General features: G+C 43.6%; 1 protein-coding gene and 1 non-coding gene across 8 annotated transcripts; one reads left to right on the top strand and one right to left on the bottom strand.

Moving 5' to 3' along the window:
* Positions 1-14152: 14152 nt before the first annotated feature.
* On the bottom strand, positions 14153-197058 carry cdc42se2 (CDC42 small effector 2). 7 transcript variants are annotated; one of them, XM_055632851.1, is made up of 7 exons: positions 196801-197058; positions 113590-113710; positions 94601-94716; positions 57649-57928; positions 25698-25802; positions 18375-18496; positions 14153-16085 (listed from the first exon to the last, which is right to left on the bottom strand). In XM_055632851.1, the coding sequence occupies exons 4-6, from the start codon at positions 57700-57702 to the stop codon at positions 18395-18397; spliced, it is 261 nt and encodes an 86-aa protein (XP_055488826.1). In that variant the 5' UTR covers positions 57703-57928; positions 94601-94716; positions 113590-113710; positions 196801-197058; the 3' UTR covers positions 14153-16085; positions 18375-18394. The 7 variants fall into 7 exon arrangements, with proteins under 7 accessions (XP_055488826.1, XP_055488827.1, XP_055488829.1 ...); XM_055632852.1 differs by having other exon boundaries at positions 196856-197058; XM_055632854.1 differs by lacking the exon at positions 94601-94716.
* LOC129695977 (U6 spliceosomal RNA) lies at positions 141420-141527 on the top strand. Its single transcript, XR_008723263.1, has one exon. It is a non-coding gene; the product is annotated as a U6 spliceosomal RNA (small nuclear RNA).
* Positions 197059-256815: the final 59757 nt, after the last annotated feature.

Here is a 256815-nt window from a genome sequence, read left to right as displayed (position 1 = left end):
CATATTATGGTCACTACCTCCTAATGGCTCATTAACCTCAGGTTCCTTTATCAAATCAGGTTCATTACATAACACTAATTCCAGAATTGCCTTCTCCCTGGTCGGCTCCAATACAAGCTGCTCTAAAAATCCATCACAAAGGCACTCTACAAAGTCCCTTTTTTGGGGTCCAGTACCAACCTGGTTTTCCCAGTCTACCTGCATGTTGAAATCTCCCATAATAACCACAGCATTACCTTTGCTACATACCAATTTTAACTCCTGATTCAACTTGCACCCCATGTCCAGGCCACTGTTTGGGGGCCTGTAGATAAGTCCCATTAGAGTCTCTTTACCCTTACAATTCCTTATTTCTATCCATTCTGACTCCACATCTCCTGTTTCAATGTCACCCCTTGCAAGGGACTGAATTTCATTCCTCACCAACAGAGCTACCCCACCCCCTCTGCCCACCTGTCTGCCTTTTCGATAGCGGGTATACCCTTGAATATTCAGTTCCCAGCCCTGGCCCTCTTGCAACCATGTCTTTGTAATTCCCACAACATCATACTTGCCAATTTCTAACTGAGCCTCAAGCTCGTCCACTTTATTTCTTATACTTCGTGCATTCATAAACAACACTTTGACCTCGGTATTCACGTTCTCCCTCGCACCGCTCACAATTGGTCCTGACCTTACTCTCTTATCCGTTCTCGAACTTTCCTTTCCATTAATTTGAGTGTTTTTTGTAACTTTTCCTGTACTCACTTTCCCTTCAACTCCATCTTTATCGTCAGCCTGCCAGAATGTCGGTCCCGCTCCAGTTAAGGAGTAACCCGTCCCTTTTGTACCAGTCACCCCTACCCCAGAAGAGATGAAATGAAATGATTCAATTTATTGTCATTGTCAGTGTACAGTACAGAGACAATGAAATGCATTTTTAGCATCTCCCTTGAAAGGGAGACACAGGGCGTCGCGGTGTGCCCGCGCCTGCCGCCGTACATTCCATTACAGGCAAAGGTGGGTGAAGTGTCTTGCCCAAGGACACAACGACAGTATGCACTCCAAGCGGGATTTGAACCGGCTACCTTCCGGTCGCCAGCCGAACTCTTAGCCCATTGTGCTATCTGTCGCCTGATCCCAGTGGTCTATAAATCTAAATCCTTGCTCCCTGCACCAGCCCCTAAGCCACACATTCAGATCCCCTATCTCCCTGTTCCTGTCCTCACTAGCACGAGGTACTGGAAGCAATCCAGAGATAACCTCCCTAGAAGTCCTGCTTTCCATTCTTCTTCCGAACTATCTGAACTCACGTTGCAGAAACTCTTTCCTCTTCTTCCTGATCTCGTTTGTACCCACGTGCACAACTACTGCCGGCTGTTCACCTTCCCTCTCGAGGATGTTCTGAATTCGGCACAAAACATCTTGAACCCTGGCACCAGGGAGGCCACAGACCATCCTCGCGTCTCGTCTTCCACCACAGAATCGCCTGTCTGCTCCTCGGATTTCTAGGATTGGAGCTTGAGACACTTCTTCAGACCCTCAACCTGAAACATCACCCATTCCTTCTCTCCAGAGATACTGTGTGTTCCACTGAGTTACTCCAGCAACTTGTGTCTATTTTTGGTTTAAACCAGCATCTGCAGTTCCATCCTACACAGCTTGGAAACTATGCCAGTCGAACAGCCAATGTTCGGAGCATGCTGCTTTAAAGAAGTCTTAGTTTCATTTTTAGTTTAGAGAAACAGCAGGCCCTTCAATCCACCAGGCCCGCTCCGACCAGCGATCACCCGTATTATGTGTACACACATAGTGTGCATTCTATTCTACGCACTAGAGACAATTTACAGAAGAAAATTAACCTACAACCTTGTATGTCTTTCCGATGTGGGAGGAAACTGAAGCACCCGGAGGAAACCTACCCGGTCATAGCAAATGGTAGCAAGGAGCCTTCCTCCCACACTCCAAAGATATACAGGTTTGAGGTTAATTGGCTTCGGTAAAGATTGTAAATTCTCCCAAGTGTGTAGGATAGTGCTTGTCAGGTACGTGCCGTCAGGGTGGGCGGGTGGTCCACATAACTCGTAGTTTGTGTAAAACAGTGCCCCTGCGCGTTGAAAATTCTGCGCTGCTTGCCGTGAGGAGCAGAGGCATTGTGACATCGCTTCAGCACGTTAGATTTTAAAAAGATGTCAGATTGGTGAACAATTTTAGTAAAAAACCCGGGAAATAATTAATCAAATTTTCAGATGATGGGGATTTTTGAAATCATGAGATAAATCTCTACCCGAATATGTAAAAATTTCACCATTAGCCCGTCGGGTTTTGGAGAAGATGTAATTCACAAGTGAACAAACAAAAGATCAGATCAGAGTTTTTTAAGTATATAGATTACTTACACTCCCTTCCCCCTTCCCTCCACCATAATCGTTTTACCAGTTCCACAGTTCTCCACATAGTTTCCCTCTTGAGATCACCCCTTCCCTAGCCAACAGTGGGCCCACCAGGGTACCTCCCTGCCTGAGGTCATTTGTGGCCAGCCCTGGTCGGTCCTGTTATGTTCTCACCTCCACCCCTTACTTTCAATCTGAAGTGTCCCGAACGACCCAAAACGTCACCCATCCTTTTTCTGTCTGACCCGTTGAGTTACTACAGCACTGTGTGTCTATCCTAGGCACAAACCTGCATCTGCAGTTCCTTGTTTCCATGTTCTGTGATTTCCGAGGTTTGACATTAACATTGCATTCGGTTTATATTTAATTCTTGTCCTAGTGTGTGTTCCTCCGTGAACTGTCGCGGATATCAAATTGAAATAGTTTCGCGAATCATGTGCCAATGGAATTTGAAGATCCTCTATGTAGGCATTTTGCCCTAAACCATGCTGTCAGGATCATTTCCCTTCACAGCACACACAGTCTCAGCATGATGCTGCAGTTGTCAGTGCCACTGTTAATTACGTAATTCAGGCAACATCCGAGATGAGATCATACTTAATGTGCATGGTTTATTTTACACTACCTCCTCAAAAACAGGAACAGGGTCATTTGTGTATCCAAACTGACAATGCGTATTAGCTTTATTCAACACCTTAATTCTTCCCTTCAGGACCTTCACATACAAATACCTTGCATACTGCAGGAAATACATTAATACATAGCAGATTGTGAAAATATACAAACAGTTCATAACCAAGCCCAGGAGACTGCCTGCACTATGAAATTATTAACCTTTCCTTAGAGGTCCTTTTACTGACATAATGACAGGTTTCAGAGATATTTAATTTCAATATGTTTCAACACATTAGAAACCTGAGTTATTTATTGGTAACGTGTGATATTAAAAAATGAAGTCAAATTAGATCCCTGTAGAGTATTTAACAGAACAAATTAATCCATTATTTTATTTTTATAGCATGATGCTCGTCTGCTTTCAAAAAGTCACATCAAAGACTTTAAGAATAACTTCAAAAATACACAATGAAATAAAAAATTCTAAATACTGCCAGATTTTTAATAAAACAGCATGCGGTCCCAGTTGTATAAAGAACATTGTAATTCTACGCCTGATTTTAAATCATTTGAGAAGCGTCGTAAATCTCAACAGGTTTCACCATCTTAAACATAGTTTTGAAAATGCAAATGCCATATTTATCAATGGATGGATGATGGTTATATACATTTTCATCTAAGCTGTTTTGTCTGTGTTGCTATTGATTCCAGTATTTGTGGAACAAATTCTTCCAAGGAGGAAAAAGGGACTGGAAAAAAAAAACTGCACATCACTCCTTCAGTTCTGTCCCATTCAATAATATTGCATTCAGGGAGCATGAGTGTACACACACACAAAGAGACAAAGTGCTGGAGTAACTCCAGAGGAAGGCACAGTGGCACACAGTGTAAGTTGCCACCTTACACTGTCAGAGACCCAGGTTCGATCCTGTCGAAGGGTGCTGTCTGTACAGTGTTTGTATGTTTTCCCTGTGACCGCGTGGGTTTTCTCCGGCTGTTCCCATTTTCTCCCACATTCCAATGACGTGCAGGTTTGTAGATGATGTAAATTGTCCCAAGTGTGCAGGATAGAACTAGAGTACAGGTGATCAATGATCGGCACGGACTCGGTGGGCTGAACGGCCTGTTTCCACGCAGTACCTCTAAACTAAACTAAATCTGCAGTTCCTTGTGTTTACATCGGTGTATATACTCCCCTCACAGTGATGTATACTGGAAACATTATTCCAAGCAATGGGTGTGTTGACTGAGCATAGCAATGGGGGACAAATAAATGCTTGGGTTATTCGTTCTCCACCAACATTTTTGTTTCAAAAATCTGCTGCTTGCAACACCTTGCAGTGGAGATTTTTGGGGTGGGGTGCAGCCACAGACCCAGTAAAATCTGTACTGTTTCAGGGGATGAGGGTGGGGACAGGGATTGTGAGATTCACACTCTGCAAGGACAATTGTCTCATCAAGTCTGCTAAATCACAAAGCATGCTGTTGTATACAAGCAGCAGCATGCAGGAGAAACACTGTTAAAACAAGTTTGTATTAAAATTGTAAATTATAAAGATGATTTTCAAAGAGCGTGAAATTGTTAGCAATTCTGATCAGTCCCGCTGAAAGCATTTAATGCATTATTGAGAAGTTTACATATTAAAAGCTCTTCATGATAATGATCCCATGACTGCTACATCATGCTTTCCATATTAGCTCTGATGACTTCACCAACTTTGCAGAGCTATCTAAAAGCTGGAGCAGCGGTAGAGTTGCTGCCTTTCAGCGCCAGGGGTCCGGGTTTGACCTGACTACAGGTACTGTCTTTATGGTGTTTGTACGCTCTCCCTGTGACCGCGTGGCTTTTCACTGTAACCTCTGATTTTCTCCCACATTCAAAATACATGCAGGTTAGTAGGTTAAATGGTTTCTGTAAAATTGTACCTAGTGTGTAGGGTAGAACTAATATATGGGCGATCGTTAGTCAACACGGACACAGTGGGCTGAGTGGCCTGTTTCCACGCTATATTCTAAACCCTCTGCAATGTGAGCAGAGTTTTTGCAGCTTTCCCTTTCTGCATTTCCTCATGAATAGTGCGTGTCCCACTTCTACCCTCCCTCATCCTCCTGCAGTGAGGGTAACAATCAGAAACCAAACAGTTCACCCTTCTGTACAGGTATCCTTTAAATTAAACCAAACATGCCCTCTGTGGTTTAACACATTTTTCTCATTCAGATTTATGAATGGGCTAAAGTGAGATTTTTCGAAAGTATTTTCCTCCTAAAGAGGGTTGATGTCCCGGGGCTCTCTCGTTTGGGGTGTGGATCAGGTACTTAGCCTGAGAATCATTTGCAAAACGCAAGAAGCCAATGCCTTAAGCAATTGCTTTTTGTGCCAGCATTCTACTCTTAGCTTAGGTTTTAGTTTATAGACGCAGCGTGGAAACAGGCCCTTTGGCCCTCCAAGTCCGTGCCGACCAACAATTACCCTATACACTAGTTCTATCCTACGCTCCAGGGACAATTTACAGAAGCCAATTAACTTACACATTTGCATGTCTTTGGAATGTAAGAGGAAATCAGAGCACCCGGAGAAAACCGACGCGCTCACAGGGAGAATGTTGTACAATAAACTTTGTACAGTCAGGATCGAACCCACGTCTCTGACGCTCTGGCAACTGTGGCAGGGCTGGAATGCCATCACCTCCTACAAGGCGAAATCAGGAGGCAGCTCAATTGTCAGCTCAATTGTCCCCGACGAGCTCAATGCGTTTTACGCACATTTTGATAGGGCCTTCATGAGCCCCCATTCGCTGTGATGGTATTTCAGTCACAGTCACAGAGGCCAACGTCAGAAGATCCTTTGGGGGGGGGGGGGGGGGGGGGGGGGGGGGGGGGGGGGGGGGGGGGTGAACCCTCGGAAAGCACCTGGACCTGATGGTTTACCTGATCATGTTCTAAAAACCAGTGCGGACCAACTGACTGGAGTTTTTACAGAATTTTCAACCTGAGTTTCCCACCTGCTTTAAAAGGGCATCAATAATACCGGTGCCCAAGAAGAGCAAGGTGACGTGCCTCAATGACTATCCACCAGTGGCACTAACGTCTGTGGTGATGAAGTGCTTTGAGAGGTTGATAATAGCGCATATCAACTCCTACCTCGACAAGAACCTCGACCCACTGCAGTTTGCTTACCGCCACAAGAGATCAATTGGGGATGCAATCTCGCTGGCTCTCCACTCCGCTCTGGACCTCTTGGACAACAAAAACTCATATGTCAGGCTGTTATTCATTGACTACAGCTCGGCGTTTAATACCTTCATCCCCTCCAAGCTGGATACCAAACTCGCAGAACTGGGTCTCTGCGCATACCTCTGCAATTGGATCCTCGACTTCCTCATTCACAGACCACAGTCTGTCCGTATTGGTGGAAATGTGTCAATCTTGATAGCAATCAGCACGGGAGCACCTCAAGGCTGCGTGCTCAGCCCCCTGCTGTATTCACTCTATACTCATGACTGCGTAGCCAGTCATAGTGCAAACTCCATCATCAAGTTCACTGACGACCCCACTGTTGTGGGCCGAATCACTGACGGGGACGAGTCAGAGTATAGAAGTGAGATCGACCGATTTACCAATTGGTGCCAGCACAATAACCTGGCTCTCAACACCAGCAAAACCAAGGAACTGATTGTGGACTTTGGAAGGGGTAGGCTAGGGACCCACAATCTCCTTTATATCAAAGGTGGTGGAAAGGGTCAAGAACTTCAAATTCCTGGGTGTGCATATTTCCAAAGATCTTTCCTGGACCCAGCACACTGATGCAATTATAAAGAAAGCACATCAGCGCCTCTACTTCCTGAGAAAATTACGGAGAGTCGGTTTGTCAAAGAGGGCTCTCTCAAACTTCCACAGGTGCACAATAGAGAGCATGCTGACCGGTTGCATCGTGGCCTGGTTCGGTAACTGGAGCGTCCAGGAGTGGAAAATAATGCAGAAAGTTGTGACCACTGCCCAGTCCATCATGGGCACTGACCTCCCCACCATTGAAGGGATCTACTACAGTCGCTGCCTCAAAAAGGCTGCCAACATCACCATCCTGGTCACACACTCATCTCTCTGCTGCTATCAGGTAGAAGGTACAGGAGCCTGAAATCTGGTGCATCAAGGTTCAGGAACAGCTTCTTCCCCACAGCTATCAGGCTATTAAACTCGCCATCAAACAAACTCTGAACTTTAACAGCCTATTGCACTTTATCTGTTTATTTATGTGTGTGTATATATATGGTCAATGCTAAATAGACACACTGAACTGTTCTGTATTTATGCTTACAATACTCTGTTGTGCTGCAGCAAGCGAGAATTTCATTGTCCTATCTAGGACACATGACAATAAACTCTCTTGACTTGACTTGACTTGACAGGCAGCAACTCTACCGCTGCGCCACTGTGTCAGCCCTACTCTTAGCAGGAAGTAGACTGAAGAAGGGTCTTGCCCAAACCATCACCCATTCATTCTATTCAGAGATGCTACTTGTCCCGCTGAGTTACGCCATCATTTTGTGTCTATCTTCGGTGTAAATCAGCATCTGCAGTTCCGTGCTACACTCTTAGCTGGAGGTAAGATGCACAGCTATATCAAACCTATTGTTCTTGGATATTAGAATTGAGAGTAGTCCTCAGTAAATTAGGAAGTGTTGTTCACACTTGGTGTAGGTGTGGTTGTAATGAGGTTTTGTTATAAAGCAGTTATAAAAGAACAGCAATAAATTGTGAAAAGAGGAGAACTGCACAATAAGTCAGATACGCTCAGATCTTGTAGGAAGAAACTGCAGATGCTGGTTTACACTGAAGATAGACACAAAATTCTGGAGTAACTCAGTGGGACAGGCAGCATTCTGGAGAGAAGATGCCGCCTGTTCCGCTGAGTTACTCCAGCATTTTGTGTCTATCTTAAGCTAGGATCTTAATCTACTCATTGCATTCTTTGCTGTTTTTAACCGTGCATGTAGACCAATCAGAAATTCTCATAGGAGGGAAATGAAAAATGTGTGAGGAGGAATCTATCAATCGTTAAGTAACGATAAAAAGAGTAGTGAGGTAATTGGGCATTTAATGCAAGCCTTAGTAAATATTTGTGAAAGACTATCAATGTTTTGTAAAACAGATGTTGCTGCAAATGTTATTCAACTGTAGGATATTCAAATCATTTTAGTATAATGCATATAAAAGTAAAATAGACTTTGAAATCATTTTGTGTAGTGTAGCGTTTTACAATCAGATCTTTCTGTACCACATGTAAAAATTCCATTGCACAGCCCGGGCCAAAATAGCCATCAGTGAACATCTTATTGTCATTGTACCACAGATGCCAGGCGGAGAGGATTTGCGAACGACAGTCTTGCTCGAAGTCTCAGGAACAGTGTCAGCTACAACCCAAAAATACCAGTGACATTTCTCAGCACAGATGGCAGAAGATGAAATCTGAAAATATCACAAATCCATGAGGTTTTTCTCAGTGACGCATTCAACAAATTTAAACATTGCAAAAACTGTGCAACAATTTTCAGAGGCCGTGAGTGCAACGTTACCGCATGGAGAATGTGAAACACCTGTGTAGAAATCTCATGTTGCTGTAATATTTCTGAGAGAGAGGGGGGCAAAGGGGGGGGGAGAGGGGGGGGGGGGGGGGGGGGGGGGGGGGGGGGGGGGGGGGGAGGAGGAGGGGGGGGGGGGGGGGAGAGAGGGGGGGGGGGGGGGGGGGGGGGAGGAGGGGAAAAGGGGGGGGGGGGGGGGAGAAGAGAAGCTGTGGGGGCAGGGCCGTCTTAACAGCATTATAGGCCCCCGGGCAAAGCAGTGCACTGGTGGCCCTACACTTCCAGTTTCTTTATGCCGAATCAAATATGCCGTCATGCAATGTTCTTCTCCGTTTTCATGTTCTACAATTACATTCTACAATACATAGATTAGCATGACGGCATGCTATGGGGGGCCCCGGGCAACCGCCCAGCGTGCCCATGCGTTGTCAGCCCTGGGTGGGGGAGAGAAGGGGTGGGAGGCGGAGAGAAAGGGGGGGGGGATGAGAATAGGGGAGGGGGAAGATCTTGGTTATTAGTTGTTCACACACTTTTTTGCTGGAAAACAAGTTAGTGAATTTACAAAAGGGGAGGATGAAATGGTCAAAGTTTATCCCGGCATTTTACACAGCTTCTGTGCAAAAATCCAGTACAATAAGTATGATGCTTGGGATAAGGTTTACTTAGTTCACAGCTTTACATTGGCAAAGGAGCATGATTGTGAACTACTTGGGGACTAAATGGACAATACTGCATGAACAACAAAGGTTAAAAATACTTAGTTTCACAGCTTTACATTGGATAAATCAAATGGAGCATGACTATTGTTGTGAATAATAATATAATAATAATAATAATAAACTAACTTTTGCGGGAGTGCTGTACATGGGAAGTGGGCAAACTATACCATTGCTATAAAAACAGTAAAAATTAAAAGATACTGCTATAAAAGCACTAAAACAAGGAACAGAGACAACTAACACACTGTGAAATCGACAGAAATTTATGCGTGCTATTTGGATATTTATTTAGTTGTTTATCATTTAAAACCTTGTATGTATCGTTCCTCGAATGGTGCACTGACTGGCGACATTTTTAAATTCGTTGTACATTCAGTACATATTGAAACTATTCTAATCAGATGTGTGTCGAAAGCCAGTGAATAAAAGTGACTAGGGAGGATTTAAAAGATGTTAAGGGGGATTTGAAAATGAATGTCTTACAATCAATTTTGTAATGTTGTTAACATTTTATTGTAGATTCATTTTATAAACACAATTTAACTGAATTTCCAGGGTTAAATATTCTTCGCTCCTTCTTCTGGAGGCAATGTTGGATGGTTCAGTCACAACAAACAAAAGAAAAATGGCACCACCTGGCTTTCAGGATGTAAAAACAAATTTCCATCCATTTAAATTAATAGACATTAAATTGGCCCAGCTCCATAAAGGATATGAGTTCCTCCTTATATACCTTGGCTGTATTCTCTGGGGAAAGGCTATTCAGCTGCCTCATGCACAAAACATGAAATCCAAAGTTTTAAGATTAGAATCTATGCAAAGAGAAAATGTGCTCTTCTGATAGAACCGAAGAGTACGGCAAGTTGCATAGTTACACAAAAGAGTTGCCGTCACACTGGACAAAATGGCTTTGGCCACATTGCAACAATCCACAATTACGATTAAATGCAAGACATTTTTTGGATAGAAATGTTTACATTTATGGTTTTCCAATCCACTGGGACCTTTCCAGAATGTAGGGAATTGCAATTTAACATGGATGCAGCATACCTTCATGTGAAAATAAACAGGGTCACTTTATATGAAACATAGAACTTGCTGTGAGAAATAAAGGATGACAAAATTAAAGGGTGTTCTGCGGCCTCTCTCACTGGTAATCATGAGAAAGCCTTGGTTCCTTTCAGCTGTTTTTTTTCTTCTTTTTTCAATCTCTTACCTTGCCGGAGATGCGATTGTTTTCCGGGTCGTATCTCCGGTCGCTCTGCGGCCTAACATCGTGGAGCTGGAGGCCGTGCTCGGGACTGACTTTGAGCCTCACCGTGGGGCATGGACTTGCCATCGGAGCTGATTCCTTGCCTGGGATCGACTTCCAACCACGGCCAGCAGACTTTAACGTTGTGGAGCTCGCAGTCTCGGGTTGAGACTAAGTCAGGAGGCTCCAACGACGCAGAAAGTTCGATTAGTTCCTGCATCGGGGGGGCTGAGATTCCTCCCCCCCCTCCCCGATGCAGGAATTTGATCTTCTCGACGAGGAGGCCCGCCGCCGGCAACGGGAGTAAGGTTGTCCTGTCAACGGAAGGTTAGAGGCCCCTGACCGCTGGAGGACAAAGAAGGGAAGAGATTGAACTTTTTGCCGCCTTCCATCACAGTGAGGAATGTGGAGCAGTCACTGTGGTGGATGTTCATAGCAAAAGGATTTGAGTATAGGAGCAGGGAGGTTCTACTGCAGTTGTACAGGGTCTTGGTGAGACCACACCTGGAGTATTGCGTACAGTTTTGGTCTCCTAATCTGAAGAAAGACATTCTTGCCATAGAGGGAGTACAGAGACGGTTCACCAGACTGATTCCTGGGATGTCAGGACTTTCATATGAAGAAAGACTGGATAGACTCGGTTTGTACTCGCTAGAATTTAGAAGATTGAGGGGGGACCTTATAGAAACTTACAAAATTCTTAAGGGGTTGGACAGGCTAGATGCAGGAAGATTGTTCCCAATGTTGGGGAAGTCCAGAACAAGGGGTCACAGTTTAAGGACAAGGGGGAAATCTTTTAGGACCGACATGAGGAAATTTTTTTTCACACAGAGAGTGGTGAATCTCTGGAATTCCCTGTCGCAGAAGGTAGTTGAGGCCAGTTCATTGGCTATATTTAAGAGGGAGTTAGATGTGGCCCTTGTGGCTAAAGGGATCAGGGGGTATGGAGAGAAGGCAGGAACAGGATCCTGAGTTGGATGATCAGCCATGATCATATTGAATGGCGGTGTAGGCTCGAAAGGCCGAATGGCCTACTCCTGCACCTATTTTCTATGTTTCTATGTTCATGTTAAAATGTATTTTGTGTGTTTTGTTGCTTTTTATTAGTATGACTATGACAAATCAAATTCCTCGTATGTTGTAAAACATACTTGGCTAATAGAGTACGAGTATGACCTCCCAACTTCTATACTCAACACCCTGACTGATGAAGGCCAAAGTGCCAAAAGCCTTTTTGATCACCTTACCCACCTGCGACTCGACCACTGAGATCCGATAATCAATTCGAGTACGTCTGCATAACTCGTATATTCTAATGTTGTGTTAATGTATATATGTTATGTATTTTTAGGTTAGAGCATAAAAAATGCAGAGAATCCTGGAAATGTTTAGAAGAGACTGTATCGGAGGAAAGAGAAAAGGATTTGAGGTGGGAGATCAAGGACCCTGCATTGGACGAGGAAAAGTGAGGACGTGTGTTTTAAAAGGAGCATGGAGAGAACATAGGGAACGCTGTAATGATAATGTTTACTTTCAAAGTTGGCAATTAGAGAAAGAAGGCAATAAAGAAACAAACTAAAATAGGAATGTTTAAGAAAGAACTGCAGATATTGGAAAAATCGAAGGTAGAAAAAAATGCTGGAGAAATTCAGCGGGTGAGGCAGTGTCTATGGAGAGCAGGAATCGACAACTCGAAACTGCGCCTATTCCTTCTCTCCATAGATGCTGCCTCATCCGCTGAGTTTCTCCAGCATTTTTGTCTAACTAAAATAGGAAGGTAATACCACAGCTGTGGAGAAAAAGGGTGTGGTTATCTTAAACAACACTCCAGAGGAAAGATAGGGTGCTATTCATCTAGGTACTCCCATTTTGTACCAGAAAATGTGTTTTTGATCCCTCGCAAGTGTTTGACAGCACTGGGCCTCTACTCGCTGGAGTTTAGAAGGTTGAGGGGAGACCTCGTTGAAACTTATAGAATAATGAAAGGCATAGAGTGGATGTGGAAAGGATGTTTCCAATAATGGGAGAGTCTAGGACCAGTCATAGCCTCAGAATTAAAGGGCGTTCTTTTAGAAAGGAGGTGAGGAGGAAGTTAATTAGTCGGAGGGTAGTTAATGTGTGGAACTCATTGCCACAGAGGGCCGTGGAGGCCAAGTCAGTGGATATTTTTAAGGCAGAGATAGACAAATTATTGATTAGAACGGGTGTCACGGGTTATGGGGAGAAGGCAGGAAAATGGGATTAGGAGGCAGAGATCAGCCATGGTTGAATGGCGGAGTAGACTAGATGGGCCGAATGACCTAATTCTACTTTTGAAAAAGCCTTTGAAATAGCTTTTGAAATTGTGAAAAGGCTGTAAATATTCAGCATGTCAGGTAGCATCTGTGGAAAGAGTAACAGAATTAAAAGCTTCAGATAAGAAACCAATCCTGTTTCTCTCTCCACTTGGCACTAGCTTATCTGCAGTTTGTTTCCCGCATTTTTTGTTTTCATATCAATTTGCAACATCCTTCGCTCTTTTGATTTGCACCCAATCTGACTTGTTTATCTTCAACACTGACCCAATTGTGTCAAAAGTATATTTTTCCATCTTGGACAGTTGCAGCCACACGATGTATTATTGAATTTAATAGTTTCAGATGACGATCATTTATTTTCTCGCTTCCCTCAGTTTTTGCTGCACCCCTCTGTTTCAGTTGTTTTTTATTTCTCTGTCTTCCAGCTCTGAAAGGAAATATTACCGTGACAATTTTGGTCTGTACCCTAGAACAAACCTTCCTTCTGATCCACCCGCCTCCCTCTTTACAATTGAAAGCATGCGTGCTTTCCCCATTTTGGTTCAGACTGAGGGTCTTTGTCGACTCTGCTTCTCTCCCCATGAATGAGTTATCCAGTTTTGCTCCAATGCACCTGCAGTCTGTCCGACTGTTAAATTCACTGCAGCCGACTTCAGTTTTATAATTTAAAATATTATTCGATCTTCCGGTGTAGTTTATTTTTCTTTAAATGGTACAACTACCACTGGCAAAATCACCCAAATTTGCTAAAGTTTAAACATGTTGATGATTGGTCACGTTCCTCATGAGAATAAACCCGTTGCATCCCCCCTGCATTTGTTTCTTATTCCACAACCAACTTCACAAAGGTCTGTAATTAGAGGGTTTTTCCCCCAACAGTATAAATGTTGGAATACTGGGAAAGCCTTGATCGAATGCAAGAGCAGGATTGATGGGCCAAATGGACTAATTCAGCTCATAGTTCTTATGGTCGTAACACGACCAGTTTAAGTTATGGCAAGTTCACGTTTATCTCTTTTTCATGCATCACCTGACCTCTCCTGGGCCATCAAACATTTTTGAAGTTGATCAACTTTCGTTTGTGTTGTCAGTTGGAGATGAAGGATTCTTTTCTGTCTGAGATTGCAGCTTAATCTGTTCAGTTGAACACATTGCAACAATGGAGTCGCAGCACTTGCCGCTGGATCAGTTTGCATTATTGCAACAGACTGTGTGTTCCGTGCTATAGGGAATTGTAAAGGAATTGTGTTGATGTCAATAAGTTAGACAATAAGATGTCAATAAATTCAGTTAGAGAACGACGTACAAAAAAAAAATCTGCAAGAGCAAATTACAACTTTTATTTTCATCTTAAGTCACTTTTGAAACTATAAGCCATTGTGGACTAAACCAATTTCACTCAGGAACAAACATGTACAAAATTGTATGCATTATAAAAATAGGCTAAAACAACCTTTGAATTCTTATTCGGCAAAATTATTGCCTGCATGTGAATGATAAATTATATTTCAATTAATGGCCTGCTATGGCAGCACTAAGTGATGACAATTTCCACACCCCTTTATATAACATTTACCACAGAGAGTTTAGACGACCAGTACGGGGATGCATTCAGATCATTCATAACAACATAACCCAAAGGCTAGCAAGCCACAATATCCAGCTAATTCGTTCAATTAATTATAATCCTACTCACTCATAATTCAAAAAATACTTTATATCTCGATGTCAGACATTCTGTCACAATTTGTACTGCACTGCTCCACGTAATAGCATTTCCCTATCCTCACGTATTCATAGCATAGATTGCTGCAATTCAGTACCTAGCAAATTATTCTGGTTCCAATGACTGCACTAAAATACTAGCTCTAAAACTACTTAAAATATCACTTAAGTCACATTTCACAGAGTACGTTCTTGAGTTAAGCCAAATGTTTTTGCCGACTGAAAAGATGATCTTGACTCCTTGTTTTTTAAACCATTACACCATGCACAATTTACATTTATTAGGAAACAGTGCAATATTTGTACATCACATGTGAGAGGAATGGGAGGGAAACAAAAAATATGCCCTTATAAACCTGAGCAAAGTATTTGCTTTCTTACACTGGAGAGTGAAAGCCACCCTGTTGAACAGAATATTCTCTGGTGTTTGTTCAGACAGCTCCTAACATTGCGGCAACCTACTGAATTACACCGACTCCTACTCCCCCGCTCCCTCCAACTCTCCCAGCCACTCCTCCCACGTCCAACTGAGGAAAGTATTTCTTCTAAAAGTTTGATATTCACCCGAAGAGCTGCAGAGAAAAGTCTACAATACTGTACAGCACTTTATAAGGAGTGCACTCCCAGCATTGGCAAGTTTGTGAATTTGGGATCCAGGTTTGTTTGAAACAGTTGTTGCCGTACTACAAAAGGTTGACACATGGAGCACCACCAATTCATTGCATCACAGGTGCAATTGTACTGGTTACTTGCTCACGGTCAAACGTATTTTTCTGTAATCTATTCATATAAAATACAGGAGTATGCTGAATTGCACATTTACCACAGGCCATTATACAAAAAAATTGCCACTTAATGTATTCGGTTATTTCCAAAAGGAGTTTGACAAACAGAACAAATGTAAAAAGTATGCAGGCAGATAGGCTCAGGGGTAAGGAGGCAGGCATCTGGCAAAACTAACATGCTGGCTAGAAACTTGTCAGCTTCAGTATCATCATTCCGCTGCAACACTTTGCCGTTGGCCGAGCTACATCACATGCAGTCATTTACCATGCTGACTTACTTAGAGAGGGTGATAATGGAATTGTGCTTTCAGGTACCAGACCTTTAGACATCCTTAGTTGCAAACTATCACTGAAAACAAATGCAAATCAAAGCATTCAAAATGAATTTTAAAAGCTGCACAGTTAAAGAAGGATAGGCAAATTGAAATATACACAGCAATGGTTTGCTCTGGCACTTGTAGACCTTGAAGAAATGCTAAAAATCTATTTGTTTTTTTTAATTGAGAAGCTATGTCCATGACTTCAGCAAAGGCCAAATCCTTTCAAGTCACTGAGAGACCGGCAGGAGCAGTCCCATTAATGATATCTTCAGAGCAGAACAGGAGATTCCAGCCAAAGAATTGCCACAAGGAACAGGAGATGGGTTGTTGTAATGCCTTTCTCATCATGATGATCTCAGAGAAGCAATCATCATAGTGAAAATGGGGAACGAGAGGAAGAAATACATGAACTTGGAGAAATCTGTAAGAAATAAATTGCATATACTGTTAGAATACAAGTCATCTGATTACGTTTTAACACTTTAGGCAGGCTACATGATTCATTATAAGGTCAGGCCAACAACAACTTTCTCATGTGGAAACATCCCAAATACTGCACAAAGGTGCAATCAGGCAAGAATGTACCTGGCGAGAGGAAATTGAGACTAAAAGGTTGGAGATGCCAGTTTTGTGTCCGTTCTTAAAGGCAGCCAACAGAAGAGTGGAGAGGGAGAGATTTCTGGAGAAAGGAGTGGATGTAGATTCAGGGGAGAGAACAGGAATACCGATGAGCCAAGTAATCAATAGATTTAAACATGAGGCATGGAACTTTAATTTTGAGACAACAAAGTAAATTCACCAGCAATTTTGATTGGAGTACTGTAACGCTCCTTTAATTTTACATGTTTGGGACGTTGGTGGCGGTGGGCCGGCAGATGTTGCAGATGTGCTTGTCCGTATGGAGTTTGTGGGTTTTCCCCGGTTTCCTCACATACTCCAAAGACACACAGGTATGTAGGTTAATAAACTTTGGTAAAAATGGAAAATTGTCCCTAGTGTTATTGGATAATGCTAGTGCACGGGGATCGCTGGTCGACGGACTCGGTGGGCCGAAGGACCTGTTTCCGCACTGTATCTCTAACTAAATTACCGTCACCTCCAAAGTGATCCTACAACCAGTCACATCTTGGTGTTCTGCTCATGATTCCTGCATCTGCAGTTGCCCGTGCCTCAGTATTTCAATTTTTTTTTTTTTTTTAAATGACTACAAATGGAATTTTTTTGATGAGATGATTTTCCTAGGTTTGCACCCATGAGATCCAGAGTTCACACCCAAGGCCAAGAACATCTCTTCAATGTCTCAGGGTGTCCATTGTATTCTTTACTGCACAGGTTTTGTACGAGTTATACTATTAAAAAGCTCATCTTCCTGTGCTCAAGATGATTTTTCTTTCACATCAGCTACAACATTCTTTTAAGTTGAGTTATTCCTTATGTTCAAAACAAGGAACTGCAGATGCTGGTTTACAAAACAAAATAGATAGTCCTGGAGTAACGCAGCGGATAAGGGCAGCATCTCTGGAGAACATGAACAGGTGACGTTTTTGGTCGGGACCTTTCTTCAGACTGTAGGGAATTGCCTTTCACTTTCTCCAAGTTAAAGGTATGGCCATGAGCACTCGCATGGGCCCCAGCTATGCCTGCCTTTCTGTAGGTCAATGTTTCAGGTGTAAACTGGTACCATCCCTCAACTCTTTCACCGCTACATCGACTAAATTTCCGTCAGCTCCAAAGTGATTCTACCACCAGTCACATCTTCTCATCCCACCTCTTTCCAACTACTCTCTTTGCAACTCCTTGGTTCACGCATCCCATCCCACCCAACCCACCACATCCCCACGTACTTTCCCCCGCAACGGCAAGAGATGCAACACTTGTCCCAATGCCTCCTCCCTGACTTCCACCCAGCGACCCCAGCAGTTCTTCCAGGTGAGACAGAGGTTCACATGCACCTCCTCAACCTCGTCTGGAGTTCCCGACGTGGCCTCCTGTACATTGGCGATACCGAGCAAAGACTCAGTGGCCGTTTCACTGAACACTTACACTTGGTCCAAGGTCTACTGGATCTCTCGGTTACTAAACATTTGAACTTCTCCTCCCATTGCCTTACAGACGTTTCTGTCCTGGGCCTTCTCCAATGCCAGAGTGAGACCACACATGAACTGGAGGAACAGTTTTGTTTTGGACTTTTGGAGGAACAACACCTCGTATTCCGCTTAGTTAGCTTACAACTCAACAGCACGAACACCGAATTCTCCAATTTTAAGTAATGACAACCCCCCCTCCCATCCTACCTCCCACCCCCCACCTATTCCCATCTGGACTCTTACCTATTTCTCCTTTCTCCGTCCAGTTCCACCTACATTCTCACCTTCTTCTAGCTTCATAATTCACAACTCTTCAATCCTGTTGTCTCACACCTCCTGTCTTTTCATCTCTGGCCTTTGTCCAACCATCTGTCCTTCAAAGCTAACCCCTCACCTGCATCATCCTATCACCTGTCAGGCTTTGTCCTGCCCCTCATCTCTTGCAGCTTTCTCTTCTCCCACCACAATCAGTCTGAAGAAGGGTCCTGAGCCGAAACATCACCTATCCATGTTCTCCAGTGATGCTGCCTGATCTGCTGAGTTACTCCAGCACTCTGTGTCTATTTTTGCCACTCTTTATGGTAATTTTGTTGTTTGTTCTGAGATTTACCATTGGTACTTACCACAGGCTTTATTTTAAATGTTATCCAGCTTTTGTGTCCACAAGCTGCATCTGAACGTTCACTGGCATGGGAGGACCTGCATACCCGCCCTTGGATTGCATTTGGTTCTGAATTGAGCTCACCTGTGGAAGATGGAAACAGTAGAGTCAGATGCAATTTAAATACTTTAGACAGGTGTGGGCAAGTTGGGCAGAAGGGCCTGTTTCCACACTGTATCACTCTATGACGCTACGACAGCACTTGACCATCATAGCCTCCCTTGTAAGCCGTACAACGATAACACCATTGGACTCATTGAAACATTAATTTGTCCCAAACTTGGCAAGAATGCAATGTGTGTTTGAGATACTTACCATGACTTTTGTTCTCATCTCATGATTAAGAGGCGATGAAAACATTGCCACCATTGATTTTCTCTTTTGATTCTTTTTAAGCCACTTGCACACGTCGAATTGGCCAAATAATGATGGTAGATTTCCAGGTTAAGAGAGTCAAGAGTATTTACTTGTCATATGTAACAGGTAAAATGAATGGCACAAAGCCAAGCATTTCATTAACCTCTGAAGGCCCAAAACACAGAACAAGCTATTTTGAAGAGATTGAGTGTCTTAAAGCTGATGCACCCTGCATTGCCCTGAAGGATATCTCCGTTTCTGACGTTACCTTCACAATATTTGGTGACTGCTTTATCCTTTCGAGATCAAAGAACATTTTGACATTCACATAAGAAAAAGAATGTGGAAGCATTGTCATCTTGTGTGATACTTGCTAATATTAAAATAAGCCACTGATTTTCTCCTTTGATTCTTATCGAGTCAATTGCATAATACTTCAAATCGGCCAAATAATTATGGTAGATTTCCAGGTTAAGAGAGTCAAGAGTGTTGAATTGTCACGGTAACAGCAACAGAAAAAAACATTCTTACTTGCTGCATCTTTACAGGCTCATTAATGCAGTAACACTTTAACTAATCTACAGCTTTTCGTGTCTATCTTCCTAAACAAATATACAATAATCAATAAAACAATGAATAATCAGTAATATTACATAACCAGGTGCAAGACTGAGGTGCCACCAAAACTGTGCTACCATAACAGTCCATAGTAGATCATAGATAGACACAAAATGCTGGAGTAACTCAGTGGGTCAGGCAGCATCTGTGGAGAAGCTGTTTTGGAGAGTAAGGGGAGAGGGAAACTAGCCCTCAGTATAGATGGGGCATCTTAGTTGGTATGGCAAGTTGAGCTGAAAGGTCTGTTTCCATGCTGTATGACTCCATGATACAGAGATGCACTAGACATCCACACACTGTTTATACCCCAGCGGTATGAACAATGACTTCTCCAATTTCAGGTAGTCCTTGCTTTCTCCCCCCTTCCTCTCCCCTTCCCAGCTCTCCCACAGCCTACTGTCTCAGACTCTTCCTTTCTTCCCCCCCCCCACACCCACCAGTCTGAAGAAGGGTCTCGACCCGAAACGCTACCTATTCCCTCTCTCCATAGATGCTTCCCTCACCCACTGAGTTTCTCCAGCATCTGCAGTTCTTTCTTAAACAAAAACATCCACACATGCACCAATAGCCCAGTATTGCAAAGACCATATAACCATATAACAATTACAGCACGGAAACAGGCCATCTCGACCCTTCTAGTCCGTGCCGAACACATATTCTCCCCTAGTCCCATATACCTGCGCTCAGACCGTAACCCTCCATTCCCTTCCCATCCATATAACTATCCAATTTATTTTTAAATCATAAAAACGAACCATGACTGAAGAATTCCTGCAACTCAAACTGTCAGTGGTGAGGGGATATTTCAACAAAATCCAATGTCTTAACTCGTCCATATTGAACAAGATGTCCCATCCAACCTAGTGGTATGTGGCCGCATTTGACCCATATCCCTCTGAACCTTTCCTATCCATGTACCTGTCCAAATGTCTTTTAAATGCTATTCTGGTACCTGCCTCAACTACCTTGTCTGGCAGCTCGTTCCATATACACACCACCACAACATGGAGCACTTAAGTTAAAACAGAATTACACTTCATATTTGTACTCCAGAAGGAAGCTTGCCAGTTCATATTCCAAATTTATTGGCTACTTTTTCAGGTTTCTGGAATATTAATAGCAAATATAAAATCAATGCTGATTTTGGCAAATCCAGTTCAGAAAATCTATGTGCCACAACTTTACATGTTTCATCCAGAAGAAGTGACGTTATAACTTCAAAGAGGCGTGGGCAACTTTCTCACAAGTTATTTTTTCCCACAGCCGACCAGAACATAAACCAACTGATGTCACTGTTTTGCATGTGTCTCTTGTAAAGAACTGAAAGCATCACGCAACACATTCTTGAGCCAAAAACAGCGATACATGTTTTTTGAGTGTACAGGGAATGAGATTCGATAACTCTGTGGCTGTTTATTCTTGACTTCATGGTCAACATTAGGCTCATATTTCCAAGGATGATTAATACATTTTTACTTCTGATGTAGAATCAAGTTTCTGGCTTTTCAGTGTCCAGTCAGAATCATACAGCAGGGAAATGGACCCTTCAGTCCAACTAATCCATACCGAACAAGATGCTAATTCTAAGCTAATTCCATTTGCTTGCATTTGGGCCATAATCCTCTGAACCTTTCCCATCCATGTACCTGTCCAAAAGTCTTCTAAATATTATCATTGTACATACTTCAATTAGTTTCACTGTGTGAAAATGTTGCCCCTTAAGTGACCTCCCACCTCAAACCTATGCCATATAGCTCTTGATTCTTCTACCCTGGGAAAAATATTCTGTGAATTCACCCTATCTATCCCTCTCATGATTTTATACACCTCCATAAAATCACCCCTCAGCCTCCTTTGCTCAAAGGAATAAAGTGCTAGCCTGCCGAACTTCTCCCTGTAGCTCAGGGCCTCAAGTCCTGGCAACATCCTAATAAATCTTCTCTCCATTCTTTCCAGTTCAAAGTCATCTTTCTTAAAGCAAGGTGGCCAAAGTCGAACACAATACTCCAAGTGCGGTCTCAACAGCGAACTGATGTTAAGAGTCATCAGTTAACATCCCCATTTCTGACCTTGTGATGGATGGAAGGTCAGTGATAACACAGCAGAGGATGGTTAAGGCTAGAACAATGGGTGGTACAGTGGTGCAACTGGTAGAGTTGCTGCCTCACAGCACCAGGGTCCTGGGTTGCTATCTGTGTGGAGATTTTCCTGCGACCACATGAGTTTCCTCCTGGTGTTCTGGTTTTCTTCCATGGTCCAAAGACACACATTTGCAGGTTAATTAGCCTTCATTCTCTTTCCTTAATTTTTAAAGAGAGTTCCCTGTAGCATTAACTATACTCTTATCCATATTTATTATCCTACAATCAAGCTAACTTCCAGCTATCCAAAATCTTGCTGCCATCAGCTAACTGACATCCAGTTCCACTCAGTCTCTTTACTGATCTTCATTGGCTTCTAGTTAAGCATCTCTCCTGTAAAGAGCCTTTGGTGTGTTACTAAGTTAAGGAAGCTTTATAAATAGAAGTCACGCTGTACAGCACAGAAAACTAAGAGAATATTCCATAGGGATAGTTAAAATCAGAAGTTTTCAGATAGGGTAAAAACCATAAATCTGAACAATCACTAATAAGAGAAAACCTAAATACGGTAACTGGCAAAAGAACCAGAGACATTGTGGGGGAATGTTTTCAAAAGATTGTGAGAGTGTCTATTCTTTTCACTAGCTAGGATTTTGACTGCACTATCTGACAGGGCAGTGGATGTTGGATGTAGAAGACTTTAAAAGGAATGGGATAGATACTGGAAAGAATTGCAATGGAATGCAATGGAATGCAGCTATGGTGGTATTGGATTAAAGGGGCTGTCCCACTGTGGCGACCTAATCAGTGGGATAAGAAGAGTGCCTTCGACCTTCAAGCTCGAGGGCACTCGCCTGGAAACCTCGAGTGGATCGACCACACACACACACACAACCGCGAGCTGGATCGACCGACCGCACACACACACACACACACACACACACACACACACACACACACACACACACACAACCACAAACACACACACACACCCACACACACACACACACACACCCACACACACACAAACTTCAAAGGCGGGGGCGATTGGGAAAGCTACCCTCGAGCGCTGTCTGAAATTCACACCCGCAATGAAGATTTTACTCGTGGAAAATTTTTCAAACGGCTGCCACTGTGCACGGTAAGTCCTTTAGAGAGCGCAGTGACCTCCTAGGGGGTCGGCTGGGGGGGGGGGGGGGGGGGGGGGGGGGGACCCCTGGAGGAGGAGAGGTGGAGAGAAGGAGTGGAGACACTTTTAAGAAGTATAATAAAGTTTAGCGGGCATCTTATCTACCGGTCGGTTTTCCCTGGTCCATGAGCCAATCAAAATGCCCAATCAGCGAAGGAGATTGCCTACAGCTACCCTCGACTGCCTGTAACTAAATAGTGACCCCACTCCACTACACTATGTCAAAAAGAACCATACTGACCAAATTTGACTCGTGGAAAATTTTTCAACATGCTGAAAATGTTTTCACGCCCTAGCTGAGACTGCGAGTATGCAGGAACTTCCCTCGAGCATGAAGGAGAGTTCCAGTGACCTCATAGGATCTCGTGTCGACCATGCTGCAAGTTTTGAGTCGAGGGCAAACTCGTCTAAAGTCGCAGATTAGGTCGCCGCCGTGGGACAGCCCCTTTACTGCACTGGTTTGTGAAAGATGCAGACCACCAGTGGTTCTGGCTGTATTGGCCTCTAGATGCCAAATGGCCTCCTTCCATACTGTACTTTTCCATCAATCAGTCATTCTATATTGTCATCTGAAGAGAGTTGGCTTTAAATGCTGTTTGGAGCACAGCTGGTAGAATTGTTCAGAGCCCTCACTAGCTACTGGAATCAGATGAACACTGCTACATACAACACTGACTTACATCCTTTTACAATTACTAATGGGGACGTCGGCCAATAACATTCAAAGCTCTGGCTGTGATTCCGTCTCTTGGGTCACATTCCAGGCTTTTCATCTCTAGCTGTCAATTGTTGCTGAATGAAGCTTTGCTCACGAACACTCGTGATCAGAAAAAAATACGATAGTTGTCAAAACAACTGTTTAGTTGAATAAAACTACAAATGAAGGTTGACCCCATGTTTTCTTTTCCTTTTAGTCAAACAAGCTTTTGTTTATTGGAGAGAGGGGAGAAGAGGAATGCTTTTGTTCAGTTTAAGTTTTTCTTAGGAGTGTGTTGTAAACTTTTTCTCAATTGTGTAACACTGGAAATGGGACTGCTGCCATTCTCATTTGATTCAGGACAAAGACAATCCATACCAGCTCTTGAGAAATCGATGCTCCATATATTTAACATACCACCTCGTACACAGATTTATTTATCATTCAATATTCGGGATGTGTTATTGGGAATGAGAATGCTTATGAAACCAGTGTTATATGGGGCTATTATAACACTTTATATTGCATGAATGAATAGTATATTTGTGTTAGGCCTTTTGTCCCGTGGGTCACAGCGGTAAAATGCCTGCAGACCTATCCGAGCTGGGGATCGGCATCCTGACAGATACCCAAAAATGGCCACGTGAAAAGTGAAATGGCCAAATGGCTAAACAAATAATTTTCAGCAATATTCACAAAGGAAACAGATGTTGTGGTCGGAGAATTGGGTGATGGGTAGGAGAAAATGTAAACAAGGAGCTGCAGATACTGGTTTACAAAAAAAAACACACAAAGAGGACATGACTTCAGAATTAAGGGACAGAAGTTTAGGGGTAACATGAGGGGGTACTTCTTTACTCAGAGAGTGGTAGCGGTGTGGAATGAGCTTCCAGTGGAAGTGGTGGCGGCAGGTTCGTTGGTATCATTTAAAAATAAATTGGATAGGCATATGGATGAGAAGAGAATGGAGGGTTATGGTATGAGTGCAGGCAGGCGGGACTAAGGGAAAAAAGTTGTTCGGCATGGACTTGTAGGGCCGAGATGGCCTGTTTCCGTGCTGTAATTGTTATATGGTTATAAAGTGCTGGAGTAACTCAGCAGGCCAGGCAGCATCTCTGGAGATCATGGATAGGCGGCATTTTGGACCAGAATTCTACTTCAGACTCAGAAAAAAAAGGTAGTAGGCAGTCTTGTGCCAGTCTCTCTGCATTTAAAAGAGAGTAAATCTATTGCAGGCTGCAAGGGAAGAGATTGCTGGCCTCTGACTGAGATTTTTAAATAATCCCTGAACACAAGTGAGGTGCCAGGAGGACAGAAAATGTGGCCCCCCTTTTCAAGAAAGGCAACAGAGCTAGTTGTCCCAGGTTAGATCCCTGCCTGCAGCAATTTACGAAATATCGTACGTCATAATTATGAAAATGTTAGACATAAGCATTGTTATCAGGGTCCCAAACAAATTGCGTAAAATTGGCAAAAAAATTCTTATAGCTGTGTTAATATCCCTGCTAGGAAATTGACCAAGGGACATGCAGCAAAATATATGATCCAACTGAATGAATGAACGGCCTGCAGGGGTTGAATGACCCACTGTTGCTCCTGTGATGTTGGATGAGAATGCAGACTTGGCCATTTTGGGGTATCTGTCAGGATGCCAATCCCCAGCTTGGAAAGTTCTGCAGGCATTTTACCGCTGTGACCCACGGGACCAAAAGCCTAACACAAATATACTATTTCAGGCTTGGAAGAAACATTGGAAGGGGAGGAAATGACAGGGACACACGTGAAGTCCCACGAGATATACAAAGGATTGTTTTATCTTAGACTTTAGAGATATAGCACAGAAACAGGCCCTTAGGCCCACTGAGTCCGCACCAACCAGTGATCACCCCGTGAACTAGCACTATCCTACACACTAGGAACCATTTACAATTTTACCAAAGCCAATTAACCTACAAACCTGTACGTTTTTGGAGTGTGGAGGAAACAAGTGCACCTGGAGAACCCCAAGTGGTCACAAGGAGAACGATAAAGGTCCGTACAGACAGCACCCATAGTCAGGATTGAACCTGGGTCTCTGGTGCTGTAAGGCAGCAACCTTACCACAATGCCACTGTGCTGCCACTAGAGAAAAGCAGCCTAGTTTGCTCTACATATATATCCATATGCCTATATGGATAGGCATATGGATGAGAAGGGAATGGAGGGTTATGGTACAAGTGCAGGCAGGTGGGACTAAGGGGAACAAAATTTGTTTGGCATGGACTTGTAGGGCCGAGATGGCCTGTTTCCGTGCTGTAATTGTTATATGGTTATATGGTTACATAGAGAAATGTTTGTACTCACTGAGTTCATTCCACTATTGAAGACATCGCCTGATCCTACATGGGCCGTGTGGACAAAGTTTGTCGGCTCTCCTATCATGCTTCGATCGATCCGCCGTCGCCTTTTCTGAAATAGAAGGAAAAACCGTCAGAACGTCCTCTCAGTCACACAGGTTGGTAAACAGAAAAGCACAAGGACAAAAGACACTGTTCCTGTACATGCTTTCGTTGGGCAGGAATGTTGACACCATCACTACAGTTTCTTCCCAGCTGTTATCAGGCAACTGAACCATCCTACCAACAACTAGAGCGCAGTCCTGAGCTACTATCTACCTCATTGGAGACCCTCGGACTATCTTTAATCAGACGTTATCTTGCACTCAACGTTATTCCCTTCATCATGTATCTGTGCACTGTGGGTGGCTCGATGGTAATCATATATTGCCTTTCTGCTGACTGGTTAGCATGCAACAAAAGCTTTTCACTGTACCTCAGTGGGACAATAAACTAAACTCAAACTATAAATATTGGGCAGTCTTTGTGTTTTCCGCTCCACTGAAGAAACTAAAATGCGGCCAAACCGAAATGTCCTCCTGCATTTCCGCCTGTTCTTTGAAGGCTTCTGTTTTAATCAGAACAGTATGCTTTCCTTGGCTTTGTCCAGCAGGGATCCAGCACACATGCTGCAAATGTATGAATGATTTTCATCAGGACTGGATCATTGGGACCATTTCATCAACATTGTCTTGTAGCCAAGAGCCCCGATTTTAACTTGGAATACAACCATGATAAGATTCTGATTGTCTACTCTATCAAAGGTTCTCATAATTTTATATACCTTCACTTTTTTGCCATCTCCTTTAATTGTCCCCCTCTCACCTTAAACCTATGCTCAGTATTTCTAGTTCTAGTATCTAGTTCCCAGGTTTAAATGTATGTCATAAAATGGTGAGTGAAATGCTCGGCTGTGCATATGATAGCCACGACTTTAGGCACCTGTCCCGGTTGAGGAGGGCAAGTCCTCAGACAAAAGCCAGGCACAAAATGCTGGAGACTGTTCGTATTAGTGGAAATGTGTCAGCCTCGATGACAATCAGCACGGGAGCACCTCAAGGCTGCGTGCTCAACCCCCTGCTGTACTCACTCTATACTCATGACTGCGTAGCTGGTCATAGTGCGAACTCCATCATCAAGTTCGTTGATGACACCACTGTTGTGGGACGTATCATTGATGGGGATGAGTCAGGGTATAGAAGAGAGATCGAGTGACTGTCCATATGGTGTCAGCACAATAACCTGGCCCTCAACATCAGCAAAACCAAGGAACTGATCGTGGACATTGGAAGGGGTAGGAGGGGGGCCCACAGACCCATTTATATCAACGGGTCGATGGTTGAAAGGGTCAAGAGCGTCAAATTCCTGGGCATGCACATCTCTGAAGATCTTTCCTGGTCCGAGAACAATTATTAAGAAAGCACATCAGCGCCTCTACTTCCTGAGAAGATTACGGAGAGTCAGTTTGTCAAGGAGGACTCTCTCGAACTTCTACAGGTGCACAGTAGAGAGCATGCTGACCGGTTGCATCGTGGCTTGGTTCGGCAACTTGAGCGCCCTGGTGCGGAAAAGACTACGAAGAGTATGGTAAGAAATGGTATATGGACACACTGATCTGCTCTGTAGTCATGCCTACTATGTTCTGGTGTGCTGAAGCAAAGCAAGAATTTCATTGTCCTATCACACACACATGACAATAAACTCTCTTGAATCTTGAATCTTGAGTAACTCAGCGGTTATTTTAATTTATTTTTTGGTAAACCAGCTTCTTTAAATCTACATGAATTCCATTTTAGCGGGTCAGGCAGAGTCTGGAAAAAAAAAGGATGGTTGACATTTTGGGTCGGGATCCTTCTTCAGTGGCTGAAGAAGAGTTCTGACCCAAAACGTCACCCATCTTTTTTCTCCAGAGATCCTGCACGATCCTCTAAGTTACACCGGCACTTTGTGTCCACCCTAGGTGACTAAACTACGTTAAACTACACTATATACATGACTACACCATGTTAATATTGACCCAAAGGCTGGCCAATATATTTGGTTATTTTAATTCATTTTTGGTAAACCAGCATCCACAGTTCCTTGTGCCTATGCTAATTCCATTTGTATTAATTCCACAATCTCATCAATTGCCCCCAGATTCTACTGCTCACCTGCACACAAAGGGCAAATTATAGTAGCCAATAAACTTAATATGTGAAGGTGGGATTTAAAATTCAAAAATAGCATGGCATTACTTTATTTACTCAGTATACTCAACAATTTATTCACAGGTCAGCTTTGGACAGCAATGTCAGCCACGACCCAGACAGCCCGGCCTAACCCATGTATCATTCGGATTGAGGCAATTCTTGTAATAAAATGGCAAAAGTGACACTGGCGTCGATAATCGGCTGATTCCAACATCTTCATAAGTTCCTAGGTGATAGAAGCAGAATTAGGCCATTCGGCCCATCGAGTCTACTCCATCATTTAATCATGACTGATCTATCTCTCCCTCGTAACCGCATTCTCCTGCCTTCTCCCCATAACCCCTGATATCCATACTAATCAAGAATCTATCAATCTCTGCTATCAAAATATTAATTAACTTGGCCTCCGCAGCCTTCTGTGGCATTGAATTCCACAGATACATCACCCTCTGACTAAAGAAATTCTTCCTCATCTTCTTCCTAAAGGTACATCATTTAATTCTGCGGCTATGACTTCTGGTCCTAGGGTCTCCCACTATTGGAAACATCTTCTCCTCATCTACTCCATCAAGGCTTTTCGCTATTCAGTAATATTTATGAGGGGTCCCATCATCCTTCTAAACTCCAGCGAGTACAGGCCTGTCAAACACTCTGATGTCAAACAAACATCACCAGGGAACAGCAGGCCCACGGGTAAGCCAATATATTTTGTTATTTTAATTAACTTTACAGGATCATTTGTGCGCCAAGTGCAGTAGGAATCTGAGCAGCCCGGGGAGAAGTCTGAGAAAGCAGCTGAGCAGAAACATCTTAATGACATGCCCCGTCAGCAAATATAGGAGTTCTGGGTCAACACTTTCATCAATGTCTTGCAGAGCTATTTCAACTGAGATTTTATCAGCTAGATTGTGAAACATTCAGTAATCTGACCATAAACTTTGCACACCAACAAGGCCACTCATTTTACCAACCACTACATGGGATATTTAAAGAGAGATTATGCATTATCCTACTGACATAGATGTCAGTGCACTGCAATAGATACTGGGTGACCACACTGTCTCAAAAGAAGAAGCATGTCACCAACGTGACACGGCAGATACAAAACAGGTGTTTAAAGGTAATGCCTGGGTTTTCCAGGTCAAAGGCATGTGAAGAGATATAACATACATGTCATATATAAATCCATTTGAGGACAGTAACTCATATTCCGCTTGAGTAGTTTACAAACCAATGGTATGAACATTAAATTCTCCAATTTTAGATAACCACAAACAAAAGGTTTGTATCCCCCACCACCTACCCGCTCTCCCCTCCCACTGTTCTATCCCCCACCTGGACTTGCGCATATTTCTCCCCTCCCTCTCCCCCTCCACGCACGTTCCTTCCTCTGGCTTCACAATTTGCAACTCTTCAATCCTTCTGTCTCATACCTTCTACCTTAATCTCTGGCCTTTGTCCAAAAATCTGCCGATCAAAACCAACCTGTGTTCACCTATTACCTGCCTCACATTGCCCTGCCCCTGCTCTCTTCCAGCTTTTCCCCCCCCCCCCCCCCCCCCCCGACCCAAACACGGCAATCGGTTTGAAGAAGAGAGCCGATCCACATTGTCACCTATCCATGTTTTCCAGAGATGCTGAAGATAGACACAAAATTGGTCACATGATACTGCATTTGGAAAGTGTGAGAGCATTAAAACCACAGTTACTGTCTACAGAAAAAGAGACAAAGTGCTGGAGTAACTCAGCTGGTCAGGCAGCATCCCTGGAGAAATATGTAGGAGGCAACTACAGATGCTGAGTTAAACCAACGTTAAACCAGGGCTCTCACTTAACTTTTTTTCTCTGCTTCCAGCCGGGCAACCTAGGCAGCTTATTAGGTTGTTGCCAAATGACAGTTTAGGTGGTCATTTAAGACGACTTGCATGATGTGTGCGATAATGTGCTCAGACGATGCGCGTAGTTACCAGTCGGAATTATGGTCAATGAAGCATTCACATATTATTTCTGCTTCAAATAAAGTTACAAACTAAACATATTCAACAATCAAGACATGATATATACCACAATGGCATGCAGCAACATTATAATACAGTATCTCAACTCTTTTTACAAGTTGCAATGAATGCAATTTATACTATTTCTTTCCACTTCCAAACAAAAATGTGGTTAGATTATTCAGCGTATGATCATGTGCAGGCTTGGCGATCGCTTCGCACAGCACCTCCACTCAGTTCGCAATAACCAACCTGATCTCCCCGTAGCTCAGCACTTGAACTGCCCTTCCCATTCCGAATCCGACCTTTCTGTCCTGGGTCTCCTCCAAGGCCAGAATGAGGCTCACCGCAAATTGGAGGAACAGCACATCATATTTCGCTTGGGTAGTTTACAACCAGCGGTATGAACATTGCCTTCTCCAATTTCAGGTAGTCCTTGCTTTCTCCCTCCTTCCCCTCCCATTCCCAGCTCTCCCACAACCTACTGTCTCCGCCTCTTTCTTTTTTTTCCAGCCCACCCCCCCTCCCGACATCAGTCTGAAGAAGGGTCTCGGCCCAAAATGTCGCCCATTCCTTCGCTCCATAGATGCTGTCTCACCCGCTGATTTTCTCTAGCTTTTTTGTCTACCGAAGGGATCCCACCAGTAGCCACATCTTCTCATCGCCTCCCCTGTCGGCTTTCCGCAGAGACCGCTCCCTCCGTAACTCCTGGTCAATTCGTCCATTCCCACCCAAACCACCCCCTCTCCTGGCACTTTCCCTTGCAACCGCAGGAAATGCTACACTTGTCGCTTTACCTCCCCCCTTGACTCCATTCAAGGACCAAGCAGTCTTTCCAGGTGCGGCAGAGGTTCACCTGCACCGCCTCCAACCTCATCTATTGCATCCGCTGCTCTAGATGTCAGCTGCTCCACATCGGTGAGAAAAAGCGTAAGCTTGGCAATCGCTTTGCCCAACACCTCCGCTCGGTTCGCAATAACCAACCTGATCTCTCGGTGGCTCAGCACTTCAACTCCCCCTCCCACCAAGTACAGGTGCTCGGTGGTCGGCACGGACCTGGTGGGTCGAAGGGCCTGTTTCCACGCTGTATCTTTAAATTAAACTTAAAACACTAAAACCAGGGAAAATCTAAAGAAGGGTCTCTATCCGAAACGTCACCCAATGTCTTCTATTCTGGCTGCTCCGCACACCGCACAATTAAAGCATGGAATAGTCGTCACCCTACCATAGTTACCAAACCAGATGCAACTAAATTTAAGGTAGCTCTTTTTTCCCCAAGGATCCTTTTTTGCTTAAGTCCAAGTCAAGTGTCAAGAGAGTTTTATTGTCATGTGTCCCAGATAGGCCAATGACATTTTTGCTTGTGAATATATAAACATAATACAGAACAGGAGATAAAAGTTCAGTGTGTCTATATACCATAGACCGTATACATACACAATAAATAAACAGATAAAGTGCAATAGGCTGTAATTTTTCAGAGTTTGGAGTTTGGTGGTAGTAGGTCCACCAGTTTAAATTCTGTTTGGAATATTTTTAGAGGACCAGTAAACCAAGAAACTAGAGTTATTCCAGGGAGTTACTCCAGCTCCAAGGGAGTGGTTCTGCCTTAGTTTTCAGCGGCCGCAGCGAGGCGGTGAAAGGACAGCAATGGCAGCCAGATCTCCCACAATGCAAAGGGAGGGAGAAAGTGCCCGGCGCCGACCAGTTGCCGTGGCAGTGCGCATGTGCAAGGCAGCCGATGATCCACTGGCCGTGGTTGTGCGCATGTGCAGGGGGAGAATGTGGATGCCGTCGCAGTGCGCATGTACAAGGCAGCCGGCCGTGCCGGCGGATGAGGAGCGGCGGAGAGCGGAGAACCGGCAGGCCCGGACACGGAGGGCGGGCGGAGACGGAGAGTGACAGAGAGAGAGATAGAGATGGGGGCCCGCTCAGAATTGAACGATAGGTGTCCCGGGGCAAAATGGCACAGCTTTTAGGTTGCCCGGCAGGACTTTAGGTCGCCATTGGGACCCGGGCAACCATTGATTTCAAACCCTGTAGACACAAAATGCTGAAGTCCAAACCCTTCTTCAGACTGCTGAGTCTCAACCTGAAACTTCACCCATTCCTTCTCTCCAGAGATGCTGCCTGACCAGCTGGGTTACTCCAGCACTGTCTCTTTCTCTGTGGACTGTGGTTTTAATGCTGTCATCCTTTCCAAATACAGTGTCATGTGTCTAATTGGTCTGAAGACTTTAGCAGGGCTGCCAACATTGAGTGAGAGTTGGAAGTTGAGAAATTGCGAGAGACCAAGCCCGAGGGTGTTCCCCTTCCCATTGGTACGGAGCTTTTGCGTTTTTCAGCTTGAAATTGTGCAATCTGGTGCACATTGTAGCAAGTCTTTTAACTTACACTTGAATGCAATATTTATGCTTTCAGTTGGATTAGCTATGAATAAGGTTACGCTAAATTACATTCCTAATTACATTCCACAGTAGAGCCAGGCTCTGATCAACAGGTGCAGCACATGAATGATCTTAGTGTATAGCGTATGTATGGAAATCAGATTATAATCAAGCACTTGGCCCATGTTGACCAACCTGGGTCTCACTGCACACCAGGTACTACTCCTGACCCTGACTCCAGTTGCATACCTTCTCCCATTCCTGACCCCGAGTCCAGCCTTACACCTGGCCCCCTATTCTACCCTGATCATAGCTGCTTACCTGCTTATGTTCCCAGTGCTGAACACTCCCATTGTCCCAGCTTTGACTGCACACCTAGTACTATTCCAGACCTTGACTCTGGATGCACACTTGGCCTTACTCCTAGCTCCTCTGCAATGACAATATATCTGTCCCACACATAAAGCCCCTTATCTGATCCCCTGGACTTAACATACTACTTTCAAGTCCACAGATGCTTATCTAATGCGGTAATCATTTATGGAGCACGCCACAGACCAAATTTTGTATATCAAAATTTGCTACATCCATTGGCTTTCTTGGTATCTAACATTCTAGTTATTTTGTCAAAGAAGTCATCAATTGGTTGAACACAATTTCTCATCCTCAGCTATATAAGTATTCTGTTACCATTTCCTTCATTTTCCTAACAACTCATTTTCACCCCCAATATTTTCAGTATTGTGCTGTCTTCCTCACTTTTCCGAAATGCAAAGTCCAATAACTATATATTTAAGCAATAATATTCTATTTAATGTGATCTTGAGAGTACATAATATTTTCTGTGGCATTCGTAATACAATGATAAAAAGGTTTTTGTTTTGATTGCACCTACCAACATGCATTCATTATTACATTACAGTTAATGTGTACCGAGGGCAAATTTTTGTTCCAATGCTCCCCATTCCCAATTACTTTTACATTGTTGTTTGAAATCCAAGTGAAGTTTAGATGGCATCAGCAAAATAAAACCTCTGGAATGGATGATATTCATTATGTGGTTGGTTGGAGTCAGTATCAGCACAAGTTACTTTATTAAACTTTGAATCTTCAGATGACCTGGTTCAAGCTAAAACTAAAGTCAAATAATAACCTCCTCTATCGGCATCTATGGAGCGAAGGAATAGGTGACATTTCGGGTTATTTCTTATCTTGTTGTAGAGGTGCACAGACATTACGTTTACTTTGCTTACGGGGAAGTTTTGATTCCACTGGGATGACCAAATACATACGGGACAGGGCAGACTCCTGCCCCATTTGCAACAGCCTCGCTCCACACCAACGGGGACAGCCTTTACTGCAACAACCTTCACCAGCAATGCCGTGGACGTCGCTGGAGGCAGACATTTTCGAATGGCACGGTAAACGCTATCTTGTCCTGGTTGACTCCAACTCTAACTGGTTCGAACTCGACTTACTGACCTCTATCACATCAGAAATGGTCATTCAAAAGCTAAAGAACCTGTTCTACTGGCCTGGCTGAAGAACCACGATCTTACCTTGTGGACTATGATGGCACCTTATACAGTTGGTGCCGCCAACACTTGCTTGCTGTGAAGGAGCCACGGCCACCACCAGCTGGTCCTTGCGCTCCACCACTACAGTTCCAGCCGTCTGCTGCTGCGTCCACCAGTTCCAGCATGTCCCGTTACCCTCCACGACCGGCGGCCATGACTAACCACAATAATACCTCTCCTGCATGTTCGCCTTGTCGGTCACCACGGGTTCCCCTGCTGCTTTCTCTCTTCCGGGTTCACCACCTCCCTTTAATCTTTCTGGCGAAGGGAGAGAGCGCTTGGTCCGTACGCGTTCGGGCCGTATTAATAGACCGCCTGATAGATATGGCGAGTATGTTTAAATCCTTACGACATGTAAGCTTACCATATTCACTCTTTAGATTCAGATTCAGATTCAATTTTAATTGTCATTGTCAGTGTACAGTACAGAGACAACGAAATGCATTTAGCATCTCCCTGGAAGAGCGACATAGCAAATGATTTGAATAAATAATAATAAGTGTCCGGGGGGGGTGGTGATTGGCAGTCACCGAGGTACATTGTTGAGTAGAGTGACAGCGGGGAAGGATGTAGATTGGTTTATGCATGAGAACCAATCATGGTAGAATAGCATCACCAACCCCACCCTACTGTACGATATATACTAACACCCACTTCCTACACTGCTCAGTGTTCGAAGCGGTCACAATGTTCTAACTACTAACAACCTGCTGTACTGCTATAATATGAATACTGATTAAATATGATCTTGAACTTCAGATTGTATTCTTTGGCTATTTACAATGATTACAGTCGAGCCTTCCACAGTGTACAGATACAGTGTTTAAGAAAGAACTGCAGATGCTGGAAAAATCGAAGGTAGACAAAAATGCTGGAGAAACTCAACAGGTGAGGCAGCATCTATGGAGCAAAGGAATAGATGACGTTTCGGGTCGAGACCTTTCCTCAGACTGGTGTGGAGGTGGGGGGGGCGAGAAGAAGAAAGGAAGAGGTGGAGACAGAAGGCTGTGGGAGAGCTGGGAAGGGAAGCGGAAGGAGGGAGAAAGCAAGGACTATCTGAAATTGGAGAAGTCAATGTTCATACCGCTGGGGTAAAAACTGCCCAAGAAAAATATGAGGTGCTACTCCTCCAATTTGCGGTGGGACTCACTCTGGCCATGGAGGAGGCCCAGGACAGAAAGGTCGGATTCGAAATGGGAGGGAAAGTTGGTTAGTGTGAACTGAGCGGAGGTGTTGGGCGAAACAATCGCAAAGCCTACGCTTGGTCTCACCGATGTAGAGCAGCTGACACCTAGGGCAGCGGATGTAATAGATGAGGTTGGAGGAGGTGCAGGTGAACCTCTGCCTCACCTGGAAAGACTGCTTGGGTCTTTGGATGGAGTCAAGGGGTGAGATAAAGCAAGTGTAGCATTTCCTGCAGTACCAGGGGAGGGGGTGGTTTGGTTGCCTCCTGCACCCATGCAGAACTCACTGACTTCATCCTTTTCACCACTAACTTCCATCCGGCACTCAAATTCACCTGGACCATTTCCAACATCTTCCTTCCGTTTCTAGACTTCATTATCTCCATCTCAGGTAACAAATTGCTGACAACTACTACAAACCCACTGACTCCCATGGCTATCTGGACTACACTTCTTCCCACCCTGCTTCCTGTAAGGACTCTATCCCCCTACTCCCAATTCCTCCATCTACGCCGCATCTGCACCCAGGATGAGGTGTTCCAAACAAGGGCATCGGAGATGTCCTCATTCTTTAGGGAACGGGGGTTCCCTCTTCGACTATAGATGAGGCTCTCACCAGCGTCTCCTCTATATCCCAAAACTCTGCTCTCACTCCCCATCCCCCCACTCGTAACAAGGGCAGAATCCCCCTTGTCCTCACCTTCCACACCACCAGCCATCACATACAACAGATAATCCTCCAACATTTTCGCCACCTCCAACAGGATCCCACCACTGGCCACATCTTCCCATCTCCTCCCCTTTCGGCTTTCCGCAGAGAACGCTCCCGCCATAAGTCCCTGGTCAATTTGTCCCTTCCCACCCCCTCCCCTGGTACTTTCCCTTGCAACCGCAGGTAATGCTACACTTGTCGCTTTATCTCCCCCCCTTGACTCCATCTAAGGACCCAAGCAGTCTTTCCTGGCGAGGCAGAGCTTCACCTGCAGCTCCTCCAATCTCATCTATTACATCCGCTGCTCTAGGTGTCCGCTGCTCTACATTGGTGAGACCAAGCGTAGGCTTGGCGATTGCTTCATCCAACACCTCCGCTCAGTTCGCAATAACCAACCTGATCTCCCGGTGGCTCAGCACTTCAACTCCCCCTCTCATTCCGAATCCGGCCTTTCTGTCCTGGGCCTCCTCCATGGCCAGAGTGAGTCCCACCGCAAATTGGAGGAGCAGCACCTCATATTTCGCTTGGGCAGTTTACACCCCAGTGGTATGAACATTGACCTCCAATTTCAGGTAGTCCCTGCTTTCTCCCTCTTTCCCCTCCCCTTGCCAGCTCTCCCACAGCCCACTGTCTCCACCTCTTCCTTTCTTCTTCCCCCCCCCCCCCCCCCCCCACCCCCACGACCTCCACATCAGTCTGAAAAAGGGTCTCGACCCAAAACGTCACCTATTCCTTCGCTCCATAGATGCTGAATTTCTCCAGCATTTTTGTGTACAGATACAGGGTGTGTTAAGGGCCTGTCTCACTTGGCGATTATTTCGGCGAACTTTTCAAAATCCAGTGGCGACAAAAAATTGTTGCGACAGTTGAGGAGACACCGCGCATCAATACGTTGTCACGCCGCAACTTTATCGGTGACCAGATACGCCAGCCACTGATGCCGACAGTCACCGGAAAAATCGGCAAGTGGGACAGGCCCTTTAGTGAAAGCAAATATTGTATTATATGAAAAGCAGTGAGATGTTGCAAAAGGATGGTCACAGATTTCCGCCCACGGATGAACTGGAGAAGCAAATTGGCATCAATTATTTATCAATAAATAATTAATTATTACCTTTGCCAATGGTCACACAGTTACATGGAAGTAGTCATAATCGCTGCACCAACAAAATGTTGTTTTAAACTAATTTCTTTCAGGGAAAAATACAATTGGAGTTCCTGTTCCAAGTTTAATCTCAGTGAATGCCAAATTCGCTAGTCGAGTTGCACAACTGGTCCCAACGGCACTGGTTTATGTGTGGAACGTCAGCCAAATCCTCTGCTCAGTATGGAGCCAAAACCTTTGGCAGAGCTGGAGAGGGAGAAAGATTCACCCTTTCCTGCTCCCCTACCCCCATCAGCAAATATATCGCACATTTTACTCATTTTGCAAAAAAAAAAGAAATACAGTCGCTGTTGATCTCCATGCCTAATGTGTGCATGTTGGTCTTTTGCTTCATATGATCCATATTATTTAGCCATTTAGTCATCCACTATTCCCACACTTGTTGCCAAGCCCACAAGCGTGCTGTTGTGAAACTCAAAATACTGTTTTCTGTTAAAATTCTGATTTCTAATAATCCTGCGAGATGTGTATATGGGTGCAGTCTGTATGGAGTTTGTACATTCTCCCCGTGACCTGCGAGGATTTTCTCTGAGAACTTCGGTTTCCTCCTACACTCCATAGACGTACAGGTTTGTAGGTTAATTGGCTTGGTATAAATGTATATATTGACCCGAGTGTGTAGGATAGAGTTAATGAGCGGGGTACGCTAGTCGGTGCGGACACAGTGGGCCGAAGGGCCTGTTTCCACGCTGTATCTTTTATCTAAACTGAGCCAGCTATTTTCAAAACGAAGCAGCATTAATGGTGGGTCAAGTGGGAATTCCCCCGGCATTGAATGCATCCACCAGCACGCTTTATGTATGAGAGAGGAGCAGAGAACAAGAGTGGGAGGGAGGGAGGAAGAGAGGGAAGAGAGTGGGAGAGAAAGAGGAGTGTGGCCGAGGTAGTGGCAGAGAGTAAGAGGAGGGAGAAGGATAGAGGGAGGGGAGAGTGGAGGGAGGGTGGAGGATGTAAGAGAGAGAAAAAGAGAGGGAGAGAAAGGGAGAGGGAGGATGAAGGGAGTTTTCCCTTGACCTTCAGTTTCTGCAAAGTGGTAACAGCAGTTGTCTGAATCTAAATGACCAAGAGCTTATGGTCAACAATCCTCTCTTATGGTCAACAATCCTCTCTTCTTGAGGAGTTGGTCCCCTTTCATCGACTTTTTGGAATCATGTGATGCAGCGGTACCGTAAAGATTACTGATTTCAGGTCAGGTCGTGGATATATTTACATCTGCGAATAAAGATTTGAAACATTTCTTTTTTAAGGATAAGGGGGAAATCTTTTAGGACCGAGATGAGGAAAACATTTTTCGCACAGAGAGTGGTGAATCTCTGGAATTCTCTGCCACAGAAGGTAGTTGAGGCCAGTTCATTGGCTATATTTAAGAGGGAGTTAGATGTGGCCCTAGTGGCTAAAGGGATCAGGGGGTATGGAGAGAAGGCAGGTACAGGATACTGAGTTGGATGATCAGCCATGATCATATTGAATGGCGGTGCAGGCTCGATGGGCCGAATGGCCTACTCCTGCACCTAGTTTCTATGTTTCTATGTTAAGGGTCTTTTTCTCCTATTTCTACTTTCTATTTTTTCTTTTCTTATATACACACTTCACGTTTTTCTATTTTCTACTATCTATTTTTACTCTTTTTCTTCTCTTTTTTTTTGTTTTTTTTTTTACTTCCTTTTAATAAAACTAGAGATTGTACATAGAATGTATTACGTTATGACATAGTTGGCACCTAAAATCAGGTACCACTGTATTGCTTTGTACTGTATTAACTTCTAATAAAATAAAAACTAAAAAAAAACAATCCTCTCTAACTTTACTGGAATATAAATGACGTGCTCAGACCACACTGTAACATCAATCCATTGGTCTGTATCCTCTGCTGAGCATTGAGCTTGTGTGCGGCCAAAACTGCTCCAAGCTGCAATTGGTCTAGGTGTGGGCATCTGGTAAGAATTGAGCCCAATCACTTTGGCAGGGACTAGCAGACTGAATATTGCCCCTAAAGCTGTTTTAACAGTTAGTTAAGGTCTTCCCCATGTTTACTGATCGTCAAAGCCTTCAGAGAATTATTTTAAAAAAATATTGAAAATAGTTAAAACACCCCAATTTAAACAATTAAAAACATTTTTTAAACAAAAATACCTGTATTTCATTTACGCACCTTCCTGCAAATGTGTTTATTCCCATTCATTGACCGAGCAGCTAGTCTAACTGACCTCAAGGCTTTTTAAGGCTTAACCTGAAGGCTATAGGTAGTAGTGCAAGGGGCCAGAGGTTTGTGGCCAGTGGTGTTCCACAGATATCAGTACTGGGACTTCTGTCGTTCGTGTTTTGTATACAAATGATTTGGAGGACAATGCAGATGGATTGGTGAGTAAGTTTGTAGATAACGCAAAAATTAGTAGTGTTGCAGACAGTGAAGAAGGCTATCAAAGAATGCAGCATGATGCAAATCAGTTACAGATATGTGTGGAGAAATGGCAGATGGGAATTTAATCCAGACAAGTGTGAGGTGTTGCAAGTGGGAGTCAAATGTCAGAGCAAAGCATGCAGTTACTGGAATGATCCTTACCAGCGTAAATGTACAGAGGGATCTTGGGGTCCAAGTCCTTGATTTCCTGAAACTAGCAACACAATAGATAACATGGATAAGATGGCCTATAGTATGCTTGCCTTCAGGGGCATTGAGTGCAAGAGTCAGGAAGTCATTGTGTAGCTTTATAGCACTTTAGTCAGTTCTGGTCCCTCCATTATTGGAAGGGTTTGGAAGTTTTGCCTGGATTAGAAGTGTTGGAGGTTGGACAAACTTCTAAACCTGGTCTGAGGCCGAGACAAAGGCTTTCAGACAGGTACATGAGTGTGCAGGGATTGGAGGGATATGAATCACAAATAGATAGCAGGGGTGTGTTTGATTAGGCATCATGCTCGGCATTGACACCGTGGGCTGACGGGCCTGATCCTGTGCTGTACTGTTCTATGTTTTGTGATCTAGTCTTGCTCTAGATCTAATCTGCAGAAGCACGAGAGCAGCATTCCCAGACTCACTGCTGGGGATTCAGTGGAAGTTTGAGCTACACACTCAACTGTTCACCAGTGGAAGAGAGTTACCCCAAGTCCTGAGCAGAAGTTCAGGACACCCATCTTTTGCTCAGGAATTTCCACATGGTGATGCAGGTAAAATTCAGCCACCTGGAGTGAAACTGCAGGCTTTTAAGTGGACGATTTGGGCTGGTAATTCAGACTGATACACATCTATTTTTGTTTCTTTGTGGTGCCGTGATGAAGATGCTGGGCTGCTGTTTCTGATAGTTGTTCAGAGGAAGCTACGGAGCAAATAAGCCTGAAGAATTAAAAAGGTCTTCGGGACACCAAGCAAGGTGAACGCTTTCCCTGACACGCCATGATTGGCAAAAGGGACCAGTTCACCAATAAATGTACCCAGCATTAACTTATTTAAGTTAAGTTTATTGGCACATGTACCAGGTACAGTAAAGAGCGATTGATTTTCCTTTCTTCTCTTTTTTTTGTTGCGTGCTATCCAGTCAGCGGAAAGACTATACATGATTACAATCAAGCCGTCCACAGTGTACAGAAACAAGATAAAAGCAGTACCGTTTTGTAAGAGATAAAGTCCCATAAAGTCCGATTATACATAGTCCGAGGTTCTCCACTGATGGTAGGTCAGGATCGCTCACTTGTTGGTAACATAAGTCTATTGGTTTTATAAAGTTTATATTTTTATCATACTTGAAAAGATGGTACACATCTTCAGCTTTTTAAAAAAAAACATTTCCTCTTTTCACTCCACCCAAAAAGATGGTAGTCCCCAGATAAATTATTGAGCAGGGAGAAGCAGAAGTACATGCTCAGGAAGCCAGTCCCTGCTCCTTTTTGGTGCTAAAAAGACTTTGCATACTACGCAATATTGTTTGTGAAAGTTTGCACAAACAGCAAGACCTTCGAGCTTGGTGGGTTTCTTTGTGTAACAACATGATGAAACCGATAGTGGTTTTAACAAGGCGTTCACTCTTGATGTACTGCAGGTTCTTGCTGTTGTTACAACGTAACTTCTTCTGTGGTCCTACTTGCAACAAAAACTGACAGAGGTGGAGTTATTGGCAGAAGGGAGCAACTCGCACTGAACTGCTGATTTACAGTGCCCTCCATAATGTTTGGGACAAAGACCCATCATTTATTTATTTGCCTCTGTACTCCACAATTTGAGATTTGTAATAGAAAAAATCACGTGGTTAAAGTGCACATTGTCAGACTTTAATAAAGGCCATTTTTATACATTTTGATTTCACCATGTAGAAATTACAGCTATGTTTACAAATACTCCCCCCATATCTGGAGATAAGACACAAAATGCTGGAGTAACTCAGCGGGACAGGCAATATTTCTGGTTAGAAGGAATGGGTGACGTTTCAGGTCGAGGCCCTTCTTCCTTCTTTCCAGAGATGCTGCCCGTCCCGCTGAGTTACTCCAGCATTTTGTGTCTATCTTCGGTTTAAACCAGCATCTGCAGTTCCTTCCTACACAGTGTGTCTGGAGACGGGATATCAGACGTCTTACTTCACACACAGGGAGACCATTTGAGTTCATGCTAGCCGCCTCTATTTATTTCCCTGTGGCCTTGGATCCTTATTCTCTCTCACCTACCCGTCAGCTCTCCTTTGATTCTTTGGTCAATTACCGACACAAATTTGTAATTTATAGCAGCTAACTAACTACAGGCAACTCGTTGGGGTGAGTGAGAAAAGCACCTGCAGGAAAACCACACAGTCAAAGAACTTATAAACTCCACATAGACAGGACCAGTTGTTAAGATCGAAGCTAGGTCTCTGGAGCTGTAAGACAGCATGAAGGTGCCTTTTCATAATGGCCAATTCAGTGAGTAGTCAGATAATTCTGCCTCAGATGAGGTCTAGAAACAGATTTGACTGAGAGAGACTGGGTATTCAGGCCAAAGGTGGTTGTCAGCTCCTCCAACGTGTGGTTGGGAGGAACAGTCAACTTCCTGCCTGCTACACGTTCGATAAGCTGCTTAGTATCTAGGTTGGGTCTAATACCTGACTTCACATATGCTGAGAGCAAACTGCATCCTCTGTAGAAGACTCAGGAACGTTTTCTTCCTGCTGTTATCAGACTCCAGAACAGTCATCTCATTAGCTACTGTATAGTCCTGATCTCCCAATCTACCTCACTACAATCTTTGCACTTTTTTATTTATCTGTCCTTTCAATGTAACACTAAACCACTGTAACGCTATATTCTGCACACAATTTTTTCTTTGCACTGCGTGTTGTAGTTGTGGTTGGCTTGATTGTCCTCATGTATAATATGATTTGACTGAATAGCACGCCGTTTTTCCATTGTATCTCAGTACATGTGACTATAAAAAACCAATACCAATAGCAATACTGTGCTCAAAAGGACACACAATGCTGGCGTAACTCAGTGGATCAAAATAGCATGTCTGAAGAACATGGATAGGTGACCCTTCTTCAGACAATACAGTGTTGCTGCCCGCTGCCTCAGGGAAAGATTAATCTTGGAGTAGTGACCTTAGAAGACTCGTGTGTAAATGCAAAGGACATCAACATGGGAACAACATGCATCTAGCAGGTAGCACGCATGCTCTCTGCTCTCCACACTGGGGCCTCAGTAATTGCCAGTGTGCAGACCAATTTCTGGATTGAACTATGTCTTTGTACCATCATGTCTTTTCTATGCACAGTGGCACAGTGGTAGAGTTGCTGCTTTACAATGCCAGTGACCCGGGTTCGATCCTGAGTACGGACGCTGTCTGCACAGATTTTGTGCATCCTCCCTGTGACCGGTTTTCTCCGGACGCCTCGGTTTCCTCCCACATCTCGAAGACGTACAGGTTTGTAGGTTAATTGGCTTCTGCAGATTGTAAATTGTCCTTGGCGCATAGTATAGTACTAGTGGTCGCCGGTCGGCCCGGACTTGGGGGACCGAGGGACCTGTTTCCACACTGGATCTCTATATCTAAATCACGGTCCTCCCACACAAAATGGGCCTGTGGAGAGTGCTCCAACTCATACAGTGATTGGATTGTGCCAGTCCATTCAGAGCATTACTTCGAAGTGCATTAGGCTGTCAGCAGAGATAGGCTGAAGCACATTCCGACTAACCAAAGCCATCGCATCTGGTCCAATGTCATCAGAGAACATGAAGCAAATTTAAAGTGACAGCAAATTTAAAGAAGATACAATATCTGCCAAGTTACATGAGTAAAATGTTCCCAAACTGCACACAAAACCAGATGGAAAATAATTACTTTAAAATAAAAAAACTCAACGTCCACATAAAGCTCAGTTACAGCAGGCATAAATCTTGTTTTTAAATTAAATTTTAAATTACAGTAGCAATACCGAATTGCACTAAAGGTCTTAAATGCACTTACTTTGTGTGACTATGCACAAGGTATTCAGCGCTTGGCTCAAAAAATGCAAATGGTCTTGAGCACACATCACCAGACTCAGGAACAACTTCTTCCCACCCATTATCCGAATGGTCCTTCCATAAGCTGAAGTATTGTTTGATCCACCTTTACCCCATTGAGGGCATTGGACTTTGCCGAAGGAACTGAGGGGCTACAAACACGCAACTATGCTGAGAACTATATTCTGCACTCTGTACCTTCCCCTTTGTGCTATCTACTCTACTTGAGTTTGAGATTGTATCTGATGTATGGTATATCTGATCTGTTTGAACAGCATGCAAAGCAAAGCTTTTCACTGTATCACAGTACATGTGACAATAATAAACCTAAACCTACTTTACCGTTCCAGTTTCAGGCACATTCTTTGTGTTTGGTGTTTTTGGGTTTACTGGATAGACAGAGGAACTTAGAATTATTCTGATATGACCACATTCAAAATCATTGCAAACATATTGGAATGATAACAAGAGCCCTGATTTTTTTCTTCTCATTTAATATCAACAGAGGAATTATGCAAATGAAAAATATTAACAGCAAATTTATGAAGGAAAACTGCCAACATATATGACTAAATATTCAGCCGCTCTAACTTTGGAAGCTGGTATACCTGATAAATTAAACCATCTTCCATGTGGTTGGGTGATTCCGTTGGGAAAGACTTTGAGGATCATTTTTTTTTTGCTATAAGACTTTTTCCCTGATAGTCAGGATTGTCTTCTGTTTAGTCAGCGCATTGGGATTAAGGATGACTTGCTTCCACTCCTGTTCTCGGAGTTCTGAGGTGACCGATAAAGGCAACAAGAAATGGGCAATGGAATAGGTGTTTGATAGATTGTAAACTCCCAATGGATGGACTTGAAGTTCTCAAAACCGCCCCTACAACAGAGAAGGAAGTCGTTCAGCCCATTGAGTCCGTTCAGCCCATTGCCTGAATGTACCTTCTCTACTCTGGGCATCTTGGGCCGGTATTCAAAGGTAGTGGGGAAATTGACATTTTGTAAGAATTGCTCAATGGACTTACTGACCATAACCCCTATCTCTTCACAGGGCCTCCAATGCAGTAACTCACCCCCAAGGCCTTCTGACTGCTGGGCCTCTACCCTCCTACCCCCTCGGGATCCCCAGCAGTATCCTCAACCTTAGACACTTAGAGACAAAGAGCACAGAACACAATGCTGTGTGTGTGCTATGGGTGGGAAGATGCACTTTGTGCACTGACATTTTTGTGGTTTCTCCTGGTAAAGCTGCGTTTACTCTTCTGCCCTCCTCCTCACTAGATAATTCAGATATTAATACACCAAGTTTCATCTTACATCATTGACCAGAAAAGCATGGAGACCACAATAATGCACCACACGGGTACTAGATACATTCACCACAAACATTTGCTGCTTGATGGTAACCACCTTGCAAATGGTCCCATGAGCTGAGCACCGTGGCAAATTTTATTTCACTTCCATAAACCCCCAGAAAAACGTATATTTTTGCAACTATAGAACACATACAGAGCACCCCTACTCAGATCCACAGACTCTGATATTGGTGCTGGTGCTTTCCTTTTCTACCATAAGCATCCCTTATGCATTATGGCTGACTGTACTTCTTTGCTAAGGTCTCATCCTCTTTGAACCAGTTTACCTATTCGATCCAACCAAATACCAAGCTATTTTGTTTTTAAAGCAAATGATTCAAAATGTTTGTGTATGCATTAAATGAGCACATGTTGGACTAAATCACTCAAGGGTATGTGTACTCGGGTTTGGGGTCCATAGATACAAAGTACCTGTACACACAGTTGAAGGCGGCACGGTGGCCTAGCGGTAGAGTTGCTGCCTTACAGTGCCAGATATCCTGACTATGGGTGGTGTCTGTGTGCAGTTAGTACGTTCTCCCCATGACCTGCATGGGCTTTCTCCGGGAACTCCTGTTTGATTCCACACTCCAAAGATGCACAGGTTTGCAGGCTAATTAACTTGGTATAATTCTAAGATTGTCCCTAGTGTGTGTAGGATGGTGTCAGTGAGCATGGATCGCTGGTTGGCACGAACTCGATGGACCGAAGGGCCCGCTTCCATGTTCTATCTCTAAACTAAACAAAAACGACTCTCCTTAACGTCGGGCACCACTGAAATCTTCATACGTGTGGCTTTAGCCTTAAAACTAAGTTCCTCTGTGATCTTCCCTTCTCTCACTGCACCCCCACAGGAAATGGGGTCAGTAGATTTACGCACAATCACACAAGGGGTGAGTCTGAACATGAATCATAAAGTAGAAACATAGAAAGTAGTTGCAGGAGTAGGCCATTTCAAGAGAGAGTTAGATTTAGTTCTTTGGGCTAAAGGAATCAAGGGATATGGGGAAAAAGCAGGAACGGGGCACTGATTTTAGATGATCAGCCATGATCATATTGATTGGTGGTGCTGGCTCGAAGGACCGAATGGCCTATTCCTGCACCTATTTTTTCTATGCTTCTCTGAGCTAGTACCGCCATTCAATATGATCATAGCTGATCATCCAGAATCAGTACTCTGTTCCTGCTTTTCGCCCATAATCCGTTAGCCCTAAGAGCTATATCTAATTCTCTCTCGAATACATCCAGCGAATTGGCCTCCACTGCCTTCTGTGGCAGAGAATTCCACAGATTCATAACTCTCTGGGTGAAAAGGTTTTTCCTCATCTCAGTCCTAAATGGCCTATCCCCTATTCTTAAACTGTGACCCCTGGTTCTGGACTCCCCCAACATGGGGAAAGAATTTCCTGCATCTAGCCTGTCAAATCCCATAAGAATTTTATATGTTTCTATAAGATATCCTCTCATCCTTCTAAATGCCATGAATATAACCCCAACAGGTGTAAAATGGACTACCAGCTTACTATTAGTTGTTTTACAAACACGGCAATAGATAACAATTATTCCCAGTTTAATTCACTGTAGAGATACACCATGGAAACAGGCCCATCAGCCTAACGCATCCGTGCCGACTAGTGATCATCCCGTACACTGATACCATCCTACACACTAGGGACAATTTACAATTTCGAGAAGCCAAATAACCTGCAAACCCGCATATCTTTGGGATGTGGGAGGAAACCGGAGCACTCAGAGGAAACACATGCAATCACAGGGAGAACGCACATACTCCACACAGACAGCACCCGAGGTCAGGATCGAACCTGGGTCTCAGATTTACCTCTGCGCCACTGTGCTGCCATTGTTGTTTAAATCCAAATTCTATAACATTTATCGAGGTGTGGCATTTACACAAGATTGAAACCAACCACTTCATAATTTAACATTGAAGCACACAAAACAACAATAAGTAGTTTTTGTTCCCTTAAATAAAGTTTTAGGCCTTCAATGCCTTCAATAGCCTGCTGTCACCGGGCAAAGTGAACACATTTCACGTGTGAGCCTAAACAGCAGGTACACCAAGGCAGTTTTCATTAAAGGCGTGAATCTGAAATGGCTTGGGTTGATCTCCAAAGGTCATCAGCAGGTTGCAACACAATTCATGATGCCTGCCTTTTTAGTACAGATCCTTGATTCTGGATGTTTGCGAAAACCAAGCCCTACGCCAAACTTTCCACGACCCACGGTCAACCCACTACTACAGCGGCTGCCTCCTCCCGGAGAGGACTTAAAGATGCATGCTTAATACCACTTTTATGTCTTAATAAATTCTATAGTCCCCTACCTTTTCCTAATGCCACAGTAGATGCTGCCAACTCCCACCTATTCGGGTCACCCCTTGAGTGTATATATATGCCAGTTCTTAAAACAGTTCCAATATCCCTTAATTTTTCCTGTAACCTATTCTCGCCACATTTCCATCAAGTCCTTTCACATCCACGTCACATATACATGAATGCAAGTTTTTTTTATATAACTGTAGTGCCTGGGCAGCAACACATCCAAATGCTATCTGCAAGCTCCTTTTCAAACTGCACACACCACCATGGCTTCAAAATATTGCACTGTTCCTTCATGATTGCCCGGTCTAAATCCTGGGACTAACAACATGAAAGGAGTAATGATAGTCCTGAAGTGGGTCCCTGAAGTGGGTCAAGAAGGTGGCTCACCACAACCCTCTCAACTTCAATTAGAGATGGGTCGTGTATGCAACGGCTATGTCCTGTATATGCATCAAGTGAAATCTTTACTCATGTCCACTAAAGTTGTGCGCGGCATGGGGGTGCAGCGGTAGTGTTGCTGCTTTACAGCGCTTACAATGCAAGAGACCCGGGATCGATCTGTACGGGTGCTGTCTGGACAGAGTTTAATCGTTCTCAAGTCAAGTCAAGTCAAGTTTATTTGTCACATACACATACGAGATGTGCAGTGAAATGAAAAGTGGCAATGCTCGTGGACTTTTGTGCAAAAAGACAAACAACCAAACAAACTATAAACACAATCATAACACACATATTCTTTTACATAATAAATAATGGAAGGAAAAACGTTCAGTAGAGTTAGTCCCTGGTGAGATAGGCGTTTACAGTCCGAATGGCCTCTGGGAAGAAACTCCTTCTCAACCTCTCCGTTCTCACAGCATGGCAACGGAGGCGTTTGCCTGACCGTAGCAGCTGGAACAGTCCGTTGCAGGGGTGGAAGGGGTCTCTCATGATATTGTTGGCTCTGGAGTTGCACCTCCTGATGTATAGTTCCTGCAGGGGGAGCAAGTGACCTGTGTGGGCTTTCTCCAAGAACTTTGGTTTCCTCCCACGCACCAAAGACGTACAGGTTTGCTTAATTGGCTTGTTATAAATGTAAAAAATGTCCCCAATGTAGGATAATGGAATTACTGGTCGGCGTGGATTCGGTGGGCCGAAAAGCCTGTTTCCATGCTATATCTCTAAACGAAACAAAACTAAACTGTAGAGTTGACCATTTTTGGACGGGTGACACATGTATTATAGAGAAAATTAGACGCAGGCATTTGTAAAGGTGAGTCATTGCTTCCTGGATGGGGTGGTAGGTTTGCCTCATATCCTTGTTCCCTCCTCCCATCCAACACACATAAAGGTTACTGAGGGAGCTGTTTGATTATTAGACCATTGTTTTATGGTAATAATACAATTTTAAATATTTTATTAAATTTCTCAAGCTGACTTGGCTCCCTTGCTGTAAAAGATCTCGCGTTCTTCTCAAATTTCAGTAAAAACAGAATTTCACATAACTTCCTCAATTTTTGGTTGGTTATTCTGAGCTGTCTCTCTGTGGACCTTCCTCTCATGCATTTCTAATCATTCAGGGAACTGGTTGCGTGCTTCATGTTATGTCCTTCATGACTCTTGACAAGTTACTGTCCCAGTCCCGTTTCCTCCTCGTTATGTATTGCGTTGGGGGTCTTGTGGCTGCAGCACATGTTCAGATCCTGTAAATGGAAACGTTCTGTGTGCATCCGGAGGGATTCGCTGTCCTAGATTACCAACCATTCATCCTACTTGTCAAGATGTTTATGGAGCAGAAGTTGCGTTGCTACTTTGATGAAACTGCTCAGAAATGCAACACGGCCCTCTATACAAACTCTGTCAGTACCTCACAGGCAAAGAACAATGAAAACAATTAGAAAGCAAAGGGAATGATTGAACATAGATCTGCACACATTCCTGTTTGCACCATTTTAACAAATCCCAAATTAGTCTCAAAGGGGCAGCTTTCCATAATGCTAATTCTAATCAACACAGTTAGCAACAATCTCACAAGCTAAATGAATGGTGTATACTGACTTAGCACAGAGAGCTCTCAGTAAACCTCCGTTTTATCTCCCGTCTCCAACATTCCCCTTCCTCCTAGAATGCTGCCATTCTACCCTCTCTGGATATTTTTATACCCATTGTATCCTTCTCAGTAAACCTCTGTGGGATAGCTCCTTTCTTACCATGTAAGTACTGTGTGGCACGGTGTCACAGTGGTGAAGCTGCTGCCTTACAGCGCCATAGACCCGGGTTCGATCCTGATTACGAGTGCTGTCTGTATGGAATTTGTACATTCTCCCCCTGACCTGTGTGCGATTTCTCCGGGATCTCCATCCGGTTCCCTCCCACACTCCAAAGATTTATAGATTTGTAGGTTAATTGGATAGGTAATATTGTAGAAATTGTCTGTAGAGTGAATGGATAGTGTTAGTGTGCGGGGATCACTGGCCAGTATGAACTTGGTGGGCAGAAGGACCAGTTTCTACACTGTATCTCTAAACTAAACTAAAGTAAATGGACACATTAGCTCAATTCCCAGTCAGGACAAATGCAGGCTGCAGGAGTGTTATCTTCCACAACTCCCAAAAGTACTTCAACAGTTTCCACAGACTTGGAATATAATCTTACTATTTATAAAGGTGGGAGAAGTACATCAAGGAACTAAAGATTAATAAATCTGTCACAGAAATAGGGGACATTTTGTATGTCATATTTCCTCATGATACAAAAGAAGACAATTTGAGTCATTGAGTAGGGTGGCGGTGCATTAGTTAAATTAAAGGGCCTGTCCCACTTGCATGCGATTGCCTGCGTTTGGCGCGACCAAATGTGATCACTTGAGGCATACGGGCACCGTATGGCCACGCGGGGCCGGTCCCACTTCGAAGCGCGGAGTTGTGCGGGGCTGGTCCCGACATCGCATAGGGCTCCGAAAATCTGACAGTGTCCGAAATCATCGTGCGCCAACGGCCTGTCGGCACGCAGACGCATTGTGGTCGTATGCAGCGTCTTGACGGCATACGCAGCATCTTGACGGCGTACGCCTAGCGTTGCGCGATGACGTCACCGCTCAGCGTGGCGTTGCGTGAAGACGTCACCGCACGATGCCGTGCGACGCCCAAATTCAGTCGGCCCGCCTCCTGCCCAGCTGATTGGCGAGTATGGCGCAAATGACGTCACGCGCGTTCTTAGCGCGAACTTCGCGTGAACTCTGCTTCCGTTTGGTCGCACCAAACGCATGCAAGTGGGACAGGCCCTTAAGGGATTAACAATCAGAGGTGTGAGTTCAGATCCCATCATGGTAGCTGTGCAATTTATATTCAGCTAATCATTTTGGTTTTTTTTAATGCAATTGTCGACAGAAACCTTACCACAAACCCAGCAGATTGACATTAACTAATGAACCAGACAGCATCTGTGGAAGCAGTGGACAGGTGACTTTACGGGTCGGGACCCTGCTTCCATTTGAAGTAGTATCCAAACCTCATATTTCGCTTGGGTAGTTTACACCCCAGCGGTACCAACATTGACCTCTAATTTCAGGTAGTCCTTGCTTTCTCCCTCCTTCCTCTCCCCCTTCCCAGCTCTCCCACATAGCCTACTGTCTCTGCCGCTTCCTTCCTTTCTTCCCCCCCCCCCCCCCCCCCCCCCCCCCCCCCCCCACCTCCCGACATCAGTCTGAAGAAGGGTCCCGACCCGAAACATCTCCTACTCCTTTTCTACATAAACGCTATCTTTACGTTCCTATAACCAGCTCTTGGAAGTGTTACGCACTAAAACAATGGAAGGCGAGTCTGTGACAATTTGTTCACACTCTCTGGGTTACATTCCAGCTATAAATTACAAATAGCAGATTACTTTCCACGGAATGAATTGGAATTTTTTCCTTCATAAAATTGAAGCGATCAGGTCACAATGGTTAACCCAATTCTTGTTGCAGGTGTGACTCGGGAGTGGCATGTTGTGGCATGTTATGGTGCCTTGGTCAAAGTTATCAATGAGTGGCTGCAGAACATTCACAAACCGAGAGCCATAATAATACCAATATAGGTAGAAAATGGGATGAGGTCCTGCAAATTTTAATCAAATAAAAGGCAGATTGAGAAGCAGAATTTCCCACTGTAGTAATCTTACAGGTGGTGCCTCATACCAATGAATTTGGAAATGGGAAGAGCATGTACGAATTATAGGCACCTTCATCCAGTCATTTTCCCTGCATAGAATTGCGAAATTGGCTAACGAGACCTTGAAGGAGTACAAAGATAGCTTATATTCAGGAAATGGGTCTTGCATAGTTACCAATGAGACAAGATGTCATAACTGAGGCACTCATTGAATGGGTGTATCAGCAGCTGAGTGCTAAAGAAAACATTCCATGTTAGTTGCAGCACTCTCCACGGACTTTGGGAGCCTGAGAGCAGTTCCAGCCATATGAAGTATGTAGGAAGAAACTGCAGATGCCGGTTTACACAGATGATAGACACAAAATGCTGGAGTAACTCAGCGCTACAATAATCAGTCTGATGGGTCTCAACCCGAAATGTCACCCATTCCTTCTATCCAGATCTGCTGCCTGTCTCGCTAAGTTACTCCATAATTTTGTGGCTATCCAGCTGTATCAATATAAATTTCTGCATTCATTGCATTCCCTCTTTCTGTCGCTCCCCACTCTATTGCCTTACTAGTGCCACTGTTCTTATCCCTTCATTTTCACCTCCTCCTCCTCAGCCAACAATAGACCATTGTGGGCTCTTTGGCCACAGGAGCCATCTCTACTTTGTTCTGTACCTTTTCATCCCTCTACATTCCCTCTACCCTGACTCTCAGTCTGAAGGGTCCCGACCCAAAACATCACCTATTCCTTTTCTCCAGAGATGCTCAGTTAGTCCAGCATTTTGTGTCTATCTTCGGTGTAAACCAGCATCTGTAGTTCCTTCCTCCACACTTTCTAAGCTGCCTAGTCAAGTCTCCCAATCAGCAGTGTTCCATGAAACATTGGAAAAATCATTGCAATGTCTTTGAGTTGTCCCAAGATAGTTGCACAAAGTTGGAAATGGCATAGTGTAAATAGCAGCATCGTGAGATGTATTCCCGACAGCAGAAAAATGTCAGATGCGTTGTCGTGAGAAATGGATAGAAATACCGAGTCCTGTTTTCCAATGGCCTCTACCTCGTTCAGAAATTATCACAAAAGCAATCTCTTGGTTCAAATGCTTTCTGTGTGATTAATGCATTCAAAAATATTTGCTAACCAATCCATTTATGGGCAAAAGAAACAAATAGTTACCACAGGCAGAAAAAAACTTACCTCAAATTTAAAAGTCAATACTTAATTGACATCATCACAAAGAAATTCACTCTTGGATGTCATGTCCACATTAAATGGGCTTTGGTTTTGAGTCAGAACCATTGTCAGACACTTTGATGATTACAGGCTCATAATCCAATCACCCACTTCCCAATTATCCAAAACTAGTCACATGAACATTAATGATAAAACATTTTACTGGTATATCACAATGTTCAAATTTTTCCACAACAGACATATTATTTGAAAATACCCATGTAATTTTGATGCATTGCCTCTTTAATAAAGTACAACCAAACATTGTTAAACAGTTTCCCACACTATGATCAGTCACCAGCTATGAATTTCCTTGTAGTTCACCATATGCTTCAATGATTCATTCACGGCAATTGGTTGTTTTAAGCATTAGGATTTTAAACTATTCTATGTTTAAACAAGAATTCCAAATTTTAATCGGAAATCTTCAGAGTAAAATGGGAAGGGGAAATAGGCTTAAAGTTTCGCTACCAGCTTTCAATGGATACAAAATAACGTTGTGGGTCTAAAGGGGCTGTCCCACTTGGGCCACCTAATCTGCGAGTTTAGAAGAGTGTCTTCGACCTTCAAACTCGCAGCATGGTCGACACATGGTCCTAAGAGGTCCTATGAGGTCGCTGGAACTCTCCTTTGTGCTCGAGGGAAGTTCCCGAATACTCGTGGCCTCAGCTAGGTCGCGGAAAAATTTTCCGCGAGTAAAATTTGGTCGGCATGGTTCTTTTTAACTCGTAGTGCAGTGGAGTGGGGTCGCTATTTAAATACAGGCAGCCGTAGACAATCTCTGTCGCTGACCATGCATTTTGATTGGCTCATTGGAGTTTTCAGGACCAAGGAAAACCTACCAGAAGGTAAAATGGCTGCTAACCCCCCACCCCCCCCACCCCCTCCGCGCTCTCTAAAGGACTTACCGTACACTGTGGCAGCTGTTTACCTTCCTCTTCATCGTGCAGACAGCACTCCCCCGCTTTCCCTGGCCCCCGCCTTTGCGGTGTGTGTGTGTGTGTGTGTGTGTGCGTGTGTGTGTGTGTGTGTGTGTGTGTGTGTGTGTGTGTGTGTGTGTGTCTGTGTGTGTGTGTGTGTGTGTGTGTGTGTGTGTGTGTGCGCGCGCGGTCGGTCGATCCAACTCGCGGCTTTCCAGGCGAGTGTCCTCGAGCTTGAAAGTCGAAGACACTCTTCTTAATTCGCGGATTAGGTCGCCCAAGTGGGACAGCCCCTTTAGAGTCATACCGCATGGAAATAGGCCCTTCGGCCCAACTTGCCAACACCAACCAACATACTCCATTTACATTAGTCCCAGCTGTCTGCATTTGGCCCATATCCTTCTAAACCTATCCGATCTATGTACCTGCCCAAATGTCTTTTTAACATTATGATAGTACCTGCCCCGTTTACCTCATCTGGCAGCTCATTCCAAATACCCACCACCCTTTGTGTAAAAAGGTTGCCCCTCAGATTTCTATTAAAGTCGCATTGAAAACATCAGGTGGACAACTACATCCCAAATCACAAAGTCCCCTGTCTTGTCTATGTAAGGATGCAAATGATCCTGGAAATAGTTGATGCAACTTTTCACTCTGTGCTACATACATAGCTGACCTACTTCTTTGGCCTCAAAAGATATCACACTTTTTATCCAAACCGAAGAAAGTCATTCGTCCTGTGTCATTCTTAATTTATTTTCCATAGGATATGCAAGTTGCCAGCAGACCAAACTTCACTGTCTATCCCCAAAAGCCTTTAGGATGTACCTCAGCTGACTTCTTCAACCTTTGTGGTCCTAGTAGTACTGCTACTGCAGCCGCACACTGGCTAGGGAGACATAGAAACAGAAAATAGGAGCAGGAGTAGGCCACTCGGCCCTTCGCGCCAGCACTGCCATCCAATATGATCATGGCTGATCATCCAAAATCAATACCCCATTCCTGCTTTCTCACCATATCACTCGATTCCATTAGCCCTCAGAGCTAGATCTAAGATCTATATCTGAGACGGTACTCACAGTGGCCAGTGTGGGCCAGTGTTGAGAGGAAATATCACTGAAAGTGACGGATGGGATGTTCAGTCCAGTGAACTGCTATGTCAGTGGATACATTTAAAGCAGAGATAGATACATTTTTGGTTAGTATATGTGTCAGAGGTTATGAGGAGAAGGCAGGAGAATGGGGTTAGGGAGGGAGAGATAGATCAGCCATGATTGAATGGAGCAGTAGACTTGATGGGCCGAATGGCCTAATTCGACTACTATCACTTATGACCTTTGCCCAAGGATTGCCCAGATGAATATGGTCTGGTCCGGCTGAATCAGTCCCCTGACTGAATCATAATGGAGATTCTGAACCATGTGAGGAGAAAGATCAAGCAATCAGGAGTAAAGTTGAGGATATCCAAAGCCACTTCTTTTTGACTGTATATTCCCATTGCCTCTATTTCTAGTTTATTTTTTCTATTGACAAGAAACGAATGGTAACAGGGAATTCCGGGATTTTAGTTTAGTTTAGTTTAGAGATACAGCGTGGAAACAGGCCCTGTGGCCCACGCATCGACCAACGATCACCTATTCACTAGCTCTACCCTACACACGGGACAATTTACTGAAGCCAATTCACCTACAAACCTGTACGTCTTTGGAATGTGGGAGGTAACCCGAGGTCATAGCCTCAGAATTAAATGGCGCTCTTTTAGAAAGGAGGTAAGGAGGAACTTCTTTCGTCAGAGGGTAGTTAATCTGTGGAACTCATTGCCACAGAGGGCTGTGGAGGCCTTGTGGATATTGAGGTCAGTGGATATATTTAAGATAGACAGATTCTTGATTAGAACATGTGTCATGGGTTATGGGGAGAAGGCAGGAAAATGGGATTTGGAGGCAGAGGTCGGCATGATTGAATGGCAGTGGACTTGATCGGCTGAATGGCCTAATTCTACTCCTACAACTTGTGAACTTGTGAAACCAGAGCAACCGGAGAAAACCCACATGGTCGCAGGGAGAACGTACAAACTCCGTACAGACAGCACCTGTAGTCTCGATCCAACCCACGCCTCTGGTGCTGTACAGCAGCAACTCTACCGCTGCGCCACCGTGCGGCCAGAATGATGGCTAATTAGCCAGTGTGATTCCTATAACTTTGTTAGGGCATTGTGAGGCTGTTCGTTGGGACCAATATCAAAATCTGGCACATCCTCTACTGTAAATGAGAAAGACTTCGGTTTGGTTTTCTGTCCAGGCCAATGCCCAAGATGACAATATTGCTCTGGGCCCTGCACTCCCTGCACAGATTTCCTTCCAATAAAGACATCGACAAACCAAATAGGGTTTTGATGCCAAACCAGTAATTTTATGCCCAACGTGATTGATATTAGCTTCTATTTTATGTTATTTAATTAACTGAGTTTACATTTTCCAGCTGCCTGGTTGGGATTTGAACTCCTGTCCCCGGAGCATTTGTGTCTCGGTATCAGGATGCAGTGAAATCACCACTGAGCAAATTTACAATACAAGTATGATATTAAATATCCTGCTTATGTACAGTATTTAGTTGCACAACCAACTATGATTTGGTTTCCTCAATTAGCAGATTGTATAAACCTTGTTTTTCTATTTTGATCATTAATGAATTCTGCCAGTACTGGATTGGATCACTCAACATATAATCTGTTGAAAATTCTGCTCCTCCCTGATCTGTATTTATCTTCTAACAGTGCAATGCGTCCTTTATGTCCAGATAGGGCTTTTCATCTTCATTAAGATATGATATCTTCAGTAAGTTAGTACTCCCTCCCTTATAATTGCAAATCCCTAAAATTGAACCAAAATCCAAAGTAGATGATAGCTACTGATGCTGTTAGGCTTGTGTCATTGAAGAATGGCATTTGCATGATTGAGCTAAAAAGAAAATTTCAGCAACAAACCATGGTTAAAACCAAGTAAGATTGTTTGCCCGAGTAAGTCTATCACTCATGTCCTTGTAGCCAGCTACTAGGAAGCTCAAATCATACCTCTCACTTCTCAGAGTAACCACACCCCTACCTCCTTCCATCACAGGTCAATAATTGGCAATAAAACACGAACAGATGACACAGGAGCAGACATGAAAGCTTGAAGTCTCACAATAGTGTAAAAATTAAAGCTACATCTCATTTCCGGTTTCAACATAAGACAGCAACATTTTGTTTCAAGCAAGAAGTTTCTGTGAAGTTCACGATCAACCCACTGAGAACCATACATTCAGGAAGTGCCTCTCTAAGTCTGTACACAGCTCACAGTACATCGTCATAAACAATGAGGATAACTCCCTCTGGGTTTTGGAACTTGCTTACAGTTACATTTTGGTGAACCATTTGTGCTTCTCGTGGTCTAACGTTTTTTACACTAAATTAATAACCCAAGGGGTTGTTTTTTACATAATAACTGTGCTAATACATCTTACAAAGGGTTCCATCAAGGCACTGCGACATATTAAGACAGTTGATTAAATGTGATCCAGATTGGTGCCTAATTAAGGAATGCACCTTTTAATCTTTTTCTTTTGGAAAGTTTTTCAGGGATGGAGATGGACTTACAAAACATCTCGCAGACAAATGATGCTAGAGAATGCACTGAATTAATTTGTACAAGAACAAATGCCTCGTACACTGGAGTCATCAGATGACCGAAAACCTTGTGAAGGTTACATGGTCACAAAACAAAAGCAACACATTTACCATATGCTCTATCAAATCACCATTAATACCTTGTAAGGGGAATGTTCAGGTAGTGTGGAAGATGGTTCCACAGCACATGACCTATAGAATGATAAGGTCATAAGTTGTAGGAACAGAAAGGCCATTCGGTCCATCGACTCCACACCGCCATTAAATCATAGCTGATCTATCTCTCCCCTCTCAACCCCATTGTCCTGCCTTCACCATAACCCTTGACACCCGTACTAATCAAGAATCTATCAATCTCCACTGTAACAAATATCCACTGACGACCTCCACAGCCTTCAGTGGCAATGAACCCACAGTTATTTAATCAGAAACCATGCTTTGAATGTCAATCTGATGCTGAGCCATTTTACTCCTCTCCTCACCTACTTCCAAAATCTGTCAAACTCAAAAATATGTTTTGACCCATTCTTTCTTTTCTGGCCTCTTGTCGTTTGATCATCAAGATCCAAGTTAGGAAAAAAAAACTTGTTATCGTAATTAGATCACACTTACCGGTTGAGGCTGTTCTGCGATGCAGCAATTGAAACACAACCAGAATTCACTCATGATTTACAGTCCACCGTTTAAATGGTCCTTCAGAGGCACAGAATCCAATGTGGGGAAATCCACTTGTCCTTCACTTGTCCTGTACAATGTTGAGAAAGCAAAGTTCTTCCTGATATATCCCAATGGTCGCAACAGTGATGGTTGTAGGCCAGCTGGTCCGTGTTGGAATCTTCACTCTGGACTTTTGTAATATTCACACCTTCCCTCCCGGGCTACGAATAACCACCTATGGGAAATTAAAGATTAAACGTTGGCAAATATAGGAATGCATGGTTCTGGACAAATTATTGACTTGTGTCACCATTCAATGAGAGCACAATTGCCTCTCACGCCGTATAAGTCCTTACACAGTGCAAAAATAGATGGAAATGTATCCCACACATCAGCCAGCTTGCTCAAGTTACTTATTTTTTCAAAAAAACATTAAGCACGATCACTTAACCCCACACCACAAATGACTGGTTCACTTGCATCCTGTTGCTGGTTTCAAAACATCAAAGCAGAAGAAAGAAAAAAAAGGCAAGTTGATGCGAGTAAGAAGTGCTAAACACTGCTGTAGTGCAACAGAAACCTTCTTCCATTTGGTTGCTCCAGGAGATATCCCAGCCACGAAGTGTCCTTGTGATGATCGGCTCCAGTCTCCGTCCAGCTTGCGAATCACAGAGATCCTCAGGCAGACAGACCGCTGTGTGGTTTATTCAGCAAGTGTGCTGTAGGGAGGAGAGCTGCAACTGCACTGCTGCTTGCAATGGGGCAGGCAGGTGGGCGGAGAAACCACAGGCATTGTGCAACCCTGCACGCCATACAGAATACAGGGAAATCAGCTCAACTACCCCGAAAAGAAGCAGAATTAATTCGAGATAAATCCTGCAATGGTTTTGAGACAGCAATTTTCTGCTCTAATTCCCTATTTAATGACTGCTGCAGTGGTCACATTTGAAGTAACCATTCTCATTTAGCCACATGCTTGAATAGTAAAGACAACTCATCCAGAATGAGCCCTCCCCATGTAAAAAGTCACCTTAAGGAAAAGTGGTGCAATAGAAATGATAGATGAAAATAGTTACAATATTTCAAATCTTGTTTTTTAATTTTATGAAGCTGTTTGCAGAAACACCTTACATTACGCCACTCATTCATTTCTGTATATTCTCAGTTAGAGATTAAGTGTGCTGGTTTTTGTGGACCACACCTGAGGCCACTGCTTTCAAACAGCAGAAAGGCTCTAATCAGTTTCAAGCCAATAATCCCCAGAATCACAGCTAATCACAACAAAAGATCGAGGATGCAATCTATTGTCTTTCCAGTTTCTTATCAAGACCAGGAGTATGCAGCACCAGAAAGTAAAGATAATACATTTGGTTCAAATTAACTGTTTCTGTTTAATCCAAAGTGCTGGAGTAACTCAGGCAGTGTCTGTGGAGGTAATGTAAAGGTGATGTTTCAGGTCGGGACCCATCATCAGCCAATCTAAACATGAAAGGTCCTGACCTGCGACGTCACCTGTCCATTCCCTCCCTTGAGATGTTGCTTGGTCCGCTGAGTTACTCCGGCACTTTGGGTTTTGCTTAGGATTCCAGCGTCTGCAGTTCCTCGTGTCTCCAGGTTTCTGTTTGATTCTTATTCTGTAAGTCAAGTTCCAGAAATACCAAAATGGGCCACTCTATTCTTGGACAGATGTTTTAGACAGATTTAGGGCATTTACAGACTTTTCCACACTTTCATCTTGCAGCGTCGTGGCTGTGGGAATGAGTGATCGCCAAGTGGAACTCTTCATCTGCAGGCAGCTGAGACGGGGCTGAGGCGGCTTTCCAGAGGGTGCCCAAGCCCTTACGGTGGATCCCCTTCAGAAAGCAAGGCTGTGATCAGTAATGTGTGATGGAAATGGAGCCTTAGCCCTCCGTCGGCCAATCTGTACCGGGAAACTGTGATACAGCGTGGAAACAGGTCCTTCGGTCCTGAGAAAGTCTGAAGAAGGATCCCGACCCGAAAGGTCACCCGTGGTTTTCCTCCAGAGATGCTGCCTGATCTTCTGAGTTACTCCAGCACTTTGTGTCTATCTTCGGTATAAACCAGCATCTGCAGTTCCTTTTGAAATAGGTATATGGACGGGAAGGGAATGGAAGGTTATGGTCTGAGTGCAGGTATATGGGACTAGGGGAGAATATGTGTTCGGCACGGACTAGAAGGGTCGAGATGGCCTGTTTCCGTGCTGTAATTGTTATATGGTTTATATGGTTTATATGACATAGTCAACACAATCCAATCCCTCACACTTCCTTCCATCCAGTTGATCTTCATGGTGAGTTGCATGAAGAAAGCTGGAAATACCATCAATGATACCTGCCACCGTGTCCATTCCCTTTCCTATCTGCCTTTTGGGAGGATACAGGAGCTTGAAAGCCTGAATGTTCAGGCTTAACACCAGCTTCTTCCCCATGGCTATTTGTCTCATGAATCCAACACCTCTCACACACACTTCCTTTATGGTGGTGCTCCCATGTACTCATAACACTGCCTCATTCTGTTATTGTACTTTAGTATGTTTTGTGCTACTTCAGTTTGCACTGCAATCCTTGTACCATTCTGCTGTTCTTGCATTTGTCATACTTAGTTTAGAGTTTAGAGAGATACAACATGGAAACAGGCCCTTCGACCCACCGAGTCCACGCTGACCATTGATTACCCGTTCACACTAGTTCCATGTTATTCCATTTTCTCATCCATTCCATACACACTAGATGCAATTTACAATTAACCTACAAGCACGCATGTCTTTGGGATGTGGGAGGAAGCCCATGTCTTTGGGATGTGGTAGTCAATGCCTACTATGTTCTGTGTGCTGAAGCAAAGCAAGAATTTCATTGTCCTATCAGGGACACATGACAATAAACTCACTTGAACTCACTTGAACTTAAAGCCTGAGCACCTGGAGGAAACCCATGAGGTCACATGGAGAACGTGCGAACTCCACACAAAGAGTACCCGAGGTCAGAATCGAACTTGGGTGGTCTCTAGCACTATGAGATAGCAGTGTTACCAATTGTACCACCCTCATTTATTTATTGTGTTTATTCTATGAACTTCATGCGAATTAGGAACTTTAATTGCACCCTGGTGTATAGACAGTAAACTAATCCGAATCAGAATGAGAGGCAGGCCAGATCTCATTCGTGTATAGAATGCCAAAGATCACTGCTGCCCAGTAGATCTTGAACTTTATGGAGGATATGATGTCTTTAAACACTCCTTTCCACAGATGGTCAAAAGCTATACAGGCCTGTTGAAAGTGATGGTAAATTTTATCATCTCCACCTTCCTTTGCTGAGAGATTGTTCCCAAGATGTGGGAAAGCCTTTACATTTTCCATGGTCTTGTTGTGGAGATTTATTGTCTGAGGACAGTCTAGTACATCAAGGAATGTTTGTAGAAGACCTTTGTTTTTGAGGACGATGAGTGTGCAGACAAGTGACTATAAACAAAACTAACTAAACTAAAGTGTGTCGGCACAGTGGCAGAGTTGCTGCCCTACAGAGCCAGAGACTCGGGTTCGATCCTGACTATGGATGTTGTCTATACGGAATTTGTACATTCTCCCTGTGGCCACGTATGTTTTCTCCGGGTGCTTTAGTTTCCTCCCACATTGCAAAGACTTGTGGGTTTGTAGGTCAATTGATTTTGTTAAACTGTCCCCAGGATAAAACTAGTGTACAAGGATCGCTGGTCAGCGTGGACTTGGTGGGCCGAAGGTCCTGTTTCCACGCTGTATCTCTAAACCAAAGTAAACTAAATAATTTATACAGAGAGTAGTGGGTGCCTGGAACACTTTGCCAGGGGTGGTGGTGGAGATAGAAACAATAGTAGTTTTTAAAGAGGGCTTTTATATAGGCACATGGAAGTGCAGGGAATAGAGGGATATGGATCATGTACTGGCAGATCAGGTCAGTTAGCATCATGTTTGGCATAAACATTGTGGGCCTGTGCTGTACTGTTCTGTACTGTTCTGCATTAATACCGTCATCTAATTCAGTGACCAAATCGACGGTGCCTTGGAGTTTAGGCATGTGCAGTGTTAGGCATGTGCAGTGTTATTTTCATAATGGAGCTTGATGGTTGTAGATGGGATGGCCTCCAACAACTACCAACAACTAGTGGTTATGAGCTACTATATAGCTCATTGAAGATCCTCGGACTATCTTTAATTGGACTTCACCTCGTACTAAACCTTATTCCCTTTATCATGTATCTGTACACTGTGGACAGCTCGATTGTAATCATGTGTAGTCTTTCAATAAAAAGCTTTTCACAGTACTTCGGTGCACGTGACAATAAACTGAACTAAATTAAACTAAACAGTTGTGAAATTGCGGTGATGTAGATTGAAGAGGTCTTAATTTGTTCTGTAGTTTCTCTATTGTAATTGGACATATGTTGGAGGTGATGTGCAGAAAGGAAGTTTGATAGAAGCATTATGGTGAAGAGATAGCCTTGCTTGCCACCAGTTTGCACGAGATAGGATGTGCTGGAGACACACAATGTCAACAATCTCTTTAAATTTGGAGTCAAAGGCTCTTCTGAACACTGCAGGATTCAAAGACCCTGCACAGACAAGCTCTTTGCACGCATCACCTCACAAATAACCCGGGAAAGAGCTACCTGGGAGACAAATCTACACGTGATAACTACAGTGAGGTATGTTTGTTGCCTGCCAAAGGAAAAGTCTTCACCAAGATCTTCCTGAAGCACCTCATCCCAATGGCTGAAGAGCTGCTTCCTGAACTAGTGTAGATTCCATCCATCCAGAGGCACTGGGGACCGAGTCCTCACAATGCAACCAATCAAAAATGAATTTAGGGACGTGTCAATTACTGTACATATCCTTCCTTAACCTTTCAGAAGGTGTCAAAATATCAAGGCTGGAACTGGCCCAGTCCAACTAACGGTGCAGACATCCACAAGCTGGGTGTAAGGTTCCTAAGCTGAGGATATCTCGAACTGTGGGCATACCAGGCTCAACCAAACCTCTCGGACAGCTGATGCTAAGCTACAAAGAAGATAAACTGATGTTTTTTTCCACTGTAGGATTAATGGAGATTTTTTAAAGGAGGAACGAGAAGTAGAGGAAAAAATGGTTGGAAAAGGATGCAATCACTTAAAGCATTTGCAGCTAAAGGTCAGAACTGGATGAACACATGAAGTTCTAAGGATTATACAGTAAGAGACGATTGCAGGGTACACACAGGGAACAGCATGTAGAGTTGCTGCCTCACAATGCCAGAAACCCAGGTTTGGTCCTGACCTTGGGCGCTGTCTATATGCGCATTCTCCCTATGAGCACGTGGGTGTTCTCCTGATTCTCCTGGTTCCCTTCCACATTGCAAAGACGTGCAAGTTTGTAGGTTAATTGGCCTCTTATGAAAATTGTTCCAAATGTTGAGGGAGTGGATGAGTAAGTGGGATACATTGAACTAGTGTGAATGGGTGATCAATGGCTGCCATTGACTCGATGGGCTGAGGGGCCTGCTTCCATGCTCTATCTATAACCAAAATAAAACTATGATTAGACGTTGCCTAATTGAGAACCAATGTACTTCAACCAGCACGAGGATGATATGTGAACTGTTTGACATAAATTAATACATAGACAGTTTTGGATGAGTTAGTTTATGGACAATAGGAGGAGGGAAGAGGGACAGAAATCTATTGTAATCATTATCTGTGAAGATAATAAAAGGCACGGATGCTTTGATGCAGGGCTGATGTTATGGAGAATATATTATTGATGATGTTTCCATTTGATCTGAAACTCATCCTGAAATAAAATGTAGCACCAAGGTTACAGCAGCCCTCTTCCAGAACTAGTGGAGGGTGAATGCTATTAATTGCAGGAATCAAAACGATAAATTTCATACTTCTTGACGTTTCTTTAGAGGAAATTTCTACTCAACTAACACTGGCTGTCAGACAAGCACTGGTGGGAGTGGTAGATCAGCTGAGAGAGGTGCTGGTGAGGTGCAGCCGAGCTAATGTCAGTGCACATATGATAAATTACACTGGTTAGACATGATGTCTTCAAGGGACAGCGTGTAAGAGGGAAGTGCGATGGAACCGACACACTCGGGGCAATTTACACAGGCCAATTAACCTACAAATCCGCACATCTTTAGGAGGTGGGAGGTTACTGGAGAAACCCATGTGGTCACAGGGAGAACATGCAAACTCTATACAGGCAGCATCCAAGGTCAGGATCAATCCCAGGTCATTGGCCGTATGATACAGCAGTTCTACCTGCTGCGCCACTGTGCCGCCCACTAGCTGTGCCACTCTGCTGCCTTATCTTTCAACAACTAATGTTCAAACTTAATCCATATTAATACATTCCTATCTTTATCCAAGAAAGATAATGGCGGTTGGAACCGACTGAACTTTAATTACAATTCAGGCAAATTAGTGGATAAATATACAGGTGCTGACAGTCAGAAATGGGAGAATTTAAAACAGACAATAAAGAAATGACAGAGTAATTAAACACTCTTTGTTTTTGTATTCGCAAAAGAGGACACAAATAACTTCCCAGAATTGCTACAGATCCTGGAGTCTAATGAAAAGGAGTAACTAAAGGAGTTCAGTATTAGCAAAAGAAAATAAATTAAAGGGACTGAAAACTGATAATTTTACTTCGGAGTCACGTGAGTGACTACGTGAAGAACCCACCCAGCGCGCAGGCGCGGCATTACGTCAGCAGTGCAACAGCGGCAGCAGCTGGAGCCAGGCTCTCCAGCTGCAGCATAAAGACAAGACCTCAGGTAAGTGCCTTTTTTGTATTACAGAGTCGCTCCAGGGAGAATTATGGCCTCTCGAAAGCGACCAGCCAGGAGGACTGCCTGCCCAACTCCACCCGAGGAGGGGTCCATAGCTGGGCGGCAGCCTCTCGCAGCGGAGGAGCCTTTTCAACGCTCCCGCTCACCCGACACCGAGCCGCCCCCAGTGCTGCAGATATCGACGCCCCGCACAGGGAGGAAAGCTACTCATAAGACCGACCGGCCGGTGTCCTCCGATTCATCGGAGGAACGGGAACACTCTCCACCACCGAAAAGGGGAGACGCTCGGATAAGCTGCATGAGGCAGCTCCTTGAGCGAATGATCAACGAGGAGATGCAGGCTAGGCATCTCCCAGGAGGACGGGCTTTGGCCTCCTCCTCTCCACACCCTTCTGTACCCTCTATGTTCGAGGGCAGTAAGGGAGGCCAGGACTGGGCTGGCCTATCCCAAGGGCAGGCGGAGGATACCATCAGAATGCCGGGCGTGCTAGAAGAAGAGCTACTGGGTGTAGTGGGCCGATACGCAGCGCCCCCAACGACTGGGATGGTATTGCCACCCAGAATGGCGGCCAGCATAAACAGGCTGTCCAACAACCCGCTGCAGGACAAGGCCGTCCAGCAGGCCCTTGACACGTACACAGCGCCAGAGAATTGCGAGGCGCTGAGGGTCAAAACGGTCAATGGGCAGATATGGAACCAGCTGGGGCAGCAGATCAGGGCTCACAAAGTTAAGATGCAGCGAGTCCTGAAGCTCCACTCAGCAGCCATCACCGCCTTTGCTCGGTCCGTTGGGAATGAAGACCTAACCATACCCCAGCAGGATGCTCTCGCACTGATGTGCAGCACCACCTATGAGCTAAATAGCCTACGGCGGGACAACATCAGGCCTGCCCTCAACCCAACATATGCAGGCCTCTGCAAAGCTCCAGTGCCCGAACGAGAGGCGCTGCTATTTGGTGCAGATCTGGCCAAAAAACTGAAGGAGTTGGAAGAGGCGGCCAAACCAGTAGGCCTCATGAGGGCAGGGCCAGGACCGAGCAGGGTGAAGACACCCAGTTGGCAGCACGCCTCAGCAGCCACCAGCAGGTACCGAGCTGGTGAAAGCCTGGTGACCGCCTCCCACTACCCCCAGAGCTCTTTTTTAGAGCGGGGCCCAGGGCGGAGCCGTGGGAAGATGCGCCGCCCCACCGCAGCACCAACACGGACAACCTTGGGCCAAACCTACCGAAAACGGCCCCACAAATAAACATGGAGGTAGGTGGGTCTGGTTCCTGTCAACATACACAGACAAAGGGTGTTGTATTAACAGGAGGACGTTTGAGGTTCTTCAAGCATGTTTGGTGCTCCCTTACTAACAATAAGTTTATACTCAACAGTATTAGTGGATACAAAATTGAATTCAAACCAGGCATAGAACCGCCAGTTCAGCACATGCCCCAAAGGGTATTCCTTCCCTCAGCAGTTGAGAAGGTAGAAGGACAAGCTGAACTTGATCGGCTCGTGGCTAAAGGCATCATAGAAATGACCACACACGAGCTGCAAGAATTTGTATCAAATATTTTTCTCAAATCCAAAAAAGATGGTGGATGTCGCATTATTATTGATCTGACGTCACTTAATCAGTCTGTTGAGTATCAACATTTCAAAATGGAGACATTTGTCACTGCCAGACAACAGATCTCCAAGGGATACTACATGGCAAGCATAGATATCAAAGATGCTTACTATTTTGTACCCATTCATAAAGATTATTATAAATATCTGAAATTTATCTGGATGGGCCAGCTATGGCAGTACCGAGCCTTGCCCAATGGTTTAACGACAGCTCCCAGATTATTTACAAAAATTCTCAAAGTGGCCATGAAAAAATTGAGAGAACTAAAACATTTAGTCGTGGCCTATCTGGACGATGTTCTCATATTAGGGAGAACAAGGGAACAAGCTGTCGCAGGAGTTTTAGCCACTAAACAACTCCTTGAAACTTTGGGATTCATCCTTCACCCAGATAAATCAATATTGGAGCCTACTACTAACATGGATTACCTAGGCTTCACTATTGACACTATTCATATGACTGTCACTCTGCCCAGAGACAAAAAAGTTTCACTCATCGAAGCTTGTAACCATTTAATTGCTACACCGCAACCTAGGATACGGCATGTAGCCAGAGTTATTGGCTCTATAGTAGCAGCATTCCCGGCTGCCCAACATGGGCCCTTGCATTATCAAAATTTACAAAGAGCAAGGACTCATGCATTACGTCTTAATAGGGGGCATTATGACCGCAAAATGGAATTACCCACTGAAGCCAAATCAGAACTTCAGTGGTGGGTTGATAATATTTGGCACAGTCACAGTCCTATCGCCGTAACCAATCCTAACATAACCATTACAACGGATGCCAGTGCTTTAGGCTGGGGAGCTACTAACTCCATAGACAGCACGGGTGGCAGATGGACTAACTCAGGGGGCATTAACTTCTTGGAAATGCTCGCCGCCTTTTATGGGCTAAAAGCATATGCATCTGATATGCGGCACGTGCATGTTAGGATTATGATCGACAACACTACGGCGGTATCTTATATCCAGCACATGGGTGGCATAAAATCAGTATCATGCGACAAATTAACTGCTATAATCTGGCAATGGTGTGTCAAGAGACATATTTGGCTATCAGCTGCCTATTTACCAGGCAAGCTAAATTTAGTGGCGGACACCAGGTCACGTAAATTCAATGACAACATCGAATGGATGTTGGACCCAAAATTATTTGCTAAAATTGTCAAGCAATATGGTACGCCAGATATAGATTTGTTTGCGTCTAGATTAAATCACCAACTACCCATGTATGTGGCTTGGGAACCAGACCCAGAGGCAGCAGCGGTAGATGCCTTCACGCTGGATTGGGGAAATTTCTTTTTCTATGCTTTCCCTCCCTTCTGCCTCATCAGTCGGGTACTCCAGAAAATTCAGGCAGACTCAGCCTCTGGCATTCTGGTCGTGCCCGACTGGCCTACCCAACCATGGTTCCCAATGTTCCACGACATGGTGGTAGAGACACCTATGGTCCTTCATAACCACCCCCAATTATTGACTCACCCGGTAACTGGCATTAGCCATCCATGCCACCAAAAATTGAACCTCCTGGTTTCCAGATTTTGAACAGACCTTACCGGGGATTGGGGTTATCAGAGAGAACAATCACCACCATGTCGGCATCCCTGCGAGTTTCCACCAAAAAACAGTACCTGACCTACATCAGGAAATGGGAACAGTACTGTCTGGAAGCAGGGACATCCTACAAGACGGCTTCGATCTCGGATGTGCTGGAGTTCCTGGCCCACCTGCACCATGACCTCAAGATGAGCTACAGTGCCATCAATACAGCTCGGAGCGCCCTGTCCGCATACCTCATGCCCATAGGACAGCATAGTGTGGGATCCCACCCTCTGGTCATCAAACTCCTTAAGGGGATCTTTAACACCAAACCCCCTACACCTAGATACACCCATATGTGGGATGTGAGTGTAGTTCTGACACACCTTCGAGGTTGGCCTCCGGTGGGATCCCTGAGCCTGGAACAGTCCACTTATAAGACCCTCATGCTCATGGCGCTTGTCTCAGCTCAGAGGGTTCAGTCGCTGCATCAGCTAAATCTGAACCACATGGTGACCACCCCAGATACCATTACTTTCACCATGCCGGGGTTGGTAAAACAAAGCAGACCAGGTACATCCAACTCCCCGTTGATCTTCCGGGCATACCCTCCAGAACCTAGGCTGTGTGTGGTGACCCACCTTCATCATTATTTAGACACTACCCAAACTCTTAGAGGGAGAGAAAAAGCCTTATGGGTTAGCCACAAAAAGCCTTTTGGACGGGTTACCAGCCAGACTTTATCCAGATGGTTGAAACAGGTCCTTAACATGGCAGGGATTAACACAGATGTTTTTAAATCCCATTCAACCAGGGCAGCGTCCACCTCAGCGGCGGATAGGATGCAGGTTCCCCTAGACCACATCCTCAGAGCAGCGGGATGGTCAAGGGAATCGACATTCCAAAAATTCTACAGGAAACCGCTGATGGAACAGGACGTCTTTGCGGAAAGCATTTTAGAAACCGCAAAGTTATGATTTAAAAGCCCAGGGGAGCTATTTTTGTTGTAGTTAATAAACATTTCTTTTATAACTAAACAAACTTGTTGGTCTTTAGATACCACTTCCTCCCTCGATGATCTTTCGGCAGTGAGTGATATAACTGTTACACGGTTTGAAATCACAGACCTTTGAAGTCTTCACGTAGTCACTCACGTGACTCCGAAGTAAAATAGTAAGATTAAACGAGTACTTACCAGTACGAAGTTTGATCTGTATTTTATGAGGAGTTACGATGAGGGATTACGTGCCCTCCGCTCCCCCCCTCATTATATAGATCAAATTCGGACTGATGTCTCGTTGGTCTTTACTATCTTTACTTCAACTAGTGTCTATCTGTGATTCCACACCGCTGCTTGGAAGTATGCCGCGCCTGCGCGCTGGGTCACGTAATCCCTCATCGTAACTCCTCATAAAATACAGATCAAACTTCGTACTGGTAAGTACTCGTTTAATCTTACTATTCCCTCTGGCCTATTAACATGCATATAAATGAGGTTGAAATAAAAACAGTGGTTATTATCTTTCAGAACTCCATAGATTTATGGGACACTTCATGCCGACCGGAGAGTGACAAATGTATCCCCACAATTTAAAAATGAGGAAAGAGGGAAAATTGGAGATATTAGCCCAATATCAGTGGAAAATGTTGGAAATGCTTTTATAAATGATATGAAAATAGGACCCTGAGAAAATAACAATGGGATTAGGCAAAGTTAAGGAAGTATTATTATTACTATTATTATTATTTGTTTATTTGTTCAGAACAAGTAAAGACATAAATAGGAATAAATAACAACAACAAAATCGAAGTAGTCAAACAATTGGACATTCCAGGCAATATTTGCAAAGCAATGAAAAGCATAAAGCAAAATTTAAATGTCCAACATTTTTTCTTTACAAGCTCGAAAAGGGGTGAGAAGAAGAATAACTTATTTAATCTCACCCCTTCTCCCTAAACCCTTCTTCCATATTTAATAATTAATTAATTAATAATAATAATACCCTAGACAATTTTTAGAGATGCATACAGACATATATATACATACAACCGATATACACATACAAGTAATATGTATGGTAACCAAAAAACATAAATAAATAATAAATAAAATAATAAATAAACATTAACCCATGTTTGTCAACCATCCCCTTCATCCCTGTACCTTGTGAAAAAAAGTTTTTTGTATGTCATTTTGAACTGGTTCATATTTGGACATTGCTTTAACTCCACATTCAAACTGTTCCACAATCCTACTCCACAGACCAAAATACAAAAAGTTTTTCTGGTCGTGCGGACTCTTTGTACCTTAAAATTAAATATTCTTCTTAAATTATAACCCCCCACTCGCTCATTGAATAATGTTTGTATATTTCCAGGTAAATTTTTATTTTTGGCCCTAAACATTATCTGTGCTGTTTTAAATGCAACCAAATCTTTTAATTTTAATAATTTTGACTGTAAGAATAATGGATTAGTGTGACCCAGATACCTGACATTGTGAATAATACGTATTGCTCTTTTTTGCAAAATAGTTAATGAATGTAGCGAACTTTTATAGTTATTGCCCCAGACTTTAAATGGGGTAAGATTAGTGAACAGTAGAGGAAAACAGGAAAGCAGACTATTATCTAAATGGTGCCCAACTAGGAAAAGGGGAGATGCAGCGAGACCTGGGTGCACCATGGTACACCAGTCATTGAAAGTAGGCATGCAGGTGCAGCAGGCAGTGAAGAAAGCGAATGGTATGTTAGCTTTCATAGCAAAAGGATTTGAGTATAGGAGCAGGGAGGTTCTACTGCAGTTGTACAGGGTCTTGGTGAGACCACACCTGGAGTATTGCGTACAGTTTTGGTCTCCAAATCTGAGGAAGGACATTATTGCCATAGAGGGAGTGCAGAGAAGGTTCACCAGACTGATTCCTGGGATGTCAGGACTGTCTTATGAAGAAAGACTGGATAGACTTGGTTTATACTCTCTAGAATTTAGGAGATTGAGAGGGGATCTTATAGAAACTTACAAAATTCTTAAGGGGTTGGACAGGCTAGATGCAGGAAGATTGCTCCCGATGTTGGGGAAGTCCAGGACAAGGGGTCACAGCTTAAGGATAAGGGGGAAATCCTTTAGAACCGAGATGAGAAGAACTTTTTTTCACACAGAGAGTGGTGAATCTCTGGAACTCTCTGCCGCAGAGGGTAGTCGAGGCCAGTTCATTGGCTATATTTAAGAGGGAGTTAGATGTGGCCCTTGTGGCTAGGGGGATCAGAGGGTATGGAGAGAAGGCAGGTACGGGATACTGAGTTGGATGATCAGCCATGATCATATTGAATGGCGGTGCAGGCTCGAAGGGCCGAATGGACTACTCCTGCACCTAATTTCTATGTTTCTATGTTTCTAGAGAATGCGGAGTGATTTGTGATCCAGAACCTGCTTAACTTTGTGTAATACAGAAATGCTTTTTGACAGTTTTGATTGTACATGTTTAATGCGTGATTTCCAGCTGATTCTATCATCCATTATAACCCCAAGAAATTTATTTTCATGAACTCGTTCAATTTCAACCCCATTTATCTTTATATTTGCTTGTAATTGATCTGCAATTACCAAATAACATTATTTTGGTTTTGCTCAAGTTTAAAGATATTTTGTTCCTGTCAAACCATATATTTTCAGTTTGCCCATTTCTTTTGTTATTTTGTCCAGTAGTTGTTTTAAATTCTCCCCAGAACAAAAAATATTTGTGTCGTCTGCAAACAAGACCAGCCTCAAGGCATTGGACACATTACAAATGTCGTTTATATACATGATGAATAGTTTTGGACCCAACACTGACCCCTGGGGGACACCACAAGCAATGTCCAAACATGTAGAACTGTAGCTACCCAGCTTCACAAACTGTTGCCTGTTACTTAAATAGCTTTTTATCCAATCCAGTACTAGACCTCTGATGCCATACCTTTCTAATTTTTTTAATAAAATATCATGATTGATCGTATCAAATGCTTTCTTTATATCAATAAATATCCCAGCTGCATATAGTTTATTGTCAATAGCGTTTGTGATATCTTCAATTGATTCTATTATTGCAAGTGATGTTGATCTGTTTGATCTGAATCCATATTGACTTTCAGTGATTAATTTATGCTTTTCTACAAATATGTCTAGTCTATTGTTGAACATTTTTTCTAGTATTTTGGAGAAATGAGGGAGTGAAAAAACAGGTCTATAGTTTGTGAAATGATGCTTGTTCCCAGTTTTGTACATTGGTATGACTTTTGCTATTTTCATTTTGTTTGGAAAAGTACCGGTTTGGAAAGATAAATTACAGATGAATGTTAGAGGTTTGGAAATCCCCTCAATGACCATCTTAACTAACGACATGTCAATGTCGTTGAAATCAGTAGACATTTTGTTTTTATATGTTTTAACAATGTCCAACAGTTCTTTTTCATCTACTGCCATAAGAAACATAGAGCCCGGATTTCTCTCCAATAAATTCTCAGGAGTTTCTCCAGATGTCCCTGGATCAGGGATTTGTTTAGCCAGGTCTGGTCCAACATTTACAAAAAAAATATTAAAGCTATTAGCTACATCCTTCATATTATAATTTTCATTGTCCTTATCAATAAAGTAATCCGGGTAGTTTGTTTTCCCCGGGCCATTTCTGATAATACTATTAAGTATGCTCCATATTCTTTTTATGTTGTTTTTGTTATCATCTAATTTTTTCTTATAATAATCTTTCTTGCTTGTTCTTATAATATAAGTTAACTTATTTTTGTAATTTTTATATTTATTTTCTGTATCTTTAGTTCTCTGTCTTATGAAATCTCTGTATAGTGCATTTTTTTTGCAGGCATTTTGTAATCCCTTTGTAATCCATGGACATTTAGTATTTATTGATTTTCTGTTATATTCTTTGATTGGACAGTTATTATCATATAGTGACTTAAACATAGTAATAAATGATTCATAAGCACTGTCAATGTCTCTTTTTTGGTATATTATGTCCCAGTTTTGTTTTTAGTGCATTGATAGCTTCCTCCGATCTCACTCGTCTATATTCTGTTAGTTTGTATGGTTTGTTGTTCCTGTGGATTTAATCATAAACTATGAAAACTGGCAAGTGGTCACTTATATCGTTGATTAATAATCCACTTACTGTTTTGTTTTCAATGTCATTGTTGAATATATTGTCAATGAGTGTAGCACAATGGGAAGTGATTTCTACTGGGTCTGATGATTTTGGGAAATAGACTCATACTGTACATTGTGTAGACAAAGTCTTCTGTAAGGTTGTGTTGGTTAGGATTTAGAAGGTCGATATTGAAATCTCCACATAAAAAACCTGATTTACCACTTGTTATTGAAAACATACTCTCCATCCAGCCCCTAAAGATTTCAATACTTGACCCCGGTGCCCTATATATGCAGCTAATGATGACATTTTTATTTCTACCGTTGTATATTTCTATAGTTATGCATTCCTGCAGATTGTCAACCACAGTTGTCATATTATCTAATACCCTATAGTTCAGAGTTGTATCCACATATAGTGCTACCCCTCCTCCACCCTTATTTTTTCTGTTAATGTAATTAAGGTCGTATCCATCCAGCTCGAAGTCAATTCCTTTTTCCTGGTTGATCCATGTTTCAGATATTGCAATAACGTTGAATGGTTGTGTAAATTTGTGTATATATATGTTATTGAAATTCGCATAGAGGCTCCTGCTGTTGAAGTGGATAATCGATAATTTGCCTTTTGATTTAATGTTCTGATTATACTGTTCATCAGTGTAGTAGCAGCAGATGTTATTGTCATTAGAATTGGAGTAAAAATTATTGTCCGGGTCTATATCATGTTCCAAATCCTGTAGATTGTGATCGGTGTATTCAAATGGTTGTAGCTCCAGTTGTTTCTGCTCGCTTATTATTTTAGTTACTTGGCTGATGTTTCCAGATGTGAATGAGTGAGTTCATTCAGTGTGTCATGGTTGTGTGTGTAGATGAATTTTACCTCACAATCCAGTTTGCTGATCATTGGTATTTGTCCAGGTCTGCAGTGTATGAAATTAAAATCATGGTTGAAAAACCTACTGACGCTTTTTTGAGTAAATAATTGGTAGAATACATTAGGGAGGACAAGTGAATCTGATGTACTTGGATTTTCAGAAAGTCTCAAATGAGAAGTTAGTCTGTAAAATTAAAGCAATTGGTATTGGCAGTATGAATTGAAAAATGTTTGGCAGAGTGGAAACATACGGCAGGAATAAATAGGAATTTTCTGGGTACAGGCAATGATTAGTGAGGTATCACAGAATCATTGCTTGGACCTTAGTTATTCACAATATAAATCAATGATTTGGATGAGCGAACCAAGTATAATATAACAATAAAAACCTGGATGGATGTTAATTTGCAAGGAGGATGCAAGGAGGCTACAACATTATTTTGACAGGTTTAGTGAGTACAAATAGATGGCAGATGCAATCTAATGTGGATATGTGTGACATCATCCACTACAGTAAAGCAGAAGGCAGAGTTTTATTAAAACAGTAATAGATTTGGAAATGTTGATGTACAACGGTTTTTGTTTGTCCTTGTATAATATTCACAAAAACAAATGTCCATGTAACCATATAAACCAGCTACGGAAACAGGCCATCTCGGAATCCGGCCGAACAGTATTTTCCCTTGTCCCACCTGCCTGGCTCGAATGGCCTATTCCCTTCTGATCCATATCTATCCAATTTATTTTTATGGTACCTCTTACCACTTCACTGGAACCATTGAGACCGCTACCACTCTCTGAGTATGCGAGAGTTCCCACTCATGTTACCCCCCTAAACTTCTGTCCAATTAGTCATGTCCTCTTGTTTGTCCCTATTCTCCTTACATCACTCTGTCTATATATCATCATTTTGCTCATGGAGACCTTCTGGCTCCAGAGGGGGGGACCTAACTTCCATGATAATCTCGCACAAAACTTTTTCCAAGTCGTCTTCTTATGGGTTCACATAACCAACAACGTTTCCAAATGTCACTCGGCAAGATTTTCCCATTTCCCTCATCAACACAATCATACAAAAAAGGCCATGTAACCCTTCTCAAATGGCCCAGGCAAGGCTTCTATCCTATTTAATTTACATAGCCAGCTACACGGGCTCCTTCTGCTTTTTGATGAACGTATCCCACAAAAACAAATTCTTTGCTGACCTCCTCATCCTCATACTGCCTTTACTCCATGGGATTGATGTCAGAACCCACTTGAATGCTGGTGGCAGCCAGCGCTTTCTCAACCTCGTGACTCTATCTCTTTGATGCTAGATTGTTTATCTGAGATTGAGCCATGATTATGAAAAGTCAGTTCCAGCTTTCCTTCCGAACATTGCAAACTCGAGTTTTCTTGTGCCCTCTAAACATTTCCCTGGGCGATTCCATACTTCACCCTGAGGAGTTGCTCTGAGATTCTATCAAGCTGTTGAAAACCAGGGAAATGAGTAGGAAATATCTGTCTGTCTGTCTGTCTATCTCTAAAATTCTGATCTTGTGCTCTTCCGGTTTGCGTGGTTTTTCTATTTGTGCAAAAACGGTATACAATAGCACTACTATTTTTCGCCACCTTACTCACTGTACACTAGCAGGGATGACAGTGGAACAAAAATGGCAGGTATTTCTAGGAATTATACAGAAGGTGCAGGATCAGTTCATTTCTAGGAGGAAGAAAGATTCCAAGGGGCGACCATGGCTGACGTCAGGGACAGTATAAAAATTAAAGCGAAGAAGTACAAAGGAAACAAAGAGTAGGGATTAACGGGTCCCTTAATCGCAGGCAGTGACTAGTGGGGTACCACAAGGCTTGGTGCTGGGGCCGCAGCTATTTACAATATCCATCAATGATTTGGATGAAGGGATTCAAAGTAACTTTAGCAATTTTGCAGATGACACAAAGCTGGGTGGCAGTGTGAACTGTGAGGAGGATGCTATGAGAATGCAGGGTGCCTTGGACAGGTTGGGGGAGTGGGCAGATGCATGGCAGATGAAGTTTAATGCGGATAAATGTGAGGTTATCCACTTTGGTAGCAAAAACAGGAAGGCAGATTACTATCTAAATGGCGTCAAGTTGGGGAAAAGGGGAAGTACAACGGGATCTGGGGTCCTTGTTCATCAGTCTATGAAAGTAAGCATGCAGGAAAAAAAAATGAAATGAAATGAAAAAATGATTCAATTTATTGTCATTGTCAGTGTACAGTACAGAGACAACGAAATGCATTTTTAGCATCTCCCTTGAAAGGGAGACACAGGGCGTCGCGGTGTGCCCGCGCCTGCCGCCGTAACATTCCATTACAGGCAAAGGTGGGTGAAGTGTCTTGCCCAAGGACACAACGACAGTATGCACTCCAAGCGGGATTTGAACCGGCTACCTTCCGGTCGCCAGCCGAACTCTTAGCCCATTGTGCTATCTGTCGGAACAGCAGGCAGTGAAGAAAACAAATGGCACGTTGGCTTTTATAACACGAGGAATCAAATATAGGAGAAAAGAGGTTCTTCTGCAGTTGTACAGCGCCCTAGTGAGACCACATCTGGAGTATTGTGTGCAGTTTTGGTCTCCTAATTTGAGGAAGGACATTCTTGCTGTTGAGGGGGTGCAGCGTAGGTTTACAAGGTTAAATCCCGGGATGGCGGGACTGTCATATGCTGACAGAATGGAGCAGCTGGGCTTGTACACTCTGGAGTTTAGAAGGATGAGAGTAGATCTCATTGAAACATCTAAGATTGTTAAGGGTTTGGCACGCTAGAGGCAGGAAACATGTTCCCGAAGTTGGGGCAGTCCAGAACCAGAGGCCACAGTTTAAGAATAAGGAGTAAGCCATTTAGAACGGAGACGAGGAAACACTTTTTCTCACAGAGAGTGGTGAGTCTGTGGAATTCTCTGCCTCAGAGGGCGGTGGAGGCAGGTTCTCTGGATGCTTACAAGAGAGAGCTAGATAGGGTTCTAAAAGATAGCGGAGTCAGGAGATATGGGGAGAAGGCAGGAACGGGGTGCTGATTGGGGATGATCAGCCACGATCACATTGAGTGGCGGTGCTGGCTCGAAGGGCCGAATGGCCTACTCCTGCACCTATTGTCTATTGTTCCTGTGCTGCAAGTGCACCAAGTTTTGTTCCAAACTATGGTATATTTATAAAGTTATTAAGGTTTAAAAATCTTAAAAACCGAGCATGCGCAGATTGGTCTCTTCTCCTGTCAGTCAGCGCCATGGCCAGGATGGCGATGCCCCTTCCTGCACTGTGGCCTGTCCTGCTTCACTCACAAACTCCTCTCTCCCCTCCTCACAGTAACTTGTCTACCGTCTCCCCCAACAACAGCGGCGGTCGCGGGGAGGGTTCAGTGGAGACCCTGGTCCCGTGTCTCTCTCCCTCACTCACCGCCCTCCCCCACCTGCCCTCTGCAGCAATGGCAGTCCCGTCTACCCGCCCCCCCCCACCCCAGGTGAATGGCTGCGACCATCGTCTCCTCCGTTGCCGAGGCCGTAACTCACCCTCGCGGCCCTCTCGGAGATCTTCTCCACCAGCTCGTCGAAACTCATGGTGCCCACTGTGACGAACACCATCAACCCCAGCGGCCCTGCCCGGCAGCAGCGAGCAGGCAGCCAATTAGGAAGGTGGGCAGGGCAGGGTCACGCCGAGCGGCAGCAGCAGGCGGGCAGGCAAAGCGGGGATGGGCCAAGTGGAAGCAGAGGGCAGTTGGACAGGCTGGGGTTGGGCCAAGCGGCGGCTGAGCCGTAGTGGGCGGAGGGACGGAGGGAGAGTCGGGTTGCAGGGTGGCCGAGCAGTTTGCGCGGAGTTTGTGTCACACTCACACACACACACACACACACACACACACGATGCAAACTGGTCCAATCGTCAAGTCAACGGGATCTAACCTACAGCTAACAATGAATGACCTGTGGAGGAAGGAACTGCAGATGTTGCTTTTTATGGATGGAGGGAGGGAGAGACTGGGGGTAGGGGTAAGGAGAGGGAGGGAGAGGTGAGGGAGGGATTGGGGAAAGGAAGGAGGAGATGGGAAAGATCCTGGGGAGGTGAGGAGGGAAAGTGGGGGGATTGTGGGAGAGGAAGGGGTAGGGAGGGAGAGGGGGGAAAGTGGGGGTGGTGAGGAGGGAGTGGGGGAATAAAGGGAGCGGAGGGGAGGGAGGAATGGGAGAGGTAAGGAGTGGGGAATAGAAGGAGAGGGGGGTAGTGGGGGAGGTCAGGAGGGATAGTGGGAGGTGAGGAGTGGGGATAGAGGGATAGGAGGGTAGAGGAGTTATGGAGGGAGGGAGGGAGTGACTGAGGTTAGTTGAAAGGAGAGGAAGAGGAGGGAGGGATTGGGGAGGGGAGGAGGAGAGGGGAAAGAAGAGGGAGCGTGAAGAGGAGGGGGAGGGAGTGCTGGGGATGTGGGGAAATGAGCCATGCCTGCGCAATTGGGGGCTATGCATGAGTGGAAGACAGGGGTGGAATATTGCGTTGGGGAAATGAGTTGCACTGGGGGAACGGGTGAGTGGTGGAATATTGCGTTGGGGGAGCAGAACCAACGGGTCTGCATTTAGTCTAGTTCTTAACTGAAATAACCGTCTATTCATCAACAATATCACTTATTTCTGCCTCTACATTTCCTATCCTCACTCTATCTATATCGTAGCTTTACTTAACGATGCAAGGAAAGGAGAGATATGGATCACGTGCAGGCAAATTAGATTTGATTGTCAAGGAGAAATGTTTGAAGGACCTGTTCCTGTGCTATTCTCGCCCCAGCGCAGAGGGAGAAGAGGAGGGAAGAGACTGCGACCTAAGGCTTTTTCCTCCATCACAGTGAAGAGATGCTGGATGGACTCACTGTGGTGGATGTTAATATGTGTTTATTGTTGTTTTATTGTATGGTATTATATGTATGACTGCTGCAATTTCGTTCAGATTTCTGAATGACAATAAAAAGGCTATCTATCTATCTATGTTCTATTTAACCCTCTCCCTCCCATCACATAGATTTCTTTCAGTAGGGTCCAAAGTACTTTCCAAATCAGGCACTCTGATGGCTCTAAGACTCCTGGCCAACCTACAGATATTGCAGAAACAAAGAACTCCAGATGCTGGTTAATATACAAAAGGACAGGGCGTGCTGGAGCAACTCAACAGGTCAGGCAGCAATTCCGGAGGACATGGATGGATGACGCTTCAGATGGAGACCCTACGTCAGACTGCATATGGCAGGTCAAGAAAGGAGAAGCGGATTTTATTGCATGATCAGGGTGGTTTGGGGATATAGGAACTACAACCAAGACCTGAATTTGACATTTCTGAGTGCCAACTTTGAAACGTCGGACTTGTGCCAAAGTTATTGTGGGAGTAAGGAAAATGGCGAGAGTTATTGGGCTTTTGTTTATCCAACAGATGAACTTTAGCACTTTCTGGTGGGTGAGAGGATAATCTCTGTGTAATTCATTGCAATTCATTTTCTGTCTGTGTGCAGAATTTCTGGTAGTTTCAACAGCCCGACTGCACAATATGTGGAACCTTACCCAAGCAAGATACAAAATCAGAATCTGATTTGCGGTGCTCCTGTGTGGAATCTGCCCGTACTACCTGTGACCACGAGGGTTTCCTCGTTTTTTTTCCACATGACTTAAAGGTTGATTGGCCACTGTGAACTGCCTTATTTGTAGATTGATAGATCACAAAAACTGGGGGAGTTGATGGCCATTGTGCCAGAGAATGAAATGAGGGTTAGTGTGAATGGGTGTTTGCTAGTCAGCATCAACTAAGTGGGCCAAATGGCCTGTTTCCACGTGGTGCGACTCCATTAATCCTTCTACCCGAGAGGCTGCACTTTCCAACAGAACCGTCGGCAGCAGAGTAGACGCTCACGGCCATTACAGCAGTGACATTATAATGCAGCTGCAATGAGCTAATACTGAGTGCCTTCTTTGTCTGCCTTTTGCCCACGTTGCACAGTTCCAACTGTTGGAGGATAAAAGGGCCTACTGTTGAAATGAGAGCAAGTTGCCCTCAAATCTCAATGCATTTCAGAGTTTACGTTAGGAGGAGCTCACGGGAATTAAATCCACACACAGCCCACGCCCCGGATATTGTGAGTAACCAAACACTGAACTGCAGTCATGCACAATGGACAGGCAGTGTGTAACTCACCATTAGATCAACAGCAGCACGCATATTCACCCATAGTTAATGATAGTTTTGTCTCCTTGCCGAAGGATTATTTCCAAAGAATGTCCTTGCCCAAAGGGGTGAAAATGAACAGGCTGCATTCCTTACTGCAGGAGAACGCTAGTCAGCATTTATTGAGAAATATCTAACAAAGGTTACAATATACAAAAGATCAGCTCCAACTCGATGGGAGTCTCTGCTGTTAATAATATTCAACTGATTACACCATCTAATTTATTACCTGTTGTATTGCTCTCCTATATTTAGAAATCTGGAAGAGGGGGAGGGTACACAAAGCAATCACCTCATGCTTTACAATAGTAAGAGGAGCTCCCCATTGAATTCTGATCTAGGTCCAGCTGAGGCCAAGGAACAATTGCCCTGTTCACAGTCTTTCAAACGAGGAGTTCCAAGCATATATTAAATGGTCTGCACAATAATCCAGCGTAGACGTAGGTAAGACGACACAAGTACATTATGATGTAAATGAATGTTGCACAGATTTACAATGCGGATATCCTGTTGTAAGTTCAAGGCAGCCAACACAGTCAGCTCTGCACTTTAAAACAAGGTGCATTTTAAGAGCAATTTCAATTTCGTACATGTCGCAATAAACAAAAACATAGAAATTAGGAATCTAGCCATTCGGCCCTACAACTGCACCCAGTTTATGATGAGGCTGATCACAGTATCCCGTACCTGCCTTCTCTCTCCAACCCCCTGATCCCCTTAGACCTCCAAGCATACCTCATAAAAACATTTAAGGAAGCTAGAAATGTGCTGAGGACAGTTGACAGACCTTGCAAGTTATTAAGCAAATGTACTGTTGTATTGCATGATGGGGGGAATGCACTGCCACGAAGATAGCAAGATACAATAGTGGCATTTAAGAGGCTTTTAGATTAGCACATGGATATGCAGGGAATGGATTAATGTAGGTGCATTGACCATAATTTGCAGGAAGATGAGATAAGGATACTTTGGCGAAACAAGTAACTGCAGTGTTGGTTTGTGCCAAAGATAGACACAAAGTGCTGGAGTAACTCAGCGGGTCAGGCAGTATCTCTGGAGAAAAAGGATGGGTGACGTTTCGCTTCTTCAGACTGAAGACGTGGTCCCAAGTCGAAACGTCACTCATCCTTTTTAACCAGAGATGCTGCCTGACCTGCTGAGTTACTCCAGCATTTTATGTCGATCATTGGTATATTTTGGCATTATGTTCAGCACGGGCATTGTGGGCCGAAGGGTTCATTCCTGCACTGTCTTTTTAATGTTTTTTTTAATACATGCAACCAAACCCTTTTTTTCAGAGATAGCTTCGTACACAAATAATTCAAAGCTCTTAAAATTGTCTAAGCCTTCTATTTCACAACAGCGGGCCACACAAGTTACAGAGGTCCAGTGTTGCTGGGTAGTTTTCGATTCAGCCTACTCAGTCACTGAGCTTCCTCTATCTAGTCTGAATGAGAAGCAAGACATATTGGTCTGCTCAAGGTAAGGTGGCAATGGAATGCAAAAATTACAACTGTCTGCTTAATTTCAGTTATTGGTGCTTTTCACGGTCATGGAACCTCTGTGGATTTAAAAATATATAAAATAAATTAATGCACAGTGTGATGAACAGAGTCTAGACGAGGGTTAACACCTGCACAAATGGCTTTTTCAGTCACCTCGGGCAAAGGCAAAAACTATAATTAACACAGAATGGCATCACTCAAATCCACACAGAACCCACTGTTTCTTCCAACGTGGATTTTTTAAATTTTGTTTGTTATTTGAGTAAGTGAACCTCAAAAATGTCGTAATGGCGAGCTATGAGAATTTAACACTCTTGGCAAGTCCTGTCAGTGTTTAACTCGGAAGCTTGAAGTTGCTTCAAAGAGAACGGATGACAAGCACTAACATTGAAATTGAAATGGACGCCAAGGTGGCTTGGTGTTCAGCTGCCACATGGAACATTGGACTTTGTCGCTCACAGTCTTAAATCATAATCATAATCAATTAGCCAAGTATGTTTTGCAGCATACGAGGAATTTGATTTGCCATACAGTCATACCAATAAAAAGCAACAAAACACACAAAATATATTTTAACATGAACATCCACAATGACTCCTCCACGTTCATCACTGTGATGGGAGGCAAAAAAATGTGATCGCTGATCAGAAAGAATCTCATTCAGGGTGGGATAAGTGCATGTGATATCATTGGTCTCGTGGCTTCATGAAGGAAAGATAAATGACAGAAAATGTGCAATAAAGCACACTGGGGTGTTATTTTTTTAAATTAATGCAGGTTGCTAGAATAATACAGACTGTTGGACAAATATGCTTCACAGGTGTAATGAGGAGGTGTGTGGCCTCTAGACTTATTTACTTGCTGGAAGGAGCAAGCTAGGTTAACATGGAATTGTTTCAATACATTTGGGAGTTGGGGAAAGAGACAAGAGTGGAGAGGGGGCAGAAAGGATGAGAGTGAAACAGAGTAGGAAAAACAAGGGAGAGAGAGAGAGAGAGATCATTACAAGTTGCAATAATTAAGACTGTTCATAAAAGTGCCGTTTTTCCGGGAGAACAGCGCATCATTACAGCTGCAGAACTTTGGTGAGACCATGTGCTAATCAATATTTTTGTTTGATTATTTTATGAAGAATAGATGATAGAATCATAGAATCGTGCAGCGCTGAAACAAGCCATTGTTCAAGTATGCATCGAGACTAATCCCATTTCCCAGTATTTGTTTGTAGCCTTCACGTCTTGGCTATTCAAGTGCCCGTTTACATACTTGTTAAATGTTATGGGATCATCCTGGTGAATTTCTCTGCAGACTCTCCAATGCAATCATGTTCTTCCAACTATGTGGTAATCAGAATTGCACACTGTACTTCAGCTGCAACCTACATTTTGTTTTTAAATTGTACCGCAACCTCTCTCATGGGATCTGGTCAAAGGTTTTACTGAAGTTCATGCCAACTACATTAACTGCACTGCCCACATCTGCCATAGAAAGGATTCTCTGGAGAGTGCAATATCAGATGTCAAAGAGGCTTGACAGGCTAGGTGCTATGTTTCTTTTTACAGCATTGTTTCAGGATTACAGGGCCAGCCGCTGAAGACTGTGATAAGGAAATAACTCCTTCTTCCAGCGGAATGTGAATCTTTATTAACGATCCCTATAGATGGTGGGGTAAATGGAACTTTTGACTACAGGGGAATCACATGTTAGGGAATCAGACAGGAAAATGAGCCCAACTCTAAGATCATATTGAAAGTCAGAACAGGTTTGAGGGACCAAATTTCCTGCCACCATCTTATGTTGTCGAATGTTGTCTGCAGATTTCAATATATCTTACGAGAACAGGTTGATAGCTAAAAAGTACACGCACAAAACAATTCTTTACTGTCTCGTTGACTGCATTAATTTAATATTCTTTTCCCCCTTTTGTAGTTAAAAACCTGTTTGAAGGATGGTATTCTTATTTAATGGCTGTGGCCACAAACTCATGTATTACTTGTGTGAAATAATTTGTTCAGAAGTAGGTGAATAACTGTTTGAGTTGGTATAGACATAAAAACATAGAAAATAGGTGCAGGAGGAAGCCATTCGGCCCTACGAGCCAGCACCGCTATTCATTGTGATCATGGCTGATCGTCCCCAATCAATAACCCGTGCCTGCCTTCTCCCCATATCCCTTGATTCCACTAGCCCCTAGAGCTCTATCTCTTAAATCCATTCAGTGATTTGGCCTCCACTGCCCTCTGTGGCAGGGAATTCCACAAATTCACAACTCTCTGGGTGAAAACGTTTTTTCTCACCTCAGTCTTAAATGACCTCCCCTTTATTCTAAGACTGTAGCCCCTGGTTATGGACTCGCCCAACATTGGGAAAATGTTTCCTGCAACTAGCTTGTCCAGTCCTTTTAAAATTTTATATGTTTCTATGAGACCTCCCCTCATCCTTCTAAACTCCAGTGAATACAAGCCTAGTCTTTTTTAACATCCATCACAGTGAGGAGATGCTGGGTGGACTCACTGTGGTGGATGTTAATATGTGTTTATTGTTGTTTTTATTGTATTATATGTATGACTGCTACAATTTCGTTCAGACTTCGGTCTGAATGACAATAAAGGCTATCTAATCTAATCTAATCTAATCTTTTCAATCTTTCCTCACATGACAGTCCTGCCATCCCAGGGATCAATCTCGTGAACTGTAAGTGCTGATAAGGCTACACAGCATCATTATGGAACAGGAGAGCAGTGATTTCCCCTTCTCCTTCATTGGTGTCAAGATTCAAGTCCCTGTTTCTGTGTGCTCTTCTTTACGAATGCACTGTGTAGTCAGGGATGAGTTATGATGTGACATGGTTAGAAACTCTGATAACGCCTACTGCCTGGGTTCACACGAACAGGGGGAACGTGGGCAATGTGTTGTTGGCGCCCAAGGAACCATATGCCAGCATAAATTAACACTCTCAGGAAAGGAAGCTCTTTCTTGTCCGCATAATAAATCACTGCATTTCAGCAGCAACGGCGTGAAGCTCCTTGACATATTTTGGCAAACAAACTTTCCCAGTTCTTCACGATTGCTGATACCTCAACTGGGGCTTCTCTATTAGGCCGGATGGAACTGCAGATGCTGGTTTAAACCGAAGATAGACGTGAAATGCTGGAGTAACTCAGCAGGACAGGCAGCATCTCTAGAGAGAAGGAATGTGTGACGTTTCAGGTCGAGAAGAGTCTGAAGAAGGGTCTAGGCCCGAAACGTCATCCATTCCATCTCTCCAGAGATGCTGCCTGACCCGCTGAGTTACTCCAGCATTTTGTGTCTATCTGGGGCTCCTCTGTTTCCTGCACTTCAGCTTTGAGCAAAGCATTGCCACAGAAATGGTGCATTTACCAACTATACTGCAAAACCACATGAAAGTAGAGGGCTGAATGTTGCTTCAATTCATTATGTCAAATGAGATGCTCCAAGAGCAAAGTGTCAAGAATCAACAATATTTAAATGTCATTTGCAATGATAATGAAACAATCACAGTCGTACTTGCAGCAGAAGAACAGGCCTGTAAACACAATATATGCATAAACATGCCTTCTGCCCCAAACCATTTCAACATTTAGGTCTTATGATACGATAGAACTTTATTTAACCCAGGGGGGATACCTGTACAGAGGAGCTGCTATCATTATATTTTACATGTGTCATAACTATCAACATTGAATCATATCAAACTGGTAACAGGGGAACAAGTTGTTTGATTCAAGAAATCCATGTTTATCTTCTACCATTCCATATCTGAGGTCTGATTTATCCCCAAACTCCTTTTAAATTTATGTATATCTGCTCTTACTGAAATAACAGTTCAATACCAAAATAGCTTCATTCTCTAACCCTGTATTCCAGAGCCTCATAAACATCTGTGCACAGTAAACGTTGCTGTCCTAAATGTCTTCTATTTAATCTTTTATCTCAATCCCCTTGACCCACTGGAAGCAAAATATTCATGTCAACACTACCCAATCCCCTTCTGAAGTTTAATCAAAATTATTCCTTAATCTCCTGTGCAGATGGGAAGACAGTCTTAAACCTTTCTTCATATTTGTAATTCCACACACCAGGGAGCAGGAGTGCCTTAACATCTTTCCCAGCATGTGGAGGAACAAGAGGCATACGAGACTGCAGATGCTGGAATCCTGAGGAAAAAAACAAACAAACTGCTGGAGGAACTCAATGGGTTAGGCAGCATCTGTGGAGGGAAATGGACTGACAATGTTTTGTTAGGATCCTTGACCATTATGGTCACAGTCATACAGCACAGAAACAGGCCTTTAGGAACACATGGTCCATGCCAACCTATTGTCACTATTGGATACAGTGCCCTCCATAATGTTTGGGACAAATACCCTTCATTTATTTATTTGCCTCTGTACTCCCCAATTTGAGATTTGTAATAGAAAAAAAATCACATGTGGTTAAAGTGCACATTGTCAGATTTTATTGAAGGGTATTTTTTTACATTTTGGTTTCACCACCATTTCCCCCCCCCCCCCCCCCATTTCAGGGCACCATCATGTTTGGGACACATGGCTCCACTGGTGTTTGTAATTGCTCAGGTGTGTTTAATTGCCTCCTTAATGCAGGTATAAGCGAGCTCTCAGCACCTAGTCTTTACTCCAGTCTTTCCATCACCTTTGGACACTTTTATTGCTGTTTATCAACATGAGGCCCAAAGCTGTGCCAATGAAAGTCAAAAAAGCCATTATGAGACTGAGAAACAAGAATAAAACTGTTGGCGACATCAGCCAAACCTTAGGTTTACCAAAATCAACTGTTTGGAACATCATTAAGAAGAAAGAGAGCACTGGTGAGCTTACAAATCGCAAAGGGACTGGCAGGCCAAGGAAGGTCTCCACAGCTGATGACAGAAGAATTCTCTCTATAATAAGGAAAAATCCCTAGACACCTGTCCGACAGATCAGAAGCACTCTTCAGAAGTCAGGTGTGGATTTGTCAATGACTATTGCCCACAGAAGACTTCATGAACAGAAGTACAGAGGCTATACTGCAGGATGCAAACCACTGGTTAGCTGTAAAAATAGGATGGCCAGGTTACAGTTTGCCAAGAAGTACTTAAAAGAACAACCACAGTTCTGGAAAAAAAGGTCTTGTGGACAGATGAGACAAAAATTAACTTATACCAGAGTGATGGCAAGAGGAAAATATGGAGGAGAGAAGGAACTGCCGAAGATCGAAAGCATACCACCTCATCTGTGAAACACGGTGGTGGGGGTGTTATGGCCTGGGCATGTATGGCTGTTGAAGGTACTGGCTCACTTATCTTCATTGATGATACAACTGCTGATGGTAGTAGCATAATGAATTCTGAGGTGTATAGACACATCCTATCTGCTCAAGCTCAAACAAATGACTCAAAACTCATTGGCCGGCGGTTCATTCTGCAGCAAGACAATAGAAACATAGAAATTAGGTGCAGGAGTAGGCCATTCGGCCCTTCGAGCCTGCACCGCCATTCAATATGATCATGGCTGATCATCCAACTCAGTATCCCGTACCTGCCTTCTCTCCATACCCCCTGATCCCCTTAGCCACAAGGGCCACATCTAACTCCCTCTTAAATATAGCCAATGAACTGGCCTCAACTACCCTCTGTGGCAGAGAGTTCCAGAGATTCACCCACTCTCTGTGTGAAAAAGTTCTTCTCATCTCGGTTTTAAAGGATTTCCCCCTTATCCTTAAGCTGTGACCCCTTGTCCTGGACGTCCCTAACATCGGGAACAATCTTCCTGCATCTAGCCTGTCCAACCCCTTAAGAATTTTGTAAGTTTCTATAAGATCCCCTCTCAATCTCCTAAATTCTAGAGAGTATAAACCAAGTCTATCCAGTCTTTCTTCATAAGACAGTCCTGACATCCCAGGAATCAGTCTGGTGAACCTTCTCTGCACTCCCTCTATGGCAATAATGTCCAATGATCCTAAACATACTGCTAAAGCAACAAAGTAGTTTTTCAAAGCTAAAAACTGGTCAATTCTTGAGTGGCCAACTCAATCACCCGATCTGAACCCAATTGAGCATGCCTTTTATATGCTGAATAGAAAACTGAAGGGGACTAGCCCCCAAAACCAGCAAGTTAAAGATGGCTGCAATCCAGGCCTGGCAGAGCATCACCAGAGATGACACCCAGCAACTGGTGATGTTCATGAATCACAGACTTCAAGCAGTCATTGCATGCAAAGCAGGGACGTGCGGTCGGGGAGGCAGAGCCTCACCTGTCATATTCCCAATGAAAATAGCTGTTAAGAAAAGTAAAGAAAAATAATAATAAAATAAAATAAATATAAAGTTCTCTCCACTGATCTGTGTTATCAATGTAATTTCTATATCTCATCTCATCTCCCCGCTGCAAATACAGGGATACTGCTGTGTTCGAAACATTATGGTGCCCTGAAATGTGAGTGACTATGTATAAACACAGCTGTAATTTCTACAAGGTGAAACCAAAATGTATAAAAATACCCATTAATAAAATCTGACAATGTGCACTTTAATCACATGTGATTTATTTTCTATTACAAATCTCAAATTGTGGAGTACAGACACAAATAAATGATGGGTCTTTGTCCCAAATATTATGGAGGGTACTGTAGTTTCCATTGGCAATATAAGTGTTTAGATGCTTCTTGGATGCTTCTAAAATGTTATGGGAACACTTGATTCCACCATCAACTCCAACAGCATATTCCAGCCACTCTCAGAACTCCTCTAAATCTACCTCCTCTGAATGTACAGCCATGTCTTATTTGTCTTGTTCAGATTTTATACAGATACATCACTTATTCTGACATTTATAATCTATTCATCATTAAATTCAGAATCTCATTTTCCTCCATTTATCCACTCTGATGCCTTACACGTCTGACTTTCTTACTCCCAATGAAAGAACCTGAATCTTTCATGATCTCTGGCTATGAGTACGGAGGGTTTTGGAAATGGAGCAGACGAAGTTAATTGGAATGCTGCCTGGATTCAAAGGTATCAACTCTAAGGGTAGGTTGGACAAACATCTGGTTCTCCAGAACATCAGGTGAGACCTGATAGAAGTATATACAATTATTAGAGGCATAGATAAGATAGACAGTCAGAAACTTTTTCCAGTGTGGAAAGGTCAACGACTGGAGGGCCTAACTTTAAGGTGGGAGGGGCAAAGTTTAAAGGAGATGTGTGGGCAAGCTTTTTCTTCAGAGTGTAGTGTGGGCCTGGAACGTACTGCTAGGGATGGTGATGGAGGATTCAGATTCAGATTCAATTTTAATTTTCATTGTCAGTGTACAGTACAGAGACAACGAAATGAATTTAGGATCTCCCTGGAAGAGCGACATAGCAAACGATGTGATTAAGATTCAGGGGGGGGGGGGGGGGTAATTGTCACCGAGGTATGTTGTTGAGTAGAGTGACAGCCGCCGAAAAAGCTGTTTAGCGACCTCCCTGGTTGAACGGAGCGACCTGTAGCGCTCCCGATGGTAGGAGGGTAACATAATAATTGGGGTGAGAGCAGTCCTTGGCGGCTGGCACCCTCCGGGGCGCTTGCTTTGGCAGTCATGGAGGGGAGTACCGTGATGCGCTGATTTTAGCAGTGCCTTCCGTCGGAGGAGTAGATAGTGGCATTTAAGCGGCCTGATGGTTCGGAAACGGATCATGTGCAGGCAGAGGAGATTGGTTCAACTTGCACAGACATTGTGGGCTGAGGGCCTGGTCCTGTGCTGTACTGTTCTATGTTCTATAAGTTCCCTTTCTCTACTGAACCTCTTGTTTACAGTATGATTATTATATTTTCCATTATTTGCACAGAAGGCTTGTGAAAGACTTTTCCTTCTATTATAACAGCTCAGAAAACTATTTCAATATCCATCTTGCACATACATAATTCAGACAGCAAGGTTTAGACATGCTTTACTGAGTAGAGAGAGCATAGAGATGAATCTCTATTAATGTCTGTCCACATCTTACCATCTCCGGCCAGCTAGTCTTCTATCACAATGTACTACACAAGGATGTTAGATCTGGCAATATCCCCGATGTTCATTAAAGCGAATGCAAACCGAATGTTTTAATTGAAATTATCAAGTCCATCATGCCCCTGTTATTTGAAATGATAATCGCATGACAAGGGACGAGTTCCTGTCACAATCTACAACTTGCAAGTCAGTCATATTACACAGAATATTTTGTTCTGCTAAATGATGGTTTAAAATTGAAGTAAATTGATTGTGAGGGAAGGAACTAAGCTTAACCTCGCAGCCTAAGATATATTTCAATTTCACAATGGCCCACTGTGGAGTAAAAGCACAATTAAGTCAGTTGCTTTATGGTACTCATTTGGGAAGAGAGTGTCAGCCATGTGTCTGTGAGAAAGTTCCTAGATTACAGTAAGTTATTATTGGAGCACTCAAGTCAGAAACCTAAATGGAGATACTGAAGTACTGACCTTTGTGCACAATCGTGGCTAAAGACAATGCGTCACCCTGGCCTGCACTGAGAGGCAAAGTTTACCAACCAGCACCTTATGTATAAGCTCAGACGATGAGCACAAGCAAGCGACTGCAGCTTTGTGGCCAATTACCACCGACGTACATGGTCTGCTCTCGACGGAGAGTCTGACAAACTGAACTGCTGCCAATATGCCAACCTTTTTTTTGGTGGTATTGAGCCGTTTCAGAGCTCTTATCTACCAGATGGAAGCAGCTGCCCAAGAATAAGCGGCAATCTTCTTGGTCCAAAAGACTCAGTTCCTCGTCCACTAATGGAAAAGCTGTCAGATCAATTCTTCACATGCAGGGCTTTTGCAAATAAAATAACCAACTTTGTAGCAATTTCCCTTCCTCTCCTATACAGTAAACCCTCACAATAACAAACCTCTATATATATATATATATATATAACTGATTTTGGTTATAGCGGACCGAGGCTCCCGTTGCACTGCCCCCCAAATGGATGAAAAGCAGAACCAATGCCATTAACACCAAAGCGTTGATTGTTTTTCCATAATTGTCTATTCATTTGGATGTTAAAAAATACTAAGATGGCACTGTGAAGAGGAGGTGCAGGAACATTGAACTTATAAGATGCTCTTAGGCCCACAATGTCTGTGTCAAACATGATGTCAAGATCAACTAATCTCCCCTGCTTGCATGTGATCCATATTCAACAATTCCCTGCGTGTCCATCTACCTCTCTGAAAGTCCCTTAAACACCACAATCGTGTCTGCTTCCAACACCACACCTGGCAACCAGACATCATTCTCTGTGTACAAAAATTCCCTCGCCCATCTCCATTAAACTTTGTCGCTTTCACTTTAAAGCTTTGCGTTCCAGTCTTTGACATTTTCACCCTTTGACATGTCTACCCTCTCCCATTTGTCCACCCTCTGTGTACGCCTCTCACATTTTATATACTTTTATCAAATCTCTCCTCAACCTCTGACGCTGCAGAGAAAATAGTCGAAATGTATCCACCTTTCCCTATAGATAATGCCGTCTACAGGTAATATTCTGCTAAATCTCTATTTCATCCTCTCCAAAGCCTCCACATCCTTTCTGTAATACCACCATCAGAACGATACACTATACTCCAAATACGGCCTAACCAAGTTTTAGAAAGCAGCAACATGACTTCCTGACTCTTCTAATCAATGCCCTGATGGATGAAGGCAATCATACCATACACATTCTTACTGAATGACACCTGCTGACATCTCAAATTACCTTTCCTGGGCCCAGAACATAGATGTGATCATGAAGAAGGTGCCAGTGTCTCTACCTTCTTAGAAGTTTAAAAATATTCAGCATTTCACCGAACACTAATATATAGACATACTGTAGAAAGTATTCTGACTGGCTGCATCATGGACTGATGTTGCAATTCCAATGCAAAGAAATGCAAGTGGCTGCATAAAGTGATGTCCACAACACAGTCCATTACGGGCACAGCTCTCCCTGACATGGAGAGAATCTACATGAGGCGAGGCCTCAAGAAGGTGGCATCTATCATCAAGGATCCCCACCAACAAGTTAAGGCTCTCTTCTCACTGCTACCGCCAGACACGAGGTACAGACGTCTTAAATCACTCACAACCAGGATCAGAAATATACAGATCCTCCTTCCTGAAACTATCAGTTTCTTGAACCTACCTCTGCAACCTTAATCTTAGCTTGGCAATGGAATACCAGACTCGAGCACTACCAATGACATGTTTAGACACTAGTCTTTAGAGATACAGCGCAGAAATAGGCCCTTCAGCCCACCGAGTCCGCACCGACCAGCATTCAGCCCATACACGAGTTCTATCCTACACATTTGGGACAATTTACGATTTTGCTGAAGTCAATTAACCTACAAACCTGTACATCTTTGGAGTGTGGAAGGAAACTGGAGCATCTGGTAAAAATCTATGAGGTCACAGGGTGAACATACAAGCTCCTTACAAGCAGCACTCATGGTCAGGATTGAACCCGGATGTCTTGTGCTGTAAGGCAGCAACTTTACTGATGCGCCACTGTGCTGCCCCTATTTTCTGATCATGTATTTTTGCATTAATGCCTTGTTTTTTTTTGCAGTCTTTTATTTTGACTGTCTTGTAGAATTTATATGTAATTTATGAAGTACAGAGGGTGGTGAATCTGTGGAATTCATTGCCACAGCAGGCTGTGGAGGCAAAGTCAGTGGATATATTCAAGGCAGAGGTCGATAGATTCTTGATTAGTACAGGTGTCAGAGGTTATGGCGAGAAGGCAGGACAATGGGGTTAGGAGGGAGAGATAGATCAGCCATGATTAAATCTTGATGATCTTATGAATAATTTATGTTTTTGTGTGGCATTTTAGTCGCTATGGTGATGCAGCTGCAAGCAAGATTTGCATTGTACCTGTATCTCACCATATTTGCACATATGACAATACACTCAACTTGACTTGAGTTAAAAGTAGCTTCGCACGGAAGCAAGTGGCTGCTTGAAAAATAAGTCAGTACAAGGGAATTTTTTTAACCGATCATAACAAACAGTTTGTTACAGGAACAAACGATCACATCCTATTTTGTGGTCATTGTCAGAATCAGGCAATACAAGGACACATATGTATCACAGCTTTTTTTCAATGCAGAGTAAGCCCCTTTAACTCAGTATCAAGAACAAACCATAAACCTTCCCCAACTCCATCCAGTCTGAAGGTTCCCGACCCAAAACTTCACCTGCCCTTTCCCTCCACAGATGCTGCCTGACCCGCCTGGTTCCTCCAGCACTTTGCGGTTTCATAACAGAGTGACACTTTCACAGGAGCCATCTTATGCTCAGTTATAATCAGCTTTGAAACATGGCAGCTACTCTCCCCTATGAGGTCGCATATCCATTTCAAACTATTCTGCATGTGAAGCACATCGGATACTTTTGAGAGATTTGGTAGGGATGGATGTGCAATACCAATCTAATTGACGGGAAGAGGTGAAAGGTTGCAGAGGTAAAGGGGTAGGGATTCCAGAGAATTGGTGGCACTTCACGATCAACGCTCCCGAGAGGTAAAAATGGTTTTGAAGGGGGAGGAACTGTGGGAAAACGTGAGTTAGAAGAGGAATGAAAAAAGAGAAAATGAGAATGAGAAGAGAAAAGAGAAAAAACCCATGGAAATAAAAGTGATATCCGGAATAGGTATTGGGAACGTGGCCAAGCAACACGCTAACTTAGGGAAGCTCTGACTCATGGGAATGTTGGCCAAGCTGATCTTAGACAGGAAGAAAATTCAAATTCACATTAAAACTAGCTGGTGCAGTCATTCATTCATTCCGAGTTAGCTCACAAGTTAGTGATATTATGGAAGAATAGGTATTACTGACCACCTGGAGGCATATTGATCAGTGATTGAATATTCTGAAGAAGAGTCCTGACCCGAAACGTCACCTATCCATGTTCTCCAGAGATGCTGCTTGACCCGCTCAGTTACATCAGCACCTTGAGTCCTTTTTTGAATATTTGATGTACGTGTCAGTCCAGGGAAAGAGAAACTATCGGCATCCTATCAACAAATGGAAGCCTCGGTGTCCTGCATCTATCTTACTTGGAGGATTGTATTCAGATCTACAACCAAGTTAATTCTCCATTCAAGTGACTCGCAGTGACCGTCCCACATTGCCATCCATTTTGCCAAAGAAATTTCAGGAAGGCCATATCGGTGGTGTAACACTGATCCCCATCAGCAAGCCCGCTGACTGGTTAACTCGCAACAAAAAAGCTTTTCATTGTTCCTTGGTGCACGTGACAATAAACTAAAATAAACAGAGCAGCAATCACTCCCTCATGATGGTCAACAATGAAAAGCCTAGACTGCGACCAGTGAGGCCAACTAGGACCACAGCCAGTGAAGGTCCACTTTGAGAGCACCAACTGAGGGAGTGAAGGTGACACTGACACAACTGGATGCAGGAGACCAATATTTGTGAATAGTAGAGAACCCTGTGCTCCAGGGGCCCAGGGAAGATGCTTGTGACCATCACCAAATATGATGGATAGTGAAACAAGGAACCGCAGAGGCTGGTTTACAATAAAAGGCATTCGGGTTGGTTGGTTAAACTACCCTTTAGACTTTAAAGATACAGAGCAGTGGCAGGACTTCAGCCCACTGAGTCCACGCTGACCAGTGATCACCCTGTACACTAGTACTATCCTATACACAAGGGACAATTTACAAGAGTCAATTAACCTACTAACTGGCACGTCTTTGGAGTGTGGGTGGAAACTGGAGCACCCAGAGGAAACCCACACGATCACAAGGAGAACATACAAACTCCGTACAGACAGCACCCATAGTCAGGATCGAACCCGGGTTCATAGTGCTGTAAGGCAGCAACTCTATCACTGTGCCACTGTATTGCCACTTCGTAATTGAGTGAGTGGTAGAATTTGGCAGAAGTTAATCAGTAAATGGGGAGAATAAAGTGGGATTAGTGTAAATGAGTGGTCGACGGTTGGTGCGGAATCATTGGGCTGGGCCTGTTTCTGTGCTGCATCTATGAATCTATAACCTGCCCTGACCACACCGCCGGCTCAAATTAACCTCAATGACTCTGTGATTCAAGAAGAGAGACCCTGTAAACAAACTTGCAACAGCACTGGTGATAGTCACAAGGTAATTGCTCGTCCTGACCTTTATGAGTCTTTACAATGCACTCTTTCAAAACTTCTTGTCGGCTGAATCTTCACAGGCTGTGATGCTTGAAGCACTTCCTGTACGTTCTCCGACAGGAACCCAGGAAGGTTTGTCTGTAAAACAGCAAAAAACTAAATAAATCGTATGCTTTTTCTTATCTTGTTCACCGACACCTCCATTATGAGCAGAAAACAAAGTTTGGGGAAGAAAGATCTGTGGCTTCAAGCTGCCAGGGACTGAGAGAGGAGGTTTTGCTGAGTTGATGTTTCCCCCAGTGTTGGTGAATGCACTGTGTGAGCTCATGGCCGTGACAAGCCACATGCAACGTTTGGGTTTCCTGCCCTGTGGCAGCTGACACTGCAGATTTAAAGGTCAAACGCCATAACTACCGGTGTTAGAGCTGAGACATTAAAGGAAAAACGCGCAACTATTTCAGACTTTGACACGGCGGTAGAGTTGTGCTGCCTTACAGCGCCAGAGACCCGGGTTCGATCCTGACTACGGGTGCTGTCTGTATGAAGTTTGTACGTTTTCCCTGTGACCACGTAGGTTTTCTCCGTGTGCTCCAGTTTTCTCCCATAATCCAAATACATAATATAATTTATATATCTATCATGAATTGATATGTGCATGTTATAGCAGCCATCCAAGGCATCACATAAAACCTGTTTTCAGCTCAATATTTAACCAGTTAATAAGTGCAGAGTTTATCTTAGTAGAGTTGCTGCCTTATAGCACCAGAGACCCGGGTTTGATCGTTACCACAGGTGCTGTCTTTACAGAGTTTGTATATTCCCCCTGTGACCGCGTGGGTTTTCTCTGGGTGCTCCGGTTTCCTCCCACACTCCAAAGACGTACAGATTTGTAAATTAAATACAGAAGTGTTCTCCTTTGGTGAACGTATTAATTCACACAATAAAACAGCAAACAATTTTATAAAAGGACACAAAGTGCTGGAGTAACTCAGCAGGTCAGGCAGCATCTCTAGAAACATGGATAGGTGACGTTTCGGGTCATGGCCTCTCTATGTTCTCCAGAGCGGCTGCCTGACCTGCTGAGTTACTCCAGTACTTTATGTCCTTTTATGTATTAAGCAGTATTTGCAGTTTGATTGTTTCAACAATATTATAAAGTGCCTTAACCCATATATCCACTTCCTCCTTGGCTATATTTTTTAAATCTCATGACTGAAAACTCATGGCCCGTGCTTTGGTCTATTCGTTTCATTAGAAGTGACAACAAGTTATGCGAGTTCTGCTTTAACTAAAAATAACTTTCTCCGCAGTTTATATGTTTTGTCAAGGAAGCCAGAGCAGCAGTGTATCTGCTTCCACTGGTGCGTGTCTGTCCCTGTGCCTGCACCTCAATAGCGACTTAAGATTTGAATAGAGACACACACAGCGAGTGCTTTCATTCTGGGCCCTGGCACTCAGATATCTACAGACCAAACCTTGGCAGAGACTCGCATCAAGTTGAAATAGGGTCCATGAATAGACACTGGCACGTCCCTATCCGGCCTTCCCCGAGTACCAATCAGCCGTCTCACAAACAAGGCCAACCGGATAAATACTTCTTGTAATAAAGGCTTGGTTGGTCCTGCACCAATTCCCATCTTTGCCAGAAACAAATTAGTCTAAACAGTGAATGCTGGAAGTCAGCGGCTCTGCCACAAATGGAGGCATGGAGGCCGCGGGTTGCCGGCTATCCGCACCCAACGACAATGGTTCTCTGTTGGGCAGCTTACCCCATTCAAAATGAAGGCAATGTTTGTGAAAAAATAAATAACATGGACTGATTTCGTCTGTGAACTGTGGCTGAGAGCTCCCAGCTCCGCAAACAGTAGCACTACCATCACGGAGATGGAGAAAACACTGGCAGAGGGGCATTCTCCCCATCACGAGGTTGCTCTTCCGCTTAGTGTCATTTAATAGTGTCCCTCACAGAGAGTGGTGAGTCTGTGGAATTCTCTGCCTCAGAGGGCGGTGGAGGCAGGTTCACTGGATGCTTTCAAGAGAGAGCTAGATATGGCTCTTAAAAATAGTGGAGTCAGGGGATAGGGGGAGAAGGCAGGAACGGAATACTGATTGGAGATGATCAGCCATGAGCATCCCCTCGAAGGGCCAAATGGCCTACTCCTGCACCTATTGTCTATTGTTTATTGTTTATTAATGTCGGGCATTCAATATCCGTAGGGAAGAACTGCAGATGCTGGTTCAAGATGACAGTAGCAAGATGAGATGGAGGAGGCATGGATCTTTGATGTTATTAGATGCCTTTTTAATGCAGCACCGCCTGTATATCCCATCAAAGGTAGGGAAAGTCAGTACATGTGATGGGCTAGGCAATGTTTAATACTTTTTGCAGCCCCCTTTGTTCCTGGGCATTCGAATTGCTGAACCAGGCTACAATGCTGCGAAAATAGACACAAATTGCTGGAGTAACTCAGTGGGACAGGCAGCGTCACTGGAGATAAGGAAGGGGTGGTGTTTCGGGTCGAGGCTCTTCTGGCCCATTCTTTGGAAAGTGAACCAAAATGTCACACACGTGACCAGGCGCCATCACAAATTAATACATTAAAAAATTCTTGCAAGAGATTAATCTTATTCATTGCTATTTTCCTAGCTACAGAACTATAATGCATGTCTGCTAAAGATATGAACATTCTAGCTTTTTAAAATTCAGTTTGTATAATGCTTCTGTGTGATGTCACACACGTGACCAGTCTATTTTACCTCTGACCATAAACAAACATTGTCAGCATAACATATAAACATTTAATTTGATAAACCCCCAAAAAATATGAACCATATATGCAAAACAAAACAATATACCTGTAATGCTTTCAGAATTAGAAGAGATGTATTCTACAATTTATTCATCTTTTTGGTCACACACGTGACTAAGAATGGACCTTCTTTAGACTGAGAATTATGGGAGAGGGAAACTAGAGATAATGGAAGGGTGCAAAGAAAATGTAAGGTGTGAAAAGGACAGATCAAATCTGGTTCTCTGCTGCTGGTCTCGGAATCCTCCACCGAAAGCTGGTGCCGTCCATATCAAAGTACTGAGCAAAGTACAAAGTGCTGGAGTAACTCAGCGGGTCAAGCTGAGTTACTCTGGAGGGCATGGATATGGAGCTTCATGTACTCCAGAGATGCTGCCTGACCCACTAGGTTACTCCAGCACTTTGTGCTTTGCTCAAGATTCCAGCACCTGCAGTTCCTTGTTTCTCCATCACAAACTACTTGTGTTCAAGTTGATGTTCTCCCCCATTTTAACAATGACACACAATAAAACAGCATGGATGCATTTGGCTGCAGAATAATGACAACCTGAAGCAACCTCTTTCCCTAATGCTGAAGATGTTAAAGATGCAATTCTGTGACAAAATTATGAAAGGAAAAAGAAAATTAAACGTCTCAGCCTTTGTTCTGCACACGCCAGATAACACCTCTTTTTGCATGCGGCTTCATTTGGCTCTAAATGGGACAATCGCCTGCCTTGTTCAGCTGCACTAATTCCTCCCTTCTGCGCCACATTGCCTGGGTTGCAGCTGCGGAGTTGATCCTTGTCAAAATGCAAGTGTCAGGACAAAAGCCCTCATTATCACCCCTTGGCGCATACAAACAGCGCGGACAGTGCACGCCCATGACAAAATGTTCAAATAAGATCGGCAACTCCATCACTGTACATTAGCATATCAATTGCCCAAAGCAGGGTTGTATGAACATTACCCGGGCGCAGCTATTAGTAGGGCACAGATGCATCACCAGTCACTGTCCCAAGCACATTCAAATTTTAACTATAGTAGTGATAGAATAGGGCTCTGCTTGTTACCAATAATATGCTTTTGGCTAATTTGAGAGCCACCTTCATCTAAACCAATATTATTGTCAGGCTCAGCCAACTCAAATCCCTAAAATACGCCCGATTAGCAACACATTTTGTATCCTGTCAGTGTTGTGCGTAGATGAGATAACTTATTCACCAGTACAGGCCATAATCAATAGTCACAAATGCGCAAAATCAGACATTTCTGTAAATGCATGGATGGCATCCAGTAAAGTGTTTTGGCACATTTCTTCATCCTCACTAAAATACTAAATCATTCATATCTTTTGGGTGCTGACTCATCCAAACATAAGAAATAAAAGCAGGAAATACTCAGTCTGCCCATCTGTTGTATATTTCCAACTTGTGTTGAATTAACATCTTAGCTGCTTCAGTGCACCACTGGGATACATTCTTGAGTAAATCCACACAGATAGAATAGTGGAGAGGATACATATATAATCAGCAATTTGCAAGCAACATTGAGAAGGAAGCCGACACAGGCTAGGATTGTTGAAGGACAGTTGACTCTCCATATGATCTGGGTTCATCATCACAAATGGTCCTTTAATTAAATCTTAATTTGATTAACTTGTTAAATTGCTGACGTATGCATCAATTTGAAACACAATGGTCAATGTAAATCTCATTGGCAGACCAAGAATTCAGAACAGGTGAGTGGAGAAGTCTAGGTGAAGTTGAGTGGAATATGGGAGATTGGAATGGGATTCGTGGAGAATCAATGCAAGATGGGTGCTCAATGCACTGATTGGGCTGAAGACTAGGCTTCCTTGCTTCCAAGCATCTTGGGGTTTCTTCAGTGGCAATTATCTATTACAAATACAATTGCTGATTTTGGTCTTGTTGGCGTACTAATAAAGAAGTTGTGCAAATAAACCATTTAAGAAGCTTCAGAATTTAGACTTTAAACTTTAGAGCTAGAGCGCAAAAACAAGCCCTTCGGCTCACTGAGTCCACACAAACCAGTGATCCCCATACACTAACACTATCCTACAAACTAGGGACAATTTACAATTTACAGAGGCCAATTAACCTACAAACCTGTACATCTTTTGATTGTGGGAGGAAACGGGAGCACCAGGAGAAAACCCACGCGGTCACAGGGAGAACGTAGCTCTGGTGCTATAAGGCAGCAGCAGTATGAAGAAAATCTCTGCACTTATTAACTCTGGTTAAATATTGAGCTGAAGCAGTAAAACGAGCAGCACATATCAATTCAAGTTAGACATATAAATTATATTTTTAACAGAAGTGAAATATTGAACTCCTACCCACCATATGCACCTGCAGAATCATGCAAAACCTGTGTGACAGCCAAGAATAAAAAAAAAAATCCTTGTGCCTCACTCAAAAACATTAAATTAAAAAACATGTCCACAATATGGATTCATTACTTATACAACACAGATAATTTTAATTGTAACCATGGAAACTTTGGAAGATAACAAATGTCTCACCTCATATATCTATATCTATATATCTATAAAACTCTGTGCCTGACGACTGGCTGCCTTTCTGCCTTTTGATTCATGTCCAATTCTCGGAGATGTCCAATCGGAATGGCCGATGCTCGCAAATGTCCAATCGGAATGGATCCTTTTACTTTCTTCCTTTGATTCACTGCCACGCCGAATCCAGATGCTCAATCTCCCACATATAACCATATAACAATTACAGCACGGAAACAGGCCATCTCGGCCCTACAAGTCCGTGCCGAACAATTTTTTTTCCCCTTAGTCCCATCTGCCTGCACTCATACCATAACCCTCCATTCCCTTCTCATCCATATGCCTATCCAATTTATTTTTAAATGATACCAATAAACCTGCCTCCACCACTTCCACTGGGAGCTCATTCCACACCGCTACCACTCTCTGCGTAAAGAAGTTCCCCCTCATATTACCCCTAAACTTATGTCCCTTAATTCTGAAGTCATGTCCTCTTGTTTGAATCTTCCCTATTCTCAAAGGGAAAAGCTTGTCCACATCAACTCTGTCTATCCCTCTCATCATTTTAAAGACCTCTATCAGGTCCCCCCTTAACCTTCTGCGCTCCAGAGAATAAAGTCCTAACTTATTCAACCTATCTCTGTAACTTAGTTGTTGAAACCCAGGCAACATTCTAGTAAATCTCCTCTGTACTCTCACTATTTTGTTGACATCCTTCCTATAATTGGGCGACCAAAATTGTACACCATACTCCAGATTTGGTCTCACCAATGCCTTGTACAATTTTAACATTACATCCCAGCTTCTATACTCAATGCTCTGATTTATAAAGGCTAGCATACCAAAAGCTTTCTTTACCACCCTATCTATATGAGATTCCACCTTCAAGGAACTATGCACGGTTATACCCAGATCCCTCTGTTCAACTGTATTCTTCAATTCCCTACCATTTACCATGTACGTCCTATTTTGATTTGTCCTGCCAAGGTGTAGCACCTCACATTTATCAGCATTAAACTCCATCTGCCATCTTTCAGCCCATTTTTCCAAATGGCCTAAATCACTCTGTAGACTTTGGAAATCCTCTTCATTATCCACAACACCTCCTATCTTGGTATCATCTGCATACTTACTAATCCAATTTACCGCACCTTCATCCAGATCATTGATGTACATGACAAACAACAAAGGACCCAACACAGATCCCTGAGGCACCCCACTAGTCACCTGCCTCCAACCCGATAAACAGCCATCCACCATTACCCTCTGGCTTCTCCCATTCAGCCACTGTTGAATCCATCTTGCTATTCCTGCATTTATACCCAACAGTTGAACCTTCTTAACCAACCTTCCATGAGGAACCTTGTCAAAGGCCTTACTAAAGTCCATATAGACAACATCCACTGCTTTACCCTCGTCAATTTCCCTAGTAATCTATTCCATTTCGATGATTTCGCTTTTCTTTCTAAGTATCCGCTCCTCATTACATTTCGTCGCCTTTAAGTACACGTTTTTAATCAAATCCTTCTCCCGCCCCCCACTCACTCATTTTGTCGCCTCCTGCTGGCCAGCGACCATAACGGCTGCTGGCGCCTGCATTTCAACCTCAAGAGTCGCCATTTAATTCGGCCTTTCAAGAACGGCTTCAGTTCGAGGACCACGTCTCCCGTGGGGGCTGCGGGTAGGGAACGGCTGGGGGGTTATTCTTTTAAAACCTGAGTGTGAGGTTGCTATTTAATGCCGCCCCGCCACCCCCTTTCAAGAACGCGCTTGGCAGTTCGACGACTTCAAGGACGCACGTCTCCCGCCGGGGACGACCTGCGGGCTAGAGGTAGGGAATGGCTGCGTTGGGGGTTATTCTTTTTAAAACTGTGTGTGTGGGGGTGCTTGGTGTGTGTGATGCCGCCCCCCCCCCCCCACCCCCCCCCAATTGCCCGTTGGGGTCGAGGCCCACGTCTCCCGTGGGGGCTCCGGGTAGGGGACGGCTGCGTTGGGGGAGCAGAACGGGTCTGCCATTGGTCTAGTATATGATATAATTATGCATATATATGCATAATTATATAGGAGTAACTCAGCGGGTCAGGCAGCATCTCAGGAGAAAAGGAAAAGGTGACGTTTCAGGTCGAGGCCCTTCTTCAGACTTCAGACCGTCTGAAGAAAGGTCTCGATCTGAAACGCCAACTAATCCTTTTCTCCAGTCGTGCTGACCCGCTGAGTTACCCCGGCTTTTTGTATCTGTCTTTGGTGTAAACAGTATCTGCAGTTCCTTCCTACACATTATTAATGCAAAATTAATTCCATTATGTTCAGAAGTTTTATCAGTGAAGCTCAGGGCTCTGCAGGAAGGTGTCGTGATAGCACAGAAACCTCTGTCAACAAATATTTCTGATAATGAAACATCACGATAACAAATTGGACATGGAAGCAGGGAAGAAACACAGCATTGTTCTCAATTCACTTCTGGTAAATTAAGGAATAATTGATGATCCCCTGGAGAACTAATCCGCAGGAAAGGATAACTATTATATTTTTGTGGTTTTGGCCCTTTTATTTGCTTTGTTGTCGAGAGCTTTGGAAGATTATGACTCATGTCAATTTATCGTTCCTAAAGGAATCGTCTCTTGAAAGTTTTCCATCATTTGAATTGAACAAACAATAAAATCACACTGTTTTGCTTTTCGGATGCCGACACTGTTCCAGAGTTGAACACCACTGTTTATGTACACAATGTAGACAGTCTGAACGTGTCATTAAGGAGACCCCAAGGGCAGTTTCCATTGACAAGGTCAAGGAAAAGTACACCTGACAGATTGGAAATGACTACACAGAATTTCCCTTCAGACCAGAGCAACACATTGTGATCCAGAAGTGGCTAATAACTCTTACTTCCCCAACAATCATGATAAAAATCACCATAACACCTCCACTGCCTAGTTACAAAAGAGTTTTGAATTAAAAACAAACACAATGTTTTTACTTCTTCCTTGAACCAATGAATAGGATTGTGGCTCACTCTCGGGATGAGCAGATTTGTTGACCAATTTTATTCTTAAAACAAAAATGCAGCCATTTATGATTACAATAAATTTCATCCTCTTTCCCCACTTTTATCTACAGTATACAGGTGACTTTTCTTTCAAGCATTTCACAAGCTGGATAAGTTAATTTAAAATAATTTCTCCATTGTTTGCAAGTGCAGTTCATTAAAACATTTGGGAAAAAAATGCATTTACTTCCTTAGTTTTATTATTTTTGATTTTGCTTTTAGTTGGATTAGACTGCAGCGTATATATAGATTTCCCTTGAATTGAATGAGAAAACACATCAACAAACATCATAAACAAATGAGCTTGAATAAAATAACTGGAACAATTTGCAGTTATATTTTGCTTGAGAAAAAATATCACGTACCTTCATGAACACATAATCATACAAAATAAAAGACAAGCTGAAAGGAGATGACATGGGGGATGTTTACTGGATGAGGGAGGGGGGGGGAAGGGAATAGATTTTAGGAAGTTTTGGGTTATCCAAGGAGTAATTTTCATACCAATCTCTGCACTACTGGTGAGGTGCAAAAAGGGAACCATGCACGAGATACCTACGGAGATGTGGAGGTACAAGTTACGAGGGACGTGCATGCAAGCATGACAAGACAGTGAAAAGTGGGGAAACCCTGTCTGAATCCAGAAGGTGTTGAAGACAGTCTATTTGAGGGCTATTTGAGGGCTAAAGAAGGGGAAAGCTTGGTGCCGTGAGAAAGGACCAGCAAAAGGCATAAACAGCAGCAGAAGTGACTGAATATATGGAGTGAATTTCGGATCCCATGTCTGTGATATCTGTGATGCCTTCTAGAGGGCAGCTGAAAAGTCGAGCCCGGGCCTCGCGGGCCGGAGCCTCGTGGGTCAGAAGTTGTGCATCGTGCATCGACAAAGCCCACGGCCAATGGCCCACGGGTCTGCAGAGCCCCGCAGCTGGGGCCTGGGTCAGCGCCACGGAAGCATCCGGAGTAGATCTGCAGTGATAGTGGAGAGGTCGGCGTGGCTGTCGATGATGGCGCTGACCAACGCACGAGGATGGACCACGTGGAAGTGAAGACGTCATTGCTGAGGGAAGGAACAAAGGGGGACCCGGCGTGAGGAAGGGAAGAGAACAAAGGGGGCCTGGTGCGGGAGTACTTTGTGAGCGCTTTTTATGGGCGACTATTTTCATACCTTGGGTATGCAAGTAAAGAATTTCACTGACTTGTCACATGTGATAATAAAGCATCAATGTGATCATGTCATTGTGATGGTGAGGGTGGAGGAGGTAGAGAGAAAGATCTTAGGAGGTAATTTTAAGAAGATATACTGCAGCAGCATAAAACAGCAGTGGAGTAATGTCAGAGGATGGCTTCTTTATCCAGGGCGATCTTGGGCTGGTTGCAGGCTTTGCCAGAGGATAGCATCATCTGATGGCATCCTCACGTCCTCCAGAAGGCCGGGTACACACAACAGAGCAACTGAGCAAAGCTACAATGAGCTCAGGTTTACCTGTACTTCAATGACATTAAAAGTCATAGGGAAAGAGTGATTGAAAATGCTCTTTTGATTTCTGGGTACACAGTCATGTGGGTTGTATGCATCTGACCTTCTGGACTACTTGAGGGTACTATTAGATCACATAAAAAGGGTGGGTGACGTTTTGGGTCGGAAGGGTTCCGACACAAAAACACATGTGGGTAAATCTGTGAAAATCTCTGATTGGTATTGCAGAAGTTGCGTGACAAGCTTTTTAAGATAAGGAAATAACAAGCTAATGTTAATCATACCCTCAAAAACCATTAGAAGTTGATCTTCAGTTTTCTTTTTCATTCATAGCACATAAAGTATTTAACTACTTTTTGTTCCACAGCACCTGCAGAGATATGACAAGTACACCCCTCCAGCGATTCCAAACATTTTTACTCCATGAATGATGTGATACCAATTTCATCTGTAGGTTTATTGTCTCCAAGAACAAGGCGGATTCAGCACCAGCTGTCTTATCGCCTTTAGTTCAGGCTGAGAGTTCTCTACAATGATTATCGACACACGCTGTCCTGACTCCCCCTCTCTATTTCCCCACTCCCCCTCCCTCTGCACCATACTGCTCATCCTGCATTGTCACTACACAGTGTAGGTGAACACACAAGTAGTGTGGGCAGCAACATCTGCAAAGCAGAAATTGTTGTACAAAATTTAGAAATTATGATGAATTTGTGCAAAACATTTTCTGGGTCACGGACACGGTGTTGTGTGCGATGTTGCACAATACATTCAATTCAACAAAAGTTCATATAAACATTGCAAGAGGTGAAAGCCTATAATTTGAAGAGATACACGAGATACCGAACACTTCCAGGAGAACAAAGAGGCTTGTGAAAATTCTGTATCGTTTTTCAAGATTACAAAGAGCATTTGATGAAGTGAGTGGCATCAATTAGCAAAATAATTGGAACAGACACAGAGTAGAAAAGCAGACGTCATTGTAGGGGTATTGTTGTGGCATCGGGCCCAACTTCCTTACTTATTACGGTGTGGAAGCACGTCACGGGGCCCATCAGACCTTTGCTGGTTGCCAGCAGTGCAATCCCATCAGCTCCAATCCCCGTCCTAATCTCCTGTAACCTGCAACGTATTCTCTCATACGCAACTCTCGACTCCACTTTGTGATTCTTTTTGCCACTGTGGGATAACATGGTGGCCAATTAGCCTCCCACATTTCTTTGCTGCGGGATTGGACAGCTGAAATACAAGTAGTCACAAACTTCACATAGATGGCACCCGAGACCAAGATCAAACCCGAATCCCAGGAGCCTGATGCACATGGATGACTGGCCTAGATTGACAATTGGTGGAGCCTATTCTGGCTGTATAACTTCATGAATCTATCAATTTGATCTCACTCCGCGTGATACCAGGTACTGACTGAGACGGCTGGGTTACAACAACGGCAACAAGGCCAGAGAACGCGCAAGCTACGGAACTGTAAGCTTACACTCCACAATTAGCAGCGCCTCTACACAAGCTGCTCCCCAACATTAACAACATTGGCAATGTGGAAAATTGCCTGGCTAAGTCCTGTCCACAAAAATCAGGACAAATCCAATCAAGCTCAATCACCACAATGTGATAGCTCAATCACCACAATGTGATCGATGCTGGCATCTCCAACCAATACATACTCATCTATTTGCTTATGTTCCATTTAGGTTCCACCAGAATCACTGAAGTCCAGACTTCCTCAGAGTCTTGGCCGATTCTTTCCCCTTGCCTGCATTGGTACAATGCCAACAATTCTCAAGAAGCTCATCGTCAACCAGTGTATGAATCGGTGTGGATTGGATGGATTGAGGCAGGGAAATTAGTGAGTGTTGGTTGGCGTAGGTAAAATTATGAGGGGAGAGTGCGGGGGATGTCAGTGGGGTTGAATGGGGGGGATCTGTGCAGGATGGATGGGGGGGAGCAGTGCAGGATGGATGGGAAATGGGTCAGTACAGGATGAATTGGGGGACCAGTGTAGAATTGATGGGGAGTGGTAGGAGAATCAATGCGAGGTGGCTAGGGAGATCAGTGCAGGATGAATAGATGGGGGGAGGGGTAGTGGGGAGCACAGGGGATGTCAGTGAGGACTGAATAGAGGCAGGAATGGGGATCGGTGCGGGATGGAGAGGAGGGGTCTCAGGATAAGGGGAGTGGAGGGTGGCGTACGAGAGAGAGAGAGAGAGAGAAAGAGAGAGAGAGAGAGAGAGAGAAGGGGCAGAGGAGGTGGGAAGGAAGGCCAACGCTCCTCGGACACCATCTGTCAGGCACATAAATCGCAACCAAAATATGGAGGGGACCGCAGACAGAATATCTTGGCGGCCGCACACGCATGCGCACACTCACACACACGCGCGAAGCTTCTGTGAACGGTAATTTCAGCTCAATCCAGCGCTAAATGCAGCTCAACTGCCTGTCTCGCCTACAGCCCTGTCTCAATCCACACATGGCTGCTGGTTAACCTGGCGGGACAGGCAGAATGAGCTGGGTTTTGCGCTGGCTGTGGGCCTGGGGGCACCGCGCCCATCTGACTCCCGACGCCTCTGGCCACCCCCAGGGGGTGAGGGGGCTCTCGGGCGGGGACGGGGATGGTCCAGTGGCGGTTCAGCAGCGATTGCAGCGCCGGAGACCGGGATCGATCCTGGCTGTGGTGCAGGTCTGTCGAGAGTGTTTTGGCTCGTCTCCCTCCTCCAATCACCCCCCACTCTACTTCCGCCTCTGACCGACACCTCCCTGCTCCAAGGGTCTGTTTTGAAAGCGCCGTTTGCGGAGTGGCAGCAGTTGCCGCTAACACGCTGGGCGGGACGGGGTGCGGGAGGAGGAGATGGAGGTTGCCCGGCGGCACTTTGAGTGGTCATTGGCACCCGGGCAACCGTTAATTTCGAGCCCTGTAATGGATCGGTGACGATTCAGGTCAAGACTTAAGAAGAGACAGAAACAAGGAACTGCAGATGCTGGTTCATACAAAAGGACACAAAGGGTTGGAGTAACTCAGCGGGCGGGTCAGGCAACATCTCTGGAGAACATGGATCGGTGATATTTTGGGTCAGGACCCTTTTTCAGATTCTATTTCTGAAGAAGTGTCTTGACCCAAAATATCCATTTGCTCCATTGATGTTGCCCGACCTGTTGAGTAACTCCAGCACTTTGTGTCTACCCACTGTGTGAAGACCTTCACTAGAGGGACTGAAGCGATTTTGAGAATGCTGCTTTTCATCTCAAGGGCAATATATCTCAAGGATGTTCAATATATTCTGGTCTTGCCAGCATTGTCCTGATACCAAAAATTAATTTTAACGAAAAGATTGTACAACAAAGGGACAGTATAGTAGATTGCGAGAGAGCTCTTTCTGTGCAGTAAATATTTTAAGCTGTTTACTTATTTCTTTGTTTTACTTTACCTTATCATACATTCCTGCTACTTCCTAATCCCTGCCCATTTAGACTTTGCATTGGGGGCCAATAAATTACGTTTCTCAAGGTCTTACCCAATTACTGCCCTCTCAGTGGGAGATTTTTTTTAAATGGCTTTTAATTTAACTTACACACACTTTTCTCACTCCTACGCATAGCGGTTTCATGGGATTTTCCCAATCCGCACCTGAAGGTATGCTGGTAAAGTGACTGGGAAAAACTGGATAATGTGAAAAGCCTATTTCTATTTGAATCCACCACAAACATATCATGGACGACGGCCAGCATAAATTGTGCCAACAAACTGCGGACTTCCTGTTAAGATATGGTTACACAAATCTATTTGAGATACGGTGCCCTGAATGTTCATTAAACACCTGATTGCAAATGTCAGCAACCTGTTTAATCTGAAAGAGAGAAGGCAGCACGTTGCCAACAGTCTGCTCCCACTCCTCAACCGCCACACACATTTCCAGCAGAGATTAAATTCCAACCAACATTTTTCCTCAATGGACACAATCGCACTTCTTAAAAATTTCCCACTGTTTGCTCGCAGCCGTGTCACACAAGAGACCTTTGTAACATCGAGATCTCCAGCACTAAAATGTTAAATGCACTGGTTTATGAAGCACTCTCCCACCCCTGCAGAGCAGCGAAATCACCAAGCAAAGCTAAAAATAAGAAATCTCTGAAGCATTTCCCCCATGTCAGAAGCAGCAAAGTCTGGGAGAATAAGGCAGCATCTAAATATAGGATCCGGTCAAATCTCACAGACAAGCAATCATGCATAGAAGTATCCACCACTCCAAAAATATTAAATGATGCACAAAATCCAAGCTTTGCAAAGAAAAAACAAACGTCAATATTATTTCATCTAAAAGTTCTGATATGTTGCATTTTGTACATTTGATACAGAACGTTTTTTTTTTGTGGAGTTGATCATTTCTGGGTTGTGGTGCACCACGCTAGAAATCCAACCAAGCATTTTAGTTGTGGCTCAGCTTTGCACACTGAGATGATTTCTTTAACAGACATTCATGGAACAACATTATTCCCTGAGGAGAAATCATTGGATCGTGGGCTGGGAAATTTGTTCTCAGGAGTGCCTGTCATTGGATTTTCCTGGAATGAGTGTGTTTTTATAGTGCTGTTCCCTTTTTCCCTTTGCTACTTAAATGGGGCTTCCTGTAGGTCTCAATGCATGGGACCTGACCAAGTAAGACATGTAGACACAAAATGCTGGAGTAACAAGGCGGGTCAGACAACCTCTGGAGAAAAGGAATCGGTGACTTTTTGAGTCGAGACCTTTCTTCAGACACATCTTTAATATTTATTAAACTTACTTGCTCTCCTTGGATAAGAGTCCCTAAACTTTTCCTACATCTTGACCCCTGTGCTGACCCCAACCCCATCACAGTAATATCTCAGATTCCCAGCATTGATTTCACAACACTGACCATATTTTTCATTTATCTAATGACATGACTTCAGAATTAAGGGACAGAAGTTTAGGGGTAATATGAGGGGGAACTTCTTTACTCAGAGAGTGGTAGCGGTGTGGAATGAGCTTCCAGTGGAAGTGGTGGAGGCAGGTTCATTGGTATCATTTAAAAATAAATTGGATAGGCATATGGATAAGGAAATGGAGGGTTATGGTATGAGTGCAGGCAGGTGGGACTAAGGGGAAAAAACATTTGTTCGGCACGGACTTGTAGGGCCGAGATGGCCTGTTTCCGTGCTGTAATTGTTATATGGTTATATGGTTATATCTACAAATCCATGCAAAATGGCCTGAATTATCAGCTTCCCTTCCCCATCAACCATCCCAATCCCAGATCCGACCCTGGCCGCTTCATCAGCTTGTCCTCATTTGTAGGTGTAGGAAGGAACTGCAGATGCTGGTTGAAACCGAAGATAGACACAAAAAGCTAGAGTAACACAGCAGCGGGACAGGCAGCATCTCTGGAGAGAAGGAATGGGTGACCTTTCGGGTCGAGACCCTTCTTCAGACGGTTGGTCAGCTCCTTCATTAAGTGACCATTTCAAGGTTCAAGGCATGAAATGTTTTATTCAAGGATCTGCTGCTGTGGATTTTAGTAGTACAGAAGGCAGACCAGGTCAATATTGGAATCAAATGAATTAATTATAATTAATATGAATATTTAATATATCCATTCAGGGAATTCCTGATGTGATTCAGAATGAATTACGCCCAGCAGAGAACATGGAAAAGTACAGCAGGGGAACAGGCCCTTCAGTCCACAACGTCTGTGCTGAACATGATGCCAAGATAAACTGATCTCATCTGCCTGCACATGATCGATATCCCTCCACTCCCTACAAACCCAAATGACTATCCAAAAGTTCCATAAACGCCACTGGGCCTGCCTCTCCCTCCACCACCGGCAGTGCATACCAGGCACCCATTGTGGAGGCCTAACCTCCAGTAGCTTCACCGACCTACACCTTTCATAAACAAGGGCGCAAATGGTGTCAGGTATGGGTCAGTCAGGGCCGGCCTTAGGAGGTGCGGAGCCCAATTGGGAACAATTTTGATGAGCCCCAGTTTCCCAGCCAAGGTGTGTAGATTCGTAGAAATATAATCAAAGTCTATTATAGACTTTATATCTCTATGGTAGAATGGAAAGTAATCAAAATGTTCGCTTAAAAAGTGCCTGGACCAAGCCGGTGTGTGTGTGTGTGTGTGTGTGAAGGAGAGAAGGGAGGGAGGTGGGGGGAGGGGGAAGAGAAAGGAGGAAGGAGAGAAGGGAGTGAGGGAAGTAGAGAAAGAATGGAGGGAGGGAGGGAGGGAGGGAAGGAGAGAAAGAAGGGAGGGAGGGAAGGAGAGAAGGGAAAAGAGAGAGAGGAAGGTGGGAGGGAAGGAGAGAAGCGAGGGAGGGAAGAAGGGAAGGGAGAGAGGGAAGGGAAGGAGAGAAGGGAAGGAGGAGAGAGAGGGCCGGCGGCGGGATGCTCGGAGTCCGGGCGGACGGGTGTGAGCTGAGGCCGAGGTTTGTAAATGTTGCTCCAACCCCCGGCCCGGCCGCCCCTGTATTGGTCACCGCATCTCCCCGGAGAGAGAGAGGAGGTGGAGTGCGTGAAGCACGCTGTGAGTGTGAAGCACGGTGACTGGAGGGGCGGGAGCACTGCCCTGGGACTGTGAGGGAACTCCCCCTCTCCCCCTTCTCCATTCCCCCTCACACCCCCCTCCCTGTCTACCCCTTTCTTCCCCCTCCACCCCTCTACTATCTCTCCACCCCTCTCTCGCCCTCCACCCGGGGTAGATCTACCCGAGCCAAGAGTAGATTACTACAAAGATCCTAGAGCGGAGCTTTGGATTGCTCCAGAGTGGGGCCCCCCTTGGGCGCGGGGCCCAATTGAGAGAAATCGGTCCAATCGGCTTAAGGCCGGCCCTGGGTCAGTAGCCAGGGATCGGGGGGGGGTGGGGGGGGAATAGGATTAGCATTCAGGGGTTGTGATCAGTTTTTAGTGGGTAGCATTAATATTCAGGGTGGACCGGCAGGGGGCTGTCCATCTACATAGGCAAGAAACAGTCAAGTTGCACAAATGGTGGACAGGATGGGGTTCGTCAGGATCTCGGACTTGATGGGGGGTTGAGGGAGAGCTCTGCGAGTAGGCGTTTCTTATTAGGGGCCGATCTGAATAGTGAATGCGCAGGGAACCGACGAGTAAATCCCCTCTAATTTTTTGTGAAAAGCAACTTCGATATGATTGGCCACCCGATGGTGTGGCCAGGAGCACGCCAATGAGTTTTTTTAGTTTTACTTTTAGAGATACAGCACGGAAACAGGCTCTTCTGCCCACTGAGTCTGCACCGACCAACGATCCCCGCACATTAACACACACACTGGCGGCAATTTACATTTGTACCAAGCCAATGAACTTACAAACCTGTACACCTTTGGAGTGTTGAAGGAAACCAAAGATTTCGGAGAAAACCCACTCCGGTCACGAGGAGAACGTACAAACTCCATACAGACAGCGCCCATAGGCAGCAACTTTACTGCTGCGTCACCATGCCGATGCTGGTGGAAGTGATACCCTTGAGTGCATGGTCTTTGTCTCTCTGGACTCCACTGAGCGTGCATCAGAAGCAAGGAGGGCCAGCAGTGAAAATCATGGGCTCAACCCACTCACATGATGCTCATTTTTAATTAACATTTGACGCATCATTGAAATTGGATTGTGTAAGACCAGTTTTCCCACTCTCCTGATAAACAATAGTGAAATAAGAAATCGCCATAACAAATTACTGATGTAAATGTTCTTTTCCAAAGGAAGGCCAGAAGTGCTTAAGAACAAAAACCTCACTCTAGTACATAATACAGTACATTATTTAAAGAATATATCATATATTCAAATTAATTATAATTCATTCATTTGACAGTATTTTAAATGGATAGGCCTAAAAGTTATTATTTATTTCTTTGTCTACTGACATGCGCTGTTTATAATCAGATCTAAAAGCTTGTAAAAATAAATGGATTATTCCATTAACAACAATTTGGAAAAGGCATGGAATTATTGCACGAATTACAATATCGAATTAAACACATTTTTACTGTCCGTGAAGTGAAAAAATCTGTTTAATTCGATATTGTAATTCGTTCGATTTTATCAGTTCACGGACAGTAAAAATGTGCTTAGTTTGATTCATCAGTTTATTAATAATAATAATAATAATAATAATACATTTTATTTATGGGCGCCTTTCAAGAGTCTCAAGGACACCTTACAAATGATACACCACCAATGATTGCTGCAAAAGAAAAGTTAATTGGGCAGTCATGACCCTTTTGACCTAAGAAATCTTTGATAATCTAGATGTTTATTGCCTTCACCATGCCAACAGAATGCACTGTAGATTTGTATTGCTTTGAACACACAGTGGTCTGAAAGCAGGCAGTTTTGATAGGATTAGAAGACAGATCTGTCCTGGATTGGCCCTAAATTTGGTTTTGTTTCCCAAGGGTTTTGACTTTAGAAAAAAGACTGCAAAGTTGATCCTGAAGGGCAAGCAGCCCCAAGGGATAAGAAACTTTCTGCTTCTCAAGAGTTACCATCATCTAAATTACCAGACACATGGCTCAGCTACATATGTATTTTTACTGATGGAGTTTCTATTTCTTGGCACAACTTTGTTTCGCAGACCACACAACTAATTATAACTATACTACTGAATGCGGATCCAGGTAGGAGAAGCAGAGAGAAGAAAGAAAACTCACTCTCTTTATTAAAATTACATTCTGGTCACAGCAGTGATTCACAATTTACTTTATGCTCTTTGTTTCTACTCCACAGCCAGAGGTTTGCACAAGCCTTGGTCACTTTTGACACAAAGGGTCATATTTCTCCTCACTAGTTCCGTGATTGCGTGTGAAAAGGCCAGGTTTCGACGGTTTCTCCTCCTAATGTAATTTACTGTGTTTAGAGATCAGCTTTAGGGCATTAGCACTGTAACCTTTAATAATTGATACCAGTCTCCAAGCATCAGATCTAATGTCCATGGCCGGGAGAGGGCTGAACTGTGCTCAGAAAGGCAGTGAACATAACCCATGAGAAATTCAACGTATTACCATCTCTCCATCCAATGTTCGCATCAAACAGGCTATTAGTGCAAGACACAAAATGCTGGAGTAAGTGAGTCACGCAGCATATCTGGAGAAAAGGAATTAACTCCCAAAGTACTTACTTGGTAAATTTGCACACCTATTTTCTGATCTATGGAAATATGGTTTTAACGTGCATATAACTCCCTCAAATATCTCGAACCAATATTCCTTCCTGTGTTGTAATTTCACATCAATTAGCCCCTGTGGAGAAATGACAAAAATTGTACCAGTTGCTCTAATTAACTTATTCTTCACTGAGGAGCCACTGTTAATTGCACACATTAGCCTCAATCCATTCTATTCCTAACTTTTGCACCAGTTTTTTAAATCAACTTATTCGATGGAGATTTTGGGCTTCTGTCCTAAATATATCTCTTCATATGGTTCTGTACCACGTTTTCATTGGTAAAGCTCCCATAAAGTACCTAGAGATGTTTTACTAATTAAATCCACAGTGCAAAATGAAGAGAGTAACTGTTCAGTCTTCAGAGTTGGAGAACACTTAAAGTACTGTGCTCTGAGGAAGAGGTTGTTGCACACATTAATTCTGCTGAGCAGTTCTTAATCAGCAGCTTGAAGGATCTGACCCACAGTGATAATACAATAAATGTTCAATTTATTATGCATCACCAAATATACAACACATTTAGAAATATCATATAGTGGTACTTCCATTATAACATGTCTTTGGAACATAGCTGTTTTAGTTATGGGAAATTTATTTGCAGTTCAAAAGAAGGTTTACAGCATCTAAATCTAAATTTGTGCAGAGTATCGAAGAATAAAGACAGTATATGCAAAATTAACTTTGGCATTTTTTGAGAAAGCATTGGAGACACAAGGAACTGTAGATGATAGAATCTTGTGTGGAAAACAATGTGCTGGTGATACTCAGCGCGTTAGGCAGCATCTCTGGCGGACATGGACATGCGGCATTTCGGATCAGCTCACAACATGAAATGTCGCCTATCCATATTGTTCAGAGATGGTCATAGGGTGATACAGTGTGGAAACAGGCCCTTCAGCCCAACTTGCTAACACCGGCCAACACGTCCCAGCTACACTAGTCTCACCTGCCCGCGTTTGCTCCAAACCTGCCCTATCTATGTACCAAACCTGTCCTATCCATGTAATATTATCTGGATATTATCAAGATGCTGCCTGACCAGCTGAGCTGGTCCAACACTAAATAAGAGCCTCCTCATTGGCTCTTGCTAGGAGTTTTAAAGCTACACCGTCCTGAAAAGAATCTCTTTTTAATGTCCTCCATACCAGGTGGGCTGGTCAATGTTCATTTCTCAAAACCTAGTGGGTCAGACAGCATCTGTGAAGAACATGGATAGGTGACATTTCGGGACCCTTCTGAAGTCTGAAGAAGAGCCCCGACCTGGAATGTCCTTTATCCATGTTCTTCAGAGATGCTGCCAGACCCACAGAGGTACTTCAGCATTTTGTGTTTCTATTTTGAATTATTTTTATTTTGACGAATTCCCCTGGGATCAAGGATTGTTTGCTTCCACTCTGGGTCGGTGAGTTCTGAGGTGACTGATGAGATCAAAGTGGGAGCTGCAACCTCTTCCACTGATGGGGTAGATGGTGCTGGCAGAGCAACTGAGAGGGCATCTGTTATTCATACACAGATTGTGCGAGATCCTGGAACATGGACACGATGTTCTCAACCATTTTCTGAACGTCAATCAGGTCCCCCAGAGAAAACCCACATACTCGTATTGTGAACATGCAAACTCCACACAGACTGCCCCCGAGATTGTGAACATGCAAACTCCATACAGACTGCCCCCGAGATTGGAAAGGATCTCCGTCACTGTGACGCAGCAGTTCTTCCTATGCCACCGTGCTGGTTGTTGCACACTCTTCATGAGAATAAATAGGTGAAATTCCCGTGAGTTACAATTATACAGATTTCTAGAATAACTGGGAGAGGATCAAGAAAGTTTTTCACAGTAAGGATGGACTTTAATAATCTGATCAGCCATGATCATATTGAATGGCGGTGCAGGCTCGAAGGGCCGAATGGCCTACTCCTGCACCTATTTTCTATGTTTCTATGAAAGGACAATACTATATCTATGAAATAATTAGTCATGAATCAAATGATATATTACTTTCATCTGAAATATTAATACTTCACCACTATTAATTTTACACATATGGATTTCTCTTCGAATAACTTGGGGATATGAACCAAAAAAGCCACAGTCAGAATCTTTTTTTTTCCTATAATTTAAATGGACAATGTCCGCTGTAACTTTGTGCGACTCTTTCCAAGGCAAGAGTCTTAAGTGACATATTTTAAACCACTTCACTATAAATCTGCTTTAAAAAGGATGCAATCTTCATTACTCTAAATTGATATTTATATCAATCAAACTTAAAAGTCTTTACAGACTCCTGTATCCACATCTCCTGTATCCAAAATTATTAAAGCTGATCCAAACTATGCAACTTAAACCTTCTTGATCCTCTTCCAATTATTCCAGCAATCACAGGAATTGTATCTTACCCATTTATTCTCATGAAGAGTTCGCTACAACCAACTTTGCAGTTTACGCTACGGGTAAATAACATGAGCACATAAGCCTGCCCTATATACCTCTGAGATCATTTTTATTTCAATGTTACTCTCTCTCCTTTCTCTTTGGTATACAGAGAGCAATTCATTCTGGGATAAAGTGCCACAGGCACAAGTCTGGTACTGCACCAAATGGGTAATGCATAATTCTGGAGAGGGGGCCGATGTAAATGAGCCATATCCCATTGCCAGATAACTTCATCTATGCACTTTCCAGTTGGGATTACTGAATAATAAAGAGGGGTGCAAGCTGAGCCAGATCCAATTCTCTCTCCAACTCCAGTGATGAAAGGAAATTTCTTCACCCAGAGGTTGGTGAATTTTTGGAATGCACCACTCAAGATATTTTGGAAAATCCAATCATTGAGTACATTCAACTCAGAGCTCCAAATATTTTCTGATATTTAGGGAATCAAGAGATATGGCGTTAGTATAGGAAAGTGGAACTGAATTAAAGGATCATCTATGCTCTGAATGAATGGTTAACCAATCAAAATGGGCCCGATAGCACACATAACAAGGTTTTTCACTATCAATATACAATAGACAATTGACAACAGGTGCAGGAGTAGGCCATTTGGCCCTTCAAGCCAGCACCGCCATTCAATGTGATTATGGCTGATCATTCACAATCAGTACCCAATTCCTGCCTTCTCCCCATATCCCCGGACTCCGCTATCTTTAAGAGCCCTATCTAACTCTCTCTTGAAATTATCCAGAGAACCGGCCTCCACCACCCTCTGAAGCAGCGAATTCCACAGACTCACAATTTTCAGCATGAAAAAGTGTTTCCTCATCTCCGTTCCAAACGATTTACCCCATATTCTTAAATAATAAACCTTAATAATCATATATGTTTCAATAAGATACCCTCCCATCCTTCTAAATTTCAGAGTATACAAGCCCAGCCGCTCCATTCTCTCAGCATATGACAGTCCCGCCATCCCAGGAATTAATCTTGTGAACCTACGCTGCACTCCCTCAATAGCAAGAATATCCTTCCTCAAATTTGGAGACCAAAACTGCACACAATGCTCCAGGTGTGGTCTCACCAGGGCTCTGTACAACTGCCTAAAGACCTCTTTGCTCCTATATTCGATTCCTCTTGTTATGAAGGCCAATATGCCAATCGCTTTCTTTACTACCTGCTGTACCTGCATGCTTATTTTCATTGACTGAACAAGCACCCCTAGATCCTGTTGTACTTCCCCTTTTCCCATCTTGACACCATTTAGATAATAATCTTCCTTCCTGTTTTTGCTACCAAAGTGGATAACCTCACAGTTATCCACATTAAACTGCCTCTGCCATGCAGCTGCTCACTCACCCAACCTGTTCAAGTCACCCTGCATTCTCGGTGCACTTGACAATAATAAATCAATGTTAATACCAATATCCTTGGAAGTGTCAATGCCCTTTAATATGAGTCTAAATAAGGGTCCCGGTCCAAAACATCACATCCTTTTTCTCCAGAGATGCTGCCTGACCCGCTGAGTTACTTCAGCACTTTGTGTCTATCTCTAGAGTATTTCAGTTTTGAGGGTGCAATTAATTGTCCAGGAATATCTGTAAATCAGGAGTTGGGAGGGAGGAACACAGGAAAATTTAAATCACGAGGAAGATGGTACTGAGCAAATTGTTGGTGCTGTGCACCGACAAGTCTCTGTGTCCTGATCTTTTTCTTCAGAGAAGACCCCAGGGATTAAGACCTTGCAGTGCCAGACACCCAGGTTCAATCCTGACCTTGGGTGTTGTCTGTGTGGAGTTTGCACATTCTCCCTATGATCGTATGGGTTTCCTCTGTGTGCTCCGGTTTCCTCCCACATCCTAAAGATGTGCAGGTTTGCAGGTTAATTAGCCTCTGTAAATTATCCCTAGTGTGTAATGAGTGGATGAGAAAGTGGGGTAACATGGAGCTATGTTAATAGCTGATCAATGATCAATGGGGACAGGGTGGGCCGAAGAGCTTGTTTCTATGCTGTATCTTAATTAAACTAAAAAAAGGGGTTGATGAGATAGATTAATTTTTTTTTAATCCTGAGATTCAGGGAAAGTTCCATGATATGGGTGAATAGTAAAAATAGCCCATTTTAAAATATAAAAATGAACATCTGCTTTAGAAAAGGTTAGAAGCTTTTATAAAAAGTGACCATTTTGCAAAAGGCTAATTTACTGTATTGCAAGTAAATAGAGAAGTTAACAAGTTGTCATTTATTTCTAAGAGAATTGAATACAAATGTAGGGAGTTTATGCTTTGGTTATACAGGGTACAGGATGTTCTCCGGTTATGAATGACCTGACGTATGCAAATTAGACTTCATACAAATTCTCCCACACATTTTTTTAAAGCGATTTTAAAGATAGTGTAAATGATAATAAAATATTTTATGGTATCCAGCAAGGACTGTATACCGTATATATTCCATTTGTATAAATATGGATGGTGCTTCTGGTTTTGATTATTTTATCGTCATATACACCAGGGTGCAACGATATTCTTTGTTCACATGAAGATCGCAGAGTAAATAATAATATAACCAGTAATGACAAACACAACAAAAAATGCAATGATTAGTGAAAAACAACAAGATTGTGGTGCAATCTAAGTACTGCAAAGGAAAATTTAAAGTGGGTAACCGAATAAGCGAAAGAGGTGAAGTTAAGATTAAGCAGGCGTGGCAGCATCTCTGAGAAGGGGCCATGAGAGAGGTGGTTCAGGAGTCTGATAGCTGTGAGGAAGAAGCTGCTCTCAAGTTTGAACATCCGAGTTAGAGAGATTATTTACAAGTATATGTACAGAGATATAATATGGGTCACTACATAAAATGGCCAATTTTGACAAGTACGATATTGGCTAACTGACAGTGATAGTCATAAAGTCAGTCATAAAGCACAGAAACTGGTCTTTGTCTATGCTCAACAACGGCATATTGGCCGTGTCCCATTTGCCTGCGTTTGATCCATAGCCCTTCCTTTCTAGGTCATAAGATCATAGATGAAAGGCACAGAATTAGGCCATTCGGCCCATCAATTCTACCCCGCCATTCAATCATGGCTGATCAATCTCTCCCTCCTAACCCCATTCTCCTGCCTTCTCCCCATAACTTCTGACACCCGTACTAATCAAGAATCTATCTATCTCTGCCTTAAATATATCCACTGACCTGGCCTCCACAGCCTTCTGTGCCAAAGATTTACCACTCTCCCACTACAGAGGATCTGTCCAAATGTCTAAAAAGAGTTGTAATTGCCTCCACGTGTATAGCCTCCTCTGACAGCTCAATCCACATACAGACTAGCCTCCGAAGGTCACACTTTAAGAAGGTCACCCCTCAGCCTCTTATACTCCAACAAATATCTAACCTCTCCCTGTAACTCAAGCCTGCAAGGCCAAGTAACATCCTGGTGAATATCTTCTGCACTCTTTCCAACTTATTAACATCCTTCCTATAGCTGGGCGACCTGAAGCGCACACTATCCTCCGAGTGTGGTCTCACCACAACCTATACAGTTGCATCATGATGTCCCAACTTTGGCACTCAACTCCTTCACAATGAAGCCAAGCACACAATACGTCTTCTTCACCACACTGTCCGCCTGATTCACCACTTTTAGGGAAGCATGTGCTGTACACCCAGATCTCTCTGCTCAGCAACATTCTTCAGGGATCTACCATTCACTGTGCAAGTCCTGCCCTGGTTTGACATACCAAAGTGCCACACCTCACACTTGTCAGAGTTAAATTCCAATAGCCATTCCTTGGCTCTCCTTGCCAACTGATCTAGAACCAGTTGTAAACTTATATATCCTTTCTCATTGTCCTGTGTAAAACCGGTGTTGGTGTCATCTGCAAATTTACTGACCATATTAACTATATTGTGACCCGTGACACTCCACTAGTCAGAAGCCTCCAATCAGAAAGCAACCACTCACAACTATCCTTTGATTCTTTATACAAAGCCAGCTTTGAATCCAAATTGCTAGCTCACCTTGGATGACATGCAATCTAAACTTCCAGGCTAGTTCACCGTGCTGGACCGTCAAAGGTGTTCCCCTCATAGGTTAAAGGTCTACATGATGTACATGCCAGGCCAAAGGAGAGACGGAAAGCAAGTTTGGTAATGATAAGTAGAATCCACATGGATTGCTCAAAGCAGAATTGTACCTCCCTGTAAATAGAGCTTTTACAACTTACTTCCTTCTGCAAATGAGGAAGTGAAGTGGAGTGGAACCATCTTGTTTACTCTGCCTCAGCTTATTGGAGTTTGCTTCAATTGTTCTGGTGAGGAAAGCCATCAGTAGGACAAAGAAAATGATGTAAGAGCTTAAACGCCTTTGCAAATAAATTCCCCAATAGAGAGAAAGGAGTGGAAAAGGTCAGTAATTTAGCAAAAACCTCAAATATATACAGAATTATATCGAGAAAGCTATATTCATACATTTAACCTAGAATATATAAAAAAGTGTAGGCCATTAGGCTGTTCAAAATTAAGTACAAAAGTGAGGAAGGCTTTCACAGTATACGCAGAATCTAGATAATCTACAGAAATGGGAATAAAAGGGGAAATGGCAGATTGAGGGGGGGGGGGGGGGGTGAGGAGGAGTCGGGGGGGAAAGGTAAAAAAAATATAAAAGAATAGAGGATAAAAAAAAAAAAAACTAAGTAAAGAAATATAAATAGCCATTCCTTCGCTTAGTATAAATTTAACCTCCAAATATATACAAAGTGAGGAAGGCGTCCTTCTAGGTTTAAAGGTCTACATGATTACATCCGGCCCCAAGGAGAGACGGAAGCAAGGTTTGGTAATGTAAGAAATCCACATGGATTGCTCAAGCAGAATTGTCTCCCTGTAATAGCGCTTTAGGGGGGTTTCTAGAGTGAAGGGAGTGAAACCATCAGTAGGGGGGGAAAGTGAAATGATCGAGGCCATTTAATTAGCAGCAGATATAGATAATCGAGAAAGCTATATTCATACATTTAACCTAGAATATATAAAAAAGTGTAGGCCATTAGGCTGTTCAAGCCTGCTCCACCATTAAGTACAACAGTGAGGAAGGCGTTCACAGTATACAGCAGAATATAGATAATCTACAGAAATGGGTGGGGAAATGGCAGATGGAGTTTAATCTGAGCATGTGTGATGAGTTGCAGGAGGTCGAATGTAACGGAAAAATGTACAATTAATGGCAAGACACTTAACAGCATTCATGCACAGAGGAATCTTGGGGTCAATCGGCAATCGGTGCAGGAGTAGTGCAATGTACACTCAGATCTCTCTGCTCAGCAACATTCTTCAGGTCCAGTGCAGTGCCTCTGAAGTCCCTCGGACTAACCTTGACTGGCTGTCCTTTGCTGGCTTTACCTTGCACTAAACGTTATTCCCTTATATCAATACACTATAAATGTTGATTGCAATCAGGTGAAACCTACCGTGAGGACAGTGAAGGTTTGGCCTGAGGGGGCTGTCTCTGTTTTACAGGAGCAGTTTCAGCAAACAGACTGGAGTCTGTTTGTTACCCAGTCCACCTCCCAAGTGGACATCAACTCATACACCTCAACAGTCTTGGACTATATAAAATTCTGCACTGATAACGTCACTACCCACAAAGAGATACAGACCTTCCCTAACCAGAAGCCGTGGATGAGCAGGGAGGTCAGACTCCTGCTGAAGGCTCGCGATGCCGCTTTCAGATCTGGTTTCAGATCTGGCAATGCTGAGGGATACAGCTCATCCAGGGCCAATCTGAAAAATAACTCAATCATAAACGGCGGATTGAGGAGCATTTCCAAAACAACTCCGACCCCAGGCGCATGTGGCAAGGAATCAAATCCCTTGCTGATTACCAGAAAGTTAACACCCCCCCCCCAGACAACGCCTCCCTTCCGGACGAGCTAAACCATTTCTATGCTCGCTTTGACCGGGACAACAAAACTCCAGCCACCAAAGTTGCTCCACCCCCGAATGAACAACCCCTCAGTCTCTCCACCTCTGCTGTACAAGATGCACTGAGCAAGGTGAATGAGCACAAAGCTGCTGGCCCTGATCGCATCCCCGGGCGGGTGCTCAGGGCATGTGCTGGACAACTATCCCCAGTCCTCACTGACATTTTCAATCTGTCACTGGCCCAGGGTGTTGCCCCCACTTGCCTCAAGACATCAACCATCGTGCCAGTGCCCAAACAATCAGCCACAGGGAGTCTCGACGATTTCCGCCCAGTGGCACTCACCCCTGCCATTGCTAAGTGCTTTGAGCGGCTGATCTTGGCTCACCTCAAAGCCTGCCTCCCCCCCACACTGGACCCCCATCAGTTTGCCTACCGGACCAACAGGTCTACAGAGGACGCCATATGGGCGGCCCTACACTCTGCCCTGACCCACCTGGACAGCAATAACACCTACATCAGGTTGCTGTTCATTGATTTCAGCTCCGCCTTTAACACTGTCATCCCCGCCAGCTTGATCATCAAACTCAGCGGACTTGGCATCTCCACCTCCCTCTGCAATTGGACACTGGATTTCCTCACCAACAGACCGCAGTCTGTTAGGATGACAGTGTTATAGGCGGAGCTGAAATCAATGTGTGTTATTAGAGCACATGTATTGACCTGGAACTTATGAGGACATCTCCCTTCCTCGTTTAGGTGTACCTTTTACATCCACCTTTATGTGTGTGTAAATAATGGGCCTGTCCCACTTAGGCAATTTTTTGGGTGACTACAGGCGACTGGTGTAAAATTTTCAACATGTTGAATAAATGTTGCCAACACGATGGCGACAATTTTTGCTGTTGTAGTTTGTCGTAGGTGCTGTCGTAGGTCACCGCCAGGTGTCAGAGGTGAATTCCATTAGAACTGGTGCCTGACAATCGCCAAAGTGGGACAGGTCCTCAGTTTCACGTTTCATCCTGAAGGAAGAGACCTCACACCAGGCAACGCTTCCCCCAGGACTGTCAGCAGAGATAATGTACATTTAAACCCACACAGCTGCATTTAAGGTTGACACCTTCACTGAACCAACAGATTGAATTCCAGTCCCCCAGTACGCCAATCTTGCATTGTTTAATCCTCCTTCAGTGGAAAGGCTGGAGATTGCTCTCGTTTTGAGTGAACCCAGAAATTATATCCCACAGCCCTCACTGCTAATTTTGCGGTTCATATGCCAACTATGTCTAAACGCCTAAATCATTCTGGTGCATATGTAACCAGTGGTTTGGAATTCACACACAATCTCCAAAGCCTGTGCCTGTATTTTCAGGCACATTTGTACACAATGAGCCTAATGTCTGTGTAGCTCTATACAGACCTGGGTAGAGCTGGGTGTGAGTGCCATCACCCATCCAAACCAGTAAAGGCCGTGAAACAAAATAGGAAAAATAAACATCAGGTCCCCCTTTATCATTTTAATAGCTCCAATAACCAATGCTTTAATAGGGGTGGTCTATAATATATTGGGTTGAGAAGGTTTGAAAATTCCTGTCTGATCATTATATTTAAAAAGCTGTCACAAGGTTAATTCCCAGGATGGCGGGACTGTCATATGCTGAGAGAATGGAGCGGCTGGGCTTGTATACTCCGGAACTTAGAAGGATGAGAGAGGATCGTATTGAAACATATAAGATTATTAAGGGTTTGGACACGCTAGAGGCAGGAACCATGTTCCCAATATTGGGGGAGTCCAGAATAAGAATAAGGGGTAAGTCGTTTAGAATGGCGATGAGGAAACACTTTTTCACACAGAGAGTTGTGAGTCTGTGGAATTTTCTGCCTCCGAGGGCGGTGGAGGCCAGTTCTCTGGAAACTTTCAAGAGAGAGCTAGATAGGGCTCTTGAAGATAGCAGAGTCAGGAGATATGGAGAGAAGGCAGGAGCAGGGTACTGATTGTGCATGATCAACCATGATCACATTGAATGGCGGTGCTGGCTTGAAGGGCCGTTTGGCCTACTCGTGCACCTATTGTCTATTGTTTATTTCTTCTTTTACTCTCACTACATTTTCAACCGAATTTTGGAATGCAATTAATCATAAGGCCAGCCACAGCAACAGTCCCATCTGACCAGTGCATGTCTAATATTTGATTGGAGTGGCTTATATATTTATTCAACAAAGTAAATGGTCATGGAGAAGCCAGTCCTAACCTTTAACCAACAGCTATAATGAAAAGTAGTTAAGCAAACTTGGATAAATGGTAACACAATATGGAAAATGTCCATTTCACCTAAACCAGTTCCTGTCAGCAATTATGCCGGCATGTGAACGAACTGTGCTGTCGCAATAAATCCTCTGACTCCTCTGCTTCATCAATCCATAAAATCCCATCCCGATTGTCAACCACGATATGGATTCCAGTCACAGGACATTCCCGGCTGGGAGCATTTTCTTGCTCTCCTGTTATAAATCTAAATCAGTTTTGAATCGATCAGCCCAGACCTCATTGTCCATTCCACCCACACAATGCTGGTGATTTGAGAGTGGTCTGCTCTACCTCCCCTCAACTCTCAGAATTTTAAATTCTCAACGGATTGCAGTCTGCAATTTCTTAAAACATCAAATGTCCTGATTTTGGGCCTTTCTTTATATTTCCAAACCACAATGCTCCCTTGACAATTCTGAGTCTTCCTTCTATTGTGGGAAAGCCAGTATTCTGGCTTGTGTCTTAATTATGTTATAGATAAGGCACCAGTTCAAATATTTGCTGCCCCTTATAGCGGTGTCTGGAATATCATTGGGTCGGTATTAGCTGACCTGCTCCCGGGACTCACTGCTGGCATTCTCATCCAACACATCCAGGTGTAGAGGGTTGAATAAGTTAACTGCTCATGCCCAAGTGATTTCTGGCAAAGTGGAACAGGATTCCCACGGTAACTGTGCCCCTAGCTGTGAAACCCAAGGCTCAGCCTTGAACACATAATTAAAATATATTTAAATATTAACAAATAATTGAGCATATTCGCCCATTCAGATATCTGTATCAGTCCTATAACCACATCTCACTGAGTTAGAGACTTTTGGAATAATTTTACACACAAAGCAAGACACACACAATTCCACACGCGCAGGCTCACATAGACACACACACGCACACGAAAGTAACAAATTCATTTTCCTTTAGCTTACACAACCTATTCTGTTTATTCGCAGTAAAATGACTCATCTGACATCCTAATTATTAAAACAATTAATGAACTATTTGGACAGTTTTCTGATCACCTACAGTTATTTTTCACAGCACCTCCATGACTTTCATATCAGTTTAGTTTAGTTTCATTTATTGTGAGGTGTACCGAGGTACAGTGAAAAACTTTAGTTATGTGCTAGCCAGTCAGCGGAAATACATGGTTATAATCGAGCCATCCACTGTGTACAGATACATGATTAAGGAAATAATGCAAGATTAAGTCTAGTAAAGTATGATTAAAGATAGTCCAGATCTAAATAGATGAGATAGTAGATCTAAATAGATAGTAGCTCAGGACTGCTTTCCAGTTGTTGATAGCTTGTTAATACTGGGAAGAATCTGCCCCTGAATCTGGAGAATTGTACTTTTACACTTCTATACCTCTTGCCTGATGGGAACGGGGGGGAAGAGGTAGTGACAGGGGTGAGACTTATCCTTGATTATGTTGGCCGCCTTGCCGAGGCAGCGTGAAGTGTAAATGGAGTCAATGGAAGGGAGGTTGATTGTGTGATGGTCTGGGCTACGCCCACAATTCTCTGCAATTTCTTGCGCTCTTGCATGGAGCTGTTCCCAAACCGTGCTGTGATGCAGCCCGATAAAATGCTTTCTGTGGCAACATATTTCTAAATTGCTTTGCTGTATTTTCAATCTCTTTTGGGAAAAGAAAAAAAAAAATCTCTCTTGTGCCTCCTGAGGCTTTCTTATCTCCCGGATTGTCCAAGTCTCCCAGAACGAAATATAAATCTCCAGGAGATGAGGCAGAACAATCCAGGAGACAAATGAGGCACTCTGAATGCCAAACCCAAGTTGAACAGCTGCTCTTTAAAATTCAAAATAAATGTGCGTTTGACTGCTGAGCAGATGAACCGTGCCTGCATTGCCAAAGGCTGTGACTCCATGATGTAAAGTCAATGCTGTGATTGTGGATATGCTGCACATACACTCACACAAACACACTACATGCACGCACATAGCATACTTCTTCAGTCTGAACAAGGGTCTCGACCCGAAACGTCACCCATTCTTTCTCTGAAGAGATGCTGCCTGTCCTGCTGAGTTACTCCAGCATTTTGTGTCTATCCGATTTAAACCAGCATCTGCAGTTCTTTCTTACATACTTCTTCATAGGTCGTTTAGGATGAATTACTTCCATTCTGGTTTTGTAGATCCCATGGTGACGGATGAATTATGGCACATTACAAGACAAGGCTGACAGGGCAGGCATGTGGGGATGTGATCCTTCCTGTTTACACAGGGCTTCTGTGTGCTCCCGATCCCAATACCATCTGAATGACCCTTCTCCACTTTGGGTGTCTGGTGACAATGCAGTTTATCCAACAGTATCAAATGCATGCAATTATGGCCTCAACTACAGAGGTGTTGATCTAGGAGTCGGTACTGACATTGGTTCGCTTATCCTTCTGGTAAATGCGGAGGATGTAGTGCAGCCAGAGTTGGCAGTATCCATCTTGTGCCTTTAGGTGCCTGTTGTTGCTAACCCGGGTATCATGGGCATATAGTAGAAGGGGGAAACATGTCATCTACTGGACCATGGGGTTAGTGCCAGGTTTCAAACAGCTTTCCTTGAATCAACAAACTTTTATTATAGTGGAATGTTATGCAGTGGAACAGAGGATGGTGCATTCCGTTGGTGGAGGACAGTCTTGTTGATATTGAGATCCAAATCCCTCATTTTCCTCAGTGATCTTCTGCATACTGCAGGTCAACTGCCTTGGTCCTGGCCTGCTGTTTTGAGCAGTTAGTTCCGACAATTAGCTCAACTCCTGGGGGAAGTCTGTTGGACATGAGGTGAAGCATGCGGCGAGTAAGGCTGAAAGGAGAGTTGGAACAATGATGCAGCCTGATTTAACCTGGATTTTCACCTAGAATGGCTCTGTTGTAGACCATTGTTTAGATCATGGCTTGCATGCTGCCATGAAACAAAAAGGGATGGAGACACATTTCTGTGGTAGCCCAAATTCTGACATTCAGGCACAGACTCATAAACACATACACGCACACAAATACCTACAGGCATGTGCACAAACATGCACATGCACACGCACAAGCATAGTGCAAGGTAAAGCCAGCAATGTCTGATCAAGGATAATCCGGGTCACCAAAGAGGTAAATAGTAGTTCAGCACTGCTCTCTGCTGCACATGCTTACACAGGCACGCACGCACACAAATTTAGTTCCTAAAGGGTCTGTCCCACTTATGCGATTTTTTGGGTGACAGCAGGCGACGACAACCGGGGACTGGACCCCCTTACGACAATGTCTACAACAAACCACAGCAACCTACCACCTAGTCTACGTCAAGCTATGGCAAGCTACCGACAACCGGAGACCCATTAGGACGTCCACCTACGGCTACACCTACGACAACCGAAGTCAACCTACGTCCACCCGCGACAAGCTACGACCCTGTTGGCGACAACTGAAGACTATTCAGTCGCCGGTTGACGTAGGTAGTCGCCAATGGAATTCATCGAAGTCAGCATCCGCGACAACCTACGTCACCTGGCGACAACCTACGTCAGGAGAAGTCAAGCTACGCTCATTGGCGTCAACCCACTGTCGCCGAACATTTTTGAACATGTTAAAAATCCAGTGGCGACCAGAAAGACGCTACGACTCTTTGGGCGACTGAGAAGATTAGATTAGATTAGACTTTATTAATCCCCTTATTCAGGGGAAATTCAGATGTCCTTGCAGCACACTAATAAAAATACAACATAGTATACATGAAGAAATTCAACACCAACACCAGACTACCCACAACCATACAGGCAACACCCTGGCGACAACCTAGTTGCATGTAGTCGCCTAAAAATAGCCTAATTGGGACAGGCCCTTAACTCTTAAATAGAAATAGAAAGGGTAAAAATAGAATATTGTGTTAGGTAGACAGCTTCAAACCAGTGGCTGAAAAGTGGACAGATTTTTAGTTACCAAAAAAATTGGAAATGTTCACATGATTAAACTCTTGTTTTTCACATCTTCTATCCCAATCTAGGGGTCAAGGAAAGAGCGTTCACGTCGCGGCCCTGTTTCCACCAATCTTTCCACCACAACACACAAGTACAAGAAGCACAACTCATGCCGAGAAGTATGTTCAGCTCTGGCTGAACAATTTCTAATCTTGTGATCAATAAGAAGATCCCAATGTAAGTACCCACTGTGAAAGGGTTTTCAGTTTAATGACTTGACTTTGGAGATACACGTGGAGTGCAAATGTCGTGAAGGCTGAACTTTAGTTGCCACTTAACAAACATATGTCAAATACCATGTTTTATTAATATGTCAAAGGTGTTCCCAGATCTGCTGAGATACCATGATGACAAAAAGGTATAGAAGTGTGAAAACAAACACCACCAGATTCAAGGACAGTTTCTTCCCAGCAGTTATCAGGCAACTGAATTATCTTACCACAACCAGAGAGCAGTGTTGAACAACAATCTACCTCTTTGGTGACCCTCGGACTATCCTTGATCGGACTTTGCTGGTTTTACCTTGCAATAAATGTTATTCCTTTATCATGTATCTATACAGTATAAATGACTCGTTTGTAATCATGTATTGTCTTTCTGCTGACCGGTTAACACGTAACAAAAGCTTTTCACTGTACCTCAGTACATGTGACAATAAACTAAACTGAACTGAACAAATGTAAAGATGAATATATGGCAGAGTACATTATGTTCACAAAGAACTTTCTGTGAAATATGAAGAGAGGGGAGCTGTGAATGGACATGCAGGATGTGGAAAACAGAAGAAATCTGTGAAAATCAGAAACACGTCAGATTGTTTCCCGTTTCACAATAATGGGCGCACCTCACAAGGAGACGGCAGCAGAAATTGGAGAAACGTACTGTGGTGCTGTTCATCAGTCAGGTTACATTAGTCTGGACTGTGGTCACAAAACGCAGCCAAATTTTTAAAATAGATTCAAAACTTGCAAGAACCATCTGGACAGACCTATCACTGCCAATATTATGGCACCGGAATTGCAAGAACTTTTCACTGATGATCTTGACTATCAGAACTTTTCAGCAGGATTAGATGCTTCCGATAAGGGGACATTAACATTTTCCCAGTGATTTTGTTTTTTTTTCAATGCACAAGAAGTTAAACATAGCTTTCGTGATTTTTTTCAATGATAAAAGTAAGATGAGAGAACATTGCTCTCAGCATTTCAAGTGTAATTGAAGAATCTAATGTAGACTGTTCATCATCTTATGCAGCTGATTTTGCATGTATCAAATTTGGGAACTGAAAGAATTGAAATTAATGAATGATGGAATGGTTGAAGTCGGATATGAATATCATGTATTTTATGACACAATTTCTTTGAGTTTTGACATTCAAAATCCTGAAAGAACTTGAGGGCCTGTCCCACGAGCATGCGACTTGCATGTGGCAAGCGTGACCTAAAGGGCTGGTCCCACCAGCATGCGCCTGCATGCGGCAAGCGCGACCAAACCAGAAGCGGGAGCCGCGAGGAAGTCGAGTGAGTGACACAACGTCGAGGCGGCTGCGCATGCCCGTCGAGATGGTGCGTACGGACGTCGAGGCGGCTGCGGGCCGGCAGGCCGTTGCCGCGTGGAATTTTTAAACACGGTCAGTTTTTCGGAGCCCCGCGCGATGTCGGGACCAGCTTCGCACAACTCCATACGGCTCCGGCGATCGAAGTGAGACCGGCCCCGCGAGGCCGTACGGCTCAAGCGACCACGTTAGGTCGCGCTTGCCGCATGCAGGCGCATGCTGGTGGGACCGGCCCTTTAGGTCGCGCTCACCGCATGGAGTCACATGCTCGTGGGACAGGCCCTTTAGTGAATGGTCTGTGAAATGGACAAATTCTCTCTGTTCATTCTTTACATTTATAACAATTTAGTGCAATGAACAATAGGTGACTGACTCCTCTGCCTGCAACAAAGTGAGTCTTGCAACATTCTCCTGCATTACATGCAGATTTCATATCAAAGAAGCTAGAAGTTACTCCAGCACTTTGTGTCTTTTTGTGTAAACCAGCATCTGCAGTTCCTTGTTTATACCGTTTCAAGACATTTACTTTCCAAATGAAGGTTGATTCTCACTGGACAATCAAGTAAAATGTTCTGATCGTGAGAAGTTGGCTGCTAGCTCTTTGCATCAAGAAGGATTTTGGCAACCCAAATGAGAAATACTTTTTACGGCATGTGCGGGAAGAGATTGCAAAACAAGGAAACTAAAGATGGGTGGATTTTTAGTGACAAGAAAAAGGAAGTAGCTAAAATGGCTAAACATGGCTAATCTTTGGACTTTTATACCTTCTATTATGATCTCAGGTGGTCACTGTATAAGGGTTTCTGATTAATGTCTCAGCTGTGGAACAAAGAAACAGAGTGAGTGGAAGTGCGGATGTAAAAAAATGCAGATGATGGAATCTTGAGCAAAACATAAAGCGGTGGAGGAACTCAGCGGGTCAGGCAGCAACTGTGGAGGGAATGGACAAACAACTTTTTGTTCGGGACCTTGCTTCAGATTGAGGGATTGAGTGACTGCAAGTGTCGTGACAGCAGATCTTAACTACCATATGTGAATTGCTGAGTTTTATTAGTGCATTAAAAAGTTCCTGAAGTTGTTGAAACCAGCAAAAAGCCAACAGAAGTGCAGATTAAAGCCCCTGTCCCACTTGGAGCCTTCGATCTTTCCAGCATCAGCAGTTCTTTTTTTTAAAACTTTTTTTTGTTCCGTCTATTGAACTCGTGGACATTTTTTTATCAAGTTGAGGCCACGAGAATGCGGAGACCACTCACGAGCATGAGGAAGAGTTACGAAGATCTCCCACGACCTCCTACGACCAGTGGCGGACTGGGTCTAAAAATATTGGTTGCCAGGAGACAAAGGGGGCCCACTTCATCAGGGGCCCACTTGCCATCGGGCAAGCTGACACCCTGGCCAGTCCGCCACTGCCTACGGCCTCGTGGCGACCATGCTGCGAGTATGAGTCAAGGGCAAACTCAGCAGAGGTTGGCAATTAGGTCGGACAAGTGGGACAGACCCTTAAGGAAGGGACTGTAGCCAGTGGCATTCCACTACAGACAGCCAGCCTCTAAAGTATGCAAAGTCAAAGCTAATCAACGCATTATTACTAATAAGATTTTCCAGATTATATTTTTATTAATAAACTTAACTGAAATATAAATGTGTAGGAATATATATGTGTAGAAATATATATGCTTGAGCACACAGAGGAATTAAACCAGTATTTACAAGTAAAGTAATATAAATTCAATCTATTTAAAAAAAAATAGGATTCGCATTAAGGCTAGATAATTAGAAATATTGTTCATTTAGTCATCGATTCAGAAGGCAGAACAGCACAGAAAAAAGACCCTTTGGCCCAACTTGTTCATGCCGACCAAAATGTCGTACAAAGGCTCGTCCCATTTGCCCGCATTTGGGTCATTTCCCACTAAACCTTTCCTATCCACGTAACTGTACAGATGTCTTTTAAATGTTGTTAATGTAGCAGCCGCAGCTACCTTGCCTTTTTTTGTCCCATTTACCCCAGGCAACTTTTTTAAAGTAAATTTACCCCCACCCTGCTTTGTTCAGTAATTTGAGTTTATACTTCTACCATAATAAAGCAACTGACAAAGGGGAAATGTTAAAATACTGTTTTTAACATTATTATTTTAAGTTCCAGAATCAAATTTACCCCCTGGGGGGTAAATTTACCCAGGTTGGGAACCCTTGATCTACACACTGTATATGGACCGATTGTAATCATGTATTGTCTTTCTGCTAACTGGTTAGCATGCAACAAAAAACATTTCACTGAACATCGGTCAGTACACGTGACAATAAACTAAACTGAAACTAGTATTACATCAAATTCAGCCTTCAAGTCAACAGGAACTCAAGTGTGATTGCTTTAATCTATGTCCATAGAAGGGATGATTTCACCCAGTTAACCTGCTAACAGTAATCCCGGACCAAAGACGCATTTATTGCAGGAGCATGAAATGTTGACTGTACTCAGAAGCTGGCTGTTTTCCAACACCTCCCAAAGCACAATAAACCAATTGCTCACAGTGCTGGCTGAATATGCAGGAAATGCTTTGTAAACAAGATCTATATCATACCAATTCCAGGTTTCATTTGATAGCAACTGCCCTCATTGCTTCAGTCACAAAAGGAAACACAGTTGCATAGCAAAATAAATTAAGATATTTATTTAAAAGGATGAAACGACAAACATTCCTAGTGGCTCATACAAAATATATAAACTTAGCATGCACCAGAAAGCTGAGATTTTACATCTGGGCATGAACCAACCAAGTGGGGAAACATCACAGTATAAAGTCCTTCTACTGCTGGACGTTGAGGGTCTGGGTATGGTGGGGACAACTGAAGGGGTATCACCCCAGGGAACCACATGAGTGGCAATGGTGTTATGTACAAAACAAAAGCTAACTGTGCAGAAAACTAACAACACTGAATGTATAGTCCAACAGTAAGAGTGTATTCAGAGCTTTGCAATGTTTTCTTTTGTGTGTATACTTTTTTATGAATAAAGTTTACTTTAGGAAATAGAAAATATCCTTCCCACCAGGCAAAACCTGCCAGGCACATTCCTGGGACCTGCATAAAGCAGCTTCATTATTGACTTATTTGTTTTTTTAATGGCAGCAGATGGTGATACCACCATTCCTAGTCAGGATGGAGATAATTAAATCATTCTATAAGAAATCACAAGTGGAGACCTTACTGTACGAAGTGATTGAAAATACTTTTACACACTGAATTTGTCTTGCACAATTATTCCACGCTCACTGTAACTTGCAAGGGGAATAGTCATGGTTTTATGTGGAGAAAGATGACTAATTTTGTCCATGAGTTTTGCTGCTGCCAACACTTATTCAATAGACTCTGTAAAAGAGAAGTGTTTCCAGTAAAGTACATAGTTTACTGTGTGACCTGCCTGCACTAGCTCACTGTCTGCCCCAGTGGTCTAAGTGAAGAAGGGTCTCGACCCGTAGCGTCACCCATTCCATCTCTCCAGCGATGCTGCCTGACACGCTGAGTTAGGCCAGTTTTTTGTGTCTATCTTGGGTGGGAGTGAACACCCTGGAGTGAAAATGACCAGCAAAAACCCTCTCCTTGGGCATTCTCTGCCCTGAACTTCCTCCAACAACAAGGAGACAATTAGTCTGAAGTCTGAAGAAGTGTTTCGGCCCGAAACGTTGCCCATTTCCTTCGCTCCATAGATGCTGCTGCACCCGCTGAGTTTCTCCAGCATTTTTGTGTACCTTCGATTTTCCAGCATCTGCAGTTCCTTCTTAAACAAGGAGACAATTATTCATAGAGGTGGGTCAGAGCAGTGGAAGTAATTTTCTTGAAACTTTCATTTTTAAATCGGAACAGTCAAAATATGAATCTAATTTGCAAACAATGAATCTGCTTATTGGAAAGATAACACAGCATCTGCCAAAATATCCAAAAGAATAAAGAACTAAAATATCAAAATAGAAACAAAGAACTTCAGATGCTGGTTAGTACACAAAAGGACCCATAGTGCAGGAGTAACTCAGCAGGTCATGCAGCATCCTTGAAGAACATGGATAGGTGATGTTTTGGATCGAAGCCCTTCCTCATCATCTCACAAGAATGTGCTAATGTAAAACTACAATTGTTTTTCATTTGTAAAAGCTATTGTTTCACTTAGTTATTTGAAATTTAATTCTATTGTTCATTTACCTTCTTGGTACCATTCATGGAGTGGATTCAGTACGTAAAGATTACAAAAAGTTAATAACCAAACTGAATAACACCAGTTAATCAATCCACAAGTTAATTCTTGATGCACGGACTTCATACCAAGAAAAGCCGAGGTCCTACAAATGTTCAGCTAGTTAAGGCAATGATTAACTGAACAACCGAACCACAGAACAACAATGTTAGCAAGACCAAGGTGCTGATTGTTGACTTCAGGAGGGGTAAGTTGTGGATCCATGTAACCTGTATTCATTAATGGGACGGTGGTGGAGAGTCAACAACTTCAAGTTTTTGGGCTTGCGCAGCTCTGAAACTGTGCCCTGGGCCCAGCAATCAAAAAGAAAGCTTGACTTCCTTAAACTTGAGGAGGGTTTGTCTATTGCCAAATACTCCATCAAACTTCTACAGGTGTACAGTAGAGAGCATACTGACAAGGCTGCATCACAGTCTAGTTTGTTAACTCAAACATCCAGAAGCAAAGAAAGAAGGTATTAGAGACTGAAAACAGCTACCCCGAGGCTCTTGAACACCACACAACACTAACTCACCAAATATGATCAGCTATGGCTTTGTTTTGGTTGCACTGTGGACTTCGGTTTTACACTGGCTATTAAGTTGATGCATTATTAGGTATTGTATAGTTATTGTGTGTTATTATGTTAGTGGACCTGCTAGGCTGCAGCAAGTGAGAATTTCATTGTTCTATTGCTGGTACAAAAAACAAGTAAACATCCTTGACTCTTCAAGCATGGACAATCCTATGATCAATTCTCAGTAAATGCTGAGGAGAACCAGCTTGTTAATACCTGCAGCTTCACTCATTAGTCAGGATCCACGCTCTCATCTGGTGTCCAAAGCCCTTGGATACAAAATGCATGACCATGGATATTCAGGGGAACAGGAGTAGGAAGAGATGTTTCTGCTACTTCCAATGACGTGACATTCAAGTTTATTTAGCTGAAATTCAGGAAGAATTTTCAGAAGAATCTCTGGTTTCAATAGGATTGGACTGTCGTCAGACATAAAAGGGGACTGACCATCGGAATCGAGCTTTAACCATTTTATAGTGCTTGGATGTATTTCGGCGGGAGGGACATGGTGACAGGAGGAAGGAGCTGGATATGGGCTGAGTGCAAGTTAATCAGGGACAGATCTCAACAATAATTGTGGAAACTCACTGCTTCCTAATGAGGCTGCAAGGATCACAGGAGCTTTCTGACTTGTCTAACGGTGTTTTATTTGTCACATATGCAACTGCACAGTAAATTTTTTTTTGCATATATCACACATGCAGGCGCCGCCATTTTTGGTGCCATTATTCAAAGTCTGGACAGCTCATGCGCTCGATGCACTGGAGCAGGGTACTGGATCTACTGTGATCCGATATCCATTTTCTCGTCCAGCCATATTTGTGTCACACAGGCACCTCATGCATCTGACCTTGAAGACACTGGAGGCGTTACCCTGGGTCACCCACCTACCGACCCTTGCTCTTCACTTCTGAGGTCTCCACCTCCCTACCAGTTCCGCCATCATGACTCTGACTATCATTCAAACCTTCCATCATCACTCCTCATTCGCCCAGCAGATCTTGGACATGGGGAGAGGGGAGGAGATATTGAGTGCTGCTCCCCTGAAACAGTTGGTACCAATAGAACCTGCATTTGTGCTTTCCAGTGAGTAGGGAGGAGAAAAGAAAGAATAAAGGTAGATAAGTAAAACAGGGGAGTCAATGTAACTTGTTACAATGATGGAAGTTCCCAGAAAGTGAAATTGCAAAATGCAACACCAAACCGTTGACTTCCGACAGGTCTCTTGAAGAAAGCTTTTGCTGTAACAAACTGGAGATTGAACAGTTGATTTGGATGCAGTACAAACACGAGACAGACAGGATGCAATCTGCAAAGAAAACCAAACTGGTGACATCTGTGCAACAGCTGTATAGGCCTTGGGAACAAATCAACCTGTGAGTAGCTCGAGGACATTGAAAAGGGAAGGTAACCACCAGGGTGAGCTCAGTGTCTGGCAGATCCTGCCAAAGGATTGCAGCTTCTTAAGTTTGTTCCAGACTGAAGACACTTTTGTTAAAAAAAAGTCAAACCTTTTCTTTTGAACTCCAGACAGATCTGCAAGTGGGAGTCAGAAATGACTCCCTGCAAAAACTAACCAAGGCTAACCCCTAATCAGAGTAAATGCAAAACAGATGCAATTCTATAAAGATATTGGGTTTTTTTTAAATTATGCAATTAAACTAGAACTCTGTAAAGTAAATGCAAAGGGTCTTTTGCAGCCAGCAGGAAGGTCAGCCTTCTACGACCACACTCAGAGACACAATAAGGTGATCTGTGAGGTCACAAGTTACAGCAAGAGCAAGATTGTCATCAACTGCAGTCGAGAGTTTGATTCTGATAGCCACAGAATCATGATCCTTCCTCAAAAGATCGGGTCCCTCCCTCAAACCGAAGCTGCAGCAGGAACAGAGTTAAAAAGGTAAGCTGCATATCGCAATGGCAAGCTTCCACAGAGTGATACCCTCTCAGGTGAACCCGGATTTCAGTATGAAGAGCCTGCACCACACGGGCACTGTCTCAATTTGAATATGAACAAAATGAGCTGGTGAAGGGGATTCTCACTACACACAATTGGCACTCAGCGCAATGATAAATCTCAGGAAGCAGCTGGTTACAATACAGTTCACGGAGGAAAGTTAATTAAAGTGTTCCAAAAAGTAAATAGATCACTTAACGGGAGTTTTCAATTCACTTTAAAGCATGCAGGATTTTTGAGGAATCGCCTCGTACAAAGCGACTGGGTAAAACAGGCATTAAGCTGCTTGGTTCCTGTGCATCTTATGGTGAGCATTCGATTGCATTATGCTGAAATAAACACTATCTACACACTAATATCATGACACAGGAGTAGATTTAGGTCATTCAGCCCATCTAGTATGCTCTGCCATTCGATCATGACTGATCTATTTTTCCCTCTCAACCTCATTCTCCTGCCCTCTCCCCATAACCTTTGTTGCCCTTGCTAATCAAGAACCTATCCATCTCCGCTTCAAAAATACTCAATACCCAATGACACATCCTTCCGTGGCAATGAATTCCACAGATTCATCACCTCTGGCCGTAGAAATTCCTCCTCATCTCCATTCTGAAGGTATGTTCTTTTATTCTGAGGCTGCCCCTCTGGTCCTAGACTCTCCCACTCCTGGAAACATCCTCTCCACAATTACTCCATCTTGGCCTTTCATTATTCGGTAAGTTTCAATGAGATCTCCCCTCATCATTCTAAACTCCAGAGGGTCAGTACAGACCCAGAGCCATCAAACACTCCTCATACACTAACCTAATTACCTCTAGGATCATTCCCGTAAACCTCCTCTGGACCCTCTCCAACGCCAGCACATTCTTCTTCAAATATGCGTCCCAAATCTCCTCACAATATTCCAAGTGTGGTCTGAGAAATGCGAGTTTCATTCAGCAATGCCCGAGATCTCGGGCACAATGGAAGTAGGCGTGTGGGGCGAACCTTTCACTCTTTTGTAAGGACAATAAGATTCCGAAAAATACCTCATGCCAAGGGAACCAAAAGTTGATTAACATTTAATTAAATGGGGTCATGCAGTTTTAAGTGTTTGGGAACTTAACACAAACAGTGACGTGGTGGAGCATGTTTTACATCATTGTGTCAAACGTCAGCATAAACTTCAGGCTGTTGTTGCGTTGGCTGCTTGTGGTACAAACAGCCTGTGAATTTCACATTTATCCACCTTAGATGACCAGGTCAGTTACTTAAGCCAAGATCTTAATAAGCACTTCAAAAAATTAATGGAATTCCTTAAGTTGTGATGAAAATTCTCTTCTGTTTACTGAAACCATCTGACTAAGCATATAATGGGTTAATTCAGTGTTCTTGCTTACAATAGGTGCCGATATGCTCAGAAGCCTAAGGGCACATTCCTGGCCAGACCCAAGAGCAAATGTTTGGAATGTCCCTGTGTCTGCTCCCCCATTGTAAGAACCAGGGATTGTCTCTTACAATCACCGTTGCCATGGTCTTGCAGATACATTTCAACAATGTATAGTGCTAGACACCGAAGGACAAGGAGGAGGGAGGAGGGGAAAAACTTGTTGCCAACAATCCCTGCGAGTCAATCTGCAGTCATGAACTGCTCTCCCCTCAAGACAGGTTAAATCCAAATAAAGCAACTGTAATCCATGGGAACTCAATGGCAAGATTGCACTAAATCTGGTCGTCTAGTATTACAAATTATTAAAATTTTGATTATTAAAATTAAGTATTATTGATTTGTTATATATTTATTAGTTATGTTATTACATGAATGGGTCTGTAAAGCTACAGCAAGCATTTAATTGTTCTGTTCCTGGTGCATATGATAATTCAACTATATTGGCCCTTGAATATGTGAAGTCTTTGAGAGAATAGGTGCAACAAAAGAAAAAACAACAAATGAATGTGGAAAAAAAGAGTTTTGACTCTAATCTGCTTATTGCAAATGTGATATCAATGATAAGGTAAATGTTGACATCTCTTTTGTTAAGGAAGGGCACTGAGCCAAAGCCAATTAACCTACAAACATGCAAGTTTTTGGAGAGTGGGAGGAAACCAGAGCACCTGGAAAAATCCCACGCGGTCACAGAGAGAATGTACCTGCTCCATACAGACAGCACCCATAGTCAGGATCGAACCCGGTCTCTGGTGCTGAAAGGCAGCAACTCTACTGCTGCACCAATGTGTTGCCGGATTGAATAATGGGATGGGATGGGATACTTATCCTGTGAGAAGTGGTTAAGCCCATTAGGCAAGTACTTTCTAGATTTTAGAGAATGAGAAATAATCACATTGAAACATTCAAAATTCTTCAGGGACACACAGGGATGATGCTTCTTCCAGTTAGGTATGACTGGAAGCAGGATTGTCAATCTTCAAATAAGAGGTCAGCCATTCAGGACCAAAATGCAAAGTGTCTTCATCATAGAGTCTCATTGGGACCTGCAGGTACTTTGCATATTGAAGGGAACATGGGATTCTTTGTATATGAACCAAAGCGTTGAAACTTCAACTAATGGGCATGGGGAAGACCACTACCAATCCCATCCTGTAGATAGCTTGGCTCCAATTTTAACTTGTCGCACCTGGAAGCAGCTAGAGCTGAGGGTGGGGTGTGAGGTTAGGCGTCAGCTAAAGGAAATGTAGACGGTGCATCCTTTGAAGATTGAAAGATACAAAAATGAAAGCCAAGCCCTTCAACCCACCGAGTCCACGACGACCCATTTGCATTCGTTGTACGTTGCCCCACTTTTACATCCACTCCCTTCAAACTAGGGGCAATTTACAGAGGGTCAATGAACCTTCTAACCTGCATGTCTTTCGGATGTGGGAGGAAGTCAGAACATGCAAAAAAAAAAACCCACGCGGTCTCAGGGAGAATGTGCAAACTCCACACAGGCAGCCCTCAAGGTCAGGATCGAATCCAGGTCTCTGGCACCGTGCGGCAGCAGTTCTGTCATCTGCCGCACTGCGTCGCTGGTTTTAGATATGTGTATAGTTTGAATGATCCGGTTGTCAATGCCACTCTACTCTCCACCTAATTAGGAGCCGCTGTAGGCCACTAACAGCAGGGAGCCTCTTGCTGATTTAGTGTCAAAGTGTTTTCCCAAGATACTCTATGGGTCGGGAACAGTCGTCTGAGCATGAGACGGAAACCTTGAGCCTCCCTTGTACTGTGAGGAGATCCCCTTTCCCCAACTACCTGGCCACAATCATGGCTCCATTCACAGTTCCGCAGCCTCCCACTGATTGAGATCTTGGCCTCTCAGCATTCTCCCACCCCTTCCCCCAGCCCCACAGCTCCAAGCTCCCGTCCCCTCTAACACACTAACTCCCATAGTCGGTCCCCGTGGATGCCGGCTGTAGCATCCTGATACTGGTGAAGGGTCCACCATTATGACATTGAAGGAGCCTCCATGATCCCAGACTTGGTTTAGTACTGCTGAATGTCCATAGACATCCTAACTCTTCCCCGTTGATCATGACACCCTGAAGACTCTGAACATTGACTGTAATGGCAGCTGCAGGATATTTGAGTGCAGTGAAAAACCCTGATGCAGATCCCAATGCACGGATGGTGAGACCAATGTGGGGAGAAGAGTTAGCTCAACATAGAACGGGGATTGGGGTACAGTTCAGCACTGAGACTGCCAATGCCCTTCCTGCTTAGCTACCGGTGGGAGTGGCTCACGCCCTTTTGACTACCCTGATGGTTCTGCAAACCATGGCAGAGCAGCTCAGCTATCCAAATAGCATCAGGTTTGCTTCTCAATCTGTGCTGAGTTAGCTGTGCAGCTAAATGAAGTGTTCTCTCTGGCAGCAGGCCTGATCGGAATTCTTGTCGTTTTGTCTGTGAAAAGTATAAATGATTAAAATCTTTTCATTCACAAGAAATGATGGCTTGTTTCATCTGCATAATTGTCAGCAGACTTTGTTCAGTCAATTATGCCCCAGCTTCCAATGGGGAGGGGAGGATGGGTTGGCAAGCCATGCGATTTAACTCCAAACATCTTGTGGAATTTGTTCAAATGTGGGGTTTATTTGCACCAAATGTTCTGTCAAAGGGAAAAGATCTCTGTATTAACACAGACAGGATCTCTGCACTGACCCTCCCGTGATGTCAGGGAGGTCATCGTAATGGCAGCTTGGACTTTATTAATGGGCATCTCTAATTCAACGCTCCTGCTACCATTTCCAAGATGGTGATCGACACTTCATGTCGCTGGAGGCCTCATTATGTGTTTTCAATTGGGAACAGAATTAAATTTAACTAGTGCCACACAGGTTGACCGGTGCTCAGGAACGCCAGCAATCAGGGAGAGGCAGGTGTTTCCACCTCAGGAAGAGAAGTGCTTTGCAAGGCTCTTTGTGCGTGTCAACGGGAACAATGGTGCCCACTGCAAGGCCCACCCTCAACCCTGGAAGGTAACCCCACCGGCTCCCTTGTCGTTCTCCTGTCCCTGGTTTGCACAGCCGGCAACCAGCCAGCTGCCGCTTGTGGGCCAAAAGTAAATCATTTATAATGAGGTCCTGCTGGTGAAGTTGGCAGGACCCGCACATATTGCACTAGGCTTTCCTCACATCTCATCGCTCCCTCGGATCCCAACAAGCCTCAGGGCCTCGGGAGCTGCCTAATGAGAATGCTGCTGACGTAATTGTTTAGTGCAATGGCTGAACTATTTATTACTTGCCTCTCAAGGGCACAGCTAAGCATTTCTTTCATTATATTCCTGCTGATAGCAGGGTTTTTTTTACTATTTCATAAATCTACTTCACACTTTTGTGGTTGATGTTAAACTCCAGTTTGGTTACTCCACTGGCTTCAAATTATTGGAACGATACAGAGAAGATTAGCATGGCCCCTGAGCAAAGATGACATGCACATTTGTGATGTGCTCCATATTTGGGGTGGCACAGTGGTGGAGTTGCTGCCTACACCACCGGAGACCCAGGTTTGATCCTGACTACGGGTGCTAATGTTAATCCTGGTTACATTGGAGAGGCTAGGACTTTAAAATGGGGTAAAGCTTCAGGGCTGCTGGGAGATTTGGTCAATTTGGAATTGCTCTCTGCAGAACTGGGACAAGCTGCAGAGTGGTACACTGCCAGTGTGTAGAGAGCCTAGATACAAGTTGCAAGAAAAGAATAAGAACATCTGCAGGCCCTATCAATTAGGTGCAAAATGTATAGAATGGATTGGATGGCTGCAAACCAGACATACACCTTGTAAATAATTGTAAATAATGTTGCAGAGTTCTACTTTGTCAAGTGTTTATTGGATGAGGTATTGAGCCTTATCTGGGTTTCTTGCAGATCAGGGTAAATGTTTCTAAGTTGGCTTCCTTGAGAAGTCCTGTTTGAATACTATGTATTGAGCTGCTGTATTATTGGGTTAGGGAAATGTCTGTTACATATGGGGCTAATCGATATCTGTAATTGTATTATTAAGAGACCACCCCCCTGTGGTTTGGCCCCTCTACGTCCCGGGACATATAAAAGTCCACTACCACAAGGTCCAGCGTCGATCTTCTGGGAGAGCGCTTGGGGTCTTTCATTTCACTGCACATCTCATATGTGTATGTGACAAATAAACTTGACTTGACTTGAACTTCTGGAGCGTCTCTGTTTGAGAGAGGCCTAGAGTGCTTGATCAGGCAGATACGAGGATCGAAACCCTGGTGGGATAGATACAGTAGCTGAACTGTAATTGCTCTTTGTCAAAATAAAGATTAGTTGTTCAAGTGCTTGATTCAGTGATTTTTGACTGAAACTAGACTGGGAGGTAAGCTTAGAATGAGCAATTTACACTATCTGCACACAGTTTCTACGTTCTCCCCGTGCCCACATTGATTTTCCCCGGGAACTCCAGTTTCCTCCCACATTCCAAAAACGTACAGTTTTTGGCTTTGTAGTAAATTGGCTTTGGTAAAAATTGTAAATTGCCCTAGTGTGTTGGATAGTGTTGGTGTATGGGGTGATCACTGGTCGACACGGACTTCGTGGGCAGAACGGCCTAGTTCCGCGCTACATCTCTAAACTAAACTAAAACCAAACAAGGAGTGAATTAGATCAGCGAGTGCAATGAACTATAAGATTGTTCTCAGTTTAGCACCCAGAGCACACAAGAGCTTTCTGCGAGAATTTAGCAGTGAATGTGGATATCAGGAGCTTGCCTTCAAAGTAACTTGAAAGGTGTAAGCCAAAAATGCAAAGAAAATGGAAAATAGGTTAGGAACCCAATAATATAATAACTCCAAACTTAATTAGTTTATTGGAAGAGGCACCACAAAAACTTCAAAGACAGAAATTAGTAATGGTTCTCAATGTAAAACTCTTTCTCAAAGCAATGGTTAGCTACATGGAGTCTACTTGTACCAAGCTGTCTATTTTGTGGTTAAAAGACAGTAGTTACACAAGATACTTGAGGGAAGCACAGCAGCACCATGTTGCAATTAACTCACATGCCCCAAGCTGAGACTAAATTGTTAGTTGTGATTTTTGTGTGGTTCTGACCTTCTGACAAATAAATCAGTCTCAGAACCATTTAATGATTTTCCTGGATGCAGTTGGGCTGATTCCCAGTGCATGCCGTAAGTCCCTATTACAGAGACATTGAATCACTGGAATGATGCACGAGTCGTGATCAATGTATGACCAAAGGTGAAGGTTGTTAAAGATCTACGATCTACTGGGCTGCAGCTGGAAGTAATACCTGGAATACAAAGTTCGAGAGGTCGAGGGTTAGCCACCCTGCTGCTGAGCTCAGCTACTGCACGTACAGTTTCCTGCATTCAATGGCATTTCTGTGCATATTACTGGTGAGCAACATTTCCAATGGTAATGGTGGCCTTAAACTAATGCTGGAAAGTGCACAGAGAAATACTGTTAGTGTGTAAGTTGATAATGACCACTTCGGCAGGCCATTAGCACCAGGTTGCAGCAGTGTGCGATATGAAATAAAGTCATAGAGACAAACAGCATGGAAACAGGCCCTGCTGCCCACTAAATCTGCACCATCCATAAAGCATCCATTTACTGGGGCAACTTACACCTTTGGGTGGCGGGAGGAAGCTGAAGCGCTGGCGAGACCCTCGGATTATCTTTAATCGGACTTTACAAGACTTTCTCTTTCGCTGACGTTATTCCCTTTATCATGTATCTGTACACTGTGGTCTATTGTAAACATGTGTAGTCTTTCCACTGACTGGTTATCATGCAACAAAACGCTTTTCACTGTACCTCGGTAGACAATAAACTAAACTAAACACAGGGAAGAAACTCACACGTAGAACATGCAAACTCCACACAGGCAGTACTGGTGGTCAGGATTGAACATGCCACTGGAGCTGTGGGAGTGCAACTGTAGCTGGACCACTGTGCTGCCCCAATTCTCAGCAAGATAGCCATTGTCTTCAGAAGAGAGCATGCAGGAGTGGGGAGAGAGGGGGGCAGAGAGGATTGGGGGGAGAGAGGGGGTGGAATTGAAATTGATATCAAGAGGACTGGAATACAAAAACAGAGATGTAATGCTGAGGCTCTATTAGGCGCTGGTCAGTAGTTCGGACAGTATAATTTGGGGTACTGTGAGTAAGTTTGGGCCCCATATCTGAGGATGGATGTGCTGGCTCTGGAGAGGGTCCAGAGTTTTACAAGAATGATTGCAGGAATGAGTGGGTTAGCATGTGATGAGCGTTTGACAGCATTGGGCCTGTACTTGCTGGAGTTTAGGAGGTGAAGTGGGGACCTCATTGAAACTTACAGAATAATGAAAGGCATGGAGTGGATGTGGAAAGATAGACACAAAAAGTAACTCAGCAGGACAGGCAGTATCTCTGGAGAGAAGGAATGGGTGATGTTTCGGGTCCAGACCCTTCCTCAGATTCAGATGTGGAAAGGATGTTGGGGGAGTCTAAGACCAGTCATAGCCTCAGAATTAAAGGGCACTCTTTTAGAAAGGAGGTGAGGAGGAACTTCTTTAGTCAGAGGGTAGTTAATCTGTGGAACTCATTGCCACAGAGGGCTATGGCCAAGTCAGTGGATATTTTTAAGGAAGAGATTCACAAATTCTTGATTAGAACTGGTCAAGGGTTATGGGGAGAAGGCAGGAAAATGGGATTAGATCAGTCTTGATTGAATGGTGGAGTAGACTCGATGGGTCAAATGAACTAATTCTACTCCTAAAATTTATAACTTGTGAAACAAATAATTAAGATATTGCAGCATGACATCGACACTGATAAAATAGTAATACTGCCTGGCATAATTGAAATTGTGTTTAGAGTCTTTGGCATTACTTTAAAAACAGTTCTGAGCCTGAAACTGTATCCAAGGAAATCTGTGTCAAAGCAGATGCTTGCGTCACTTACAGCACAAACACTTGGTAAGAATGTTTGCTGTTGCCGCATGAATTGATCTGACTCACAAATGCAAGCTGCCAAACAATAGATGGATCTATTGTTTCCTTCTGATTTGTTATGTGCATGGTGGCTGGAACTGCTCAGCTAAGTTATGGAAGAGCGATGATGCAATGTGACTAAAATTGGTAATAACTGCATTTCTTTTTGCACGTTCACCTGCGTTCCATCAGAGCCAACAATTATGGAAAGCAATACTAAACCAAATTAACAAATAAGTACTTTAAAAAAAAAGGGCGATTGCAATATTGATGTCAAATCAGCAGAAGAAAACTTATTGGAAACATTTCATTTTGTTGTTTCAACTCGCTATATAAATGCTACCATTTTATAAGCACTCAATTCTGCCACTTTCAGATAGAATTTAAGAACATGAGATGCAATGAGTAAATTAATTAGTTTCTTAAACCTAGAAAACAAAGACGCAAAGTGCTGGACTAACTCGGCGAGTTAGGCAGCATCCCTGGAGAACATGGATAGGTAACATTTTGGGTTGAGACCAGGGGGGGATTGTGGGGGGGGGGGGGGTGGGGGGGGGGGGGGGGGGGGGGGGGGGGGGGGGGGGGGGGGGGGGGGGGGGGGGGGGGGAGAAAGAAGGCTAGCAGAGGAGGGGCAGGACAAAGCGTGGCAGGTAATAGGTGAACACAGGCGAGGGAGAGGGGTTGATAAGCAGATGGTTGGACAAAGGCCAGAGATGACAAAAAAAGGTGTGAGGCAAATGGATGGAAGAGTTACGAAGTGTGAAACAAAGGGGAAGAATGTAAGGGGAGGGGGAGGGTAGAAATACATGCCAGTCCAGATCAAACCTGTTATTCTATAAGAACAGAGTGTCATTCGTTCTAGGAGCAGAATTAGGCCATTCGGTCCATCAAGTCAACTCCGCCATTCAATCATAGCTGATCTATCTTTCCCTTTCATCTCCACTCTCCTGCCTTCGCCCCATAACCCCTGGCATCCTCAACAATCTGTCAATCTCTGCCTTAAAAATATCCATTGATTTGTCCTCCACAGCCTTCTGTGGCAAAGAATTCCACAGATTCACCACCCCCTGACTAAAGAAATTCCTTCTTATCTCCTTCTAAAAGTGCCCCCATTTATTCTGACGCCATGGCCTCTGGTCCTAAACTCTCCCACTAGTGGAATCAGCCTCTCCACATCCACTCTATCCCAGCATATGTCTATTCGGTAAGTTTCAATTAGTTCTCCCGCTCATTCTTTACTCCAGCGAGTACAGGCCCAGTGTCTTCAAACACTCCTGCATGACTCTGACTGTTTCTATGGCGTTATGACTATGAATAACAACAAGAATTGAATTAAATAGCCTCTTGACTGTTCTTAATGCAAAATCATAGCCTACATATGTTCCTGGGCAAAGCTTGGCCAATTCTAGAGCACGGTTCAGTGCTATGCAGGTCGCAGTGACACGCAAAATAGCATGACAAAGCAATGGAAGCCCATCAAAGAGTACCTTTTTGTAGCCCACCATCAAGATAAAAAATGTGCTGTAAAAAAGATGAAATACAGCACTATTCAAAATCCATTTCTTCTGATGAATTTGGAAAGATTGGGGAATCCCCATAGAGATTCGACTGTTATGATCATCGTGATTTTAGCCTCCTTATTTGCTCTATTACCATGAGCTTAGGAAGATCATGACTCGGGTCACATCATCATTCTTCACGAATTCTTCTCCTGCAGATTTTCCATCATGTATAAAGAAATATATACATTCTGAGCCTAACATTGCTTTACATAATTGCACCCCTTGGCTATTTGTTATGCCTTGGGTGAATCATAGCAGTTGCTGAAGCTTCATCTCTGTTGCTGTTTTCATGTACAGAAGGATCAAATATCAGTATAATTTCAGTTATTGTACATCATCTGATCCATATGAAGGCACTAATACATGTTCGCAAGTTTCATTCCCATGTGCCAGGCATTGAGTTTTCTTCAGGTACAATCACAGGCAGCGGTTCAACCATGAGAATCATCTTAGCTAGATGAGCCTTCACTCAAGACATTATAGATTTCCATCTCATATTTCATTTGGGCAGCTTACAACCTAGCGGTATGAATATTGATTTATCTAATTTCAAATAACCCTTGCATTCCCTCTCGCTCCGTCCTTCCCCACCAGTCATCCTGCTAGTTTCACTGTCGTTCTGCTTAGTTTCACTGTTCATATCCCCCTCGTTATCATCTTTCCCACAACCAACAATGGACCATTGTGGGCTCCACCTTTCCTTGATCATCGGTGCTGGCTTTGATTTATTCTTTTCACACCTTTCATTCAATTCATTCTTTGCACCTTTTCATACTGTTAATTTCCTCTCCCTTGACTCTAAGTCTGAAGAAGGGTCTCGACCCAAAATGTCACCTGTTCCATTTCTCCAGAGATGTTGCCTGACCCAGCATTTTAGTTTAGTTTAGAGACAGCGCGGAAACAGGCCCTTTCGGCTCATCGGGTCCGTGTCGACCAGCGTTCCCCGCACACTAACACTAACCCACTAGGGACATTTTTTTTTTACATCTACCAAGTCAATTAACCTACAAACCTGTATGTCTTTGGATTGTGGGAGGAAACCTAAGATCTCGGAGAAAACCCACGCAGGTCACGGGGAGAACGGACAAACTCCCCACTGACAGCACCGGTAGTCAGGATCGAACCCAGGTCACCAGCGCTGCATTTGCTGTAAGGCAACAACTCTACCGCTGCGCCACCGTGCCGGCCTCTATCTTCAGTGTAAACCAGCAACTGCATTTCCTTCCAACACATTGATTTCCAAATGTTCAGGCTGGGTCACTATATAGACATCGGAGGTATGAGTGCAGACTGTTTCCTGAATGAGGGCACTCTTCACAACTCCAGCTTGGAACAGCTCAATAACCACATGCTTACCTGAATGGTTTCATTTTGCAATTGCGAGTGGCACAAGCAATTGTTCTGTTGGAGCTAACTACTAATGTGCATTTACAAGTATATGAACGTGTGTGATGCATCACAATTCTTTTTAAAATTAATAAAAACATTCAGACTTTCACAAACTCACGATCTCCCAAATTACTGTGTGGCTAACAAAGCACTGCTTGTGTGAAGTGTTCTCACTGCAGTAATGCGGGAAACCAGGCAGGGTGACAACAGAGACAACTCCCACACTAAGCAGTGCCAGGGTGCTCAGGTAATCCGTTACGCCAATGTTAGTTGAGGGCCAGGACATTGGGGACAACCTTGTTCTGTTTCAGAGTGGTGCTGAAGATTAGTTTAGTTTATTATTGTCACGTTGTACCGAGGTATTAGTGAAAAGCTTTTTTGTTTTGCCTTGGTGAAGAGGCCGTGGGGGGCGGGGGGGGGGGGGGGGGGGGGGGACTAAAATTAGGGAACGGGAAGAGGAGGTGGGAAAAAGAGGGATAAGAGGAGGGGAATTAGAAGTAGGGGAAGATGGAGCGGAAGAGGAAGTGAAGAAAATGAGGGGAATTGGACCACACAAGGACGCCCCGACACCAAAGTCATTTTCCCACATCTAGCCAACTGCCAATATTTTACCATTTTGGAACAAATACTAGACACGATAAGGATTGACAATATTTATTACTATCTTTATCCTTATAACTATAACATTCTTATCTTGGATGTGCGTGTGTGTGCGCGTGCGTGCGTGTGTTTATTTGTTTGTTTGTGTGAGATCGCATCTACTCGAAGATACGACGCGCTAACGGGAAAATGTTTTACATATTCCGGTAGAGATTTACCAGCCCTCCCCTCTGATCTCGCGCCCACCCCTCAAACTCTATCCCCTTCCCTCTCTGCGCCCCTCACGCTCCTTCTCTGCCTCCCGTGGGGGCAACGGGTAGGGGACGGGTGCGTTTTGCAGCCCGGAGCGAGGGATTATTGCGTTCAGGAACCGGCCCCCCACTGTGATGACGCACCCCCCTCCCAACCCCTCAAACTCTACCCCCCTCCCTATCTACCACCTCACCCCCCCACTCCCTCTCTGCCCCCCTCACGCTCCCTCTCGCCCCCCTTCCCCCCTGTGCCCCTCTAGTATCACTTTAAATTTATTAAATTAAATGATATAAAGCTCATCATTGTGTGTTAGTCAATAAGGCAAGGAGAGCAGTGAGCACTTGAGGAAACAAAATTATTTAATTCTGACTGTTAAAATTGTATATGATTATTAGCAATTTGTATACGATTGTTCAACATGATGGTAAATTTACCTCAACATTTTTAATTTGAATGGAGCCTTCTTTGTTTATTTGGTACAGTGTACAGTATTCACATTAAATATATTGACATTTATTATTCCAATTACTAGAATTTTAATGTTATTTCTTCCCATTGGCAATATGACAACAATGTACCCAACATGGGCTCATTCCCTATTGCTTTGCAGAATGAGCAATCAAATGGAATATACAGGTCTCTGCTCACTGCAGTCCCATATAAAGCTCCATCATTGTGTTTGCTAACAAGACAAAGAGAACAGTAGTGCGGGCTGGCGGCGCAGCGGGAGAATTTGCTGCCTTACAACAATTGCAACGCCAGAGACCCGGATTCGATCCTGACTACGGGTGCTGTCTGTATGGAATTTGTATGCTCTCCCCGTGATCAGTTCGAAGAAGGGTCACGGCCCGAAACGTCGCCCATTCCTTCTCCCCAGTAATGCTGCCTCACCCGCTGAGTTACTCCAGCATTTTATGTCTACCTCCCCGTGACCTGCGTGGGTTTTCTCAGAGATCTTCGCTTTCCTCCCACACACCAAAGACGTGCAGCTTTGCAGGTTAATTGGCTTAAATGGTATAAATGTAAAAATTGACCCTAGTGTGCGTAGGATAGTATTAATGTGCGGGGAAAGCTGGTCTATGCGGACACTGTGGGCCAATGGGCCTGGTTCTACACTGTATCTCTAAACTAAACTGTGAGCACCCGAGGAAAACGAAATCACACCAATCAACAACAGGCTTGCATGCACTTCGGGTACATTTTCTCGATCTGTATACAAGGAAGATTTGTAGATATTTATTGAGTTCATTAAGTATATTAGGATTCCAGTCACATACCTTTAGCTAGCATTAAAAATCGCCTCCATTCGGAAGGCACAGAGGACCATTTAGGACAAATTAGATAATGCCTCTGATACTGGCCACAAGCCTGATTATTTCCACAGTGCAAATTGAGATCAATATCACGTTGCCAGCAATATCACTCTGATGATTCAACATTTTCAAAGTCTTGATGACGTGAAGCCAAAAGAGATGAGGGTCACAACAACTGGATTTTATTAGGAAGGAACGTCCCAACTTAAATTTGAAGAAATTTGAGGTATATCCTGTCACTTACATCAAAAGATATATAAACTTTTCCAAGAGCTAGTTGAAATGGAAAAGCTGAGCATAAAACTAACAGCTTCGGAGAACAACAACTTGCATTGGTAAAAACTAACACAAGGTTGTTTGTGGACACATGGAACTGCAGATACTGGTTTACAATAAAAGACAGAAAGTGCTGGAGGAACTCAGTGGGACAGACAGCATCTCTGGAGAACATGGATTGTCGAAGTTTCAGGTTGGGACACTTCTTCAAAACGATTGTTTGATAGCAGTATAATCAGATTCAATTTAATTGTCATTGTCAGTGTACAGTTAGCTAGTTATTCTAGCTATTCCATTGACTGTACACTAACTGTACACTGTCATTGTCAGTGTACAGTTAGCTAGTAATGCTAGCTATTCGAAACATCTGCCTGTCTCCATCTCTTTCCATATGCATTACAACTTTTCAGACAAGTGACAGTTCAGTTTAGGCTGCAATGGGCTTGAATAAGATATCTTCAATGCCCCGTTAGTGCTGGGTGCAAGCACACACGCACAATGCAAGCATTACAGGCGAAGTGTTGTATTATCAGAGGTGCCACAGAACAGATGACCTTTTACACTTTAGTCCTGCTTATTTATTCAGATAGCCAACAAAGAAAAAAGAACAACTCATGACACCATACTAGGAACAACAAGGTTGTTTTCCTTATCAACACCTTTTTCAAACAACACCACAAACAGATGACGAGCCATTTAATGTAGGCTGTTTATGGAATCTCGCCACACTGAATGAAAATGGCTACCACCCATCTCCACTTAATAATGTATCTTCAAAACTAATTAGTTTGGGATGCAAGTATCCTTCAACAGAAAATATGTCAAATGTATCTCTAAACTAAACCAAATTAAAACCTCTGCAAGAAATTGAACCTGGAAATATTTATTCTTACACAATCTAATCAAGGACGCGAGAATATTTTCCTCCAGGCTTAGTAAGGCTTCAGTGAAGGTATCGTACAGTGAAGCAACTAGTCATATGGTTCAAGGTTGCCGACAATTCAGGAAAAGTTTTTTTTTTTTTTTTACATTGAGGGTGGTGGGTGCCTGCAACGTGCTGCCGGGGAAGGTAGTGGAAGCAGCTACGGTGGTGGAGGCAGCATTTAGCGGCTTTTGGATGAGCACATGGATGTGAAAGATAGGAGGGGTATGGATCATGTACAGGCAGATGAGATTAGGTTAGCTAGGCATTACATTTTGCACAGACATCGTGGGCCGAAGGGCCTGGTCCTGCACTATACTGTTGTATGTTCTATGTAATTCAATCATTAGTCCGGGCTGCATTAGACTGTAGACTTTTAATTTAGTTTGGTTTAGAGATACAGAGCGAAAACAGCCCGCATCAACCAGTGATCCCCTACACTAGTATTATCCTATACACTAGGGACTATTTACAATCTTTACCCAAGCCAATTAAACCTATAAACTTAAATGTTTTTAGAATGTAGGAGGAAACTGGAGCATCCTGGGAAAACCCATGCGGTCACATGGAGAATGTACAAACTCTGTACAGTCAGCACCCGTAGTCAGGATCGAACCGGGGTCTCGGGCGCTGTAACTCTATTGTTACGCCACTGGGCTGCCCTGGTTGATCTCGGTTAGATTGCTGCTTTGAGAGTTACTCATGGCCAGAAGACATGAGGAGAGGAACAGGAAAAGAAAGCAAGGGAAAGCTCCTACTTTTTATTGCTCGCCTACCAGCGGGATAGACAAAAATGCTGGAGGAGCGGAGGTTGGAGAGAAGGAAAACCTGTCGGGGTCAAGACCCTTCTTCAGACCTGAACCTCGGCTTCGGCAGCGGCACAGCTTGTGGAGCGCTGGGGAAGGGGAAGGAGTGGAGACCCGGGTCACCTATGCCTTGCCATTTTTGTCTACCTTCGATTTTTTCCAGCATCTGCAGTTCTTTCGCATGGATAAGAATTTGCCTTGTAAAGTGAGTTTCATTGTAAAGATTGTAAACAGCGTCCCGGAACAACATCGCGGACTTTTTTGCTGTGAGGGGGGGGGGGGACTGCCTTTGGAGCGGCCAGCTCCGGGCGGCCTACCGGCGCCTGCCGCAGCATTACGTGGACCGCCCATGCCTTGCCTGGGTTTGGAGCTCCGGTGAGCTGAGACCGGGTAAAACATCGCGGAGCTGGGATCTCTAAGATCGGGACATCGCCAGTGGTGGAGCTTCAACCGTCGCTGCCTTGTCGGCTTCGGAAGCCGCGGCCTCCAGTACGGAGGCGGCTGTTCCAGGGTTCCCAAGCCGCTGTGAGGACTCTCCCAACGCCAGAGCACCACCACCTGGCAAGAACGGCCAGGAATATCGGGCCTCCGTAGAGGCAACTGTGGAGGCCTCAATAGGCCCGACTATGGGTGAACTGGGGTTGGGGACAGGACTTTGTGCCTTCCCTCATAATGGGAACCATTGTGGGGGGATGTTCTATGTGTTTAAGACTCTCAGATTCAGATTCAGATTCAATTTTAATTGTCATTGTCAGTGTACAGTACAGAGACAACGAAATGCATTCTCATTGGTGTTATGTCTGTATTCTTTTTTTTGTGCTGCAAAATGGCAAAAAGCATTTCACTTCATTACACCTCGGTGTATGTGAATGTGACCAATAAAATACCTTTGATACCTTTGATGGTGGGCATCAATCAACCTTAGCCCCTCTAGTAGTCTCTACAGCTCTTTAATCAATCAATACAATACAATACGGTTTATTTGTCACATTGCACATAAGTGCAAGTGAATGTGTCAGCAGCGATACAATTATAAAGAACACACACAAAAACACAATAAAAATTTAACATAAACATCCACCACAGCATTCATCACTGTGGTGGAAGGCACACAATTTGGCCAGTCCTCCTCCATTTTCACCCGTGGTCGGGACCTCAACCCTCCGCAGCCGTCGCTGCGGGCTTCCAGATGGTAAAAGGACAAGGTAAATAGTCCAGGTAAGTCCAGAGTCGGCTCTTCCCCACCGGAGACCGTGGCTTTAAGTTGGTGTAGGCCGCAGGCCGGCGGTCGAAGATTTAAAGTTTAAAGTTCCCGCCACGCCGCAGCCAGAAGCACCGCAGACTGCAGGGCTGGCGGTCGAAGCTCCCCTCCAGGGCTGATGGTAAGTCGCCACCGCGCCCGTGGTAGAAGTTGGCCGCGGGCCGGCAGTGAGGCTTCTTCTTCCCCCGGATCCCCCACGAGGGATCCCGGGCTGTGGACGCCGCGCCAGCTGAAACTCTGCAGACCGCGGCTTCAGGCTGCCGGCAGCCCCGGGCCAGCGTAACGGAGCACTCCCCTCCAGCGAGCCCCAGCGAGGGCTCGCCCGCTCCGCGCCGGGAGTCCACGCTGCGCCCGCCGCTGAAGCCCCGGGCGCGTCTCCAGGAAAGGCCACGCCGATCCTTGCTGTTAGGCCACGCGGAGGCGACCTGGAAAAAGTTGCCTCTCCATGGAGGAGGCGGCCGAAACGGTTTCCCCCTCAACCCCCCCCCACACAAAACATACAAAGAAACATTAAAAACATACTTTAAAACATAAATCAAATCGATTCATGTTAATTTAACCCTTTCCTTAATGCTCATGTTTAATATTAACTTTCTCAGCATGAACTGGTTTCTCAAAAACATACACCAAAGATCAGTGGAACTCTGTTTCCCAAGTTTGAGCACTTGTCCAGTCAAACTGCCTTGTACGTTCTCCCCGTGATCAGTCTGAAGAAGGGTTTTGACCCGAAACGTCGCCCCTTCGGATGGTTCCTATGTCTTATCCCAGTCATGATTTTCTAGTTTAAAGAAGATGTGTGGAGAATGTTGTTTTACACAGATAGTGGTGGATGGCTGGTATGATGTTGGAGGCAGAAAAGGTAGCGGCATTTAAGAGGCTTTTAGATAGGCACATGGAAATGCAGGGAATGGTGAATCGTGGACCATGTGCAGTCATTGAAGATGAATTTAATTCGGCATCATGTTCGGCACAGACATTATGGGCTGAAGGGTCTGTTCCTGTGCTGGTCTGGATTGGATTCTATGTACTATTAAATAAACAGATGACACAACCTGAGAAAACAATGCAAGCATAAAACAACCCTACTCTAGATGCCAAGGCTTTGTACTTGCAAATTAGAACACAAGGATCTTTGAGCTGATTTAAAGGTCATGTTTGTTTCTCCGGAAAACTCAAATGCCCTAGAAATGACAGCAGTAACCTACAACAGTGGCCAGCCATGCTAGTTGTCAAGGAAATACAAGTCTGTACTGTAATTTCCTTCACAAAATAAGGCTGCAGCTGGCTACAGATCTTCCCCGTTTTTAAACAAGTGATTGATGTTTTGAGTAGTATTGGATTTTGAATTTTGAATACGATTATTATAGGTTAATGACCTATTTTAGTAAGAAAATCAATAAGGAAAGATTGTGGCGCTGGAATATGAAAATAGCAATAAATCAAAATCTGGATGATTTAAAAATTATATCTCCAGTCATGATATCACTATACATCTAAGGGACTCAGCGATGTAATAATGAGGTAGCAATGGTGAAAGTATATAGGCCTTTTCCAGCCCATCCGATTTCAACTGCACTGATATCTGGTGCTGAGTCTAACTCTGCAACCCATCTATGGCATGAAAATGATTACAGCCACGTCGCCAGCGTTGAATCTCCACCCAGCTCGGCCTTTGGAAGCCGCGGTCTCCGGTAGGAAGAGGCCGATTCGGAGGCTCCAGGCCGCTGAGAGTGTTCGAGGGCCTGAAACATGTGTTATGCTTATCTTACTTGTGTGCTGCATGGTAACTCATATTTCACTGCACCAATTCGTGTATGTGACAATAAATGTCCTTTGTCCTTTGATTCTGTGTAGTCAGATTGGATGGTGTGCTCAGAATTATTCCCCTGTTTCATTTGATCTCAATTCCAAGTGGTAACATATTGTGTCAGTTCTGTAGCAGATTTGAGAATTGGGTGGGCGTCATGATGTGCTTTGTTTGGGGGCAGGTAGTCGAGGATGAAATACTACACAAAAATAGTCCTACCCTGCTCAACCTCTCCCTTTAAGAAACACTGAGCTATTGGGAGAGATTGAGCAGATTGGGAATGTATTCCTTGCAGTGCAGGAGGATGAGGGGTAATCATATGGAGGTGTACAAGATCATAAGAGGAATAGATAGTGAAATGCACAGAATTTTTTACATAGAGCTGGGGAAATGAAAAGCAGAGGACAGAGATTTAAGATGAGGGAGAAAAGATTTAATAGAAACCAGAGGGGCAACTTTAAGTTAAGGCAGGTACTAACAACGTTTAAGAAATATTTAGGCAGGAACATGGATAGGCCAAGTTTAGAGGGTTATGGGTCAAATGCAAGCATGTGGGACATGTAGATGGGGCATGCTGGTCAGCGTAGTCAAGTTGGGTTGAAGGTCCTGTTTTCATGCTGTATAACTATGACTATGAGTGAGAGAGGGAAAAAGACCAGATCACTCCTCCATTAGTTAGATGGTGAGGACTGTCTGCTGGAAGATGATGGGGCTATTGGATGGGTCAAAGGTGCTAAGTTGTAAGCTGGGTTGGGGATGTGGGCAAATGGTGGGGGGAGTGAGTGGACTGTCAGAGAAAAGGAAGATGCTCTGAGAAGGAGATGTGGAGATCTACAGGTTGCTGAATGGCAGATAGCTGGGGTGCGGGGAGGAGGATTTCTTTCATTTGAGGCAAATCAGCAGACACCAATATTCTGCTCAGTGATTGGTGAGGAAGGGGGGGTGCAGGGATCGATGAATAGCAAGGATGGGAATGACAGTGTCAAGGAGAAGAGTTCAAGATTGGGAATGTGCCATAATGCGATAATTCTGTTCTTTCTGCTGTTCCTGGAGAGCACACAGTGGCCATTAATGAAGGGAAATGGAGATTTCATAAACCTCCCTCAGATCTGGTGCAGTTTGCGATTTGGCGATGAGATGGTGGGCAACTGCTGCAAGTTGTCAAGGTCTGTTGGACCATTGTGGTAGGCGCAAGAAACATTGCGCTGGACATTGGCCAAACACTCTCAAGGAAGTCTTCACAAACATCAACAAAGCAACAGGACTAAGTAAATTCAGTTGTTTCATAACAGTACTCAAGAGCCACAGCATGCAAAAACATGCAGACTTCACCAAATATTGGGCCATTTACACTATGATGTTTTGACAGCTGATGTTATGTGACATTTAACCTATCACCGTACTACTTACTGGAACAACGTGAACACAGGTAAATGATGAGATTTTCTTAAGTTATTTTCCCACTGACCCATTATTTTTCAGTACATGTTCAATTGGAAAACTGCGATATTCTCAGCAATTTTTATATATATAATAGAATAGCAAAGACAACACTACTAAAGTGGCTTTGACAGAGAACAAGAAACAATCTTCCTCCAGTACACTTGGCACAATTCACAAAAGGAATGCGTAGGAAGGAACTAAAGATGCTGGTTTACACCGAAGATAGACACAAAATGCTGGAGTAACTCAGCGGGACAGGAAGCATCTCAGGATAGACGGAATGGGTGATGATTTGGGTCAAAATCATTCTTCAGACCCCAAATTAATGCACCATTGATCGGAAGAGACAAAACTACAACAAGAAGGATGCTCTGAGCTTGCACTCAAATCTTTCAATAATTCAGGAAGTAACCTGTACATCCCAACCTCAACATTCACATTTTTTTTGCCATAATGAACCGTTCAAACAAAAGTGTAAGAATAATGCCTCTTGTCTGCAACTTATGTTAACTATTCAAAATTCTTCTGGTTTTTCATTATCACCATATTGGATTTTAAGTCAGAACTACAGCTGAGCATTTTCATTCTTTAGACTTTAGAGAAACGGTGCGGAAACAGGCCCTTTGGCTCACGCTGACCAACGATCACCCTGTACACTAACATTATCCTACACATTAGGGACAATTGACAAATTTTTACCGCGGCCAACTAACCTTCAAACCTGTATGCCTTTGGAGTGTGGGAGGAAACCAGTGAAAACCCACACGGTCACATGGTGAATGAACAAACTCCGTACAGATGGTACCTGTAGTCGGGATCGAACCCGGGTCTCTGGTGTTGTAAGGCTGCAACTATGCATGCCGCCACTGTGCCGCCCAAAGATTCTAGCAACATTTTATAAATGGGCTTAATATCTCAGCCTAGCGATCTGAAAAAAGTCCAGATATGATGCCCAAGGTGTGCAATAGCTCCTGATCTCTGCACTTCAAATAGTCTGCTGCTCTTGAAAATATAGGATCCCAACTGATATACAAATTGTGAGTATCTTCCACAGCTAAACCATAAACATCAATGATCTAAACTATTTGGTTCAATAATAATTGGCAACAAGTTGAATACAGGTATTTGGAGCTAGATTCTCCAACTAGAAAATATAACAATGATCGCCAAGCCTACTTCCTGATAGTCATTACAAACAGGAAACAGACTCAGTAATTCCACTGTGTTGGTGTGTAATGAATACTATAAGTGCCTTTGCTTCTACATCAGAAACAATGAAACGCAAGTCCTTTCTGACGAAAACTACAAATCAATATCCATTTTCAAACAAGCTCAATATAAACTGCAGGTTTGCAAAATTATACACTTCACATTGCAGGGGATGATATGAAAGCATTTGTCAAGAAAGTTACTGGCATCGTGCTGCTAAGCATGTTAAGCAAATGAAAGTCACCCTGTTGCTGGAGTAATATGATAATGTACTACTGCAGATATTCAACCTGGATTTTCACAGTATCTGTAACCCTAGGGCCAAGGCATGATTTCCATGCCCGAGTCTTATGGGATTAAATATTTTCTCGTGTGACGTGCCTTTTCATCAGTGCCCAAGTGCTGAACTAATTTGGGCAGCCAGTACGGTGCACCGGAATTGCTAGACATACGTGGCTTGACACTGCATAAAAACAAACCCATAAGCCATGTTGTGTCTCCGAGATTACAAAAAGGTTCCCAACCCAAAATAGTGTATGTCCATTTCCCTCCACAGATGCTGCCAGTTGCATTGAGTTCCTCCAGTATTTTGTACTTTGCTCAAGATTCTAGCATCTGCAGACTCTTGTGTTTCCATTATTTCTTTCTATTCATCTGTAATGAAGTTATAGCCTACTGCGTCCCTTTACCAAAGCTATTTGTGGATTGAGGAGAAAAGACTAATTTAGGAGATGATTATGATGTGTGAACCAACCTGTGTTGATAATAATACCAGTCACGTTATAATGTTTCAGTGTTGTATCCTCGCATTCATTTTACTGCAATTTGAACTGTAGCTCATCTTTACTGGAATGATTTTAATGCATGTCTTAAAAAGTTGCAAAGGATAACAGGCCGCACATAGTGAAACAGAATAGTGAAAGACTTGGATAGAGTGGACGTGGAGGATGTTTCCATTTTAGTGGGAGAGTCTAGAACCAGAGGTCATAGTTCAGAATTAAAGGACATTTTTTTTAGGAAGGAAACATAGAAATTAGGTGCAGGAGTAGGCCATTCGGCCCTTCGAGCCTGCACCGCCATTCAATATGATCATGGCTGATCATCCAACTCAGTATCCCGTACCTGCCTTCTCTCCATACCCCCTGATCCCCTTAGCCACAAGGGCCACATCTAACTCCCTCTTAAATATAGCCAATGAACTGGCCTCAACTACCCTCTGTGGCAGAGAGTTCCAGAGATTCACCACTCTCTGTGTGAAAAAAAGTTCTTCTCATCTCGGTTTTAAAGGATTTCCCCCTTATCCTTAAGCTGTGACCCCTTGTCCTGGACTTCCCCAATGAGGAGGAATTACTTCAGCACTTTGTGTCTTTTTTTAAGGGATAGCTGGATATAGGAGAGGGTGGTTTTTTGAGATGGTTGGACAAAGGATGAAAAGACAAAAAGAGTGAGATATGGAGAAGATGCCAAGCATGAAATATAGGTGGAAGGGGACAGGGAGGAGGGATAAATGGGGACGCATCCAGGTGGTACAGGGAAGGGAGGTGGGAAAGGATATGGGATGGGTGGGAGTGTTTATCTAAAATTGGAGAATTCAATGTTACCTAGAATAAGTGAGTTCGGTATCCCGAAAAACACAAGGAATCCTGGGATTTGTCAAAGGTCACAAGCGATAAAGACTCTCGGCAGCCGTGCCTCGACAGGGACCTGCGCCATCTGATAGATAGATATAGATATGCCATTTATTGTCACTATACATGTACAGTGAAACTGAAAGCTGCTCGTACTCAGTGCATACATACAATTTTACTCGAAACAGAAAAAACAAAAACAGAAGGCCTCGGGGGGAATAGGTGCACAAACTACGGCGCTACATCTGCAGCCTACAGATGGATCCCCGTGTTGGGTCTCCAGTGCTGTGGATTTGATGCAGCCTGGATCGATCCCGGGTCTCCAGCGCCGCAATCGCTGCCGAACTGCCACTGGACCATCCCCGGCCCCTCCCGAGTGCCCCCCCCCCCACCCCCGTTCGGGGGCGGCCAGAGACTCTCCCAACATTTAAGTAGTATCTGGATGAGCACTTCAAGCATCAAGGCATAGAAGGTGATGGACCACATGATGGTAAATGGGATTAGTATAGAAAGATACTTGATGGATGAACGAGAGGCCTGTGTCTGTGTCGTATGACAGTATGTTTCTATGAGGATTACTAAACAGTTAGCCTCACATCTGTTTTTGCAGGAAGTTAATAATTCAGAATAGTACAAATATTTTTCAGATGATCATGGATAGCCAGGCCTGGATTAGTAAATGAGAAATCATGACTGATGAAGGATGAACTAAAGATGATTGGATTTCCAGAAGAATTGACTATGATAATAGATAACCATCTCTCCAGGAACTAAAGGAAAGCCGGAACTCATGGAGTTATTATGCTCTGGAAATTGTCTGAGCTGCAGGAGACAGAGATGAGGGACCTGGCCGTGTTCTCTAAACAGTCAGAATGCAACAGCGATGCCTCACAAGATCTGTATACAGTGAGTTTCTACATTTATCAACAGTTTAAAATGATGGGATTAAGAACAGATAACCAAGTTTATTGAGGACACATTGATCATTATTAATGGACATGAAGCATTAATGTCCAAGCAGTCTGTAATGGACCCAAGCAAATGGGCAAAACAATGGATTTTTTTGCAAGCAAATGCAGTCATCCACTTTAATCTAAAATGAAAAAAAAAAACAAACTTTTATTTTCAAGATTCATCGTGGAAACGGTCATTTCGGCCCAAGTCCACGCCGACACACGCCGGACAATTTACATAAACCAATTAAGCTACAAACCAGTTCACCTTTGGAATGTGGGAGGTAACCGGAGCAATCAGAAAAAACTCACATGGTCACAGGGAAAATATACAAACTGCGTATGAACAACATTCATAGTCAGGATCGAGTCTGGGTCTCTGGCGCTGTAAGACAGCAACTTTACTGCTAAGCCACTGTGCCACCCCCCCTAAATAACGACAGGCTAGTGGCATAGTGACACAGCAGTGGAGCTGTAGCCTTATGGCGCCAGAGACCCGGGTTCGATCCTGACTACCAGTGATGTCTGTACGGAGTTTGTACATTCTCCCTGTGACAACTTGGGTTTTCTCCGGGTGCTCCAAATTCCTTCCAAACTCCAAAGACATGCAGGTTTGTAGGTTAATTGGCTTTGGTAAAATTGTCCCTAGTGTGTGAGATAGTGCTGATGTACGTGGATCGCTGGTCAGCGAGGACTCAGTGGATCGAAGGATCTGTTTCCACGCTGTATCTCTAAAGTAAAGTCTAAAGAGCGAAAGCAGTGGCGGCCCAGGAAATGTTAATATTCATCCAAATACATGGATTATTAAAACATCTTCAATATAGAAGATAATCAAAAAGGCAAAAACGTGGAACTGCAGATGCCGGTTTACAAAAAAAAAATGACAAGGTGTTGGAGAAGAAGGGTCCCAACCAGAAATGTCACCTATCCATGTTCTTCAGACATGCTGGCTGACCAGCTGAATTACTCCAGCACTTTGTGTTAATCAAAAAGACTATTGGAATGCCGATTGTTTATATCAACAACACAGGAGAACAAGGAGAGACTCTGGTTAGCTGCACCTGATGTAATCCGAGCAGTTCTGCACACAACACCTGAGGATTGTGGCCCTTACAAGGAATGCCATGTGATTTTATCTCTCGCAACCTCGGGTTTCAGTCAATGAAGCGGGATTCAGACCCAAACAGATCCTAGGGGCGTCACGGTGGCGCAGCGGTAGAGATGCTGCCTTACAGCACCAGAGATCCAGGTTTGATCCTGACCTAGGGTGCTGTCTGTTAGGAGTTTGTACATTCTCCCTGTGACCGCGTGGGTTTTCTCTGGGTGCTCCGTTTTCCTCCCACACTCCAAAGACGTGCAGGTTTATAGGTTAATTGGCTTCTGTAATTGTCCCCAGAGTGCAAGATAGCAATTAGTGTATGGGTGATTGTGGTCGGCAGGGACTCGATGGGCTGAAGGGCCTGTTTCCACACTGTATCTCTAAACTAAACTAAAAAAAGCTTTTCACAGTACAGTCAATTGAGCTAAGACTGGCCCGTTTACTTAATTTTTAAACCCAAAAAATTTGATTAACCAGTGATAATGCACAATCCCAACTGCATCTCCTGACATTTAGAGTATGCGCTGATTGGATCTGTTTCCATGACATAGATGAGACAGATAGATCACCAGTGACTAACCTAAGTCTGCTAGCTGAGAAGCCTAGACCTAAATGATAGAGTAAGCCACATCAGGAAACACTTCCATTCACGGGTAGTGGTGAAAGTTTAGAATTATTTTCCATACAAGTTGCCAGACTTCAGTTAACTTGAATTTGAGAACGACAGTTCTATATTAACAAAGGTTTTCAACGGGTAACTGGCAAAGATGCAAAAGTGATGTCAGTCACACATCAGCCCTCATGGGAAAAGTAGGAATCAAGGGACTGCCTGGCTTGCTGCCGCCATTCAACAAAATCTTATCAAAATATTCAGGAAAAACACTACCAACATTACAGTACACAACACTAGACAGTCTGTTATACAGTCAAGGAGGTGCTAGATATCCTAAGATGTTTGAAAGTACATATGAAATCACTCCAGCCTGATCGGATATATCCAAATACACTGTGAAAAGCTAGAGAAGAAATTGCAGAGCTGACTATGATATAATTGTTAGACACGGTGGATGTCCTGGATGACTGGAGGGTGACTAATGCTGTGCCTCTATTTAAGGACTGCAAAGAAAAACATGGGATCTATAGACCAGTAAGCCCAACATCTGTGGCAGGGAAGTTAGTAGAGGGACTCTGAGGGATGCATTTGAAAATACAGGGGATGATTAAGGATAGTCAGCATGGGAGATCACCAATCTGATAGAGATTTTGAAAATGTAACCAAGAACGTTGATGAGGGCAGGACAGTAGACGAGCAAAAGCCTTTGCTAAGGTTCCACAAAGTAGGCTGCTCTGGAAGATTAGATCGCATGGCATTCAGGGAGTGTTAGCTAACTGCACATAGAATTAGCTTCTTGGAAGGAAGCAGAGGTTGGTAGAGGAGGTTCGTTCTTCAGACTGGGGGTCTGGGTAACTAATGGTGTGCCTCAGGGCCGATGCTTTTGTCATCCATTTCAACGATTTGAATGAGAATATACAAGGCATGATCAGTAAGATTGCAGATGATGCCAAAATAGATGGTATTGTAGACTGTGTAGAGTTATGAAGAAGTAGAGTGAGATCTTGAACAGCTGGGCAAGTGGGTCAAGGAATGATAAATGGTGTTTAATTCAGCCAAGTGTGAGGTGTTGCATTTTGGGGGAAGTTGAATCAGGACAGGCCCTTCATAATAGGAGAGCCCGGAGAGTGTTATAGAGTACAAGTACATAGATCCCTGAAAGTGTCCTTGCAGGTAGATTAGGTGGTGATGAAGAGCTTTAGCACGCTGGCTTTCATCAGTCAGAGAATTGAGTATAGAAGTTGGGATGTTATGTTACAGTTGATTTGGCACCAGTAAATTATGTTGATTTGGCACCAGTAAATTATGGCACTCGTAAGGCATAGGTTTAAGGTGAGAGGGGGAAGATATAATGGGAACCTGAGGGGCAACTTTTTCCATACAGAATGTGACAAAACCTCTGCCTCGTTCGTATGGAACGAGCTGCTAGAGGAAGTTGCTGAGGCAGGTACGCTAACACCATTTAAAAAGGCATTTGGACAGGTACATGGATAGGAAAGATTGAGAGATATGGCCTTAATGCAGGCAGGTGAGGCTAGTTTAGACAGGACATCTTGGTCGGCATGGATCAGTTGGGCCGAAGGGCCTGTTGTGTGACAATGATTCTCAATATAAAATCACTTTTCAAAATCCACTGCCAAAAAACTCCAACAAATACCTTTTATAAAATATAAGATCAGACCTTTTCTGTATCATATCTGCCAAACTGCTCCCTTGATCAGTTTGTTCCAAAAGTGCTGCTTAAGAACTGACAAAGATGCGATTATTGATTCCATGTTAATTAAACTGCACACATACGTTTCAACATCTTTGTGAAAGGTTTTGCATAGGTTTTGCAATGACTTGCCATGGCAGGGTCCATCTTGCTGCAGGCCAGCCCCACCTTAATGTAGCACAAACAGGCTACCTCATCTACACACGGTAATTCAGTGGCTCGCAATACAGTCAGGCAAACATACTCCGTGTTCCTGAGATTGTCCCGTCAAATTTTAGTTTAAATATGATGTGCATGTTTGCCAATTTGTAGGAACCTTTCAAAACATTTGCTCAATTACATCCCGGACTACAGGTCCCGCCCCCTCCCGACATCAGTCTGAAGAAGGGTCTCAACTCGAAACATCACCCATGCCTTCTCTCCAGAGATGCTGCCTGACCCGCTGAGTTACTCCAGCATTTTGTGTCTGCTCAATTACAAATCCGTTTTATAAGTTGCTCAGGTGGACACAAAATGCTGGAGTAACTCAGCGGGTCAGGCAGCATCTCTGGAGAGAAGGCATGGGTGATGTTTCAGACTTCATAAATGTTCTATCTACACAGAGTTTTGATGAATTTAGAAAATAGCTTTTTAATATTACAATTGTCACATCATATTCACGGGTGTGGGTTTTTAGTATAAACAAATTCTTACCAGGTCCCAATGGGTTTTGTTGTATAGCATATACTTTTCTCTAAGTATGGATAGCACATTATGTGTTTTGGGCAGGCAAACACAGATGACCAATAACTTTTTCAGGTAACCACCCCTCTCATTTACTCCGCTCCCCATCTTTCCCCATGCACACTTTTCTTTCCAGTCCCCAGCCCCGTAGCCGGGATCGAACCAGGGTCTCCAGCGTTGCATTCGCTGTAAGGCAGCAACTCTACCGCTGCGCCACCGTGACTGCCGTTTTCAATCCATGCATTAAGTGGATGGCTGATCTGTGTGGGTAATTGTGTAAGTACGGCACTAAAATATCCCTTCATTGAAATCGTTGAAAATGGGTCCTTTGTGTCCTTATGACACAATAAAAAAATATTGGATAATCTGGAACACTGAGGAATTCTATTGATATGCAACTTGCAAATAAGGGAAGGCGACACCAATTCTTCAATATAAAATTGAAGATCTCCCGTTTTCTCCCAAAAGAATGACTATGATGGGATAAATGGTGTTTTCATGAGTAAGGTGGGTGGTGGCAGAGCTGTTGCCTGGCCCACTGAGTACTCCAGCATTTCATGTCGACTTTCAGTGTAAACCAGCATCTGCAGTTCCTTCCTATTTACAGGGCTAATTGGCCTATACATGTTCAAAATATTCCTCTCTTCCTAGGACTCAATATGTTCACAAAAGGAATTGCCAAATGTGTAGGGTCACTGCCAAAACATTTGCAACACTGATACCAATACTTTCTATGTGTAGGAAAGAACTGCAGATGCTGGTTTACTTCGAAGACAGACACAAAATGCAGGAGTAATTCAGCGGGAGAGGAAGCATCTCTGGATAGAAGGAATGGATGACATTTCGGGTCGAGACTCTTCTTCAGATTGAGAGTCAGGGGATACTTTCTAACTGTTATATTTACTGGTGCCAAATCAATTGGCATCAGAAGCTCTACTGCATCAGTTAATATTTGTATTTACTTTAGGGTTATAACTGTATCCAACACAGCCACCCTGTAATCTCAATCTCATATTAACCTGGGGAAGGTTATCGTGAGCTGCTTGTTTGAACCAGTGGTGTGGTTGGTTAGATTATTCCCACAGTGTGGTTAGTTAGATAAAGTATTCTGTCCCAGTAATGCAGAGTGATTTGCAACCTATTTTGGTGTCAGGTATCTCAGATGATTTGAAGAGGAATTTACATATTGTGCTAATCTGTTTTTTGTTCCAATTTCCTCATGTTTTGAGGCAGAAGTCATGTATTTGAGAGAATCTGTCAAAGAGGCCTTGCCAGGGTGCTCCAGCTCATTTCTGTGGTGGTTCCACATTTCAGCAATGGTGCAGTAGTAGTAGAAGTTCAAGCTATTGGGCGGGATGCCAATCCCATTTCATTCCTTGTACTGAAGGGAAGGAAGTTTGTAGGAGTTCTGAAGTGGAGAGCATTCCATCAAACTTGTGTCTTGTGATCCATGGAAAGTCTTTGGGAAGTAATTCATGGCAGGACAGCAAACGTCCGCATACACAGACGCTCCCCCACTTATGTAAGGATTATGTTTCGCAGATCCTTGCCCGTCAGATGTCATGCGTTGGAAACGGAGGTGCTACTGTGCATGAATAAATTTACTATCTGACGTGGAGATCATGTGGGAGCTCCGACATGGAGACCACGTGGGAGCTCCGACAGAGACCACGTGGGAGCTTCGCGCAGAGACCACGTGGGAGCTCCGACAGAGACCACGTGGGAGCTCCGCGCAGAGGCCACGTGGGAGCTCCGCGCAGAGGCCATGTGGGAGCTCCGCGCAGAGGCCATGTGGGAGCTCCGCGCAGAGACCAAATCAGGTTTCTGGTTAATGGTAAACCCAGAGTTATTGATGGTGTTGGAATAAGTGACAGTAATACCATAGCAGTTGAGTTTAGTTTATTGTCATGTAATCATGTCTTTCCGTTGACTGGTTAGCACGCAGCAAAAGCTTTTCACTGTACCCGTGGCAATAAACTAAAATCAACTATAAATGTCAAGGAGAGGTATTTGCTCTATCTTTAGCACCAAATGGCCATTCTCTAGCAAATGTTATATCTGGAAGTGCCTGAGATTTACTTTATGCAGTTATCAAACGGTGAATGGAATAGAACACTGTGCAATCATCAACTCTTCTTAGAACTCCTAATGGAGTTACATTTAGACAGATTGTTGAAAGCAAGACAGATTCCTTACCATAAAGGGCCTGTCCCACGAGCATGTGGCAAGCGTGACCAAACCGGAAGCGGGGGCCGCGCGGAGGTCGAGTGAGTGACATGAAGTTCGAGCGAAGTCTGCGGGAAGTTCGCTCGTGACGTACGGCGTCAAGGCGGCTGCAGGCCGCTGCCGCGCTGAATTTTTGAACACGGACAGTTTTTCGGAGCCCCGCGCGATGTCGGGACCAGCTCCGCACACCTCCATACGGCTCCAGCGATCGAAGTGGGACCGGCCCCGCGAGGCATTACGGCTCAAGCGACCACGTTAGGTCGCGCTCGCCGCATGGAGTCCCATGCTCATGGGACAGGCCCTTTAGGTCGCGCTTGCCGCATGGAGTCGCATGCTCGTGGGACAGGCCTTTAAAAGACCAACTAGTGGGAAGCACAGGGTAATGATCGATAGTTGGCTCCGAGTCTGCTCTGGCGATGCACAGGGCTCACTGATAGTCCCTGCAAGTTTTGTAACACTGATTAAAGATTCTGTCATATGTAGAAGTTATGATGAAAACAATTGTGCATGATAAAAAAGTCATGCCAATAAAAATGATGTAAAAGCGTTGACGACAACAAATTATTGCATATTATCTTTTCAATCAAGCTTTTAACTGACTACTTCTTCTGATGACATTGTAAAAATTGCCTTTATTGTATTTATCTCCGCACACACTTCAGCCGCTTGTGTAGTATATGGACTGTATTTGACCTCAAAGTATTTTTGATTTTTGTCTTTTTACACTCTCAATTATTTATTTTATATAAATCTGTGCTTTTTATGTTTTTAACTGTCTATGTTCTTACTGTTTTAAATTGTAGTTTTGTTTAGACCTGTGTTTTTGTGAAAAGCATTTTGGGTTGCATTCAATTGTATGAAAAGTGCTATACAAATAAAGTTATTATTATCATTATATTTTTCATCAGAACCACGTAACATTCTTTTGAATTCCCATGAGTATTTGTTGAATCTGCACAATTGTTTCTCCTAAAACAACCTCTTCCACCCAGCAATCAGCCCAATGAAACCTTTATCTGAACGACAATGAATGCAAGTAAATACCTCCTTAAGTAAAGAAAACCAAAACTGTTTGCAGTACTCCAGGTGTGGCCTCATCGATGCCTTAGCCAGTTGAAGCAACACTTCCCCAGTCTTCTACCAAACAAATAACTTCACATTACGCCATATTATGCTCCATCTACAAAACCTTTGCTCTCAGCTTTACGTATCTAAATCACTTTGCAGACTGTACAGCCTCCCTATGACTAGCTTACCCACCCTGTTTATACTTAATCTATCAACGATTTGGCCACAATATATCTGGTCCTTTCTTCAAGGAACATAGATTATAAATAGTTGAGGCACCAACACTGCTCCCCATAGCATCCCATGAGTTGCAGCCTGCCAACCTGAGAATGACCCGTTTATTCTGACTTTGTTAGTCAGCCAATCCTCTCTCATTGTTAATGTATTAACCTCAGTGTCATGAACTCTTCTTATTTTGTGTAATAAGATAATAGTTAAAAGGATAAAGGACGAGCAACTAGAGAATTCTGCTGTAAATTCTGCTTCAACAAAGCAAGTGCAATAGACTGCCTTTGTGCAACACACTGTTTAACCTTTTCAAATTTGCTGCCATTTTTGAAAGACTAGAGAATTTCTGCTTCATTTACCATTTAGAGAGCATTTCTTATGAGTTCAATTCCGAGCAGGGGGTACATGTATCAAAATGTGTAGAAAGGAACTGCAAAAGCTGGTTTATACCAAAGTTAGACACAAAGTGCTGGAGTAACTTAGCAGGTCAAGCAGCATCCGGATGGGTGATGTTTTGGGTCTGGACCCTTCTTCAGACTGAAAGTAGTGGGGAGGGAACTGGTGGTAAGATAAGGTCAGAATAAAACAGATGACCAAGAAGAGTGGAGCCCATAATGGCCCAATGTTGGCTCGGGAAGAGGTGATAACAAAGGGATACAGGGAACTAGTTGGCCGACTAGGGTGGAACAGTGGAGGGGGGGGGGGGGTAAGAAGACAGAGGGAATGCAGGCTTTACTTGAAATTAGAGAAATCAACATTCATACTGCTGGGTTGTATACTGCCTTTGCGAAATACGAGGTGCTGTTCCTCACATTGATGCATGTAGATAGACGCACTAAGCGGGTCAAGCAACATCTCTGTCGTATAAGGATGGGTGACGTTGTTTCAGGTCTGACCCGCTGAGTTACTCTCGCACTTTGTGTCTATCTACATGCATCAATGTGGAGTGGGTCAGAAGTTGCATTCTCAACTGAGACAAATGTTTGAAGCACATTTGTTGAGGAAGCTCAGACAAATTCAGAGCATGACCTCACCTTCATGTGAACAGCTCCAACAGCATTTAAACTCAAAGTAACAATACGAGATGGCCAAGACTTTGGAAAGATTAAAAGCAGATGACATCATGAAAAATGTTCCCTCTGGTTCTTGGAGAACAGAACTCATTCCTCAACCCCACTCCTCCCTCAGTATTCTTGCTCCTTTCCCCTCCTTCATACATTCAAGTCCCATTCCAGGTTTCCCATTTGCCTTTAATGTTATCTCTTAACTATTAGCATAATGTCAGGTGAATAAGGCAGAACATGCTGTTGTTTAAGAGGGAACTGCAGATGCTGGAGAATCGAAGGTTACACAAAAAAAAGCTGGAGAAACTCAGCGGGTGCAGCAGCATCTATGGAGCGAAGGAAATAGGCAACGTTTCGGGCCAAAACCCTTCTTCAGACTGATCGGGGGCGGGGGTGGGTGGGGACAAGGGAAAAGGAGGAGGAGCCCAAAGGCTGGGGGATGGGAGGAGACAGCAGTGGGGCTGAGGAAGGGGAGGAGACAGCAAGGACTAACAAAATTGGGAGAATTCGATGTTCATGCCCCCGGGATGCAAACTCCCCAAACGGAATATGAGGTGCTGTTCCTCCAATTTCCAGTGCTGCTCGCTGTGGCCATGGAGGAGACCCAGGACAGAGAGGTCGGAGACGGAGTGGGAGGGGGAGTTGAAGTGCTGAGCCACCGGGAGGTCAGCTTGGTTATTGCGGACCGAGCGGAGGTGTTCGGCGAAACGATCGCCCAACCTCCGCTTGGTCTCACCGATATAGATCTGCTGACATCTAGAGCAGCGGACGCAATAGATGAGGTTGGAAGAGATGCAGGTAAACCTCTGTCGCACCTGGAACGATTGCTTGGGTCCTTGAACGGAGTCGAGGGGAGAGGTAAAGGGACAAGTGTTGCATCTCTTGCGGTTGCAAGGGAAAGTGCCCAGGGAGGGGGTGGACCGAGAGGGAAGGGAAGAATTGACAAGGGAGTTATGGAGGGAGCGGTCTTTGCGGAAGGCAGATATGGGGGGAGATGGGAAGATGTGGCGAGTGGTGGGGTCACGTTGGAGGTGGCGAAACTGACGGAGGATTACTTTTTGTATGTGACGGCTGGTGGGGTGAAAGGTGAGGACTAGGGGGACTCGGCCCTTGTTGCGAGTGCGGGGATGGGGAGAGAGAGCAGTGTTGCGGGGTATGGAAGAGACCCTGGTGCGAGCCTCATTTATGGTGGAGGAGGGGAACCTGCTATTGCTATGGTGGAGGAGGGGAACCTGCTATTTATGGTGGAGGAGGGGAAGGCAGAACATGCTATTTGGCATTAATGTTGGTGGCCTGGACTAATCTGCAAAGTTCCACTTGTGGAATCAAAATCTCATTTACTATATTTCCCTCTGGAATCTGATTCTTACTGTATTGTACATTTTCAAAGTCTGATGATATCTGGTAGACCTGACTGATACAGGAATTCATATCCGTGCAGTCTCCTGTTCATTGGTAGCCTGGCTAAGGCTCTGTTGGTACGACATTTCTGTGCCATGTAGGCAGCACACGATAATATAATTGCACATCATATTCAATCAATGCAAAGACCAGGCAAACATTTTTGTGAATAGGACACAGAAAGCTGCATCCCAGAAGTTGAAGCAAAAGCACAGCCTGAATAGTACCGTGGTACAGCTGCTGCCTCACAGCTTCAGCGACCTGGGTTCAAATCTGACCTCCGGCACAGTCTGTGTGGAGTTCGCACGTTCTCTCTGTGACCGTTTGAGTTTCCTTCGGGTGCTCTGGTTTCCTCCCACATACGTGCCGAGAGGTTAATTGGCTGCTATAAGTTAACCCTAGTTTCTACATGAACATAGAAATTAGGGGGGGAGGGGAGTGGTGTGGTGGGGTGGGGAAGAGTTGATGAGAATGTGATGGGGAGAAGGAAATGCGATTAGTGTAGAGGGGGGTTTGATGATCATCGCAGACTTGGTGGTCCAAAGCGCCTGTTTACATGCTCTATGACCTCATGACATTAATTTGTATATGTTATGTTAAAATAAAGAACACTGATGTTCAAAAATGGGAAATGAGAGAAATGGGGGTTGTACCTAATGTTCTCAAAATAAACATTTGCTGAGAGTTGTCAAGAGCGTGGGATGAGCGGAATTTCAATAATAATCAGTCATAAGCAGAACTGTGACCAGCACGTGGTACTTTCACACCGTAACTCTGCCACACCCCTCTTCTTGTCTATTTAAAGACACCCTTTCTCTTTCAATACAGCTTTCTCTCTGTATTGGACCTTCCTGTGGGAGTTTTCTATCAGCTGGAGGTTGGAAAGTGCTAGCAGATGCAACTCTTAAAGGTGGTGACTAGAATTGAAAATGGCAGGTGAGCTGCTGGTAGGCGAGAAAAGAGAAATGAAAGGAGTAAATCAGTGCTATTCTAATGTACAAGTTTGGATGGGTCGAAAACCAAGTGCAGCCACAGGAGGCATCTTTCTCTTGTGTTTGTTGGGGTGTATGCTGGTTTTAAAACGCAAATGATATGAAGGCTAATGAGACCAAGACAGCACATAGTCTGCACTAGCAGGGTCCTGTAAACAGCACAGTCAAGGTAGTCAGGGGTGCAGAAGCATAATTTCTCCAAAAATAGTTTCTCCGGAGATGCTGCCCGACCCGCTGAGTTACTCCAGAACTTTGTGTCTATTTAAGCAACCTTCATGTGATATTCATTCAATCACATAAACTGCATGGCCTTTGGGTTGTTCACCTTCTCAGTGATGTCTTGTTGAGCTTCCAATATGTCAGCACTAACACACTGGTTGCCATAACAAGTGACGTTTAACAGGAGAGAGAGCACACCCAGATCAATTGGATTGGATCAGAAGATGAGCTGTAAGTTATTTCCCTGCAATAAAGGGGAAAACAATCAAGCAAACAAACATGCACCATCAAACTCAACCAACCCAGGAGATATTAAAGAGTTATTCCAGGGTACGTTTGCGAGGTGAAGCACACTGTGATAAATTGTAAAGGGCCTGTCCCACCAGCATGCGATAGCATGCATCTAGCGCGACCAAACGTGGCCACTTGAGGCGAACAGCCTCGTGGGGCCGGTCCCACTTCGATTGGTGGAGGCGTATGGAGTTGTGCGGGGCTGGTCCCGACATCGCGGTGGACTCTAAAAATCTTGCACTGTTCGAAAATCCCGCGCAACAAAGGCCTGTCGGCCCGCAGCCGCATCGAGGCCGTATGCAGCGTCTTGACGGCGTACGCCTAGCGCGTGCCGTTGCGTGATGACGTCACCGCCCAACGCCGTGCGACGTCCAAATTCAGTCGGCCCACCTCCTGCCCAGCTGATTGGTGAGTTTGATGTCAGGCCCAGTCCCGCACAACTCCATACGCCTCCGCGGTTCGAATTGGGACCAGCCCCGCGAGGCCGTACGCCTCAAGCGACCACGTTTGGACGCGCTAGACGCATGCAATCGCATGCTGGTGGGACAGGCCCTTTACACATTCAGGAGAACATGACTGCAGGGCATCCAGCTTTACAATTGATGGATAACCATCAATGAAATACTTCTTTAGTGTGAACAGGAGAAGCTGCGACAATCATGCTGACTGCTCAGATAGATCACATTCTTTCCTCATGAATTGTGTGTCATCTTTAAAAAAAATGTCTTCAGAACAGCAACATTTTTTTTGCGGTCATTAACAGACAAATGCAACAACTAACAGACAATTGTAGTGGAAACCACTAGCCACAAACCTCTGGAGGGTCATGAGCATTTAATGGAACTGGAGTGCAGCAGGGAATATAGATTCATAAAGTCATATCACGTGGAAACAGGCCCTTCGGCCCCACTTGCCCATGCCGACCAAGATGCCCCATCTACACTAGTCTGGCCAGCCTACCTTTAACCCATATCACTCTAAACCTTTCCGATCCATATACCTGTCCAAATGTATTTTAAATGTTATTAGACCAATTGTGTCAACAACCTCCTCTGGCAGCTTGTTCCATATACCCACTACCCACTGTATGATAAAGTTGTCTCTTATTCTCCTACTAAATCTTCCCCCTCACACCTTAAACCTATGTCCTCTGGTTCTTGATCCACCTACTCTGAGTAAATGACTCTACCCGATCTATTCCCCGCGTTATCTTATACACCTCCATAAACCATCCCTCATCCTCAAAATGCAAGAACATCGCAGTTATTTTCTGATGCACCCAGGCCATAGCTCCCAAACTGGAAAAATGTTAAAGAGAAATTTAAACAAGGGCTGCATGGTTGTGCAGCAGTAAAGATGCTGCCTAACGTCGCCAGAACCCCAGTTTGATCCTGACCACGGGTGCCATCTGTATAGAGTTTGTAGTCCTCCCCATGACCACGTGGGTTTTTTCCGGATGCTCCAAAGACGTACAGATTTGTAGGTTAATTGGCTTCGGTAAAATCTGTACATTGTAAATTGTCCCCAGTGTGTAGGATAGTGTAGTGTGCGGTATCGCTGGTCAGCGTGGGCCTAAAGCCTGTTTCAGCGCTGTCTCTCTAAACTAAACTAAACCTGTCGGACAATTTCTTCACGTAAAGTGTGCATAAAGGAGCGAGCTGTCGGCGGAAGCTGTCGAGGCGCAAATACAGTGACGAGATATCAGACATTTAGGCAGAAATATGGATGGGAAATGTTTGAAGGGATATGGGCCAAAACTAGAGAGATGGAACTAGCTCAGCTATAAAACCTGGTTGGTATGGACGAGTTAAGCTGAAGGGCCTGTTTCCGTGCTGTATGACCCTATGGGTAGAGTGGTAATGAGTCAGAGAAGCAGCAGACAGTACATCTGATGTAACACCAGCAATTGCGGACCCACAAAAAGGAGGTAGTGTAATCCCTGGGTGGTTTTCATCAGCAACACATTTATTTAGTTTTCTATTAAAGGAGAACTTGCTAAGTTGTTCTGGGATAGATTCCAATGCATGTGGAACTATCCAAGGGCAATCAGTATCTGACGTAGAAACCATTAGTCACATACAAACCAAAACGGATCCCGACTTCTCCTCTCTCCTGATCTACACAGATCCTTTCAAGCTACCCCTTCTTTCCAACCCTTCCTCCTCCTCATTCATCCATTTTTTACTTCTCTTCCCCACCTCGCCCCACCAGAAAGTAGTTGAGGCAAGTTCATTGGCTATATTTAAGAGGGAGTTAGATGTGGCCCTTGTGGATAAGGGGATCAGGGGGTATGGAGAGAAGGCAGGTACAGGATACCGAGTTGGATGATCAGCCATGATCATAGTGAATGGCGGTGCAGGCTCGAAGGGCCGAATGGCCTACTTCTGCACCTATTTTCTATGTTTCTATGTTTCTACCCCACCTGCCCATCTGCACACTCCCCACTGGGCCCCTTACTCCCTCTACCCCACCGTTCTCATCAGTCCAACACCCCTCGCTTAGTTGGTTTCATTCTTCCTCTCTCAAATGTCATAATTTGCAGCCTTACTTTGTTTCCACATCCACTTCTACCTCTGTCACTATCTTCACCCTTCTCTCCAAATGACTAAACTCCAATCAGCCCCTCTTTGTCTGGATACACCCATCGCTTGTCAGCTCTTGCCCCATCCCTTCCAGTCACCTCTTTATACTGGCCATCTCACCTCTACTCTCTCAGTCCAGGTGAAGGGTCTCAATCATAAACACTGGCTGTCACACAAAGCAAAGGTTCTGTGGGGAGAGGATCACAGACTACGGTCCTTCCGCTGCTGAACACTGAAGGAAAGGGATATCACCCCAAGGGGGCACATGAGTGGCAATAACACTGCTACATGTAAGGAGAAAGAGAGGTGCTAACACTACTGGATATAACACAATGTAGATGCTAAGAATACTATAGATACTAAGAAGGGTAGCACAGTGGCACAATGGTAGAGTCATTGCCTAACAGTGCCAGAGACCCAGGTTCAATCCTGACCACAGGCGCTGTTTCTCCCTATCACCGTCTTTTCTCCGTATGTTCCGGTCTCCTCCCACATTCCAAAGATGTGCAGGGTAGTAGGTTAATTGGCTTCTGTAAATTGCCCTTAGTACTAGGATAGAACTAGTGTACAGGTGATCATTGGAGTTAGTCGAGGCAGGCTCTTAAACTGCATTTAAAGGACACTAGGATAAGTATATGAATACAATAGGTTTGGAGGGGTAAGGGCCAAGTGCAGACAAATGGGACTAGCTCAGATGGAGCATCTTGATTGGCATGGACGAGTTGGGCTAAAGGGCTTATTTCCGAGATGTATAACTGTGACTTTGTAATTGAAATGGTGATTAGCAACAGGCTGCTACAAACATCTAGCCACATTTTAAAGTTTGGAGGTTTCACATGTGAAGATTATTAATGTGCCGAGTTTGTTCAATGGCCAATCACTAGAATAGAGTAATAGCCTTTATTGAAGAAGAAATTTGCTTATGGATTTATGCTTCATTCACTTCTGGAATTTTATTTAAAAATAATTCCAATTGTTTCTTTCTGCTCCTCAGCTTGGTTACTGGGGGGTTATTGTCCACGATGATTTTTCAGTTGGGAATCCTGTGGTTGGGGCATTCTTGCGTGGGCTGTCAGCATGGGCCTTTATGCAGACAGCCTCGTCAATCAGCAATTCAATAGTATGGAAATGGGGCTGAGTTCATGTGCCTCAGGAACAATACAGACAGCCTTAATGTAAACCCTGAGCTCCCTACAGGGGCTACTTACAAATAGTCACAATAGCGCCTGATTTGAGCCATATCATGATTCGCTGGCGTTTCCTCCGAGCCGACCGAGGCTTAGTATCTGGGAAAGATTTGAAAGGTCCTGCAAAAATAATTCTTACTGCGTTATGCTAAAATTACTGTTCGAGGTTCAGGAACAGATTTTTCTCTGCAGCCATCAGGATATTAAACACTACACCTCCAAATAAGCTTTGAGCTACATAGGCTTGGGGGTATTGGTTTTGTCATTTTGCACTATTATTGTTTCTTTGTTTTTATGTGTGTGTGTATGTATGTATACATATACACACACACACACGGTATATATATTTAATATACTGTTTGCACAGTACTATACATATTTTGTTGTGCTGCTTCAAGTAAGAATAATTCATTGATGTTGGCAGATTATTAGCTGAATTTAAATTGCACAATCCACGTGGTAGAGCATTGAACATTCATCTCTGGTAAATCTCATTAATGGGGAATGCACTTGTCACTGTAACTAACATGTCCAGAAACTATGTATAAGACTAACAGATAATGAACAAAAGCTCAGCTTGTCCCAACATCTGCAACACATGCAGAAAATAACCGGCTGGATTATCAATAGTAACATCATAAATGGAAAGGAGGTTGCAAAGGGAACCAGGACAAAATAACAAAGATGGACACAAAATACTGCAGTAACTCAGCGGAACAGGCAGCATTTCTGGAGAGAAGGAATGGGTGACGTTTTGGATTGGAACGAAGGATCTCTTGCAAAATTATTCCACACTCACTGTAACTTGCAAGGGGAATAGTCATGGTTTTATGCGGAGAAAGATGACTAATTTTGTCCATGAGGTTTGCTGCTGCCAACACTTATTCAACAGACTCTGTAAAAGAGATGTGTTTCCAGTAAAGTACATAGTTTACTGTGTGACCTGCCTGCACTAGCTCACTGTCTGCCCCAGTGGTCTAAGTGAAGAAGGGTCTCGACCCGTAGCATCATCCATTCCTTCTCTACAGAGATGCTGCCTGACACGCTGAGTTAGACCAGCATTTTGGGGATTGAGGTTGAAAGTACAGGGTGGTAGATTGGGGGGGGGGGTGGCTGTTGCAGGGTAATGAGAATGAAAGAGATAAACAAAGAGAAAGGGAGGAAGTGAGAATGAACAGGAAAGGAAAAAGGTCAGTTCTCATCACATAATCCCACCTGAAGCTGATGCAGAAAAGAGTATAGTCCATATACAGTGTCCTCCATAATGTTTGGGACGAAGACCCATAATTTATTTATTTGCCTCTGAATCCACAATTTGAGATTTGTAATAGAAAAAAAAATCACATGTGGTTAAAATGCACATTGTTAGATGCTATTAAAGGCCATTTTTATAAATTTCGGTTTCACCATGTGGAAATTGCAGTTGTGTTTTCATTTCAGGGCACCATAATGTTTGGGACACATGACTCCACAGGTGTTGTAATTGCTCAGGTGTGTTTAATTGCCTCCTTAATGCAGGGATAAGAGAGCTCTCAGCACCTAGTCTTTCCTCCAGTCTTTCCATCATCTTTGCAAACTTTTATTGCTGTTTATCAACATGAGGACCAAAGTTGTGCCAATGAAAGTCAAATAAGCCATTATGATACTGAGAAACAAGAATAAAACTGTTAGAGACATCAGCCAAACCTTAGGTTTACCAAAAGCAACTGTTTGGAACATCATTAAGAAGAAAGAGAGCACTGATGAGCTTAATAATCGCAAAGGGACTGGCAGGCCAAGCAAGACAACAGCTGATGACAGAAGAAAATCTCTCTATTATAAAGAAAAATCCCCAAACACCTGTCAGACAAATCAGAAACACTCTTCAGGAGTCAGGTGTGGATTTGTCAATGACCACTGTCCGCAGAAGACTTCATTCTAGAAATACAGAGGCTACACTGCAAGATGCAAGCCACTGGTTAGCCACAAAAATAGTATGGCCAGGTTACAGTTTGCCAAGAAGTACTTAAAAGAGCAACCACAGTTCTGGAAAAACGTCTTGTGGACAGATGAGACGAAGATTAACTTGTATCAGAGTGATGGCGAGAGCAAAGTATGGAGGAGAGAAGGAACTGCCCAAGATCCAAAGCACACCACCTCATCTGTGAAACACGGTGGTGGGAGTGTTATGGCCTGGGCATGTATGACTGCTGAAGGTACTGGCTCACTTATCTTCATTGATGATACACTGCTGATGGTAGTAGCATAATGAATTCTGAAGTGTATAGATACATCCTATCTGCTCAAGTTCAAACAAATGCCTCAAAACATTGGGAAATTGGCCGGCAATTCATTCTACAGCAAGACAATGCAGGTGCAGCAAGCAGTAAAGAAAGCGAATGGTATGTTAGTTTTACAAGGAGTTTTACAAAGCTAAAGAATGGTAAATTCTTGAGTGGCCAAGTCAATCACCCAATCTGAACCCAATTGAGCATGCCTTTTATATGCTGAAGAGAAAACTGAAGGTGACTAGCCTACAAAACAAGCATAAGCTAAAGTTGGCTGCAATACAGGCCTGGCAGAGCATCACTAGAGAAGACACCCAGCAACTGGTGATATCCATGAATCACAGACTTCAAGCAGTCATTGTATGCAAAGGAAATGCATTGTATGCAAAGGAAATACTAAACATGTCCACTTTCATTTACATGACATTGCTGTGTCCCAAACGTCATGGCGCCCTGAAATGGGGGGATTATGTATAAACACTGCTGTAATTTCTACATGGTGAAACCAAAATGTATAAAAATGGCCTTTATTAAAATCTGACAATGTGCACTTTAACCACATGTGATTTTTTTTCTATTACAAATCTCAAATTGTGGAGTACAGAGGCACATAAATAAATGATGGGTGTTTGCCCCATACATTATGGAGGGCACTGTGCAGTAGATGCACCATGCGTAGAGTGTGGAAGGTCCTGAATGGTTCAAGGTCGTGTACGGTAAAGGCCTTCACTGCTGCATTCGCAAACGTAAAGGCTTGGAATTATGAAAATTAACGGATTCTGGAAAATTTAAGCAGAATCGGTTGGCACTGGTGGACAACATTTCATGTGTCGACCCCCTGTCGAGGTTGGATAATACTGCAGACGGATAGTGGTTTAAAAATAAAAGTAATAGAAATGAGAAAGATAAAGTGACTACTTCAGTGGAAAACAGAGAAGCTAAATGGCAGAAACAATATTAACGTTAAATAAGGGTACAGATTCCATATCAAGTTTACTAGCCTGTTATAAGAAAACTGATTAAATATTTATTTTAATTTGGTGCAATTTGAACTGTAAATAAAAGTAATTAAAAGCCATAAAAGTGCATTTAGTGAAGTAAGCCCTTGGATGAAGAGAATCAATACATAACGTTTCCTATTAATGTCAGAGACTTACGAGTGTGGCAAGAAGAAAGGGTCTTGTACCTCATTAAGTTATTTAGGCTGAAACATTGAAACGTCATGTGACAAGGTGGAAGCAGTTACGAATGCATTCTTAACAAGGTGGGTAATTCCACAGGACAGTGTAAATGAAAATTGCTGCTCGGCTACAAAATTGAAATTGAGTAATTCTGATGTCTGTGCTTTCACCAAACACGGGACTCACGAGAATGCTTGTTGTTCATCGTTCGCTATCAAAATGCTCTCTGAAATCAGACAAAGGGCTCACCACCAGAAATGTGGGTATGGCTCATAGAAAGCATGTGAATAGTGTTGGTTCAGGCTGCGTCGGAAATGACCCAAAAGCACACATTGGCCTAATTTTGTAGTTATAAATAAGTCTCTGCAACATTTATTAAAAGCTTTGGGTTTTGTTAAAACTTTGCTTTACAATGGACGCGATGAAGTACTTGTACGAAATATATGAAAAAGTAAAATATAATGGAAAATCCATCTTTCCCACACACATAAAGCATCATGGCACACATAAACCGGTTAGCTGGTAATAATCAAATAGTAAGGATGTAGATTAGTGACAAATATTTCATTTTCAATCATTTTTTTGATTTCATTAGTTAAAAGTATGTGTTGAAAATAAGGTTCCTCCATCAAACTTCAGTTTAAATGTTATGTATATCGTGCTGGTTTTGGGGCCTTATTGGCTTTAACGGAGAGCAGGAACCAGAAGATCATAGTTTTCGTAAAAAAAAGACGTTAAGAGTTTCTCCTCCACAGACTCTGCTAGACTTGAGAAGCGTTTCTTACCATTTCTGCTTTTTTCTCATGCACAAAGACGCCATGCTATCAAAAATCAACAATTAGCCTCTACTTGTATGTATATTTGCATGCTTGTTAGGACGATTCCCTAAGTGGAGTACCTATGCAGCAGCTTCAAGAGACAGGGTGGGATGAAACTAGCAGCAATCAAAACTGCTTTTTCATTTAATTCTCTCTTCGATGACTCCTCATTAAAACCACACGAGGTAATTTTCATTTCTCTTGAGGGTAGAATGCTAACAATTACAGATTAACAACTCTTTACAGATTGCCCAATTCCACGTTCATTCAAAGCCAGTCAGGCAGGGTTTCCTACAAGATGGGAAAGGGTTCAACTGGACCTGGATACTAAATTCACTGCATCAGTTTCCCATCTACACCAGAAGACACAAGGAACTGCAGATGCTGTTATCTTGAGCAAATCACAAAGCTGGAGGTACTCTATGTGTCAGGCAGCACCTGTGGTGGGTATAGACCAGGGGCCGCGGAGCGTTTTTGAAAGTGCGAAGGCTGAGCTATCACTGATCACTGGCCTTGGGGGTACCCAGTGAGGGGGTAGAGCAACCGAGTGTGGGGAGGGTGTGGGAAGGGGGTGCACCCCCTCTCACGGTAGGGACTTTTTGAAATTTTATGTATTAAAATCATGTTTTAGTGCATTGTAGAAGTATGATTTCAGTGTTTTTTGTTTGAAGTATTTTTAAGATAATGTAGGTGCCTGCATGAGATAGGATGGGTGATTATTATTTTTGTTATTGCTCGACCTCCAAAAACTGGGGGATAATAATACAGGCCAACCCGACCTCAAAAAATGGGATGGGGGATATATTACCCCATCCCCCCCCCCCTGGATCGACGGCAGTAGCTTCCACAGTACAGAAAATTTGACCAAAAAAAAACTTATCATTTCAAGCGCTTTTTTTAGTTTGTAGTTGGAAAAGGGGGCAAGAAATAATCATAACATTTCCTGATTTTGCAAAATCATACAAATTATGTTTTGCTCAGGGAAAAGAAAAATCAGAGTATTTTGAAAGTATGCGCTCTCCTTTTGATATAGATTTCATTTTGATTTGAATTTAGAATCATCAAACCATGACATTAGTAAAGGGGGTATATGTTTATGGAAACTTTACTTTTTTTAAACTAAGACTTTCGAGAAATCTAAAATGCATTAGAAATATATATTTCAATGCACTCTTGCGAAATGAGTCTCTTGCCCAGAGTAGGTGAATCGAGGACCAGAGGACAGGACCCAGGTGAAGGGGAAAAGATTTCATTGGAATCAGAAGGGTAACATTTTCCACATAAAAGGTGGTGGGTGTATGGAACAAGCTGCCAGAGGAGGTAGTTGAGGCAGGGACTATCCCAACATTTAAGAAACAGTTAAAAGACTGATACATGGATAGGACAGGTTTGGAGGAATGGACCAAAAGCAGGTAGTGTAGCTGGGACATGTTGGCGGGTGTGGGCAAGTTGGGCCGAAGGGCCTGTTTTCACACTGTATCACTCTATCACTACATTACACCTCCACCATGCATGAATGCTTCAATATCAAGTGGTCGAGTTTTATTGCCATATACTCAAGCATAGAAACATAGAAAATAGGTGCAGGAATAGGCCATTCGGCCCTTCGAGCCAGCACTGCCATTCAATATGATTATGGCTGTTCATCTAAAATCAGTACCCCTTTCCTGTTTTGTCCCCATATCGCTTGATTTTGCTAGGCTCAAGAGCTAAATGTAACTCTCTCTTGAAAACATCCAGTGAATTGGCCTCCACTGACTTCTGTGACAGAGAACTCCACAGATTCACAACTCTCTGGGTGAAGAAGGTTTGTCCTCATCCCAGTCCTAAATGGCCTACCCCTTATTCTTAAACTGTGACCCCTGGTTCTGGACTCCCCCAACATCGGGAAAATTTTTCCGACAGTTACAGTAAGTGAAAATCTAGCAGGCAAGCAGGATGCTTTCTCCAACCACCCTCATTTGAAGGCCACTATCTTCCACCGCTTTTACTGGTCCATGCCGGTCACCAGGGTGAATTGGGCGCAGGGACTCTCACGGCAGCAGCGCAACGCTTCTGACGTCTCCAATGGCTGGGATGGGGAGGGGAGCAGGGGGGGGTGGAGGGGGGAGAGAGAGAGCGAGAGCGAGAGAGCGAGCATCTCGGACAACATCGCCCTGCTGCCTTGGCCGTCCCCGTCTACCGTCAAGTGCCGCCGCCAAAGGGGGAGGCGGTTGGGTTCTCCTCGCCACCGCCTCCCATTCTCCGCCAGCCGACAGGAAGATACGGGGCCGAGCGGTGCAGCTCAAAGATCCTATAGCTATAGGATCTTTGGTGCAGCTGCTTCAGACGGCGGAAAGAGGCCTCCCCCTCCCTCGGCGTGCGAGATGGTTTGTTTTGAAAGCGGTTATCGCCGTTAGCAGAGGCCGCTATCAGGGAGGGGGAGGAAGGATGTAGCGGAGCCGCTGCTGCTGCCACTGTGCGGGGCCCATCATTCGCTCCGACCATCTATCACTACGCACCTAATATCTTTGCCCCGCAATACAGCCGTCGCTGACACGAAACGTCACGTTCCTTTTCTCCAGACCCGCTGAGTTACTCCAATTTTTTGTGTCTATCTTCGGTATAAACCAGTAATTGCAGTGCCAAACCGGGCAAAATGACTAGGCGTTTAGGTTGCCCGGCAGTACTTTGGTTGGTCATTGGCACCCGGGCAACCGTTAATTTCGAGCCCTGTCCGGTAAAGACGCGATGGCGCAGGAAAGGGCGGACCGGCCCGGGGAGTGACAGGAGAAGAGACTAATCCGCACGGCGCTGAATGGCAGAAGAGGAGATAGATCTGCGCACGAGTGGTTTTTAAGATTTTTAAACCTCGCTAACTTCTATAACATTCAACTGATCGGAACGAAACTTGGTGCACTCACAGCACAGGAGAACGGTGAGTGAGCTGCCGGAAAATCGTAGCGCTATCACGTACCGTCTTTGTGCAAATAGAAAGACCGCGCCAACCGGAAGATAACAAGATCAGGATTTTAGTTACGTATAGATTTCAAGTAGTTATTTGATACTACTTTTTATCTTTTCATCATCAGTCCCTGCCAGGCACCGTTTCAACAGGGAATTTTCCAGCCTTGATTAGTAATCACATTATTAAGAAACTGGTCATTAGAAAAGTGGGTCTACAACATGGGCATACAATTGGAACATATCGCAAGCAAGTATGATGCAAAAAAAATAGCAACTAATGACTTTTGTTTTACTGTTGACAAGGCTTTTCTTGATTCTTAATGTGAATTGAAAATCAGCAGAGCAACCAGCAGAGAGAGCATTTTAATTGACAAATCCAGGATATACTTTATTCCACACACGTCTACTCATCGCTGGGTTTCACAAACCTCTTATCAAAGCAAGGATCCCTGTAAATCAAACTTTCGTTAAAATCTCAAATCTAATGTCCTCATTCCAAAAGCATACCTTCACATGACTTACTGTTGAGTAACTTCTTTTAGAATCACATTGGTGAAGATCTTTCAGAATAACACTCACGAATCATTAGATTTTGTGACGGGTTTCAGTCGCTCATCTTTCAGGTATGCAACAAGCCTGGGCTATTCTGGTTGTAGCATGTTCCACACATATTATTACAACAAACTCAGACCAAGTTCAAAAGATGAGCACGTTTAGAATCATGTGATAACTCTTCTCTAGTTATAACCAGAAATCGTGTACTGTAATAAAAAGGAGCCACCATCAAATCTACTACCAAGTGCTCTCGAACTTCCTGATCAACAAAAAAAAACCACAGCTTAACAGCTGTTTTTCTATATGCTCTCTATTTAAACACTGTAGAAATATGAGCTCAAAAACATTACTTTGGTAACTGATATACATTTCATGTAAAACATTAGACTCCTGTGTACTCCTGCTTAAAGCACTCTGGAAAATGTTTGCTTGAGCCATTTCCTGCGCTGCCAAATAACACGACAGGTTTAATTTTGGCCAAGAGTCACACAAACGGCCATTTCTGGCTTTAATCAAGCTTTAGCTCTTTGTGGTACATTCAGGCTCACAAAGTGGGTGGCTCATCCATCTTCAAACAAAAAAAATCTAACCAAGTTGCCCTTGCTTTCCTTCCCTCTCCATCCCCTCCCCCTTCCCAGTTCTCCCACCAGTCTTAAGGCCCTGTCCCACTTTCCCCGAGTTATCACAAACTCTCCCGAGTTTTCCCCTCGATTCGAACTCGGAGAATTACAGTGATAGCCGTTCGTAGGTATTCGGGGCTTTTTTTTAACGTGGACATTTTTCAACATGTTGAGCCGTGGCGCCCGGACCGGCCCCCGAGTGCCAGGAGAAGAGTTCCTAAGGCTGAATGGCAGAAGAGGAGATTGCGCACGATGTGGTTTTTAAGATTTTTAAACCTCGCCTTCTATACATTCAACTGATCGGAACGAAACTTGGTGCACTCACAGCACAGGAGAACGGTGAGTGAGCTGCCGGAAAATCGTAGCGCTATCACGTACCGTCTTTGTGCAAATAGAAAGACCGCGCGCCACCGGAAGATAACAAGATCAGGATTTTAGTTACGTATAGATTTCAAGTAGTTATTTGATACTACTTTTTATCTTTTCATCATCAGTCCCTGCCAGGCACCGTTTCAACAGGGAATTTTCCAGCCTTGATTAGTAATCACATTATTAAGAAACTGGTCATTAGAAAAGTGGATCTACAACATGGGCATACAATTGGAACATATCGCGCAGCAAGTATGATGCAAAAAAAATAGCTGACTTTTGTTTTACTGTTGACAGGCTTTTCTTGATTCTTAATGTGAATTGAAAATCAGCAGAGCAACCAGCAGAGAGAGCATTTTAATTGACAAATCCAGGATATACTTTATTCCACACACGTCTACTCATCGCTGGGTTTCACAAACCTCTTATCAAAGCAAGGATCCCTGTAAATCAAACTTTCGTTTAAAATCTCAAATCTAATGTCCTCATTCCAAAAGCATACCTCACATGACTTACTGTTGAGTAACTTCTTTTAGAATCACATTGGTGAAGATCTTTCAGAATAACACTCACGAATCATTAGATTTTGTGACGGGTTTCAGTTCGAATCATGGGGAAAACTCGGGAGAGTTCATGAGTAACTCGGAAAATTTGGACAGAGCCTTTACTGTCTCCAACTACATTCTATATCTGTGCTGCCCACTGCCCTGACATCAGACTAAAGAAGGGTCTCGACCCAAAACATCACCCATTCCTTCTCTTCAGAGATGCTGCCTGTCCCACTGAGTTACTCAAGCATTTTAAGTCTATTTAAAAAAAAATATTCTAGATATTTCAGATTCTAGTTTGATACTCATAATAGCTACTTTTTATGTTGGTTGATAAATAAATAAAACAGATGGTAAACAGAGACAAGAGCATGGAAGGCTCATGGCCAAAGACTGATTCTGAACCTTCTACGATAACATTTGACCCATTAAAAAAAACATTGAACATTTAGGAATAACTGATGATCATCATTCCTGATCCTGCTCTGGCTGAGCTAGAGAAGGGATAAACGTCACTATTGTCAGGGGTTTGTTCATACAGTAGCTGTCATCTTTGTTCCAAGTTTACACGGAGACAAACTTTGCAATCAAAGAACACTAATTTATTATCAAATCCACCTACAACAGAATAAGAAGAGTAGCATATATTGATAACTTTGATAACAATCTTGGATTGTGCTTTCCAATTCAGACAACAGATCTACCAAATCTCACTTATTTGCATATACAGGTGCACAACCTTTTATCCGAAAGCCTTGGGACCAGACACTTTTCGTAATTCAGAATTTGTCGGTCTTCGGAATGGAAATTTTTTAGCGTAGATTTTAATGGCTGGCTCAGTGGTAGAGTGTTCGGCTCATATCCGCAAGGTCGCGAGTTTGCGCCTTGATCCCGGCAGTTACTCGGTCGCGAGTTTGAGTCTTCAATGTCGTTTTTTCTTGCAGAATAAATGTTTGTATGAAATGCAGTGTAGGAGAGGTGTACTGACTGTGTGGGCAGAACTTTGGAAGTGATTGCCCACCAGTCTAAAAAGCCGCTGTGTCTCCCTGTCCCTGGGATAGCAGGGGGCGATCAAACAGCACAATACCCCCCTCCCCCTCCAACTCCAGAGGAATCCGCTCCCCGATGGGCCGCTATGGTGACAAGTGGCAGTTTGCCCACAGCCCGAGCTGCGCCACCCCAAGAACACCTTGCACACCATCCGCTTCTGCCCCTACGTGTTCCTCTGGAGTTGGAGCGGGGCTGGGCTGGAGTTGCTGCTGGCTGTGGGTTTCTGGGATCTCCGTGCTTGCAGTGGGCCTGGGGGTCGCTGTCCCGTTGGTCCTGACGTCTCCGGCCACCCCCCTGGACTGGAGCTGAGACTGGGAACTGTACCGCCCTTGCCCCCTCCCTCTGCAACTGCAAACAACCCCACTCTCCTGCAAGGGCGGTACAGTTCCCGGAGGATAGCAGGTGGCCGGAGACGTCAGGACCAACAGGAACCCGCTCCCCGATGGGCCCCTACGACGCCCCGAGCTGCGCCCCGTCATCCGCAACCCAGGTTCCTCTGTAGTTGGAGCGGGGCTGGGCTGGGCTGCTGTTGGCTGTGGGTCTCTGGGTTCTCCGTGCTTGCGGTGGGCCTGGTGGTCGACGTCCAATTGATCCTGACGTCTCCGGTGACTGCACTGGCCTGCTGCCATCGCCAACGTGAAAACAGTACAAAGCCCCCGCGCCGGTGCAATGAGCGGGGAGCTGGAGAGGGGAGGGATGGGGTCACACACATGGCCGGGAAGCAGAGGGGTGTAGGTGGGGTGAAACTGAAGGGAGCGACAATCTGCTGCTGCCTGCACGCTGAGTTAAAAGGTTCCCACGCAAGACTCACGATACACTGTGTATCAGGTCTACCGTGGGAACTTTTTAACTCAGCGGGCAGGTAGCAGCAGATTGTCAATTATTAACCCTCCCGCGCAATATACCCTCACCTTCTCTTTTATGGATGGGGATTTAGTTCCCCTTTCTTCGAGGACCGACCGGAGGTTCTGCTGTCACCTCTGCGGGCCGCCCTCGGTGAACGTCCTGTCTCCCTGTCCTTAGAATAGTAGGGTGCGATCAAACAGCACAATACCCCCCTCCCCCTCCAACTCCAGAGGAATCCGCTCCCCGATGGGCCGCTATGGCGACAAGTGGCAGTTCGCCCACAGCCCGAGCTGCGCGACCCCAAGAACAAGACGTACCCCTTGCACACCATCAGCTTCTGCCCATACGGGGAGCGTGTTCCTCTGGAGTTGGAACGGGGCTGGGCTGGAGTTGCTGATCTGGGATCTCCGTGCTTGCAGTGGGCCTGGGGGTCGGTGTTCCGTTGGTCCTGACGTCTCCGGTGACTGGCACTGTGCTGCTAGCATCGCGACGTGAAGACAGTACAAAGGCCCCGTGCCGGTGCAATGAGCGGGGAGCTGGAAAGGGGTCACACACACATGGCCGGGAAGCAGAGGGGTGTAGGTGGGGTGAAACTGAAGGGAGCGACAATCTGCTGCTGCCTGCACGCTGAGTTAAAAAGTTCCCACGCAAGACTCACGATACACTGTGTATCGTGAGTCTACCGTGGGAACTTTTTAACTCAGCTGGCAGGTAGCAGCATATTGTCAATTATTAACCCTCCCGCGCAATATACCCTCACCTTCTCTTTTATGAATGGGGATTTAGTTCCCCTTTCTTAGAGGACCGACCGGAGGTTCCGCTGTCACCTCTGTGGGCCGCCCTCGGTGAACGTTTTCAAGGACCTTTCTTCAAGGACCGAAAAAATGTCGCTATTCGGAGGTTTTCGTTATTTGGATCTTCGGATAAAAGGTTGTGCACCTGCATCTAGCTTTATAATTACAGAAGTGTAGATATGAATATGTTTAGTTGTAAGGCTGACTCAAACCACAGGCTACAGATATGTGATACCTGATGCTGCTGAATGCCATAATATAATCAAATGGCTACGTTCAAACCTGAAAGTAGGCAAATTGGATGATGCGTCCCAGTGCGACTGGTATCCAAAGGGTTGCATATCAACAAGACGTTGTAGGTTTTGGGGAAAATGGAGGCAGCTTGGCACAAATATCAAAGCAGCACCAGCACTCGTTGGTGAGGCTGTTCAGTTTAGGTCACCCCTGCTAGAGAAGAATGTCATTAAGGGGGAAAGAGTACAGAGAAGATTTGCAAGGATGTTGCCATGGGCCTGCGTTGGGCAGCCTAGGACTTTAAACCTTGGGGCGTAGGAGTCTGAGGGGCGATTTTGTAGAGGTGTATAAAATCATGAGGGGAATAGATAGCTGAATGTACAGAGTCTTTTACCCAGAGTAGGGGAATCAAGAACCAGAGGATATAGGCTTAAGGTGAGAAGGGAATCCCCCTGATGCAGGAGCTGATCGCACCGATGTGGAGGGCCAAAACGCCTCCGGCTATGTGAGTCAAGATCATCCCGTCAACAGAGGGTTCAAAGATTATGGGGTCCAGACAGGAAAGTGATGCCAAGGCCAACTATCAAATAGCCACAATCTAGCTGAATGACATAGAGGCCTCAAGGGTCTGTGTGGCTAACTGCAGTTCCTGTCTGTCATGTTCTTACATGGCAAGGCTACTCTATATGAGGTCTAATTCATTGAGGTCCAACTCGTATAGAGACCTGCTTCATTATTGTGAGATTCGATAAAAAAAACCCAGGACTAGATATTTAATAAAACTTAGGCCAAATAATGAACAAATAATCTTATTGGGTTTAGGAAAACCTTTCCAATCTTCCTGTTAACATTCAGCCCTACTTACCATTGTTCAGAAAAGACGTTTTTTAGCGTACTGGTCTTTATTCACTGTTAAATCCATTTTTTGGCACAAAGGACCCCACATTTTCAACTGTTTAGAAAACTTAGAATAAAAGGACGTCCCTTTAATAAGGAGATGAGAGGAATTTCTTTATTCCGAGGGTGGTGGATCAATGCAATTCATTGCCACAGACAGTGGTGGAGGCTAAGTCATTGAGCACTTTTAAAACAGCGATTGCCAGGTTCTTGATTAGTAAGGGTGTCAAAGGTTACAGGGAGAAGCAAGGAGAATGGGGATGAGAGGGAAGGATAGATCAGCAATGATTGGATGGCAGAGTAGACTTGATGGGCTGAATGGCCCAATTCTGCTTCTATGATTTAGAAAGGAATAAAGGAGATGGAAATCAAGAGTTTGAATTGCTTGGAAAGTGCTTGACTTCAAGTAGTTACTTTGTTTTTTTTTGTTGTTGCAATAGCTGGGATATGGTGACAGATCCAAGCTGGTAATCGATGTACCATACGTAGTTATTTGATAACTTAATTTTACAATATTATTTTCCTCAGACTGGTTACTGATTAACAAAATGGCTAAAAGTAGCACAACATCATTTCTCTACCATCTCCATAGATTCTGAAAGTGAAAGCAGAACAAACTATTTCTTCTTTTTCAGACTACAATGTTCTTCATGCAACCTTTTGGAAAACGCAGACCTCGCTCATATTTATGCACAAAAAATGTTTTACAGGAGCAAATTAATGTTGTGCTAATTGTAAGTTTAGGCTGAGATGAGGAACAACTTTTTCACCCAGAGTTATGAATCTGTGGAATTCTCTGCCACAAAGGCAATGGAGGCCAATTCACTGGATGTTTTCAAGAGAGAATTAGATTCAGCTCTGAGGGCTAATGGGATCAAGGGATATAGGGAAAAAGCAGGAACAGGGCACTGATTTTGGATGATCAGCCATGATCATATTGAATGGTGGTGCAGGCTCGAAGGGCCGAATGGCCTACACCTGCACCTACTTTCTATGTTTCCAGCCATGCTATTCATAAACCATCATTTGTTTTATAAACCAAGTCATCTTGCTCACTCAGATTTAATGGCAATTTATTTCTCAGCTGACATTTTAGGTGATTGTTTATAAACTAATTCACAACAAAATAAATGGGTTCTTGTAGCAGCCAACATCAGACTGATGATCTGAATGGGCATTTATAATGGTTAAGAGGCAACAATGGCCTGTTGGTCAAACCCAAGCTGCATTACTTACACTCAGTCATTATCTGAAAGTAGCAATGGGTCACACTTGCTTTGTGCTTGATAAACCGTACCATTAGAATTGTCTGCACAAATATAAAGATCATCTAATCACATTTTCACGCATTCCCAGGTGCTTCACGAGAATAATCGGACACAACTAGGCATTAGGACAAGTTAAAATCTTGGTTGGAGATGGCTTTATTCAGAAACACCTCCAAGTGATGGGACAGGGAAGTGGAAAGGGACATAAAGGAGTTGTAGTACTCTGGAGGATGACGGAATTCAGCGGCAGATTATGGCAGGGGTGAATAAACACAAATCTGGAGGAATGTGGTCTTCCCGCAGTATTGCAGAAGATTACAGAGTTTACAGAGAAATATCGTGTCCAGTTTGGTCACACTGCTATTGGAAAGATGCAAACATGCTGCCAGGACTTGAGCACCTGAGCTATAGGGAGAGGTATTGCAGGCCAAGACTTTATTCCGTGGAGCACAGGAGGACGAGAGGTGATCTTATAGCAGTATATAAAATCATAAGGGGAATAGCTAGGATAGATGCACAGAGTCTTTTACCCAGAGCAGGGGAATCAAGAACTAGAGGACATAGGTTTAAGGGGAGAGGGGAAATATTTAATAGGAATCCGAGGGAAAACCTTTTCACACAGAGGGTGGTGGGTCCATGGAAAGAGAGGGTAATTGTGACAGGTAGTATAACAACATTTAAAAGAGAGGCACAAAGTGCTGGAGTAACTAGAGATGTCAGGCAGCATCTCTGGGGAAAATGAATAGGAGAAAATGAAAAATGAAACATTTCTCCAGAGATGCTGCGTGACCCACTGAGTTGCTCCTTGTGTTTGGCCTCGATATACTCCAGCATTTGCCATTGTGAAATTGTCCCTAGTGTGTAGCGAATTGAGGAGGAAGTTGGAAAATGTAGAATTAATGTGAATGGGTCGGCAAGGACTCAGTGGACCGAAGGGCCTGTTTTCATGCTGTATTTCGAAGTTTAGTTCAAAACACTGTGAACTAATTGTGACTCGGTGAAACACGGCAAGCAGCACCTGGAGGAAATGATATTTGGCCAGCAGTTTTGGATGAGATCAAACTACTAAAGTGAGCAATATGAGGAGTCCGTTTGTACAGGGATAGCCAAACGGATCATTGTTCCAGCAGCACAAGCACGGAAGTAAGCACATAACCAGGCAACTTCACTGAGGTGGATTAGCTTTGTGTAAGAAGGAACTGCAGATGCTGGTTTAAACCAGACAGGCACAAAAAGCTGGAGTAACTCAGCGGGACAGGCATCATCTCTGGAGAGAAGGAATGGGCGATGTTTCGGGTCGAGACCCTTCAGACTGAAGGGGTAACTTTTTTTCACACGAAGGGTAGTGGGTATATGGAACAAGCTGCCAGAGGAGGTAGTTGAGGCAGGTATTATCACATTTAAGAACGATTTAGACAGGTGCATGGATAGGGTAGGTTTAGAGGGATATGGACCAAAAGCAGGCAGGTGCGGCATGTTGGGCCAAAGGGCCTATGACGCTAATTGCTCAAATTCCACATTCATTTTAAAAGCAATAACATTTTATGGGGTAGCTACTCATATGTAAATTGTGGGCACCACCCATTAGATTAACTTCTGAGGCCATCAATAATAAACTCCTGCAATTTTGTCTTATTATCTTAACAATGATGCTATCTGTATACCAGCAGGTGGTCCTAGGTAGGTTTACTCACTATCTAAATCTGGCTGTACACAAGGTGCCAAATGGAATATACACAAAACGTCCACCAAGACTCCACCAGCCCAGATTCAACCACAACTTAAGACCTTTTTTATTTCATAGTCCACAAAACAAACATGAAATACAGCCCTAGCTCCATGAAAACCGACAGATGTTCTGTGAAGCGAGAAACTATCCAACTTTTAACACCATGAAGCGAAATATGTCCTACGAATGGCAAGGCAACGCTCTGGGGAGTGTTGTAGAGCAGAGGGATCTAGAAGTGCAGGTACATATTTCATTGTGGCGGCCGTGTCTTTGGATATTTTTAAGGCAGATTATTGATTAGTGAGGGTGTCAAGGGTTCTGGGGAAAAGGAAGGAGAATGGGGTTGTGATGGAAAGAGAGACCAGCTGTGTTTGAATGGCAGAGTAGACTTGATGGGCACATGGCCTAATTCTGCTTCTATGACTTATGCACTTGTATTTCCTCACAGTGTGTCACAGGTAGATAGGGTGGTCAAGAAGGCTCAAGCACATTGGCCTTCATCAGTCAGAGTATTGAGTATAGAAGCTGGGAGGTTATGTTAGAGTTGTACAAGACATTGGTGAAGACACCTTTGGAATATTATGTTCAGTTTTGGTCACGTTGTTATACAAACGATGTTGCTAAGCTGGAAAGAGTGCAGAGGAAAATCACGAGGATGTTGCTAGGACTCGAGGGCCTGAGCTATAAGGAGAGGTTGAGCAGACTTGGACTTTATTCCTTGGAGCACAAGAAGATAATGGGTGATCCTATTGAGACGTATACAATCATGAGGAGACTAGATAGGGTAACTATGCACAGAGTCTTTTACCCAGAGATGGGGAATCAAGAACAACACGATATCGGTTTAAGATGGAAGGGAGCAGATTTAATAGGAGCGTGTGGGTCAACCTTTCCACACAGAGGATTGTAGGTATATGGAATGAGATTGCAGAGGAGCTTGTTGAGGCAGGTACTATCACAAAATGTAAAAGACATGTGGACAGACACACAAATAGAAAAGGTTTGGAAGGATATGGGCCAAATGCCGGGAGGTGGAACTAGTGGAAACAGGGCACGGGGAAGTTGGGCCAAAGGGCCTGTTTCCATGCTGTATGACTATGACTATGTGAGCACTTTTGGACTCCATATCTGAGGAAGGATGTGCTGGCTCTGGAGAGGGTCCAGAGGAGGTTTACAAGAATGATCCCAGGAATGAGTAGGTTAACATATGATGAGTATTTGTCAGCGCTGGGCCTGTACTCGCTGGAGTTTACAAGAATGAGGGGGGACCTTATTGAAACATACAGAATAGTGAAAGGCTTGGATAGAGTGGATGTGGAGAGGATGTTTCCACTGGTTGAAGAGTCTAGGACTAGATGTCATAGCCTCAGAATTAAAGGTTGTTCTTTTAGGAAGGAGATGAGGAATTTCTTTAGTCAATGGGTGGCAAATCTGTGGAATTCTTTGCCACAGAAGGCTGTGAAGGCCAAGTCACTGGATAATTTTAAGGCAGAGATAGATAGATTCATGATTAGTACAGGTGTCAGAAGGTATGGGGAGAAGGCAGGAGAATGGGGTTAGGAGGGAGAGATAGATCAGCCATGATTATTTAGTAATAATCTTTCAAAACTCTTTAGATTCTGGAGTAGTTCCTGAAGATTGGCGGGTAGCAAACGTAACCCCACTTTTTAAGAAGGGAGGGAGAGAGAAAATGGGGAATTACAGACCAGTTAGTCTAACATCGGTAGTGGGGAAACTGCTAGAGTCAGTTATTAAAGATGGGATAGCAGCACATTTGGAAAGTGGTGAAATCATTGGACAAAGTCAACATGGATTTACGAAAGGTAAATCATGTCTGACGAATCTTATAGAATTTTTCGAGGATGTAACTAGTAGCGTGGATAGGGGAGAACCAGTGGATGTGGTGTATCTGGACTTCCAGAAGGCTTTCGACAAAGTCCCACATAAGAGATTAGTATACAAACTTAAAGCACAAGGCATTGGGGGTTCAGTATTGATGTGGATAGAGAACTGGCTGGCAAACAGGATGCAAAGAGTAGGAGTAAACGGGTCCTTTTCACAATTGCAGGCAGTGACTAGTGGGGTACCCCAAGGCTCAGTACTGGGCCCCCAGCTATTTACAATATATATTAATGATCTGGATGAGGGAATTGAAGGCAATATCTCCAAGTTTGCGGATGACACTAAGCTGGGGGGCAGTGTTAGCTGTGAGGAGGATGCTAGGAGACTGCAGGGTGACTTGGATAGGCTGGGTGAGTGGGCAAATGTTTGGCAGATGCAGTATAATGTGGATAAATGTGAGGTTATCCATTTTGGTGGCAAAAACAGGAAAGCAGACTATTATCTAAATGGTGGCCGATTGGGAAAGGGGGAGATGCAGCGAGACCTGGGTGTCATGGTACACCAGTCATTGAAGGTAGGCATGCAGGTGCAGCAGGCAGTAAAGAAAGCGAATGGTATGTTAGCTTTCATTGCAAAAGGATTTGAGTATAGGAGCAGAGAGGTTCTACTGCAGTTGTACAGGGTCTTGGTGAGACCACACCTGGAGTATTGCGTACAGTTTTGGTCTCCAAATCTGAGGAAGGACATTATTGCCATAGAGGGAGTGCAGAGACGGTTCACCAGACTGATTCCTGGGATGTCAGGACTGTCTTATGAAGAAAGACTGGATAGACTTGGTTTATACTCTCTAGAATTTAGAAGATTGAGAGGGGATCTTATAGAAACTTACAACATTCTTAAGGGGTTGGACAGGCTAGATGCAGGAAGATTGTTCCCGATGTTAGGGAAGTCCAGGACAAGGGGTCACAGCTTAAGGATAAAGGGGAAATCCTTTAAAACCGAGATGAGAAGAACTTTTTTCACACAGAGAGTGGTGAATCTCTGGAACTCTCTGCCACAGAGGGTAGTTGAGGCCAGTTCATTGGCTATATTTAAGAGGGAGTTAGATGTGGCCCTTGTGGCTAAGGGGATCAGGGGGTATGGAGAGAAGGCAGGTACGGGATACCGAGTTGGATGATCAGCCATGATCATATTGAATGGCGGTGCAGGCTCGAAGGGCCGAATGGCCTACTCCTGCACCTAATTTCTATGTTTCTATGAATGAATGGCAGAGTAGACTTGATGGGTCAAATGGCCTAATTCTACTCATATTCCTTATGACCATGACTACATCTTCATATCTCATTGACTGTGACATGTTGCCAACCCCTCTGTATTTCCAAGTAGTGTTTTTGTTAATTATGGGAAAATATGTTGGCAACAGTGAAGGGAATTATTCCCTCTCCCTACTTACCATATCTATGGCATGCTCCGTACTAACTTATACTTTGGCCTTCTTAGCACTCTGTCATTGTCCACTCTCTGTCTGTGAATTTATTTGTGCAGTGTACACACTTTTAATACACAAATTTGTTTTAATTACATTCTCCGGTTATGCTCCCTTTCTGTTTGGTCGCCTTCAGCAATAACTTCACTTGTGTTTACACAACTTTTGTATTTAAAAAAAAAATTGAAACATAAAATCTTACATAAAACTTTTGAAAGGTCACATCCCGAGTTAGCGTTGACAAAACTGGAGGCAAATAAATCAGGCTAAAAGCCATTTAACCGCATTACATTCAATAGTCAGGAGACAGAGTGACTAACTTTGAAAATTACTTGTCAGGAGCCAAGCAGCAGCAGCTGGGAGCATGCATCCAGAGCCACTTTTAACAATGAGACTGCAGAGAAAGAAATGATCCCCACTGTAAACAGGGAATTAATGCCTGCATAAACTGGCACTTTATAGGGATGTCAACAAATAGGGGAGGAAATTGAGGGGGGGGGGGGGGGGGGGGGGGGGGGAGGCTCGATGGTGCGAATGAGATAGACATGCAATTTGGGGGGGGGGGGGGGGGGGGGGGGGGGGGGGGGGGGGGAGGTATAAAGCAGGTGTAGCGACAATAGGAAGCAGTGGCCAGAAAAAATGGGAGCTTATCTCTATCACCAGCAGAACACCTTCAGCTGCTGGGAATTGGTCACCTGTCAATTATTCTACAGTGGAGTTACTGGAGAGAAATTAGTTCAGAACTCCCTAAACGTTCGCAGATATCAGCGATTGGGATATATGGTATGTTCACCAAGTGTAAGAATCACACCAAATCCGAAATGATTTTTTTTTTTAAATTAACAGCGCGAAGAAAACATCTGTATTAAAATAGTATATAAGAGCGCGCGACATGAAATCGATCATTTTGAATATCTGCAATTGATTTTTTTCGGAGTTGGTGGTCTTTGACATGCGAGTACATCTCCACCCCTCAGCCCTTGTCTACCTGCTTGCTGCGGCTTGAGAGGGAAGCAGCGAAAATGGTATTGGCTCAGAGTCTGAACGCTGCAAATCTGTGGTACATCGCACAGAGACAGGCACTTATCGCAGCACCCACCCCGACCAAATCTCCAGAAAGCTGCCGGCTAAACATCCTCCTCTTTCATCTGCAGCAAGACTCTTCCTTTCTCACACACTATTCACCAGTTTCTAACACAACACCAGCCCACCGAGGTTGCAAAGCAGGAGTAGCAGCTTTAGTTTAGGAAACAGTATTTCAGAATGGATGCAAATATCTCAAGAGCCTAAATTCACAGATACAACCCGGTAAAATATGAAAGATGCAAATCAGAATAGAGACACAAGCACTGTCAAAGCCCACACCGGCGGAAGGCAAATAGAGGTTGATTATTGCTAATGGCCATTTAAAACGGCACCAGTCCTGCACCCCGAGCGATGCCACTACTGCCAATGTCAAGCCCTCTCTCCATGGGCAGTGAATGAATGCAGACTTCACACCACTCACCCGGCTTCAGCAACAGAGGGGACAAAAGCTTGAATATAAAGCGAAGCCCACGCACCTTCGGCTGCTCCGTGCGCTGCCAGCCCGGTCACTCCGCGCTGCTTCCCCGGCGCCGCTTCCCTCTCCCTCTCCCACTCAGCTCAGCATTCAATCATTGCAGGGGGGGAAACGAGAAGATGGCGACTCTAGGCTGAGTGTGGGGGAAGATTGGAAAAAAAAAACCTCCGCGGCTTTGAAAGAAAACCGAAACAGCGAATAATGAGAAAGAAAGGAGGAGACTGCGAGTCCCTCCTCCCTGCAACACACAGAGGGGCAGCAGCGCCTTTGCTGGTCTCGCTTGGGACAGCACCGCCACCGCTGGGCACTTTCATAGCTCGCTTCACTCATTGCTCCAGGCACCAAAGCCACCCACAGGGAATAAAGCAGGAATGGGGTACTGATGTTGGATGATCAGCCATGAGGGGTTGAATGGCGGTGCTGGCTCGAAGGGCTCAATCCCGAAATGGGGAAGTCCAGGACAAGGGGCCACAGCAGCCCTTAAGGATAAATCAAATCCATTAAATACCGATCATAGAAAGAACTTTTTTAGGTGCAGAGAGTGGCCAATCGGCTCTTCGAACTCTCTGCACCAGCCAGGGTACATGATCATGGCCAGTCCACTCAGTATCCTGTACCTGCCTTCTCTAGATACCCCCTGATTCCCTTAGTGGCTAAGGGCACATCTAACTCCCTCTTAAATATAGCCAATGAACTGGCCTCGACTAGCCTCTGCGGCAGAGAGTTCCAGAGATTCACCACTCTCTATGTGAAATAAGTTCTTCTCATCTCGGTTTTAAAGGATTTCCCCCCTTATCCTTAAGCTGTGACCCATTGTCCTGGACTTCCCTAACATCGGGAACAATCTTCCTGCATCTAGCCTGTCCAACCCCTTAAGAATTTTGTAAGTTTCTATAAGATCCCCTCTCAATCTCCTAAATTCTAGAGAGTATAAACCAAGTCCATTCAATATGATCATGGTGTATCATCCAAAATCAATACGCGTTCCTGCCTACTCCTGTACCTATTTTCCATGTTTAATCTGCTAGGTACATGGATAAGAAAGGTTTGGAGGGATATGGACCATACGCAGGCAAGTGGGACGTGCAAAAGCAGCAAGTTGGTCAGCATAGGCAAGTTGGGCCAAAGGGCCTGTTTCCACGATGTATGACTCTATGACCTGCTGGGTTATTCCAGCACGTTGTGTTTTGCCCAGAAGTAATTAGCGGGTCAGGCAGCATCCTTGGAGGAAATGGATAGGCAATGGTTCGGGTCGGGATCCTTCTTCAAATTTACCTCCACAGATGCTGCTTGACCCGTCCAGTCCCTTCAGCACTTAGTGCCTTGCACAAGATTCCTGTATTTACCGTTCCTTGTGTCTTCCTGAATTTTGGCCTCTTCAGAAACCCTAACTTTAATTTCCCCGTTATTGGCGAGTGTGGTTTAAGCCACCTCAGTTGGAAGTCTTGGGAATCATTCTCTAAATCCCCCTGGTTCTCTTTCTCTCCTCCTTTAAGCAGGGCCGGATTTAGATGAAGAGAGGCCCTAAGCTATTTCACTTGTGAGGCTCCCCCCCTCCCCCACCCCCACGACTAGAGGACCATGACTACCCGACAGTGACAGTGTGACACATTTAGATCCTACTGTATGTTGTCATTAAACAGTTGGTTTTAAAATACTTTTTTTTTTAAATGGATTCACCGTGGAACGAGCGATGCTTTACCTGGATCACTGTTCGAAGCTCTGGAGTGTTGGGCCTGCTGCTTCAACATCATGGAGCTGTAGTTTGCGGGACCCCCAGCCTCGGGCCATGCTGATTTCAATATCCCTGGGATCCCTTTGCCGAGAGCCGCCAGCGTGAATCTCTGCCCAGCTCAGCCCGTGGACTTTGGGAGCTGCGGTCTCCGGTAGGAAGTGGCCGTTTCGGAAGTCCAAGCAGCTGAGAATGTTCTCCCGTTCCGACGACGGATGGTGACCTCCAAAGTTAATTGTACCAATGGCCATGAGGGGGGGTCCAAGAGGAGGGGTCTGTTGGAAACGGGAAAAGGGATAATCAATGGGGGCGAGGACTCCTTCTGAAGGAAGAACGGTGTGAGGCGGAGGCGACGGAAGAAGAGCTCCAAATCGCGGCGGGCGCGGAACTCATTGAGGTGGGGACGGAGGGGGACAAAGGTGAGACCTCTGCTGAGGACAGGCCGTTTGGTATCAGAGAGGGGGAGGTCAGGGGGGGATGGTGAACACACGGCAGGGATGGGGGTTGGGGCCGGAGGAAGGCAGGTGAGTGGATTGAAGACGAGGCGATGTCTGGTCAGGGGGTAGGGGGGCATGAAGACTGTAGTGTGGGTGGGGAAGAGCAGGGGTCACATAATTTGTGGGCGATGGGGAAGACCCAGTGGAACAGCCACTGAGGTTACCAGGGTTAGGGGGGACTAGCACTAGGACCCAGCACAGTCAAACCCGGGGGAGTGGGAGTCTGCAGCGTGGAGACTTCAGGCCCGGTGCTGAGTCCAGGCTGCAGGTAAGGCGACGGCTGCAGGCTGCTGGAGGGAGACGGGGTGACCAGGGTCAGCGGGCAAATAGTAGGAGGTCCCGGTGGGCAGAAGGTCAGTGGGGCGGCGAGGTTCGACGCGTCCGGTGAGGCAGTGAGGTGAGTAGGCCCCCCTAGATCTCGAGGCCCTAAGCTTAAGCTTGTCTAGCTTATACGTAAATCCAGCCCTGCCTTTAAGGCTCTTTAAAATATACCCCGTGATCACATGTGCTGTATCCTAGTATCTCTACATACACGAATTTAAAGTGCTGGAAGTTCTCAACATACCAGGCAACATCAATGGAGAAAGAAACAAGGCTAACATTGCATCTGTCATGAGAATGTACATCTTTATGAAGTTCATTGTCAAATTTTGTCTGATGCTCGTATATCCTTGAAGGTTATTAATACAATAATAGTGCTACACAATGGATGATGTTTTGCTGCAACTAAGTCCAAAGTTTCATGGACACTCATTGAAAAGAGTTTGGCAAAATTGAAACAACAATGCTTCAGACTTGCAAAAAGAACAATTCGTTTTAAAATATAGATAATGAGTTTATTGGAAGTCAGTGTTTGGACTACAATCACCATAATTCCATGTGTGTGTGTGTGCGTGTGTGTGTGCGTGCGTGTGTGTGTGTGTGTGTGTGTGTGTGTGTGTGTGTGTGTGTGTGTGTGTGTGTGTGTGTGTGTGTGTGTGTGTGTGTGTGTGTGTGTGTGTGTGGTATCAAGAAGAATTAACATCTTCTCAAAATCAAACTCCAGGTACTGTTTAAAATGCAGAATTGTTCTTTCAAATGTGGAACTGAATGTCAACAATCAAAAACCACATATTGCTTAATTAACATTTGAAATGGATTTTGTTTAGCTCTATTGTCGAGGGTGGTCTACCAAGTCACGGCTTTTTAGCTGGAATTAAGTATTTCACTTCCAAGCCTTTTCAACAGATTGTGTAAATGTTGTACATGTACACCAAAGAGTTGTTACAATTTCTTTAAATAAAAAAGCAGAAAATCTTTGAATCACTCAGCAGGTCAGGTGAAGTTAACGTTTCCGGTCAAAGATCCAATCACAACGATCTGAGGCATTAGCTCTTTCAACAGATGTTGCCAAAACTGCTTAATGTTTCCAACGTTTTAAATTGTTTTCCAATTTCAAACTTCCGACATCACTCATTTACCTTTTGTCTTGTTTTCTCTTATGATCTCTGTTTTGTCACCACAGAAACAGAATATTGTTAAGCTTTTTCTGCTTTCAATATGTAACTACATCTGTTAGATTTAAACAGCAACATGAAAATATTATCCATTAGAAGCTAATATTTATGGATGGAGAGGACACAAACGAATTCAAATAAGAGACTGAATCACCGTTGTATAAAATGCCCTTCCACATTAATGTATCATCTTTTCATCGTTAAAACCTGAATCGTAATCCAGTTGTTGGAATTAGTTTTGTTTTGCTGCCTGCTGGTGACATCTTACGTCAGATGGGATTAGGCATTATGTAAATCTCTGGTTAAAGGGACTTCCAGGAATGATAAAGTCAGATAATTTATCCAGCACGAAGAGGTTGCACAGGCAGCACAGTGATGTAGCCATAGAGTTGCTTCCTTAAATTTGTATATGGAGAGACGCAGGTTCGATCCTGACCACGGGTGCTGTCTGTACGGAGTTTGTAAGTTCTCCCTGTGACCATGTGGGTTTTCGTCAGGTGCTCAGGAGTGCTTCGGGTCCTCCAGTTTCATCCCACACTTCCAAGCCGTGCACGTTTGTAAGTTAATTGGCTTCTATAAATTGTAAATTGTCCCTAGAGTGGAGAATAGTGCTATTTGTCGCTGGTCAGTGCGGACTCGGTGGACCGAAGAGCCTGTTTCCATGCTGTATCTCTAAAGTTTAAAGTCTAAAAGTAAAGTCTAACGTGGAGAGCTGATGAGAGAAGAAAGAGCCAGTTTCGCTAGAATTTAGAAGATTGAGGGGGGATCTTATAGAAACTTACAACATTCTTAAGGGGTTGGACAGGCTAGATGTAGGAAGATTGTTCCCGATGTTGAGGAAGTCCAGAACAAGGGATCACAGTTTAAGGATAAGGGGAAAGTCTTTTAGGACCGCGATGAGAAAAACATTTTTCACACAGAGAGTGGTGAATCTCTGAATTCTCTGTCACAGAAGGTAGTTGAGGCCAGTCATTGGCTATGTTTAAGAGGGAGTTAGATGTGGCCCTTGTGGCTAAGGGGATCAGGGGGCATGAAGAGAAGGCAGGTACGGGATACTGAGTTGGATGATCATCCATGATCATATTGAATGGCGGTGCAGGCTCGAAGGGCTGAATGGCCTACTCCTGCACCTAATTTCTATGTTTCTATGTTTCATCTCTTTGAGGCAAATTGGGGTTTTTATACTGATGATAAGTATCGAGCTTTTATTTGGAACAAAGAGTTTACCTGAGTAAAACGACTTTCAATTCTGTAAGTTGTTTTGAAAATGCATTGCCCTTTTTGAATTCTTTTAAGCAAATTTAAACCATGTTTCATGATTTCACACATGTGCACTGTGATCTCCTCCCTTTCAGCTGTGGATCAGATGCATGGACAAGGTTCAAGCTGTTTGTTTCCTTCAATCCTCTTTGACAATAACATAGAGGCAGCCACATGACTCAATTTATTCCAACATCACCACTAAAAGCTATTAAATTGAAAACCTTGCCATTTCTGCTGCAAAATCGACCCATTTCAAAGCATGATTCTTCACAGCTCTCAGGCTGGGAAATCTGCCTGTTAGGTTACCTCTTTGAAATCAATGGGAACAAATAGAAATCTACAATGTGAGAGGTAAACCTTTTTATTTGATTTAAGTCAGTATGCTCACATTTATTTCTAATAAGGTTTTATCCTTTCAACTTTGTAATAGCCCCTGAATCTTTTTGAATGTTACGGAAGGCCAATGATGTTTACAAACATTCAATAACTTTGATGGCCTGTGAACCTGGAGGTGGGAAACCATTCTGCGAACTTGAGCGGCCTTGCTTTGGGAGAAGTCTTGCTTTACGATGTAGTACACTGCGCCGTGAAGATCTGATGGGTGCACAATAGTCTGCAGATGCTGGAACCGAGAGCAAAACACTAAATGCTGGAGGAAATCAGCGAAGGGAATGGACGTGATGTTTCAGGTCGGGACCCTTGTTCATCTTGAATGTAGGAGTCTGGAAAAGAGAGGTGGTGGCAGGGCAAAGCCTGGCAAGTGACATGTGGATGCAGGTGAGGGAGGAAGGGGTGGATTGATAGCATCTGGATGGAGAGTGACTAATGCTGGAGGGTCCTATAAGGAAATGAGAAGGGAGGAGTGTGAAACCACAGGAAGGGAGGCAAGTGGAGGGGTAAATTATGGGGAGAGAAGAGGAGGAAAAAGGAAAAGGGAAGTTGGGGATGTGAGGTGAGTGTGTAAAAGAGGGGAAAGGAACAGAGTCACCAGGGGAGGAGAGTGAGTGGGAGCCAGACTCCCAGCAGAAGACAGTGTTGCCAACCATGCAATATTGCTTATTGGAGGAATCTAGAAGAAGGGACCACAATTTTCAATAGAACCATTTGGAATATGAATAAGGGAGTATATATCACTCAAAAAGAGTAGTGATATCAGACTTCCCACTCTCCCTACCCCCCCTTCTCCCTCCATGAAAGATAAAGCGATGAGCATCTCCACTCTAAAGTATGTCCTTTTATTTTTAGGATGTGCCTCCCATAGCACTCTCCCACTGCTGGAAGCATCCTCTCCATATCCACTCTATCTTGGCCAATCGACTCCATATCTACTCCGTCAATTGTCCCCATTGCTTTAGGTTCTCCTTACATCTGATTTTCCCACCCTCCACATCAACCTTTCTCCTGAACCATTCAAGTTTCCACCTGGAGTTGCAGACAATTGTTCAGATTGATTGTGGCTGTGGTCTGAAGTGCTGTTTACACCTTTAATCAGTTCTAAACTACTTACAACTGGTGCATATTTGTGAAGTTAAACAAAATAATCAACAATAGCTATTTCATTCCTTCTGTTTTGTTTTTCTGTTTCTTGTTTTTTGTGTAAAATTGTATGTATGCACTGAGTACGAGCAGCTTTCAGTTTCACTGTACATGTATAGTGACAATAAATGGCATATCTCATATCTCTATCTCAAATTGGTGGGAGACAGAGCAGGAAAAATGATGGGAACTTGGGAAGACATCTGAAGGATTGGGTGATTAAGCACTATTATATGGAATGAGGAGCGTTTTCTTGATCCACACTTCTTACATCGTTCACATCATTTAAAACTTACATTTCCCAGGGTGAGGAAAGCAGCAATTCCACAACTGCTTTCAAAAGCGTGTGATCAGTAACTTCGTATTCCAATGGATGTTCATGAATTTGGGAACAGAAAGAACAATTTGTCCCGGTACAAAGGAATTGATAATGTGTATCAGTTGGTGAGATTTTTGACAGGCCACGCCTGGTTAAAGAAACCAAATGGCTAAAGCAATTTGGTCACTACACAGAACAAAGTGGAGCATTCTACCATCAGTTGGAACAGATACTTTTAAGCAGTTTTAACCAAAGATACTAGGCTCCTCTATAATCTTTGGTTTTAACAAAGAATAAGATTAGACAAATTCAGGTCCTTCGTATACATTTACCTACATTTTTTTCTGTGTTATTATCTGACAAAAAGCTATCAGGTTTAGTCTTAAAAAATGTAATATTCCCAGGGTTCACAGCTGTGATGTAGGCACCCCTGTGGCTTGATAGTCCAAGGTACAGTAGCATGATGAACATACTCACTTATATGTGAGAATCTTGGCGGCTGCACAAACAAGTACCTGTTTTCATTCTTCTCAGAATGTATGCGCATATACATATGTATTGTATATGTACCATGCATGCTCATGTACATCACGTAGTAAAGTAATATTTGTTTACATACAATACGCAATTTGCAAGGAAAAAATGTGTTAAACTAGTACAACATTTTGACATTGACACGTTTAACTTTGAATGCCTAGGAAAGAACTGCAGGTGCTGGTTTAAATCAAAGATAGACACAAAATGCTGGAGTAACTCAGCAGGACAGGCAGCATGTCTGGAGAGAAACTCAGCGGGACAGGCAGCATCTCTGTAGAGAATACCCTGACATCAGTCTGAAGAAGGGTCTTGACCCGAAACGTCACCCATTCCTTCTCCCTAGAGATGTTGCATGTCCCGCAGAGTTACTCCAGTATTTTGTGTCTATCTTCTTTTTTTAAAATATATTTTTATTAGAAGCGTAAACACATAATAGCAACACGGTTTGTTTATCAATTACATTCATACAAAGCTTCTGTTCTTTTTATAGAATTTTTTGAAAGATAGGACTAAAAAGAAAGATCTATAAACTAATAGAGAGGGAGGGATAAAATTAAAAAAAGAAAAAGAAAAAGAAACAAACAAAGAAAATCACCAATAACAATTTTGGAGATAGGTCCGTAGGTTATAAGGCATAGTTATTCATCCAATCCTGAGCTCAGATTTCAGTCCAGTTTCTGTGTTGAACCAATTTACCTCTTTAAAAAATCAATAAATGGAGACCATATTCTAGCAAATAGTTCTGATTTGTCAATTAAGACAAGTCTAATTTTTTCCAAATGTATGGTCTCAGACATTTCTGTAATCCACATTTTAATTGTGGGGGTTGTTGGGTTTTTCCAAAATCTTAATATTAATTTTTTCCCAGTTATTATACTGTAATCAAGAAAATTTCTTTGATTTGGTGTAAGTTTTATACTTCTTGATATTCTGATATTCCCAATATTATTAGTTTTGGATCGGGATCCAATTGAATATTAACAACTTCAGAAATAATTTTTAAAATATCCATCCAAAAATGTTTAATTTTTATGCAATTTACCAAGGTATGAGTTAAGTTGGCTTCTTGGTATTGACATTTATCACAGATAGGTGAGATATTTGGAAAAATTCTGTTTAATTTTGTTTTGGAGTAATATAATCTATGTAATACTTTAAATTGTATCAGACTGAAGAAGAGTCTCGACACGAAATGTCACACATTGCTTCTCTCCAGAGATGCTGTCGGTCCCACTGAGTTACACCAGCTTTGTGTCTATCTTCAAATGACGTCACGCACTCCAGATGGCTGTGCGTACGCATGTAATCGCGCCCGACCTTCGCTCGACCGTCTCGGCTCAACGTGACCACGCGGTCGCATAATATACGTGCCAAGGAAACGTAAGTGGGACAGGCCCTTAATGTATTTGTTGTAATCTTTCATCCCATATATCCTTCGTTATTGGTTGAGCCAATTCATTTTCCCATGCTTGTCTATGTGATTCTGTCGACGGGACCTCAGTATCTAACAAGATATTATAAATGTAGGATATTAATTTGTCTGTGTTAGGATGTTTATTCAAACATTCATCAAGGATTTCTGGGTCCTTGGATCTATATACTTGTGTGTGTGATTTTATATAATCTCTAAGTTGCAAATACCTAAAAAAATTATTTTGATGTAGTCCATAATTCTGTTGTAGCTCCTGGAATGAAAGAAGGATACACTTTTGATAAAGGTGTCCCACTTTTGTAATTCAATGGATTTTCCATTGTGCAAAACCTTTATCTAACACGGAAGGTTTAAATGAGGAGTTATTTAAGATTGAGAGAAGAAGTGATAAATTATCCAATTTTAAAGTATTTTTTAATTATTTCCAAGCGCATACCATTATGTATTATCGGGTTTCCACTATAAGTATTTCTAGTCAATTTTGTCAGGTTTTTAATATTAACTGCCCAAAATAAAAATAGAAAATTTGGTAAGACCACTCCACCATTCATCTTGGATTTACACAAGTGCTTTTTATTTATTCTATGGTTCTTATAGTCCCAGATAAAGCTTGTGACAATAGTCAAGTTTAAAAAAAACATTTTTGGAAGATAGATCGGGATTGATTGAAATAAGTACAGTAGTTATGGCATTAATTCTACCAAACATTGAAATGGGGAGTGTTTTCCAATATTGAATATTCTTATGTCGTTTATTAAGTAGGGAAGGAAAGTTCAATTTAAATGAACACGCATATTTCTTGGTCACATAAATTCCAAGATATTTAAACTTTTTGTGGACTATTTTAAAAGGAGATTGTTGCAATATATATATATAGGTTTGGTTTCGTTATTGGCTTAATTTCACTTTTATTCCAATTAATTCTAATCCCGAGAATGAGCCAAATTGCGTTATAAGATTTAATAAATTCGGAATACTAGTTTCTGAGTTTGTGATGTATAATAATACATCATCTGCATATAAAGAAATTTGATTAACTGTATCTTTAGTATTGTATCCATAAATTTCTGGATGGGCTCTGATATTTTCTGCATGTGGTTCAATAGCTAGAGCAAATAGTAATGGAGATAGTGGGCATCCTTGTCTACAACCTCTAGATAGGTTGAATTTGGGTGATAACATTTGGTTTGTCAATATTCTAGCTGACAGATTAGTATATAGGAGTTTAACCCATGTACAAAACTTCTCACCCAACTGAAATGTTTCCAGCACAGAAAAAAGATAGGGCCATTCTACCTGATCAAATGTTTATCTTCTAACTTTGAACGCTATTTGACCTTTGTGGCTTCCCTGATATTGCTTGTGTTGATCTTGAGGACTCAAGAGGCATTGTTGATGTAGCTCTCATCTGTGGACGGATTGTAGGTGTCATGTCCTAACTCTGTTCAGTTATATTCCGTGGTGATTTCACCTCAACAATAAGAGGTACTTCAGGAGTTTATTTAAGCCCATATCAAGTTAACCCACATATGTGAAGCTTTTTTGAATGTCTCAACTACTGTTAAGAGATCATTCTTGGAATAGTATATCACATTATTTTCAAATATTCAAATTACTTATCTCTAACAGGCCTGGAGGTCTCAACACATGAACCTTGCTGTATAATTGATCCTCTTCCCTTTAAATCACGTGTCACGATGTTTGTTTTGCTTCAAGTGCTTTTCTTCCACTTTCCTTCCTGGTATTGGTGTATTAGTATTGGTGTTGGTTCATTATTAATAGCAAGATACAGTTAAATACTTTGTTTTGCGTACTATCCTGGCAAATTAAACTATACATGAGTACATCCGATAATACAAAAGAGGATAAGTAAACAGAAAACAAACAGGTAGAGCGTTACAGCTACAGATAAAGTTTAGACAAAAAAAATAATTGCAAGGTCTACAATGAGGTAGATTGGGAGATCAAGAATTCATCCCTACCACATGAAAAGTCTGTTCAAGAGTGTAATAGCAGTGGGGAAGAAGCTGATTTTTTATCCGGTGGTATGTGCTTTCAAGCTTTCATATCTTCTGCCCGTCAAGTGAGAGAAGAGAAAATGACTGAGGTGTGAGAGGTCCTTGATTATGTTGGTTGTTTTCCAGAAGCCGTGTAAAGTATAGATAGAAGATAGACACAAAATGTTTGGACATCTGAAACTTCCGTTCCACCACCTACTGTGTGTGACTCGAACCGAAACGCCACCAATTGTATTGTATTGTATTCACATTTATTGTCATTGTCTCAATTTGAGACAACAAAATGAATTTCCCTTACAGGCAGTATCATAAAAAAAAAATCACAAAAAAAATAAATAAATAATAAATAAATAATAAAACATATTAAAAATAAAATTGAAATTGAATTTAAAAAAAAGCACAAACACAGAAAGTCCACGACACAACATAACATAATGGCACCAAGGTGAGGATGGCACCATAGTCCAGCCAGCCTCCCCTCCGTGTTCATCCATGGTCGGGGCCTTCCAAGCATCCGCAGTCGCCGCCCCGGGTGGCCCGATGTTCAGGCCCTCACGCCCGGCTGGTGGAACGCCAACGCCGAACCTCGACGGTGAGCATCCTCCTCCTCAGCTGCCCGGACCTCCTGATCAGCCGCCTCCCGCTGCCGGAGTCTGCAGCTCCTGAGTCCACAGGTCGAGCTGGGCAGAGTCACATGACCCCGCGCTGTCCATCAGCGCCGCCCGCGTTGGGAGCTCCGCAAACCGCAGCTCCAGGATGTCGGTGCAGCAGGTCCAGCACTCCGGGCTCCAGACGGTGACCCCCAGTAAGGCATCGCCAGCCCCGCGATGTTTCAGCGCTGTCCCGCCGCTGCTGGAGCTCCGGTCGATCCCGGCAGGAAAGGCCGCGCCAATCCAGGTAGGTAGGCCGCTGTGGGGGGAGGGGGGGGGGCGAGGACGTGACTTGAATAATAGCCGCGTCCTCACCAGGAAGCGGCTGAAGGACGGTATCCCCCGCACCGTGCCCTCTTCCCCCACATAAAAACACCAAAAAAACACAAAAAAACACACTTTTACATAACTAAATAAACAAAAAAACAAAAAGATACCAGGCTGTAGGTGGAGGCTGCTGGCACCAGCGCCACCAGAAGTACAATACTGACCAATTCCTTCTCTCCAGTGATGCTGCCTGTCCCACTGTGTTACTCCAGCTCTTTGTGTCTATCTTTGGTTTAAACCGGCATCTGCAGTTCCTTCCTACACATAAAGTATAGATGGAATCAGTCGGAGCTGGGGAGGTGATGGAGGCTGGTTTGCATGATAGATTGTGCTGCTCTCTGCAATCATTTGCAGCTTTGGGAAGAGCAGTTGCCATACCAAGCTGTGATGCACCCAGATAGAGATTGACTGTGGTACATCTACAAAAATTCTTAAGCGTCTTTGGAGACATTCCAACTATTCTTAGCCTTCTGAGGAAGTAGAGGCATTGGTGTGCTTTCATGGCTGCAGCCAGAAAACATAGCACAGGTGACTTCTAAATCTGAAGTTTGTGTCTGCATCTTATCAAGGAATGTGGTGTTGATCTGGCATTCAGGAGAAAATCAGAGCTAAAATTTCAAACACTTCATCTATCTTGCTTAATGTCTCTGACACTGTCTATACTGATCTCTCGGCTTCTCTCTTTGTGACTGAACACTAAGAGAGAGTGAAATGATACACTTCTCACCTTAGAGCTCTACCCTCTAGTCTTTGGCATTTCCACCCTGGGGAAAATATTCTGATTATCTAAATTGGTTCTAAATGTCCATATCTTTCCTCCATTAGTTTACATTGATGTGTTAGTTTGCCCTTGTGAACCATCCCCACACTTGGAATGGTGCTCTCAAGTGGTTAGTCCGAAGATTGGGTTGTCCATGCAGTTGCTGGCTAACATTTCCTGATCCTTGTCTATGACAGGCCAGTGGATACGGTTGTCAAGTGCTCACAATAAACACATTCTTCTAACCTGCTTACAATTATATGAGTCAACCATTGCAGAATAGAGTCAGTCCTTTTGTATAATCAACAATCATGATTAGTTGCTTTTCTTCTTCACCATTGTGAGGAATCAGACATCACATCTGGCATGGGATAGATACATAAAACCTATTTTCGGTTTTAACCAGCATCTGCTGTTCCTTCCTACACATCTGGCCTGGGGTTTTGTAGTGTTTCAGCGGAGAATGGCTTCAGGATCAGTATGCTTTGCAATTTGTATATTTCTTGACATTCAGATCTCTGGGCATAATTGAGCCTTATTAGTTGTTATTAATATATTGGTTAATAACTTCCACTTTACGGTCAAAATCACTACATTTTCCGTTGTTGCCATCATGCTGTTTAAACTTTGCTCTTCATGATGCCCATCATCTACAGTGTTGTTCAAACCTCTCCTTTGTGATCTTCAGTTGTCCATGTTACTCTTACACTGAGACCATTATTCACAGCCTTCCTAAGTCTAGCCTCACACTAGGGATAATATGCTGGTTTTTTTTTCATTTCCCTGTTGTAAACTGATATACATGTGTTTTGTGAGCGCCCCCATTACATTGACAATGTGTCTTTTCCCACCAGTTTCTAGTCACTTCATTCCTTTATAGGAATATGACAAATAGAAAAATGCAGAGGTTATAAAATTATTACTCAACTGTTTTATTACACTATGAATCAATCCCACAAAGGCACCTTCTCCCGTGACAGCGATATCATTACTGAGCCACAATTTATTATCGATTTCCATTTGCTTGTCAACCATGGAGTAAAAGCTTTTAGCAATCCAGCTGTTAACTCTTAACGGAATCCAACACATAATCTTCTCAAATATGATTGCCATGCTGACTGTGAACACTGCACCTGGCTGCTTGCTGATCATGAAACGTTCATAGTACTGTCCTCTCCTCTGTGAGGGAGTCTGCCAAGGTCATGGATGACTTGCTTTTATTCCATTTGTGTGGGGGCTGAGGTGACTGGAATCCTATGTGAGATGCATCAGCTCTACAATAGGATGGGGTGCAGGTGGCTGGGTGGTAGTTTGGGAAGAGGTTGTTTAATTCCCCTATTTCTGTTCAGCTTCTGCATCCTCACATCCCAGACATTTAAGGCATTCAGGGCCTTCCTGGGGGCTCCTCCTCCTCTTTGAGTGGTCATGGGATCAGGGATGCCACTGCATCTGTGGGCATGTTGTTGTTAAGAAGACTGTGAGAAAATCAGAATTGTCAGAGATTATGGGGAGAAGGCAAGAGAATGGGTTTTGGAGGGAGAGATAGATCAGCCATGATTGAATGGCAGAGTAGACTTGATGGGCCGAATGGCCTAATTCTGCTCCTATCACATGACCTTATGACATGCAAATCCATGGAATATTTTCTCAGTTTGTAAACTTAGTGTTGAGTATTTGTTTCTGGAGTCAGGAATGCAGACAATGTGATTCTAAGCATGGAGCTGGTTGACCATGGACAAAGCCACAAAACTAGGAACGTTTATCTGGGAGAGGAATGGTTTCTGCAGTAAACCTCCAGCTGAGTTTGGGAGCCTTCCAACGTGGAGTGGAGTTAATCTGCTGCATGAACAGGAAGCAATTTGTTTTTTGCACCCCCACTTTATAACCAAGATAAAATTCAATCACAGTCATCGATATATCGACCATGGATAATGTTTATAAACATGCACACTTGAAGTCTTAGCAACGTTGTCCTTGATTCATTCATAGTTGTAGAGTCATAGAGCATGGAAATAGGCCACTTGGCCAACTTGTCCATGCCGACCCAGATGCCCATCTACGCGTCCCATTTCCCCATGTTTGATAAATGACCCTCTGAACATTTCATATCCATGTATCTCTCCAAATATCCCTTAAATGTTGTTATAGTACCTGCCTCAACCACTTCCTCTGAAATCTTGTTCCATATACGTACCACCTTCTGTGTGAAAAAATCTGCTGTTCTGTCCCTTCTCACCGTAAACCTATGCCCTCTAACTCTTTATTCCCCAACCTTGGAAAAAGACTGCATGCATTCACTCTACGCTTCTTATGATTTTAGACACTTCCATAAAATCACTCTCAGCCTATAAGATCCAAGATATATAGTCCCAGCCTGCCCAACCTCACCCAAAATTCCCCAAAGTCTCTCAACTCCTAGCAATATTCTTGTAAATCATTTCCACACTATTTCCAACCTAGTGACATCTTTCCTATAACAGGGTTATTATAAGTGAACACAATGCTCCAAAATTGGTTTCACCAACTGTAATGAGTCGAGTCGTTCTCATGTCAAGGTACAACACATGTTTATTAAAGTACTCTTACAGCATTTGTCTGCAAGGTGTTACAGTAACTAGCAGCTAGCCAGACTAAATTACGTAAGCAAACTCCTGATAATATAAACCACATAGTAGGCGGAGCTTCTACTAACAAGCACTACAATTGGTTAGTAAGAAGTAACCAATCTACATCTTTCCCTGTAGAAACAAAATAGAGCATAGATACATGGATACATGGTGGCTAAAAAATATAGTAGCCGCGATGCTAATAACACATATGGGGAAGTATAGATGGTTACACAAAATCACCGTATCTAAGGGGAGGCCTGCTGGACTTGTCATGGACTTCCCACTTTTTAAGAAGGGAGGGAGAGAGAAAATGGGGAATTACAGACCAGTTAGTCTAACATCGGTAGTGGGGAAACTGCTAGAGTCAGTTATTAAAGATGGGATAGCAGCACATTTGGAAAGTGGTGAAATCATTGGACAAAGTCAGCATGGATTTACGAAAGGGTAAATCATGTCTGACGAATCTTATAGAATTTTTCGAGGATGTACCTAGTAGCGTGGATAGGGGAGAACCAGTGGATGTGGTGTATCTGGACTTCCAGAAGGCTTGCGACAAGGTCCCACATAAGAAACGTATACAAACTTAAAGCACAAGGCTGGGGGTTCAGTATTGATGTGGATAGAGAACTGGCTGGCAAACAGGAAGCAAAGAGTAGGAGTAAACGGGTCCTTTTCACAATGGGGCAGTGACTAGTGGGGTACCCCAAGGCTCAGTACTGGGACCCCAGCTATTTACAATATATATTAATGATCTGGATGAGGGAATTGAAGGCAATATCTCCAAGTTTGCGGATGACACTAAGCTGGGGGGCAGTGTTAGCTGTGAGGAGGATGCTAGGAGACTGCAGGGTGACTTCCAGGCTGGGTGAGTGGGCAAATGTTTATGCAGTATAATGTGGATAAATGTGAGGTTATCCATTTTGGTGGCAAAAACAGGAAAGCAGACTATTATCTAAATGGTGGCCGATTGGGAAAGGGGGAGATGCAGCGAGACCTGGGTGTCATGGTACACCAGTCATTGAATGGTATGTTAGCTTTCATTGCAAAAGGATTTGAGTATAGGAGCAGAGAGGTTCTACTGCAGTTGTACAGGGTCTTGGTGAGACCACACCTGGAGTATTGCGTACAGTTTTTTGGTCTCCAAATCTGAGGAAGGACATTATTGCCATAGAGGGAGTGCAGAGACGGTTCACCAGACTGATTCCTGGGATGTCAGGACTGTCTTATGAAGAAAGACTGGATAGACTTGGTTTATACTCTCTAGAATTTAGAAGATTGAGAGGGGATCTTATAGAAACTTACAAAATTCTTAAGGGGTTGGACAGGCTAGATGCAGGAAGATTGTTCCCGATGTTAGGGAAGTCCAGGACAAGGGGTCACAGCTTAAGGATAAAGGGGAAATCCTTTAAAACCGAGATGAGAAGAACTTTTTTTCACGCAGAGAGTGGTGAATCTCTGGAACTCTCTGCCACAGAGGGTAGTTGAGGCCAGTTCATTGGCTATATTTAAGAGGGAGTTAGATGTGGCCCTTGTGGCTAAGGGGATCAATGGAGAGAAGGCAGGTACGGGATACTGAGTTGGATGATCAGCCATGATCATATTGAATGGCGGTGCAGGCTCGAAGGGCCGAATGGCCTACTCCTGCACCTAATTTCTATGTTTCTATGTTTCTATGTCAAAAAATTGTTGTTGTGCATCCCACTTCTGACTCCATGTAATGAGTCAAGTTCATGTCAAGGTACAACACATGTTTATTAAAGTACTTTTACAACATTTGTCTGCAAGGTGTTACAGTAACTAGCATCTACTAAATTACGTAAACAAACTCCTGATAATATAAATCGCATAGTAGGCGGAGCTTCTACTAACAAGCACTACAATTGGCTAGTAAGAAGTAACCAATCTACACCAACTTCTTGTACAACTGTAATATAATGTATCAACTTTTATACTCAATGCCCTTGTTGATGCAGGCCTGCATGGTAAAAGCCTTCACCATTCTCGTCCAACAGTGACACCACTTCCAGGGAAATACGTACTTGTACTCCTTGGTCTTTCTGTTCTACAACATCCCACCCCCTTGGGCCCCACTGTGAAAGTCCCACCCTAGTTTGACTTGCCAAGATGTAAACTGAGACATCCATGGAAGCATACAATGACTAGGCTTCACTGTAATCGTTTGGAACTGATAATAATTACCTCCACCACATAACACATTCCTGACTACCAAGATCCGGTTCAAAGCTTCAGAAAGAGTGAACAACTTTTCATATTTTGGGAACCACCTTTTAGCAAAGCCAGATATCAAAGGTGACATTTATCATTGCAGGTAATGAACAAGCACAGCGATCACTGGAGCAAAGAGAACTAGACCAGCATTTCAGATGTGGCACAAGGCTCATGGTCCAGTGAACAGCAATGTGTGTGTTTGTGTATGTGTGTGCACATGTGTGTGAGTGTCTGTCTGCTTGCGCTTGTGTGTGTGCGTGTGTGTGTGTGTGTGTCCACACATGCGAGACATTGTGTCAGCAACATTTAAGGTGAAAATCAATTTGCAGGGAGAAATTATGAAAACGTGGCAAAACATTAAGATAACGGAATTAGTTGTATTTAAATTTGAAAAAAACCGAACATTATCACATGAGTGGTAATAAAATAAAATGCAATGCTGATTAATTCCAGAAAGTTTATTGTCCAGTCAAAGGGAAATAAATCCCTTAATTCTTTCATTAGGTACACAATGAACAAATAAAGAGGGCCGATGGACATGGAAGTGGTTGAATAATCTACAAGCAAAAACTGTGAAGTTGAAATGTGTGTATACATTACATATTAATTAATATTACCACTCAGAGTCAATTTGCCCACATTATCAAACAGCTGTACCAAGTAAACAACTGGGAGATTGATTTTCACTCAAATGGATTGTTCCAGGTGATTGCTGTGTGTACTTGGGGCTCTAAATAGTCTGCTGCATTCAGAATAATGAAATGGTCGCTGTGAATCACAGGGCATGCCCAGTAATGTATTAAAGAAATTGTGACGTGTGTGAGTAGATCTTACAAAAATTTACAATGTTTGACAGAATATTATTGACATCGCTCTCCCTACTTCTTCTGTTGACTTCTAGCAGTAATGACTTACAAAGTCACAGTGTCTCCATGTCACAAGACTCGTTGGTAAAAGCAAACACATGATGCAATGTATCTTTAAACGCACAGGCACAAATGTTTTATTCATTATAGCCTCACAAACTGTAATGATTATAATTAAGTTTGTGAATAATGGGATGACGCTCACTTGAGTTTGTATGAATAACGTATCAGATGGAAGGCCCAAAACGGTTGCAACTTAATCACTTAGATTGAAAATTAATTCATAGGTTATATCTGTACAAATAAGAATCATTATTTATGTGGAATAGGGTAAGGGAACTGGTGGTCACTTATTAGTTAAATTCCGGAATACAGACACTTTGCTAGTTATGCAATAGGTGATTTACGTAAACTCACACTTAAGTAAACAATTCTGTACTCAGTCCCTAGTGTAATCAATGTGTAGGGAGGAACTGCAGATGCTGGTTTAAACTGAAGATAGTCTGATGAAGGGTCTCGATCTGAAACATCACCCATTTCTTCTCTCCAGAGATGCTGCCTGTCCTGCTGAGTCAATACAGCTTTTTTTGTCTATCTTCTAGTGTAATCAAGGCAGTTTGTAATTTCCAACATTGTAAGATCACTTAAAATTACATCGGAAACAATGCAGCAATGGTGATGGTGCTTACCCAGAAAGCAGCGCACCACAGAAAGTGCTCTGGATGCAGTTGGGCGCCTCTGGGACAGTTAATACTCTCAGTAAATTATTTCCGGCAGGTGATGGGGATGGTGATTCTAACTATCGTAAAATGTGACATGTTAGAGATCACGGAACATACAGTAACTGTTCCTTACGGAAGGGTGACAAAAATGCTGGAGAAACTCAGCGGGTGAGGCAGCAATTATGGAGTGAAGAAATAGGTGACTTTTCGGGTCGAGACCCTTCTTCAGACTGAACATTATGAAACATAACCATAACCCTTACGGAAGACAGGGAGTGCATGTAATTGTTTCAGTCTCCCACAATTCATGCTTTTAAGAAGAGAAAGTAGTAGGCCGTTGGCCCTTGGAACCCGTTCCTCCATGTTGTAAGATCAAAGCAGATCCTTCATCTCAGGTGCTCCATCAGATTTCCACATCTTTAACCTACTATCTGTTCCAAAATCTATTGCTCAGTTCTGATTCAAAGATTCAGCATTCACAACCCTCTGGAGTATATAATTTTTAAGTTTCACAATCCTTTACATAAATAAATTATTTTTAATCATAATCCTAAACAATAATTATCTTATTCTGAGACCATTATCCAAGATCTAGACTCTCCACCAATGTAATAAAGCAGTCATGGTGAAGTCCACAATTTTACAAAATGCAGGACTTTATCATGATTGCCTGATTATTTTCATTAGTTGATAATGATGCTGTGAATTTCTTGTCTTATAATGGCGTATTAACATAATCTGTATAAAGCGGGCAGGCCATTGTTATAATTCCTCATCCTAAAGAATCTACACGATAAACTCTCAGTTTTCTCTCAAATGGTTTTAATTTGAGGTGCGTGTGGGATCCAGGCACATATTGAATCCAAAGTTAGACCTGTTTTGAGAACACCACTTTCTAAAAAGGGAGGGAGAGAGAAAACGGGGAATTACAGACCAGTTAGTCTAACATCGGTAGTGGGGAAACTGCTAGAGTCAGTTATTAAAGATGGGATAGCAGCACATTTGGAAAGTGGTGAAATCATTGGACAAAGTCAGCATGGATTTATGAAAGGTAAATCATGTCTGACTAATCTTATAGAATTTTTCGAGGATGTAACTAGTAAAGTGGATAAGGGAGATCCAGTGGATGTGGTATATCTGGACTTTCAGAAGGCTTTCGACAAGGTCCCACATAAGAGATTAGTACACAAACTTAAAGCACACGGTATTGGGGGTTCAGTATTGATGTGGATAGAGAACTGGCTGGCAGGCAGGAAGCAAAGAGTAGGAGTAAACGGGTCTTTTTCAGAATGGCAGGCAGTGACTAGTGGGGTACCGCAAGGCTCAGTGCTGGGACCCCAGCTATTTACAATATATATTAATGATTTGGATGAGGGAATTGAATGCAACAACTCCAAGTTTGCGGATGACACGAAGCTGGGGGGGCAGTGTTAGCTGTGAGGAGGATGCTAGGAAGCTGCAAGGTGACTTGGATAGGTTGGGTGAGTGGGCAAATGCATGGCAGATGCAGTATCATGTGGATAAATGTGAGGTTATCTACTTTGGTGGCAAAAACAGGAAAGTAGACTATTATCTGAATGGTGGCCGATTAGGAAAAGGGGAGATGCAACGAGACCTGGGTGTCATGGAAAGTAGGCATGCAGGTGCAGCAGGCAGTGAAGAAAGTGAATGGTATGTTAGCATTCATAGCAAAAGGATTTGAGTATAGGAGCAGGGAGGTTCTACTGCAGTTGTACAGGGTCTTGGTGAGACCACACCTGGAGTATTGCGTACAGTTTTGGTCACCTAATCTGAGGAAAGACTTTCTTGCCATAGAGGGAGCACAGAGAAGGTTCACCAGACTGATTTCTGGGATGTCAGGACTTTCATATGAAGAAAGACTGGATAGACTCGGCTTGTACTCACTAGCATTTAGAAGATTGAGGGGGATCTTATCGAAACTTACAAAATTCTTAAGGGGTTGGACAGGCTAGATGCAGGAAGATTGTTCCCGATGTTGGGGAAGTCCAGAACAAAGGATCACAGTTTAAGGATAAGGGGGAAATCTTTTAGGACCGAGATGAGAAAAACATTTTTCACACAGAGAGTGGTGAATCTCTGGAATTCTCTGCCACAGAAGGTAGTTGAGGTCAGTTCATTGGCCATATTTAAGAGGGAGTTAGATGTGGCCCTTGTGGCTAAAGGGATCAGGGGGTATGGAGAGAAGGCAGGTACAGGATACTGAGTTGGATGATCAGCCATGATCACATTGAATGGCGGTGCAGGCTCGAAGGGCCAAATGGCCTACTCCTGCACCTATTTTCTATGTTTCTAAGTGTTTGTCTTTCTCCCCATGTTTCCGCTCAAATTCACAAGTATCATAGCTGGACAATTGTGTGTGGTTCTTATTGTTGATCTTTAGGAAGGATGTAATTGTACTGGGATGGTTAAAATAAATTCACCAGGATGTTGTCTGGGATGGAATGCTTCAGCTAAAAGGTGAGATTAAGTAGGGTGAATTTGTTTTCTTTGGATCACAGGCATTTGAGGAGGGACCTGACAGAAGTATATAAAACTATGAGAGGCATATAGAAAGGGTGGATAGTAAGAAACTATTTGTTATGGCAGAGGTGGCTGAGCTATGCTTAAAATGAGGAACAAGAGATTTAGAGAGGATCTGAGGAAGAGTTATTTCACTACTTTGGATCGCACTGCCGTAAAAGGTGGTTGAGGTAGGTACCCTCATAAATTTAAGCAGCATCTGAATGAACACTTGAATCACAAGGCATGGACCAAGCGCTGGTAAATGAGTTAAGTATAGAATAACAGCTGACATAGATATGTTGAGTTGAAAGTCCCTTTTCTGCACTGTAAAACTTTATGACGCGACAAAGCTTGCGTGTGTGTGGCATAGTTCTCTCTGCATGGCATCTTTTTCCAAAAAAACTAAGTAAGGGACAGATCTGCTGAAGTCACCTTGGTCCTCGATCGCACGGTTGCCCAAACAAATGTAAGAGACAGAAAATAGGCACAAAATGCTGGAGTAACTCAGCAGGTCAGGCTGCAAATCTGGGGGAAAGGAATAGGTGACGTTTTGTTTTGAAATCATTTTTCATACTGAGAGTGTGAGGAGAGGGAAACTTGAGGTATGAAAAAGTACAGGCGCCATGTCCTTCTCTAGTGTATTTTTACTGTAGCTGCTTTTTCTGTTACAGAAGAAATACATAGATGCTTGGAAATCTGATAGAGTGCTTTTACCAATGACTATGTAAATAACAATTCTGTAATTTAAAAAAAATGTTAATGAAAATTTGACTGGCATACAAGCAATGAATTAAATAAACTTTAATTGAATAATAGGACTTTTATAGATTTTTGGCTAGTAGGGAAGGTGTGATTTCAAGGGGGAAACAATGTGATGAACTGTGGAACTGGTGATGATTTATTTAATCTGCTTAAACGGGCAAAACCTGTTTCAGGGGTATTTGGAAAAACACCCTTTGGGACTTCCCAACTTCAAAAAGCTGTTCTTCATTTTTTGTCGGTTTAACAAACTTGTTTGCACTGAGTTAGGTTGTGCTTGATTCTTGTGTAGTCAAATGAAGCTAGAAAGACCACCCAGGCAAGGTAAAATGTTTGTTTTCTCTTTACTGGGGAAATCAAGGTGGTTCACAGGGTGATCAGATGGGTCGCCCTGCAGTCCTGAGTTTTCCACCATTAAACTGCTTTCCTTGGAACAAATCCTCCACAACCATCTCTGTGAATTTACTGTAACTGCTGTTATCTCGAAACCTCCTGCTGGTGACGCCATTTAGTGAGCTTGCTGTCCAACCATCAGTTTCTGTCTTTACATCAGCCCCTTCCATGTCCTCGCTGACTCATCACTGGGCTCTGTCCAAATGGTGCGAGTTGCTGACCAAAGATTGTATAGAAAGAAGAATGGTCCCGACCCACAATGTTACCTATCCACGTCCTCCAGAGATGCTGCCTGATCCATTGAGTTACTCCAACACCCTGTAGATCCATGTGTAGAAATGTTGTCAAAGATAAACCGTATGTTGCTCCATCTACTTATAGACACTAAGTGCTGTGGAGGGATGGAAAACATGCATTCACACAGACAGCACCAGAGGTCAGGATTGAACCAGGATTGCAACAGTTCTGTTGCAGCAGCAGTACTGCTGCACCACTATGCCATGTGCTACCCATGTTCAACTTGGTGAAATCCATGCCCAATGTTAAGATCTGCCAAGAATCAAGAGAGGGAGGGAGAGGGATTGAGACTGGGATTAGAGTATCACCTCCCAAACAGTAATCTCTTGTTCACTGAACATCTATGTGTCTTCTCCATCGCCATCCTGTAAATACACCTTTTTACCAGCTTCTTAGTATCCGTTGAACCTGTTCCAATGGCCAGGCCTTCCACTCTGGTGCCTCTGATATGATATATCCTCCTTCGTACTAAAACATGGCTTTCTCTCTACAATATTGGATGAGCTTCTCAACCATATTTCCTCTATTTCCTGCATGTCTGTTCTCACCCGCGCTCCCTCCTGCTCCTGGAACAGAACAAAGTTAACTGATTAAAATGTAGCAACGAAGAACTGCAGATGCTGGTTTACACCAAAGGATAGACATAAAGTGCTGGACTAACTCAGTGGGTCGGTTCCTGATCTGAAACGTCATCCATCCTTTTTCTCCAGAGATGTTGCCTGACCTGTTGAATTACTCCAGCAGTTTGCACCTATCTAAAGTTAAGTGTTTCCCTGCTACTCATCTTCCACCCCTCCAACCTTTGCATTCAATGTATTATCTTTCATAATTTCCATCAGGTCTAACATGATTCTGCCACCAATCACATATTTCCTTCTTCCCTTTCTACATTTTGCAGGGACCACTACCTTTGTGATTCCCATGTCTGCTCTCCCATCCCTACACACCACTCCCTGTCCCATGGCACCTTCCCATGCAACTGGAGGAAATGCCACATTTAGTCAATAGTCTATTTAATTGTCATTTGGACCCCTGGAGGTCCAAATGAAATGCCGTTTCTGCAGCCATACATTACACACAAATAGACCCCAGATACAACATAATTACATTTTACATAAACATCCATCACATAGCTGTGATGGAAGGCCAAAAAAACTTATCTCTCCACTGCACTCTCCCTCCCCCCCCTCCATGTCGGAGTCAAAGTCAAAGCCCCCGGTTGGCGATGGCGATTGTCCCGCGGCCATTAAAGCCACGCCGGGTGGTGCGAGATCGCACACCGGGTCTTGGTGTTGAAGACCCCGGCGTGCGCTCGCAGAGTCCCGCGGCCATTCCAAGCCGCGCGGGGCAGTGGTGTTAGGCCCCGCTCCAGGAGCTCTTCGACCCCGCAACTCGGGCGGGAGAAGTCGCCGTTGCAGGAGCCCCGAAAAGCGGTCTCCCTCCAGGGATCCGCGGGCTCCCGGTGCCGCCGCCCGCAGACCCGCAGTAGCAGCCCCCGCATCAGCAGCAGCAGCGGCAGCAGCAGCAGCAGCAGCAGCGGCAGCGGCAGCGCTCCTCCACCGCTCCACCCGCTCCGGTCTCGGCCAGCTCCGCGACGGCGACGGTGAGTCGTAGCACCAGAGTCCCCGGCTTCTTCCTGTTGGAGGCCGCTCCTCGTTGCGGCCCCAACGACAACTGAGACCCGACGAGAAAAGGTCGGGTCTCCAGTGCAGGGAGAGATTCAAAAGTTTCCCCCCCCCTCCCACCCCACCTCGCCCCCCCACACACACACACCCCAACATAAAATAACAAAAACTACATAAAAACACAGACAAAAAATAATAAAAACGCGGACAGGCTGCAGAGGCCGCTGCTGACCAGAGTCGCGCCGCCCACCGGGTTTATCCATTAACCTCTTCCCTTCCCGCCTTCCAGGGATCCATACGGTTATTCCAAATGAAATAGTGATTCTCTTGTTCTTCTTCCAATCCAGCATACTGCATCAGGTGTGGACAATGCGACCTCCTCCCCATTGGAAACATCCAAACCTAGATAGTGCAATAACACCTGCACTCACCATCCCATTCCCACTTTGATCTTTCTGTCTGTGGCCACTTGCATTGCCACAGCGTGACCATAGGGAAGCTCAAGAAAACTTCTCACCTCTGGGCACATTGCAACCGATAGGACACCATATTCAATCCTCCATCTTCAGATAACTTGCTTTTTCTTTCTGTTTGTACAAACAGCATCTCTGGAGAGAAGGAATGGGTGACATTTTGGGTCGAGACCCTTCGACTCGAAACATCACCTATTCCTTCTCTGCAGAGATGCTGCCTGTCCCACTGAGTTATTCCAGCATTTTGTGTCTATCTTTGGTTTAAACTAGCATCTGCATTTCCTTCCTACTCAACCATAATTTTTATGTTTCCTCACTTCTGGCTGGCTTCTCTCACAATAAGCTATTATTTTCATTCTAATGAGACATTAGGATCAGAATACGTTAATATTGGCTAACTTCCTGTAACGCTGTAATGTTAGAAGCTTTGTTCTGTATCTGCTGCATCATTCATTGCACTGAGGGCATTCGTAATGGGACCAAAGGTCAGAGGTCCTTCTCCTGTAGCACCCTCCAACCCCAACCCTCTATCAGAAGGACAGGTTATGACACTAGCATTCCCTAAAAGTTTCCATGAGGCTTTGTTTATGTTGGAGAATTGTGCCAATGTCAGTATTCCTGTTGTTTTTGAAGCAAATCTAATGTTTGGGTAGGTAAGAGAAGGAATATATAAGTGATTAGAAAGTATGAAACATTTAGTAGGTAGAAGAGGAAGATTACTACACTCTAAAGATATTAGAAGCAGACTTGTGGTGTAGTCAATGGACTGTATAATGTACAGGAATATTACTCATTGGGTAATCTGACAAATAGCAAAGTTGAACATTGCCCCTACTATTTCTGTTGCTGTAATAAAACCAGACACCTACTGTGCTGACAAAGTTGTTTTCCTTTGGTTAGCTGACACTATCCAATTTACAACAGAAATTTTCCCAAGTGTTTCAGTATTTTCCGGGGTCCTTCAAGTACAAAAGGTTTAAGAACACACTCAATAAATGTAAGATGATGAAAATCAAACATTGATACCTGACCACTAGCCAACACAATGATTTATATCATGCTATTATCTTAGTGAGTACCTTCACAAATAGAAAAAGTGGCCTGGCTTGTCTGCTTCTGTGTGTCAGTCTCAAGAAGTCCATAAGTGCACTAGCTAATACAGTGATATTATTTCCAAAGCACTTTCAAACTGATTTCCATATAAGCATTATTAAATTTGCTATGAATGCTAAATCAGGCTGCATTTTCAATTATATATTTTTTCAAAAATATTTTTTAAATTATATTATTTCATGAGCATTCATAGCAAAAGGATTTGAGTATAGGAGCAGGGAGGTTCTACTGCAGTTGTACAGGGTCTTGGTGAGACCACACCTGGAGTATTGCGTACAGTTTTGGTCTCCTAATCTGAGGAAAGACATTCTTCCCATAGAGGGTGTACAGAGAAGGTTCACCAGACTGATTCCTGGGATGTCATTGTCGTGGTGCACATTGGCACCAACGATATAGGTAAAAAAAGGGATGAGGTCCTACAAGGTGAATTTAGGGAGCTAGGAGATAAATTTAAAAGTAGGACCTCAAAGTGCCATGGGCTAGTCATAGTAGAAATAGGAGGATATTACAGATGAATACGTGGCTTGAACAATGGTGCAAGGGGGAGGGATTCAAATTTCTAGGGCATTGGAAGCAGTTCTGGGGGAGGTGGGACCAGTACAAACAGGACGGTCTGCACCTGGGCTGGAATTCAACCAATGTCCTTGGGGGAGTGTTTGCTAGTGCTGTCGGGGAGGATTTAAACTAATGTGGCAGGGGATGGGTGCAAGAGCAGAGAGGCAGAGGGGTGTAAAATGAGGGTAGAAGCAATAGGTAGCAAGGTGAAAGATAATAGTGGCAGGCAGACAAATCCAGGGCAAAAATCAAAAAGGGCTACTTTTCAACATAATTGTATAAGGGGTAAGAGTGTTGTAAAAACAAGCCTGAAGGCTTTTGCATCTCAATGCAAGGAGCATTCGTAATAAGGTGGATGAGTTGAATGTGCAGATAGTTATTAATGAATATGATATAGTTGGGATCACGGAGACATGGCTCCAGGGTGACCAAGACTGTGAGCTGAACATCCAGGGATATTCAATATTCAGGAGGGATAGACAGAAAGGAAAATGCGGCGGGGTAGCGTTGCTGGTTAGAGAGGAGATTAACACAATGGAAAGGAAGGACATTAGCTTGGAGGATGTGGAATCGTTATGGGTAGAGCTGCGAAACAATAAGGGGCAGAAAACGCTAGTGGGAGTTGTGTACAGGCCACCTAACAGTAGTAGCGGAGTTGGGGATGGCATCAAACAGGAAATTAGAAAAACGTGCAACAAAGGTAAAACAATTATAATGCGTGACTTCAATCTACATATAGACTGGGTGAATCAAACTGGCAGGGGTGCTGAGGAAGAGGATTTCTTGTTACCTACCCAAACATCTCCAAGTTTGCAGACACACGAAGCTGGGGGACAGTGTTAGCTGTGAGGAGGATACTAGGAGGCTGCAAGGTGACTTGGTAAGGTTGGGTGAGTGGGCAAATGCATGGCAGATGCAGTATCATGTGGATAAATGTGAGGTTATCCACTTTGGTGGCAAAAACAGGAAAGTAGACTATTATCTGAATGGTGGCCGATTAAGAAAAGGGGAGATGCAACGAGACCTGGGTGTCATGGAAAGTAGGCATGCAGGTGCAGCAGGCAGTGAAGAAAGTGAATGGTATGTTAGCATTCATAGCAAAAGGATTTGAGTATAGGAGCAGGGAGATTCTACTCCAGTTGTACAGGGTCTTGGTGAGACCACACCTGGAGTATTGCGTAAAGTTTTGGTCTCCTAATCTGAGGAAAGACATTCTTCCCATAGAGGGTGTACAGAGAAGGTTCACCAGACTGATTCCTGGGATGGCAGGACTTTCATATGAAGAAAGACTGGATAGACTCGGCTTGTACATGCCCGAATTTTGAAGATTGAGGGGGGATCTTATAGAAACTTACAAAATTCTTAAGGGGTTGGACAGACTAGATGCAGGAAGATTATTCCCGATGTTGGGGAAGTCCAGAACTAGGGGTCACAGTTTAAGGATAAGAGGGAAGTCTTTTAGGACTGAGATGAGAAAATCATTTTTTACACAGAGAGTGGTGAATCTGTGGAATTCTCTTCCACAGAAGGTAATTGAGGCCAGTTCATTGGCTATATTTAAGAGGGAGTTAGATGTGGCCCTTGTGGCTAAAGGGATCAGGGGGTATAGAGAGAAGGCAGGTACAGGATACTGAGTTGGATGATCAGCCATGATCATATTGAATGGCGGTGCAGCCTCGAAGGGCCGAATGGCCTACCCCTGCACCTATTTTCTATGTTTCTATGAGTATAAAAATGATGGAGTTTCAATAATGATGGTGAAAACAGGTTTGGTAGAAAAGTTATTTTAATTAGTGGGTCCAATTTGCCATCTGAGAGTAACCCAATTTTAAATAAAGGAAAATGATTACAAAGCTATAGGAAACTACTTGCTAATTTCATTGATGTGCAGACCATGAGGATGAAAGCAGGTTGTGTTCCTTCCACTTGTACTGCAAATATAGACTATGAGTTATAACCTCTCTGTGTGGGTCTGGATCATTCATCAACAAGGAGTCACCAAATTAGAAAGGTGTATTCAAAAGGTTTAAAAAAGGTTCCATTAGTATCTGTGTTTAAAAAAGGGGAGCATTTTGAAAGCTTGTGTGGAAGTCCAGAAATTGGGTAATCTGGTGAATAATTTCTTGGGAATCTATAGTTATACCCCATTTTTAAGGCAGACTGCTTTCCAGGACGATATTTTTAAAGCAAAATTATGACAGAATCTCATTTTGCACTGGAAATAATTTACATTTAAAATTACACATTCTTTTGTGGAAATGTGTCTATTTTCAAATAGATCATCAAATAACAAACTACAAGCCAGGTGAATCAATATTTAGTTTAATTAAATGGTAGACTTTATCATATGCATATACTAATTAAATTCTAGAAACTGCTAGGCACCATAATGGTTTTTGAAATGAATAACAATTTTTCTTGCTCCGAATCTTGAGTTATCATAACTTGGTGTTGTGTCAGAGATGGGGGAGCACCCAAAGATTCAATGAGAAGCTTGCGACTGAAGAACGATATTGATAGCAGGTTGCACGTTAGGAATTCACACAGACATATTGCACTCAGAATGAAATGAGTGAATTTGTGAAAATCACCAGCATTTTCCATTATTTGTGGAACAAAGAAACAGGAAAAGTAATGGCCCACATTCAGCTTTCAATCTGCTTTTTGTCCAACCCAGGTTAGAAAGTAAAAGCGCTGTCAAATAGCATTGGCTTTTGTGCAATATATTCAGTAAAAATAATTTCATTTATAGTGTAGTATTTGGTACAAACTAATGATGTACAATTGTTCTCGTACATTTCTTGATTGTATGTATCTTTGTAAATTTATCTTTTAGCGTTTATTATTCAGTATGTGACTGGACATAAGCTGCTATGTGGGTTCAGAGCTTGAGGTTATTTCAGGAAATCTGACAACACGTAAATTTAGGGGCCATTCCAGCATTACATTCCATCTCACCCTTGGTGTTCAATTAGAAATTCCAAGACATGCCGGTATAGCAAGCATTATTGTTGTGCGTCATTTGTGACATTTTTTTCAGGCTTCCCACAGTGCTTCTGGCTGTGAATATTAGATTCCTGGGACAGGAGGAATCCAAAACCTCTCAAGACTTAACTTCCAGTGAAGATTTAATGGTGATTGATATTATTTCATCCATTTTTAAACAAAACAATTTTGTTGCTGTATATAACTTCCAGTGAAGATTTCAAGAAGTCCACAATGGTGAGTGATATTATTTCCAAAGCACTTTCAAACTGATTTCCATATAAGCATTATTAAATTTGCTATGAATGCTAAATCAGGCTGCATTTTCAATTATATATTTTTTCAAAAATATTTTTTAAATTATATTATTTCATGAGCATTCACAGCAAAAGGATTTGAGTATAGGAGCAGGGAGGTTCTACTGCAGTTGTACAGGGTCTTGGTGAGACCACACCTGGAGTATTGCGTACAGTTTTGGTCTCCTAACTCAGGGTAGGCAGTCAGTCGGTTTAAAAAAAATTAAACCGCGCATGCACAGATTGCTCACTCCGTAAAAATAAAAAATAAAAATAAAAACAGTATCAATTCAATTTGCCCATGGCTTCCTAGTCTCCTTTATTCTTAATTACTGAATGGGTTGGGGGTGAAGGGTGATGGCAGGTGGAGAGATGGTGGGAAAAATGGGAGTACAGGGAAAAGTTGAATCAGTTGTCATCTTATTGAATGACAACACTTGTTCAAGGGACCAATTGGGGGGAGAGTTCCTTTCACAGCGTGTGGAGGGCCTGTGCCAGGGGTAAAGATGCGGGGAGGGCAGGAGCATTGAGAAGGAGGGGGGTCAGTGATAATGCCAGTAACTCACTCACTCAACGCTGCCGCAGCTCTCCAGGTGCGAAGCCACCGCACTTTAGCCGGGGATAGAAACAGCTCGGGGAGCTGCGAGCGGCCGCCGGGACCCGACAGCAGAACTGGCCGCCACTTCAGCGCCTTCTGCCGGCCCGCTCACCTCTGGCAGTGCTCTCCGTCTGAACACCTCTCACCTGCTGTTCGCTTATGTCAGCCGCTTCCTGCAAATCCTTAAATTCCCACAGCCAAGTAACCTCAATCAATTGGAATTTAAGGATTTGCGGGCAATGAGTAGCCTAGCGAGCGACAAGAGAGAGGTTTTTAGATGGAGAGCTGCCAGAGGTGAGCGGGGGCCGGCAGAAGGCGCTGAGGTGGCGGCTGGTTCCGCAGCCACCCGAGCTGCTTATCTCCCCCCCCCCCGGCCTCAATGCGGTGGCTCCGTGCAAGAAGCGTCGCTAGTGGCATTATCCCGATCCCCTCCATCACAACATTCCTGCCCTCCCCGCAACTTTATCCTGGGCCAGACTCCCCAAACGCTGTGAAAGGAGCTCCCTCCACACCCACACCCCAGAAAATATGGTATTTAAAAACATCACCAAAAAATACCACATTATCGGTACACAAGCTCTATTCTTCTCTCTGTTTCCTAAGATACACTTCAAATAATGACAATTCATATTTGAAAACCCCGCCAAGAAACTTGCGCTGCACATGCGCAGTAGCCTGCTGCGCCTGCGCAGTGCTGCAAAGGCAGAATTTCTGCTGCCTTCAGCCCCGCTTGAAATTGACGGCTTCCAGCAGCGCTGATGGCACGTGGGCTGCACAGACCGTCAAAGGTTACAAGCGCTGTCTTAGATAGGCATAATTCTCCCATGCCTTTACTATGTATATTTAGTTATTACCATTTTATAATTTTAGTCAGGGTAGGCAGTGCCTACCTTACCTACCCTGACGGCACGTGCCTAGATGCTATGTCCAGGTGATTCTAGTCCTCAGAGAGAACACAGGGGCAAATGCATTGGTCTTTCATTCGCTTCTTTCTGCAAACTCATATACCAGTTGGCACTCTTTTCCCATTTTATGAACTTTTCTGACTGTTGCTTCCAATTTTAGTTTTATGATAATTTGCTTTTGTCTTGCAATTTGGAGATAATAAAAGTCTTTTAGGGCATTTTAGAAAAACAAGGAGGAAACTGATCCCAGTGCAGAATGTGTCGTGTGAGAGGATTACCGATGCGGAATTTGAAATATTTCTTTGAAAGCAATCAACTCTCAAAAAAGAATTGGAACATTATCACTTTTAATTTAAAGCAATGAATACTTTTCTTAGAGTCTGTCTTCTTGGGATGATAATTAACTGGGAAGGATTCCTTAAAGTTGGTTCTCAGAACTGAGTGGTGATTTTTAAATGACTGTGAGTAACTATCAGTACTAAAACGCATAATATTAATCCAATCACCAATAAGTATTATCAATCTGTCAGGTCTACCAATGGGTAATCTAAATTAATATGACTGAATCTGATGACTACTATCTAAATGGAGTCAAGTTGGGAAAAGGGGAAGTACAACGGGATCTGGGGGTCCTTGTACACCAGTCTATGAAAGTAAGCATGCAGGTAGAGCGGAGAAAGCGAATGGCATGTTGCCCTTTATAACAAGAGGAATCGAATATAGGAGCAAAGAGGTCCATCTGCAGTTGTACAGAGCCCTGGTGAGACCACACCTGGAGTATTGTGTGCAGTTTTGGTCCCCTAATTAGAGGAAGAACATAGAAATTAGGTGCAGGAGTAGGCCATTCGGCCCTTCGAGCCTGCACCGCCATTCAATATGATCATGGCTGATCATCCAACTCGGTATCCTGTACCTGCCTTCTCTCCATACCCCCTGATCCCCTTAGCCACAAGGGCCACATCTAACTCCCTCTTAAATATAGCCAATGAACTGGCCTCGACTACCCTCTGTGGCAGAGAGTTCCAGAGATTCACCACTCTCTGTGTGAAAAAGGTTCTTCTCATCTCGGTTTTAAAGGATTTCCCCCTTATCCTTAAGCTGTGACCCCTGTGACATTCTTACTATTGAGGGAGTGCAGTGTAGGTTTATAAGGTTAATTCCCAGGATGGCAGGACTGTCATACGCTGACAGAATGGAGCAGCTGGGCTTGTACACTCTGGAGTTTAGAAGGATGAGAGGATATCTCATTGAAACATATAAGAGTGTTCAGGGCTTGCACACACTAGAGGCAGGAAACATGTTCCCGATGATGGGGGAGTCCAGAACCAGGGGCTACAGTTTAAGAAAGTAAGCCATCTAGAACTGAGACGAGGAAACACTTTTTCTCACAGAGAGTGGTGAGTCTGTGTAATTCTCTGCCTCAGAGGGTGGTGGAGGCAGGTTCTCTGGATGCTTTCAAGAGGGAGCTAGATAGGGCTCTTAAAAATAGCGGAGTCAGGGGATATGGGGAGAAAGCAGGAACGGGGTACTGATTGGGGAAGATCAGCCATGATCACATTGAATGGCGGTGCTGGCTCGAAGGGCCAATTGGCCTACTCCTGCACCTATTGTCTATTTTTTATTGAATAATGACATTATAAAAAAATATTTCCCCAGTTCATTAATCAGTTACCTTGCACAGCAAGAGTTTTAAATAGAAAATAAACTATCAATGTGTGCGTGAAAGTGTCTGGATGGCTGGAGAATGAGCGCATTTTGAAGAGCCTCCCTGAATAAGTGGAATCTGTGGAATCTCGCCAACTTGACCTGAGGGGGTGAAAAGTTTTGTTGTGGAGCCAGATTCAGTCAAATTGAATCTTGAACCAGTATAATGGATCATGATAAACATGAGCATGTGGTATTAGGCTCACAAAATTATATTTAAAATCCTTTGCAAATATGTTGCTGATTCAGCCTTGAATTAGCAATTCTGACACTGCAAATTAGAACACATTACTTTTTTAGATAACCCTCAGTTTTTCCGTTCAGAAAAACACCATATTTTTTCTCAATCATTTAAAGTTTAAATAAATAATGGCACACATTTTAATCGTTGATATTTAAATGATGTATGGTAAAATGAAAATAAACTGTTTTAATCCTTCAAATCATGTTTATACAACTTAGAAATCAGTGGATAATGACAAATAGATACTTTCTTAAATAAGGGTGCAGCAGAAAAGCTGCTACCTCACAGTTCCAAAGACCCGGGTCCAAACCTGACCTGTCAGTGTGGCATTTGAACATTCTCTCTCTGACCACGTGGGTTTCCTTTGGCTGCTCCAGTTTCCTCCCACCTCCCATAGATGTGCAAGTTAATAGGTAAATTGCCTTCTGTAAAATTGCCCCTATTTTGAACGATGCAAACATGGGATAACAAAGAACTAGTGCATGGGTGATCAATGGTCAACGATGACTCGGTGGGCTGAAAGACCTGTTCTCACGCTGTATCTCTAAAGTAAGCCCTTTATCTGATCTTGTGACTCCATCTTTGAATATATATCAGTGGAACTGTTAGACTGGAAAAAGGGCATTTTTTATTTTGCATTCAAGGCTGTTACTCTTCTTATTTGTTATTTTTCGACCAGTCCTCAAATTGTGAACATTGGTCGGCAATCTGCAACATTCCAGCTGGGAACTTGCACGAAGATATTTGCAGATACCATACTGGAGCTGCTGCACCCTTTGATCTGGTGATAGCGAGGAAGATTGCAAAAATGAAAAAGGTTTATAATATGTTCATCGGAAAATAAAACTCCTGGGTGGCTTTGAGATGTTTTTTCTTCTGCTAGTTGCCGTCCACATTTTAGGTCACCTTGCTGCTCCCTGTGTCACACCCCAGTGTGCCGCAAATTATTCTCTGAGAAATAAGGACCAAAACAGATTAATATAATCAAAAAAATAGATATGGGGGCACTGCCTTTATCCATCATTTTATCGCTGATTCTTTAACCTTCTTGCAGAATGGGACTCAAGGCTACACATCACATGGTTTTGTCATTTGGTGCCAAAATAATGAAGTTGATCGCACACACTTTCTGTAGAGTAGAGTGACGTGCCTCAATGACTATCGACCAGTGGCACTAACGCCGGTGGTGATGAAGTGCTTTGGGAGGTTGGTCATGGAGCAAATCAACTCCTACCTCGACAAAAACCTGGACCCACTGCAGTTCGCTTACCGCCACAACAGATCAACGGTGGATGCAATCTCGCTGGCCCTCCACTCCACTCTGGACCACTTTGACAACAAAAACTCATATGTCAGGCTGTTATTCATCGATTACAGCTCGGCATTTAACACAATCATCCCCTCTAAACTGGTTACCAAACTCGCAGAACTTGGTCTCTGCGCATCCCTCTGCAATTGGATCCTCGACTTCCTCATTCACAGAACACAGTCTGTTTGTATTGGTGGAAATGTGTCAGTCTCGATAACAATCAGCATGGGTGCTCAGCCCCTGCTGTACTCACTCTATACCCACAGTGCGAACTCCATCATCAAGTTCGCTGATGACACCACTGTTGTGGGGAGTATCACTGATGGGGATGAGTCAGAGTATAGTAGAGAGATCAAGCAACTATCCATATGGTGTCAGCGCAATAACCTGACCCTCAACACCAGCAAAACCAAGGAACTGATTGTGGACTTTGGAAGGAGTAGGAGGGGGACCCACAGCCCCATTTATATCATTTGGTCGATGGTTGAAAGGGTCAAGAGCTTCAAATTCCTGGGCGTGCACATCTCAGAAGATCTTTCCTGGTCCGAGAACACTGATGCAATTATCACGAAAGCTCATCAGCGCCTCTACTTCCTGAGAAGATTACGGAGATTCGGTTTGTCAAGGAAGACTCTCTCTAACTTCTACAGGAGCACAGTAGAGCGCATGCTGACCGGTTGCATCGTGGCTTGGTTCGGCAACTTGAGTGCCCTGGAGAGGTAAAGACGACAAAAACTAGTAAACACTGCCCAGTCCATCATCGGCTCTGACCTTCCTTCCATCAAGGGGATTTATCGCAGTCGCTGCCTCAAAAAGGCTGGCAGTTTCATCAAAGACCCACACTGTCCTGACCACACAGTCATCTCCCTGCTACCTTCAGGTAGAAGGTACAGGAGCCTGAAGACTGCAACAACCAGGTTCAGGAATAACTACTTCCCCACAGCCATCAGGCTATTAAACCTGGCTCGGACAAAACTCTATTTATTAATAACCATTTTCTGTTATTTGCACTTTATCAGTTTATTTATTCATGTGTGTATATTTATATCATGGTATATGGACACACTTATCTGTTTTGTAGTAAATGCCTATTATGTTCCGTGTGCTGAAGCAAAGCAAGAATTTCATTGTCCGATACAGGGACATATGACAATAAACTCACTTGAACTTGAACTAGTCCAACTCAACAAGGCCTTTGGTACAATCACATACCCATACATTAAGGGAACAATTTGTACACAGCGAGGTGGATATTCGGAAGCAGTGGTGTTTGGGTGATACAACATGTGGATAATAATCAGCCAGAGAAGAAATCAAGAATATAGGAAGGAACTGCAGATGCTAGTTTATACCAAAGATAGACACAAAATGCTGGAGTAACTTCAGTCTGAAGAAGGATTTCAACCCAAAATGTTATCTAGTCCTTTTCTCCAGAGATGCAGCCTGATCTCATCTACTGCATTTGATGTAGCAATGTTACAAAATTTTTAGATTTAAAAAATCAAGTCTGCAATTTATCCCATCAGATAAAGCATAAAAATAAGTTTAATTTTACACATAATTCACTTTCATATCTCCTGGCCCCTTTTTGCCCTTCTGATTTTCTTTTTTAGTGTACTCCTTAGTTCCCAAAACTCCTCCATGGATGCACTTGAGCCCAGCTGCCCATACCTGTCCCATGCATCCTTCTTGTTTTTGACTAACGTCTCAATTTCCCTCGTCAGCCAAGTTTTCCTACGTTTGCCTGCTTTACCTTTGGTGGCTCATCCTGAGCTTTCTTCAGTACACTTTTAAAAACATCCCACTTGGCCGATGTTCCTTTCCCCTCAAATAACCTGCTCCAGTCAACTTGGGCGAGACCTTTTCTCATACCCTCAAAGTTGACCTTACCCCAGTTGAGCATTTTAACACGTGGACCCTCTCCATCCCTAACCATAACTATCTTAAACCTAATCGAATTGTGGTCACTAGTCCCAAAAGGCTCCTCCACACACACACTTCATTAACTTGCCCTTCCCAATTTCCCAATACTGGATCCAGCGTTGCCCTCTCACATGTGGAGGTTTCCACATACTGTTTACGAAAAGTCACCTGAGCACTTTTGAGGAATTGCACCCCGTCTAAACCCTTCATGCTATGATTTACCCAGTCTATATTGGGAAAGATGAAATCCCCTACTGCAACAACCTTATTTGTCCTGCAGCGGTCTGCAATCACCAGGCACATTTTCTCTTCTAATTCCCGCTGACTGTTTGGGGGTTTGTAGTACATCCCCAACAAGGTGATCATCCCTTTCTTGTTCCTCAGCTCCACCCATTCCGCCTCACTAGACGAACCGTCCGTAATGTCACCTCTGAACACAGCCCATGACATCCTCCTTAACCAACAATGCAACCACCCCTCCTCTTTTTTCCTCACCCCTGTCTTTCCTGAAGCTCCGGTACCCCGCAACATTGATCTGCTACTCCTGCCCCTCCCTTAACCAGGTTTCAGTCATGGCTACAACGTCCCAGTCGCTTGTACCTATCCACGCCCTAAACTCATCTGCCTAACCCGTCAAGCCCCTTGCATAAAATACGTGCAGTTTAAACCAACCCTCCTTCCTCATCAGTCAGGGTATTGAGTACAGGAGCTGGGATGTATCAGTTGTACAAGACGTTGGTGAGGCCACATCTGGAGTATTGTGTTCACTTTTGGTTTGCTATAGGAAGGATGCCATTAAGCTGTGCAGCAAATATCTACAATAATTTTGCCAGGACGAAGGGTGAGCTATAGGGTGAGGATGGGCAATCTAGAAATTTATTCCTTGAACACAGGAGGCTGAGGGGTGATCCTACAGAGGTGTATAAGATCATGAGGGGATTAGATAGGTTGAATGCCCAAAGTCTTTTACCCAAGGTAGGTAAACAAAAACCAGAGGATATAGGTTTAAGATGAGAGGGGTAACATTTAACATTTGGGAACAGTGGGTTTTTTACTCATAGGGTAGTAGGTATGTAGAGCTGCCAGGTATGATAACAACATTTAAAAGACATTTGGACAGGGACAGGAAAGGTTTTGAGCTACATGGGGCATCTTGGTCGGTATGTACATGTTGGGCCAAGGGCCTGTTTCTGTATGATTCTATGACTGTCTGCCAAAGCCTGCCTTTTTCAGGTAATTAACCATTTTAACTCATCTTCCTATTACCATACTGACCTTTCTGTCGTGAGACTCCTCCATTGCCAGAGTGAGGCCACTCTCAAACTGGAGGGACAGCACATCATATTCTGCTTGGGTAGCTTACAACCCAACGGTATGAACATTGAATTTTCCAAATTTTAAATAATCTACCCTTACCTCCTCTATGTTTCCTGTGCTCCCTCCGCCCACCCCATTTCTCTCCCTATCCCACCCCTCTTCCTGCACCCATGTCCCCTTCCACCTATATCTACATATCCTACCCTCTGGCTTTACATTTCTTTTCTCCTTATCTGGCACTCTTCGGTCTCCTTTTCATCTCTGTCATTTATTCTACTCATCTGCCAATCAAACCCCTCTCAGTTTAATCCACCTATCACTTGCCGGGTTTTGTCCCGCTCCCACCTCTCTTCCAGCTTTCTCCCTCCTCCTCCTCCCCCCCTCCCCCCCTCCCCCCCCCCCCCCCCCCCCCCCCCTCCCCCGACCACAATCAAATTGAATGAGGATCCCGACCGGAAAAATCGTCACCTATGCATTCCCTGCACAGATCTTCTTCTTCTTCTTCTTCTTGTCGAGTCCACACACAAGATTAGAAGTTGTTCAGCCAGAGCTGAACACACTTCTTGGCATCTGCACACAATGGTGTCTGTCTTGTCGCTTCTTGTGCTTCTTGTGTGTGGTGGTGGAAAGATTGGTGGAAACAGGGCCGCGACGTGAACGCTCTTTCCTTGACCCCCTGCACAGATGATGCCCGAGCTGCTGAATTACTCCAGCACTTTGTATTTTGCTCAAATTTCCAGCATCTGCAGTTCCTTGTGCCTCTCTCTTAAATGTCTTAAGTGTGATTGCAACGTTAACATTGTTGATTTTACTTGTTAGCATTGACTGTGTTGATCACTTTCATACTGGCATGGTGTACTGCCCATACTGGCATTGTTTCACCTCCAGCAGTGTGTACAAGCACTTTTAAGATTAAAAATACATAAACAGCAGAAAGAAAATTGCTTCCAAAATGGTTATTATAACCAAAAATAATTATATAAATGCAAGCAGCTGGGGGTTCCTTTAAATAATGTTTCCAGTATCCACCTTGATTTGACCCTGATTTCAATTTATTCTCTGAGCTCTAATGTATGTTAGATAAAAGCACCGACTCACAGGATTAAAGTCTCAGGAAAAGTGTAACCAATGGTAAAACCTCTAGTCGCTGTGCAGGAAGAACAAACACTATTTTCTGCCTGCTCTTGCACAATTTATAACTGCAACAGGATGATAAGGAGACAAGAATCATCCTCACTGTGTCACTGGCATGGATAATTAAAAACTCAAGCAAAGAATCATCTCAATGAAAGGGAGAGCGAACTATGGACAAAGCCTGACATCTACACATTATAAATAAACTGTAAATTAAATGGTTTTGGCGGTGGCAAGAACGACAACTGAATTGTTAAACTAATTTTTATTCGTAAATTCACTCTTCAGTTTACAGGCTCTCTTGCCTGGGTTCAACAACTAAGTTACAGAGATAGGTTGAATAAGTTAGGTCTTTATTCTCTGGAGTGCAGAAGGTTAAGGGGGGACTTGATAGAGGTCTTTAAAATGATGAGAGGGATAGACAGAGTTGATGTGGACAAGCTTTTCCCTTTGAGAATACCCTCCTGAGTAACGTGACCGCGGCTTCCGAACGTCGGGTTCGATACCAGCATGCGCCAGTAGGCACCGCTACATGGTGCAGTCGGGAGAGATGGAAAAATGGAATTCAAGGGCAGAAACAAATCTAAAACCACTTGCCCTGATTTGATTTTATCAGTACAATCATTCACCTTCAATGATCAGATGAAAGTTTGATAAAACAGAGGATAGTTCAATGCATCTGCCAAACATTTGACTCACCCAGCCTATCCAAGTATTTAGCATCCTCCTCACACCTAACACTGCCCCCAGCTTAGTGTCACAGCCTTGCGGTACCCCACTAGTCACTGTGCCATTGTGAAAAGGACCCGTTTACTCCTAATTTGATTTCATCCGTAGAATCATTCAGCTGATCAGATGAAAGTTGTAAAAACAGAGGAGAGTTCAATGGTGATTTATTGTCACATGTGCAAAACACAGTTAAATTATTTTTTGAGTCGCCAATCTTTGTGCCATTTCCAAAGTCTGGTGAAAGTCCAAATTTAACATTGGCATTGTGATTGTCATATAACAAGGTTGGTTGGTTGGAGGGAAAGGCAAGCTTCTGAAGTATGTTGAAACACACATGAGTTAAGGGAGAAAGGATGTGCAGAATAATAATTTGTAAATTACTTTAGGGGAAATAAGTTATCCATTCATAAGTTCAGGATAAACCTTTCTTCTCTGTCATTGGTTTCCTGATTCATAGCCAAATTTGTTGAACAAAACTCATCTTTGCTAGAATTACTACAGTGGAAATTGAAGCAAGTCTTGACAACTGCAAGTATAGAACAGATCAGGTGCCAAATTGGCAACGTCTAAAGCAGCTGCAGTTTTTTCTGTTTCTCATTCAAACTTGTTATCCAAATATGGACAGTTTTAGACAGCGAGGGGTGGTGAATTAGATCGAGTGCAGATCCCAGTTCTGAATGTGGGTTTACTGTTCAAATGCAAATACAAATACAATGAAAGGAGTCAGCAGGAGAAATCTTGTGTTTGAAGAAATGTTGCACAGTTCAGAAAATAACCATCCCTGTCCAATATATTACTCGAGGATGTAACTTGATTTATTCCTAAAAACAGTTACATTACATTACGTAGCTTTCACTCCAACCGAGGTCGAGTGGTGCCACCTGCATTTTGCAGTTTTGCTCAAGGGTAAGCTGGGCAGATGAGCAGTCCTCTCCAAAAACAGTGGCTGCGCTAAAATACAATGTTGATAGTGATATAATATCCAATACTTCATTAAATTAATTCTACTACTACCTGTACTACTTATTTTGCAATTTAATTGTACAGATATGTATTTTGACAATTTCTGCTAAATATTGTGGATCTCAATTCAGTAAAATTAAATGCACTCAGATGATGAAATTGTTATTCAATCCACGCATGTTATTAATCAGCAAGAGGTACACAATTTTGAATACATTCATACATTTGGTTAAAGAATCTACAAAGGGTCAAATTAGAAAAAACCCTTAAACATATGTGCAGATCATGTCTACTATCCAAAGCCTTTGTCCACTGAGTTGTGATCTACATTTGGCAGATAAGGAATTTCACTTCAAATAATTAATCTAGAATTGGGAAAAGAACCCTCTGTTGGTCACCATAAAACTATGGGATTGTCATGCATGTCCATCTGGTTCAATAATGTCCATCAGAAAATAACCTACCATTCTTATCAGGTCTGGTTTAGATGTGCCTTCTCAGTTCAACAGCATCTGGGGATGAGCACCAAATGTCATCCTTGCCAGTTCTAACTATATCTTGCAAACAAGTTGTACCCATATCTTGTGGGGCAGCACAGTGGCGCAGCTATAGAGTTGCTGCCTTACAGTGCCATGGACCTGGGTTCTATCCCGACTGTGGGTGCTCTGTACAGATTTGTACATTCTCACTGTGACCATGTGGGTTTTCTCTGGCTGATCCGGTTTCCTCCCACACTCCAAAGAAGTACAGGTTTATAGGTTAATTGGCTTTAGTAAAATTGCAAATTGTCTCTAGTGTAGGATAGTGCTGGTGTATGGGGTGATTGCAGGCCAGCATGGACTGGTGGGCCAAAGGGCCAGTTTTTGCACTGTACCTCTAGATTATAAAGTATAAATAAGATTTAGCACTATGCTTGTTTGACCTCATGTTCCACCCAAAGTCTGCATTACCTGATCAAGTTTTCTAAGGCCTGCTTATTTGCATTATCATGGCTGGGCATATCAGGTTCTAAACGGACAACATTTAAAGCAACTGCAGTTTTTTTATTTTTCTCATTCAAGCCTGTTATCCAAAAATGGGCAGTTTTATACAGATGGCCTTTGTGGGTCCGATCAAATGCTGATCCCAGTTCTGAATGCGGGTTTTCTGTTCAAATACATAGCCAAAGTAATTGCTACAATGGAAGAGGTCCAGCATGATAAATCTGAGGCTGCTACTACCTAAACCCAACCTGCAACCCTTAAAATGGAGGTGCACTGTGGTAGTAGTTTTCTACTGTATTCATAAACCATATAACCATACAGTATAACAATTACAGCACGGAAACAGGCCATCTCGGCCCTACAAGTCCGTGCCGAACACTTATTTTCCCCTAGTCCCATCTACCTGCACTCAGACCATAACCATTACCATTAATGGTGGATGGCGGATTAACTAGTAATCAGCCATCCACCATTACTCTCTGGCATCTCCCATTCAGCCACTGTTGAATCCATCTTGCTACTCCTGCATTAATACCGAACAATTGAACCTTCTTAGCCAACCTTCCATGAGGAACCTTGTCAAAGGCCTTACTGAGGTCCATATAGACACCTCCACTACTTTACCCTCATCAATTTCCCTAGTAACCTCTTCAAAAAATTCAAGAAGATTAGTCAAACATGACCTTCCCGGCACAAATCCATGTTGACTGTTCCTAATCAGACCCTGTTTATCCAGATGCTTACATATATTATCTCTAAGTATCTTTTCCATTCATTTGCCCTCCACTGAAGTCAAACTAACAGGTCTATAATTGCTAGGTTTATTCTTAGAACCCTTTTTAAACAATGGAACAACATGCGCAGTACGCCAATCCTCGGGCACTATTCCCGTTTCTAATGACATTTGAAATATTTCTGTCATAGCCCCTGCTATTTCTACACTAACTTCCCTCAATGTCCCAGGGAATATCCTGTCAGGACCTGGAGACTTATCCACTTTTATATTTTTCAAAAGTGTCAGTACTTCTTTTTCTTTGAATCTCATAGTATCCATAGCTACTCTACTTGTTTCCCTTACCTCACATAATTCAATATCCTTCTCCTTGGTGAATACCGAAGAAAAGACATTGTTCAATATCTCCCCCATCTCTTTTGGCTCTGCAGATAGCTGTCCACTCTGTCTCTCTAATGGACCAATTTTATTCCTCATTATCCTTTTTCTATTAATATAGCTGTAGAAACCCTTTGGATTTACTTTCACCTTACTTGCCAAAGCAACCTCATATCTTTTGGCTTTTCAAATTTCTTTCTTAAGATTCTTTTTACATTCTTTATACTCCTCAAGCACCTCATTTACTCCATGCTGCCTATAATTATTGTAGATCTCTCTCTTTTTCCAAACCAAGTGTCCAATTTCCCTTGAAAACCATGGCTCTTTCCAATTTTTACTATTTCCTTTCAACCGAACAGGGACATAAAGATTCTGTACACTTAGAATTTCCCCTTTAAATGTCCTCCATTTCTCTTCTACATCCTTCCCATGAAACAAAATGTCCCAATCCCTTTTAAATCCTTTCACATCTCATCAAAGTTAGCCTTTCTCCAATCAAAAATCTCAACCCTAGGTCCAGTTCTGACCCTCTCCATAATTATATTGAAACTAATGGTATTGTGATCACTGGACCCGAAGTGCTCCCCAACGCATACCTCCGCCACCTGTCCCGCCTCATTTCCTAACAGGAGGTCCAGCACTGCCTCTTCTCTAGTAGGTACCTCTATGTATTGCTGCAAAAAACTATCCTGCACACATTTTACAAACTCCAAACCATCCAGCCCATTTACAGAATGTGTTTCCCAGTCTATGTGTGGAAAATTGAAATCTCCCACAATCACTACCTTGTGCTTATTACTAATATCTGCTATCTCCTTACATATTTGCTCTTCTAATTCTCGCTCCCCATTTGGCGGTCTATAACACACCCCTATAAGTGTTGCTACACCTTTCCCACTTCTCAGTTCCAGCCAAATAGCCTCCCTAGACGAGCCCTCTAATCTATCCTGCCAAAGCACTGCTGTAATATCTTCCCTGACAAGCAATGCAACACCTCCACCTCTTGCCCCTCCAATTCTATCACACCTGAAGCAAGGAAATCCTGGAATATTTAGTTTCCAATCACAGCCCTCCTGCAACCATGTTTCACTGATCGTCACAACATCATACTTCCAGGTGGCAATCCAGGCCCTGACAAATAGCATACAAGAACTGGGACTTGCTGTTACGACTCCCGAATGCAGGTACTTCAGAGCCGCGTAACATAATTCATAAACCAGGTTCAAGTTCAAAAATAGTTTTAATTTTTCAATGGAACACAAAACCCAAACCCGATTCAAACAACCCAGTCAGGGATATGGATGGACTAACAAACAATTAAACAGTGCTCCAGCCAGCCACGTAATGGGCCATCGAACCGGAGACTCTAAAACCTGCCTAAAGAGATATAACCCTGAAACAAAATACCCGAAAACACTAAGGTCAGCCTTTATCCGTCCCAATTCAATATTTGTTAACAAGTAATGGTGAAAGTACACAAAGTTCTATGCCATGTGGCCAGGCCTTCCTCAGCTCACACCAGCAGGCTGTTCACAAGTCAGGGTCGACGAAGAAGAGAATCCTGGGAAACTCTGGTATTTAAGCTTCAGATGAGTCACCCGTCACCTGACGCAGCTTGGCCAATCAGGTACAGGAGCCTTTAACCCCTTGATTCCAGACTCACAGCCACGAGGCCTGTACTCGGGAGAAAAACAGAGAAAGGTAAGTACATAGCATTCACCGGGGGGGGGGGCGCGCCTAACACTTGCAAATGGTGCCAAATCTGGCGACTCATGTATACTGTCTCTGTACTATTTCTATACACTTGTACTGTATCTAAGATGTGCCTATGTATAGTGATGCTTGTACTGAACTGTATGCAAAATTGAATTTCACCATACTCGGTACATGTAACAATAAAGTACCATTGAACCATGCCTCAGATTCGCAGCCTGCAGTGACTGCACTGGAGGAGGAAATAAAGAACAAAAGAAATGGATGAAAAATAAATTACCTTTGCTACTATCCGCTCTATCATTAGCTGCAAGCCAGAGAACCAGTCTGGTTGAATGAGGATTGCATGTTGACAGTAGCACCTACAAATAAATTGAAAAACTTGGCAGTCTCAACAGAGGACTCTGTGCATGATAATCAATATTTACTGATCAGCCATGATCATATTGAATGTCGGTGCAGGCTTGAAGGGCCGAATGGTCTACTCCTGCACCTATTTTCTATCTTTCTATGTTTCTATGTCTATGAAACGAGCAGGCAACAAGTAGAAATATGGATCCGCATGAACAATAGATCACCTTATAACTTTACAGTCTGCCATATCCAATCGTGAATGATGGCAACCAACTGATCAGCTAAGTGAGAAGGCTCCAAGAGCATTTTATTCTTTATGATGGTGTAGACCAGTGCATGACAAGCGAAAGACAAGGACTTACATTTACAAATATCCTCAGCCAGATGTGCTGAGTGTTAATCTACAGTAACTTGATTTCCTCAAGAGATTCAATTAATTTGATTAGTTCCAAGTGATACATATATACACAGAGAAGGCTATGAAGCAGATAATGTCCCAGCTGCAGTGCTGAAGACTTACATTTCAGAACAAGTCTTGATTTTATCCAGGCTGTTCCAGTGCAACTATAATATTGGTGCTTCTACATAAACAAATGAAGAAATTCACTGCACTGTTCTTAAAAGCAGGGAGGCACGGCAGCGCAGCAGTAGAGTGGCTGCCTTACAGCGTCAGAAACCCTCATTCAACACTGAATATGGGTGCTGTCTGTATGGAGTTTGTATATTCTTCCTGTAACTGCATTAGTTTTCACCTGGTGCTCCGGTTTCCTCCCACACTCCAAATACGTGTAGGTTTGTAGGTTATTTGGCTTCATTAAAAATGGTAAATTGTCTCTAATGTGTAGGATAGTGCTCGCTTACGGGATGATTGTTGATCTACACACTCAGTAGGCCGAAGCGTCCCGTTTCCACATTGTATTTCTGAAGTCTAAAGTCAAACCAGACATTCATCTAATTGCTATGCCATTGGTCAATCATCTACATAACGATGGTGATTGCCATTAACAGCACTATCAAGTGACATTTGCTAACTACTTGCTCACAGACGCTCGGTTTCACTGCAACACACCACCCAGGACTCAATAACTTTGGCTCAAACTTGGTGAAGAGAGCAAAGTCTCAAAGCTGAGATAAGAGGGCTGGCCTTGAGTATTGTTTTTCCAGTTGTGGTATTTAGAAGCCTTGTTAAATCCAAAGTTAAGGGGAATCAAATAAAACCCCCCTTCACAGGCCAAAGTTAAATGATTGTTTTCTCCTGGCTTTATACTCCTGTATACTCTGCAATAAAGAACTCTTCGCTTGGAACACAGTGCAAAGAAGAGTACAATGCAGGAACAGGCCCCTTGGCCCATGATATCTGTCCCAATCACATCACCAAAGTAAACTAAAGATAGACACAAAATGCTGGAGTAACACAGGCAGCATGTCTGGAGCGAAGAAACGTCACCCATCCCTTGTCTCCAGAGAGGCGGCCTGTCCCGCTGAGTTACACTTGATTCTGTGTCTATGTTCGGTTTAAACCAGCATCTGCAGTTCTTTCCTACACCAAAGTAAACTAACCTGACAACATCCTCGTAAATCTTGTAGTCCTGGCAACATCCTCGTAAATCTTCTCTGCACTGTGTCCAGCTTAATGACATCCTTCCTACAGCAGGGTGACCAAAAATGAACAAGGCCCTCCAAATTAAAATTGAATCTGAATCTCCAAATGCGGCCTCACCAACTTGTTCAACTGTAATATAAGATCCCACCTTCTACACTTAATTCAATGACTTATAAGGCCAACGTGTCAAACACCTTCTTCATCTTCTTGCAATAGGTTATGCAGCAGGCACATGGGAACACCATTAACTGTGGGTTCCCTTTCAAGTGACACAGCATCCTGACCTTGAGATACACTGTCATTCCTTCATTCTTACTGGGCCTTAATCCTGCAACTCCCAATATGACATGAATATCCTCACCAGAAGCATTGCAGCAGTTCAAGAATGCAACTTAACATGCAAATGTAGTTTAAGGAAAACAACAAATGTTAGCCTACATACCATGACCTTGCTTACTTTGCCCAAACTTGTTTGATATATCACTGATCAATGTTATGAATTACTTTACAACTCAAGCTCAGCCTTGAATCAGAGTGGATAAATGATCATTAAGTAAATGAAATAACGTTACATATTATCCTTTTAAGTATAAATTCTGTAAATAAGTCATTTAATATTTAAGGGAGCTACTCCATAGCGTCCGATGCCTGTCCTCAAGTGGTTGAGGGTTGTCCACTGCTTTTGGTGCAGGTCCTGGCCAGGGACGTCCATGGGGTCATTGATGTACTGGTGTAGCCCAGACGATTCCACTGACTTCCACTGGTCTCTCGTCTTGACCCAGGCGGCCTAAGAAGCTTCAGTCGGTGTTGTGCAGAGCAGCTCTTGGGCTCGCGTGGCAAAGGGATGCCGTGACTTGAGGCGCACACGTCGTGGTGTCTCTGTGACGATCTGATGGAGGAGGTGGGATTCACTGATCTGTGCCTTTCGAGAGAAGGCCAGCGTGGCTGCTTCTCGTCTGATGTTGGCTGGGGCGATGCCAGCGAGGACGGGCAGTTGGTTTACTGGGGTGGTTCGTAGGCATCCGGAGACAGTCCGCAGGGCGCTGTTGAGGGCAGCATCCAGCTTCTTGGCGTGAGGGCTACGGCACCAGACCGGGGAGCAGTACTCGGCGGCTGAGAACACCAGGGCCACTGTGGACATGCGCAGTGTCTTCATCGTGGCTCCCCATGTGGTGCCGGCTAGGCGGCGTATCAGTGCGGCACGGGCGCTTGTCTTTGCCTTGGCACCTTCCAGGTGTTGTTTGAATGACAACGTTCTGTCGAGCTTCACACCGAGGTACGCGGGGACGGGCTGGGACCGTAACCGGACGTTATCCACCATGACGTTCATCTCGCGGGTCGCTACCCTGTTGTTGAGGTGGAACATTGAAGATGTTGTCTTACCCATGCTGAGCATGAGGTGCCAGTTCCTCAGGTATGAAGACAGGATGTTCATGTCTTCAGAAAGGCCCTCTTCTGCTACTTCCCAGGATGGTTTACTGAGTATGATGGCCAGGTCATCAGCATAGCCATACTTCTTTGACTAGGTTGCAGACAGGTCATGGATGTAGATGTTGAACAGCATTGGTGCCAGCACTGAGCCCTGAGGGACGCCGTTCATAAGTTTCCTCACCTTGCTGCATTGCCCATTGCTGGTGTGTAGCCTGAAGCTGCGGTTGCTCAGCGTCTCCATGACGAAGCTCACCATGTGCTTGTCTGGGATGGTTTCCAGAAGCTTCATGTGTAATCCACGCAGCCAGACAGTATCATATGCAGCTGTGAGGTCCAAGAAGACAGCGCCTGCCTTATCCCCTACCTGGAAGCTGTCCTCTATATCTTGGCACAGGAGGGTCACCTGGTCCGCCGTTGATCTACCGCTTCGGAAGCCAGCCTGTTCTTTAGGCAGCTGGGGGTCGATCACTGGATTGAGACGTGTGTGGAGGAGACGTTCCAGGAGCTTGTATGGAACACACAGCAGTGAGATGGGTCGATATCCCTTGGGGTCATCGCTAGGCTTGTTTGGCTTCGGCAGAGCGATCATCTTGGCACGGCACCAGATCATTGGCTGCTTCAGGCAGTGGAAACACATGGAGAAGAAGGAGCACAGCTAGTCATTTGCCTTCTTGCCTTGGTGTAGCAATGTTACAAAATTTTGAGATTTAAAAAATCAAGTCTGCAATTTATCCCATCAGATAAAGCATATCAATAAGTTTAATTTGACACCTAATTCACTTTCATATCTCAAGTAATAAAAAAGTTATGGCCATTTTCATACTCGGAAATTAGCATCTTGTTCCCTATTGATTTTCTATGGACATAACAAAAAAGCTGTGATCGAGGACAGTCAAAAGCCCATAACCTTCTTAAAAATTAAGAGAACTGAATGAAATTTTCAGTTATCATAGATTGAACCATTCTGAAACAAATATAAAATAATCTTACTTGGAGGACCTGAAATTAAAGCATATAATTAGTTAGTTACCCAATTGTAGCTAATTTCAAACTTCAATTACTAGATCTAAACATCTATCCATTTCTTAATAAATGATTAACATTTTTAAATAGCCTAAGGGTCCAAATAATATTCACAAATAATTCACAATAAAACATGATTTTTAAATCTCATTTACATCAATTTATAGGCCAAATGGAAGGAATTTAGTGTCCAATTGCTGTAAATTAAAGTCCATTTTAAATCAGCTTTCTAGTGGGATCCTGTGAACACGCTGGTTTAGAACGTTCACATTGCAGTGGATTTGTGCCCCCAAATGCCCAGAAAAATACTGCGGGATATAAAGAGCCCAAAATGAACTATTCGCTATAGAAAACTTTATATACAGGGTTCTTAAGAAGCCCCTTTTAATGTAAAAATAAGGTACACACCTTTAATTGTTTGCTTTATAAAACCCTGGGGCTGCGAGAGGTTGCGGGTTGAGAGAGTGATTTTTAAACTACTATAACTATTATACAAGGCCATAAAAACTAATAATACCTTTTGCGACGGGGTCTTTCAGCGATTTTCCGTTACTGATTTACTAGGCTGAACATTTTCGATTGCAACAGCCTAGTAAAAATCGCGTTTTAAACCCGCCCCCTCTAAACAGCGCCAAAATCACGCACACGGGCTGGGGCAGATTCTCAACCACGATTCAGGTAGGTTTTGTAACATACCTACTTGGTGTTTTATGTATTCCGGGTGGATGCCGTCGGTGTCTGGTGCCTTACTGGTTTTCAGCCGTCGGATGGCCTGCTCGATTTCTTTGTTGCGAAATCGTGGGATAGGTTGGAGTCACAGCTCGGGGCCCTGTGTAGCTCGTGGACTCTCGCTGATGTTGTTCTGGTGAAGTCCTTGTCTGCGTTGGGGAAGTGGCCGTTGCTCAGCAGTAGCGACGTGATGGAATTTGCAGTGATGGGACACTGTGCTGGAGTTGTCGACCTGCCCATCAGCTTGTTCATGGTCTGCCACGCCTGATGGCTGGAGTGTGTGAAATCAATTGATTCCACTGTCTCCGTCCATCTTTGCCTGTGTTTATCATTTAGTCTGCAGATTAGGTCGTTCTCTGCTTTGTCCCTGTCTTCGTTGGTTTGTGATTCTGTGTGGGCGCAAAGTAGGTCTTCACATTCGTCATCCCAGCAGGGAACATAGGCTTTACATACACCGCGGGGGATGTTATTCTTGGCGGTGGCCAGCAGCATCTTGCAGTATGAGTCGTAGGCGTTGTTCAGGTTGGTGGGGCGTGGGTGTGGGAGACCAACGGCTGCCTTATTCACTTGTTGTGTGAAGCCTACCCAGTTTGCTTTCCGGAAGTTCCACCTCTTGATGTCTTTCCCTTCCACGGGTTGAACAGAGATGGAATGGTCATGAGCGATGGTCGATGGTGTGACCGGGAAAACTTGTCCAGGATGCATCTTACTAGGAGCGGTTCGTTGTTGCGGCATTTTGCGAAGGACAGGTCCAGGTTGGTGGTGCTGTTCCAGCGTGCAGAGTAGAACGCGCGTGGCTCCTTTGGGTCGTATAGGAGTGTTGCATCGGCGGTCGAGGCCCATTCTGCCAGGAAGCAACAGGGAGTTTTGCATTTGGCCTTACCTTGGCAACAGGGAAGGCTGAGGACAGGCAGGTCAGTTGGAATGAGAAGGCAGAGTTGAAATGGCTTGTATCCCAGAGCTGAAGATGGCCATTGCGGACAAAGCACAGGCGTTCAGCAAATTGGAGAGATGGGTCCCTGTGGGATGCAAAAAGGAGCAGGGAGAGGAAGATGTGTCTGTTTGAAGCTGACAGAAATGACAAAGGATGATGAGCTAGACATAGAGGCTGGGAGGGTGTAATGTGAATGGTCACAGCTTTCGCACAGACCACTCTTTTTGTGACTCCATGATTTGCTCATCCATAACCACCCATCCCTCCCTGAAAATAGACATAAAATGCTGGAGTAACTCAGCGAGACAAGCAGCATCTCTGGAAAGAAGAAATGGGTGACATTTTAGGACGAGACCCTTCTTCGGACTGAAAGTAAGGGAAAGACGACGACGTCGAGAAATATATAGAACAAATGAATGAAAAACAAAATAATAATGATGAAGGAAACAGGTTATTGATTGCTGTGGCTAGGTGAGAGGTGAAAAGCTGGCGTGACTAGGGTGGGAAAGAGATGGAGAGAGGGAATGCAGGGGTTACTTGAAGTTAGACAAATCAATACTCAAACCCTTGTGTTGTCAGCTGCCCAAGTGAAATATGAGATCCTGCTCCTCCAATTTACATTTAGCTTCACTCTGACAATGGAGGAGGCCCAGGACAGATACCTGTAGGTCAGTGTGGAAATGGGAAGGGGAATTAAAGTGTTTAGCAACCGGGAGATCAGGTAGATCGAGGCAGAAGGTGTTCAGCAAAATGATCGCCCAGTCAACGTTTGGTCTCGCCGATATATAAGAGTCCACATCTTGAACAACTGCCTAACCTGAAAGGATGGTCGGCATCAGTGGACAGAGTCGAGGTAGGAGGTATAGGGGCAGGTGTTGCATCTCCTGCCGTTGCAGGGAAAGGTACCTTGTTGATGGGTGGTTTGGGTGGGAAGGGATGAGTTAACCAGGGAATTGAGGACAGAACAGCCTCTGCGGAAGGTGGAAAGACATGTAGATGGGAAGATGTGACTAGTGGTGGGATCCCGTTGGAGGTGGCGAAAATGTGTAAGGATTATGTTTTGTGTGCGACGGCTGATGGGGTGGATCTCCCTGAACCCTGACTCTTCTACCTGCATCAGAGAAGATGCAACAATTAAATAGGTTGTGAGAGTGGAAACATTTTATTGGAACCTGAGGGACAACTTTTTCACACAGAGGTAGTGAGAATATGGGATGAGCTGCTCGAGGAAGTAGTTGAGAGATGTATTATAACAACATTTAAATGACATTTGGACAGGTAGATGGATAGCATAGGTTTAGAGGGATATGTGTCAAATGCAGACAGATGGGACAAATCTAGATGGGGCATCTTGGTTAGCATGGGCAAGTTGGGTTGAAGGGCCTGTTTCTATGCTGTATGGCTCTATGACAGATTTGGAAATAATTCCAAAAGCTCTGGAAAAGAATGCTTTCCAATTCAACAGTAATATGTCAGATGGGCTGTTGATAAGACATTGAAAGGGAAAGGTAGCCAAAAATGCTGGATAAACTCAGCGGGTGAGGCATCATCTATGGAGCGAAGGAAATAGGCGACTTTTCGGGTCGAGACCATTCTTCAGACGGATATGAAGGTGGGGGGGGGGGACGGGAAGAAGAAAGGAAGAGGCAGAGACAGTGGGCTGAGGGAGAGCAGGGAAGGGGAGGAGAAAGCAGGGACTACCTGAAATTGGAGGAGTAAATGTTCATACCGCTGGGGTGTAAACTGCCCAAGCAATATATGGGGTGCTGCTCCTCCAATTTACGGTGGGCCTCACTCTGGCCTTGGAGGAGGCCCAGGACAGAAAGGTCAGATTCAGAATTCGAGGGGGAGTTGAAGTGCTGAGCCACCGGGAGATCAGATTGGTTATTGCGAACTGAGCGGAGGTGTTGGTCTCACCGACGTAGAGCAGCTGACACCGAGAGCAGCGGATGTAATAGATGAGGTTGGAGGAGGTTCAGGTGAACCAATGCCGCACCTGGAAAGACTGCTTGTGTCCTTGAATGTTTTTATGTTCTAATGTTAAAGTTCTTGAATGCTATGTTGTATTTTTATTAGTGTGCTGCAGGAACATCTGAATTGCCCCTCGGGGACAAATAAAGTGTTTTGTATTGTATTGTATTGTATTGTATTGTATTGAATGCAGTCAAGGGTGGACGTAAAGCGACAAATGTAGCATTTTCTGCGGTTGCAAGGGAAAGTGCCAGGGGAGGGGGTGGTTTGGGTGAAAAGGGACAAATTGACCAGGGAGTTACAGAGGGAGCGGTCTCTGCGGAAAGCAGACAGGGGAGGAGATGGGAAGATGTGGCCAGTGATGCGATCCCATTGGAAAGGAAAGGGATGCGTTTAGATGGGATGGTGGGATTCCATTGAAAGGGATGCGAAAGGGATGCGTTTAGATGTGGTGGTGAGTCAGAACTCATAAAAAATATATACAGTATCTGCATCCTTCAGATTATCAGACATCACAGATGCTTATTCAATGTAATAACTAAATCTTCGAGAAAGAAAAAGATTCTGGGATTGGAATGGTTAAGATACCACTCTGCTGAAATGTCAATTGATTGTCTGCGTGTTGGTCAGGGCACAAGGGTGTTGGGATCAGGTTTTGCTCCCTGCTGAGTTAGTCAGTTTCAGACCACACAATTTTCAGGATGCTACACATGGGAGAGGAGTTGCTCAAAAAAATCTTCCGAGCTATTCCCAGGTTAGGAAAGCGGGAAAGTCATCAAACACTCTGCTACTGTTTATACCCAAAGAACTCCGCTGGGAGAGATTGTAAATAGACATCTGGGGAGGAGATCAGGTTTGGTTTGAAGGAAGCACTGTCGAAAATCTGCAACATTTGCTTTGTAACCTCATGAACTCAGAATGTCCATCGGAGACAGTGGGGACATTGCCAGTTATGAAGTTTTATCCAGGAATAACTCCCTCCTTTTTGGAAGTAGGAAAGAGTATATTGGCATGTCTGGCATGCATGTGGAGAGAAAGTAGATTGAATGTTTATCAGGTCGATATCAAAACAAAGCATTTTACTGTACTCAGGTACATATGATAATAAAGTATCATTGAATAATTGAATCATTGAATTAAATTACATTTTATTTTCCATATAGAAAAATATGGTTTATATTAATAGCTTTTATGCTGAATAAGCAGTCTGCTTATAGGTGCTTTTGGGTTCAGTCATGAAGAATCAATTAATGTCTTTCTTTGTCATCTTAAACCTAGATGCTCTTGGAAAAGGAGGACACAAGATTGCTGCTCTGGCATTTTACTGACTGCTTGAGTTAACTTCTCATATCTGCAGTGTCTATTTTGCAAGAGGATGAGGGACAGATCAATAACAGATCAGTTACATCCTGCATATGGAAACATGAAGTTGGACTGCTGAACATTCCAGCAAATGGAAAGTATAACTCAGTGTGTGAATGTAACGTTTGCCAGAGTTTCAAAAGACTTTCCATTTCACTGGTAGAATGTTCTTCTGCACGTGGGAAGGACAAATGGCTTCATTGTTCCTAATTAGTCAATTTGCACCAGATGTCATCATATTGCTCTTCTCGTGCTAAAAAAATTGCACATCCACCAGGAAACAAAATTGAAAATGGAATTTACTTCCAACAAATCGAAAAACATTGAACATTGTTTAAGTGATGTTGTTAGATAGTATTGTTTATGGCTTTCAGAGCCTAGCTGGAAATCATTCCTCGGCTAAAATAGAGGAACAATGTGAAGGCTGAACAACGTGCATCAAGGCCTCTGCAAAAGAGATGCAAAATGTGTTTCTCATTTCTCATTTCCTGCAGTGTTCCCCACCATCAAGACCATGCCTCTATTTTCTGAGCACATTGATATTTTGTTGTTAATAATAAAATCACTTCCAAATGGAAACTTTGGAGCAAAACAAAAAATGCACAGCAAACATCCTTTAAATTTTTCTTCAAAGAAGAAACTCTGAATGGAAATTGTGTCAAAAAATAAATAAAATCAATTAAAAAAGCTAAGGCTAAATATATTTCTGCATATTTGATTATTTGGAGCAAAAGTGCTTATCAATTCTAGCTTTGCTAAGTTCTTATTTCCGTAATCGCAAAATTTCATAAGATTCCTAAAATAGTTTGTTGAAATGTTCAAATTTCTTTTCAATTGCTTTTCCTCCTTCCCAATATAAATCATCCTGCCACTGCCAGGTCACCATTTTAAATTAAATTCACCAAACACAATGTTTATGAGCTGTCAAGTGGCAGAATCCACTCACCCCAACACAGAGACTAAGTGGATTTGTAGCCATTTTAGGTTTTTCCCCCCCTTTTATTTATTTGTTCTTGGAATGTGGGGGTCACTTGCAAAGCTGGAATTGTTATCCACCCCCAATTACTCCTTGAACGAGTTGCTTGAGAGGCCATTGTTAAAGGTTGAGGACACTTAATAGTCAACCATATTGAAGTCATATGTCACCCAGACTTGAGTAAAACAGTAGATTTTCTTTCCTAAGCTAATACAGTGAAGTTTTTACATGTGTTTTACAACAATCAAGCATTTTTTGGCGGGCATCGGTACAGATACCAATTTTCTTATTTTATATATTAATGAATTAACATATTTAATTTATGTCTCTAAGGTGTCCTGACCCAAAATGTCTTCAGTCCATTTCCTCAACAGATGTTGTCTGACCTGCTGATTTCCTCCAGCACTTTGCATTTTGCTCTGGAATTTAAACTCATATTTCCAAACCAATATTGTAATAATTTAGCTACTCTGCCACCCATTTATTTTGCATGGACAAAAAGATTATTTAAATTCTAAGACGGGGACGTCGGGGGCACTGATGATGCCTGTACTTATCACCACTACCTTGCTGTATATAAAAAGCTGGAGTTCAACATTCTTCTCGAAACAATGCAATCTATTGCAATTTGGCAAGGAATTTTAGGATATGGAACAGTGATCCATTTTAAATTAGGTTAAAATAATTAGTAGTTTATTATTCTAAATTAATATGGTAATGTACCATCCCATATTGTCATTGGAATGCCAATATTAGTACTGTTATCATGCTAATGGTAGCCATTGATATGGTTGCTAATGTTAGTATTAATAGTATGTATTGCTAATACAATACCAAGTATTAGTATAATACTAACTGCATTCTAATACTTAATATTAGTATATACTAACAGTACACTAACACTAATATTATGTACTAATCATGGAATAAATATGGAATTTGAATTATTATTCCATAATTAGTATGGAAGTAACACACTTCCATTATGTTACATGGAAGTCATAGTGTTTCCTTCCATTTTCTGGATGCTGGTAAATTTGGTTTATGCTGCTGGGAACATCTTAGGGAGCTGCAATCAGCTAGTGGAATTTTAGCTGAAGAGACAAAATGCTCATCAGACAAATTGCTTCTTCTGGAAGGTGTTAAACATATTGAAAGGTACACCTGTATGCATCCCGACGTGGAAAGTATATTGCGATTCTGACTTTGACTTGTAGGTGGTACCGAAACCTTTGGGAGTCATGACGTGAACTACTTACCAAAAGTTTGCCGCACCTTAGGAAGACATGCGGGCTCTGGAAAGAGCGCAGGTGAGATTCACCAAGATGGGTTTGTTCTGTTTGAAGCAGAGGAGACTCAGGGAATTCTCGGTCTCTCTCCACCGCTCATAATTTTATATACTTCTATCAGATATCCCCTCAACTGCTCCAGAGAAAACTACCCAAAGTTGTCAAACGTCTCCTTGTAGCTGATACTATCTAATCCAGGCAGCATTCTGGTAAACCCCTTCTGCACCCTCTCCAAAACTTTCACATGCTTCCTGTAATGTTTAGTTTAGTCACATGTACCGAGGTAAAGTGAAAAGCTTTTTGTTGCGTGCGAACCAGTTAGCGGAAAGACTATACATGATTGTAATCAAGCCGTCCCCAGTGTACAGATACATGATAACGGGAATAATGTTTAGTGCAAGATAAAGTCCTGTAAAGTCCGATTAAAGATAGTCTGTGGGTCCTCAATGAGGTAGATTGTAGCTCAGGACCACTCTATAGTTTTGATAGGAGGGTTCAGTTGCCTGATAACAGCTGGGAAGAAACACTCTCTGAATCAGGAGATGCATTTTCACACTTCTGCACCTCTTGCTTGATGGGAGAGGAGAGAAGAGGGAGTGACTGGGGTGACACCCATCCTTGATTATGTTGCTGGCCATGCCGAGGCAGCGTGAAGTTTAGATGGAGTCAATGGAATGGAGGTTGGTTTGTGTGGAGGTCTTAGCTGCGCCCACAATTCTCTGCAATATCTTGCAGTCTTAGATGGAGCTGTTCCCAAACCATGCTGTGATGCATCCCAGATGCATACATGCAATGGAGAAACCAGAACTGCACACAATACTCCAAATGCAGCCTAATCAATGTCCCAAAAAGCTACATCACAACTTCCTGACTCTTATACTCTTTTCCCAAAGGCAAGCATGCTATATGCCTTCTTTTCCACTCTATCTACTTGTGTTGCCACTTGGACCCCAAAATCCCTCTGCACATTGATGCTGTTAAGGGTCTTAACTATTACTTTCCTTTAATTACAGCAGTGCTTAGCAAACATCCAGGCAAACATTGGGTTAACTGGCATCTTCGGTTTATTGGCACCTGTCAGATTCCAAGCATTTAACTCCACTTTAAGTTCTGCTGGTCTCATTTTTAGATTGTCATTCAATTACTACCCTCCGGTACTGTAGCTTTAGATTTCTCTTTGGACTTAGCTTCTGACTTCACTTTCCCTTGCCTCTAAGCTCACTTAGATGCTGTTACATATCTAGCATTATGAGTTCTATTGAAAGGTCAGAGATCTGAGATGCTAGCAGAACTTAAAGTGGAGTTAAATGCTTGGAATCTGACAGGTGCCAAGATCAATGTCCAACATATTGGGTATTTCCAATGTTTTCAGTGCCAATATTTAAGAAATATATCCAGTGTTTTGTGCTCACCTCCTTCTTTGGTGACTTGTTCTGCAGGTTGAATACCCTCTCTGCAAATAAATACTTCCTGGCCTTTTGTTCTGTAGGCTCTTTGTAAACTTGAACATGTGTCACCTTGTTTTGCTACTCTGGCACACCTGAAGGCATTGGATTGAAAATATATCTGTCTATCCTTTCTCAAAATTAAATGCTTCATTTCATTGAAGAGAACACACAAAGATCATTCAAAAGCAAATATTAAGCCAATGTTGCTTATCCTTTTTAGTAATAGGTGTGTTTCTGTAGGGCACCTTTCAGATGTCAAGCTTGTCTTTTGTCACATACTAACTTTGGCATTGAAGGGTCTTCCATATTTTTAAGAAACTGCATAGAGTTCATGCATTTTCCCTGTGACCATGTGGTCTGGTTTTCTCCCACACTTCAAAAATTGTAAATTGTCTCTAGTGTGCAGGATAATGCTAGTGTGCTGGGTGATCGCTGGTCAGCACAGACTCAGTGGGTCAAAGGGCCTGTTTCTGCACTGTATCTCTAAAGTCTAAAGCTTCAATGTGGCTCAACTAGGGCAGACCGTTGGTAATATTTAATCCTAGGTACTTGAAACTCTCGTCCGTTGATGCTGAATGGGGTGTGCACACCACCATGTTTCCTGAATTCAATAACTAGCTCCTTTGTCTTGTTGTTATTGAGATAGAGGTTGTTGTTTTGACGCCAGGGTTTTGGCACTTTGCCTTTATCAGCCAGTGTATTGAGTACTGGTCGGAGGGGCTGTAGGCGCAGATTAGCAGCCACGCTTCCGTCAGTCTGCCCCAGGGCAGCTGTGGCTACAGAAGTAGCTCACCACCACCGAGTGTGACTGAGGAGTGAATGAATAATGCGATGTAAAGCGCCTTGAGTATCTAGAAAGGCGCTATATAAATCCCATCCATTATTCATCCATTATTACTGGAGTTGGGACATCATGTTATCATGTATAAGATATTAGTCAGACTACATTTGGAATACTGTGCGGAGTTCTGATTGCCTTGCGATTGGAAGGTTGTCATTAAACTGGAAAAGGTCTATGGGAAATTTACAAGAATGTTGCAGGCTCTAGAATGTTTGAGTTATACAGAGAAGCTGGATATTTGGACTTTAGAGAAACAGTACGGAAACAGGCCCTTAGGCTCACTGAATCTGCGCCAACCAGCGATCACCCCATACACTTCTTACGTATGGCGTGCCAGCCTAAAGTTGTAGGTCAACTTGTTCTATTTGATCTTTCTGTTTGTGTACATCGGGTTGATTGCATTAGTCGAAACAGGGTGGACCACGTGAAGGTTGCAATCTCCCACTTCACCCCGTACACTAACTCTATCCTACACACTAGGGTCAATTTACAATTCACCAAAGTCAATTAACCTACAATATTGTACATCGTTGGAATGTGGGAAAAAACCGGAGCACCCGGAGAAAACCCACGCGGTCACAGGAAGAACGTATAAACTCCATACTGAGCACAACCGTAGTCAGGATTAAACCTGGGTCTCTGGTGCAACAAGGCAGTAACCCTACTGCTGTGCTGCCCCTGTGGATATGCTGTGACCTTTTTCCCTGGAATATAACATTTTCATTAACTGCCCACAGACTCCACCACTCACCTACACACTAGGGCTAATTTACAATGGGCAGTTAACCTACCAACCTGCACATCTTTGGAATGTGAGAACTGGAGCACCTGGGAGAAATCCACACAACCACTGGGAAAACATGCAAATTCCACACAATCAGCACCAGAGCTCAGGATTGAACCTGGATATCTGGTACTGTGCTCTAAGATCTTTGCTGTGCGCTAGTGGCTCTAGCAGCTGTGCCACTGGACTGTCTGCATGATGTCTATAAAGACTTCATGCCAAACTATTATAGCCTACTTTTACACAATGCAATGAATGTCATTCCCCAACACACAGTATTTTATACTTTCCCAGCTATAAACCTCCAAAAGCTGCATCACCCAAACAATGGCGACCACAAACAGAAAATAGACACAAAATGCTGGTGTAACTCAGCAGGACAGGCAGCATCTCTGGATAGAAGGAATGGGTCGAGACCCTTCTTTAGACTTCCTGTCCCGCTGAGTTACATCAGCATTTTGTGCCTATCTTCAGTTTAAACCAGTATCTGCGGTTCCATCCTGACCATAAACAGAGGAAGATGACTGCTTGAGGGTGATGATGATGGTGACTATGATTGTGTCATTTTGCT

The sequence above is a fragment of the Leucoraja erinacea genome, chromosome 3 (genome assembly GCF_028641065.1).
Source record: "Leucoraja erinacea ecotype New England chromosome 3, Leri_hhj_1, whole genome shotgun sequence".
Lineage (NCBI taxonomy): Eukaryota > Metazoa > Chordata > Chondrichthyes > Rajiformes > Rajidae > Leucoraja > Leucoraja erinaceus.
Note: the sequence above shows the minus strand (reverse complement) of the source record. Positions and strands in the feature narration are given on the sequence as shown.

Bases quoted from the DNA above. Each gene is read 5' to 3' on its own strand.
- cdc42se2 (XM_055632851.1), bottom strand. From the start codon at position 57,702: ATGAGTGAATTCTGGTTGTGTTTCAATTGCTGCATCGCAGAACAGCCT. The intron at 25,803-57,648 runs GTAAGTGTGATC...CTTCTATTTCAG, and splicing joins TCGCAGAACAGCCTCAACCG to AAAAGGCGACGGCGGATCGA. The intron at 18,497-25,697 runs GTGAGTACAAAC...CATCTTCCACAG, and splicing joins TCAATAGTGGAATGAACTCA to GTGAGCTCAATTCAGAACCA.